The sequence below is a fragment of the Pristiophorus japonicus genome, chromosome 6, assembly GCF_044704955.1.
Source record: "Pristiophorus japonicus isolate sPriJap1 chromosome 6, sPriJap1.hap1, whole genome shotgun sequence".
NCBI lineage: Eukaryota > Metazoa > Chordata > Chondrichthyes > Pristiophoridae > Pristiophorus > Pristiophorus japonicus.
This window is the reverse complement of record NC_091982.1, coordinates 48754379-49000847: the sequence shown is the minus strand read 5'-3', so window position 1 is coordinate 49000847 and position 246469 is coordinate 48754379. Positions and strand designations below refer to the sequence as shown.

Sequence of the window (246469 nt, the reverse complement as noted above, 5' to 3'; positions counted from 1 at the left end):
GAGAATTGAAGAAATGCAGAGTTCTAGAGGGTTGTAGGGCTGGAGGAGGATGCAGAAATAGGGAGAGATGAGGACATGGAGGGATTTGAATACAAGCATGAGAATTTTTATTTACTAAACACTTATCTTGTTACAGCTAGAATTAAATGGGTGGAAAGGAGTCTCTACTGATGGTACAAATGTAATCTAGGTGAACATCCTACCTTCTTTATACAGAGTGGTTGCAATGGTGTGACAAAATTAAGTTATTCACTACTGCACTATGCCATGGTCAGATGGTATACAAGTTCACACCTTCAACAATTAGCCTTTGATCTGTAGATAGGGTAGGATGGGAGGAGGCTCGTGTAGAGCATAAGAACCAGCACAGACCAGTTGGGCTGAATGGCCTGTTTCTGTGCTATAAATTTAATGTAATTCTCTCCATGTTACAAGGGCCTTCATCTCAGTCATACTGCCAGTGAGATACCAAACCGAGGCTGGCAATTTATCTTCAAGGAGGGAAGGAGAGAAAGGAAAAGAGCAGAATGCGTGACTCTGTTACTCTTGGTCACCTCCTAACCATCAACTCATGAGTGGCAGTACTAAAGGCCTGCGAGCAGTTCCTGGACTACTTTCTCTCCCAGGGATTGGCTGGGGTTGAGTCAAGTCCATAGAAGGGATGGAACAAAAATGATTTTTGATATATTTAGGGAAAATAAATGAAACATTCTTTCTATTTGATTTTGCAAACACAGAAAAATTACACAAAATAATCCTTGCACGGTGCAAAAAAAAAATGCATACGGTATTTTGAAAGTAACAGAGGAAGTTCAATGCAGTAAAGAATAAAAATTAGTTTCAATTCTCAACTTCCAGTAAAGCAGCAATTCTGGATCCAGAAACTGTTCTATTATGATTGAGTAGAATCTAATTTATGAGCAGCTTAGTAACAAGACAGCAAATCACACACATTTTAGATTTTTCAGAGGCCAACTTTCAGCCTAACCATCGATATCAGACCAGTCCACTCCACATCCAGTAGTAGTCTCCACCAGTAATGACACAGTGCAGGTTTCAGATGGGCGTAGGTGGATCTCCTTGGGTTCATGGTCCAGCTTTTAGGAAGACCAAATCAAATGTGCTAAAAGATTAAAACTAGAAATGTTGTCCTTGTTCAACAGAATCGTCGCCAGAAGTGAAAAAGTTTGATTGAGGAAGATGTAGAAATTATTTTCAAAGCGGTGACAGGTCACGAGAAGAAAAATATTTCGACATGCAAATAGCATTACTTTAAAAAGTTTGATTTTCAAGCTTTTCGCACCAGCACAACAAACAGTTTGGCTTGTGATTGAAATTTCAAGCTTTAGTTATTCTAAAATGATGTGAAAATTTTAATTTGTTTTATTAAGGTTCCTTTAAATGTTATTTTTTGTTCATTTACAGGTTTATTGATTGTTGACTTAATTACCGGTATTTAAAAGAGTTGTAAAATGGCATGATACAACCTTTTAGGTAAAAATGCTGGCATTTTATTTAAAAGAAGGGATATTTGAATCTGTTCAAATTTGAGATGTATTGAATGAGAATCCTTGGGCATCCTGTGCGGAGGGGAGCCCCCTCACAGGACTGCTCCTGGGCCTGAGCAAGGTGGCCATTAGCAGGTCCAGGCAGCGGGTGGTCGAGAGGGTCGTTCAGTCCGACTGCTTGCCTCTCTTCCGCGGTTACATTCGCACCTAGGTGTCTCTGAAGATGGGGCACGCGGTGTCCACCGGCATGCTCGAGGCCTTCCACGACCAGTGGGCCCCGGAGGGACTGGAGTATATCATCGCCCCCGGCAACCACATTTTAATTTGATTTATTATGATTCCTTGAAACATTTTTTTAACAGATTTATTGGTTGTTGACTTAATTGTTGGTATTAGAAGAGTTGTACTGAATTGGATCACTTTAGATTCATTACTCATCTCTAGTTTGAGCCTTTTATGGGTGCAAATACATTTGTGCATTGTTAATGATCTGCATTAACTCCAAGTGGTTTTTGACATGGTGAGAATTTAGTGGTATTTTAAGTGATTGTGTAAAATACAAAAGAACAGCTGACCCTAATTAGTCCAGGAGTTTCTTCCTCCTCATCACGATTCCCTCGCCCTCACTCCTACGCCCTGATTCTCTTCCTCCATCTCGGGAGAGGAGTCTGCGAGAAGATTCTAGATCCAGGCCCGTCTCTTGTTCGTCATGCCATCCCTGGCTGGGGATTGGTCCTTGACCTCTGTTAATGCCACTCCAAAACCATCAAATAGGAAGTGTGCATGTGTTGGGTAGTGATTCTTCCTCTGAATTTCTCCCCTTCCTTTTCATCATCATAGGCAGTCCCTCAGAAACGAGGAAGACTTGCTTCCACTCTAAAAATGAGTCCTTAGGTGACTGAACAGTCCAATACGAGAACCACAGTCCCGATCACAGGTGGGACAGATTGTCGTTGAGGGAAAGGGTGGGTGGGACTGGTTTTTCGCACGCTCTTTCCGCTGCCTGCGCTTGGTTTCTGCATGCGCTCGGCGACGAGACTCCTTCCTTGTAGGGAAGCTCCTGTCCTGCACTCAGCACCTCCCACATCCCCATGCCGAGAGTTGAACTGATTAGAGAGAGTTGTAGCGCCCCGCTGTACTGCACTACCACCATTGCATAATCAGGATCCTTTAAAAAAAATAAGATCCGTCATTCCTACCACTTTCAATATCACTATCCTCCCCCCTCCCCCCACACATACACACACGTTCCCCCCTCTCTCCTTGCTCCTTGATCTAGGGAGCCCAGATTACAATGATTCAGAAAGGGTATGCATGATTTTCCTTCTCCTCATATCTTTAATATTGAGTATTGCCCAGAAAATAGTTTGAACGTAATGTATGTTGGTGTCAGAATCTTAATTCTGATGCGTAATATTCAGCAATGTACTGTACAAAGTTTAGCAAGTCGAGATATGAAAGAAATTGAATAACATGCAAAATGGCAGTATCCAACCTTTTGAGTTTGAACAGAAGAGGGAAACTTCAAATACTACAGCCTAAGGGGTCGGTGTGAAACACTAGCCAACTGTTCCCTAAATGTTACCTCTGTATTTGATGCTTGAAGCATGGTAATCACCCATAATGCAGTCTTGACACAAGGCAAGTTTATTGTGATATGAAGCAAAAACTTGTCATACTATTTGTGCTCCAAGATGGTATTAAATTAAAAATAAAAGAAACACATTCATGGCAGGAAAAAAAATACATGTAACTAATAAAACATGAGATCACAAAAAGTTTCAGCAACAAACACATTATGAAGTTCATAATATCTTGGTAGAATGCACATATAAAATGTACAGAATGTCAACACGAGTTGACAGATTACAAAGAAAGCAATTTCATATTGACAGCCATTCCATCAGTTGATTGCTCACTGTGGTAACATATTTAAATCAAAATGGGATTGATGGTGAATGAAGATCCATGAAACCAGGAATAAATCACCTGTACAACACAAGACTGCACTGCCTATGTCATATCAATAACACAACCTGTATTTTAACATTGTAATACATAGTATTACTGATCAAACAATGTAGTCTGCATATTTTATACCAAATAAAAATAAACAAATTTGCTAATATAAAAACAATGATTTTGCCTATACTGTATTTTATTGACAAATGATCCAAGTATAATTACTCCTTCCTGACGTACAATATTTATTAGGAAAACATAATTTACAGAATATTTTGAACAAATACATTAATTTATGTATTGCCACTTTAAAACTCAGTGTTGCAGGCAGTACACTAGGTACATCCAGTGACCTATACCTGCTTGTATATGGAAAGTTACAGTGTCCACACCTACACACATGCTCAATAATCTTTAGTCCAATGCCGCAATGTGTAGATGGGCGCTCTCTATGTACAACAGCCTGGAGATCAGATAAATCATACCCAACGGCCAGGCTTTAAGAATGCTGCCCCAGAAAGTCATCGAGAGTTAAGTCATTTATCCAGTCGTCATTACTGCTGCTGCTCTTCATAATGGACTCTATGAAGTCAGACTCATTACGAGCTGCACCCAAGGTATTGCTGTTACTGTGTTGCAGAAAGTCAAAGGAAGTTACCTCGGTGGTTGGGTTCATACGGTTGTAGGATCCAGATGACTGGCCGGTAGAAGCGTAGCTGGTCGGAGCTAGGCCTGGCACGGGATGAGTCTGGCTCAAACTGGTAATGCCTTGCGGAACAGGTTTCATGCCCGTCATAGCTGCTGAGGGTAGCCTTGGTTGATTATGCCTGGGTGACGGACCACTCATGGAGACCATGCTTTGTCCAGTCTGGCCTGGGTTGAGTTGTTGCAGTGGCCTCATCTGTCCTCCTGGTGCTATCTGATTTGGTGGCACTATGGTCTGATGAGGAAATGGCTGCACAGGCAAGTTCGGCCTCATGGTCTGTTTAGAGAACAATGGGTTATTTGAGAACTGCTGCATGCTGCCATCCATTTTGGTCTGATTTTGCATTGCTGGAATCCTTTGTTGTGCCCACATTTGAGGAGCCATGCCTGAAGTGGCTAACGCATTTGAGATTCCTTGGACAGGTATGCTGGCTCCTGCCTGGTTTATGGATTGCCTTATATGCTGGGGCGGTACAGCAGGGTTTGGTACAGAGCCAGTAAACCCTGGGATTGCTGTCCTTTGGCGGATTATAGCCTGGCTCGGCACTGCCTGGCTGGTTGATCTCATTCCCAAAGCACTCTGGCTTGGCCGGAGAGGCATGTTGATGCCAGATGATGGTATGTAGATGCTCTGTTGATTGCCAGGATTATTCGGATACATTCCCATAGTCCGATCACCCTGACTGGCAGTCACTGCAGGAATCCCAGGTCCAAGATTGTTCTGAGACGTCACTTGCAAAAGGCCAGCGTTCAGCCGCATACCACAGTGGGCGGATGATGGCGTTGACAAAGGCTGCCCAGAGTTTGTAGGCAAAGATTGTGCCACAGCTGCAAAAAGAAAAGAGAAAAGGGATTAATGTTATGTTTTCTTACAGTATTCCACAAGCGCTTGTGTGCAGATAAAGTACCTGATAACCCTGGGCAATTACAATATCTTTTTGAAAAAGTCATTTGATAAATGTTCCTTTTCCCTTGCTCAAAAACATGTCAAAAATATAAAAATACTTGCATTTCTATAGCGCCTTTCACGACCTCAGGATATCCCAAAGCTCTTTACAGCCAATAAAGTACTTTTGAAGTGTAGCTACTGTTGTAATTTAAGGAAAGCAGTAGCCAATTTGCACACAGCAAGGTCCCGTCCCACAAACAGCAATGTGATAATGACCAGATAATCTGTTGTTTTTTAGTGATGTTTATTGATGGATAAATATTGGCCAGGATACTGAGCCAAAGCTATCACAGCTGATGTGGAAATGCATCAGCATTTCATTTTCTATAGTTATCAAACAAAATAAGGTTTACCAAACATATTTTCATGAGGACAGTGCCCCTGTTAAACTCTGCCTACATTATTACTATTGATTCTAGTCTTTCAAGCATTACATACTGTCGTACGCGCTTTAATCATATTATAGGTGTTTTGACCAGTATCCAAAAATCTACCTCAATAAGATCAGTGGCATAATGAAGCCCCCACTCCCTCCCTCATCCCAGTGCACTGGGCAGTCCAGTATTGGGCCACAAAATCTGTGGTTTGTGCCGAATCAGTGGATCTCAGCCAGAGTGGCAGTCAGAGTGCTACAATCGGCCTTAGTGGGGAGTGAAGAACATTCGCCCCAGGTTCCTCCTCCCAATAACTATCCAATGACCTCTTTTGGAAAGACTGTGTGTGGGGACATAGATATAGCCCCGCAATTACCCACTGTGAAGAAACATAGAAACACAGAAAATAGGTGTAGGATTAGGCCATTCGGCCCTTCGAGCCTGCACCACCATTCAATATGATCATTGCTAATCATGAAACTTCAGTACCCCATTCCTGCTTTCTCTCCATATCCCTTGATCCCTTTAGCCGTGAGGGTCACATCTAACTTCCTTTTGAATATATCTAACGAACTGGCCTCAACAACTTTCTGCGGTAGAGAATTCCACAGGTTCACAATTCTCTGAGTGAAGAAGTTTCTCTTCATCTCGGTCCTAAATGGCTTACCCCTTATCCTTAGACTGTGACCCCTGGTTCTGGACTTCCCCAACATCGGGAAAATTCATCCTGCATCTAAACTGTCCAATCCCGTCAGAATTGTATATGTTTCTATGAGATCCCCTCTCATTCTTCTAAATTCCAGTGAATATAAGCCTAGTCGATCCAGTCTTTCTTCATATGTCAGTCCTGCCATCCCAGGAATCAGTCTGGTGAACTTTCACTGCACTCCCTCAATAGCAAGAATGTCCTTCCTCAGATTAGGAGACCAAAACTGTACACAATATTCAAGGTGTGGTCTCACCAAGGCCCTGTACAACTGCAGTAAGACCTCCCTGCTCCTATACTCAAATCCTCAAAAAAAAAGGCCAGAAGGCCAGATATGGTGAGATACCAGCGGGTTGGCAACCCCAATGGAACCATACCCCAACATGAGTCCATGCTGTTAGGCAGCAGAGAGGGAGGGAAAAAGATTTAAAATCCTGCCATTACCGTTTCCTCAGCGTCAATCACTCTCAAAGTACTGGACGTAGGAATTTGATGCAAACCATATGTAGTTGGTGCTTAATAAACCACAAAAGTATATCTGCCTGCACAAGAAATATAGCTTGTAATGTACATTTCTAACAATGCAGCATTGAAAACGAATCTTCACACATTTTTAAATAAAATGCCCAATGTTATAAGTAACTGAGGTCTCCTGATTTTCAGGTTATAAATGGTAAATTTAGTGATCCCGCAGTCCCAGCAGGGAGCCATGCTCAAAGGGATTGTGCTTTGGAGACTTGGGGCTGTGGTGTTAGAGCCCTATCTTTGGCTCGAACGCCCTTCGAGCACAGGAACCACTGGGAGCACAGGTCTGCTGAATCTATCCTTATCCGAAAAATTAGGGGAAAGAAAAATTGTGCAAAATCAGTCGCAACTCTGTGTTTCCTTGTTGTGTCAAAAATAAAACAGGATATTTGTAACTGGAAAACTCTAAGTTGATCAGAAAAGCAATTTTGAAGGGAAGAAATAAAATATATTTAGAATTGTTTTCACCCAAGTATAAATGATGAAAGGGAATTGTGCATAATTGGCTGTGTACTCACCAGATCCCCCCTTGTTCAGCTGCCTATATGTGACGCAGGATATTAAAGGCCATAAGAGCACCCAAAGGTACCGAGAGCAGGTGAAGTGCTCCCTGCATTGGAAGGCGAATGTGGCAACCTTGGTGTTTGCTGCTTTTACTGGGTTTAATGCTAACTTTGGTTTCATCATTTGTGGAGGAATTATTAGGTTTAGCTCCAATACTCGTGTACAAGAGCAGGGGTGTTCTCCCCAGAGACCTGGTCAATATTTATCCCTCAAACAATATCACTGAAAAACAGATGATCTGGTCATTATCACATTGCTGCTTGTGGGAGCTTGCTGTGCACAAATTGGCTGCTGCCTTTTCCTACACTACAACACTTCAAAAGTACTTCATTGGGATGTCCTGAGGCCATGAAAGGCGCTATATAAATGCAGGCCGTTCTTGTTTTTTTTAACCAAAGTCCCAGGGTGGATTTCCGGCTCATTTGCGCCTCGTTTAGTGCCCCGGCAGGGCGTTAAATGCTGTTTTTGGGTGTTGTGCTGGGCATCCAGGATTTAATTCCCAGCTGGAAGATTCGGCTATTGGTTTGCACCGGCGCAAAGCTTAGCAACCCGCCCTCCGTTTTTAGCGTTATGATGACGTCAATCATCGTGCAACGCTGCGCTCGCGCCCTGGATGGAACATTCAGCCTCAACGCCTCATTTAACGCCCGCCCCAGGAAACACCTGAAAGGAACAGGTGGTCCCAGGGTGCGTCAAGCGGTATTGGCAGCATGTTTAAATGGAGGGATGAGGATCCTACATCGCAAGTCATATTGACTACAACGGTTGCGCACATGATGCTGTTTGAAGCTCCAACTGCAAACTTCACTTTTATCTGCCATTACAGTGTCCTTACAACTTCAGTGAGAAAATGTTATGGGGGCATTACTAGTTCGCCAGCGTATCATGCTCCATGCTATTGCCAGGTGGTGTCAAGCTAATGGAAGGACTCTTGGTCATGTTGACCCACGGATGAAGAGAGGCTGAAAACATCTGGGAAGTAGGGCTTAACTCCCACGGGCTTACAGGCACCAACGCGCATCCCTCCAGCTCTCTGAGGAGCAGTGTGTGAGAAGGCTGCGAGGATTCTGACAGAGATAGGTCATCTCCTACAGGCAGACCGATGTCTGCGCCGCTCTGGAGGCAGCCTTCAACAGGTATCCGAATTCATTGTGGTGTGCTGCATGTTGCACAGCTTGGCCATCATGAGGGGCATTGCCAGTGAGGATTGCAGACCCACCTCAGGAGGAGGATGATGAAGAGGAGCCTGGTGAGGCCCCCATTGAATAGCCACACCATCCACGGGGGAGGCAGCGAGGAGATGCTACCGGACCAACTCTTGCACATCGCCAGCTTGTAATGGACCGGTTCTCCTAACTAGAGGAAACCGAGGAATGGAGCTAAGACTGGACACGCTATGTGTCCTCATAAAGGCACATCTCTGGTGAACGTTGGAATGATACACAGACACAATGGCAAATGATGAATTATAGATTTTACTGCAACAAAGTCACAAAAACACCTCCCATCAAAATAAAACCATACAATATACAACATTATGTTGCAGGGCACTAAACAATGAAACTTTTTTACTGCCACATGTTTCAGCTCGGGCGTACAAAGTCCGTTGTGTAATGCCAGACTTAATGCCAACGCTCCTTCAACTTACATTTTTGCCGAAACTTGCAGTTGGAGGCGCAAACTATTTTCAGGCGCTAACTGTAACGCCCTGCCCCGATTAATGCCCCGAAATCCAAAAAGCCCAAAATCCAGTCCCCAGGGTTTTATCTATTCTCCATTTTAGAATTTGGTGAAAGCATTAGGTATTTCCCCAACGGGTGTCACGCAAAGCTTCTCGAGACAGTATCCAGCAATCCAAACTTCAGAAAAACACCTAACCACACCCAGCAGCACTTCCACAACTTCTCAAGGTCTCTGAGCCTATGTTTTAAGTGAAGACCAGTTAGTGCCCAATTTGTAACACATTGTGCTTTGGGCTTGTGGTCACTGAGCCTCATTGGGACAATCCAGAATTATTGTAGTTCATTTCAGTGAGGCAATTAGTTTGTTTGGACTGCACTCAGTACCTTATACTGCCTGGTTGCTCTCAGAAATGTAACCTTTATTAATTGAGCAATATCCTAAACCAGAATGTTGCAACACCAGTTCTACTCACCACCACCCCCTCCCCCACCTTTCCAATCTGTGTCCTCAACACAGCTACTTCTTGTAGGCGGACGTTTATGCTTAATTTTTGTGCATGTAGACTTTCTGGAGCCTGATCAGAAAAAACCACAAGTGTTATCGCCAGGGTGTTCCAAGAGGGAGGAGCACCTTGTACAAGAAATAAATCGGGAATATCAGAGAAGCAGCTGGCTATTATGTTAAGGTAGTTAGGTAGGCACCTCCACTCCCTCTTGTTGCTGCCACCTTGAATCTAGATTTTGCAGAAAGACACACAGGTCCATGTTGAGCAGCTTCCCACTGAATTAACAGATTCCCCTAGCACGCAAAAGGTGACCTCTAGATAAAGCACTACTAGTGTCCTCATTAAAAGCATCTTTCAATGATTTTTGCTGTGCATCATTTACAAGGCACAAGTCAGGAGTGTGATGGCATACTCTCCACTTGCCTGGATGAGTGCAGCTCCAACAACACTCAAGAAGCTCGACACCTTCCAGGACAAAGCAGCCTGCTTGATTGGCACCCCATTCACCACTTTAAACAGTCACTCCCTCTACCACTGACGTAACGTAGCTGCAGTGTGTACCATCTACAAGATGCACTGCAACAACACGCCAAAGCTTCTTCGGCAGCACCTCCCAAACCCACGACCTCTACCGCCTAGAAGGACAAGGGCAGCAGGCGCATGGGAACACCACCACCTCCAAGTCACACACCATCCTGACTTGGAAATGTATTGCTGTTCCTTTATTGTCACTGGGTCAAACTCCCTGCCTAACAGCACTGTGGGCGTACCTTCACCACACGGACTGCAGTGGCTCAAGGCGGTGGCTCACCACCCCCTTCTCAAAGGCAATTAGGGATGGGCAATAAATGCTGGCCTTGCCAGTGACACCCATATCCCAGAAACGAATAAAAAATAACCAATAGTGATCTTACCTTGGAACTGACTTAACTGTGGAACACCAAATGCACTCCTCTGCTCCTTATATTCAGGAGACACTCGGATCATGTGACCGTTTATTTGATCATGTTGCCTTTGTTTCTCCTGAAAAACAAATGGTGGACGGGTGTCACTTTAATTAAATCATTTTGCTGCAGTGACTAATAAAGCAAGGCAAAACTCCTGTCAACTAAGAACATATCTTGTCATCTTAACATCTTTACAATTTGGATAATTCAGCCCCTCATAATGTAGGTAGGCTTTTCAAATTTTAATTTACAGGCCCCTTCCTGAATATTTCACTCCAACAGTATATACATGCTCGTACAGGACAAGGACTGCAAAAGAGGCAACACTCAGTACTAAATGCTCTCTGCTGCTATGTAGTATCACAATATTAGATACTACCTCGTGCCTTATAACTTAGTTACAGGAGAGTTTATCAAATTAATCAATTTTGTGTTGGTTTGGCTCAGTTGTCGCACTCTTGTCCTTGCGTCAGATAGTTGTGGATTTGAGTCCCACTCCAGGATTTGAGCGCATAATCTAGGTTACTTTGGTGCAGTAATGAGGGAGTCCTGCATTGTTGGAGGTGCCGTCTTTTATATGATACCTTAAAACAACTTCATCAGGGCCTGATCTGCTACATTAACCCAAGTGGGAGAGCAGTGGTGGCTTCCCTGCCAGACAATACCAGCTGGTAACAGCGGGCAGGGCCAGAAGTATTTGTTAAATGTATTTTTAAGTTTCCCTTTGGGCTAAGTGGAGAAGGAGTGCTCCTCCGGTCCCCACAAGGGAACCTTGGATGTCCCACCCCCCCCAACCACCCTGGTCTTTCTCCCCTCTCACCTCCGACCAGGATCCCTCTCCTGGACCACGTACCTTGTGCCGGGGATTGCACCCGTTGGTCCCTGGCAGCTGCCTCCTGTCAGCCGGATTCAACAGCCAGGCGGCACATCCAACCTACTTTTTGGATCAGGAAATTGGCAAGCGGCTCTCTAATGAGTCCTGGCTGTTAAAATCGCAGCTGTACGTTTTGGAAGCCTTTTGAGCAATTGAAATAAAAGGGCTGTGCTGTTTAAAGCTTTTCACAGATGCTGAGAGTGGTTTGTTTATATTCCAGTCTTGCGAGATGGTAAGGCAGAATTTGCTGAATCCATTCCCAGAAATTACCCTTTAAGAACGTGGTTGCGGCTTCACCTGCATTCCACGTGTCGAAGCCTGGAGCTCTTGGTTCTGAAAAAAGGTGAGTTGACCAATACACCAAGCTCCAGTTCAAAGTGAAACATAAAGTAAAGGGCAAGTACCTCAAACCTGTCGGTTTATACAGGTGGAAGCTTTTCAATCATGCCAAGAACTCAACTTGCCCTGCTGCTTTCCTGAAATCAATGCTCTAAAAACACCTGATCAAATCTTTCATATACTGGGAGACTATCCAGTTCCTTTTTTGTGAAGGAACTTAGTGTCAAAGACCAAATATTACTTCCTCCTTCCCTACAATGATCAATCTATCCAGACCAAAAGTCCAACTAAAGGCCCATATTTTCATTAATATTTAGCAAGACTTTGCCTCAGAAGAATATGGAGGCTTGTCGGGATCTCCAGTTGACCTGCCCTTGCCATAAATCTAGATATGCAAGTGTAGAACTTGGAAAAGGAGTACACATTCATGTTGCACTTGCTTCCTTGATGTAACACTTCAATAGCCCAGTTACAGTTGCAGCAGGCGTGTGCCTTAAATGGAAGACAGCTTGAGCAACATCCAGAGTTGCGTGCGTTAAGCATAACTGCATCTATTGCAGAACTGACAAAAAGTAATCGACCTGAAACATTAACTCTATGTTTCTCTCTCCACAGATGCCACCTGACCTGCTGAGTATTTCCCAGCATTATTCTGTTTTTATTTCAGATTTCCATCAGTATTGTGTTTATAATGCGGATACTCTTTTGTTGGGGCGTGGGATGCACTTTGTACTCCAATAAGGAATAGAATGCATTGCTTACTTCAGTGATGTTCTATCGGGGAATTATAGTCACAGGAGTGCATTCAGAATGTGCTTCATAAGCAGAATGACTTACCTGGTCAGCCATGAGCTGCTGTTGGAGGAGATTATGTTGCTGTTTCTTCAGAAGTTGCTGCTTGAGGAAAGCGTGTGGAGTGGGTTTTATATAATTGTTACCAGGGTTATGATCCTACATTGAAGGAGAGAAAATGGAATTTAAAAAAAGAGAATTTTATATAAACCAGTATTTACCAGTGAGACTTTTAAACAATCCAGTCTACTGCTGTTAAAATGATGTTTCCCACGGTACAAATGAACACAGGTAAGCAGAGGACTCCGATTGTGCACCAAAACAGACATCCAGTCTGATTACCAAAGAGGCTGGTGAGCAAGAATGGTTTAATGATTAAATGTCTATCCAGCTGACAAACCTGCTCAGAACAGTTTCTCAATGATTTGCACGTGCACACACAAACCCAAGATGGAGCGACAACAACATTTTTCAACCATGTGCACAACACACATCAAGTCTTTCCTGAACACAGCACATAATCTGCACTGTATTTTTTTCAATGGCGATTTGGAGAATTTCTTGCAATTGTAATCCTGGCGTTGTGATGAGGGTCGCCAACCCTCCAAGATTGTCCGGGAGTCTCCAGGAATTAACGGTCCAGAACACTGCCGCGAGCAACATCAGGGAAACATCACGGGGTAGATATAAAATGGAATGGTTTTTTTTTCAGTTTCCTTGAACATTTATACACAGTTATAAATATATTGGAGATATAAGTAAAGGGCTGTATGACTGACAGTCATGAAACATCCAATCGGGTAATGAAGAGTCTGTTCGCTGTCCAATTGGCCATGGGAAGGCGGAGCATCGCGTGGATGGACGTGTCGGGCGACCAATGGCGGGTGTGTGGGGGTGGGGTGTTTGAAATCAGGAGGTCATGCGATGAAAGCTTCCAGAATATGTCCAACCAGAACTGGCAAGCCTAGTTGTGATGTTGCACTTCAAACATCATCCTCCCCTAAATAAATGCCTACATTCCCATTCCCAACACCTCACCAACAATTGCCTCAATTGAACGGTGCACTCTGCTGTAAATGTGTACATATTTAAGTACAATTCTGGAGAGTTTGGGATAAATTACAGAAATGGGTGGGTCATTTTTTGGGCGTTGGTTTACTTATGCATATCTTGTCCAAAATATCTCAGGGCTACATAAACACATATTACCCACACGCCCACCAATTAGTCATGAAAAAGTAATGAAGGCACATCTCCCATAGCATTGCTGATTGGATGATATTCGGTTTTATAATGCGAGGAGCACGATACCATGTAACGCAGAGTATCATTATCCTGCTATGGAGCAGTTGTGTTTAACTATGCCTGCCCTTTTAAGACTACAATGTCTAATTGCTGTGAATAGGATAGCTAATTACAGGCTAGTTGGTGAGGGAACTTTGCAATTTGGTAAGTACTGTACATATAAATTCCTGGCTCCATTTTGGAAGAAACGAGCTTGAAATGACTTCTATTCTTTTTATTTTGACGCTCTGAGCTGAGACACAAGAATATAACTACTTGTAGTTCTAGGATCGGATTCCATTTCTTTATCTTTAACCTCAAAGACCCATTTATTTTCAGGAGTTAAACATACTACATGGTGAAATGCTAATGACTGACCCAACACAAGGCTAAGGGTGTATCACAGCGATGAGGTTTGGAGAGCACCATGAATTAGGGGCGTCAACCTGCCAGAATTGTTCTGGAATCTCCAGGAATGAAAGAGGAGACTGAGGGGAGATCTGATTGAGGTGTACAAAATTACGAGGGGCCCAGATAGAGTGGATAGGAAGGATCTATTTTCCTTGGCAGAGGGGTCAACAACCAGGGGGCATAGATTTTAAGTGATGGGTAGGAGGTTTAGAGGGGATTTGAGGGGAAATCTTTTCACCCAGAAGGTAGTGGGGGTTTGGAACTCACTGTCTGAAAGGGAGGTAGAGGCAGAAACCCTCACCATATTTAAAAAGTACTTGGATATGCACTTGAAGTGCCATAATCTACAAGGCTATGGACCAAGAGCTGGAAAGTGGGATTCGGCGGGATAGCTCTTGGTCGGCCACACGGGCACGATGGGCTGAAATGGCCTCCTTCCGTGCTGTAAACTTCTATGATTCTATGATTAATATCCAGGACACTGTTGCAAACAATCCAGGAGAAAAATCATTGGGACAATCAAATAAATTGTGTTTTTTTTTTTCATTTTCTTGGAACAGTTGCCCGGAGATAGGGAAAAGTGTTGTTTGATGGATGGGGTGGCTGGAGGCCACTCATTCACAGGATGTGGGCATCGCCGGCATTGATTGTCCATCCCAAATTGTTTGGAGGTGGAGGTGAACCACCATTTCAGAGCCAACCACATTGCAGTGGGTCTGGGGTCACATGTAGGCCAGGCCTGGTCCCAAAAGGAAATTATTGAACCAGATGTTTTTTACAACAATCTGGTAGTTGCATGATCACCATTACTGACACTAGCTTGTCCAGATTTAGTTAATTAGCTCAATTTAAATTCCCCAGCTGCCGTGGTGGGGTTTGAACTTATACCTGCAGATCATGAGTCCAGGCCTCAGGATTACTAGTCTTGTAACATAACCACTATGCTAATGCACCCTGTGTCAAAACCGTCAGGAATAGATTCAACCCGATTTGACGACCTTACCTTGAATTCCTCCACAATGTATCTGAAACGCCACAGTGTTTGATTGGTCAATTGTGATGTTCTAAAAATGGCTTGTTATTGTATGATGGCTAAATTACAGCAAAGTTAACGCTACAGAGGGTTTAAGCAATGCCCACAAATAGGAAACAAGTGCTGTTTACAGCTCACTTGAGCGTAATGCCTACTGTTCTCGTGCAGTTACGCTTCCTTGCTTATAAATAATGAAATATAAATCATTCATCTCATACCGTTCAGGGACGAAAAAGGCTCATGTTAGTTTTGGTATCTCACAGATGTGGCAGCACCAATCTCAAAATTAGGAATTGAAACCTAGTGGGGATTCAGCCTTTGGAAGGAATCGGCAGGAAATGCTCCAAGCTTGGTACAATGTGTAAAGGAACGGTTTCGATAAGAAACAGGAATACTTCAAATTTACTAAGTGCTGCAGAAATAATCTCGCTGTGCAGGGGATTTCCATCAAGAGTTGAGGAGGAAAGGTCCTAACAACAGGGCACAAATGAGGCCGCTGCCACTGGTTTTATCTTTACATTATCCCATGCTCGTGATTTAAAAGAGTGTTAGCTCTTCATTTCTGAAAATAGCAAGTAATCACTGTTAAATAAAAAAAGACTGGTTTCGCCAAGAACCACTGACATTATTCTTACATCACAGAGGCAAACATGTATAATGGGAAGATTTACACATGTATGCATTAAGTGCCAGATCTGAGTCGTGACAAACATCACCATATGGTAAACACTGTGCCCTGTGAATCCCAGGGACTTGAGCACAAAAGAATCTAGGCCGACACTCGAGTGCAGTGCTGAGGGAGTGCCACACTGTCGGAGGTGCTGTCTTTTCGATGAAATGTTAAACCGAGGCCCGGTCTGCTCTCTCAGGTGGACGTAAAAGTTCCCATGGCACTATTTCAAAGAAGAGCAGAGGAGCTATCCCTGGTGTCCTGGCCAATATTTATCCCTCACTCAACAAGGTTACTGCACAAGATAAAAGTTCACGGGGTTGGGGGGTAATGTATTAGCATGGATAGAGGATTGGCTAACTAACAGAGAACAGAGAGTTGGGATAAATGGTTCATTCTCTGGTTGGCAACCAGTAACTAGTGGGGTTCCCAGGGATCAGTGCTGGGACCCCAACTATTTAAAATCTATATTAACGACTTGGAAGAAAGGACTGAGTGTAACGTAACCAAGTTTGCTGACAATAAAAAGATGGGAGAAACAGCAATGTGTGAGGACACAAAAAATCTGCAAAAGGACATAGACAGGCTAAGTGAGTGGGCAAACATTTGGCAGATGGAGTATAATGTCAGAAAGTGTGAGGTCATGCACTTTGGCAGAAAAAAATCAAAAAGCAAGTTATTATTTAAATGGAGAAAGATTGCAAAGTGCCGCAGTACAGCGGAACCTGGGGGTACTTGTGCATGAAACACAAAAGGTTAGTATGTAGGTACAGCAAGTGGTCAGGACGGCCAATGGAATCTTGGCCTTTATTGCAAAGGGGTTGGAGTATAAAAGCAGGGAAGTCTTACTACAGCTATATAAAGTATTGGTGAGGCCACACCTGGAATACCGCGTGCAGTTTTGGTTTCCATATTTATGAAAAGATATACTTGCTTTGGAGGCAGTTCAGAGAAGGTTCACTAGATTGATTCCAGGGATGAGGGGGTTGACTTATGAGGAAAGGTTGAGTAGGTTGGGCCTCTACTCATTGGAATTCAGAAGAATGAGAGACGATCTTATCGAAATGTATAAGATTATGAGGGGGCTTGACAAGGTGGATGCAAGGAGGATGGTCCCACTGATGGGGGAGACAAGAACTAGAGGGCACGATCTTAGAATAAGAGGCTGCCCATTTAAATCAGAGATGAGGAGAAATGTCTTCTCTCAGAGGGTTGTAATTCTGTGGAATTCGCTGCCTCGGAGAGCTGTGGAAGCTGGGACATTGATTAAATTTAAGACAGAAATAGACAGTTTCTTAAGCGATAAGGGGTTATGGGGCGCGGGCGGGGAAGTGGAGCTCAGTCCATGATCTGATCAGCCATGATCTTATTGAATGGCGGAGCAGGCTCGAGGGGCAGTATGGCCTACTCTTGTTCCTATTTCTTATGTTCTTATGTTCTTATAACAACAAAACAGATTATCTGGTCATTATCACATTGCTGTTTGTGGGAGCTTGTTGTGTGCAAATTGGCTACCGCGTTTCCTACATTACAACAGTGGCTACACTCCAAAAGTACTTCATTGGCTGTAAAGCGCTTTGAGACATCCGGTGGTCGTGAAAGGCGCTGCATAAATGCAAGTCTTTCTTGTATATTATGGTAAACACCATGCCCGGTGAATGTACATTACGTTTTAGGTGTTAGATGTTCATTGCTTTTACTGAAATTTAACAACTGGAGAATGCATTTTTTAAGGTTCTGTCAGCAGCAATCAATTTTCTTCATTAGTTCAAACAAGGAGAAAAAAACTATCCTGAGGCATATTTCTCTACACCATGAATGAAAATTAAAGCAGATGGTTTGTTAAATTCTTGTACTCCAGAATCAATGAACAGAAAAATAAAATCTATATTCATCTGCTAGCAATTACGCTTCTAGGAACTAGGGCAGAATTTTGAATTCCACCCCTCCCCCACACACACACAGTAATGGGCAAGGGGACTTTTTTTGAGTTTCTGGGACAATTTGCTGCAAGTGAAGAAATGTCCCATGATTCTGCACATTTTTCTACTTGAAGTTGTCAGATTTAAACAGGTGGCTATTGAAAGTGCATTTGCTGACCAATTGCTTGTATCTTTCTCCGAATGCTAAAATGTGAACTGCTCTCATCCACACACTCCTAATAATCCAAAGATTAACTGTTCCTCATAGAACCGAGGATCTTTCCATTTTGGCTTCATCTTTCTTTACATAGGGTGTACAGCATAGAAACAGGCCATTCGGCCCGACCAATCCATGCTGGTGTTTATGGTCCACTCGAGCCTCCTCCCGTCTTTCCTCATCTAACTCTATCCACGTAACACAAAAGCAAAATACTGTGGGTGCTGGAAATCTGAAATAAAAACAAAAAATGCTGGAAACACTCAACAGGTCAGGCAGCATCTGTGTCGAGAGAAACAGAGTTAATGTTTCAGGTCGATGATCTTTCGTCAGAACTGGAAAGGTCTGTCAGTTCTGAAGAAGGGTCATCGACCTGAAACAGAACAGGAGGGGAAGAATCAACTGAATCACATCGCCCCATGTTAAAAACACTCTGCCAAAACCGCTGCTGGGGAGTGCCACCGTCTGGTTTGTTTTATCGTCCTGGGCGGAGCGTAGCTGCAGCCAGTAACCAAGATAAAAATGAAACTGTAAATATATCATTAATTGCGAGGAGTCAGGAACCATTTTTGACAGCTATATAGAAAAGTCAGGGCTTTGAAAGATAATGGAAATCCAATATCAAACATAAAAATGAAAATGAGTCCCTGAGGCTCCTTAAAGTGGAATTTGTATAAACACACACACTTCTCATTAACGCTTCTAGTAGCTCAGCTATTGTTTATCCAACAATGAGCAGCGGAGCTGTTTGGACGATTGCTGCATTTGAGGGGAAGCTGGATAAGGACGTGAGGGAGAAAGGAGTAGAAGGATATGCTGATAGGGCGAGATAAAGTTAAGTAGGGCGGAGGCTCATGTGATGCATAAACAACAGCACAGACCTGTTGGGCTGAATGGCCCTTTTCTGTGTTGTAAATACTATGTAATTCTATGACCAGGAAGCTTGCAAATCCCAGGTTAAATCCCTGGTCTGTGTGGAAATAGCTGACCCCAGTCAGTGTGCCAGTAGAGGTGTCATAATTGGTTTTGGTGGGGGTGGAGGGAGGAGCGAGGAGCGGCGGGGGCGAAGAGAGGAGGAAAGAATTGTCAGCCATGGGTCCGAGTCTCGATTGCTATGCGCAGTGACTGTATGCATGTGGATGCTTGGTGAGGACAGAATTGGATTTGTCTGTGATGCCCTTTACAGTCAAATAGCCTGAAGACATACATGGTCACTTGAATAAAAGGTCACTTGGCCAACATCACAAGAGCGACTGATGCCCATGAAACTATCCCAGCAAGGAGACGAAGGTAGGAGAAGAGCAAAAAAAATGGCGAGAGAGAAAAATACGTATATGGCCTAGAAATCAGGTATCGCCCCATTTGGGGGCAGTCACACTCGGGAGACAAGAGACTTTGCGCCAGACGCAGAATTCTCACCCCTCGTGATAAATTGGGGTGACCGCCCCGGAAGGAAGTGGAGCGCTAAATCAAGCACTTCACTTCCTTCCTGGGGCGGGAGCGGGGCGCACGGCTCAGCATCGCTACGCACTGGGCCGCGTAGCGCTGCCGCATAGGAGGGGCTCTTCCCTGAACTGAAGGGACGGGCCCACGCTGCATACTCTGCATACGAGGAACCCACCTACCTGGGCCACCGGGGAGCAGGAGTGCCGTGAGATCAGCAGAGTGCCGGGCTGAGCGATCGCAGCACCGACCCCATGACCAAAGCACCACCGGAAAGGCAAGCAGCAGATTTTTTTCCCTCAGCAGCAGCTGTCCACCTCCCCGTTAATCTTCGCCCCGGTAGCGGCAGGCCACCAGATTCACGTCCCCTGAAGCTGTCGTTGTGTATCGCTGTGCAGCTTCAGGAGATGAAACCCAATTAACGGGCCGGGGCGCTAACATGGCGATGCGCACGGCGATGACATCATGATCGCAGGGCACAGATCGGGGCGCAACGCCGGCACTAAACTCCCGCTGAATTTAGGGAATTGAGTCGTTAGTGGCACTGTACCCGGCCGCAAACTAACTTGTGCCCCGTTAGCGCCTCACGGGGGCGCTAACAGGAGGCGCAAATGCACCCAATTTCTCCCCCATATTTTTATTTAAGTTTATTTGGGTCTAACTATGGACTTTCAAATCATTTATTGTCTCCCACTCTGTACAATTCCTGGACTTGGAAACATGTTAACTCTTGTCGTCACTTCAACATCTATGTAGGGTTTATGTAGGTCTTAGCAAATTCCACCACACTGATGACGGGAGCGAACACCAACAACGAGAGGCCACATGAGAAAATATAGTTTGCATTATTAATCAAACATTTTTTTTTAAATATAGTTTTTGTTTCTGGACCACTGTCAAATACCCTCCGTTTGTTGCTGCTGTCTTGTGAAGTATCGTGGTCACGTTCCTATCACAGAAGCAAACCAAAGCCTTTGGGAGATCCATAGAATCGCAGAGTGGTTACAGCACAGAAGGAGGCCATTCGGCCCATCGAGCCCGTGCTGGCTCTCTGCAAGAGCACTTCAGCTAGTCCCACTCTGCCGCCCTTTCCCCGTAGCCTTGCAAATTTTTTTCCTTCAGATACTTATCCAATTCCCTTTGAAAGCCACGATTGAATCTGCCTTCACCACCCATTCAGGCAGTGCATTCCAGATCCTAACCATTTACCGTGCAAAAAAGTTTTTCTCATGTCGCCTTTGGTTCTTCTGCCAATCACCTTAAATCTGTGTCCTCTGGTTCTCGACCCTTCCACCAATGGGAACAGTTTCTCTCTATCTACTCTGTCCCGACCCCTCATGATTTTGAGCACCTCGATCAAATCTCCTCTCAATCTTCTCTGCTCTAAGGAGAACAACCCCAGCTTCTCCAGTCTATCCATGTAACTGAAGTCCCCCGTCCCTGGAACCACTACGCTTTAGGATATTTATTTACAAAGCAGGAAGAAAACCTGAATCTTTATTCGATTACCATTCTGAAAGCTGTAAATTATGTATATAGAAGGAGGTCATTCGCCCATCGTGCCGATGCTGGCTGGCTCTTTGAAAGACCTTCCAATTAGTCCCACTCCTCCTGCTCTTGTCCCATAGCCCTGTAATTTGTTTCCCTTCAAGTATTTACCTAATTCCCTTTTGAAATTTGCTACTGAATCTTCTTCCACTGCCCTTGCAGGTAGTAGATATAATCTACAGGAATACCATTCATTTGAATACAAATGGAATTAAACTATTAACAATAGGGCTAGAAACAGTAGCATTTCCTTTTAGGCCGTCTTGCTGCATGTAATGGCCTTTGCTTACTGAAGCAAAAGTGTGCATGTGGTTTTTTTCAATATAAAGGCGTATTTGGAATAGTTTCAATGCATATCTCTAGGGCACATTACATTTCTCATGGATTTAGTATCTCAGGCAAGCAAAGTGGAATAATGAACCTTTGATGTCAGATTCCTGGGTTTGATTTACATCCAGCTTTACTGTAACTTAATCAGACTTATTGCCAAAAAAAATCCCTTTTATTTCAGTGTTAAGTTTCTCTGGGGAAACAAAAATGTAGGAAACAACAGGAAAATCAGGACAATTTGTGTTAATCCCCGCCTCCGCTCGTGTGCAGTTACATCGCTTTGCCACTAGTGGGAGCTTGTGTCTCTTTTATCAAAACTGTGTCCTTCAGACGTGCTCCATTAGAAGCAATTTTTGATTTGTGTGTTGCATATTTTAATGGGTGGCTGGAGAGTCAGATACATGGAATAGTTGTTGAATGAAATAATCCCCTTTCCTTGGAAACATGCCAGTTAGCTTCCTCACCAACCAAGACCAAGAGAAAAACTGTGTTTCAAAACTTCCAGCAGACCCTCCCTCCTCCCAGTATTGATCTTCAGAAGAATGTTTTTAGTATCCCACATTTAACAGGTCCCTTAAACACGCAATGAAAAGCTAACAGATCACTTGAACACTGACTGGAGAGTTTCAGTTGGCGTATTATGATAAAGGACTATATTTTGTCTTTACTTATTTTAATACTACTCAAAATGCAACCATTAAGAGTGGAGACTGAGCACAAATATTACCATGGTCAATTTCCATAAATCAAACCATATTACACCTTGCTCATCACTTTGTGATTCCTTCATTGACACAAGGTATTGTCTGCAGTGGGACTACAGATATATAGTGAGAAGGGGAGGGAGAGACTGTGGATTGGTGATAGATATGCTATGAAAAATATTATGCTCAAATCGTCTTTCTCGCTGTACCTAAAGCAGTCCTGGCATGTACTGTATTATTTACCACATTTTCAAGTGCAATACAGCTTTACTGTTGCTTGACAGTGATGTAATGCAGATCGCTGCAGCTCATGCTTTATATTGATCGATTATGGCAGGATACAGGAGCAGCCTGTGGCCACTGCTGGGTAACTGTTGGGAAGCTCTTAGACAAAGAGCAGATTAGAACAAAGGGGAGGAAAATGAAAAGTCGGTGCAGTAAGAAAAAAAAACATTGGAAAAGAGGATAAGCAAACAAGAAATATATGGATGGACCGATGAAATAAATATCACGTCCTTTTCTGTGCGCACATGCAAAGAAAGATTTTTTTTTAAATAGCCAACAATACCCTTTCAGTCAATTGGCCATTAGTCTGAAATTTGCAGGGCGGGGGAGCGGGACTAGCTGAGGTGCTCTTGCAGAGAGCCGGCACAGGCTCGACAGGCCGAATGGCCTCCTTCTGTGCTGTAACCATTCTGTGATTCTATGACATTGCATTTCTCTACCTAGCAGGGTTCACGTCCACAGAGGAAAGAGAGCTGGAAAAATGCAAATGGCCTCTCCAGCATAGATCGCCTTTAACGAAGCAAATTCACAGGTCACGGTGTTTGCTGCATCCCCAAAATTGAGTCTGCGGCAACATTTGATAAACAAAACTTGAGAGAGAAAGTGAAATTTACATTTTGTTTTAAATAAAAGGAGACCCATGGGAAGTTCACCTGTCAGCACCTGCCTGCCCCAGCAAATCGGAAATCGGCGTGGTCCCGGCCTGCAAGACCATCAGCAGGCTGGGGCCATTAGAGGGAGCAGCGTGCGGTGGCATACCACTGCAGGGAGCAGCGTGTGCTGCTGCAGGAGGGCGACGGGTGCGAAGTCAGGTCGCTGATTGCAGTGCGGGCAGGCACAGCAGGAGGGGCGAGGTCAGGGCGAAGGAGCGGCGAGAGTTTGTAGAAGGAAGTGACTGGGGCCCAGGAGTGGCGTGAGTCTGGGGCCGAGAAGAGGCGAGGGCCCAGGGGCAGCACAGGCCAGCCCACACTGCGATATGTGTGCGCACTAGGTCCGTGCAGCAGAGCAGGTCTCCAGTCGTCCTGGTTAATCCTTCCCACTGTACCAAGACCTAGCTCTGTCAAGCCCGTGTGGTGGCTGGTGTGCAATGGCCACCACACATTAAAAAAATCCACGCACAGGCATCTTCCACCCTTCAAAATGTAGTTCGGGACCTGGAATATTAGGTCCTTCATTGAAACATCTGTGACCTCATCCCTTTTTGGCGTGGAAGCAAGTCATCCTCGCTTCGAGGGACTGCCTATGATGATGCCCCAGCAATCAACATAAGGGACGTGAAGGGAGATTCCAGAGCAGGTGATCTGAGGAACCGAGCCCATCAAGAACAATGACAATGCCCATTTAAGGACTAGAGTTAACTGTACCATGTAGAGCACAGGACTGGTCAAACAGTCTGTGATGTCAACTGAACCGGCTCAAAGTTTACACTGCCAATTTCATAGCAGAGGCACTCACATACGCACTCTGTTCTGGTTAATTTGCCAATGTACACCCCTTGTGTATATACATGGTGCAGTTTGCCGCTCGTATCAACACGGTGCAAACAGATGCCTGAACGTCAGTGAGGTAGGTGACTTATCTAAAAGGCAAGGTTTGCAGCCATGTAAACATTATAAACACAATGGACTGGTGTCTGGATTGAAAGATGTGGAGTCACCACAGTACCAGTATAAATGGGATGTTAACTGTTACTGTGATTAAAAGAAAGAAAGACTTGGATTTATATAGCACCTTTCATCACCACCGGACATCTCAAAGCGCCTTACAGCCAATGAAGTACTTTTAAAGTTGTAATGTGGGAAACGTGACAGCAAATTTGCGCGTAACAAGCTCCCACAAACAGCAATGTGATCATGACCAGATAATCTGTTTTTGTTATGTTGAGTGAGGGATAAATATTGGCCAGGACATTGGCCATAGGATCTCTTACGTCCACCTGAGAGAGCAGACAGGACCTCAGTTTAATGTCTCATTTGAAAGACAGCACCTCCGACAGTGCAGCACTGCACTGAAGTGTCAGCCTAGATTTTTGTGCTCAAGTCCCTGAAGTGGAACTTAAACCCACAACCTTCTGACTCAGAGTCGAGTGTGCTACCCACTGAGCCACAGCTGACACTCAATTATTCGAGTTAACCTTGCTTCCCCAAAACAAAATCATCGGTTACAATTTCTGTTATGAGGCGGAAACGATTAGAGTTGCTACATCTTCCTAAACGAAAAGGCTTGACTCAATGCTGTAATTTTATTAATTAATGTGATGGCATGGAATTTTAAAAAAAATCCACTTTCTTAGAATTGAAATGGGTGACTGTGGAATTTTTATTTTACTTTCTAAAAGTAGGTTGTTCCCAAATAGAACAACTGGTGTTTTTTTTGTGGGGGGGGGCGGGTAGGCGCGGTGGGGGGGTGGCTTATAGTTTTGGGGCCTTCGGCAGGGGTCTGTGAAAAAGAACTGAATTGCTATGAGTTAGTCCTTAAGAGGAAAATTAACACTAATATATACTCATTCTATAAATGCTTCACAATGGGAAGTAGATACAAAAAGAAATTTCCCATCAGACCGGGGGTTAATATATAAAAGCTACGCTCTAATGTCTGTTAGCAGGTAGTCGCCGTGTATATTGTCTGGGACTGCAAATTATAAGGCAAGAATATGGCATTAGTCAATCAGTTACAGCACTGATACAGTCAGTTCTGGCATAGCAATACATTTGAATGTAAATCAACAGTAGGCTCAGTGTTTGTTTTCATATACACTCCTTTTGAAGTACCAACAGACAAAGAATTATCAAGTTTCAAATTACTGTACATGTCACGAGAGCTGTCCATCACATAAATGTTTTTTTTGATAGCAGTAACTGATCCACTGGTGCACTGTACTGAACCGGCCCTTTTAAGTGCATTCTGCTCCTCTGCCCCTGTGGCACTGATAAGTACGCACTTGCACAACAAAGCCAAGCTGCTCTTTGAAGGGAATCAACCTCTCTTAAAGCCACACCTGGCTGACAAGTTTATCGATGTAACAAAGCAGAAAAGGAGTATACTCTGCACGCAGTCAGCTTCGTAAATGCATGGCAGAGACTAAGGGAGGCAGGTGTGTAAGCAAATATATTTGCTGATTGGTATCAGACTCTACGCTCGAGTTATTAAGCACATTATGATTTGAGAAGCAGTGTTCACTTGCTGACCTCTCCTGACAAAGTGGAGGCTTCACACTCCATAGGATTACATCGGATATACAGCACAGAAACAGGCCATTCGGCCCAACCAGTCCATGCCGGGGCTGATGTTCCCCAAGAGCCTCCTCCCGTCTTCCCTCATCCAACTCTATCAGTCTAACCCTTTCTCCCTTATGTGCTTGTCGAGCCTCCCCTTGAATGCATCTATGCTATTTGCTTCAACCACTCCCTGTGGCAGTGAGTTCCACACTCTCACCACACTCTGGGTAAAGAGGTTTCTTCTGAATTCCCTACGAGCTGGGATTAAACTGTAAAAAAAAATTGAAGGGAGGTATGAGAACAAATTTAGACTGCAGACAGTCCAATTTCAGCACTGATTCAAGGGCACTGGATCAGCACATTCCTTACCTGCACTTTTGAGCTGCACACAGTAACCCACCACATTTTAATATCACTCCAAGCTCTGAATATGAAAATCATTTTTAATAAATCTTTGTTCCCCCCCCTCCTGCCAGTTTTTTTTTAAAGGAAAGGAATGAGGGAACAGTTCCTTTAAGAATTTATTAAAATGGAGGAGATCATTCTAGAAATAATGGACAATTTTTTAAAAAATCAACAAATTCATGTTACTGAGTTAAAAAGCAACAGGCAGTTTTGCAAGCAAACCTATTTTCCTTTCCTTTCCAAACGCACACTGTGATGGAAATCGTATTGAAGCATATTGCTTGTTCATGATGCCATTCATGATGAGATTCTGCCCCAAGAGAGAGAGAAGAAAAGGTTTCCCCCAGAGGCACTTTAATGAACCCCAGTGTTCAGGACAAAAATGTCCCTTTAAATCTAAAGAGCAAAAACTGATAATTAGCGAGAGACTTCAAAATGGTTTGATTTGATTTGATAGGAAGTCTCTTTAGCAATCGATTTATTTCCAGTCATCGCATTCACAAATAAAAAGGTGGATTTGTAGCAGCAAGAGAAAACACATTCTCACAGGGTGCCTGAGCTCCCAATTGTCTCTCAGATAATTCAGAGCCCATCTGTGCCACAGAAGTTTTGGTCGACTCTTGACAACTGTTTAGCCCTCCCAGTACATAAAGAACAAGCTTAAAACAATATCTGAGCAGCAGAAGCAAGACTCACAGAACGCACAGGAGGCCGTTTAATTAACCTTTCACTTTTCCCCCGGCGCACACGCATTTTATTTTGACTAAAACCCTCTTTGCCCCAGTGTTCGATTTCCTCCAGCCCCTCACTTCATTACTGCTCAGTGTTGTGAGCGGTGGCCATCTGCAGCCTCATTTCATCAAACTCCGGTTTGTCCTTGGGAAGCAAGGTCGTTGCGGAGAAGGAAAAAAACAAAATGCTGCTTTGTCCATGACTGGCAAATCCTAACATGCCTCAGCTCTCAAAATATATTTCTCGTTCCCCCTGCCGTTCCCCCCTCCCTGCACCCTCTCCCCACACCCCCCCCCCCCCACACCAAACCAACCATCCACTCTCCGTTGCAATCTAGTCACCTATTTACATTGAATCCTGTTGTGTCTTATCAATGGTGCTTTTCATTTAAGCAGGCTGGATATTTAAAAAAAAATACTGTACAAGAAAGTGATTGTATTTATTACTAGACAACTGAAATATGGCCAAGCATTTTTTTTTAAACTCAGGAATTTTCTGTAGATTCATGTGACTCACAGAATATTAGCTATGGGTCAGAAAACAAGGCCTGCAATTGTTATTAGCATATACTTCCCAAGCACCTCGATATTCTGTCATGCAGAAACTGCAAGTTGTGCACAATTCCTTTAAACCAGCTGCAGAATGGCTCACCCGTGTACAGTAAGCAATATTTTACTACACAAGTCGATTTATAAGAATACTGGGAACGGGGGGGGGGGGGGACAGAAATGAGAGCTATGAACCAAATAGTTCCTCAAAATTCAGAAAAGTAAGTCTTTACGTTAGCTCGCAAAAAAAAATTATGTTGGCCAATTGAAGCAAAGGCCCGAGAATTAACGCTGTCTTAATTGCTAATAATAATTACCTCATCCTTCTCGTTAAGGTTGCATGATTGGCTTCAGATTATTATTTTTTTCCAGGGATGGATGAAGAGATTTTCTGAGGAATTACTGTTGGAAAGAAAAACGGCTGGAACTTTTTTTGGAACTGGCTGGGTGTGTGCAAAAGGTCAGACGTCTAGATCTTAAGTTTGATGGTTGTGAAAGGGGTGGAGGGGCAGGGGGCGAGTCGAAAGGAGGCCAGAAAAAGGCACCATAAGAAAATTGCAAAATCAATTGAATGATTTGACTGGGCCGTGATTTTATATATGAAGTAAGGAATTATGCGCTTTGTGTGAGTTCTGCAATCTTCCTTATCAAGATTTAACACTGAAATAACTGCATTTACTGAATTTTTGCAGTTTAATATCTATACATTTTGGGAAGCTGTGCAAAGCCCTGCCCTCAGGGTTAAAAATAAAGTTCAGACTTTTAAAAAAACTTTCCAATATCCAAACATTACTTTGACATTTTGCTTTAAATCGCAAACACTTCCTCTTAACCTTGTCTACCCTTCAGTGCAGAACACACCAGCTTGCAATGTAGCTGTGGTGCCCACAGCCAGATTTATTTAGTTATGTTTGTTATAACTTGATGTTAAACAACAAGCTACGCACCGAAAATCATTTAATTGCATACATTTGTGTCATTATATTGAATGCTTTACTCAAGCATTTACTAATCGTGCTGACCCCTCCTTTTAAAAAAAAATTCTTAGTGGGCGAAATTGCCCTTCGCTCCAATTGGACGCAGTAACCTTCTGGGGCGGGGACTTTCAGCGCCCAGTGCAGAAGTCCTACCCCCACAACGGAATTGTCCTTACCGCTCCTCAAAGGAAGCGGAGCGCTATCTCACGCGCTCCACTTCCTTTGGGGACGGTAACCAAGGTGGTGACCGGAACGCTACTGGGGCGGTGAGGGAAGCCCTACACGGATTCTCCGTGTAGCGCTGACCCGCTTCAACGCCCTTCCCCTTTGCTTAAAGAGGAGGGTCGCTGTGCACTCTGCGCAGCCTCTAATGGCCTTCACTAGGCCACAGGGCAGCGTGGGACCGGACTTGCAGCCAAGACCGGACTACACTAGGGCCGCCATGGTCGAGCCGACCCGAGAGTCGGCAGGCAAAAAAAGATGGTGGCCCGGGGTGCTGACGCCCTCCCCTTTGCAAAGTGCCGCAGTACAGCGGGACCTGGGGGTTGTACATGAAACACAGAAGGATAGTATGCAGGTACAGCAAGTGATCAGGAAGGCAAATGGAATCTTGGCCTTTATTGCAAAGGGGATGGAGTATAAAAGCAGGGAAGTCTTACTACAGCTATATAAAGGTATTGGTGAGGCCACACCTGGAATACTGCATGTAGTTTTGGTTTCCATATTTATGAAAGGATATACTTGCTTTGGAGGCAGTTCAGAGAAGGTTCACTAGATTGATTCCGGGGATGAGGGGGTTGACTTATGAGGAAAGGTTGAGTAGATTGGGCCTCTACTCATTGGAGTTCAGAAGAATGAGAGGTGATCTTATCGAAACGTATAAGGTTATGAGGGAGCTTGACAAGGTGGATGCAGAGAGGAAGTTTCCACTGGTGGAAGAGACTAGAACTAGAGGGCATGATCTTAGAATAAGTGGCCGCCAATTTAAAACTGAAATGAGGAGAAATTTCTTCTCTCAGAGGGTTGTAAATCTGTGGAATTCGCTGCCTCGGAGAGCTGTGGAAGCTGGGACATTGAATAAATTTAAGACAGAAATAGACAGTTTCTTAAACAATAAAGGGATAAGGGGTTGTGGGGAGTGGGTGGGGAAGTGGAGCTGAGTCCATGATCAGATCAGCCATGATCTTATTGAATGGCGGAGCAGGCTCGAAGGGCCGTATGGCCTATTCCTGCTCCTATTTCTTATGTTCTTATGTTCTTAAGTAGCGTCCCGAGAGCGGATGTCGGCCAGCTTTGTGACCTGCGAAGCAGGCATTGACATCCGCTCGCACCGGCCTCGCAGTCCGCGGGGCATGACGGGGTCGGTGTGGGGCGGTGGGAGTCATCACGCACGGTTATGACATCATTGCTAGTTGCACGGCGGCCCAGGGTGCTAGCCATGGGGCGCGGCAACGCCTCCACAAACATATATCTATATAAAAAAATAATGACAATCAGCACAACTAAAATGCAATTATTAGTGTGTGGAAAAGCTTTTTAAGATAGGAAATATAGTCGTGGAGCAATAAAGCGTGAACCAGATATAATCTGATCCATCTCCGCTAACAATAGCAATGAGTTCTAGTAGGTTAATCAACCAGTCGCTGCAAAGACAGCCAACATACGTAGATTAAGGAAACGACAGAAACAGAAGAGAGGAGGAAGAAGAGTCGAAATGAGTTGCATGTCTGTTTCATGCATGGCTCAGTGGACAGCACCCTTGCTTCTGAGTCAGAAGGTTGTGGGTTCAAATCCCACTCCAGGAACTTTAGTACAAATTCTAGGCTGCCACTCCAGTGCTGTGCTGAGGGAGTGCTGCCCTGTTGGCAGGTGTCATCTTTCGAATGAGCCATTAAACCAAGTCTGCTCCCTCAGGTTGACATAAAAGATCCCATGGCGCTATTTCGAAGAGGAGCAGGGGCGTTCTCTGTGGTGTCTGAGCCAATATTTATCGCTCAACCAATACCACAATGAACAGATTATCTGGTCATTATCGCATTGCTGTTTGTGGGACCTTGCAAATTGACAGCTGCATTATCTAAAGAAAGTATTTAATTGGCTGTAAAGTGCTTTGGGACATCGTGAAAGGGGCTATATAAATGCAAGTCTTTCGTCCATCATGATTAAACTGGGTGTCAGCAATGTGAAGATTGTACGCTTGAAACAAGGGCATTACATCGTTGGGGGAAAAGCTTTCTACATCAGCCTCCGCTGCGCCCCCACGCAAAAATGATGTCAGGCACTCATCAAAATGGTCAATCAGTATGTGGGAACCTGGACTTTCACCAATAGATTTTTCATTTTGGAGGGGGAAGGGAGTCATCATAGCTAAGCACAGTCCTGCCCCACAACCAAACACCCACACTTTGTGCATGGATCATCAGATAGGAACAAAGAAGCAAGAGGAGGCCATTCAGCCCCTCGAGCCTGCTCCACCATTCAATTAGATCATGGCTGATCTGTACCTCACGCTATTTCCCTGCCATAGCTGCATATCCCTGGATACCCTTACCTAACAAAAATCTAGCGATCTCAGTCTTGAAAGCTCCAATTGTCTCAGCACGCACAGCTTTTGTGGAGAGAGAATTCCAGATTTCCAGTAATTGTTTTGTAAAATAGTGCTTCCTGATTTCACTCAAAAATGTCCTGGCTCTAATTTTAAGATTAGGTCCCCACATTCTTGATTTCCTACCCCACCAGAGAAAATAGTTTCTCTGTATCTACTCGATTGAATGCTTTAAAAATGGTAAACACCTCAGTCAGATCATTGCTTCATCGTCTAAACAGAAGAAAATACAAGGCAAGTTTATGCAATTTCTCTTCATAATTGAGTTCTCTAAGCACCGGTAGAATTCTGGTGAATCTGCGCTGCACGCCCGCCGAAGCCAATCTATCCTTCCTGAGGTTCAGTGAAAAGAAAAACGAGAGAAAGACTTGCATTTATATAGCGCCTTTCACGACCACCAGACGTCTCAAATGCTTTACAACCAATGAAGTACTTCTTCTGGAGTGTAGTCACTGTTGTAATATAGCAAACACGGCAACCAATTTGTGCTCAGCAAGGTGATAATGACCAGATAATCTGGTTTAATGATGTTGATTGAGAAATAAATATTGGCCAGGACACCGGGGATAACTCCCTTGCTCTTCGAAATAGTGCCATGGGATCTTTTACGTCCACCTGAGGGGACAGACAGACGTCTCATCCAAAAGACAGCACCTCTGATGGTGCAGCACTCCATCAGTACTGCAGTGGAGTGTCAGCCTAGATTTTTGTACTAAAGTCCCTGGAGTGGGACTTGAACCCACGACCATTGTGCCCAAAACTGAGCACAGTGCTCACAATGGGGCCTGTCCAAAGCTCGATACAGCTGAAGCAGGACTTCCTTCCCTTTATTAATCCAGCCTCCTTGAGATAAAGGCCAATATATCTACTAACTTTTTTGCTTGTTTTTTGTACCTGTCTACTAGCTTTTAATGATTTGTGTACTTGGGAATCACCAATCTCTTGGCTCCTTTACAGTCCCTAGTTTCTCACCATTTAGAAAATATTAGACTGGATAACCTCTTGTGGCTGGTGCAGATACAATGATAAGTACTGCAGGAAATTGAATATGGCCAGGGTGATCTCCTGGACTAGTTTCGATCGCCTGGATATGTCGGAGAGGAATTTTCCCAGATTTTTTTTTCCCCCAATTGGCCTGGGTTTTTATCTGGTTTTTGCCTCTCCCAGGAGATCACATGGCTCCGGTTGGGGTGGAGTGTAGAATGTTTCAGTATAAGGGGTGTCGCAGTTGTGTGGGGCGGACTGATTGGGTCGGGTGCTCGTTAGCTTTCCGCCACTGTTCATGGTTCATAGGTTTATCTGTAACCTTCAGGGCTGCTGACCAAGGGCCATGTGGCTCTTTGTCAGCCGGTGTGGACACGATGGGCCGAAATGGCCTCCTTCTGCGCAGTAAATTTCTATGTTTCTATTCCTATTCAATGTCCCTCTAATTTTTTTTGTACTGAGCGGGCCATGAACTTCTTCGAGCGTGAAATTTTCGTCTGTGGATAAATTTTACAACAACAACAGCTTTAACAAAAACAACCACTTTAAGCATATATACAGTAATGCCATATTGCCATCCCATCGTCTCAAATCATGAGACAATTGGACAAACGCTTAAAAATCATGAAATCAGTTGCTCTTTTTTTGGTTTATAAACCACATTAGTGGCTTTATTTAATATCCAACCAGTCACAGCTCTTACAATATTGATATTATACGTGTCTTGTGTTGGAATTTGCTCTGTCAGGTATCCCATCAAAGTTAATCATAACATCTCGGAGTCATTGTCCGACTGGGACATGCGAATATTGGAGATTAGTCGGGACAATGCTGGAGTGGGACGAAGCAGGCAGGCTGGCAACATCCCATGTGAGATGTTAATAGCGGATTGGCCAGAACAATGGAGGCACCAAAGCGAACACATTAGCAACTATTAGCAAGGTCCCATTAACTATCTGGAATTGTCCAGGTCAGCTCCTGTTCCTTTGCAAATTCAGACAGGAAACATCAGGTTAAATTGATTAGCAGTTAACCCATCATGATGGCCATTATGTCATGGTCTGGAGGTTTGGTTAGAAGGAACCTTGGTTCAATATACATTCTGTGCAAATCCCAGATCCCATGTTACCTCAATCAGGTTAGTCAGACATGATTTGTCTTTAACAAATCTGTACTGGCTGTCCCTTAATAATCCATCTGAACCACATGAATTAATGTCCCCTGGAAGAAAAACACTTGATGAACCAAATAACTTGTTAGAATCATAGAATAGTACAGCACAGAAGGAGGCCATTCAGCCCAACGAGTCTGTGCCAGCTCTTTCGAAGAGCAATCCAGTTAGTCCCAACACCCCGCTCTTTCCCCATGTCCCTGCAACTTTTTCTCCTTCATGTATTTAACCGATTGTCTTTTGAAGGCTGCTATTAAATCTGTACCCACCACCCTATCAGGCTGTGCCTTCCAAATCTTAAACACTTGTTGTGTAAAAAAAGTTTTTCCTCATGTCGCCTCTGGTTCTTTTGTCAATCACCTTAATTCTGTGCCCTCTGGTTTTCAGCCATTGGAAACAGTTCCTCTTTATTTACTCTATCTAAACCCTTCATGATTTTAAAAATCTCTATCAAATCTCCGCTTAGCCTTCTTTGCTCTAAGGAGAACAACCAAAGCTTCTCCAGTCTATCCACGTAACTGTAATCCCTCATTGCTGGAACCATTCTAATAAATCTCTTCTGTACCCTCTTCAAAACCTTGACTTCCTTCATAAAGTGTGGTGCCCAGAATTGGACACAATACTCCAGCTGGGGCCGAACTAGTGCTTTATATTGGGTTAGCATAACTTCCTGGCTTTTGTACTCTCTGCCTCTATTTATAAAGCCCAGGATCCCACATACTTTATTAACTGCTTTGTTAACCTGTCCTGCCACCTTCAAAGATTTGTGCACAAACACCCCCAGGTCTCTCTGTTCTTGCACCCCCTTTAAAATTGTGCCATTTAGCATGTATTGTCTCTCCTTATTCTTCCTACCAAAATATATCATCTCACACTTTTCCACATTGAATTTCATCTGCCATGTGTCTGCCCATTCCATCAGCCTGTCTATGTCCTCTTGATGTCTATTACTATCTTCCTCACTGTTTACTATACTTTCAAGTTCTTGTGCCATCTGCAAATTTCGAAACTGTGCCCTATACCCCAAGTCAAAGTCATTAATGTAGATCAAAAACAGCAGAGGTCCTAGTACTGAACCTTGGGGAACACCACTGTGTACCTCTCTCTAGTCTGAAAAACAGCCTTTCATCACGACTCTCTGTTTTCTATCATTAGCCTATTTTTTATCCTTGCTGTTACTGCCCCCTTTATCCCATGGGCTTCAATTTTGCTAACAAGCCCAGTATGTGGATTATAAGGATGGTTATACGGCTAATGCACAGAGGAAATTTTCACTCATTGAAGTAAAGTGTCCCACTAAAGAGTAGAAAATGCAAATGAGAACAGGATTTATTTAAAGCACACATATGTAAAAATATTTAGCTGGCACTATTTATTCCTCGTATAACCATCAGTTTTAATGCTGGGATGTTACAAATTGTCCTTAGATTCTGCTTCATTACCAATGCAACTTACAAAACTAAAATCCAATTTACAGTATTTTGCTACATGCAGAAGTTGTTCTATTTATTGGAGTGCTAAATTTTTAAAAAGTCACAAATCAATTTGCCGGTCCCCCTTTTAAAATAAACGGAGAGAAGTCCTACCCAGTAGGAACTCTGGAATTGAAGTTAAGGAGAGGAACAGGTTCACAACTAAAGGGTTGAAGTCTTTTTAAACTTTTAATACTCAAGACATTCCAAGCTTCAGTTCACATTGATCAACAACATGCATTTATATAGCGCCTTTAACGTAGGGAAAGGTCCCTCAGAAGCTTCGGAGGGATTGTAATCCGATAATAAATTGACCCCAAACGAGGGGAGACACAAACACATACAAGAACTAACTCCTCACATTGATTTTAATCTTTTCATTGATGTTGAAAACAGTATTTCAAATGCGATATTTCACACTGACATTACATGTTGCTGAAATTCATCATTGTTATTTTTATTAAACTGCATATTTTTAATCTCTGGGTAAAAATGACTACAACTGATTTCTGAAGATTAGCATCCTGTCTACAGCTCTCCCAAACTCACCCAGGTGTTACTGAGACCTTCCTCTCTCCCTCAGCATTGTGTAATAGTGCTCATTCCACAATATTACCAACAAACCTGCAAAACCAATTAAATGCTTCTGTTGTACAACCCCCCCACAGTCATGTTTGCTGATTTGTTTTTTATCGTTGTGTATAATCGATTTTAGATTTATGAATATGAAAATCACCATTAAGGTGCTATTTAACCATGTCAGCCACCCACAATGTACAGTCGCAATAATTACCGCTCTTCCGCTCTTAGAATAGTGGGGAAAGTCCGCAGATCTGCAGAACAGCAGTTTTTCCGCTGACTCCGTTCTGCTCTTCGGGTTCAGTTGCCACTTACCTAAATGGTGCCGTTAATTCACTTCTCAACATACCCCCGTGCAGCAAATAAGGGCAGGGCTCGAGAAAGAGCAGCAGGAAATACAGTGCAAATTCTGGCAATATGTAGTCAGAGAGGCGCGACAATCTGCTTGCCGACACTTCAGAACAGCTCCATTCCTTATCAGTGCATCCAGATTTGAAGGTAGTCCCATGTACTTCACCTACACTTCACTTTAGGATAGTGTATTGGGCCTCTCCCCCGCTCCACTGTGCCCGGGCTTTAAATTTGTGTGCGTGGGAGCTTACAGATCAGTGCGCGGCGACGCACCCACGTCCCTTACGGGGAACAGCGCTCCCGTTTACCGTTCTTGGATCCAAATGGATGACCTCACACTTGCCCACATTAAACTCTGTCTGCCATTGTTTTTCCCACTCACTTAACCTGTCTCATCATAGGCGGTCCCTCGAGCGAGGATGACTTGCTTTCACATGAGTTCACAGATGTTTCAATGAAGGACCCGATATTTGAGTCCTGAACTCCAATTGAGGGGGTGGAAGATGCCTGTGTGTGGATCTTTTTAACGTGTGGTGACTGTTGCACATCAGCCACCACACGGGCTTGACAAAGCTTGGCCTTTATCCAGTGGCAAGGGTTAACCAGGATGACTGGCGATCTGCTCTGCTGCATGGACCTGGTGATATCGTAGTGTGGGCTGGACTGTGCTGCCCCTGGGCCCTCGGCTCTTCTAGTCCCCGTACCCTCAGTTGCCGCACCTCTGCCACGATCTCTCACCGCTCCTCCACCACAAAAACACTTGCCGCGCCTCCAGCACGATCTCTTGCCGTTCCTCCGCACCAAACAATCGCCGAACCTCCGCCACGAACACCACCGAATCTCAGCCACAATCTCCTCAACGCTCCTCCGCTTCGATCACTCGCCACATCTCCGCCACGACCTTCCCACTCCTTTGCTTTATCAGGGTCCCGCCGATAATCCTGCCCACACTCCAAACAGCAACCTGGGTCCTGATGACGTCACCTTGTCGTCCACCTCGAAGCTGTTGCATACCTGGAGCAGCTCGCGCTGGAAGTTATAGTGGCATGCCGCTCCAGCTCTTTTGTACCGACCTGTGGAGTTGTTCTCACAGGTCAGGGGGCCACGTCTACATCTCTGATGGCAATCGGGAGTGAGAACCCTGACTGATTCTCCACTCTCTCGGCCCGTTGCCCAGAGAAACCGAAGCATTCCCACTGCCACCTGAGTTGAGATCATCTACCCCGGCATCGGCCATAACTTGAACATGGGACCTTCCTGCTCCTGATCCCAGCAGCTTCACAGAGCAACAATTTTCATTTGATTGTTGAACTCTGCCCCCAAACTTCTTTTTAAGACAAAAGGAATGTTTCTGAAGTAGAGCCAAAATAATTAAATAACACAATGTTCCATTTTCAATCTGCTAGAAATTGAAACAACTTCCATGCTGTATCTTTCGTTCCCACTACTATCTGGATTAATCACATATTTATATTAGAAATCATTTTTAGGAATGGGGTGAAAATGGTTTTGGACTGGCTGGAATTTCAATTGAAAAAAAGGGATTGATTCACGTTGTGGTTGTTTTGCTGAAATCAATATTCAAAAAAAATTAAGCTAACTTCAGAGAGGAAAAATATTTTTCAGCAAATGTGATCAGCCACATGTTGTTCATCCTGTCCCAAAGAAAATGTTCTGCGTGGTTGTGCTGTCCACCCATTCCGATCACAGAAGCGATCTGGCATGGATGGACCTGTACTTGCTCTTCAAAGAAAGGACATTTTGGCTTGATTCCCCAACCTGCAGTGAACTGATTACATGATCGACAGTTTGGACTTGCAACAACACAGTACTAAAATGTTACAACATTCAGTTCAAAATATTTCAGTTTAATTTTAAGCAAAACTGATTCAAAGTGTGTTCTTGCCTCGACCCCCTCACAAATTGCTCAGTGGCAGAGCTTTGCTGAAAGAAATGTGAAAGAAATGTAGCAGTGACAAAAATACTGCACTCTTCCTGCCACTGGGGGAGCCAGTGGATCCAATGCAAAGCAAAAGCAAAACACTGTGAATGCTGAAAATCTGAAATAGAAACAGAAAATGCTGGCAATACTCAGTCAGTCAGGCAGTATCTGGGGAGATAGAACCAGAGTTAATGTTTCAGGTCGATGACCCCTTCGTCAGAACTGGTAAAGGTTGGAGATGTAACAGATTCTAAGCAGGTGCAGAGTCCAATGCCCAGTTTGAGTTCCCACAAGACCACTCGACCCCAGAGCTCATTACAGCCTTGGTCCAAACATGGACAAAGGAGCTGAATGCCAGAGGTGAGGTGAGAGTGACTGTCATTGACATCAAGGTAGCATTTGACCGAGTGTGGCATCAAGGAGCCCTAGCAAAACTGGTCAATGGGAATCAGGGGGGGGAAACTCTCCACTGGCTGGAGTCATACCTAGCACAAAGAAAGATGGTTGTGGTGGTTGGAAGTCAATCATCACAGCCCCAGGACATCGCTGTAGGAGTTCCTCAGGGCAGTGTCCTAGGCCCAACCATCTTCAGCTGCTTCATCAATGACCTTCCCTCCATCATAAGATCAGAAGTGGGGATGTTCGCTGATGACTGCACAGTGTTCAGTGCCATTTGCAACTCCTCAGATAATGAAGCAGTCCGTGCCCGTAACAGCAAGACCTGGATGACATTCATGCTTGGGCTGATAAGTGGCAAGTAACATTCGCGCCACATAAGTGCCAGGCAATGACTATCTCCAATAAGCAAGCGTCTAATCATCGCCGCTTGACATTCAACGGCAATAGTATCGCTGAATCTCTCAACACCAACATCAAGTGTGTCACCATTGACTAGAAACATAACCGGACAAGCCACATAAAGACTGTGGCAACAAGAGCAGGTCAGAAGCTGGATATTCTGCGGTGATGTCTCACCTCCTGACTCCCCAAAAGCCTTTCCATCATCTACAAGGCACAAGTCACGAGTGTGATGGAATACTCTCCACTTGCCTGGATGAGTGCAGCTCCAACAGCACTCAAGAAGTTCGACACCATCCAGACTTTTAACATTCACTCCCTCCACCACCGGCATACCATGGCTGCAGTGTATACCATCTACAAGATGCTCTGCAGCAACTTGCTATGGCTTCTTCGGCAGCACCTCTCAAACCCACGACCTAGAAGGACAAGGGGTGCAGGCACATGGGAATAGCATCACCTCCAGGTTCCCCTCCAAGTCCCACACCATCCAGACAATAGAAGTATATCGCTGTTCCTTCATTGTCGGTGGGGCAAAATCCTGGAACTCCCTTCCTAACAGCACTGTGGGAGCACCTTCACCACAAGGACTGCTGCGGTTCAAGAAGACGGCTCACCACCACCTTTTCAAGGGCAATTAGGGATGAGCAATAAATGCCGGCCTTGCCAGTGACGCCCACATCCCAGGAATGAAAATAAAGAGGCAAGGAAAGGGGAAGAGGAGAGGAAAGAACAAAAGGGAAGATCTGTCATAGGGTGGAAGGCAGGAGTGATTAAATGACAAAAGAGATGATGGTGCAAGGCAAAAGGAGATGATAATGGGACAATTAAAGAAACAAAAGATGAGTCCAGAAGAGGTGTAAATGGGAATGGCAGAATCATGAACAACTGCCATCTGAAAAAATAGGGCAGAGGTTATGGTCTGAAATTGTTGAACTCGATGTTGAGTCCGGAAGGCTGTAAAGTGCCAAATCAAAAGGTGAGATGCTGTTCCTTGAGCTTACATTGAGCTCGGATCCAATGCAATCATGTGTTAAGAAGCAAGTTTCCAGTAGATTGGTAGAGCACCAATACCAGGCCTGGAGCAGAGGTACTGAATCAAATCATCATCATCATAGGCAGTCCCTCGTATCGAGGATGACTTGCTTCTACGCCAAAAAGGAATGAGTTCACAGGTGTTTCAATGAAGGACCTAATATTCCAGGTGCCGAACTACATCCTGAAGGATTTTTTTAACGTGTGGTGGCCGTTGCACCACACGGGCTTGACAGAGCTCGGTCTTGATCCAGTGGCAAGGATTACCCAAGACGACTGGAGACCAGCTCTGCTGCACGGACCTAGTGCGCGCACATATCGCAGTATGGGCTGGCCCGTGCTGCCCCTGGGCCCTCGCCTCTTCTGGGCCCCGAACTCATGCCTCTCCTGGGCCCTGATCAAATCCCTCTACAATCTCTCGCCGCTCCTTCGCCTCGACCTCACCGCTCCTACTGTACCTGCCCACCAAATCAACAGATCAGTGAATTGCAGGATAAGGATTAAACTGTACAAATTACACCAGTCAAATGGTATGTCCTTCAGGAGTGACTAGCCTCTGGCGTTGATCCATTTATCTGCATAGTCCCACGGAAACTTTGGTAAGTCGTGCTTCATTCCCTAACGCATGGCTTTCTGCTGTCTCTTTCCAAGTTAAGTTACAAGCAACACAGTGGCGCTGGATTGCCAATTTCAGTGTCCAAGCCTCGAGTATTTTCTCTGGTAAAATTTCCAAAAACTCTTGGCTGATTCCACTGAGAGTTTGGGGCAGAGGAGTTTATTCTTTCCAAGTCAGAGAACAAGGAATTTGTATCTCAGAAATGTTGTCTGTGAGATCAGCCATGTCTGCATGGGATATCTCACATTAAAGAAAATGGGGGGGGGGGGAATCAAAAATGGAATGGCCCATGGGGGGTAAAAAAGGAATTATTCAAACTTGTCATCAGAAATAACACAATGCAATGAATTCAGCTTATCCCCACAAATAGTCATGAGTTCTTACAAGAAAAAAGACCACGGTCCATCTAGTTACCTTCAAATCCCACTCCAGGGACTTGAGCACATAAGTCTAGGCTGACACTCCAGTGCAGTGCTGAGGGAGTGTTGCACTGTCAGAGGTGCCATCTTTCAGATGAGACGTTAAATAAACCGAGACCCCATCTGCTCTTTTCAATTGGACGTAAAAGATCCCATGGCATTATTTTGAAGAATAGCAGGGGAGTTATCCCCGGTGTCCTGGCCGATATTCATCTCTCAATCAACATAATAAAAGCAGATTATCTGGCCATTATCATATTGCTGTTTGTGGGAGCTTGCTGTGCACAAATTTGCTGCCGCGTTTCCCACATTACAACAATGACTGCACTCCAAAAGTACTTCATTGGTTGTAAAGTGCTTTGAGATGTCCGGTGGTCGTGAAAGGTGCTATATAAATGCAAGTCTTTCTTTCCACCATCCTGGTAGTGGATTGATACAATAAGAATGGAGTTGTTGACAAATCACAGCAATCAATCTCTCTCAATTAATCTGTCACCTGTTCCTCCCAAACATTGCTACACTCACCACACACCATGTCTCACATTACTCATCATCATCATCATAGGCAGTCCCTCGAAGCGAGGATGACTTGCTTCCACGCCAAAAAGGAATGAGTCCACAGGTGTTTCAATGAAGGACCTAATATTCCAGGTCCCGAACTACATCGTGAAGGGCGGAAGATGCCTGTGCTTGGATTTTTTTAACGTGTGGTGGCTGTTGCAAATCAGTCACCACACGGGCTTGACAGAGCTAGGTCTTGGTCCAGTGGAAGGATTAACCAAGACTAACTGGAGACCAGCTCTGCTGCACAGACCGAGCGCGCACACATATCGCAGTGTGGGCTGGCCCATGCTCCCGATGGGCCCTCGCCTCTTCTGGACCCCAGATTCACGCCTCTCCTGGGCCCTGGTCACTTCCCTCTACAGTCTCTTGCCATTCCTTCGCCCCTCCTGCTGTGCCTGCCCGCACTGCAATCAGCGACCTGGCTTTGCAGCCGTTGCCCTCCTGCATCAGCACGCACTACTCCCTGCAGTGGTATGCCACCGCACGCTGCTCCCTCCAATGGCCCTGGCCTGCTGATGGTCTTGCAGGCCGGGACCGCGACGATTTCCGGGCCGGGCCGCAGCACGCTGCTCCCACCAATGGCCCCGGCCTACATTACTCATATACTCTATCCCCAACTATTAGTCTTACACAATACACTTAGAACCCTTGTTCAAACTTTCGTATAACAAACAAGCAAATAGTAATTCCTCCACCTTCCTTATCTCCATGCTTTCTGGACTCATTTGACAGTCAGGCACATGGACCACCTTCTCTGCACTCAAAACATTGAGTGACTGCAGTTATAGTTTTGAGCAGCAGAGACTATCAGCGGCTGGGCCTGAACAGGTTTTTTCAATTACATTACTTACTATAAGTAAACAATGTGATTTTCAACCAGAAACTTCATGTTCATCAGCATGTCAAAAATAGTACCATTGAAAAAATTGTTCAGAGTTGTGGTATGCTGCGGTGTGGTAAATGGACAGTCGAGTTTCCATACAGGAATTTCTGGGTTGCAAGCTAGTTTTTATTGATAATGTTCCTTTATAGTTAGCTTACAGGGTGCGCACTTTGCTTTGAGAAAATACACTCAATACTCAGACCTCAGTATAAGACATTCCATTTCAGTCCTTCCCAGACACTCCACTCAATCAGTGGCTGGGTGAGAATATAGAAAACAAATAAAAGGGTACTCAAAACAGGCTACGATAACATCGGATCAAAAAAATCTCCCTGCTTACAGGGACCATCAGCATCCAACTATCCTTGAGAAAATATACAGGTTGAGCATCCGAAATCTGGAGTTCCGAAATTTGGAATGTTCCGGAATCCAGACACCGGGCCGATCCGTGGTGGGGTCGTCCATAATCTGGAAAATATTCGGAGATCCGGATACCCTGCCATACCGATTCTCGCCGCGAGCCGGGCCCAGGGGAAATCAAAAACTCACAGAGCACTCACAAGAATCAACAAACTGCAACCCACCACTTCTAGCAGGCCTTCACACCCACAGGCACCGCTGCTCCTGGGTCCGCAATGCAGGTCCCCGCACTGGGGGCCTTCCCTCGGCCAGAACACGGACGCGCCAAAACTGAAAAGCACGGCGACCACGGCAACCCCAGCCTTGCACGCCAGAAAGACGTTCCGAAATCCGGAAATACCCGAACCTCGGCTCGGGCGTTTCCAGATTCGGGACGTCAGATGGACGTTCTGAAATCCGGAAATACCTGGAATCTGTAACGGCCTCGGTCCCGAGGTTTCCAGATTTCGGACACCCCACCTGTATCTACAAAGTTCATGATAACTTCTTTGTACAAAGTTAACTTCTTTACACTGAGAGTGGTGAGAATGTGCAATGTGCGGTCACAGGGAAAGGTAGAGGCGAATAGAATAAATGCATTTAAGGGCAAGCTGGATAAGTATTCAAAGGAATAATGAGATATGTTAATGGGGTTAGATGAAGGTGGGAGGAGGCTGGTGTGGAGCATGACCACCGGCGTGGACCATTTGGGGTGAATGGCCTTTTTCTGTGCTGGAAAATTCGATGTCAATCTTTGAGCGCTGATACATCTGGGGAACCACCAGATCTCATTTTCCACATACAAAAAAAGTAAGGATCGGCAAGTATGAAAAACCAGTTCAGAGAGCTCCTCAGCCAGCAATGTCCCTCGGTAATAACTCTGTTCAGTGTGTCTGAATCATACTGTGGGACTAGAGTGTCAGGCATGGCACGGATTCATGCTGATCGGAAGCCAGGCTAACCCGTGCTGCGTGAATGACGACGTGGAGTGAGAACACTTCACACTCTGTTGCTAAGGTAATGTCATAATAGCATCCTTTTCCCCAATGTGCTTTAGATGTTACCTCTGATGACATCAATGTGGCTTGCACGCCTCTGTAAATCTATATCTAGTCCAGTACAGGGGGAGTGCTGCATGGTCAGGTTGGCAACCACTAACTAGTGGGTTGCAGCAGGGATCAGTGCTGGGACCCCAACTATTTACGTAAGAACATAAGAACATAAGAATTAGGAACAGGAGTAAGCCATCTAGCCCCTCGAGCCTGCTCCGCCATTCAACAACATCATGGCTGATCTGGTCGTGGACTCAGCTCCACTTACCCGCCCGCTCCCCATAACCCTTAATTCACTTATTGGTTAAAAATCTATCTGTGATTTGAATACATTCAATGAGCTAGCCTCAACTGCTTCCTTGGGCAGAGAATTCCACAGATTCACAACACTCTGGGAGAAGAAATTCCTTCTCAACTCGGTTTTAAATTGGCTCCCCTGTATTTTGAGGCTGTGCCCCCTAGTTCTAGTCTCCCCGACCAGTGGAAACAACCTCTCTGCCTCTATCTTGTCTATCCCTTTCATTATTTTAAATGTTTCTATAAGATCTCCCCTCATCCTTCTGAACTCCAACGAGTAAAGACCCAGTCTACTCAATCTATCATCATAAGGTAACCCTCTCATCTCCGGAATCAGCCTAGTGAATCGTCTCTGTACCCCCTCCAAAGCTAGTATATCCTTCCTTAAGTAAGGTGACCAAAACTGCACGCAGTACTCCAGGTGCGGCCTCACCAATACCCTATGCAGTTGCAGCAGGACCTCCCTGCTTTTGTACTCCATCCCTCTCGCAATGAAGGCCAACATTCCATTCGCCTTCCTGATTACCTGCTGCACCTGCAAACTAACTTTTTGGGATTCATGCAGCGGAAGCGTGCTGGGCCCATAACCCAGAGGTCGATGGATCGAAACCATCCTCTGCTAACTGCAATCTTTAATGTGGGTGTGGCCAACATTTCCACTGCAACTAATCCCAAGGGTTGATTTCTAAAAATCATACTCCCAGGCCGCCTGCAATTTCTGCGGTCTGGAGGAGTCCGTGTTCCATGTTTTTATTGAGTGCACGAGGTTGCAGCCCCTGTTTTATTATTTAAAGGGGCTGCTCCTGAAATTCTGGCTGCACTTCAGTCCCACTCTCCTGATCTTTGGGCACCCTGTGCGGAGGGGAGCGGGTAGGTCCGAGGGCCTCCTCGTAGGACTGCTCCTGGGCACGGCCAAGGGTGCCATCAGCCGGTCCAGGCAGCGGACGGTCGAGGGGGTCGTTCAACCTGACTGCCTGCCTCTCTTCCGCTCTTACATCCGGTCCAGGGTGTCCTTGGAGATGGAGCACGTGGTGTCCACCGGTACGCTCGCGGCCTTCCGGAGGGACTGGAGTGCATCATCACGCCCGGCAACCAAATTTTAATTTGATTTTACGTTTTAAAGTTTAATTTGTTTTTTAATTGCCGGTGCTTTTAGTGTCCCCCTCCCCTTTTATAGGGGGCACTGGAAAAAAAAAATTTGATTTTAGTGCCCCAAAAAAAAACACAAAAAAAAAACACAAAAAAGGAAAAAAAGGGCCTTGTAAATGTCTGGTGTGTCATCCAGGTCGGGTGGCACGGATTAATGTTTTATGTTTTCAGATAAACTCCAAAAAGAGTTTCATACACAAGGACCCCCAGGTCCCTCTGCACCGCAGCATGTTGTAATTTCTCCCCATTCAAATAATATTCCCTTTTACTGTGTTTTTTTCCAAGTTTTTCACATTTTCTGACATTGTATTCCATCTGCCAAACCTTAGCCCATTCGCTTAACCTATCTAAATCTCTTTGCAGCCTCTCTGTGTCCTCTACACACCCATTTTCCTACTAATCTTTGTGTCATCTGCAAATTTTGTTACACTACACTCTGTCCCCTCTTCCAGGTCATCTATGTATATTGTAAACAGTTGTGGTCCCAGCATCGATCCCTGTGGCACACCACTAACCATCGATTTCCAACCCGAAAAGGACCCATTTATCCCGACTCTCTGCTTTCTGTTAGCTAGCCAATTCTCTATCATGCTAATACATTTCCTCTGACTCCGCGTACCTTTATCTTCTGCAGTAACCTTTTGTGTGGCACCTTATCGAATGCCTTTTAGAAATCTAAATACACCACATCCATCGGTACACCTCTATCCACCATGCTCGTTATATCCTCAAAGAATTCCAGTAAATTAGTTGAACATGATTTCCCCTTTATGAATCCATGTTGCATCTGCTTTATTGCACTATTCCTATCGAGATGTCCCGCTATTTCTTCCTTAATGATAGCTTCAAGCATTTTCCCCACTACAAATGTTAAACTAACCGGCCTATAGTTACCTGCCTTTTGTCTGCCCCCTTTTTTACAATCTATATTAACGACTTGGAAGAAGGGACTGAGTGTAATGTAGCCAAGTTTGCTGACGATACAAAGATGGGAGGAAAAGCAATGTGTGAGGAGGACACAAAAAATCTGCAAAAAGATTTGGACAGGCGAAGTGAGTGGGCAAAAATTTGGCAGATGGAGTATAATGTTGGAAAGTGTGAGGTCATGCACTTTGGCAGAAAAAAATCAAAGAGCAAGTTATTATTTAAATAGAGAAAGATTGCAAAGTGCCGCAGTACAGCGGGACCTGGGGGTACTTGTGCATGAGACACAAAAGGATAGTATGCAGGTGCAGCAAGTGATCAGGAAGGCCAATGGTATCTTGGCCTTGATTGCAAAGGGGATGGAGTATAAAAGCAGGGAAGTCTTGCTACAGCTATACAAGGTTTTGATGAAGCCACACCTGGAATACTGCATGCAGTTTTGGTTTCCATATTTACGAAAGGATATACTTGCTTTAGAGTCAGTTCAGAGAAGGTTCACTAGGTTGATTCCGGGGGTGAGAGGGCTGACTTATGAGGAAAGGTTGAGTAGGCTGGGCCTCTACTCATTGGAGTTCAGAAGAATGAGAGGTGATCTTATCGAAACGTATAAGATTATGAGGGGGCTTGACAAGGTGGATGCAGAGAGGATGTTTCCACTGATAGGGGATACTAGAACTAGAGGGCATGATTTTAGAATAAGAGGCCGCCCATTTAAAACAGAGATGAGGAGAAATTTCTTCTCAGAGGGTTGTAAATCTGTGGAATTCGCTGCCTCAGAGAGCTGTGGAAGCTGGGACATTGAATAAATTTAAGACAGAAATAGACAGTTTCTTAAATGATAAGGGATAAGGGGAGAGGGCGGGGAAGCGGAGCTGAGTCCATTACCAGATCAGCCATGATCTGATTGAATGGCGGAGCAGGCTCGAGGGGCCTTATGGCCTACTCCTGTTCCTATTTCTTATGTTCTTATGTCAGAGGTGTCATCTTTCAGATGAGACATTATACCATCCGTCCTGTCAGGTAAAAGATCCCATGGCACTATTTCGAAGAAGAGCAGGGGCGTTCTCCCCGTGTCCTGGCCAATATTTATTCCCTAATCAACATACCTATCATGATTATCTGGTCATTATCACATTGCTGTTTGTGGGGGCTTACTGTTTTGGAAATTGGCTGCTGCGTTTCCTACATTACAACAGCGACTACAATCCAAAAAGTATTTCATTGACTGTAAAGTGCTTTGGTCGTGAAAGGCGCGACAGAAATGCAAGTCTGTCTTTTATAAGTAGATTTCAAACTTTCATATGGACCATTGGAACAATTGGAATTTCTTTTTAAGAGCTGCAGTGCCCTAAATCTAGTAATGTGAAAAGAATGTATTTTGGTCTTGCCTGACAGAGAGGTGCTTGACTGAAAACAGATTGAAAGTTTTATCGTTGCAGCAACAAGTGATTGCGTCGTGCTCCAGGGCACTGGGCAGTGCAGAAGGGAAGATTCCAGGTTTGATCCTCAATCAATGCAAGTTAACCAATCTCCAATTCAGGTGGCATGAGCAGATGGTTATTGTAACATCTCGGCTTGCAGTCGGCTCACCAATGCTCCGATTCATTCAGGTTCAAACACTGCCGGTGAGCGAAGCAGGATGTTTTAATTAGCCTCGGTCTCTCTGGGCTAAACGAACGGTGGGGGTGCGGGGGCGGGGGAGGAGGGGGGAAGTACTGGTCAGTGCTCCTGTATAATAACCAGCGACCCCTCCAGCCAACACGATAAGTGGATGACAATGGAAGACAGCATCAAGAGTCAACTGGGATGGTTTGGCAAACGTTGCAAACAGTTGTCGGGGGCACTTTTCTTTCCTGAAGCTACGGATCAGTCGCGGTTACTTTCTCCCCACTGTTTTAATTTTAGTCACTGGGGTTGAATAGTCCATGTTCCTCTGCTCCCAGGAAAAGAAAGACTTGCATTTATATAGAGGCTTTCACGACCACTGGACGGCTCAAAGCACTTAACAGCCAATGAAGTACTTTTAGAGTGTAGTCACTGTTGTAATGCAGGAGCCAATTTGTGCACAGCAAGCTCCCACAAACAGCAATGTGATAATGACCAGATAATCTGTTTTTATCATGTTGATTGAGATAAATATTGGCCGGGACAACTCATGAAATAGTACCATGGTATCTTTTATACCCACTTGAGAGAGCAGATGTTGGTTCAACATCTTATCTGAAAGAAGGCACCTCTGACAGTGCAGCACTCCCTCAGCACTGCACTGGAGTATCAGCCTGGATTTATGTGCTCAGGTTCCTGGAGTGGGACTTGAACCCACAACCTTCTGACTCAGGAGACAAGGGTGCTACCCACTGAGCCACGGCTGACACTATCACTGAAGGTATTCTGCTTTTGTCTGCTCATCGAGAACTGAGGTGGTTTCCAGCTGCCCAACAGTGAAGCACTGCTTTGGCAAGCGACAGGCCCTCTGCTCCGCTCCGCAGCACCAGTTTAAAGCCAGAGTCTGAGCCCAGCGCTGTAAGGAGACCTGACTGGTGAGGAACTGAATGCCAGAACCAGCGGTGGCTCAAACCAGCTGCTCGTACAGACATCGCGCTCCCTGCTTTGCTCCACTCACTGGCATCTTCATTCCGACTCTAATCTGGAGCAGCGCCAGTAGCAACTGTAGAGGCAGCTGTTACGGTAACCAGATGTAGACTTCTTATTTTGTGTTGGGGAGGGGCTGGGGAGGCAGAGGGAAGCAGAACACTGGCACTTTAAAAAAAAACATGCTGGTGATTAATACATTAAGTTCCAGTGAGGGGAAAACCATGCACCGGGAAAGTCACGCCGGAAAGTGAAATCATGGGCCTCAGTCAACAAGTCACCTGCCCTAAGCGAGAAGCCCCGTGGTTCAATAGCCCACTGTCCACGCTCACAAATTCAAAGACGCCAGTTTGATGCGGTACTGAAATGGCGCTGACCCCTGTCGAACCTTCAAAACGACGAAAGGGCAAAACCATTGACTGTTTTTCAAAGGGGTACTGAGGGAATGATCAGCCATGATCTTATTGAATGGCGGTGCAGGTTCGAAGGGCCGAATGGCCTACTCTTGCACCTATTTTCTATGTTTCTATGTTTCCATGACTAAATGTAAAGGTTTAAAGTTTTAAAATGGGCTTTTCTGAGACATAGCACACATGCTGGCAAACACATAGAGACCTGGCATAGTAAAATGGGTACTTAAAGCATTTACAATAGTTATCAGAACACTGAATTTCTTCCACTATCATTACTGCCCCACAACAATTGCTGCGCGATGCCCTACGTGAGGAAACAGGCAGGTGAGACCTAGCTTCTGCACCCCCATGACAGCCAACTTTACCCGCCCAACACCCCCCATAACCCCAGGACTGTTGCTGCATTGTCCAAAGGCCTAAGTCGCAAGTCCTTGAAGTGGCAGGGCAGGTTGATAAGGCAGTTGAGAAAGCGTGTAGGACACTTGGCTTTGTAATCATCATCATAGGCAGTCCCTCGGAATCAAGGAAGACTTGCTTCCACTCCCAAAGTGAGTTCTTTGATGGCTGAACAGTCCAATACGAGAGCCACTGACCCTGTTACAAGTGGGACAGACATTCATCGAGGGAAGTGTGGGTGGGGCTGGTTTGCCGCGCGCTCCTTCCGTTGCCTGCGCTTGGCCTCTTCACGCTCTTTGCGTTGTAAACAGGGGCATTAAATACCAAAACTAAGATGCCATGCTTAACTTTTACAAATCACTGGTTAGGCGTCAGCTGGAGTATTGTGTACAATTCTGGGCTCCACGCTTTAGGACTGATGTCAAGGCCCTGGAGAGGGCGCAGAGGAGGTTTACCAGGATGATACCAGGGATGAGGGAGTTCAGTTATGTGGAGAGATTGGAGAAGCTGGGATTATTCTCCTTAGAGCAGAGAAGGTTAGTGGGAGACCTACACGAGGTATTAAAAAATATGAGGGGTTTTGATGGAACAAGTAGAGAGAAACTATTTCCTCTGGCAAGTGGGTTGGTAACCAGAGGTCACAGATTTAAAATAACTGGCAAAAGAACTCGAGGGGAAATGAGGAGAGATTTCTTCACACATAGGGTTGTTGAGATCTGGAACACACGACCTGAAAGGATGGTAGAATCAGATTCCACAGGATCTTTCAAAAAGCAATTGGACATGTATATGAGGAAGACTAATTTGCAGGGTTGTGTGCAAAGGGCAGGGGAGTGGGATTAATTGGATTGTTCTTTCAGAGAGCTGGCACAGACACGATGGGTCGAATGGCCTCCTTCAGTGCTGAAGGATTCTATGATTCTATTCTATGAGCCAGAACTTCCTTTAGTCAACATTTGCAAGACTGAGCCCAGATGGTTCAAATCCAAAAGTAATTTCGGGCCCTCCCCTACACCATCCCGCCCGAATTCCAAACGTTCCTGGCTTTTCGCTCAGATTGAACTGTGCATAACCAAGGTGTCCAGTATGTTTCAAAGCTCTCGCCAGCCAATCGCAAAGAACATCCCTGTCCACTTCCATAATATCACCCACCATTGCTGAAACCTTCCATCCATACCTTTGTCACTTCCAGCCTTGACCGCTCCAGCACTCTCCTCATTGGTCTCCTTGGCTCCACCATACACAAACTCCAACTGATAGGATTACCATCCTATCCTACGCTATGTCCCAATAACCTATATCCTAACCGTGACTGGCTCCCTGTCTCCACAGCTACTGATATTAAAATCTTTGTTCTCCTTTACAACCTCTCCATGTCTTGTTCCACTTTACCTCCTTGTCCCACATCCCAGCTTGCACTCGCTGCTAGTATCAGCCATAGCTCAGTTGGTAGTATCGTGTCTCTGAATCAGAAAGTTGTGGGTTCAAGTCCTACTCCAGGGACTTCGCACAAAAATCTAGGCTGACATTCCAGTGTAGTACTGAGGGAATTCTGCACTGTCGGAAGTGCTGTTTTTCGGATGAAGCAGTAAACAGGCCCTCTCAGTTGAACATAAAATATCCCATGGCACTATTTCAAAGAGCAGGAGTTATTCCTGCTGTCCTGGCCAATATTTGTCACTCAATCAACATCAGTAAAACAGATTACCTGGTCATGATCACATTGTTGTTTGTGGGAGCTTGCTGTGCGCTATTGGCTGCTAAGTTTCCCACATTACAACAGCGACTGCACTTCAAAAGTATTTCACTGGTTGTAAAGTGCTTTGGGATGTCATGAAAGTCGTTTTTTTTAACGAATAGCTCTTCTCTCTCACCATCAGTCCTCATGCTCCTGCATTCTGGAATTCTGTTTCTAAACACCATATTACCTGGTTACATCTTCCCCAACCCACACCCCCCCACACCCTCCTCACCTTCCAAAGCCTCTTTATAACCTCCACCTTTCACCACATCTCCTCCAATGCTTCTCTCAACTCTCACTCAGCATCCGATTCCCCTGGCGAGGGACCTTGGGATGTCTCGCTATATTACAGGGGCTATGTAAGTGCAATTTACTGTTACTGTGGTCAACATTCGGCCAACAGTTTGGCGGATGTAAACTGCCCCGATTTTCCTCCTCTCTCCGCAGTTGGAGACGATCATTTCACACTATATGAGAAATGATACTTGAACACCAATGGCCAAGCCCGCTCCCCCTGCTCACACAGCACTGCTGTTTAACCACATTCCCTCCATTTTCATGGTGATTATCAGTCTCCATTTTGAACACACCCTGGTACTGACAGGGTACGACCACAGGCAGTTCTTCATAACCTCAGCCTCAAAACATGGCAATTCCATATCCTTCCACTTATGCTCGCTCAGGGAATGGGGAAAGGTTCTGTTTCGCATTACAGTGTAAAACGTGCCATAACATTCAAGCCGCAAAAAGAAAGCAATGGTGCTAAGAGGTTTAAAGCTGAAAGCAAAACTCCCATTTTTATTGCGACTCATTCAAAACGTGACTGGTATAGGCTGTGTGTGTGTTTTTAAAAATTAAATTAACAGCAGTTGTCAAGTTCAGCATCATCTTTCTCCATCATCCTTGGTGACCAGAAGCTATTAGTCATTCTCCTCTCTCTCCCCATAGCAAGCCCGAGAAGCACTGAGAGGCCTGTGTGAATTTACAACAAATTTCGGCCTAATCTAATGATGCATGTGGGCCCGAGCTCTTGGGAGGCTTTTGATTTTTGATTTATTTACCTGCCACGTCTGAAGGCTGCTGTCATTTCTGACTGTCACTTACAGGCGAGCTGGAGCTGCTCTTTCTGTTGTTGCACTGCCCAAGTTCAAGTGGAGGAGCACTTGGAGCTAGGGTTGCCAACTCTGCTTGGCCATAGTGCTGGACCTCCCACCTCCAACCACCCCTGGTCAAGCGGCCTGTCTTTTCCCATCTCCAATATTTTTACAACAAATCAACACATTTTTATTTAATGCCCCTATGATCTTTCTCCCAGGTTACTTGTAGTTGCTGCAGTACAGACGGATCTGGGGGTCCTTGTACAGGAAACACAAAAAGTTAGCATGCGGGTACAGCAAGTAATTAGGAAGGTAAATGGAATGCTGGCCTTTATTGCGAAGGGGATGGAGTATAAAAGTAGGGAAGTCCTGCTACAACTGTGCAGGGCATTGGTAAGACCACACCTGGAGTACTGCGTACAATTTTGGTCTCCTTATTCAAGGAGGGATATACTTGCACTGGAGGCAGTTCAGAGAAGGTTCACGAGGTTGATTCCTAAGATGAAGCGGTTATCTTATGAGGACAGGTTGAGCAGGTTGGGACTATACTCATTGGAGTTCAGAAGAATGAGAGGTGATCTGATTGAAACATGTAAGATTCTGAGGGGGCTTGACAGGGTAGATGCTGAAAGGATGTTTCCCCTCGTGGGGGAATCTAGAATTAGGGGGCATAGTTTCAGAATAAGGGGTCGCCCATTTAAGACGGAGATGAGGAGTAATTTCTTCTCTCAGAGGGTCGTGAATCTTTAGAATTCTCTACCCCAGAGAGCTGTGGAAGTTGAGTCATTGAATATATTTAAGGCAGAGATAGACAGATTTTTGAACTATAGGGGAGTCAAGGGTTATGGGGAACAGGCAGGAAAGTGGAGTTGAGGCCAAGATCACATCAGCCATGATCTTATTGAATGGCGGAGCAGGCTCGAGGGGCCGTGTGGCTACTCCTGCTCCTATTTCTTATGTTCTTATGTCCAGGAGTTTAATCTCTAATTCCCGGAACCTCCAGGGCAAGTCTGGAGAGTTGGCAACCCAATTTGGAATAGTGGACGGTGAGGTACCTCAGAAATCAGCATTTCCCTTGTACTACCAGGCAGCTGAAGCTGCTCGCGACAAACAGATGGAAAGAATTTCAATATTTTCCCCCTTCACCAAGTTGTTTGTCTCGAGACCCAGCAGCTTTGAAACATGAAGCAGAAAGTGTAAATCATTACTGAATATCCATCTTGGGTGGTGAGGTGCGGGGCTGGTGGTGAAGAGAGTGGCTGAGCCCTGCTGTAGTTCTCAATGTTGAGGTAATATAGTGTGTGGGCAAAGAGAATATAGAGTGGGTGGTTAAAATCATTCACAGCAGGTTGATGTGGTCAAGGTTTCGAGGTCCCACTGTTACGGATAATGTCCCTCTTAACTTATTAAGTTGCTAAGCCTCCGTTTATGTTTCTCGTGTGAATGCAATGATGATTCTTAACATACCCATTTTTTTTAAAAAAGATTCAGCAACAGCTTGCATTTATATAGCGCCTTTAACGTAGTAAAAAATTCCAAGAGGGCTTCACAGGAACGTAATCAGACAAAAATTTGACAACAAGCCACAAGAGGAGATATTAGGACAGGTGATCAAAGAAAGGTTTGAAGGAGGGTCTTAAAAAGTATCAGAGAGAGGTGGAGGGGCGGAGAAGTTTTTGGGAGGGAGTTCCAGAGTTTTGGGCCTGGGTAGCTGAAGGCACGGCCGCCGATGGTAGGGCGAAGGAAATTTAAGAAACGCAGAGTTCGCGGAAGGTTGTAGGACTGGAGGAGGTTAGAGATAGGGAGGGGTGTAGGGGCTGGAGGAGGTTACAGAGATAGGGAGGGGTGTAGGGGCTGGAGGAGGTTACAAAGATAGGGAGGGATGTAGGGGCTGGAGGAGGTTAGAGAGATAGGGAAGAGTGTAGGGGCTGGAGGGGGTTACAGAGATATGGAGGGAGGTAGGGGCTGGAGGAGGTCACAGAGATAGGGAGGGGTGTAGGGGGTCACAGAGATAGGGAGAGATGTAGGGGCTGGAGGGGGTTGCAGAAATAGGGAGAGATGTAGGGGCTGGAGGAGGTTACAGAGATAGGGAGGGGTGTAGGGGGTCACAGAGATAGGGAGAGATGTAGGGGCTGGAGGGGGTTGCAGAAATAGGGAGTGATGTAGGGGCTGGAGGAGGTTACAGAGATAGGGAGGGGTGTAGGGGCTGGAGGAAGTTACAGAGATAGGGAGCGGTGTAGGGACTAGACGAGGTTACAGAGATAGGAAGGGGTGTAGGGGCTGGAGGAGGTTATAGAGATAGGGAGGGGAACACCCCAATGTGTGAGGGGTGAGACTTACCTGAGAAGCTGGCATGAAACCTAGTGAAAGGGTTTGAGCTTACTAAGATGGTGAATGTGTGTTTATGTACACACTGTTCCCAGCAAGAACATTCGTGAAAGGAAACCCAGATGAGAAGGTTGATTTAATCCAAGTGTTTTTTTAAGCTGTTGAATTGGCAGGTAAGTGCTTGTGGAAAATATCACAACAATGTAACCCCACTTCAATAACACACACACATACATCGAATGGAACAGGGAAGGGGATTGAAAATACCAAGTAAAAATGTTTAACACCATATTTCTCACTAAATCCTGTAAGCTCTACAGTGCAGCATTGTGGTTTAGTCAGCGGAGTGCTGGACCTTGGAGCAGTAAATCGTGGATTTCAGTACCAATAGCATTCATTCATCCTTCTCGGGTGGATAGGATGAGCGCTACATGTTGGAATGTGGGAAGGGGCGATGGGGGAGGAGGCGGGGAAAGCAGGAGCGAGCGTGTACACTGTTTGCCAACCGGTCACAACAGATACGGTTTTCGGAAACTCCCAGCCATCTGCAATACAAATGGAAATCAGCAGCACCTCGTGCTAACCATCTGGTGGCGAGGAATCTCTTAATTCTCTTTCTCCCTTTCTCGCTGCAAATATAATCTTTCAGTGACAAAAAAATTAATTCTAAAAACACTAACTGGTAGGTGTAATTCCAATGGAAACCTTACTCTGGGGTCTGGGTGACACACAAAAATATCATCTGACTCACTCAGGATTATTTTTGTAAAATCCTCCACACTTCCTAGATTTTGCACAACTATATAAATTGGATATATTTCAAGTGAGATTACCCATCATCGAGGATCCAACTGATAAAGCACCTTCAATATCTTGAAACATTACGTGAATGACTTGATCACTTTTTTCTGCACCTTGGCCTGCTCCTGGTTAATGTACAACACCACATTTCTAGTTTAAAAATATATATTCCCCCCCCCCTTTAAGTTTCTGGCAGGTAATGACATATAACGCAGAAAAATGTTAATCAGCTACAGATTAGTTAATAGTCTGCCGTTGAACCCTGTGAGCATGGGAATGACACAGTGCTGCATACATTTACGTCGGGTTTTTAGCTCCTATTCCTCAGGGGCTGCTGATACTGTTGAGATAACAAAATAAACACAAGAAATGTATTTTTAATCCACAATTAATTAGTCAACTGACATATGGACGCCTGGAAAAAAATAGTAGCCAAAAACCAGCTAGGCCTGAGGACTAAAATGTGGCACTTTTATGACGGTTATGTGAATATTTAATGGAGTGCAGCCATATTTTTCACGCACTCTTTATCTGCTCTCGTGAATTGTAATATTAAATTACCGACTGATTATACAAAATAATCACTATCGTGTAGTAATTGTACAATAATTATTACTGTGGGTCGGCTGCCTTCCACCATTTTAGCCAAACAGCTTGTGATTCATTTTTCCCAATGAAGAGGAGCTTTAGCCTTTGACCTTTGCCCTTCTGGATCCCACCCTTGAAACCAAACACTGAATGACTGAGAGGCATACACATACGCACATGCACGCACACAGGCGGAAACACAGACACACACACACACACACACACACAATGAATGGCTTCTCAGTACAAGCAGGTGCAGTGTTACTGTACTCAGAAATACAGCACGAATATGGTCAAGAATTCATGCCATTCACCACACTCAACATCATCCTGTCTGTGAGGGGGTGGGGGAATGTCAGCTGTAACCAAGCATTAGTACTTTGGAATCATTTAATGGCTACACACCAATTAGCTCAGCTCACTGACCCGCTGTCCCTATCCATCACATTAATTCGGACTGGTGCCTGTCGTCCTTTCAACAGTCTGGTGCCTGGGATACAGGAAGGACCTGTCTCCCTGCCCACTCCATCTCACACAAACCGCCCAGCCACAACTTCCACAGGAAGATTTTTTTTTTGTTGTTGCTAGGTCAGTCTTTGCTTGAGCAAGAGACTTGTCCGGACTGCACCACCCTTCCTCAGCAAGACAAAATGGAGCATTTACAGAGATATGACAATTGTATTTGTTCAATACAGCCAGTTATCTGTGGGGCCTTAATAGATGCATTTAAAGGGGAAGCTAGACAAATATATGGGAGGTGATCTTATTGAAACATATAAGATTCTGAAGGGGCTTGGCTGGGTAGATGCAGATAGAATGTTTCCCCTCATGGGGGAATCTAAAACTCGGGGGCATAGTTTCAGAATATGGGACCACCCATGTAAAACAGAAATGAGGAGGAATTTCTTCTCTCAGAGGGTGTGAATCTTTGGAATTCTCTACCCCAGAGAGCTGTGGAGGCTGGGTCATTGAATATATTTAAGGTGGAGAGAGACAGATTTTTGAATGATAAGGGAATAAAGGGTTATGGGAGCGGGCGGGGAAACGGAGTTGAGGCCAGGATCAACTCAGCCGGAGCAGGTTCGAGGGGCCAAATGGTCTACTCCTGCTCCTATTTCTTATGCGGGAGAAAGGAATAGAAGGATGTGGTGATAGGGTTAGATGAAGAGGGGTGGAAGGAGGCTCGTCTTGAGGATAAACACCGGCATAGACCAGTTGGGCCGAATGGCCTCTTTCTGTGCTGTAAATTTGATGTACAAAGACAATCCGTGGACTGAGTTTTCAGTAATTTATTGTCTTTCACTGGCTAGATTCCTGTACAATGCACAGGTCCCATTTTTACACGGAAAAGGTTGAAGGGCTGATCGGAATTTAAAAAGGTTCCTATGCTAAAAGGTGGGGGGAACCCCGCTTCATTCCGATTACACTACAGCTGTGTTACTGGCACCGACATCAAGCTGCTCATGTCAAAGGCCTTTAATCAGATTCTCATGTAAATGAGGGATCCCACAAACCTCACTGCCACCACCACCACTTGTAACATTGCATATAGGTAAACACACAACCTTCAGAAGGAATCAGATAAACATGCTCTGCATGCACATAAGGCTCCAATAATAAAGAGGCCTTCAGCGACTGCACATTTGACATAACATTTACAGCACAGAAACAGGCCATTCAGCCCAACTGGTCTATGCCGGTATTTTTCTTTAGTTATTTGTTCACAGGATGTGGGGTTTACTGGCAAGGCCAGCATTTATTGCCCATCCCTAATTGCCCTCGAGAAGGTGGTGGTAAGCCGCCTTCTTGAACCGCTGCAGTCTTTGTGCTGAAGGTACTGAGTGTCTCGCTGGGCCATTTCAGAGGCCAGTTAAGAGCCAACCACATTGCTGTGGGCCTGGAGTCACACATAGGCCAGACCGGGTAAGGACGGCAGATTTCCTTCCCTAAAGGACATTCGTGAACGAGATGGGTTTTTCCGACAATCCGCTAGTTTCATGGTCACCATTACTGATACTAACTTTTTAATTCCAGATTTATTTAAATTCCCCCAGCTGCTTTGGTGGGATTTGAACTCACATCTCCAGATTATTAGCCCAGGCCTATTCCTTTCTCCCTTGCCTGTTTATCTAGCTTACCCTTAGATGCAGGTCGTGCACCTCCTCTGAAAGTAGGAGGTGCTGAGAAGGATTCTGTAACCAGCCCCAAATCCCAGCAATCTAGCCACAGTTGCTGGTGGTGCAGTTTTCACTAATTCCACTCGAAGAATGAGTAAAGTAGGGCCTTCTGAGCGGCAAAGTGCCAGCAAAAGCGTACAGTCCCACTCAGCCACGCAACAGCCTCTCATTGTTCTACACCAGAGCTGCAGTTGTAAAGGTGAGAATGAGCAGATCACGAAATGTGTCTTCTAAAAAAACAAAGTGTGTGAAAAAATACACTGAGCCAACACAATCTAATCCTCAGCTTCCCTTCAGGGCAGGAGCTCCCCAGCTTTCCAAACCCGACATTAAAATGCACACCTTCTTCATTATTGACTTAAAAGGCATGACTGTGGGTTCTGAATGCTTTCATAAGTTCGCAGTGTCTTTTTGACACTCCGGAGTCTGTAAATCTGCCAAATCGAGTGGAAAAAGGTGCGACTTTTAAAATCTGGCATTCCATTGAAATAAATGAGTAGGACTCTGATGGCATTTGATTTATTTTTGTTGCACTAAAATATAAAATACAACTATCACAGACATTGGACTCCCTGTGTAGGGATAGTAGTTTTAATTTTAAAAAGGTGGATTTTTGCACTATTATACCAAACATATTACTATACCCGTTAACCCTTCATGTCGAGATATTATTGCAGGATATAAATTGAAGATGCACAATAGTGGTACTGTACAAGTTACATTTATGTTGCACTTTTAACATAGTAAAACCTCCCAAGGAGTGATTATCAAATTTTAAAAAATGACAGAACCAGGAGACATTAGAACAGGTGACTAAAAGGTTGGTCAAACAGTTAGGTTTTAAGGAACATTTTACAGGAGAGGTGGAGAGACGCAGAGATTTAGGGAGGGAATTCCAGAGCTTAGGGCCCAGGCAGCTGAAGGCACGGCCACCAAAAGTGGAGCAAAGAAAGTCAGTGGTGCACAAGAGGCCAGAATTGGAGGAGCGCAGAGTTCTCAGAGGATTGTAGGGCCAGAGGAGGTTGCATCGATAGGGAGGGGCAAAGCCATGGACGAATTTGAAAACAAGAATGAGAATTTTAAACTTGAGGTGGTGGTGACCTGGGTGTCAATGTATGTCAGCGAGCAGGGAGGGTGATGGGTGAACGGAACTTGGTGCGAGTTAGGGCATGGGCAGCAGAGTTCTGAATGAGCTCAAGTGAATGGAAAGTGGAAGATGGGAGTCCAACCAGGAGTGCGTTGAAATGTGTGTTGAGGCGCTGAGCACCTCGAGTCTCATCGCCGAGAGCATGCAAAAATCAAGCACAGGCAGCGGAAAGAGCGTGTGGCACAGAAAACAGAGAGTAAGAATAAATGGTTCATTCTCGGGTTGACAATTAGTAACCAGTGGGGTGCCGCAGGGATCAGTGCTGAGACCCCAACTATTTACAATCTATATTAACGACTCGGAAAAAGGGACTGAGTGTAACGTAGCCAAATTTGCTGACGATACAAAGATGGGAGGAAAAGCAATGTGTGAGGAGGACACAACAAATCTGCAAAAGGACATAGACAGGCTAAGTGAGAGGGCAAAAGTTTGGCAGATGGAGTATAATGTTGGAAAGTGTGAGGTCATGCACTTTGGCAGAAAAAAAATCAAAGAGCAAGTTATTATTTAAATGGAGAAAGATTGCAAAGTGTTGCAGTAAAGCGGGACCTAGGGTTACTTGTGCATGAAACACAAAAGGTTAGTATGCAGGTACAGCAAGTGATCAGGAAGGCCAATGGAATCTTGGCCTTTATTGCAAAGGGGATGAAGTATAAAAGCAGGGAAGTCTTGCTACAGTTGTACAGGGTATTGGTGAGGCCACACCTGGAATACTGTATGCAGTTTTGGTTTCCATATTTACAAAAGGATATATTTGCTTTGGAGGCAGTTCAGAAAGGGTTCACAAGGTTGATTCCGGAGATGAGGGGGTTGACTTATGAGGAAAGGTTGAGCAGGTTGGGCCTCTACTCATTGGAATTCAGATGAATGAGAGGTGATCTTATCGAAACATATTAAGATTATGAGGGGGCTTGACAAGGTGGATGCAGAGAGGATGTTTCCACTGATAGAGGGGACTAGAACTAGAGGTCATAATCTTAGAATAAGGGGCCACCCATTTAAAACTGAGATGAGGAGAAATTTCTTCTCTCAGAGGGTTGTGGATCTGTGGAATTCGCTGCCTCAGAGAGCTGTGGAAACTGGGTCATTGAATAACCCAGTTTAAGACAGTTTCTTAAATGATAAGGGAATAAGGGGTTATGGAGAGCAGGCAGGGAAGTGGACCTGAGTCCATGATTGGATCAGCCATGATCGTATTAAATGGCGGAGTAGGCCCTATGGCCTACTCCTGCTCCTATTTCTTATGTAAACCTGTCCCACCCACCCTTTCCCTCAACGACTATCTGTCCCACCTGTGACAGGGACTGTGGTTCTCGTATTGGACTGTTCAGCCACCTAAGGACTCATTTTTAGAGCGGAAGCAAGTCTTCCTCCATTCCAAGGGACTGCCTATGATGATGATGGTGTTGAAATAATCAAGTCTAGAGGCAACAAAAACATGGATGAGGGTTTCAGCAGCAAATGGGCTGAGGTCGGGGGTGGAGACGGGTGATGTTACGGAAATGGAAACAGGTGGCCGTGGTGATGGAAGGGGCACAGGTTCGGACACTCAGCTCAGGATCAAATAGAATGCTGAAGCTGCGAACTACCGGGGACAGTAGCCGGGGTGCAGAGAAACAATATGCCATGGAATGGAAGGGTTGTGGGTTCAATATTAAGAGTCCGCTCAGTTCCCGATCTGAGCTGCATTTCCAGGGGGCGGGGGGGGGGGGGGTGTGGGGAGGGTACATGACCACCATATGGGGGAACAGGAAGAATCAAAAGTAAGGGCACAGCCACACTGTCAGCTGAAGAGGAGGGTCAACTGCGGCCTGGGAGCAGGCTTTTCATCAGACTCCTCAGCCACAGTGCTTAACCCTGTAGAGTGTGTGCAGGGAAGGAAAAAGAGGGAAATGGAGACATTTTGTTCCCTCAGAACACCCACACAAAATGGGGAACAGCAACATTTGTATTCTCATCGGTGAAGACAACACAACCCAGAAATCAGGACTGACATATTTATGAGAGGTTAGCAATCACTCCCACAGGAATCAGGAATCTGTCAAACTAGTTCGGTCACATGGACAATGTATTAACAGAGGTTATTAATGGGGTGTAATTGTAGCATAGCATTTTGATTTAAAATTACTGATACAGGAGAGAAACACACACAAACTTGCCGCCCCCCAACAAAAAAACACCCCACACTCAAACTCCCCTCCCCCTCCAACACACACACACACACACGCCCCACATTCTTCCATTACAGGTATCAACTTATAAATCACCCCATGGACAAATTTGAAATTAAAAAGTTTCCAACTGCACAGTAAAGTTAAATCCACTACAATGGAACCTTTGCCTCCACTGTTGTTCAGAGCAGGGCTCCATCCTTTCGGGAAATGAATGCTTTATGTAAAGCTGTGCTGTGAAACTGCCCTTGCCATTACAAAAAAAACCTTTTTCCAGAAGAGACGATGGCGCAAGATTTCTAGTAAAAACTTTACAGGACCAGCCCAACTTGCTCCCTGCGAAACTCGCGATTTTCCGACATGGCCACAAATGTTCCAGTTCGCGTTTAAAAAAAACACTAGGGGCTGAACATCTGGGATGCTGAATACATATTTATTCAGATTCCTGCAGCTTGGGAGGGTGTAATTAGGAACCCGAACCACAATTGTGTCATTTCATTCAGGGGACTCGTCACTATCAATTACAAAGATTTAACCTTGCTTTTATTTGTGTGTGTGTGTGTTTGTGTTTTGTTTTCCCAATTGCATTTACCCCCACTCTGCTCAACAAAAAAATAAACCTTTGGCGAGAGAGCGGGGCGGCTGCATTCCGATTTGGTCTGCATTGCTGCGCTCCGTGCGTCTGCCAATGATGTGCAGCCTCCAACACTGGAACACTCTCTCTCTCTCTCTCTCCCTCCCTCGCTCACAGGAACACAAAGGAGCTTCTATGCGAACGCTGCACAGCTGCGGAGGCCATCATTACTGCGATACACTCCGCGCCGACTCCTAGCCACAAGGGAGCGAGGGCTTCGTTCACCAGCACTGAGCAAGGAGGGGTGGGCGTCATTCCAGCTTGAGATATTCTCTGCAGGGGAGGCAATGGCAGCAGTGAATTGTGCTGCGGTTTACAATTTGGCCTCCATGCTCTCTACCTGTGATCAGGCACGAATGGTTGAAAAGTCTGCTTTCTCCACCGCACACAGTTAGGCAGCCCCCTTTTCTGTGCCTGCACAGCGTTGGATGCCCAAGGTTGGTTCTTTCCCAAATGCAGGGACTTGACTCTGAATGGGCAGGTCGGAGGGGGAGCTGGGTGTGTAGAAAAGTCACAGTTGACAACATCTGGGAAATGTTAAGAGGAGCCAGAGTCATCCTCAGCATCAGGAAGACAAATTGTAAAGCCATTGAAACACGTGCGTGTTTTATCTGGGATGGTGCATAAGAACATAAGAAGTAGGAGCATGAGTAGGCCATTTGGCCCCTCGATCCTGCTCCTGCATTTAATAAGATCATGGCTGATCTGATCTTGGGCTCAGCTCCACTTCCCTGCTCGCTCCCCATAACCTTTCACTCCCTTATTGTTCAAAAGTCTGTCTATCTCCGCCTTAAATTTATTCAAAGATCCAGCCTCCACAGCTCTCTGGGGCAGAGAATTCACAGATTTACAACCCTCAGAGAGGAAATCCCTCCTCATCTCAGTTTTAAATGGGCGACCCTTATTCTGAGACTATGCCCCCTAGTTCCAGATCCCCCCCATGAGTGGAAACATCCTCTCTGCATCTACCGTGTCAAGCCCCCTCAGTATCTTTTATGTTTCAATAAGATCATCTCTGATTCTTCTAAACTCCAATGAGTATAGACCCAACCTGCTCAACCTTTCTTTATAAGGCTAGGTACCATTTAAAAACAGAGTGAGTGACATGCCACTCAAAATTACTGCACACCTTGCTCAGAAATACTGATTTAGGAAACAATTTCTTTTTCAATGGCACAACACTGGATTTGGCACTTCTGGCATTGCCCAATGAGGAACAGAAACAGCACAGGAGGATCCACATAAAACCACTGCCTCTTTCAAATAGGCAATCAAGTTATGGCAACATTGCATATTTAAAAGCATATAGAGTGACCATTGCTAAATGACTCAGCATCAAAATTTTAATATGTTACCAACAACAATAACTTGTATTTATATAGCGCCTTTAACATAGTAAAACATCACAAGGCGCTTCACAGGAGTGTCATGAGACAAAAAATTTGACACCGAGCCGCATAAGGAGAATTTAGGGCGGGTGACCAAAAGCTTGGTTGAAGAGGTAGGTTTTAAGGTGTGTCTTGAAGGAGAAAAGAGAGATAGAGAGGTTTAGGCAGGGAGTTCCAGAGCTTAGGGCCTAGGCAACAGAAGACACGGCCACCAATGGTTGAGTGATTATAATCAGGGTTAAGTTAAGCCCAGTTATTGTCGCTTCACACATCATTCATGAATCAGGTGCAGTGAAAGCTCTGGAGACATACTGGAACACATTACAATAAATGCAAGCAGAGGGCTTTCGAGTTTAAACTCCCTGGTCCAAGATCGTATCTTGCGTTGCTGCTAATGTAGTTTTGTCTTACACCTTTGGCCACCAAAGGTATTAAGGGATATGGGCCAAAGGCAGCTATATGGAGTTAGGTCGCAGATCAGTCATGATCTCATTGAATGGCGGAGCAGGCTCGAGGGGTTGAATGGCCTACTCCTGTTCCTATATTCCTATGTACTATTGTGGTTGTAACGTTTTACAGCATTACTTTCCCTTTATAAAAGCAGGGGGAATTTTTTTTAACCAGAAATCGAAATCTGCAATTTTGCTTAGGTAGTTGGAAAGGACAATTGCAACACACTGCATGTTGGTGGGACACTCTCTATCCCCCGTACATGTTCCACAGTAACAGAATCCACTGCGCTGTGCACCATCCCACCTGTGCCTTCTGAGCCACAATTAGCCATTACTAGTTGCAGCGTAGCTACTGCCTCCAGGCAGCCCCCTCCCCCCGCACCCCCCCCACCCCCAATGCCCCCAGTGTCCCGGGGGATGCCAGCAATTGACAAATGTGCCCCAAGCATGGGACAGAAAGGTTCTGCGAACACAATAGATGTTACTTCCTTCAAGAATTAAAAGTCTGCATTTAAAAATGAACAGCATAGTTCCAACGTGGTTTAGGAGAAAAGGTTTTGCAAACTGATCCAGCTCAAACGTGGGGTGCGCAAAATGAGTTTCCATTCCATGAAAAAAAGGTAAATGCGTATCATTCAATGGAAATATAATTTGACTAAAATATAGTTTACTGGCACTGCACCGACAGTTTCCGTATCAATCAGGAGACTGAAAAGTGTTCAACTACAATTACAGGCCTATTCCAGATTTCTCCCCTAAAAGGAACCTTTTATTAATGAAAGTCCTGTGGGGTTAGTGGTGAAATCCTATACCCCACCAAACAATACTGAGAGCTTTACCCTCACACATATACCCATGTTTCTAGTCAATCTTTAATGGCAGCCCGATTGTGCAGAATCATCTAGAGCTGATTTGAGTTTTTTTTAAAAATTTGAATACCAAATAAATATTTTGAGAAGAGAATATTGTTGAATGTGTTTGGTGATTACGCAACCGATGATGCCATTGTGCCAAAGCAAAATAAATAAGAATGAAAAGCGTACAATGTATTTTGAGGAATTGCGAGTTTTATAAAGCCAGTGTACAGTGTTCATTGACTCCGCAGGAAGAAACAAACTTCACATTGTAAGGGAGACGGTAGAGGAAGTCATTCTGAAACCCTAAGGTTCGGCGAGGGCTTATTATCATAACAATTCTATTGCTTTGCCTGCTAAAAATGGAGACTTCCTTCACTGATTTCTAGCAAACCGACTAAAAAGTACAATTTACTAATGAAAATTAGATCATACCACATGTCTCAGTGAGGTGAAGTCAGGTCATTAAAAGCTGGAGTGATTGATATTTAAACTCTGATTCATCCTCACAGTTCTGGGTACACAAAGGTCTTACACAGCCTTATGAAACTGTGTGTGTCTGTTTTGCATCCTATTCACAAACTGAGGTTTCATGAGCAAGAGCAAGTTCCTGTTTACAATAACTACCATTTCCCCACCCACTTACTCAGAATTTCTCAAAAAAAACCCAGCTCCAGTTCTGAGTCTTTCTCGCCTGGGCTGAAGAATGTCTCTGAGAAATTGAAAGTGAACTTTGTACTTTTTCAAAGAAACTTCTTTTCATTCCAAATATTGCCGACTTTTAGATTGTGTGTTACAAAAAAAAATCTGTTTGCTCCAATTTGCTTGCAGATAACTCCTGTCCTTTTGAGAGACACTTTCCATATACAACATCATTTGCTTCAGTTAAATAAGCAAACCCACAAAATAATTTTCAGTTGCTTGAAAAACAAGCAACCAAAATGGAAAAACTTTTGATCTTCATATTTTTGAGAGTTTGCCAGCTTGTATCTCATTTCACTTTGATGTGGCTTTGACTTGCTTCAGGTTAATCACACACGTCATTGGAGTAAGAATGTTGTCTTGCTGGAATATTTATGGGACTTGTCCTATGAAGATCAAACCTCAGCTGCTAACCTCTGTTATAAGTGTCTAAAATTGCAATTCGTGTTTGGTTGTTTTTTTGAAAGTATACATAAAAACGCATTTTGACTTTTCTTTCAGCAAAAAACTACGACACATTTTCAATCCACTCAAGCATGGGGAACTGATACTACACACAGCCTTCTTCCACTACCCTCCCCCCTAAGCTAAATCAACTTTCCCAGGCAGTGTGTGACACAGGGGCGGATACAATGGGCTCACTGGCATGTGCAGTACTCTGCTCAAATCTGAATGATGGGGAGGCCATCTGAAAGGACCGAATTAAGGGTTTGCAATGTTGTTTTTGATGGTGGAAAATGTGGAGCACTTGGGTATATTTGAAAGGATTTCTCCCACCGCCCCATCACCTATTGGTAATCTCTCTGCTCTGTCAGCTTCTCTTCACTGTTGCTACTTCCCACATCTCTCATAGAGAGAGCGCAAGTGAAGGAGAGAGAGAGAGAGAAATAGAAAAGAGTGAAAAAAGTTAGGAGAGACTAAAGCAGAAAGAGAGGGGGGGTGAAAGAGAGAAAGAGATAAAAAGAAAAAAAAGAGATATGGATGAATGAACTGAAAATTTCTTCACGGTTTTCAGCATCACGACTGTTCTGCGGATTAGCCAGCAGGAGGCAGCGCAACATAAGGTGGTGGAAGGATTGGTAACTCTCTCATCCGCGCTCTCTGCCCCCCCCCACCACTGGATACCCCACAAGATAGCTTGGCCGAGAGCTACTGAATCTTACTGCATATCAAGCCGGCAGGTCACAGTGTCAGCTGCCATCAATACACTAACTGGCGGATCTACTGCTGCAAACCAACTGGCTCCAAACATCAGTCTGCAAAGAGTAGCTTTTTTGATATCCCATGGCACCAGCGGTTGAGAACAAACTAATGTCAGAATGCGTGATGTTTTCCAGTTTAATTAGGATTTGAAGCTGCTGCTTTAAGGGGCGTTTTTTTCTGTTGAGGGGGCAGGATATTATTCTTTAAGCATTTTTTATGAATACTAAAACAAAAGTTATCCCATTCTGCTGAGTGGCAGTCCTTTTAATATAAATACATAGGATGTAAGTGCAGTGCCTTGGGGCACTACTGCTATAGATGAAAACCAACCAAATGACCACTAAGCAAGTCACTGCTAACACCAGTGAGAAAACAAGAAGCCAAACCTCTAGCTCATTGCTCTGAGACAGCACTGATTCATCATCCTTTATTCGCCTATTCAAAGGCACTCAATTAGCTGCAGGGGCTACTGCTGTAGTTCAGAAGCTGCATACACCCTCAAAAGCTCACAGTCTGGCAGTAGCATTGTCACAGCCCTTTGAAATCAAATCCAACATTTTTTTTTGCTCTCTCTCTGTCTCTGTCTGTCTTCCCCTCCATGTCTCTCTCTCTCTCCTCTCCCTCCCTGCCTGCCTGCCTGTCTCTCTCTATCTCTATCTCCCCCTCCTGTTGGTCTCTCTCCCCTCCCTGCCTGTCCCTCTCTCTCTTCCCCCTCCCCCCCACCCCATCTCCCTCTCTCCCTCCCTGCCTCTCTCTCTCTCACTCCTTGCTTCTCTCTCTCCGCCTCCCTCCTGTCTCTCTCTCTTCACCCCCCCCCCTGCCTGTCTCTCCCTCCCCCATCCCTGCATGTCTGTCTCTCCCCCTCCCTGCCTGTCTCTCTCTCCCCCTCCCTGCCTGTCTCTCTCTCCTCCCCCCTCCCTGCCTGTCTCTCTCTCTTCCCCCTCCCTGCCTGTCTGTCTCTCTTCCCCCTCCCTGCCTGTCTGTCTCTCCCCCTTCCTGCCTGTCTCTCTTCCCCCTCCCTGCCTGTCTGTCTCCCCCCCTCCCTGCCTGTCTCCCTCTCCCCCTCCCTGCCTGTCTCTCTCTCCCCCTCCCTGCCTGTCTCTCTCTCTCCCCCTCCCTGCCTGTCTGTCTCCCCCCCCTCCCTGCCTGTCTCTCTCTCCCCCTCCCTGCCTGTCTCTCTCTCCCCCCCTCCCTGCCTGTCTCTCTCTCCCCCCCTCTCTGCCTGTCTGTCTCTCCCCCTCCCTGCCTGTCTGTCTCTCCCCCTCCCTGCCTGTCTCTCTTCCCCCTCCCTGCCTGTCTGTCTCTCCCCCGCCCTGCCTGTCTCTCTCTCCCCCTCCCTGACTGTCTGTCTCTCCCCCCCCCCCCTGCCTGTCTGTCTCCCCCACCCCTCCCTGCCTGTCTGTCTCCCCCCTCCCTGCCTGTCTGTCTCCCCCCCTCCCTGCCTGTCTCTCTCTCCCCCTCCCTGCTTGTCTCTCTCTCCCCCTCCCTGCCTGTCTCTCTCTCCCCCTCCCTGTCTGTCTCTCTCTCTCTCCCCCCCTCTTCCTGCCTGTCTCTCTCTCCCCCTCCCTGACTGTCTCTCCTCCTTCCTGCCTCTCTCGCTCCCTCCCTCCCTCTTTTTCCCTGCCTCTCTCTCCCTGCCTCTTCCCGTCTCTCACTGCCTCCCTCTCCCTCCCTCCCTTCCTTTCTCTCCATGCCTCTCCCTCTCTCTCTCTCTTCCTCCCTGCCTGCCTTTCTCTCACTGCCTCTCTCCAGCAGTTGTGTCGAGGTTTACTCCATAGTTCAAATGTCCCAACAGCCCATTATAAAAATCAAGACGGGAGAGGGAGGAGGAGGGGGTGATAGAATTCCATTTTAATTCAAACATCCTCGACACGGTTAGACATTCCTTAAAAGTCTAAAAGGAAGCAAGAATATTTTGAACATAAGCTCACTAGTTCTATACTGCCAGACAACAGAGGTCTCTGCAGCTTAAAAAAAAGTTCATTAGTTACCTCATCGAAATGATACACTTGCTTTTTAAACGTGTAGGTTGAAACCTAGAGGGCGACCACTGTTGGGACTATTCTGGTCGCACACATGATGAAAAAAAACTTATACAAGCACAATTTTGTTGAAATAAAAATACTCATCTTTTCATTCACAGAACTAACAAGAACACACAAAAAGTTGCAGGGCCCATACAACAGCTGCTGGCTGTGTTTCCACTGCCTGCTACATAGATCGGATTTCAAGCCTTTTTTGTTCCCTCTCCAGCTGGCTACCTTCCACATACCTTCGCCCATAAAACTCTGCCTTGCCGTGAACTTTGACCTCTCTGCTGGTCTGCTTGTGTCATTCCCAGAAAAAGAAACCTTGCCACTCGAGCATCGAGGACAAGAGGGAAAGCGGGGCCATTGCTCAACACCCATTTCCTATACTCCTGTACGACCCACAAGCTTGGGATCTGCATTCCATATGTGACTACTACTTTGCCCTTTCATTCATTGTGGCTCACACTGTGGATTGCACTGAATCTGTGGTACAAAGGTTATTAACTGATTTCGTGATAGTGGAGATGTGTCGACATGAGCTGGAAAGCAGTGGGTGTGGCCATAATTTATTCCTATTTTTTGTCATATTAGACATCTATGAAAGCAGCCTTCTGGCTGAGTTAGGTAGTAGAAAAATAACAAAAGAAAAATGCATTTATATAGTGCCTTTCACTACCTCAGGGCATCCCAAAGTGCTTTACAGCCAATTAAGTACTTCTGAAGTAATGTAGGGCAGTCAATTTGCACACAGTAAGCTCCCACAAACAGAAATGTGGTAATGGCCAGATAGGAACAGGAGGAGGCCATTCAGCCCCTTGAGCCTGTTCCCCCATTTAATTAGATCATGGATGATTTGTCTCTTAATTCAATCTAAGTGCCTTCGTTCCATAACCCTTAAAACTCTAGCCTAACAAATATCTATCAATCTCAGTTTTGAAACTTTCAATTGGCCTACAGTCTCAACAGCTTTTTGAGGGAAGAGAATTCTAGATTTCCACAACCCTTTGTGTAAAGAAGTGCATACTGTCATTACTCCTGAACGGCCTAGCTTTAATTTTAAGCGTATGCCCTCTTGTTCTGGACTCCCCCCACCAGAGGAAATAATTTCTCTCTATCTACCCTGTCAACTCCTTTGATCATCTTAAACACCTACATTCGATCACCCCTTAATCGTCTATACTCGAGGGAATACAATCCCAGTCAATGCAACCTGTCCTCATAATTTAACCCTTTTAGCCCTGGTGATGTTGTTTAAGGAATAAATATTGGCCAGGACACCGGAGAAAATTCCCTTGCTCTCCCTTGAAATAATGCTATGGGATCTTTTATGTCCACCCAAGAGGGAAGATGGGACCTCTTTTAAAGTCTCATCCGAAAGGCGGCACCTCTGACAGTGCAGCACTCCCTCAGCACTGCACTGGAGCGTCAGCCTAGATTATGTGCTCAAGTCTCTGGAGTGGGTCTCAAACCCATGGCCTTCTGTCTCAGAGACGAGAGTGCCAACCACTGAGCCATGGCTGCTTGCGAGGGACACAAGGTCTGGTTCCTAGCTAGACCAAAACTTTGCTATGATCAGTGTCGGCAGTTCTAGGCCAGCCTGCTAAGCAGAAAGGCTCAGGGCATCACAGTGCTCCTCAATAGGCAAGTGTTTGTGAATTTCAGAAAAAAACACGACGGCCTATTTTGTCTGGCACATTCCAAGAACACCGTCTGCTGGGCAATTAAAGGGCTACTGTCCTCAAGACTCTGACATTTGCAAGTCAGAAATTCCCAACTGGGACAAATGGTATGGTTATTACTACAGAATTTTAACAGCATCATCACACTGAAGTACTGTTTAAACATGTCAGAAAGAACATTGTCTCATCATTTTAAGCTGCTCCAAGCCATCTACGGCACAGAAGGAGGCCATTCAGCCCATCGTGTCCATGCCAGCCGATAAAGAGCTATCCAGCCTAACCCCACTATCCAGCTCTTAGTCCGTAGCCTTGTAGGTTATGACACTTCAAGTGCATATCCAAGTATTTTTTTTAATGTGGTGAGGGTTTCTGCCTCTACCATCCTTTCAGGCAGTGAGTTCCAGACCCCCACCACCTCCTGGGTGAAACAATTTGTCCACAACTCCCCCCTAATCCTTCTATCAATTACTTTAAATCTATGCCCCCTGGTTGTTGGCCTCTCTGCTATCTATCCACTCTATTTAGGCCCCTCATAAGTTTATATACCTCAATTATGTCTCCCCTCAGCCTCCTCTGTATCAACTAAAACAACCCCAGCCTATCTAATCTATCCTCATAGCTAAAATTCTCCAGCCCTGGCAACATCCTCGTAAATCTCCTCTGTACCCTCTCTAATGCAATCACATCTTTCCTGTAATGTGGTGACCAGAACTGCTGCAGTACTCTAGCTGTAGTCTAACTAGTGTTTTATACAGTTCAAGCATAACCTCCCTGCTCTTATATTCTAATATGTTGTTGTGTGTAATCATTATCTCGGTGAAATGGCAAGAAAAGTTTTAAAAATACATTTATGCTTTTATTCACTTCATTTCTACCTTCACCTCAATGGAATCAATTCTTTAAATACAGCAAAAGTGATCACAGAGCAAACCAATGCCTGTACTGCCCTGATCTCCAGCTAAACAGAGTCTTAATGTAGATAAGTGTTTTCGTGGGGAAAAGGGAGGCCATGCCACAATAGGCGATGAGGTTGGCAAAGAGAATTCACAAAAAAAAACTGTGTATACTGGCAACAAGAAACCTTTTTATTTAATCCATTAACTAAAAATTGATTTAAAAGCTATTTAAATGGAGCATAGCCATCAGGAACTCCGAGCTCAAAAGTGGTTAAAAATAGTTGCTTTGTTATCTAGAGATGGCTCACAACAAAATTCACACCTTATGGCTGCTGGGTTAGAATGAAAGTTCTCTTCCCACCATATGACTTGCAGGCCAGAAATTCCTGTCAGAAACAGTGGCCACCTTCGGGAATTAAAGTCTCCAGCAAACACAATTGATACAACACATGCATTTTTGAAAGGCATTATTTTCATACAAGGCTTTCCAATGAAGGTTGCCTTTTCACGTTGAAATAAACTATACAAAAGGACCATATTTCTGCAGTCATATATTTTAATATAGCTGCTGTGTATGTGCAGGAATTTCTGTCTCCCAAGCCAAATATTCCAGACGACCGCTCGCCTCTGACAGGTTAGAAGAGGTACAAACCTGGAAATAGTTCACGCGCAGCATTTTATTTTTGAAGTAATCTTACCGGTGAATGCTGAAGGCTGCCCTGCAGTCTCAGTTGGTGCAGTCGTAGCTTGTTTTGAAATTGTATCTGCACAGAGGGCGACTGCTGAGTGGGCCCAGGCTGCGGGGATTGTTGCACTGCCGAGGTCGGTTGCTGCATGTAATGCACCACAGCGGACTGACTCTGGCCACCAGCCACCTGCGGCATCTTCTGAGCCGACAGATCGGGGTCGAAATGCGACAGCGGCTTGGTGTTGCTGAACGAAAGCTGCTCCGAAGGCATGGCGTTCTCATTCACGGAGCCCTGGCTCAGAGCGGCTTGCTGCTGCACCATCATGATGCGGTTGGGCTGGCTCGGCGGCACTTTATTGTACAGGTAGTTTTGCATGGCACCGGCAGGGTTGCTCTGGGGAGGAATGTTGGGCAGCATTGCATTGGGAGGGCTGAACGGCTGCTGATGCAGGGAGGGACTGGGGAGTTTGTCCGGTCGGTAGGGTGGGGATGGCCCAGAGGAAGGAACTGGAGGCCAGTTTGCTGCCTGGCCCTGCTGTGGGTGTGACTGTTGGGAAACGGAGCGCTGATGCTGGCTCGCTGCGATCTTCTTTAGCTGCTGTGCGTGGGACAATTCGTGCCAGTTGGCCCCAACTCGGCTGGCACCGGTGCCCGACAATAATGCTGGCTGGGCCTGGCTCGGAGTTTGATTCTGAGGTGCTGACGACATGGGCAATGGCATTGGATTGGGTGGAGCTGATAATGGATACGATGTGCCTGCAGAGGGGGGCCTCCTCTGAGGAGACCCCCCAGGTGCCGGATTGTAATTGGGAGAAAATTCTCGGTTCGGTATGGGGTTCTCCAAGTGAGAAGCTGCTTGAGGAGATGGCTTACGAGTACTGCTTTGATTCGCTTGTACAAGGCCCAGGTTCAGAGGGTCACTCCTGTTCAAAATGTCAAGATCGTTTAAGGGAGGATTCGGCATATTTGTCAATTCCTCCAATAGATCCTCCAAGTCCTGATCCATCGTTTGCATATTGTTAGCTCCTTTGGAGTCAAATGAGAACATGCCGTGTCCATCCCCCACATTGGGTTTCATCTCTGTATTGGACGTCACAGCGAACTGTGAGCTAATATCATTCCCGTTTGCTTGGCTGCTACCCAGGAGTCCTGCGTTGGGGCCCGGCGTGACACAGCCCAAAGATGGCCCCATGGAGGCAGAAGTCTGCAGGGCCTGGCCACGGTGGCCAATCGGCAGCGAGGAGTTTTGCACATCTGGGCGAAGGACACTGGAGGGGTCGCCCGGACCCATCGGGAGACTGACATCATCGAGACAGATCCTTTTAACCTCGCCCGCGAATGCGCCGTCGGAAAGTTCATTGATTTTCTCGTGGGTGGCGGGCGAGCCATTGCTTTCCAACTTTCTCTTTATTGATCCTTGCAGCTGAAAGAAAAGAGAAAAGGACGACGTTGAGGTTAGGTCAGCTTTTGGAGGACAATAAATGCGCAGTACGGTCAAATAGTTCCCTCACAGCTCATCCCCAATCCAGACGCAAAACTGATCTACAGGAGTAATCTGCTGCAAGGATTCATTATTGCTCCTCATTCTCACAGGCTAAATTCTTTATCAGTGCATGTCTGTCGCCTCAGTCCCGCGACATACTGAACATACTGTACAGTAAGGCACCACAGTTTATAAATTCAGTCAACATATTCAACTAAATTGTGCAAGTCCTTCATCTTACGAAGCAAAGTATACATCTATTGGACAATCTGTACTAGATAAGGTGGATACAAAGGAAAACAATATATTGATGCATGCACAGAACAAGTAATTGCAATTAAAAATGGGTCACACTTAACATAACCTCGAATGCGACGTCAATTATTGGCAAGAAACCAGGTCAATACGCTACTGATAAAATGGATAACAAGGGAAACAGCATCAAGAAGCTGAACTTTACACAGCGAGTTGTTAAGAGCATGGAATGTCTTGCCACACAGTGTTACTGAGGTACAGACTGTCCTATCTTTTAAAAGGAAGAGTAGATAAACATTTGGAGCAGAGGAAGATACAAGGACAGAGCAGGGCAGTGAGATTAGTTTTGGATGGCTCTAACAAGGAGCCCGCATGGGCACAATGGGCCAAACGGCCTCCATTAGTGCTGTAAACCTCCTTGGTTCTATGTTATCATGGAACAATCACTTTTAGGAATGCTAAAGGGTTCATTTACACGGCCACTGTAAAGTCAGTGTGAAGTGGTACCATGACGCAGCCCGAATCCAGAGTTAAGGCTCCACATGACATTGGAGTGAGCCTCACTGGGAGGAGGAAATCACGCTCGTGGCCATGTCAGCCCTTAACATCCAGTTTACGCAAGTTTACTGTTGGTGCGAAGCCGAAACTGTTTCACACCAATGTCAAGTTAGTATTTTAAACCTATGTTTGTGACCGATTACTGTCTGGATAGTCACCCTTTTCTCTCTCACATCCTATATTGCCGCTGGCATTGGTGAATATAAGAATTATAGAATGGTTACAGCACAGAAGGAGACCATTCGGCCCATCGAGCCCGTGCTGGTTCTCTGGAGGAGCACTTTCCCCGTAGACCTGCAAATGTCTTTCCTTCGGGTACTTATCCAATTCCCTTTGAGAACCACAATTGAATTTGCCTCCACCACCCCTTCAGGCAGTGCATTCCAGATTCTAACCAATTGCTGCGTAAAAAAGGTTTTTCTTATGTTGCCTTTGATTCGTCTGCCAATCACCTTAAATCTGTGTTCTTGGTTCTCGACCCTTCCGCCAATGGGAACAGTTTCTCTCTATCTACTCTGTCTAGACACCTCATGATTTTGAACATCTCCATCTAATCTCCTCTCAACCTTCTCTGCTCCAGGGAGAACAACCCCAGCTTCTCCAGTCTAGCCACGTAAACGAAGTCCCTCATCCCTAGAACCATTCTTGTAATTAAAACAAAAGAAAGGAAACATTCTTACACATTGATATAGAGACAAAAGCAATTATTTTTCCCTCTGGTCTCTCAGGTGATGGTCCATGCTCAACTAAAAAGGGGAGAGGCAACCAAGATAATTGACAAAATATCCAGAGGGGGAAATGAGGTGAATTTGTTTTTACCGCAGTGAGTTATGATCTGGAAGGCACTGTCTGAAAGGGCGGTGGAAGCAGATTCAATCGTAACTTTCAAAAGGGAATTGGATATATACTTGAAAACGAAAAATTTGAAGGTCTATGGGGAAAGGACGGGGGAGTGGGACTAATTGGATAGCTCTTTCAAAGAGCCGGCATACGCACGATGGGCCTCGTTTTGTGCTGTATGATTCTACCTTTAAGGTAGAAAAACATGCCAAGGCACTTGAACCAGTTACTCACCCTGTTAAGTACTATTCTAACTGACGGAAGCATGCAAGCAAAACTCTGGTCGACTCTCACATGGATGTCTGCCTCTTTGAGAAGAACCTCCCACGGGCAACCTGGCAAAGATTAGGAACCCGCTGAGTGGGGAACTGACATGACTACAAGTACCAGCAATTTGTAGCGCAGAGCACTCTAGTCTGAAGTCTGAACATCTGACTTGAATATCAGTTTTAATGTTCACATCCAGGTTAAATCCAAACCTGTCACAGCAGTGCACCATACCTTAACTCCAGTTACCAGTATTATCTGAAGGGCCTCCTTGGAACAGAAAACCATCCTGCAGGCTGAACCATTTCCAACCACTGCAAGTCCAAACAATCTTTTTGTTTGTGATCTTAAATACCAAGGCTCAAAAGTGCATTTTAAAATGTTCTAAAAACAGCACGTAGAAAGGCCTTACATTATTTTTCTTTTGACCAGTTAGAAACAGTGCTATGATTACACAATTGGGCACTTGCCTTGTAGTGACTTGTTAAAGAGGATGCTCCTGGAGGTTTCTGCAGTGCATTTGGCTGGCTTTCTCTGCAATCTTACATGCATTACATAAGAATGTACAAGAAACAGGCCATTAGTCTATGCTCCACACAAGCCTCCTCCCACCCTACTTCATCTAGCCCCATCAGCATAACTTTCTATTTCCTTTCTCCCTCATGTACTTATCTAGCCTCCCTTTAAAGGTGTCCATGCTATTCGCTCGACTACTCCATGTGGTAGCAAGTTCCACATTCTAAACACTTCCGAGGTAAAGAAGTTTCTCCTGAGTTCCTAATTGGATTTATTAGTGACGATCTTATATTTACGATCAACGTTCCCTGCACGGCGGTACAGCCCAGTGTCAGCTTTTCCAATGTTAAGTTACGCGCATGTGCAAAACTATAAAGCGGCCACGCACCCCCCAAAAATTAGGGGGATTGCTTATGGACCTCTAGTTTTGAACCCCCCATAAGTGAAAACATCTTCTCTACATCTACCCCATCAAACCGCTTCATAATTTTAAAGACCTCTACTACGTCACCCCTCAGTCTTCTCTTTCTTTAGATAAAAGAGCCCCAGCTTATTCAGTCTTGTCAATAGATATAACTCATCAGTTCTGGTATCATTCTTGTAAATCTTTTTCCATTCTCCAATACCTCTATATCCCGTTGGTAATATGGAGACCAGAACAGTGCACAGTGTATTATGGAAATGTATGTTTATTAAAGACTGTACAAATATTGTGCTTACATATTGAACATGATCAATAGGTAGTGCACATAAGTAATTGTTATATTTAAAATAGTAAACCAACCAATATAGATTATAGACTGTCTTCTGTAACAGCACTCCTGCAGTTAAAAGAGTATAATGCAGTTTTCTTTCATATTTTTCCCCACATTTCCCCCACTGCCTCCCTTTATTCCCAAGGTCACTTTCTGTTCGCAGGCTGAGAGGAGGGCCTATATCCAGGCCTTTTAACAATATTTTGCAACCAGCTGCCAGGAGCTGTACAAGAATAGGCAGGGGCCACGCCCACTAAGTTTCATTTCCTCCCTGTGGAAAAGCACCTAGTACCTCCCTCCTCCCCTCCCAGCCAAGGTTGAAAATGCACCGTGAGGAAAATCTTCATCATGATTTAATAAAATCATAACTGAGGAGGAAGGCCATTCGGGCCCATCTTAATTCATAACATCCAGAGATATCTAACTGTTACCCCCATTGTACTATCCAATTGTTTCTTAAAGGATTCCAGGATTTATGCCTCCATTGCTCTATCTAAAATGTAACCCATACCTTGATCAATGTTTGTATAAAGAAAAATTTCCTGAAATTATCTTTTATTAGTTTGCACCCCTTTTATCCCTGGTTTATATTCCCACAGTTTAATTTAAAGTAATATTCTCGGTTAACTTTTTCTATATCCTTAACAATCTTGTATTCCTCCAAAACATCACCTCCTTGACACAAAAAAGCCTGTTCTCATGACCTTCCTCAATGCTCAGACCCTTGATACTAAGGATCAATCTCCTGGTTCTTCTCTGCACTGCTTCCAACACTTGAAAATCTCTCCCATTTCTTGGCAACCAGAATGGGATACAGTATTCAAGGTGCAGTCTGACCAAGTCACGACAAAGTCTGATCGTTATCTCCTCCCACTTGTATTCTACTGTTTTGGCATTGTAGTTCAACATCCTGGACATGTACTTGAAGAGGACTAATTTACATGGTTATGGGGAAAAAAGCTGAGGTATGGGACTAAATTGAACAGCTTTTTCAAAGAGCCGGCACAGGCACGATGGGCCGAATGGCCTCCTTTTGTGCTGTAAGATTCTATCCTATTTGCCTTGTTAATTGCTGCTCTGCATTGGTTAGACATATTCATTGTCGACTCGACTAAGACTCCTGGGTCCCCATCAGCTTTATCCTACGCTCTTCCAACACCATTCACGGAGTACGCATGTTTTTCCACATAAATACGGAGTATTTTTCCTTCCTATGCACAGTACTTTACAGTCTGCATTCAATGTTATTTCACATTGTTCTGTCCAACTCATTGTCATTTCTGTGCTGACTGTCACTTCTTCCAGTTCCACCATCCCTCCTAGTTTGGGGTCATCTGCAAAGATGATGCAAAACCTATCCTACTGATACATGCCACGCTCTCCTGGGCCACCCCACATAGGAACACGGCTCGGCCTTTCAGCCCCGCGAGCCTGTCCCGTCATTCAATTAGATCATGGCTGATCTGATACCTCAACTCCATTTACCTGCCTTGGTTCCATATCCCTCAATAGCTCCTACATTACAACAGGGACTACACTTCAAAAGTACTTCATTGGCTGTAAAGCGCTTTGAGACATCTGATGGTTGTGAAAGGCGCTATATAAATGCAAGTCTTTCTTTCACTGAAAAAAAATCTAACCGTCGCAGTTTTGACATTTTCAATTAACTACCCCTTTACCCAACCTTAACAGCTCTGTTTTTGGGATGGGGAGGGAGGAGTTCCACTTTTTCACTATCTTTTGTGTGAAGTATTGTTCCACTGCTGCAATTTCTTAAGGTCATTGCTTTCTTAGACCAGATCCACACCTACTCTACAGACAATAGCCACAACCTGGCAAAATGACTAACTGCTCACAATTTTAAAAGCCCCCCACCCCATCCATTTTTATCTCCACCACTCCATCATAGGCAGTCCCTCGGAATCGAGGAAGACTTGCTTTGGAGGACAAAACCAATAAGACCCTATCATGGGCCCATCATATCCCGATGTGATCTCTCATCATTTTTTTTGTAATATTAAGGGCGGGATCGACAGCAAGCATGATACACACAAAACAGCACAGCATTCGTCTGGCTCGACTGACTGGGCTGCTAGACTTACGAGTCAGCTATCTGGTATGCAGTGTGGGATGGTTGGTGTCACTGTACATGGACTCCGAATACCAATGCCTGAAAGCAGCCAAAGATGCTAATTGCACGCCACTTATCCCTGGCCGACGATAGAAAATCGAGCTGGCGTATGTGGAATTAACATAACAAATATTACAGACACCAGGTCAAATTGGAGTCTTGTCAGTGAAGAAAGGCAAGTTTCCGTCCGGTACAACTCTCGCTTCCAACAGGTTTGCATTCGTTTGTTGTACAAGTTACTGTGGCAACTAATTGCTCCCTGCAAAAACTGTAAAAACACTCATCCTTTGGTGATAACACTAAACTAGGCAAATTCTTGGCTGCATCTGTGCTGACACTACTTGGGCCAGAACTGTGCAGCATGCTAAGTTTTGTGGAGTTCCACAGAACTGTTATTTAATCACTTTTTAAAAAGGTAATTGGCTGGTTCCAATGAAGAAAAAAATCATTCTTTATCTTACCTTTCAATGAGATCTGAGTTACTTTGCCACATTTTAAACGCATTGCTTTAATCAAACTATCAAATTAATCACAATATCTCAACGAAATTAATGTCTTTACATTAAATTGGCTTGACTTCGTTTTTATTTTAAAGGGATTATTTGGTGCATATTTTCTTTGGCCATGGCTTAATTTTGGACTTCTAGTCTATTTAGGAGCTCCTGGGAGTGTTTTTTACTTGCACATATACTTCTGATTTTAAGCATTTCCTTCGAAGTACTGCCAATTATTTGTTTTAATTTGAATGGCTAAGTGCTGACTAAATTGGCTGGCAGCACATTTCCAAAGCTTTAAACTTACTTTGTGCAGTGGGAGGGAGACCATGATATTGCTTAATCAATAAAAGAGAACAATAATTTTTTTTTAAAAAGGCCACAGCTACAAAACATGTAACCTTTCAGTGGCCTCGCTTCAAAACAAAAACAAGCTTTTCCCCTCGCAAAGGGTGAATAAAAATATATTCCACATGTGCACGTTTTTCCAATGCTGGAACCTATTTCTCATGTGCCACTGCTGGCCTATTTGGAAGTACCGCCCAGTCAGCCACTTGTGGCTGCCAGTTACTCACTTCTTCCCAGCTTGCCCCTCACCTGTCTTCAGATCGCACGCTCTCCCACCCTCACTCTGCCCGATTGCCTCTTCCCTGGAGCCCCATCCTCCTGACTGCTCGCCATTCCGGTTGCCCGATGTGAACAGTGAGTACTGCAATCGTACACTCAGCCCTTAATGAGCTGGATATCTGATGGGCCGCAGCACTGATGGCAACAGCTCCCTGACTATCCACCTCGGTGGCAATTTCAGACCCCATCAAATTCGCATCACATGTTAGATAGAGGGGGATAGAGTATAAAAGCAGAGAAGTCCTGCTACAACTCTACGGAATATTGGTGAGACCACACCTGGAGTACTGCGTACAGTTTTGGTCTGTGTATTTAAGGAAGGATATACTTGCATTGGAGGCTGTTCAGAGAAGGTTCACTAGGTTGATTCCGGAGATGAGGGGGTTGACTTATGAGGATAAGTTGAGTAGGTTGGGCCTATACTCATTGGAGTTCAAAAGAATGAGAGGTGATCTTATTGAAACTTATAAGATAATGAGGGGGCTCGACAAGGTGAATGCAGAGAGGATGTTTCCACTGATAGGGGAAACTAAAACTAGGGGACATAGTCTTAGAATAAGGGGCCGCCCATTTAAAACTGAGATGAGGAGAAATTTATACTCTGAGCGTTGTAAATATATGGAATTCTCTGCCCAGAGAGCTGTGGAGACTGGGTCATTGAATAAATTTAAGGTGGAGATAGACAGATTTTTGAGCAATAAGGGAGTAAAGGGGGAGCAGGCAGGGAAGTGGAGCTGAGTCCATGATCAGATCAGCCATGATCTTATTCAATGGTGGAGCAGGCTCAATGGGCCAAATGGCCTACTCCTGCTCCTATTTCTTATGTTCTTATGTTTTTATGTTAGCCATGGCTCAGTGGGTAGCACTCTTGCCTCTTGAGATATTAGGTTGGAGGTTCAATGTCCCACTCTAGAGACCTGAGCATAAAATCTAGGCTAACACTCTAGTGCAGTACTGAAGGAATGCCGAAGGTCTTTCGGAAGCGACGTTAAACCGAAGCCCCATCTGCCCTCGCAGGTAGACGTAAAAGACCCCATTGCACTATTTTGAAGAAGAGCAGGAGGGTTCTCAATATCCTGGCCAATATTGATCCCTTAACCAGCATCACTAAAACAGATTATCTCTTCATCATATTGCTATTTGTAGAACCTTCCTGTATGCAAGTTGGCTGCTAAATTCCTTACATTACAACCATGACTACACTTCAAATAGTACTTAATTGGCTGTAACGTGCTTTGGGATGTCCTGAGGTCATGAAAGGCGCTATATAAATGCAAGATATTTCTTTTCTTTCAAAAAGCAACTACTTTAAAGCAAATATACCAGTATTGGTGTCAACAAAATACATGACATAATGCTGGTTAATTTGGAATTAATTATCTTGTATTTATCTGGCACCTTACACGTGCTCAGGAAAAGTAATTCATAGCCAATTAATGACTTTTGAGGTGTATTCACTTTGTTGTGTAAGCAAATGTGACAAATAATTTCCACACAGCAAGTCCCCAAAAACAGCAAGCCCCCACAAACAGCAATGAAATAAAAGTCATGTTAATGCATTTTTGGTGAGATTGGTTGAAGCACAAATATTGGCTAGGATGCCAGTAAAACTCGCCTGCTCTTTTTCCATGTAGTGCCATGGGATCTTATGTCCATTTGAACACCTCACCCGAAAGACTGCCTCCTGCAATGCAACACTCCCCAGTACTGCAGTGAAATGTCAGCCGAGATTACATGCTCAAGAACTGGAGTAGGGTTTGAACCCATGATCTTCTAACCAGGCGGTAACTGTAAGCAAGTAAGCCAAGCTAACACAAAGTAATCCATTGCCTCTGCAGACAATGTAACTCACTTCTTCCTACAGGTGCGAGCTCTAGTCCCAATGACCTCAATAGATTATTTTCCCTGATCTATATTCCGCAGCTGAACATATGACAATGTACATACTAATAGATGTAAAACCACAACACGCAACGTGGTTTAGAATAATGTTTTTTAATGTTACAAAATCAACCACGTGTCAGCATACTTTTATCCACACTCTTTGAGCCTTTGTAAAGCTATTTTATCCATCAGGACCAGAAAAAAAATGCAACATTTTCACTGTTGTGGTTGTAACTATTAATTAAAAAAAAACAGATGTTAATTGAAAGTTAGATGTTCTATGCCTTGCTGTTTTAATCTCTCAGTCATAAAACATACAATAACACGTCCAATACAGATGTTCCCATTAAAAAGTGAATGGCTTCCACAATACTGCACTGCTTCAGGGAATACACACCAACCCTGTACGCAGTAACACTCATAGGCGATCCCTCGAACGAGGATGACTTGCTTCCACAAGTTCACAGGTGTTTCGATGAAGGACCCGATGTTCCAGTCCTGAACTCCAATTGAGGGGGTGGAAGATGCCGGTGCGTGGATTTTTTTAACGTATGGTGACCGTTGCACATCAACCGCCACACGGACTTGACAGAGCTCGGTCTTGGTCCAGTGGCAAGGATTAACCAAGACGACTGGAGACCTGCTCTGCTGCACAGACCTAGCACGCACACATATCGCAGTGTGGGCTGGCCCATGCTGCCCCTGGGCCCAAGGCTCTTCTGGGCCCCGTACCCTCATCTGTCACACCTCCACCACGATCTCGCGCCGCTCCTCCGCCATAAACATTCACCACATCTCGCCTCAAACACTCGCCGCTCATCAGTCCTGACCTTCCCGCTCCTCTGTACCTGGGTCCTCCCGATGTTCCTGCCCACGCTCCAAAATGTCGACCAGGGTTTTGATGATGTCACCCAGTCGCCCATCTCAAAATCGTCGCACACTTGGGGCAGCTCGCGCTGGAGGTTGAAGTGGTACGCCACTCCAGCTCTTTTATGGCCTGACCTGCGGAGCTGTTCTCTCGCAGGTCGGGGGGCCATGATGTCCCAGGCCCGCCTCTCCAGCTCTTTTATGCTAATTGGCGCAACTGCTCCAGGTGGTGGCGAGCTCCACATTCTTAGCAATCAGGAGTGAAAAACTTTCTCCTGAACTCCTTATTGGGTTTATTAATGATTAACTTATACTTATGGAGCCTAGTTTTCGACTCCTCCACAAGTGAAAAAATCTTCAAAGCCTACGTATTGAACTCCTTCACAATTTTAAAGGCCATCAATTAGATCTTCTCCTTTCGAAAGAAAACAGCCCCACAGCCCGTTCAATCTTTTCTGATAGTTTTACCCTCTCATTTCTGGCATCATTCCTGTAAATCTTTTTTGCACTTTCCCCAGTGCTTCCATATCCTTTTTGTAATACAGAGACCAGAACTGTGCACAGTGTGCTAACTGTGGTCGAACCAAGGTTCTATACAAGTTTAACATAACTGCTCTGCTTTTGAATTCTATTCCTCTAGAAATGAACCCCAGTGCTTTATTTGCTTTTTTAACCTAGTTTGAAAGGTGTGAATCTGTACCTGCAGATTCCTTTGTGCTTGTTCCATCATTTAGATACTTATTTTCTAAGTTGTAGGTGGTCTGCTTATTCGTCCTGCCAAAATATTATACCTCACACTTAGCTATATTAAAATCGATTTGCCATTTACACGCCCATTCTGCAAGTTTGTTAAGCCCTTAATTTTGTCGCAGTCTTCCTCAACAATACTCCCAATTTGGTGTCACCTGCAAATGTTGATATTTTATTCCCAATTCGATTCCAACTAATTTTTGTAAATGGTGAACAACAGGTGGTCCCAGCACCAATTCCAGTGGAACACTGCTTGCCACCTGCCAGTCTGAGTAACTACCTTTAACTCCTACTCTCTGTTTTCTGTTTTGTAGCCAATTGGCTAATCACTGTGCTACTTGTCCCCGAGTCCGCGAGCTCTGACCTTAGTAATGGCCAATATTCGCTGTAATTTTTTTTGGTGCATGCCGGCTGCGTGGATCCCCTGGAGCGCATTGGCAATTACTCTGCTATGTGGTGCCTTATCAAAGGCCTTTTCAAAGTCAGTCCATGTATATTGCATTCACTACATTACCCTTCTCTACTCTTTCTGGTACTTCTTCAAAGAATTCAATAAGGTTGGTTAAACATGACCTTCCATTTTGAAATTTGTGCTGACTATTCTTTATTATATTTTTGGTTTCTAGATGTTTTTCTATTACATCTTTGAATAAAGATCACAATATCTTTGCTACCACCAACGTTAAGACAAAGTGTCTTACATTCCTTAACTTTACATTAGCCATAATCATCTTTTCTTTCCGACCCCACCTACTGCTTTTATTTGTTAAACTTATGGCCGTAATTTTCCGGGGTGGATGCGGGCGGCGGGTCGGGTGTTATTTTTGACAGCGGTCGGGAACCCACTGTCATCTCACTCCCACGCACCTTTCCCCCAGGCGCATCTGTCATCGTGGAACCGACTGGCAGCACCGGGGGCCCAACTGAGATGATTATCAGGTACTTCACAGGCACTCAAGAGCCTTTTTTCACTTACTTTTTAAATTTCCCTGCATGACATGGGATTCACGCAGCTCGGGAATCACGTCGGTCAACCTGAGGCAGGAGTTCCGTGGCCATTGTTCCAGCTGATTACTTGACAGCATGAAATAAACACTGCACCACTCATAGTGACATAAGCAGATACATCCAAGTAGGAATATAGACAATATCACATATTCCTTTTCTAAAAAACTGGATTGCCAACTAGAAGTCCTCAGGGAAATTGGATGGGTTATGCCCCAGCCACAGGTCCACTGATATTTCACTCGTTCATTTCCTCACTTCCCTGCCATGCCACAAAATGGAACATTTCATAAAAGTCCTGCTCTAAAGACACAAGCATACCTGCTTTTGGTGAATCGAGGTGGAGAGCAACGATGGTTAAGAATTCCACTGGACCATCTACACCTTCTGATTGAAGGAGCATGCATGGTAAGAGCTATTGAAAGTGAGGTCATCCCTATCTCTTCTGCTTTAGTTGAAAAGAATCTCAATACCAACATGGACAACTTAAATCATTTGTCAGTGATGGAAGATCAGAAACAAGGCCTGGATTTTACAAATAAAAACTTGTTAAGCCGAAAGGAGGAGATCATGTTCTCAAACACCACAATTTTGTTTTCAGTTTCAGCGACACTCCATTGAAAATAATTTTATGTGGGAGAAAGATACATAGGAGTTTGTTCAATAGTTCATGCAAGTTTGCAGTATGAACCCTGAGATGGATCAAAGATTAGATCAATTTACCAGGGGGGAAATCTATGTTAAAGAAAAGATCTGGTTGCAGAGATTTTTGAGCATTGATCTGAGCTGCACTTCTGCAGATGAAAGATGATCAAGATTACGTAGGTCCTAGTTTGAGTGCATCAAGATTTTTTATTTTAAACTCTGAAACTGGTGCCTCGTCTAGATTATAAAATAAACACACAGTTTCAGTGTAGATAGATTGATTGATCGCCTCAATCCTGGCTGAACACAAGGAAGAGTACTGCTTTATGCTGGATGGATGGATAAGGGGACCGATTGAGGTCAGGACCTGTTATGTGTTGACAGGTGACTCTTCAGTGTGTAAACGCTTCCTCCCCTCAATCAGCTAACTAATCACAAGTCTGATTTCTGGCAGTCATACAGGGCATATAAAAATCAATTCATGAAACAAAAACAGTGTGTCATTTATAATGGCCACCAGGAATTGGACTTCCCAGTATCTAACTTGGAAATATTGTATGTTCTGTATATGAGCCACCTTGCTGCTGCAGTCACATAATATTAAACAAGGGGTTTAACTAAAATATTGATTGCTGGGTGGTCGTTGCAGTTTTAAAAGATTACGAAATTCCTTTGTATGCAATTAAGAAATAAAAAGAATCGCTAACCACAGCAATGTTCTCCATAGGCTCTTTACAGTCATACTGGAGCATTAGCCTGGGTTCCACACATCTCAAACCCATCAGAAATGGCTGGCAGGTATAGCACTCGGGCTTTCAAACTGTGCACTATGAAAAGATTATCGTATCTAAAGTTCTTGGAACATCTGGTGTTTCACAGGAGAACTATGAAGTAAATCATAATGCACCCTAAATCCCCAAACACTGAGCAGGTCATTAATCTATTATTAGTGCACACTAAAACGTGCCACAGGAAAAAAAAGTAATTGGAGTCCATTTCAAAGCCAGTGACATACATAACGTTTGCTTTTCCTTCTTTTCAGTTATGCTTTCCCGCAGTTATATTTTTAAATGAAAGCTCCACTGTAATCAGCCTTTGTTTAAATCCACCAATATTGATGATGTATTAAGTATCCTGCAAAGCACTGCATGTGCTGTGTTGTACTGCGAACCCTTGATTCTTGTCCCCAGTTAGCTGTGCTGCTATGTAACAGCAGTGAATAGTGCCATGCTATGCAATCCATTTAAAAATTAATTCCTTTTTTTTTGCTCGCCGCATTCTACATGCAAATAGTCTTATAAACACATTTACATGCCGGAGAGCCTGGCTTGCTGGCTGGCTTTGTTTCACAAATTAAAATGGCTACAATCTACTTGCGCAATGAAGAGAAAAAAAAATACTTGAACTATTTTCCATTTGAAAAAAATATAATCTCTGTTTCCCGATAAAAAAAACAAACTTGCTTCACGCCTCCGATGTGTTGGGCCTGAGAGATGCTTTCTCTTGCCTCTTCCAGCCACAAGTGCAATGCAGTGAGTGGCCCATTGCTAGCTGGGTTGTTACGGTGGGATATTGCTTTCTGGCATTTGCATATCTCACTTCACTGAGGGCTTAACTTAGCCCATCAAGCACAGCTCCAGTCAGTGGACCAAGGAACACCAAGTACTGTTAATATTAAACCATGCAAAACCGGGATTGGCTGGTACAATGTTTTCGACTCGACCTTGTTCTTTTGGGAACTGGACTGGAGCCCATATATCCTGATGGGATGCATGTCTCTTCTCTCAGATGGCTGATAGGGGCCTAACTGAAGTGAGACTAACCAGTTTTGACTCAATTCCGAGTGATCGGATATCTGTAGCCAAAGACTATTTAAGTTGCATGGTAGAACTTCACTCAAAAAACACAATAAAGCCTAATTAGTGGGGGGGGGGGCAAGTTATGGTGAAGTGGGAATGGGAAAAGGTGTAGATTGCTCATCTTAAGACAAGGTTAAGACACATTTTTGAGGCTGTGAAGAGCACGTTTTATTTTGCAGTAAGCTGGTATAGTCATATTTGGGGAGGTTTGGTACTGATCTTTGACACAGGGACAGGAGGAAGCCATTCAGCCCCTCGAGTCTGTTCCACCATTCAATGAGATCATGGCTGATCTGCGACCTAACTCCATATACCTGCTTTTGCCCCATATCCCTTAACACCATTGGTTACCAAAAAGCTATCAATCTCAGATCTAAAACTATCAATTGATCTAGCATCAATTGCTGTTTGTGGAAGAGAGTTCCAAACTTTTACCAGACTTCGTGTGTAGAAGTGTTTCCTAATTTCACTCCTGAAAGGTCTGGCTCTAATCTTTGAACTATGACCCCCAGTCCTAGACTCCCCAACCAGTAGGAAATAGTTTCTCTTTGTCTACCCTATCTCTTCCCTTTAATAACTTAAACATTTCAATCAAATCACTCCTAAACCACCTAAATTCTAGAGAATATAATCCTAATTTGTGTAATTTCTCCTGGTAATTTAACCCTTGAAGTCCGGGTATCACAAAGTATGTGTGTGTGTAGGGGGAGGGGGGAGTGGGGTTGGAAGAGAAACCTACGCACATTAAACCCAACTGATGCATGCTACTATTTCCAAAAATTAGCAATTCAATACAGACCAGGGACCGAACTTAGTGCCGCCTGAGTTTGACTGGTTTAGCAACAGAATAGATGCTACACTTATCCGCTATGCTGGAAAATGGGGGTTCAAATTCTCATTTTAAAAGAAATAGATTGTTTATTTTTTTTTAAACATCAAGAATATTTATTGCCAACTGAATCCAGGTTTATCTTTTGGTACCAGACATCCAAAAAGGAACTTTCTTTCCAATATAAAACTGACAGTCCTTAATAGATTGTTGACAACACATCCAACCCTTCAACTGTTGCAAAACAAACACCTTCTCTCACACCAAGGTGCTCAAGTGCGTGTGCAAAACTTCCAACAGTGCCATTGTGAAAATAGAACTAATACTTGTATGTGTGATGACCTTCCGACCGTAAACCCGATAGATTCACGATGGGCACTTTAAGAGCATTTGACAAACTTAACAGCGCCAAATCATGCTTTGCTGACTTGAAATGGACTTGAATGTGCCTTGAAGAGACACCTCACCTTGGTTGTTCAGTTTGCCGGATTAAAGTGCAATCAATGAAGACGCAACACCGTGCTCCATGGGCTGCACAGAAAGAGGCCAGTGGGGTTTCATCACAATGGATAGATAGATGCATGAGGCAGGATATGTAAAATGCAGCAGTGAGTGTGCAACTCAAAACTAAAAACACTCAAGTGGGTAACTGCTAACTTTGCAGTGTGAAGGAGGACATTTCAGTTCTGGAGGAGGTCATACGATTCTGAGCTTGCATTCTAGTGTGTGGTGTAAAACTGGCTTTCATCGATGTACTTCGAGTGCTTCACCTACAGATAGATAGAATTCTCCCACAAGATATGCCCAAGTGATACCATTTAGAATGCAATCACTCCTTGGCTTCCTTCCATAAATTTCCCTTTTGAGGTAGATCATGAGCCAACACACTAGAGTGGTAAAAGCCAGAAAGGTTCATATAATACTAGACAAACAAATATTAATATTGTCCCTTGGATGGGATTTGGTGGCCTGAACAGGCTGTATTACCTTCGTACTACAGGCTGAATTATCTTCGTACTAAATTTCAAGCATGCTATTCTAATCGCAGCAGAATGTCTAAGTAACGTTAGAATAAAATCTCCATGATCTCGCCCAAAAGTGGCATAACCTGAACAAATGACTATGATCTATGAAATATTCCCCATTAATGTTGATGAGTCCTTGATATAAATTTAATGTTAAAAATGCCACTGGTATACTTGCTTTGGAGGCAGTTCGGAGAAGGTTCACTAGGTTGATTCTGGGGATGAGGGGGTTGACTTATGAGGAAAGGTTGAGTAGGTTGGGCCTCTACTCATTGGAATTCAGAAGTATTGCGTATCTGTAAAGCATGCACTCCCATGTTCCGCCACCAGGGGACGCATCCCCTGAAGTCCCAAGGGATCCCAGCATCCCTTGGGAGCACTGTATATAAGCCGGCCCCTAAGACCTGTTCCTTACTCTGGAGTGCCTTAATAAAGACTGAGGTCACTGTTACTTTAACCTCCCTGTGTGCAGTCTCATCTGTGTTTGGAACACAATAAGAAGAATGAGAGGTGATCGTATCGAAACGTATAAGATTATGAGGGGGCTTGACAAGGTGGATGCAGAGAGGATGTTTCCACTGATGGGGGAGACTGGAACTAGAGGGCATGATCTTAGAATAAGGGGCTGCCCATTTAAAACAGAGATGAGGAGAAATTTCTTCTCTCAGAAGGTTGTAAATCTGTGGAATTCGCTGCCTCAGAGAGCTGTGGAAGCTGGGACATTGAATAAATTTAAGACGGAAATAGACGGTTTCTTGAACGATAAGGGATTATAGGGAGCGGGCGGGGAAGTGGAGCTGAGTCCATGATCAGATCAGCCATGATCTTATTGAATGGCAGAGCAGGCTTGAGGGGCCGTATGGCCTACTCCTGTTCCTATTTCTTATGTAAAGGAAGTAGGATTTAAACATTTAGCACTGTTGTACATAAAACTCTTGTTACCAAGGCAACGTGGGTCATGGGTCATAGATCAATACTAGTTCCACTCAGCCTACTTTTATTCAATTTAACAAGAATCCTTCAAACAAGATCCCCTTCATTTAAAATCCTCAGGCATTTTGGTATCAAAACAATTTTTTTTAAATATGCACCATTGCTGGCTTTATGCCACAGAGGCAATTACCAGTCACTCATGTTTCAGCTTTAGTTTTACCACAATGATATACTCTTCCGATCTCACATCATCTGTTTTGGTTGTGTAACATACAAACAGTTGAATAACCTGACCCAATATATGGTGATGATTTGGCATTTACTGAGATACATGTATTAGTTTTGCTAATCTGGCAGCTTGATTTATCCAGAAAAATGGGCAATTGCAACTGTGGTCAGATTTTTGAGTCATGACTGTATATGCTTCCATTTCCTGCCAGTCTAATTCACCTCCTGCCTTTTATTAATATTCTTGCAAAGGCAGAAACTACACCCAATTCTCTTTCCCAAACACACACAGTAATTGGGTTGTTGCGTTTGGTCTTTCACTTTGCTTTGATGCTCCAGTTATACGTTATTAATATGTAAAATTTAATTCACTTCAATTTTAATTTTAAGGTGTCAGCCATGGCTCAGTGGTAGCACTCTCGCCTCCGAGTACGAAGGTGCATGTCCCACTCCAGAGACTTCAGCACAAAATCTAGGCTGACATTCCAGTGCAGTACTGAGGGAGTGCTGCACTGTCAGAGATACCGTATTTTGGATGAGATGTTAAACCAAAGCCCCGTCTGCCCCCTCAGATGGACGTAAGGGATCCCACGGCACTATTTCAAAGAAGAGTTCTTCCTGGTGTCCAGGCCAATATTTATCCCTGAACCAAAATCACTAAAAAACAGATTATCTGGTCATTATGACATTGCTGTCTGTGGGAGCTTGCTGTGCGCAAATTGGCTACCACATTTGCTAGATTACAACAGTGACTACACTTCAAAAAAACTTAATTGGCTGTAATGCATTTTGAGACATCCTGAAAGGCACTATATAAATGCAGGTCTTTCTTTTAAATCTAATTTATTAATAACATTTAATATAAAATTGAAGTACTGCAGTACCTAAAAGAAACAGAATCTCCCCGACACTAATATGATACCTCACAAAGTCACGTGTACAAGTTAAATCCATCTGCTCTTTCCCAAGTAGTGTCCTGATAGTCGGACACGTGTGACCTGGATCTTGCAGCATTGCCATCCATCATCACACTGCTTGCTTGCTCAAGTTCTGTTCTGCATATTTGTTGGTGTGGGCGTACTGGTCATGCAGGGTGGTGTATTTGGTTCAAGATCTGGAGTTGAGGTGCCTCAGAATTGTGCAGTGCTGAGCAGTTAATAATTGTGCAACTAGCCATGGAGGAGTGAACTTCACATGAAGACCCGACTGAGGCTTAGCTGCTTGAAGGCTTTGGGGGCAAACAATATTTGAAGAGGGTTAACTTCCAAGCACAGCATTTGGGAGGCAGAACTGTAAATATTGTGATCAGAAATGCAGTTGGTTTTAGATCTCTGGTGCAGCGGTGTGATGTAGAGCGTTGGAAGCTATGAGAGAGGATCTTGTACACAAGGTCTCGTGAATAGCTGCTGGTGTTTGAAAATCACAGTCACTCGCTGAGGCACGGTCCCAGTCGATTTACAGAATGCATGCCGAGAAGTGGAATTCACAAGCAAAGCAGACACAAGTGAATCGTGCTGGCCGCATCACGAGTGACTCCCTATAAATTCATTATTACTCTTAACGTATATTTTGTTGCCATCACATCTCCAGTTCCCACTGTAAATGCAAGGTTCTTGACAAAGTGAGACAGTTTGGTTAGCGCAATAAGAATGTCACTGGATTACACCTCCAGTTGCTCAATTTAGGGTGCTCTATTCCCCTACTCTTTCCAATGGGGAATAGAATAGAAGGCAACAGGAGGATGCAGCATTGGACGAGATGAAGAGTGCCAAGGCAGAGGGAAGGACAGAGCGCTACTGGGAACTTAGGAACTAGAAGCAAGTGACTCGGGCTCAACAAAATAACCCTAGCAACAAAACAATCCTTCTAAAGAAGAAAGAACTTGCATTTATATAGCGCCCTTCACAACCCAAAGTGCTTTACTTTTGAATGAAATGCTGATGCTGTTGTAATGTGAGAGTAGCACACAAGCCTGATATACCACTGCTAAAAAAAAACATGTGTGGTAAAAATACCATCTCCCAGCCAAGGGATATAAATCTTACTGTTACATGTTCAAGATAACAGAATGCATCTTAGTTTAAGGCCACACATGTTGTACATTGGGATATTGTCCCAAAGCAGTAAACTTTGCATTGCTGTAACAGGATATCTCTCTTGCAAAGTCCTTGCATCTGGGAATGTAATGGTTTGCTGTTATACTTATGCTGGCTGAAAAGATGCATCAAAGGAACACACAGCTAACTAATGAAGCTCAACACCAAAGTCAAGAGGCTCTTAAATCAGGAATCCTCTCTCGGCTATGCCCACATAGGATTGTTAAGTATGGCTTCAGCGGCATTCAAACATAAAAGAAAGACTTGCATTTATATAGCGCCTTTCAGCAGGACCACGGGCATCACAAAGCACTTTACAGCCAATGAAGTACCCTTGGAGTGTAGTCACTGTTGTAATGTAGGAAACACGGCAGACAATTTGCGCACAGCAAGCTCCCACAAACAGCAATGTGATAACGACCAGATAATCTGTTTTTGTTATGTTGATTGAGCGATAAATATGGGTCAGGACACATAACATATAGACTGAATACCTTATTAAAGCTCCAACATGGTATTCCTCATCTTAAAAATGTATAAATTTCACAAATTCAAAGCCCCCTAGCCAGTGAGCTCGGCATTCCCCCAGGTTGGGTTAGAAGGGCCATCAGATAATGAAATACAGAACTGCAATCTCAGGAGTCAGCTTCTGAACTAAATGTGCAACGATATGGACAGTCAGATGGAATCGACCAGCTCTGTAATCACTATCTCCCCTCCCTCCCTCCCTCCCATTTTGCACTGGAGATGTAACAAAAAGACCCAATTAATTAATTACAGCAATTATGCTCCACCGATTCATTTCACAAACAGTGCGAGTAAGAGAGTCAAAATAGCGACTTATTTCAAAAAAAATAAATGACTTGGAGATTCTGTATGACTTGAAGGCGACGGGAAATCAAAATAAGCAAAAGAATTAAAACTTTTTCAGAAATAGAAACTACATAATGAATTTAATTGACTGTTTATGAGCTTAATCAAATGATTAATCTCTCTGTAGCTGAACACTGATTGTCATCTGTTAGTATCCCAAAGTTATACTGGGTGATAATATCTCTTGACATTTTGATTTATTGAGGAAGTAGCTCTGAACCTAATACATTATTTCAATATGACAGAATGAATTATTATGTAAAGTAAGCTGCTGTTATTCACTCTGCATTGTACTAAATTACAAAGTGGGCACACAGGCAGACATTTCCAAGCCTGTTCTGTCAGGCTGCAAACCAGAGTACACCAGCCCCAATCACCCCAACCTCCCATTTATTTTGTAGTTTCTCTTGACATTTTGTTACTGAAACCAGTTTTTTTTTCAATATATTAAAAAATTGCATCAACAATGAGCTCAATTGTAGCAGAATCCATTGCAATACAACAACTTGCATTTATATAGCTCCTTTAATGTCGTAAAACGCCCCAGAGCGCTTCACAGGAGCGTTATCGGGGCAAAAGTTTACACAAAGCCACATAAAGAGATATTAGGGGAGGTGACCAAAAGTTTGGTCCAGGAGGTAGGTTTCAAGAAGTGTCTTAAAGAAAGAGGGAGAGAGCATTAGAGAGGCAGAAAGGTTTAGGGAAGGAATTCCAGAGCTCAGAGCCTAGGCAACTGAAGGCAGCGATGCCAATGGTGCAGCGATTAAAATTGTGGATGAGCAAGAGGCCAGATTTGGAGGAACGCAGCTACCTTGGAGGGTTTGTGGGGCTGGGGGCGATTACAGAGATAGGAAGGGGCGCAGGTAAGGAGAGATTTGAAAACAAGGAATAGGCTTTTAAACCGAAGTCTTTGCCAGACAGGGAGCCAATGTAAATCAGTGAGGACATGGGTGAAGAATAAAGATGGATATGTCAATGTTCCAAAGGTAAAACCCAACCAAAACTCTGTGTCCAAGACCAAGTGAATCTGCCGTCTACATCTCAGCAGATTAATGAAAAATGAGCAAATCTAATTCACAGGCAAAGTACTTCAAAGGGGAACAGTCCTGCACATCAGGAACTAACACAAGAACGTAAGAAATAGGAGCAGGAGTAGGCCATTTGGCCCCTCGAGCCTGCTCCGCCATTCAATAAGATCATGGTTGATCTGATCATGGACTTAAGCTCCACTTCCCTGACTGCTCCCCATAACCCTTTATTCCCTCATTGCTCAAAAATCTGTCTATCTCTGCCTTAAATATATTCAATGACCCTGCCTCCGCAGCTCTCTGGGGCAGAGAATTCCATAGATTTACAACCCTCTGAGAGAAGAATTTCTCCTCATCTTAGTTTTAAATGGGCAGCCCCTTATTTTAAGACTATATCCCCTAGTTTTAGTTTCCCCTATGAGTGGAAATATCCTCTCAGCATTCACCTTGTCGAGCCCCCTCATTATCTTACAAGTTTCAATAAGACCATCTCTCATTCTTCTGAACTCCAATGTGTATAGGCCCAACCTATCCTCATAAGTCAACCCCCTCATCTCCGGAATCAACCTAGTGAACCTTCTCTGATGCAAACTAATGTCTCAAACCTCAGGTTAAAATCATCGGCAGCCCACCATTGTGCTATTGCAGCATCTACCACCCACGTCGCATCTCAAAAGATGCTCTTCACAGGACTCACTGGCCACACTAGGTTCTCACAGCTTACTCAGATGGTGCTTCCAAGGATTGTATTTTGTTTACACCGTTAACAGTGTTGGGTTACTGGAGAGTAGGTAAGCTGTGTAAAGCTGGGAGATGTTCGGATTGCTGCACTGTGCCCCCTCAATCAACAATGTAGGCACTTCCCCTGCCCTCACAGTCAGCACACGATTCCCAGCTCTAACAGTGGAAATTACAGGGCATCTCATGTCAACAGTCCCTTGTATTAACCAGTTATCTGCCTGTAGGTATCAATTACTTCCCATCCTGGCAGGTTGTCAATGGAAGTAAATGGAGCTGCAGTCTGAATTAGTCTGCCACCTGCAGATGTGGGCAGCAGATATTACCCCCTTAATGGTCACTTCTACATGGCCACATGCAGAGTTTGGAGACGAGCACGAGATTAAATCCAAAGCAATTGCACTGAAATGGCCAGCTCGAAAATCACAAAAGATATTCATTTCCTGGTTCCAGAAGGTTCATACTGAGTCAGGCGAGTATTACATAGGTGGACTGTAATCACTGCCATTACTATCGATGAGCCTGCAGTGAGCAGTTGTTCATCTTCAGCTCAAGCTGCATCACTGAACACAGCAACTTTGCAACTCCCAATAATTCAGTCAAGTGATTTTGTGTCTGACTGCGAAAGTTGGAGAGCTGGCTTGATTTTAAAATGTTCCATTTCTTGAAATAGACTGGAGCTCTTGGAGCAGAACCATCAGGAATCGCAGCCTAATAAATGTTGTTGTACGTCAGCATTAAGTTAAGAATACTATTGGGCAGTGGCTATAGGTTAGGTGTCTGTTCGAGCTACCTGTTTAACTGGATACTTAAGTTCTTATTTACCAAATATCACTTTGTTGTAATCAAGCTTTGTTGCACTTCATCCTCATAAACAAACACATTTGCCACAGTGACCTGCTGAGTAAATTGTCCAAATTCACAGCAAATCATTTTCGCCTGTGGGGGTAATTTCTAATAAGGTGTCCATTTTAGGTTTAACAAAAAGAATCATGTCCTTATCATACTGCTGGCCTCTTTCCCTTCCTCCCCTTAAAGAAAAGCATATTTCTAATTATATTACATTCACCTATCAAGTGAATTGTTTTTCACAGCAACACAGGCATGGGCTGCACTGGGCAATGATTCCAGAGACATATAAATCAGTCTTTCCATCCAAGAACCCACGATATCTGCTGGTGTGCAGACACAAGATTGCATCAAGGAAAGTTCTAAATGGGAAGTTACTTCGAAATTGCTCTCCATATTTGGAAACTGATAGGAAAACCACAATGGTTCAATGCAACGTATTAAAATGATCAGTTGGTAGCACTTTCGCCTCTGAGTCAGAAGGTTGTGGGTTCAAAGGGGTCAAGTTACGGCCGCCCGCGAGAACGGCGCACATCGGAGAGCCCCGCCTAATTTATAGAACAAAAATTGCGCCGAATACTTACCTGGCGGTTCTCCGCTAGCTGTAGGCCCAATTCCACCTCGGCGCTGCGCAGCAGGAGCTGCTGGGGGCGGAGCTTCAACCCTGCGCCGAAAACAGTGCCGGCAGCTGCACGCGTGCGCAGTAGCTGCCGGCGTCCTGTCTCCGGAGCGACGACCCTATCCCAGGCCGAAGGGACGTCGCCCCTATCCCCGGCCGAGTGGACTGCGCGTCTTACCTCGGCGGCGGGGCCGGCCCTGCCCGGCCTCTTGCTGGGGGCGGGCCCTGCCCGAAGAGGCATCGGCAGCCTGGCATTGGCTGCATGCGGGCCCAGGCCGAAGTCCTCGGCAGGTCCCGGCTTCTTTGTCGTCGGCGGGGCCCGCCCACCCACATCTCGCTGGGGCGGGCCCCGCCAGAAAAGTCGCCGGCGTCGGCAGCCCAGCATCGGCTGCGTGCGGGGCTTCTTCTTCATCTTCTTCTCTCTTCCCCCGCCGATCTTCCTCTCTTCTCCCCCCCCCCATCTTTCTCTCTTCTCCCCTCCCCCCCGCCGATCTTCCTCTCTTCTCCCCCCCCCCATCTTTCTCTCTTCTCCCCTCCCCCCCGCCGATCTTCCTCTCTTCTCCCCCCCTGGCCGATCTTCCTCTCTTCTCCCCTCCCCCCCGCCGATCTTCCTCTCTTCTCCCCCCCTGGCCGATCTTCCTCTCTTCTCCCCTCCCCCCCGCCGATCTTCCTCTCTTCTCCCCTCCCCCCCGCCGATCTTCCTCTCTTCTCCCCTCCCCCCCTGGCCGATCTTCCTCTCTTCTCTCCCCCCCCCCGCCGATCTTCCTCTCTTCTCCCCCCCCCCCGCCGATCTTCCTCTCTTCTCTCCCCCCCCCCCGCCAATCTTCCTCTCTTCTCCCCCCCCCCGCCGATCTTCCTCTCTTCTCTCCCCCCCCCCCCGCCGATCTTCCTCTCTTCTCCCCCCCCCCCGCCGATCTTCCTCTCTTCTCCCCCCCCCCCGCCGATCTTCCTCTCTTCTCCCCCCCCCGCCGATCATCCTCTCTTCTCCCCCCCCCCCGCCGATCTTCCTCTCTTCTCCCCCGCCGATCTTCTTCTCTTCCCCCACCCCCCCAACTCTTCTCCCTGGTGCTGCAGTAGGTGAGTAGAAATAATTTTTTATATATGGAGTGATTCTTAATTTTTTTTTAATTTTTAATTTTTTTATTTATTTTGGATTGATTTATTGGTTTATTTATTGATTTATTTATCATTTATTATTGATGATGGCTCTTTATTTGTAAAAGTTTAGTGTTTAATGTTTGTAAACCCCCCTCCCCCCACCCCCCCATCTCTCGTTCCCTACGCCTGATTTCCAAGTGTAGGTTTTTCTGAGCGTACAAAAATCTACACTTGCTCCATTATAAGTTAGTTTGGAGTAAGTTTTTGCTGCCTAAACTTGCAAAACAGGCGTAAGTGGCCGGACACGCCCCCTTTTGAAAAAAAAAATCTGTTCTAAAATGAAACTGTTCTAACTGACTAGAACTAGAGCAAACTAACGGCCGAGAATTGCAATTTCTAAGATACTCCATTCTAAACTAGTTGCTCCAAAAAAATAGGAGCAACTCAGGCCAAAACTTGACCCCAAAGTCTCCAGAGACTGGAGCACAAATCTAGGCTGACACTCCCAATGCAGTGCTGAGGGAGTGCTGCACTGTCGGAGGTGCCTTCTTTCAGATGGGGCATTAAACCGAGGCCTCGTCTGCTCTTTCAGGTGAACGTAAAAGATCCCATGGCACTCTTTCGAAGAAGAGCAGGGCAGTTATCCCCGGTATCCTGGCAAATATTGATCCCTCAATCAACATTACTAAAACAGATGATCTGGTCATTATCGTATTGCTGTTTATGGGAGCTTGCCTTGCACAAAATGGCGGCCGCGTTTCCTACATTATATTACTTCAAAAAGCACTCATTGGCTGTAAAGTACTTTGGGATGTTCGGTGGTCCTGAAAGTCGCTATTTAATATATAAAGTCTTTCTTTCTTTATAGTACCAGTGCAATCTAGAAATGCAAAGGATGATTCACAGTTTCAGAACAGGTAGGATTACATTCCCCGATCCCCATACAATTACTAAACATACGAAAGTGCTATAAGATTTCACACAGAATATTAACAAGTGACTTGAATCAATTTACTAGAGAGAAACAGTGGGCTATGGCCCCATTTACCTGACACAGTTCATTCTGGAGTATGAATGAACCCTGCTGTACAGTAGCATGTTGTGTGTGCTATCTACAGGATACACTGCAGCAACTCGCTAAGGCTTCTTCGGCAGCACCTCCAATACCCGCGATCTCTACCACCGAGCATGGACAAGGGCAGTAGGTGCATGTGAACATCATGACCTGAAAGTTCCCCTCCAAGTTACACACCATCCTGACTTGGAAATATATCGTCGTAGCTTCAGCATTGCTGGGTCAAAATCCTAAAACTCCCTCCCTAACCGCACTGTGGGAGCACCTTCATCACACGGACTGCAGCGGTTCACGAAGGTGGCTCACCACCATTTTCTCAAGGGCAAATTAGGGATGGGCAATAATTGCCAGCCTTGCCAGCAATGGCCACAACCCGAGAATTAATTGTTTTTTTTTAATCCCGTCTATGACCTGCACCCACGCTGGCATGTTAGCAGTACAAAAAAGCTTCTGTATAAGAGGGACTTCACACAGGAGCACCAGTGTCGGTGTGTAGTGTCAGCACTGTGCAAGACTACGGGTCAGGCTCCAAATCAACACGAACCAGGAGCAGCAACGTGACACTACAGGCTATTCCAAGCACTTGTGCAGCTAGATTCTGTCATAGAAGAGACAGTGCAGACCTTGGGCCTGTGTCCACAGTCCCAATGAATACCAAGTGTAAACACAACAGTAGATGCAACAGTAAATACACAGTGCAGGTGGGAGAAACTGGAGCCCAGACTGAGCCAGAAGTAATTCTGAAAGCATTGCCTATCGGCATATAGAATCATAAAAATTCAGGGCACAGAAGGAGGCCATTCGGCCCATCGTGTCCGTGCTGTCCGAAAAAGAGCTATCCAGCCTAAGCCCACTTTCTAGCTCTTGGTCCAGCCTTGTAGTTTGCAGCACTTCAAGTGCTTTTTAAATGCTATGAGGGTTTGTGCCTCTACCACCCTTTCAGGCAGTGAGTTCCAGACCCCCGCCACCCTCTGGGTGAAATCATTTCTCCTAAACTCCCCTCTAATCCTTCTACCAGTTACTTTAAATCTATGCCACATGGTTGTTGACCTCTCTGCTGAAGAAAATAGGTCCTTCCTATCCACTCTATCTAGGCCCCTCATAATTTTATACACCTCAATTAAGTCTCTCCTCAGCCTCCTCTGTTCCAAAGAAAACAACCCAGTCTATCCAATCTTTCCTGATAGCTAAAATTCTCCAGTCCAGGCAACATCCTCGTAAATCTCCTCTGTACCCTCTCTAGTGCAATCACATCTTTCCTGTAATGTGGTGACCAGAAATGCACGCAGTATTCTAGCTGCGGCCTAACTAGTGTTTTATACAGTTCAAGCATAACCTCCCTGCTCTTATATTCTCATATGTTGTTGTGTGTAACCATTATTAAGGAGTAGGCCATTCGGCCTCTCGAGGTTGCTCCGCCATTCAGTAATATCATGACTAATCTTCTACCTCAACTCCACTTTCCTGCACTATCCCCATATCCCTTGATTCCCTTAATAGTCAAAAATCTATTGATCTCGGTCTTGAATATACTCAAGGTCTGAGCCTCCACAGCCCTCTGGGGCAGAGAATTCCAAGGAAGTTTCTCGTCATCTCAGTCCTAACGGGCCTACCCCTTATTATCTCGGTGAAAAGGCAAAAAATGGATTTAAAATTACTTTTATGCTTTGCCTCTCCTCAGAAAGCAATGGAGTGGAAAAACATTTGTAATTATTTTGTTTTAAATGAAGTGTTGAAATAAACTATACTGCTGTTCCAGTACATGATGGAGTGGTCCAGAAAGGTAGTCCAGAAAATGGGTTGAGAACAACAGTTGAGCCATGAATTGGGTGGGTGGGTGGGTGGGGGTAGCAGAAAGGTCACTGGGCCTGATTGTCTCGCTTCATGGAGAAGCCCCATCAGTGACATGGTCTAAGATGGTTAGACAAGGGTCATCATCATCATCATCATCATAGGCAGTCCCTCGGAATCGAGGAAGACTTGCTTCCACTCCTGAAGTGAGTTCTTTGGTGGCTGAACGGTCCAATACGAGAGCCACAGACTCTGTCACAGGTGGGACAGATAGTTGTTGAGGGAAGGGGTGGGTGGGACTAGTTTGCCGCACGCTCTTTCCGTTGCCTGCGCTTGATTTCTGCATGCTCTCGGCGTTGAGACTCGAGGTGCTCAGTGCCCTCTCGGATGCACTTCCTCCACTTAGGGCGGTCTTGAGCCAGGGACTCCCAGGTGTCAGTGGGGATGGAGGCTTTGAGGGTGAACTTGTAGCGTTTCTGCTGCCATGGATATATAGTGCTTCACAGGTCAGATGGAATAAGAAAATTGTCCAAAATTGGACCTCTGGCATACAATAACTTTTATTTATATAGCATCTGTAACATAGTAAAACAGGAGCGTTATCAAACAGAATTTTAACACAGAGCTACGTTGGGGCAGATGACCAAAAGCTTGGTCAAAGAGGTAAGTTTTAAGGAGCGTCTTAAAGGAGGAGAGAAGTAGAGCAGCGGAGAGGTGTAGGGAGGGAGTTCGAGACTTCAACCCACAACCTTCTGACTCAGAGGCAAGAGTGCCTCTCACTGAGTCACAGCTGAAACTCTGTACAGTGATAAAGAGATCAAATATTCCAGCACTGATACAGCACAGGTATCAATCATTCCTGGTAAAGACGCAGTCACTTTATTCAGGAGAAGTGTCTCATTTTGGACGGAGGAAGCTGAAGGCATGGCCACCAATGGTGGAGCAATGAGAATCGGGGATGTGTAAGAGGCCAGAACTGAAGGAAAGCAGAGATCTCGGAGGGCTGTAAGGCTGGAGGAGTTTAGTGAGCAGACAAAGTATAATTTGCGCTGACTGATATGTGCTCGACAAAGAGGCCAACTCCTGTGATTCGTTTAATGGTGATGCCAATTCAGATGAAAACCACATGCATATGCAGTTGAGACCACATCCCACCTATTGCTATTCCACCTACCACATCCCTTACAAAATCATGCTGGCCGCAGGTACCCATTTTACTGGTTGTCACCACCACCTTTTTGTTTTTAAGCTGAGAAAATTATACTGGGTTACACAGGTGCAAATAAAATGAGGGGATTCTGCCATAGAGCTACCCTGCTAACAGAAAACAACAGAGCAACTCAAGAGGGCTATACCCAGTCTGTCTTCACAGATCGCAAACACTGAGCGGGTATTACACCTCTGGTTCTCAGAAGAACTAAAGAAAGACTTGCATTTATATAGCGCCTTTCATGACCACTGGATGTCCCAAAGCGCTTCACAGCCAATGAAGTACATTTGTAACGCAGTCGCTGTTGCAATGTAGGAAACATGGCAGCCAATTTGTGCACAAACAGCAATGTGATAATGAGCAGATTATCTGTTTTTGTTACGTTGATTGAGGGATAAATATTGGCTAGGACACGGGGATAACTCCCCTGCTCTTCTTCGAAATAGTGCCATGAGATCTTTTACGTCCACTTGAGAGAGCATACGGGGCCTCGGTTTAACATCTCATCCGAAAGACGGCACCTCTGACGGTGAAGCGCTCCCTCAGCGCTGCACTAGAGTGTCAGCCTAGATTTTTGTGTTCAAGTCCCTGGAGTGGGACTTGAACCCACAACCTTCTGACTCAGTGGCGAGAGTGCTACCCACTGAGTCACTGCTGAAACTATCTGCAGAGATAAAGAGATCAAACATTCCAACATTGATATAGATCAGATATCAGTTATTCCTGGTGAAGCCGCAGTAACTTTCTTCAGGAGTGTCTGATTTTGGATCACTTGAAAATTAATCTGAAACAGAGCAATACAAGTATAGAAATGACCGATGCCAATATAAGTGGATGTATGCATAACGTGTTCGTACAGCATTTATCTGGCTGCTTTTTTAACGGAGGCATTAACCCATTTATTTTAAATGGATTAACACCTCCTTTAACCCATCAGACATAGCACTGTGTCATCTTTGTTAATGGTCCATTGTCTGATATTCCCAACAGTAATATCTGGTTATGGATGAGACAGGTGGACGGCACTATTCAAAAAGGAGCAGGGGAGTTCTCCCGGTGTCCCGGCCAATATTTATCCCTCAATCAACATCACTAAAACAGATTTACTGGTCATTAATCACATTGCTGTTTGTGGGAGCTTGCTGTGCATAAATTGGCTGTTGCATTTCCCAAATTACAACAGTGACCACACTCCAAAAGTACTTCCCCTGGCTGTAAAGCGCTTTGGGACATCCTGAGGTCGTGAAAGGCGCTATACAAGTGCAAACCTTTCGTTATTTCAAGGACCTACTGCTTCTCCATTCTGCAGTGCGGTGCAGTAACCTTGGCCCCTGCTAGCTGGTGCACTGTGGCTGTGCTGTGAAAACATTGCCGGAGAATGTTAAGCTCATAAAATAAATCTTATTTGCTTTGTTTTATGATTCCAGAATTTTCTGGAAGGTCTGAACAGCTGTAGCTGCAGAGTATTATGGTACGGTCGCATAGCATGAGCTCACCACAATGGCCCTGAATTTGCGGTCGGAGACGTTCCAGAAGACTCCTAAGTGAATAAGAATTCCGAACTTGTTTGGTGTCTTCAAAGCTTCGGAGACTTGGGATCCCAGGGACGCAGGCGGTTCGCAAGTGCCCCTGGGATCGTGTGAGGCCGGTCAAACAATCAAAAATGGGGATTTCTATGATGCTTACGGGGATTCCATTTACGTACGGAATCCCCATAAGCATATTAGAAATCCCCAAATAAATAAGAATTCACATCACTTAAATAAAAATAAATGTTCCCATGTTTAAAATTAATTAAGAAAGCTGTTAATTAAGCATTTAAAATAAAAGTTAACTTTTTTGAAAAATAAATTGAAACATTTTAAAATGGGCCAAAATTTACCAAAGCTAATTTTTAGTGGAAGTGAATGTTTAAATCATTTTTTAAAAATGATTTACAGCATTTATCTTAATCCTTACGCTGGTAAAAGACCTTATACCTACTTTTACCAGGCGCAAGGGTTTCATAAGAACTTAAGAATTAGTAGGAGTGGGCTATTCGGCCCCTTGAGCCTGCTCCACCATTCAATAAGATCATGGCTGATCTTGTACCTCAACTCCACTTTCCCAACCCGATCCCCATATCCCTCGATTCCCTGGGCATTTGCTGGGCAGTAGTTGGGCACAACTCTGCGCCAGCGAAAGTGATTTTGTAGCGGATGCGGTGGATCTGTCCAGGGGAAACTTAACAGATTGCAAGTTCCGAGTTTTCGTGCATGCACAGCACATGCAGAATCCTGGAACTTACGGGGGCTTTCTGAAGGCTTCGAACATAAGAACATAAGAAATAGGAGCAGGAGTAGGCCATACGGCCCCTCGAGCCTGCTCCACTATTCAATAAGATCATGGCTGATCTGATCATGGACTCAGCTCCACTTCCACGCCTGCTCCCCATAACCCCTTATCCCCTTATCGTTTAAGAAACTGTTTATTTCTGTCTTAAATTTATTTAATGTCCCAGCTTCCACAGCTCTCTGAGGCAGCGAATTCCACAGATTTGCAACACTCAGAGAAGAAATTTCTCATCTCTGTTTTAATTGGGCGGCCCTTTATTCTAAGGGCCCTCTAGTTCTAGTATCCCCTATCAGTGGAAACATCCTCTCTGCATCCACCTTGTCAAGCCCCCTCATAATCTTATAAGTTTCGATAAGATCGCCACTCATTATTCTGAATTCCAATGAGTAGAGGCCCAACCTACTCAACCTTTCCTCATAAGTCAACCCCTGATCTCCGGAATCAACCGAGTGAACCTTCTCTGAACTGTCTCCAAAGCAAGTATATCCTTTCGTAAATATGGAAACCAAAACTGCACGCAGTATTCCAGGTGTGGCCTCACCAATACCTTATATAGCTGTAGCAACACTTCCTTGCTTTTATACTCCATCCCCTTTGCAATAAAGGCCAAGATACCATTGGTCTTCCTGATCACTTGCTGTACCTGCATACTATCCTTTTGTGTTTCATGCACAAATACCCGCAGGTCCTGCTGTACTGCAGCACTTTGCAATCTTTCTCCATTTAAATAATATCTTGCTCTTTGATTTTTTTCTGCCAAAGTGCATGACCTCACACTTTCCAACATTATACTCTACCTGCCAAATTTTTGCCCATTCATTTAGCCTGTCTGTATCCTTTTGCAGATTTTTTGTGTCTTCCTCACACATTGCTTTTCCTCCCATCTTTGTATCGTCAGCAAACTTGGCTACATTACACTCAGTCCCTTCTTCCAAGTGGCTTATATAGATTGTAAATAATTTGGGTCCCAGCACTGATCCCTGCTGCACCCCACTAGTTACTGGTTGCCAACCAGAGAATGAACCATTTATTCTGACTCTATGTTTTCTGTTAGTTAGCCAATCCTCTATCAATGCTAATATATTACCCCCAACCCCGTGAACTTTTATCTTGTGCGTTAACCTTTTATGTGGCACCTTGTCAAATGCCTTCTGGAAGTCCAAATACACCACATCCACTGGTTCCCCTTTATCCACCCTGTTCGTTACATCATCCAAGATTTCCAGCCAATTTGACAAACATGACTTCCCCTTCATAAATCCATATTGACTCTGCCTGACTGAATTATGTTTTTCCAAATGTCCTGCTACTGCTTCTTTAATAATGGACTCCAGCATTTTCCCAACCACAGATGTTAGGCTAACCGGTCGATAGTTTCCTGCTTTTTGTCTGCCTCCTTTTTAAAACATTTGCAGTTTTCCAATCTGCTGGGACCTCCCCAGAATCCAGGGAATTTTGGTAAATTACAACCAATGCATCCACAATCCCTGCCGCTACTTCTCTTAAAATCCTAGGATGCAAGCCATCAGGTCCATGGGATTTATCTGCCTTTAGTCCCATTATCTTACTGAGTACCACCTCTTAAGTGATTGTGATTGTGTTAAGTTCCTCCCCCCCTATAGCCCCTAGACTATCCACTGTCGAAATATTGTCAGTGTCCTCTACCGTAAAGACTGATACAAAATATTTGTTCAGAGTTTCTGTCATCTCCATGTTCCCCATTACTAATTCCCCGGTCATTTCCTCTAAAGGACCAACATTTACTTTAGCCACCCTTTTCCTTTTTATATAACTATAGAAACTCTTGCTATCTGTTTTTATATTTTGTGTTAGTTTACTTTCATAGTCTATCTTCCCTTTCTTAAATAATTTTTTTAGTCGTTCTTTGCTGGCTTTTAAAAGCTTCCCAGTCTTCTGTCTTCCCACTAGTTTTGGCCACTTTGTATGCCCTTGTTTTTAATTGGATACTGTCCTTTATTTCTTTAGTTAGCCACGGATGGCTATATTTTACCCTTTCCTTCTCACTGGAATATATTTTTCTTGAGAGTTGTGAAATATCTCCTTAAATGTACACCACTGTTCATCAACCGTCCTACACTTTAATCTATTTTCCCAGTCCACTATACCAAACTCTGCCCTCATACCTTCATAGTCTCCTTTATTTAAGCTTAGTACGCTGGTTAGAGATCCAACTTTTTCACCCTCCATCTGACAGCCACAGTAATTTCAGACCCAACGATTCGATTCTTCCCAGACTATTCACTGGAGGTAGGAGAAGCAAAGGGATCTGCCGATATTACACGCTGAATATCTGCTCAGATACTCCAAATGTTTGGCAGAATATTCCATTTGAAAGTAAACTACAGAACTGAACATGTTACATAGGTTAGAAGTTCCCCGTCAGTTATTTATAATAACTATAACTTCCAATTATGTTACTCCCACACAGTTCCACTAGGAGACTTTATTCCAGATTTATTTCTTACAGTCTTTGATCTCAAATGTTTTCAATATTATTTTGTTTCATGAAGTGAACCATTTTCCATATGATACAAATCACCTGTTTTGTGCTCCCGCCCAAGTGCTACACAAAAATCTTCCAAACCTGGGATCGAAAACTCAAGTCTTGTCATTTGGTCCACTTTCATATTCTCTTTAAGTATTTAAAAGCATCCAATTATTATGCAAACTACTTATTAATCTTAATTTTAGGGTGTACGGTAGCATAGTGGTAATGATCCGAAGACACGAGTTCAAATCTGGCCATGGCAGCTGGGGAATTTAAATTCAGTTAATTAAATAAATCTTGAATAAGAAGCTAGTATCAGTAATGGTAACCATGAAACTACCAGATGGTTGAAAAAACCTGTAATGTATGCACCTGTGAGGATGCTCACAGGTTTGTAGAGCTGTTGAGTGTCCCCCCAGTCAAGGGGCACTTGTATAATTTGCCTCTCGATGCCCTAAAAAAAAAAAGGACACTTGAAAAATGTTTGGAGTGCCCCCCCCCCCCTTTAATAAGGGGGCACTTGGATTAATTGTTTCTTGTTTTTGCAACAAAAGAGTTGTAGAGCTGTTGCACCCAGGTATCCTGGAGATGGAGCACGCAGTATCCACCGGTCTTCCGCGAGAGGTGGGCAGCGAAGAGACTGGAGTGCATCACAACCAAATTTTAATTTGACCGTTTAAGGTTCACAAAGTTTTATTTGTTCATTTGTCAGTTCTAGTGCCCCTTTAATAAGGGGGCACTCAGCTTTATAGTTTAATTTTAAAATAGTTGTAGAGCTGTTGCATTGTGAGTGGCTTAGCCAGTCACATGATGTTCACAAGATTCGTTAAAACCGCAGTTGGGTCTAGGTCATCCATGATGAGGTATGCAGTTATGAGCCTAGTGGATGAATTGGTAATGTGTAGTGTGATTGTTAAACCTTTATTAATAAACCAACTAGTTCTTAATAGTAATGTGTTGCTATGAATTCTTAAGCAAAGAACCCATGAAGCAAATACATTACACATGTTCACTAATGTGCTTTAGGGAAGGAAATTTGCCGTCCTTACCCGGCCTGGCCTATATGTGACTCCGGACCTACAGCAATGTCGTTGAATCTTAACTGCCCTCTGAAATGGCCTAGCAAGCCATTCAGTTGTACCAAACTGCTACAACAAAGTCAGCACTGTGGGAGCATCTTCACCACACGGACTGCAGCGGTTCAAGAAGGCGGCTCACCACCACCTTCTCAAAGGCAATTAGGGATGGGCAATAAATGCTGGCCTTGCCAGCGATGTCCACATCCCTTGAACGAATAAATTTTTTTAAAAACCAATAAAATCTGACAAACATCACTCTGTGTCTCTGAAGTTAGATTTTGCAAGTTGTTTTTGTGGACATTAATATATTTTAGTTAGACCGCACAAGCAACTTAAACCACACTAGTACTGAGAGTTGGAAAGTGTCTGTGTGGCATAGTGAATTATGAGCTTCAGATTGTGTTGTTTAGTTATGATGCCATACACATGCTTTATGAAACTTTGTATAGTTATCGTACCGTACACCTAACAACTTGCATTTATATAGCACCTTTAAGGTAGTAAAATGTCACAAGGTGCTTCACTGGAGTGTAATCAAACAAAAATTGCCACCGAGCCAAAGATGGAGATATTGGGACCGGTAACCAAATGCTTGGTCAAACAGCAAGGATTTAAGTAGCATCTGAAAGGCAGAGAGGTGGAGAAGATTAGGGAAGGAATCCCAGAGCTTAGGGCTTAGATGGCTGAAGGCGCATCCTCCAATAGTAGGGCAAAAGATATAAAGGTTTATAAAAGTTAGATAAAAGTTAACAGTTTTTCTTAAACTTTTAATAAATATGGGCCTTCGATCCGGCGATCCCAGTTATTATTAGGGCAAGTCATTTGACATGCAATCGCATCCTGCAAATCTCTCCACCTGTGTGGAGCGATTTTCTGACCATATTTGGATAATTTTTCCCAGGGGGAGCAAAAATACAAAGGTTCTATGTGGATAACAAATCACTTGCCCTTGTTTAATCTAAGATTCACCTAAAAATAAAGAAAACCATGTTATAAATTTCACTTGCATTACATGGGACACCTGTTGCTGAGTAAACATACTCCAGTGGCTTAACACTGCAGTGGTTTCAGAGCACGTTCTTTCAGGAGTTTGTCAATCTGAAAATTCCCTTTTACTGAACGAATTGCTTATGTTTGGTCACAAAACTAAATACATTTTAAAAAGTTTGTAATTATCCCACAAGTGCTATTTTCAGCCTTAGATCATAGAATGGTTACAGCACAGGAGGAGGCCATTCGGCCCGTCGAGCCCGTGCCAGCTCTCGGCAAGAGCGCTTCAGCCAGTTCCACTCTCCCGCCCTTTCCCCAGTAGCCCTGCAGCTTTTTTTTCTTCAGGTACTTATCCGATTCCCTTTTGAAAGTCACGATTGAATCTGTCTCCATCGCCCTTTTAGGCAGTGCATTTCAGACCCTAACCACTCGCTGCGTAAAAAAAGTTTTCCCTCGTGTCGCCTTTGGGTGCATAATGTGGTCTTGGCAACACCATACTCAAATGGTTCAACCACCATGTGAACTCTTGGCTGCTATCAGTGACAGTATGTTAATAGAAACAAAAGGCATCAAAGGGTATGGGGAAAAAGTGGGAATATGGTGTTGAGCTAGAGGATCAGCAATGATCATATTGAATGGCGATGCAGACGCGAAGGGCCGAATGGCCTACTGCTGCTCCTATTTTCTATGTTTCTATGTTAAATGGCAAATGTGTGAAGGATTCATTTATTGCGTGCAGGTCTCTTTAAATTTCAATCTCGAGACCTCCAGAATCAGCAGTTGTTGGTTTTCTCCTGTATTTGTAACAGAACTGTAAAGAAAACGTTTTGCTTCGAGGGCACAATGGAAAATAAATTGGTGAAATCCCCATCTGAATTTTGCAGGTTTCTTTAAAAGAAAACAGAAATGAAAAGGTCCTTGAGAGTGAAATCACACAGTTGTCGGACAATAAGAGTAGTGGGGAGATTCCAAACACTTCATTTCAGCTTTCAATCAGTTTGGTACTTAATCCCACAGAGGTTAAAAATTGAAATTCAGTCTCTTTAATGAATAAAGTTCTCTCTGGTTATAGCAAACACTTGCTGGAAAGTGATATCCTCCCACCCCGCCTTGCCTGGCAATTGCCTGTAATATTTCACTCCAGGTTCAAAAATTACGAACCATTTTACCGTAAAATTGCAGCCTACAGAAATTCTTATTAATTGTCCTTTACGAGAAAAAAAACTGCAGTTAGCTGAAATGACACAGGCCACACAGGCCGAAATCTCCAGCTACTGGGAACAGGAAGGAAGATGCCACGCATGTCTCGATAGCTGCTTCCTCTCTGCTTTACTGGTTTTTGTGATTACCCTTGCCACTCCCACTCACTGCACAATTACAGATTCTTTTCCAGCTACACCCAATTCTGTTGTTTCTTCTACATCCTAAGAGAACTGAGAAGGCCCAAACAGAAGAATGGCCCGTGATCCTTTGTAAGAAACAAACAAAAAATAAAGTTTCCCCATATCTGATTTTAATATTAATGACATCTCGTTGACAAACTTTGAATTTTTTCATTAAGAACTTGTATTTATATAACGCCTTTCACAACCTCAGGACATCCCAAAGCTCTTTACAGCCAATTAAATATTTTTGAAGTGTAGACGCTGTTGTAATGTGGGAAAAGCGGCAGCCAATTTGTGCACAACAAGCTTCCACAAACAGCAATGAGAAATGACCAGATCATCAATTTTAGAGATGTTGGTTGAGGGATAAATATTGGCCTGGCCACCAGAGGGGAGGATCATCCCTCGTCTTTTTCGAAATATTGTCATGGGATCTTTCTATATCCACCTGAGAGAGCAGGTAGGGCTCAGTTTAACGTCTCACTCGAAAGACAGCGCAGTACTGCACTGGAGTGTCTGCCTAAATGATGCACTCAAGTCTCCGGAACGGGACTCAAACTTCTGACTCAAGAGGGCTGATTGCTACTCACTGAGCCACAGGTGATACCTGCAGATATTATAATTAAAATTTGCAAGCAGATATTATAAATATTTTGTCACCTCATGGTTGAAAATAAAAGTTTTCAGACATGGAGAGAGTGGTAAAAATACATTTTAATTTAATACAATAGGCTTATAGTAAATGAAGGCAGCAATAATTAGTCATAAGTGCATGCTCCTGTCTCAATAATCTTGTTATTAATCAGCAACCTATTTGAAAAACTCCCCCACCACCCATCATTCAAGTGCCTGCTGCTTTACAAAACGCCATAAAAAAACCTCGGATTTAATCGTATTGTAATGACGCACGCGAGTCAATTTACAGTAAGAATTGCAGGTGGCGTAACAGTCAGGCTTTTTAAAAAAAAAACAGCAAGAGACAAAAATTTGGATTTGTCAAACAACAAAATGTGTTGAAACGCACTATTTCCTTGCACAAATGACAACTGAGTTGCTCCCTGTCCATACTATATAGAATCTGAAGAACTGAACGTGAGGAAGAATAGGGCACTTTGAGCCAATCAACATGGCAACCAATCCTAACAGACATTTCTGACCATCTTAATTCATATCTCAAGTGCTTTTTAATGGCTTCTGAATCAACAAAAAAAAACTAGCAGATTCACACCTATTAAATTAGACAGCTTAAAGGCACTGAGTGGGTAATGACAACCTGGAACCCTCTTCCCCCAAAAAGCCAAGTCAATTGAAAACTTCAATACTGAGATTGATAGATTTTTCTGAGGCAAGGGTATTAAGGGTTACAGAACCAAGGCAGATAAATAGAGTTAAGATACAGATCAGCCATGATCTAATTGAATGGCGGAGCAGGCACAAGGGACCGAATGGCCTACTCCTGCTCCTTTGTAAACCTAGAAAGTGTTTTCCCCCCATCTTTAATTTTCAGTCTATAGCCAATAATTGCAACTTTAAACGGTCAGTCTATTATCAGATTAAAAAGGTGTGGCAAACAAAATCAACAGGATTAAAGCAGAGTAGTAGGTGGGCATGTACCAAGACAAGAAAATTAATTCCTCTGCAGGATTTTGTTCAGTTGATTCATCTTTCGGATGAGATGTTAAACTGATGTTAATCTTTTACGTCCACCTGCTCTCTCAGGTGGACGTAAAAGATCCCATGGTACTATTTCGAAGAAGAGCAGGGGAGTTCTCCGCAGTCCTGGCCAATAGCTAACCTTCAATCAATATCACTAAAAAAAACTAATTATCTGGTCATTATCACATTGCTGCTTGCGGGAGCTTGCTGTGCGTAATTTGGCTGCTGCGTTTCCTGCATTACAACAGTGACTACACTTCAAAAGTACATTATTGGCTGTAAAGTGCTTTGGGACGTCCCGAAATCGTGAAAGGCGCTATATAAATGTGAGTTCTCTCTTTGCTTGGGATGTCCTGAGGTTGTGAAAGGCGCTATATAAATGTGAGTTCTCTCTTTGCTTGGGAGGTCCTGAGGTTGTGAAAGGCGCTATATAAATGTGAGTTCTCTCTTGCTTTCAATGGTGGCTAAAACATGACAATACCTCACTGGGTTTTGGAAGTTTTATGTCCTTGTTTGTTTGCCGTCTACCCCCTCAGAAACACTAGTTGCAGCAAAAGCTAAAAGCAATTAGAAGCACATATACATTACTGTTCAACAGGCTGGTGGCATGACATCATCTCCTCCCACCAACAGTCATAGTCACTGGTATTTGAAGAGGCAACAGTGAATCACAGCCAAGTCTCGTCAAAATAAGCTCAGAGTTCTCCCTGAGTAAATCAGGGCCTGCTAGCCCACGGAGACACCCTTTCCATTCCAAGTTCCGATGCCATGCTGGGCAGTCTGTTTTTGAAATTGGGCATAAAATATATTAGGTGATGAAAATTCTTGGCCCTTGAGCAGTTTCTGCAATTCCAGGTTGTAATTGTACCCATTTCGTGCAAAAGCAACAAAATCTAAACCAAACTGAAGGGATGAAAAGGACACTTTTTAAGGTTTCATTGCAAATACCTCGGTTTTTCACAAATTGGATAGGTTCAGCTTTAGGCCGAGTAGATACCGGACATATAGAAACATAGAAACGTAGAAAATAGGTGCAGGAGTAGGCCATTCGGCCCTTCTAGCCTGCACCGCCATTCAATGAGTTCATGGCTGAACATTCAACTTCAGTACCCCATTCCTGCTTTCTCACCATACCCCTTGATCCCCCTAGCAGTAAGGACTTCATCTAACTCCTTTTTGAATATATTTAGTGATCCTGTACTTAAGCACCATTTTCTCTGTCCCAATGCATTAATGGGTAGTGAGTGACCCATCACCCGTGCTTGCGGGCCTGCTTTGGCTCTCGACCTCGAATTTTAAATTCTCACTGTTGTGTCCAAATCCCTCCATGGCTTCACCGCCTCCCTATCTCTGGCAGGTCAGGGCCATAAAAGGAGCGGCGTGTGGCCCCAGGAGCAGCGTGGAGGCGTACCACTGCAAGATACAGCGCGAGCGGGTGCAAAGGGCAACGGCAGCGAACAGTGACATCAGCAAGGTCCAAGTCGATGATTGGAGCGTGGGCAGATACAGCAGGAGCGGCGAGATCGGGGTGAAGAAGCTGTGAGGGACTGTGGAGGGATGTGATCGGGGCCCAGGGGAGGCGTGAGTTCGGGGCCAGAGGCCCAGGGGCAGCACGGGCCAGCCCACACTGTGATATGTGTGCAGCAGAGCAGCAGAGCAGGTCTCCAGTTGTCTTGGGGAATCCTTGCCACTGGACCAAGACCTAGCTCTGTCAAGCCCGTGTGGTGGCTGGTGTGCAACGGCCACCACACGTTTAAAAAAAATCCACACACAGGCATCTTCCACCCTCGAGGATGCAGTTCGGGTTCTTCATTTGAAACACCAGTGAACTCATCCTTTTTTTTTTGGCGTGGAAGCAAGTCATCCTTGTTTCGAAGGACCGCCTATGATGGTGATGATCTCTGTTACCTCCTCCAGCCCCACAACCCTCTGAGAACTCTGCGTTCTTCCAATTCTGGTCTCTTGTCCATCCCCGCTTCCTTTGCCCCACTTTTGGCGGCTGTGCCTTCTGCTGTTTAGGCCCCAAGCTCTGGAATTCCCTCCCTAAATCTCTCTCCTTCTTTAAGATGCTCCTTAAAACCTATCTCTTTGAACAAGCTTTTGATCACCTGTTCTAATGTTTCCTTCCTTGGCTCGGTGTAAATTTTGGTCTTGCTATGCTCCTGTGAAGTGGTGTGGGACATATTTCTACATTAAAAGCAAGTTGTTGTTGAATTACGGCAACAAACGGGTTATTTCTGTAACCGACCTAATGGGTAGAAAACATTTTTGTCTTTTGATTGTTTCCTATTTTCACTGATGATAGTGTTGGAATGTATATTTGGTTTCCCAAGGTTACATCAGATTTTGCTCCAAGTGGCAAGGTTGGGGGTGCGGCCCCAGTCTGAATTCACTAGGGACACTCACATGGAAACCATTGGAATCAGGATTGGATCTGTACACAAATCTTTCAAACATTGACCCCAAGAGTTTTCGTCTCTACTCTTCAGCACTATGCAAGTTTTGAAGAACTACTTTAGAGTGTGGATTAGTTGTACAAAAAGAAAGGATCAGACGTCTGGTCTGAACTTCCACCATGTCAGAAACATCAAAATATGTTTTGATATTAGGGCCTATGGAATGTCTAGGAATAGCCAGAACATGCTTTAATACTTCCAGACATCTTTAACAAAGGAAGGATTTGGCTGTAAGATATCAATTCAGTTGGAGTTCTACGTGTTGGTTACATCATATTTCTGGGAAAAGGTAAACAACGTTGAGCCCACTTCAGTTCCTTTAACTCCCTCAAGTCTCTGGATAAACTCGTGCTCGAAGTAGTTTTGCACGAACTTCGGTCTCTGGCTCAGTGCTGACGTCCAATGAAATCATTTAGCAACAGCAATGTTTAAAACAACCAATTTTATACCTTTACGAGTGGTGCTGTTCAAACAGCTTTTGAACCAGCATTCATTAATGCAGAGGGCAGGTTGGTTAAACAGCTAGTGATTTTTTTTTTGTTTTGAATGAACTCCATTAGCGCCTAATCGCTTTAAACCTCAGGTGTCAGACCATTCATTTGGGCTAATGGGTTAGCAGGAAGGCTTCAATAATAAAACACTGCTAGTTATGCGTCCCTCCTTTAGCATTGTGAGGCCGAGGCCCATAATGCAAGACTAAAACAGAAATGGGACAAAGCAGGAATTGGTGATTGTAGGACACCGAACGAGGCATTTTAAGAACCTGGTTAATGGAGGAGGAAGGAAAGACTGGGAGAGATAATGGGGCAAATTTACATCTTCACCGCCTGGGCACTAATCTGGTAGAGCAAATCACCCCCCACCGCCACCACATTTGTAGAACCTGCCCGATTTTCATCCAATTGATTTAGAAGGCAAGTGTTTTTATAGATAACATGTGGTCCATGTGATCTCCTGGACTGGTTTCAATCACCTGAGGCGGTCGGGAGGGATTTTTCATTTTATTTCTTCCCTTATTGGTCCTAGATTTTTTTTCTGTTTTTTTGCCTCTCCCAGAAGATTACATGGCTGTGAGGTGGGGTGTGGTGCGGCGTGGGGAAGGGAAGAAGTGTCTAGTCATGATGCTTTAGCCATCATGGTGTGCGGCAAGCTTGATGGACCAGGGTGGTCTTTTCCTGTCCATCATTTTCGTATGTTTTTTTATTTCAGTGGGATAACAATCGGACAGGTTCTACCATGGAATCAACATGCACTCCGCCAGATTACCACATGGGCCCTGAAGCTGAAAACTACCCCCCATACCAGTCCCATTGTTTTAAGGTTCTGGGGAAATACAAACTAAAATAGAAAACCATGCAATGAGTCGTAATCATAGAATCATAGAAATTTACAGCACAGAAGGAGGCCATTTCGGCCCATCGTGTAAGCGCCGGCCAACCAAGAGCTATCCAGCCTAATCCCACTTTTCAGCTCTTGGTCCGTAAAAACATTTACTCCCCATCGGGGAATTGAACCTTGGTCTCTCATGTGATAGTATAGTGGTGAGTATCCCTGAGGAACTGATTGCAATTAATCTCAACATCGTGATGATGCAAGGTGAAAGGAGAATATTGTTGTCATTTTTACACTGGCATATCTTTACACTGTGAAATCAGGTTCTTCAATGCCAACAGCAGTATCACGGATCCACTTGTTTTTTGCCCCCCACAAATCCACATTACTGCTGCAGGAATTAAATAAAATCCAGATTTAGCAGTGGAAACACAGAGAGTTACTGTTCGGAAACCAGTCTCCGACAATCCAGGTGAAACAATAGGATGGTATCTTTGCAGCTCAACAGGAGAAGGAAACTTCACAGGGGTACTAAAAGATAAAAGTATTGATAAAAGTGAGAGAAACAGAGAAAGAACAAGACAGAGTCACGGCTACACAGAGAGAGATGCAGACAGACCGAGACAAATCAGATGATAAGCCTTTTCTTGTATCCTATCCAGGATTGTAAAAAGTTGAAGTTATTTAACTATTTACACAGTCCAAGCTTTTTTTCCACCATGAAAATCTCAGTACTTTTCCTGAATCATCCAGGCTATAGTGGTATTACAACAATTACATTTTGTTGGAGTACATTACCATGACCTTCAATCTAGAATGTGATAAGACTTCAGCCATGGTAATGCTAATAAGAATCTGCTGCCCAAGTTTGAAACACCAGCACTTAGAAAGGATTTATTCACTGAGGGACATTCAAACATTGACAACCAGACACACAGAGCACAAACAAAAAAGACTGCTACATGTAATAATTCTCTTGAATATATGATACTAGCACTTTTCATTTTGCTCTGCTTTAAAGAGAGGTCTTTATTGTAGTCTACCCCTGATAGTTCCAAGTTATGTTTGCACTAATTATCCAATAATTTGAATTAAGCAATGCAAATAGCACAGCAAAGCCAAAATTTAGTGCAAAAGAAATGAATCAGTTAATTTGAACTGAGCAATGTTGAATTAAGAATAGACAGGATTTTATACATTCCTCCCTTCACCAACCTCAGAAGAATTCCCGAATTTTCAAATGGAATTGATCTGGGCTTATAATGGGAAAGCAGACCAAGATTTAGCCCATTCCCTCGCCCACAGGACCTGAACTCTTCACCTTATAACATTGAGCTTTAAAAAAGTGTAAAATTATTTTCTAGTAACATTTTGGGGATTTTGTGACATTATATTGTAAATAGATGCTATTCCAATTACAGGAAATAGGCTAATTTGACAAATTAGAATACAAGTAAAAACAACAGGCAAACAGAAGTTGCGGTGCTGTAAAACTCAATTTTTGTTTTTATCTATAAACTGACAAGATTAGGAGCTCTGGGTTACTGTAACCTAGACCCACCGAAGGGGCAGATCTCACAGCCAGTATCCGCTAACTCAGAACCTGAATTACCACTGACCTCAGCTTGCCAGTGGGTAGCACGTTCTCCTCTTGAGTCAGAAGGTCATGGGTTCATGGGTTCCTGGGACTTGAGCACTTAATATAGGCTGACATTTCAGTTCTGTACTGAGAGTGCTGCACTGTCGGAGGTGCCGCCTTTCACAAGTGACGTTAAACTTACATCTGCTCTCTCAGGTGGACATAAAAGATCCTACGGCACTATTTTGAAGAGCAGGGGAGGTCTCCCCGGTGAGTTGGCCAATATTTTTCCCTCAACTAACAGAACAAATTATCTGGTCATTATCATATTGCTGTTTGTGGGACTTGCTATACGCAAATTGGCTGCAGCATTTTCTACAGTTCAACAGTGACTACACTTCAAAAGTACTTAATTTGCTGTAAATCACCTTAGAACATCGTATGGTCATGAAAAGCCCAAATAAATGCAAGTTTAGTCTTTCTTTTTGTATCAACTGTTAACAGAAACACATGCAAAAATGTTGTTCTCTGTTATGTGTAAACATGCAGAGTGTGGAAACACAGATATATGTCATAAATGTATCTGTTGAAGCTGATTAATTGGGCAACTCCATTAATCGGCCTTCCACGGATTTGATCGCTGAGCCTGGAATATGGTTCATAAGTGAGGTCTTTGACTTGCAGCATCTCAGGCAGGCCGCCCAAAGTGTTTAATTGCCATGGAAGTGCAGTGGAGAGGTAGGATGCAGAGACTGCAGTCTCTGAAAGCATAGCTCCTAAGTGGGTTGGATATTACAAAACCTACTTCCTAATTGTAGGGAAATTCCTAGTGGGGCGTCTCAAATCTCAGTGATGCTAGAGAAAGAAAGAGAAAGACAGACAGAAAGAGAGAGAAGGACATCCCAAAGCACTTTACAGACAATGAAGTACATTTTGGAGTGTAGTCACTGTTGTAATGTAGGAAAAATGCCAGCCAATTTGTGCACAGCAAGCTCCTACAAACAGCAATGAGATAAATGGCCAGATAATCTCTTTAGAAATAAGTGCTCTACTCCAAGCTCCGACATGGAAAGCGAGCCTCAGGAGGGCTGAGAAAGCGCTTCAAAGACACCCTCAAATCCTCCTTGAAAAAGTGCAACATTCCCACCGATACCTGGAAATCCCTGGCCCAAGACCGCTCAAAGTGGAGGAGAAGCATCCGGGAAGGCGTCAATCACCTCGGGTCTCTTCGCCGGGAGCACGCGGAAACCAAGTACAAACAGCGGAATCAAGCACCCCACCCACCCATCCCTCCAACCACCACCTGCCCCACCTGTAACAGAGACTGTAGATCCCACATTGGCCTCATCAGTCACCTTAGAACTCATATTAGTGTGGAAGCTAGTCATCCTCGACTCCGGGGGATTGCCTAAGAGAGATTGGACAGAAAACGGGGAGAACTCCCCTGCTCATCTTCAAATAGTGCTATGGTATCTTTTATGTGCACCTGGGAGAGCGAATGTCTCATCCTGACCATTGTAATCACATCCATTGTGAGATGGCAGTGGTCAGGATGCTCAAAGCATCAACATAACCCAGTTTGCTCATCTGGTTAGCAAGCATCCTAGCATATTATATATTGTGTTAAACTGACAACAGGAAAAACACTTGGAGTTGCATTTTCCAATTAAATTCGCAATCCACTCCCCCCGCCCCCTAAAGGGAGACTTCACAGCATTCCAGGGACGAAAAGAAAATGAGCCGAGTGTGAAACAAGGCATTTAAAAATGGGCTGGTTACTGAAAGATGCTGGACCACGAAACAAAGGCACTTTTATTGCAGCCACTACATCACAGAGACGTGAACCAGGGAAAACAATATAGCGTTCAGCTTTGTTTCAGCTTACAAAGAAAGCACAGTTTGTGCAAGGCTGGCTTCAAGACAGAATACCAGTTTTGTCACAGACAAAAGGCACACACACACATACACACACACAATCTGAATCACTGCCAGGCTCGGCTAAGTATATAAAATTAAGAGCTGCTAAATAACAAAACAATATTTTCATTTCCTCCCTTTAAGGAGCACCTGCTACACGGAAATTAACCTTTTGCAAAGTATCTATGAAAGGCACGCGCTAATGGATCACTCTCGCCGACCTATCAAGCTATATTTATTGCAAAAGCAGATTCACTGACATGATTATAGATCCACTTCTGTTGTCCTAGTATGGGCTGGATGTAACTGACAGGCCAGTTGTATCTCTCCACAAAGCACAATACATTTAGTCAAATAAAAATAAGAATACTGTTAGAAATTGGCCACCGAAGACTACAGGCTGATCATACATTACACTCGAATTCAAAAGGAGGCACAGCGTTGAAACAGTTTGGGCGTTTCATAGTTTTAAAAGGCCCATGTGTTTGGATACATTTCCTCAAAATGAAAGAAGCGTGCTCACATTGATAACAATGTTACATTCTGCCCCGTGCAATACAACATCACGGTCAATGTCCATTGTTTCCAGTCATTAACAAAATAGAGCAGCAGTCTTGCTTGCAAAACAAAATCCCCACAGACAAGCTGAGAAGAATTGGAGAAAGGGAAAGATCTCTCATCGTGATAGGTCTGATATAACATGCTGCCACTCGGCTAAACAGCTAGTGTGACTGAAGGAGAGCTGTTTACACTGACTCGTTTTAAAGCAGTTACGGGTACAATACATTAGCCTCTCAGCAGACTAACAAAGTATGAGATACAGAGGTCACGGTAAAGTACGAGATATATGAAAAGGGACAAAATTAGCTTCCACAGTGGCTTCAGACGGCAGAATGGAAGTTAAAAGTTAACCAATTGCTTGAAGTTCCACAAGCTTGCTTGGCTAATTTTTCCTCCAGGTTTGCCAAACCATTCGCCTAATTAGGCCGGGAATCGTGCAAATCTCATTGATGGTGGAGGCCCAAGGCAGCCACACAAATTTGTCTTAATTGTTTTCCATGCAAATTTGCCAAATTGTTACAAGCTCTGGTGTCCAGCTTCTGCCAGCTCGACACCTCCTTCCTAACAAAGCCATTGATCAGATCTGGCTGCTGTTTTCCACACTTCAATCGGCCTTCCCAGCACTGAGAAAAAACAATTTACATTTCAAAATCAACCAAGGCACCTCTTCGACATACTGCACAGATGATCTCAGCGAGGACCGTATATGCAGAACCGGAGCAGTGTGCCAAACATTTCGTAATTTAAGTCACTTGAATGAAAAAGGATATACGTTACAGTGTTAAAATGCTGCAGTGCTTGAAGCTTAATATCATCTAAATGAATTGGTCCCTGTTCTAGATTGATTTCCACGTATGAGGTAGAACCAAGGAAAATTTCATAAACGCAGTTCAACCCGACTCAGGAATGGGTGGATTGTACTTATAGACCGAATATAGTGATGCATTACACACTCCTCAAACTCAGAGGCGTTACTTTAGACGTAATTGGATCCACAGATTTTTCCAGTTTCAAGTTAACAATGTTGAGCCAATATGAGCGATTCGAATAGAAATACTACGACTCCAATTAAATACTGGTTGATATTTTCATTGCATGCAATATTTATCAGCATAACATTTCTGAAGGAGCTGCGCTTTCTAATTAAAGGTAGTGTTTCAACAGCTAGAGTCCAAGCCCCGCTCTGATTGTTTATTTCCACACAATGCACTCGTGCAGCCTGCAACAGCCTACGGGGACAAGACCGAAGTAGGTCAGCACAGCCTGCAATTTGCACGAAAAGATCCCATTTAGACAGCCTTCTGGGGAAAAGCAGATCGGCACTGAACTGACAGTATAAGTGACACATAACAAACAGCCGTAAGTTGTCCCCGGCACCGGCACATCTTTTTATTTATCCTGGTAATCCGCGGCGAGCCCATCCTCCCATCTATCATCCACCTAATGTGTACCAGCATCTTCTATGCGTTCCCTTTCCCAGTGACAATCAGCTTTAAGCTGCCATTAGCCAAAAAAGCTAAATACCATCCATGGCTTTGTCAGGCTACATTTTATATTCACTCCATTTTAACACAGAAGATCATGTTGAATGCGTTTAGTGTAAGCCATCAGTGCTCGGCCGCCTCCCTCCTTATTGTCTGACCGAATTACTCGAATTCTTCGCTGCCCAGTTTAAACCTTGAACGATTTATGGCAGATGTGATACTTGTTAGCCTAACAGAAGGGCACGGATAACACAAACCCTTCAGGACTTGGAGTTCTTTTATCAGGTGGAAAGGCCACACAGCTGTTGGTTGCAACTTGCCTTTTGCTCCAGCACTTGTCTTGCTGACTTTCTCAGCCAACACTTCCAGCATCCCCCAGCCCACTCGCTTTACTGGCGGGCGGGGTAAAGGTCTGCTTTCCCCCAGTTGCACAGTGAGCAGGCTCAGCAGAGTCAATGAAGATGCCCAGATGTACTCTGGCGAATGCCCCCTCAAAGAGGATGGGGTAAAAAGACTTGGATTTATAAAGCGCTTTTCACAACCACCAGATGTCCCAAAGCGCTTTACAGCCAATTAAGTACTTTTGGAGTGTAATCACTGTTTGTAATGTGGGAAACGCGGCAGCCAAATTTCGCACAGCAAGCTCCCACAAACAGCAATGCGATAATGACCACATAATCTGTTTTTTTGTTATGTCGATTGAGGGGATAAATATTGGCCAGGACACTGGGGATAACTTCACTCCTCTTCTTCAAAATAGTACCATGGGATCTTTTACGTCCACATGAGAGAGCAGACTGAGCCTTTGTTTGACGTCTCATCCGAAAGACAGAACCTCCGACAGTAGAGCGCGCCCTCAGCACTGCTCTGGAGTGTCAGCCTAGATTTATTTGCTCAAGTCCCTGGAGTGGGACGTGATCCCACAACCTTCTGACTCAGAGGCGAGAGTGCTGCCCACGGAGCCATAGCGGACACTCTAAGTGTTGAGGCTCATCTAGAACTCGGCCTCTCCGCAAGCCAGACAATTTATTATCCCTGTATCCTCCTGTAAGAAAGAGGAGGTAATGTCTTTGTTAAATTTACATTTATAAAACAGGACTTGGAAATGGAAGCGAATCTGGAATTGCGAAGTCTTGTAGCGAAGGACTAGTAGATTCTTTAAACAGGTTGGGATTTGGAATGCCACGGGTTTATTTTTACAATAGTTTAACTTCCAACTGCAAATCAGTCAGTTCCACCCAACTAAGGTTTACATGAGCATGGCTGTAACCTGCATGCAAATTACTTCAAAGAAATTGACCTTTGAAAGATTTAGCAGATTATCTGCCTCCTTGACATCTGATCTCTTTGTACCCATTTCTAACTTGGAAGGAGGGTTTGCAGAATGTAATTCAAAACTCATGCCTTTGAGGATCCATTCATTTTTTTGGTTAAAGAAAAGATCAAGGTGGGTTTTTTTTGTAAATCAACCAATGCTGAAATAATGGAGTCATGAAAAGGGATTTCATAGTTCTACTGCAGCACTTTAACACTACATTTTAAATGCTTTGACATTTTTCACTTTAGCAATGAGCCTTAGCTTCGATTTGAATGTGGAAAGCCAGTTATTTAACATAGTAGGAAGGGCTTTTGTTTGAAAAACATTGCAATACCTTTATTACAACATTTAAACATGTTTTTCCCCCTCCGCGCCAGACTGGCCCACATGTGACAGTAAAATGTGAGGAAACTACAGGGACATATCAAGCTGCAGTAACGGGCTCGATGCAGCTGAAGCAACAAACAATGTGGAAGGGCAATTTGGGTTTATTAGAACCTTATGCTGCTCTCGCTGCTGTAGTCCTGCTAGTTTGGACATGGAACAAGTGACTATTAGCCTGCTGCATGCACTACCAAATTGCTAGGTTAGATTTCGGTTTCCAAGGACCTTTTTTGCCACAAACATTACAGAAGTCGGTAAATTAAAAACTTCTGCTGGGCTGATTTTCATTAAGACAATTTTTCCTCCCTAACTGGAATCAGACGGCCATGCATAATCCATAAATCAACTGGAACAGGTGAATTTTCAATTTAGACATCTACGCTTTCCCAATACCTTTTTTATGTGATCTTGGAAGGGAGGGGGAGGGATGCAGGAAAAGAGAATAAAAATGTTTGGTCCGTCAGATAAATTACAGCACGCCAGTATTCTCAGCCAATTGTACCGTGGAATCTGGGAAACTGGAGGACTTTTATCAAAAATAATCCCAGCTGTATTTAAAGTTGCTACGCAGTTATTTTTCCCCTTTTAAATGGATATTGTTAACTGATTGAACTCCTAGTCAGTCCCACAAAAAAAATCCTTCTGTGAAAGGACATGATTCAAAATGAGGCTGCCCCAAGTTCTATTGGCAAGTTCAGCAGGGATGTGAATTCCTGACCACTGATTGCTTTTCCTTAAGGAGACTTGCTTCAGATTAAGCACTGATGCAGGTATAGATGAAATTGCACTTGGCACAGCTGGCAGAGTCTTGTACATATCTCATGCCTTAAACTGCGGGCAGAACGCAGGTCAACTAACACCTTTTTAACAACTATTGTAACCAATAAAAAAATCACAAAGTAGAAGGCCCCAAAAAAAGGCAATCTTCCGATGCTGATTAAATCCTGACTCTTGGGACTTCCGTCGTCAACATGATCTGGGTGAAAATTGGACTGAAATGCGATTTTAACGTTGCTTCAACTAGATGAATCTAATGGGGCCAAGGTGAAAAGTTCTACAAAAAAACCTGAACCGACAAAGAGAAAGCCAAAATGCTCCGACCAAGGGTCTATACCTGACGTGTTGATCTGAATTTGTCAGATGCTGCTAGACCTGCTGTGTATACCCAGTATTTTCAATTTTAGAGATGGAAGCAACATTTGAAGACTACAAGGCTCACCCCGTCTTACACACACAGTTTCATCTAGGGCAAAGAAAATTCGTTCTTAACCTTTGGCACACGGTACATCTTCCAATGTGACATCTCCTGTTACTTAATCAGCAGAACTACCGAGGGTCATTCTCAACTAATTATCTTCAAGGAAAACTAGTGCTCTGAACACACAGCGTGCGTATGGCTGTAATTCAATTAGCAGGCTGTTAATAGAGATATGGTACCAGTAATAGGTTCGAGATAAGTATAGTAACAGCGTTTGACCTAGAACTATGTCTGGTAGGGAATGCATGTACAAATGAGAGAAATAAAACAATCAACGCCAGAAATAATCCTTGCTTGCTTCCCCCTTTTTGTTTGGAGGCTAACTTTTTAAATTTCTTGGGAATGCGCTGATCTGCTGTTAGGAATGGTTCCAAAGTTTAAAAAAAATTACATCAACAATCTAGTCACCTCTAATGCTTGAATGCAGACAAATCTTGATCAGCAAACTTTGGGGAAATCACGTGAAAAAGATGGGCAGCAGTGCAGGATGCTGCATTGGAACAATGTTCTCACAACTGGTCACTTGCAGACCAAGATGCGACCGAGCACGCTGCAGTCTGCCAAACGGTAGCCAGAGTTAAATTAGAAGAATTTCAAAGTTCTTCCTACAGCTTCTTGCGATGCAACATCGATGCAAAACTGAGCTTTAATAGCACAAGAAGTGAAAAGTTGGGTCAAAGATTAGCAAAGGGTGTCAGGGCAGAAGGTTTGCAAATTCAATTTTCGGGCTTGAAAGCCAGAAATAACCTTCAGGACCATGTAGATGTGTTCTGTCCTTAAGTGATTGATTCAAAGCTGGTGTTCGAAGCCAGAAGCATAAAACAAGAATTCGGTGCCTGGCAAACTGCATTAGTCTGTGATTCTGCTACCTTCAAAAAAACATCCTGCACTTCGGCGGTGTTACCAAGGTTACCTTTGAGTGACAGGAGAACCGGTTTATTATGGTGATCCATAGTAACCAGTCCTTCTTCATTGATCATTTCTCTTCCTAGCAAGTGACATATGGCTTTGTCTACGCGTGCTCTCTGCATTGTATCTGTTCCTAGAAACACCTATCTATTCTACTCAGATCAAGCTATCTTGTAATTATACCCATTAAACATGATTATTCATTCAAAATTTAAGAATTACCATTGAACTTAAAATAATAATGGTTAAACTAGACAAATGGGTGGCAATATGTTTTTTATTTCTCTGTCTGAGACATTTTAATCTTTACCTCTCTCTGTTACATAAAATCCCCCAAAAGCCTGAATTGCCAATATTCTGGAGATATAATGGTGTAAACTAGAAACATTCAGGAGAAGAACACCAAAACTGGTCTGGCTCTAGATACAAATTTGACAAAATGCAGAGGACTAGAATGATGGTTGGTGTCATACTAATTCATAATAAATCACAAGGATACAGGCCTGCCTTTGGTGGGCAGATTGTTCTCAGTACGTCTTCTGTATTATACACAGAAAAACGAGCCAGCCACAAGTATTCATAGAATTACATAGAATGTACAGCACAGAAACAGGCCATTCAGCCCAACTGATCCATGTCGGGGTTTGTGCTGCACATGAGCCACCTTCCATCCCTCTTTATCTAACACCAGCAACATATCCCTCTATTCCTTTCTCCCTCATGTGCTTATCTAGTTTCCCCTTACATGTATCTATGCTATTTGCCTCAACCACTCCTTGTGGTAGTGAATTCCACATTCTCACCAGTCTCTGGGTAAAGACCTTTCTGCTGAATTCCCTATTGGATTTATTAGTGACTATCTGATATTGATGGCCCCTAGTTTTGGTCTCCACAAAGTTGGTATAGGTTGTGGTGCAGAACAAAATAGATTGCAAATTTGTAAATTGTATTTTAGCTTTCCCTTCATTACAAGGAAGGGCCAATTGAAATGAATGTGGCAACAAATCCCCACCTCAATCAGTGTATACCGAATTAAACTATTTCACTGTAACTCTTTGTAACTAAACAGTGAGCAAAATCTCTACACAAGTCAAGCTTTACTCATGAAAAGGGTTGCATTTCAATCTGTTTTGCTCCACCGCTGCCTTGAAATGGTTTCCTAACTCATTTTTCTTATCACCATTTTCAGAATATTTCTGAGTATCAGTTCTCAAGTTCAGAAGCTCTGCATACTGATGTTCACATCCAACCCCTGGGAAAAAAACCATTTTTGATTCAATTTACAGAAAAACAACTGACTGTCACGGGCCTATAAACAACAACATGACATTAACAGCAGTGCTGTAATCTCTTATCTGTCTAGACGCGTATAAAATATCTTGAACTTGGTGACAAATACCCCCTTTTACATGCCACATCTAATTTAGTTCAGAGTATTGACACCAACTGAATTTAATCTCAGACACTCTTCAAGTAGCAACTTGCTCCCAAAGCAGAACATAAGATGGAGGGCATCATATTACTGTCTGACAATGTACTTTATTGTACAGGGGTACAGGAGGAAAATATTCTGTACCCAGTTATGGCACCCGGAATACAAAAAAAAATACACAACCTTGCCATGCATTAGTTCCATTCCCAGCATCTCTGGACATTCCAATTCAAGTCTTCTTCCAATCAGCCAGACTGTAAGTAAAGCATCAAGTGATAATGAGGTACCTCGCTGATGGGGTGGAATGGACTCCTTGAGCTTCCCGTCGCTACATGGTGACCATGCCAGAGCCCAGAAATATCTGCAGTTGTGCATCTAAGTTCTTTGCCAGAATAAAGGGGCCAGCTTTTGTTTTAAACCTAAAAGCTCTTTGGTTACAACTCAATGTATAAAAGATTTACATTTATATAGTGACTTTCATGACCACCAGACGTCCCAAAGTGCTCTACAACCAATAAAGTACTTTTTGAAGTTTAGTCACTGTTGCAATGTAGGAAACACGGCAGCCAATTGGCGCATAACAAGCTCCCACAAACAGCAATGTAATAATGATCAGATAATCTATTTTAGTGATATTGTTTGAGGACACGAGAGAGAACTTCTGAGCTCTTTTTTGAAATAGTGCCATCGGATCTTTTACATCCACTTGGGAGGATGGACCAGGCATCAGTTTAACATCTCGTCGGAAAGATGGTACCTCTGACAGTGCAGCACTGGAGTGTCAGTCTAGATTACGTGCTCACATCTCTGGAGTGGGATGGCAACCTTCTGACTTAGAGATGAGTTCTACCAACAGATCTACAGCTTACACCTATACGTTACATTCATACAATCTACATCGTACAGTATACAATTTAGAAAGTTAAGGGGTGACTTGATCGAAGTTTTCAAGATATTGAGGGGAACAGATAGGGTAGATAGAGAGAAACTATTTCCGCTGGTTGGGGAGTTGAGGACTAAGGAGCATAGTCTAAAAATTAGAGTCAGATCTTTCAGGAGTGAAATTAGGAAACACTTCTACACACAAAGGGTGGTTGAAGTTTGGAACTCTTCCGCAAATGGCAATTGATGCCAGATCAATTGTTAATTTTATATCGGAGATTAATAGCTTTTTGTTAACCAAAGGTGTTAAGGGATATGGGGCAAAGGCAGGTATATGGAGTTAGATCACAGATGAATGGTGGAATATACTCAAGGGGCTTAATGGCCTCTTCCTGTTCCTGTGCATGGTACATTGTGGTAGCGAGTGAAGTTTAGTGGATTGTAAAAGTGCCCGAGAGACTAATTCCAGGCAGTGCCAGTGATGTGAGTGTATATTGCTGTGTTTTGCCACTCTATATAAGTAACCAGTGGATTTGAGTGTCCGGCCAGAGCTGTTACAATGAGCCTATTTGTTTGCTACATGCCCTGTATATGTGTGTTTGTATGCATGGGGTAGTATTGTCAACATGCTGACCAAACGCCTGGCAGTGGGCCAGGAACTAGAAGAACATCCAGGACAACAACAACAACTTGCATTTATATAGCACCTTTAGCATAGGAAAACATCCCAAGGCGCTTCACAGGAGTGCAATCAGACAAAATGTGAGGCAGAATAAATCTCAATGGAAGTAAAGTAAGAAGCAGCAGCACAGAATCTGGAGTGCCACACTCGAGTGGTGCAAGATTGTTCCCTGGTGCACTTGAATACAGGTGAAAGTTTAGCGCAAATCTGGGCAACACCCAAAGGGAGGAGAATGAAGTCAACACATTGGGACATTGGAGCTAATTGGCAGCTTTTTGGCCCAAACATGAGAGTGTTCCTTTAACTACACAGACAGCACACATTCTGGTTCCTGTTTAACAGTGCTAAGCGGTAGGTGAAACTTCACAAACGACTTTCCTTAGACCGAGTGTCGTGTTACAGTTAGCACTGACCCATGAAAGGAGGCAGGATCAGTTAAAGTCATCGTGGATATTATTTAGTCCAAAAAAAACAGACAGTGCCCGTTCATATCAGAGCCCAGAGAGAGCGATAATCTACTGTAATGGGGGAGCTCAAGACACACAAACAAGGGGAAATATTGACACTGCAAAGCCAGTCTATTTGTTGATTTTCGCTAAGCAACGGTAGAAACATACTTCCGCCTAATGCATTTGGAAGGTCAGTGACGTTTTCAACCCACACAGCTCTGCAATCGCTTTGCACGTCAGCAGGAAAACATTACATATATTTTTTTTTCAAAAAAAGAAAAAGTAATGCTTCCTAAATTGGAGTTGTGTGTTCAGTCCACCGTTGCTTCCCACGCATACTTCCAGAGGCAGGGCCCCACATACCCGAGGTTCAGTAAATATTTGTTCGCACCGAGCCTGCTGCCGCCCTTCTTGGTCTTCAGATGCTCCTTTTACTGGGAGAAAGCAGCTGGTCACAGCCAGGTTCAAGGCCATGGAGTCTCCTCGCCATGTCTGGCCCCACATGCTGCAGTTGGCTGCTTAGTGCCTTAGTTGGCGCGATGCAGGAGTGGGAGCAGGGAGCGGGTGTAGGAAACAGGGAGGGTGTAGGAGCCGGGAGATGGGGCAGCGAGAGGGAGAGGGAGCAGAGAGAGAAGGAGAGGGGGCAGGGAGGGGGAAAGGGGGCAGGGAGAGGGAAACGGGGCAGGGAGAGAGGGAGACGGGGCAGAGAGAGAGGGAGACGGGGCAGAGAGAGAGGGAGGGCGAGGGGCAGAGAGGAAGAAAGAGCAGGGAAGAAGCAGAGAGAGAGGAAGCAGAGAGAGAGAAAGAGGGAGGCGGAGGGAGAGGGAGGAGCAGAGAGTGAAGGAGTAGAAAGAGATGGGAGCAGAGAGAGCGGGAGAAGGGGCAGAGAAAGACGGAGCAGAGAGAGAGGGGACTGAGGGAGAGGGAGCAGAGAAAGAAAGGTAGAGACAGAGGGGGGCAGAGAGAGAGAGGGCAGAGAGGCCGGGGGCAGAGAGAGAGGGGGCAGAGAGAGAGGGGGCAGAGAGAGAGAAGGGAGAGAGGGGGCAGAGAGAGAGAGAGGGGGCAGAGAGAGAGAGGGGGCAGAGAGAGATAGGGGGGAAGAGAGAGAGAGGGGGCAAAGAGGGGGGCAGAGAGAGGGGGCAAAGAGGGGGGCAGAGAGAGGGGGCAAAGAGAGAGAGGGGGCAGAGAGAGAGGGGCAGAGAGAGAGAGGGGGCAGAGAGAGAGGGGGGCAGAGAGAGAGAGGGGGGGATGAGAGAGAGAGAGGGAGCAGAGAGAGAGAAAGAGAGAGGGGGCAAAGAGGGGGGCAGAGAGGGGCAAGAGAGAGAGGGGGGCAGAGAGAGAGGGGGGGACACAGAGAGAGGGGGCAGAGAGAGAGGGCAGAGAGAGGGGGGCAGAAAGAGAGAGAGGGGGCAGAAAGAGAGAGAGAGGGACAGAGAGAGAGAGGAGGCAGAGCGAGAGAGGAGGCAGAGAGAGGGGACAGAGAGAGAGAGGGAAACTACCGAGCCGTTCTCTCTTTTAAAAAATACAAAACTATAAGCATCTTTTTATGTATCCTTTCCCCGTTGTGTTTGATGAGGCTGCCTACAATTCACACCACTCAACAGTCAACCACTAGCATTTGCGTAATGCTCACTTAAAAAAAATACAATAGCGTTTGATGCACAAGGGACGATAAACAGGATTATTAGAAACATCAGCATATTCAAGCTGCAGCACCGGTTATGTGAATGTCCATTTCAACTCAGTTTCACAGCCTCCTCCTTACATCTCAGGCAGGGGTTTAAAAACAATCAGCTTACAAATGATTGAAATCATTTTTTTTTGGTAAGTGGAATTAGTTCCTTACAGAGATCTTAGTCCAAGCCTGCGTATGAAAACACATCGGTTGGCAAGGCTAGACAGGAGAAGGGGTGGCTGGGCATGTTTTTAAACACTGTCTGGCTTTTTCTTCTGTTGTTTTATTTTATGGCCCCCGCTCATGTTTGAGTTCATATTCCAATTCCGCGTGGTTTCCTGGAGGGGGCAAGAGGAGCTCGATTGTAAATGTGACGTACATTCAGGGCATTGTCTCATTGCACGGGCAACAGCAAAAACCGCCGTCACATGGCTGAATGAATAAGTAAAAGTGACCCGCTTTCCAACTTCAAATCTCTGACTCAATATTCCGCGGCACCCCTTTCCATCAGCGCGCAGTCTATTTACAAACTTCATTACCATAAACTCGCCCCGCGTTGACACCATTAGCCTCACCACCAGCCGCTTACAAATGTTGCTTGTTTTTACACTGTAACGAGGGGACGGTTTTCTGTCACTTTCCTTTCTCAACCCACAAGTTTCCGAAGATTTCAGCATGAACCCGTTTGTCCCGCGTTGCCCCCCGGATTTCAGCCCTTCTCCCTTGTTTTGTTCAACAACAACAACAACAAAAAAATCAATGCCACATATTGGAATTAAGAACTGATGTAAACCCAGTGGTTTAGCAGGCACTGGCGGTTGTTAAAACATCTCCAACACAGTTCTGCTCTAGTCTAGAAATTGTTCGCGTTTGAGAAATCAAACTGGAGTTAATCCCGTGTTAACCTTGGGTAATGATCCATCAGAACGATCAACCACCTTGCCGTGATCTAACTTCACAACCAAACATTATCTTAACATTTAAAAAAATGTTTTCTAAAACGCCAATTGCGTGCATTCCAGAAATAAAACAAAATTTGCAAAGCGCCGCTGCAGTTTGACAACAAAAACGCAGCCCTTTCGCGTCTGTGTGTGGAAATTTTAAATTAACTACGAGGCTTCATTCCTTTAAAAATACATTTAAATCCTTGTTCATGGCCGGCTGTCCCAGGTAACCTCCCCGCCTCAGACAAGTGCCTGGATGACACCCCACTGATAATGAGAGACAAAGAGGGGCTTGTTACCAGCAGCACAAATCCCGGGACTGGCTCCCTCAAACTCAGCCACCTTCAAAAGAACCCTGGCAAATACACATCCACAAATAACCACTTGCCAATTACCAACTACACACACACACACAGAGGACAACGCAAAAAAAAACAATGTTTATAGAAGCGAGTTTATTGCTAGTTTAAAAAATAAAAATCCTCCTTAATCCCTGTGCAGTCAATGCTAATCCCGGATAAATCAGACTCCAGTTCCTTCCCCTTCTGCTTCACTCTTGAATCGGAAGCTGCTAACAGATTATTAATTACACAGATAAACTAAAAGGTGCCAGACGCCGAGATGGATCACAATAGACAAAAACAGGAAATATATCCACACACACACACACACATCTTTCGCAACATTTGCTGAATGTGACTGGAGAGAGTGCCCCCGGGGGGATGAAGCTGGCGAAACCTACTGAGATTGCACTGCCTTTAAAAAAAAATCAACCATCGCGATTTACAAACGACAAACTTCCCTATTCTGAATTATTGGCAGAACAAACGCTGTTTGTGAAAGGGTTCAGCTTCTTCCAGCCTTTGGAGGTTTTTCAACTAAAACCAGCTACAGATCATGCTTCTCTCTCAGAATCTCTCTCTCAATCTTCGGGTCGACCTTACCAGCAGAAAAGCCCGTGCCGAAGATTTTTTTTTAAAACCCAAGTTGGGATTCGACATACCGAGATGTGCTGCTCCATGCGAGGAGCTTCGACTCGCTGCGAGACGAGCAGCATCTTGCAATAATCGCCCAGTCTTAAAATCCACTTTGAAGAAGAGGAGTAACGGAATATAGCTGCTGCTACTGCCCTCGTCAAGTCTCAGACAAGTTCATTCCGCCCGCGGCTTGTTATGCTGAGCGGGGCAGCTGCTGATAATTCTCTGTCTCCCTTGAATCTTGCCGAGTACATTAACATCAGCCCACAGTTTCCTGGGCAGCGGGCGGAGCTGGCGGTCCGGCTCAGGCTGGATAGGGTAGATCCCGCACAGCGTCAGGGAGGGGAGGGAGGGAGGCACAAGAGATCTCGGAAAAGGGCGATGTGCGCCAATGACTTGCGCAAGCCGCTCTCCCAGAAAGCATTCTGGGCATCGTAGTTCTCGCTGTGACAGGAGCAATGAGACATACTGTGCAATGAATCTAATAAGGAATTTAGCAGAAACGTCTTTACCCAGAAAGTGTTTAGAGTGTGAAATTCGCTGCTGCGTGGAGTGGTTGAGGGTAATGGCATTAATACATTTAGAAAGAAAGGCTTGCATTTATATAGTGCCTTTCACGACCTCAGGATGTCCCAAAGCGCTTTACAGCCAATGAAGCACTTTTGAAACGTAGTCACTGTTGTTGAGGCATGGGCCCTGGGGCAGCACAGGCTCGCCCACACTGCGATATGTGTGCATGCTAGGTCCATGCAGCAGAGCTGGTCTCCGGTCATCTAACATAGAAACATAGAAAATAGGTGCAGGAGCAGGCCATTTGGGCCTTCGAGCCTGCACCGCCATTCAATATGATCATGCAACCTCAGTATCCCACCCCTGCCTTCTCTCCATACCCCCAATCCCTTTAGCCGTAAAGTCCACATCTAACTCCCTTTTGAATATGTCCAACGAACTGGACTCAACAACTTTCTGTGACAGAGGTTCACCACTCTCTGGGTGAAAAAGTTTCTCCTCATCTCGGTCCTATATGGCTTCTCCCTTATCCTTAGACTGTGACCCCTGGTTCTGGACTTCCTCAGCATCGGGAACATTCTACCTGCATCTAACCTGTCCAGTCCTGTCAGAATTTTATAAGTTTCTATGAGATTCCCTCTCATTCTTCTAAATTCCAGTGAGTATAAGCCTAGCCGATCCAGTCTTTCCTCATATGTCAGTCCTGCCACCCGGGAATCAGTCTGGTGAACCTTCGCTGCACTCCCTCAATAGCAAGCATGTCCTTCCTCAGATTAGGAGACCAAAACTGCACCCAATACTCAAGGTGTGGTCTCACCAAGACCCTGTACAACTGCAGTAAGACCTCCCTACTCCTATACTCAAATCCCCGCGCAATGAAGTCCAGCATGCCATTTGCTTTCTTTACTGCCTGCTGTACCTGCATGCCTACCTTCAATGACTGATGTACCATGATACCCAGGTCTCTTTGCACCTCCCCTTTTACTAATCTGTCACATAGAAACATAGAAAATAGGTGCAGGAGTAGGCCATTCGGCTCTTCAAGTTTGCACCACCATTCAATAAGATCATGGCTGATCATTCACCTCAGTACCCCTGATCTGCTTTCTCTCCATACCCCTTGATCCCTTTAGCCGTAAGGGCCATATCCAACTCCCTCTTGAATATATCCAATGAACTGGCATCAATAACTCTCTGCGGTAGGGAATTCCACAGGTTAACAACTCTCTGAGTGAAGAAGTTTCTCCTCATCTCAGTCCTAAATGGCTTACCCCTTATCCTTAGTCTGAGTCCCCTGGTTCTGGACTTCCCCCACATCAGGAACATTCTTCCTGCATCTAACCTGTCCAATCCCGTCAGAATTTTATATGTTTCTATGAGATCCCCTCTCATCCTTCTAAACTCCAGTGAATACAGGCCCAGTCGATCCAGCCTCTCCTCACATGTCAATCCTGCCATCCCGGGAATCAGTCTGGTGAACCTTCGTTGCACTCCCTCAATAGCAAGAACATCCTTCCTCAGATTAGGAGACCAAAACTGAACACAATATTCCAGGTGAGGCCTCACCAAGGCCCTGTACAACTGCAGTAAGACCTCCCTGCTACTATATTCAAATTGCCTAGCTATGAAGGCCAACATACCATTTGCCTTCTTCACCGCCTGCTGTACCTGCATGCCAACTTTCAATGACTGATATATCATGCACCGCCCGTTTTCCTAATCTGCCGCCAATCAGATAATATTCTGCCTGCGTGTTTTTGCCCCCAAAGTTGATAACCTCACATTTATCCACATTATACTGCATCTGCCATGCATTTGCCCACTCACCTAACCTGTCCAAGTCACCCTGCAGCCTCATAGCATCCTCCTCACAGCTCACACCACCACCCAGCTTAGTGTCATCTGCAAACTTGGAGATATTACACTCAATTCCTTCATCTAAATCATTAATGTATATTGTAAATAGCTGGGATCCCAGCACTGAGCCCGGCGGCACCCCACTAGTCACTGCCTGCCATTCTGAAAAGAACCTGTTTATCCCACCTCTCTGCTTCCTGTCTGCCAACCAGTTCTTTATCCATGTCAGTACATTACCCCCCCCCCAATACCATTTACTTTAATTTAGCACATCAATCTCTTGTGTGGAACCTTGTCAACAGCCTTTTGAAAGTCCAAATACACCACATCCACTGGTTCTCCCTTGTCCACTCTACTAGTTACATCCTCAAAAATTCCAGAAGATTTGTCAAGCATGATTTCCCTTTCATAATTTCCATGCTGACTTGGACTGATCCTGTCATTGCTTTCCAAATGCTGCTATTTCATCTTTAATAATTGATTCCAACATTTTCCCCATTACTGATGTCAGGCTAACCGGTCTATAATTACCCGTTTTCTCTCCCTCCTTTTTTAAAAAGTGGTGTCCCTCCAGTCCATAGGAACTGATCCAGAGTCGATAGACTGTTGGCAAATGATCACCAATGCATCCTCTATTTCTAGGGCCACTTCCTTAATACTCTGGGATGCAGACTGTCAGGTCCCGGGGATTTATCGGCTTTCAATCCCATCTATTTTCCTAACACAATTTCCCACCTAATAAGGATTTCCTTCAGTTCCTCCTTCTCACCAGACCCTCAGTCCCCTAGTATTTCTGGAAGGATTTTTGTGTCTTTCTTCGTGAACTAAAGTATTTGTTCAACTGGTCTGCCATTTCTTTGTTCCCCATTATAAATTCACCTGAATCTGACTGCAAGGGACTTACATTTGTCTTCACTAATCTTTTCCTCTTCACATATCTATAGAAGTTTTTGCAGTCAGTTTTTATGTTCCCGGCAAGCTTCTTCTCATACTCTATTCTCCCCCTCCTAATTAAACCCTTTGTCCTCCGCTGCTGAATTCTAAATCTCTCCTAGTCCTCAGGTCTGCTGCTTTTTCTGGCCAATTTATACGCCTCTTCCTTGGATTTAACACTATTCATAATTTCCCTTGTTAGCCACGGTTCAGCCACCTTCCCCGTCTTATTTTTACTCCAGACAGGGATGTACAATTGTTGATCTTTAAATATTTGCCATTGCCTATCCACCATCAACTCTTTGAGTATCATTTCCCAGTCTATTCTAGCCAATTTACCTCTCATACCATCGAAGTTACCTTTCCTTAAGTTCAGGATCCTAGTCTCTGAATTAACTGTGTCACTCTCCATCTTAGTAAAGAATTCTGCCATATTATGGTCACTCTTCCCCAAGGGGCCTCACACAACAAGATTGCTAATTAGTCTTTTCTCATTACACATCACCCAGTCTAGGATGGCCAGCCCTCTAGTTGGTTCCTCGACATATTGGTCTAGAAAACCATCCCTAATACACTCCAGGGAAATCCTCCTCTACCGTATTGCTACCAGTTTGGTTAGCCCAATCTAGATATAGATTAAAGTCACCCATGATAACTGCTGTACCTTTATTGCACGAATCCCTAATTTCTTGTTTGATTCAGATAATAATCTGCCTTCCTGCTTTTGCCACCAAAGTGGATAACCTCACATTTATTCACATTATACTGCATCAGCCATGCATTGGCCTATTCACCTAACCTGTCCAAGTCCCCCTGCAGCCTCTTAGCATCCTCCTCGCAACTTGCAGTGCCACCCAGCTTAGTGTCATCTGCAAACTTGGAGATATTACATTCAATTCCTTCGTCCAAATCATTAATGTATATTGTAAATAGCTGGGGTCCCAGTACTGAACCCTGCGGCACCCCATTAGTCACTGCCTGCCATTCTGAATAGGACCCATTTATTCCCACTCTTTGCTTCCTGTCTGCCAACCAGTTCTCTATCCACGTCAATACATTACCCCCAATATCATGTGCCTTAATTTTGCACACTAATCTCTTGTGTGGGACCTTATCAAAAGCCTTTTGAAAGTCCAAATACACCGCAACCACTGGTTCTCCCTGATCCACTCTACTAGTTACATCCTCAAAAAACTCTAGAAGATTTGTCAAGCATGATTTCCCTTTCATAAATCCTTGCTGACTTGGACCGATCCTTTCACTGCTTTCCAAATGCGCTGCTATTACATCTTTAATAATTGATTCCAGCATTTTCCCCACCACCGATGTCAGGCTAACCGGTCTATAATTACCTGTTTTCTCTCCTTCCTCATTTTTTAAAAAGTGGGGTCACATTAGCTACCCTTAACTAATCCAGAGTCTATGGAATGTTGGAAAATGACCACCAATGCATCTACTATTTCTAGGGCCACTTCCTTAAGTACCCTGGGATGCAGACTATCAGGCCTTGGGGATTTATCGGCCTTCAGTCCCTTCAATTTCCCTAACACCATTTCGTGACTGATAAGGATTTCCCTCAGTTCCCCCTTCTCGCTAGACCCTCGGTCCCCTAGTATTTTCTGGAGGTTATTCGTGTCTTCCTTAGTGAAGACAGAAACAAAGTATTTGTTCAATTTGACTCTCATTTCCTTGTTCCCCATTATGAATTCACCTGATTCTGACTGCAAGGAACCTACATTAGTCTTGACTAATCATTTTCTCTTCACATATCTATAGAAGCTTTTTCAGTCAGTTTTTAATGTTCCTTGCAAGCTTAGTTTCATACTCTAATCCATACTTGGTTAATCCATGCCACTGGACCTAGGTCTAGCTCTGTCAAGCCCGCGTGGTGACTAGTGTGCAATGTCCATCACACGTCAAAAAAATCCACGCAAGGCATTTTCTACCCATGAACATGTAGTTCTGGACCTGGAATATCAGCTCCTTCATTGAAACACCTGTGAACTCATCCCTTTATGGTCTGGAAGCAAGTCATCCTCGATATGAGGGATCGCCTAAGAAGAGAAGACTGTTGTAAAGTAGGAAATGCAACAGCCAATTTGCGCACAGCAAGCTCCCCCATACAGCAATGTGATAATGAGCAGATAATCTGTGTTTAGTAATGTTGATTAAGGGATAAATATTGGCCAGGAAACCAGGTTTAGCTCCCATGCTCTTATTTGAAATAATGTCATGGGATCTTTAACGTCCACCTGAGAGGGTAGACGGGGTCTCGGTCTGATCCTAAGTGTTAGCCTAGATCTTTGTCAATGGAGTGGGACTTAATCCCACAATCATAACTTAAGGGGAAGCTAGATAAGTACATGAGGAAGAAATGAATGGAAAGATATGTTACATAAGAACATAAGAACATAAGAACATAAGAAATAGGAACAGGAATAGGCCATATGGTCCCTCGAGCCTTCTCCGCCATTCAATAAGATCATGGCTGATCTTACTTTCCTGCCCGCTCCCCATAACTGCTTATCCCCTTATCGTTTAAGAAACTGTCTATTTCTGCCTTAAATTTATTCAATGTCCCAGCTTCCACAACTCTCTGAGGCAGCAAATTCCAGAGATTTACAACCCTCTGAGAGAAGATATTTCTCCTCATCTCAGTTTTAAATGAGCGACCCTTTATTTTAAGATCATGCCCTCTAGTTCTAGTCTCCCCCATCAGTGGAAACATCCTCTCTGCATCCACCTTGTCAAGCCCCCTCATAATCTTATACATTTTGATAAGATCACCTCTCATTCTTCTGAATTCCAATGAGTAGAGGCCCAACCTACTCAACCTTTCCTCATAAGTCAACCCCTTCATCTCCGGAATCAACCTAGTGAACTTTCTCTGAACTGCCTCCAAAGCAAGTATATATTTTCGTAAATATGGAAATCAAAACTGCACGCAGTATTCCAGGTGTGGCCTCACCAATACCTTATATATCTGTAGCAAGACTTCCCTGCTTTTATACTCCATCCACTTTGCAATAAAGGCCAAGATTCCATTGGTCTTCCTGATCACTTGCTGTATCTGCATACTATCCTTTTGTATTTCATGCACAAGTACCCCCCAGGTCCTGCTGTACTGCAGCACTTTGCAATCTTTCTCCATTTAAATAATAACTTGCTCTTTGATTTTTTTTCTGCCAAAGTGCATGACCTCACACTTTTCAACATTATACTCCATCTGCCAAATTTTTGCCCATTCACTTAGCATGTCCTTTTGCAGATTTTTTGTGTCCTCCTCACACATTGCTTTTCCCCCCATCTTTGTATCATTAGCAAACTTGGCTACATTACACTCAGTCCCTTCTTCCAAGTCGTTAATATAGACTGTAAATAGTTGGGGTCCCAGCACTGATCCCTGCGGCACCCCACTAGTTACTGGTTGCCAACCAGAGAATGAACCATTTATCCTGACTCTCTGTTTTCTGTTAGTTAGCCAATCCTCTATCCATGCTAATATATTACTCCCAACCCTGTGAACTTTTATCTTGTGCAGTAACCTTTTATGTGGCACCTTGTCAAATGCTTTCTGGAAGGTGGGACCAGTACAAACCGGACGGTCTGCACCTGGGCAGGACCGGAACCAATGTCCGAGGGGGAGTGTTTGCTAGTGCTGTTGGGGAGGATTTAAACTAATATGGCAGGGGGATGGGAACCAATGCAGGGAGACAGAGGGAAACAAAAAGGAGGCAAAAGCAAAAGACAGAAAGGAGATGAGGAAAAGTGGAGGGCAGAGAAACCCAAGGCAAAGAACAAAAAGGGCCACTGTACAGCAAAATTCTAAAAGGACAAAGGGTGTTAAAAAAAACAAGCCTGAAGGCTTTGTGTCTTAATGCAAGGAGTATCCGCAATAAGGTGGATGAATTAACTGTGCAAATAGATGTTAACAAATATGATGTGATTGGGATTACGGAGACATGGCTCCAGGATGATCAGGGCTGGGAACTCAACATCCAGGGGTATTCAACATTCAGGAAAGATAGAATAAAAGGAAAAGGAGGTGGGGTAGCATTGCTGGTTAAGGAGCAAATTAAGGCAATAGTTCGGAAGGACATTAGCTTGGATGATGTGGAATCTATATGGGTAGAGCTACAGAATACCAAAGGGCAAAAAACGTTAGTGGGAGTTGTGTACAGACCTCCAAACAGTAGTAGTGATGTTGGGGAGGGCATCAAACATGAAATTAGGGGTGCGTGCAATAAAGGTGCAGCAGTTATAATGGGTGACTTTAATATGCACATAGATTGGGTTAACCAAACTGGAAGCAATACGGTGGAGGAGGATTTCCTGGAGTGCATAAGGGATGTTTTTTTTAGACCAATATGTCAAGGAACCAACTAGGGGGGAGGCCATCTTAGACTGGGTGTTGTGTAATGAGAGAGGATTAATTAGCAATCTCGTTGTGCGAGGCCCCTTGGGGAAGAGTGACCATAATATGGTGGAATTCTGCATTAGGATGGAGAATGAAACAGTTAATTCAGAGACCATGGTCCAGAACTTAAAGAAGGGTAACTTTGAAGGTATGAGGCGTGAATTGGCTAGGATAGATTGGCGAATGATACTGAAGGGGTTGACTGAGGATGGGCAATGGCAGACATTTAGAGACCACATGGATGAACTACAACAATTATACATTCCTGTTGGCGTAAAAATAAAAAAGGGAAGGTGGCTCAACCGTGGCTATCAAGGGAAATCAGGGATAGCATTAAAGCCAAGGAAGTGGCATACAAATTGGCCAGAAATAGCAGCGAACCCGGGGACTGGGAGAAATTTAGAACTCAGCAGAGGAGGACAAAGGGTTTGATTAGGGCAGGGAAAATGGAGTACGAGAAGAAACTTGCAGGGAACATTAAGACGGATTGCAAAAGTTTCTATAGATATGTAAAGAGAAAAAGGTTAGTAAAGACAAACATAGGTCCCCTGCAGTCAGAATCAGGGGAAGTCATAACGGGGAACAAAGAAATGGTGGACCAATTGAACAAGTACTTTGGTTCGGTATTCACTGAGGAGGACACAAACAACCTTCCGGATATAAAAGGGGTCGGAGGGTCTAGTAAGGAGGAGGAACTGAGGGAAATCCTTATTAGTCGGGAAATTGTGTTGGGGAAATTGATGGGATTGAAGGCCGATAAATCCCCAGGGCCTGATGGACTGCATCCCAGAGTACTTAAGGAGGTGGCCTTGGAAATAGTGGATGCATTGACAGTCATTTTCCAACATTCCATTGCCTCTGGATCAGTTCCTATGGAATGGAGGGTAGCCAATGTAACCCCACTTTTTAAAAAAGGAGGGAGAGAGAAAACAGGGAATTATAGACCGGTCAGCCTGACATCGGTAGTGGGTAAAATGATGGAATCAATTATTAAGGATGTCATAGCAGTGCATTTGGAAAGAGGTAATATGATAGGTCCAAGTCAGCATGGATTTGTGAAAGGGAAATCATGCTTGACAAATCTTCTGGAATTTTTTGAGGATGTTTCCAGTAGAGTGGACAAGGGAGAACCAGTTGATGTGGTATATTTGGACTTTCAGAAGGCTTTCAACAAGGTCCCACACAAGAGATTAATGTGCAAAGTTAAAGCACATGGGATTGGGGGTAGTGTGCTGACATGGATTGAGAACTGGTTGTCAGACAGGAAGCAAAGAGTAGGAGTAAATGGGTACTTTTCAGAATGGCAGGCAGTGACTAGTGGGGTACCGCAAGGTTCTGTGCTGGGGCCCCAGCTGTTTACACTGTACATTAATGATTTAGACGAGGGGATTAAATGTAGTATCTCCAAATTTGCGGATGACACTAAGTTGGGTGGCAGTGTGAGCTGCGAGGAGGATGCTATGAGGCTGCAGAGCGACTTGGATAGGTTAGGTGAGTGGGCAAATGCATGGCAGATGAAGTATAATGTGGATAAATGTGAGGTTATCTACTTTGGTGGTAAAAACAGAGAGACAGACTATTATCTAAATGGTGACAGATTAGGAAAAGGGGAGGTGCAAAGAGACCTGGGTGTCATGGTACATCAGTCATTGAAGGTTGGCATGCAGGTACAGCAGGCGGTTAAGAAAGCAAATGGCATGTTGGCCTTCATAGCGAGGGGATTAGAGTACAGGGGCAGGGAGGTGTTGCTACAATTGTACAGGGCCTTGGTGAGGCCACACCTGGAGTATTGTGTACAGTTTTGGTCTCCTAACCTGAGGAAGGACATTCTTACTATTGAGGGAGTGCAGCGAAGGTTCATAGACTGATTCCCGGGATGGCGGGACTGACCCATCAAGAATGACTGGATCAACTGGGCTTGTATTCACTGGAGTTCAGAAGAATGAGAGGGGACCTCATAGAAACGTTTAAAATTCTGACGGGGTTAGACAGGTTAGATGCAGGAAGAATGTTCCTAATGTTGGGGAAGTCCAAAACCAGGGGACACAGTCTAAGGATAAGGGGGAAGCCATTTAGGACCGAGATGAGGAGGAATTTCTTCACCCAGAGAGTGGTGAACCTGTGGAATTCTCTACCACAGAAAGTTGTTGAGGCCAATTCACTAAATATATTCAAAAAGGAGTTAGATGAAGTCCTTACTACTAGGGGAATCAAGGGGTATGGTGAGAAAGCAGGAATGGGGTACTGAAGTTGCATGTTCAGCCATGAACTCATTGAATGGCGGTGCAGGCTAGAAGGGCCGAATGGCCTACTCCTGCACCTATTTTCTATGTTTCTATGTTTCTATATCCACTGGTTCCCCTTTATCCACCCTGTTCCTTACATTCTCAAAGAATTCCAGCAAATTTGTCAAACATGACTTCCTCTTCATAAATCCATGCTGACTCTGCCTGACCAAATTTTTCTTTTCCCAATGTCCTGTTACTGCTTCTTTAATAATGGACTCCAACATTTTCCCAACCACAGATGTTAAGCTAACTGGTCTATAGTTTCCTGCTTTTTGTCTGCCTCTTTTTTAAAAATAGGGGCATTACATTTGCAATTTTCCAATCTGCTGGGACCTCCCCAGAATCCAGGGAATTTTGGTAAATTACAACCAATGCATCCACAATCCTTGTCGCTACTTCTCTTAAGACCCTAGGATGCAAGCCATCAGGTCCAGGGGATTTATTTGCCTTTAGTCCCATTATCTTACTGAGTACCACCTCCATTGTGATTGTGATTCTGTTAAGTTCCTCCCCCCAAGAGCCCTTTGACTATCCACTGTTGAGATATTGTTAGTGTCCTCTACCTTAAAGACTGATACAAAATATTTGTTCAGAGTTTCTGCCATCTCCATGTTTTCCATTACTAATTCCCTGGTCTTGTCCTCCAAGGGACCAACATTTACTTTAGCTACTCTTTTCCATTTTATATGACTATCTGTTTTTATATTTTGTGCTAGTTTACTTTCTTAATCAGTTTTTTAGTCATTCTTTGCTGTTTATAGATGCAGTAGAGTTATAGATGCAGTAGGGCGGGAGGCAGTTTGTATGGAGCATTATCACCAGCATATACCAGTTGGGCCGAATGGCTGCAAATATTATGTCATTCCATCTTCCAGCCCAAACCTTACTGATGTGCTTCAGGCCTTTCATGTTTGGTGGGCACCACAGGGTCTTATAAACACTGAAAATAACAGTATGATTCAGTTGGGTAGGTACCATTGTTTTTGTTTGGAATTTTTTTGCTTATGTTGAGTGTCTTTTAGATTGATTGGACCGTATGTTTCTTATATTTGTGGTGCTCTAAAAGGGGAAATTGTTCTGTTGGTTCTTGTTTGGTGACACTGGGGCAACCCTTATTGGCCCAAGAAAATTGGCCCAAGCCTCCAGTTTGGAACGGGGAACAGATAGCTCGTTAATGCAGTAGCCAAGAGCCAGATCTTTAAAGATCTGTGTGTCCCCGATTCCAGATGATTTGGAATCCAGCCACCAGTCTGACTGGCTGGTCAACAGAAAATATTTTTCCAGAAGAGGCTCAAATTCTCAAATGTTTAACTGTTGGTGCTTTTACATTTCAGATTTTTTGACTTGGAATCTGCTTCAGATTCAAGTTGCCATGGGTATGTGCAAACAGCTACATGATAATGACCTGAAAATCTGTTTTACTGATGCTGATTGAGGGATAAATATTGGCCAGGACACCAGGGAGAACTCCCTTGCTCTTTTTTGAGATAGTGCCATGGGATCTTTTACGTCAACCTGAGAGAGCAGACGGGCTTCGGTTTAACTTCTCATCTCACAGACGGCACCTCCAACAGTGCAGCACTCCCTTGGCACTGGAATGTCATCCGAGATTAATGTGCTCAAGTCCCTGGAGTGGGACTTGAACCCACAGCCTTCTAACTCAGAAGCAAGAATGCTACTAAGTGAGCCATGGTTGACAACACATAAAGCATCCTTCACAACCTCAAAACATCTCAAAGAGTTATACAGCTAATCTTAGAATGGTACAGCACCATTCAGCCCATCATGCCTGTGGTAAAGCTATCCAATTAAGTCCACTCCCCTGCTCTTTCTCCATAGCCCTGCAATACTTTTCTTTCAAGTATTTGTCGAATTCTCTTTTGAAGAGTAGGAGTCAGATTTGAACCCAAAACTTCTGGCTCAGAGGCAAGAGTGCTACTCACTGAGCCATGGTTGATACAGCTAATGTTGGTTTTTGGTAGGTTGTCTCACTCATGTATGGATTCTATCAGATAAATAACTTTGGTGAAATCTATATGTATGGGGGTCAGTATGAGTTTGGAGATTTGAACCATGTTTCAGTTGCATAACTTTGCCATTTTGAACTGCCAAACATCTTTTCCGATTGGCTGAAAAATTGCTAAACCGAGTTTGAGTGTTCATAACTCTAATGTCTGTAAGCTTGTAATGTTTGTAGCTCCACACTGTGGATGTGGACGTATTGTGTACTGCAATTGCAGGGTTAATGATTAAACAGAACCAGGCAATTCCGGAGACTTCCAAGAGAGCTGCCTGCCATGTTAGGAAGCTGTGTGTGTTGTGCTCTGTGAATATATCACATTTGGCGACTGAGATGGGATTTTTCGGATGATTTAAAGCTTAAATTTTGTTGGTGAAGGATTCAGCCAGCCGACAGAGAGACTTTGGAAGTTTCTGTCTTGGAAAAAGCTACAAAATCCGAGGTAAAATGCAGCACACGGTGTGAACTGCTAGAGATTAAAATGGCAGGTGTATTGGGACATTTGGGAGAATATATACACGATCGGAAACGTTTAAAAGTGTATGTGAATCGGCTAGAAATGTATTTCATTGCAAATAACATAATCGAAGTTCCAGACAATGCAGTCCAGAACCGGACTGTGTTGGAATGTAAGAGAGCGATCTTCTTATTGGAGGCAGGTCCGGCATTATTCGAAACCCTTGTAAATCTGCTTGTGCCTGATGAGCCAAAGGACACAACGCTTAGAGATTTTAACAAAGCTGGAGCAGCACTATAACCCCAAACCATTAGAAATTGCTGAAAGCTATCGTTTCGGGATTCAAAATCAAAAGGCTGATGAAGGTATCAGTGATTACATCGTAGCATTAAAAAAGCTATCGATGCACTGTAATTTTGGGAACTTTCAAAACCGAGCATTACGGGATCGTTTTGTTTGTGGGGTTAAAAATGATGCGATCAGAAGGAATTTATTAACGACGGATGACTTGACTTTTGAGATTGCTTGTCAGACAGCGAGGTCGATGGGCATGGCCGAACAATATTCCCGAGAATTAAATAATAATTACGGTGGTCAATCAACCGAGGTAAATCACCTGCAGGTTCAAAGTAAAAGACGGGCATGGCCGAAAGTCTCAGAAACTGGAAATTCTACCAGAGCGTCGAAGTCGTGCTATAGGTGCCTGGGACAACACATTGCTCAAAGTTGTCCATACGTGTAGGCAGAGTGTTTCTTCTGCAGGAAGACTGGACATCTTGCGAAGGCATGCTGACTGAAGGGTAAACCAGTTTTTAAAGCTATGAGTCCAGCCTTCAAAGCTATGAGTAGAAATCCAAAGAGACTACATAGCATGAAAGAACAACAACAGGACGAGGAGATGTTAGAGTTACACGGCATCAGGAGCACGAGGTTAATGGACAGCGTTTTGGAAAGCATCAAAATCCACATAGATGTTGCGGGATTCAAGATACCAACGGAAATTGACACGGGTGCATCCGTGCGTGTAGTACCGGAGTCACTATACCGCGACAAATTGCGTGATTTCCAACTGGAGAAATCCAAGATAGAGCTGTGGGGCTACTCGGGAGAGAAAATTCCTGTGGTAGGTCATATCACTGTACCGGTGAAATATAAAGATCAATTTCAGAACTTACCTCTAATAGTAGTGAAAGGAGACAAGTCTGCCTTACTAGGAAGAAATTGGTTGAGCTCACTGAAGCTGGATTGAAGTAAGATTTTCTGTGTGGAAGCGAGATTTTCATCAACAGATGAGGTTTAAAGCAGTATCCGAAGGTGTTCTGCGAAGCGGGCAGTCCGATCCAAGGCTTCAAGGCGAGTGTCAGGGTACAGAAAGACGCTAGATCGGTTTACTATAAGCCACGTTCCGTACCATATGCACTCAAGGAGAAAGTTGAACAAGAACACAAAAGACTAGAGACTGAGAACATTATTTGTAAGATAGATCGACGTAATTGGGCTACACCCATTGTTGTTGTACCTAAGTCCGATGGTAAGGTAAGATTGTGTGGTGATTATAAAATAACCGTAAACCAGGTTCTGGAGAGTAATGTCCCCAATACATTGCCGAATATAGAAGATTTGTTCACAACACTGACAGGTGGTCAGATCTTCTCAAAACTGGATCTTACGAATGCCTACTTACTAGATGAGGAGTCCAAGTCATGTTTGACTATAAATACTCATCTGGCCTATATCAATTTAATAGGCTACCGTTTGGAGTGTCTTCCGCCCCTGCCATATTCCAAGGGGTGATGAACCAGATTTTGCAAGGTATTGAAGGGATAGTATGTTATTTGGATGACATACTAATTTCAGCACCAAATAGGCAATTTCATAATAACATATTAAATGAAATCCTCAAACAGCGAGAGAAGCACAGAGTATGAGTGTCTGCTCATAAGTGTGAGTTATTTAAAAACTCAGTGGAGTACTTAGGGTATAGAGTAGACAAAGATGGTTTACATCCAACCATGGAAAAATTGGATGCAATTAGAAATGCACCCACTCCCAGGAATGTAACTGAACTTCGTTCATTCTTGGGTCTTTTGAACTATTATGGGAAGTTCCTACCAAATTTGGCTACAGTATTACATCCACTGAATGAACTTTTGAAAAACAGGTCAATTGGAAGTGGTCAAAAGAATGCGATACAGCATTCAAGGAGTGTAAAAGCAAATTGGTAGAGAGCACCATGTTAGTTCACTATGACATATCTAAGGAGATTAAGCAAGCATGTGATCCTTCTCCATATGGAGTTGGGGCAGTAAGTAGTGTTAAGTAGTGGGGAGGAGAGACCAATTGCTTTCGCTTCACGCACTCTCAGTGCCAGTGAGAGTAATTATGCGCAAATTGAAAGGGAAGCTTTGCCATTAATTTTTGGGGTCAAGAAATTTCACAAATACTTGTATGGTCGTAAGTTTACCATCGTTACGGACCATAAGCCCCTAACAGCAATCCTCCATCCAAAGTCCCCAGTTCCAACCTTAGCTGCAGCCCGAATGCAGAGATGAGCTTTGATTTTGTCAGCATATACATATGATATTGAATACAGACGATCAGCTGATCCACAGTAATACTGATGCAATGTCTAGATTGCCTTCCCCATCACAAGTTACACCTGATAGGGAAGAAGTGTTTTATTTTTCATACATTGATGAACTGCCAGTCACAGCTGAAGAGATTGGTAGAGCAATCAAACGTGACCCAGTGATGTCAAAGGTGTATGATTATATTACAAATGGATGGCCAAACCAGGTAACAGACAAAGATACACATCCATTCTTCATTCGTAGGAATGAATTATCAGTCGATAAAGATTGTATCATGTGGGGTGCAAGAGTGGTTATACCAAATAAATTCAGGTCCAAATTATTAGGAGACCTCCATGACCAGCACCTGGGTATGTGCTTGACCAAGAATTTTGCACGCAATTATTTATGGTGGCCAGGTCTTGATAAAGATATAGAGTACATTGTGAGTCAGTGTACAACATGTCAATCGGTAAGCAAGCAACCACCACCAGTACCATTACAGCCATGGAAATAGCCTCCCAGGGTGTGGCAAAGGCTACATATTGATTTTGCTGAGTTAGAAGGGCAACAATTGTTCATTGTGATTGATAGCCATTCGAAGTGGGTTGAGGTGTTTCCAATGTGGAAAATAACAAGTAAAACATTAGACATTTTACGAAAATTATTTTCTTCATTTGGCCTCCCTGAAGAAATTGTTCTGGATAATGGACCACAATTTCATTCAGAAGAATTTGCAAAATTCATGAGCAAAAATGGTGTGAAACACACCAAGGTTCCACCATACCATCCTGCTTCGAATGGTGCAGCAGAGCGCACTGTACAAATTGTAAAACGTGCCCTCATAAAACAAATGTTCGATCCAAATCCAAGGAAATGACAGCTGTCATTGGATCACAAATTGGCTAATTTTTTGAATACATATCGAAATACTCCTCATACAACTACTGGTAGAACACCAGCAGAGTTGCTTCTCAAACGACAGCCACGAACCAGATTCTCGTTGTTAAAGCCAAATTTGACACAGTCCATAGAAGAGACACAATTAAGACAGAAAGAGAATCATGATAGAGGTAGAGTAAAAGAGAGAAGTGTGAAATTAAACCAGAAGGTGAGAGTGAAGATCTGTCACCATAAATGGTTAAAGTGGTTACCAGGAAGAGTGGTGAAGATATGTGGTCCTCGCACATATTTGGTAAAAATGTTTGATAATGGACAGGTTAGGTTTGTTCACATTGATCATATTTTACCCGCAGCCATGGAAGGAGTTGAAGATGGGAATGATCCAGTTATTTCTGACTCATCAGATAGTTTTGATATACCAGTAGCAAATCCTAAATCCAATGTACTGGAAACAAATTCAGGAGAGAATCAGAATGAAAGTCTGAGTCCGAGTCAGGGAAACAAAGAGCCTGAAGTTAGAGTGAGTTCAAATGAAAATCAGGGAAATTCCATGGAGGAAAACGTTCCTCAGGATGAGCCTCGAATGAGTTTAGATTCGAGACCATGTTTGGAAGGTTCTGTTCGAGAGCGAAGGTATCCTCTTAGAAACAGAAAACAAGTGGTATAGTTAAATTTGTAAATATGGAAAAAAAAAAGTTTATATCCTGTTTTATGTATAAACATGAACGTTATGTATAATGTTTGTTCTGATGGCTTCTTCATTAAGGAGGGAGAAGTATAATGTCTGTAAGCTTGTAATGTTTGTAGTTCCACACTGTGGATGTGGACGTATTGTGTACTGCAATTGCAGGGTTAATGATTAAACATAACCAGGCAATTCCGGAGCCTTCCAAGAGAGCTGCCTGCCATGTTAGGAAGCTGTGTGTGCTGTGCTCTGTGAATATATCACAATAACGGTTCAATTCAAAAGAGAAATTAAAATCGGGGATGTTCAAGGGGCCAGAATTGGAGGAGTGCAGAGATCTTGGAAAGTTTTAGGGCTGGAGGAGGTTACAGAGATAGGGAGGGGTCATGGTATACATCCAAGCAAAGGCAAATAACTTCCTTCCATTCTGTATAATGCAATATTTCTGTTTCCACACCTCAGAGTGAGATTGCTATTGATTCCGTTCTCCTCTCTAGCCTCTTGCTCAGGCTGAATCTGACCATTTGCAACTTGGTATTTGGTTTAACCCTGAACTGTACTTTAAACCTCACATCCTATCCATTGCCAAGACCACTATTTCTACCTCTATAACAGTACCCACTTCCTCTCCTACTTTAGCCCCTCTCCTGCTCAATAGTATGAAAGGTTGATCCAGTCCCTGCTTCAAATGCAGACTTTTCTACAATCTCAGTGCACCTAAATAAACCTTCTGATTTGAAGACTAAACCCAATAATTATGCTCCAAAAGATAAATTCCAAAATTGAGGTTGAACTAAATAGCCTTACTCCAGAGACTGGACCGCATAATCTAAACCGTGAATGCAGTACTGAGGGAATACTGTACTGTCGGAGGTATCGTCTTTTGGATGAGGCATTAAATCGAGGCCCCATCTGCTCCCTCAAGTGGATGTGAAACATCCCATCACACTATTCTAAGAAGATCGGGGTTGGGGGCGGGGGGTGGGGGGGGAGGGGGGGGGGCGTGGGGGGAGGCGGTTCTCTCAGCATCCTAGCCAACATTTATCCCTCAATCATTAAAACAGATTATCTGGTCATCTATCTCATTGCTGTTTGTGGGAACCTGCACAAATTGCCTGCTGCATTTGTTTAAATTACAACAGTGAGTGCACTTCAAAAGTGCTTCATTGGTTTGTGAAATGCTTTGGGATATAAAAGACGCTATAGAAATGCAATATATTCCTAAAACCTGGAAATGTCATAAATGATAAACTGCCTTCTGCAATGATACTTCCCCTGTTTAGTCAGAGAGCATTTCACCTGCCCCAATGGTAAGATCCACTTGGAGCCCAACTTTATCCAGTAGAGATAGCTGAACCAAGTTCCATGAGGGAGGAGGTGCTGAGGATGCGTCTAATGATGCATGTCAATTCCTCTTAGCAATATACTTAGTAAGACAGGCGTTGCTGTACATCACTTAAATATAATTTCTTCCAAAATTATTTTGTTGAGTAAACACAGATAGATGCAACGTTTTTTTATTCCAAGCCTTTGTTTTCATATGACTCCAAAAGACACTTAGTTATTGCTGGTATCGCCTGATTTTCTGACTTGAATTCAGGAATTAGAAACTAAAAATCAGGAGGACCGCACATGAGGATTATGGTTTATAATTATTGTTATTTTTGGCTGTTCTCCCACTTGTAACCAAGTGTGAATCCTGTTTATAGCTATTTTTAAAAATTTATCAAAGAAAAATCCATGGAAAAAGGCATCTATTTTTATTCTTAATTTTTCCTATGAAGTGTGTCCTATGATTTGACCAAGAGTGGGTGATATCTGATCAGCTGATCACCTGCCCACCTTCTTGCCCAGGTAATGGTGTTTGTCCTAGTAAGAGTCTAAAATACATTTTAAAACTGGGGGTGAGGGGGGAGGAGGGAAAGAGGTTGTGTCTGTTTATCTGCCTAAGTTCTGTTAAGTTCTGCACTTGCCACAGTCGCTGACATTGCCTGAGCACAGAGGCCTAGAAATTGGATCACGCTGCACCCGTTGTATAGGCATAAAATGGCTACCTAATGGTTCGATGTGGCAGGCATTGTGCATGTGCTCAATTAGCGCTGGAGGAGGGCTGCACGCCATATTGGTTAAGATTCCTCAATGATGGCGGGGCCCAGCACATGGGTACAAAATACAAGGCTGAAACATTTGCAATCATCTTCAGCCAGAAGTGCCAAGAGGATTATCAAACTCAGCCTCCTCCTGAGGTTCCCACCATCACAGAAGCCAATCTTCAGCCAATTCGATTCACTCTGCATGATATCAAGAAACGGCTGAGCGCACTAGATACAGCAAAGGCTATGGGCCCCGACAACATCCCAGCGATCGTGCTGAAGACTTGTGCTCCAGACCTAGCTGCACCTCTAGCTTAGCTGTTCCAATACAACTACAACACTGGCATCTACCCAACAATGTGGTAAATTGCCCGGGTATGTCCTATCCACAAAAAACAGGACAAATCCAATTCAGCCAATTACCGCTCCATCAGTGTAATCTCAATCATATGCAAAGTGATGGAAGATGTCGTCAACTGTGCTATCAAGTGGCACTTACTCACCACTAACCTACTCACCACTGCTCAGTTTGGGTTCGCCAGGACCACTTGGCTCCAGACCTCATTACAGTCTTGGTCCAAATGTGGACAAAAGAGCTGAATTCCAGAGGTGAGGCGAGAGTGACTGTCCTTGACATCAAGGCAGCATTTGACCGAGTGTGGCATCAAGGAACCTTAGTAAAACTGAAGACAATGGAATCAGGGAGAAAAGTTACCTAGCAAAAAGGAAGATGGTTGTGGTTGTTGGAGGTCAATCATCTCATCCCAAGGACATTTCTGCAGGAGATTCTTAGGGCAGTGTCCTAGGCCCAACCACCTTCAACTGCTTCATCAATGACCTTCCCTCCATCAAAAGGTCAGAAGTGGGGATGTTTGCTGATGATTGCACAGTGTTCAGTTCCATTCACAGCTCCTCAGATAATGAAGCAGAACGTGCCCGTATACAGTAAGACCTGGACAACATTCAGGTTTGGGCTGACAAGTGGCAAGTAACATTTCATATAATCATAGAACAATTACAACTTGGGAGAAGGCCATTCGGCCTGTCGAGCCCGTGCTGGCTCTCTGCAAGAGCACCTCAGCTAGACCCACTCTCCCACCCTTTCCCCGTAGCACTGCAATTTATTTTTCTTTCAGGTACATATCCAACTCTCTTTTGAAAGCAATGATTGAGTCTGCATCAAATATCCTTTCAGGCAGTACATTCCAGATTCTAACCACTCGCTGTGTAAAACAGTTTTTTCTTTTGCAAAAGCTTTTGGTTCTTTTGCCAATCACCTTAAATCTGTGTTCTCTGGTTCTCGACCCTTCTGCCAATGGGAACAGTTTCTCTCTATCTACTCTGTCATGTTTGTAACCTTCACATAACTGTAACCAATATGTAACAACACTGTACACTGTATACAACTGTGAAATACACACCTTGAGCACAAGGGGTGAACTTGTGGGAGACACTCCTCACCTGGTCAGCCAGGTACTTAACGGGAGGTTCCACGCAGGCTCAGCACTCCTTGGTCCTGGGAATAAAGGTGCAGGTCATGAGTGACCTTGTTTGCAGTATATGCCTCATGTGACTTTATAATACAGTGCAGAGACACTACATTCGGCGACGGGAAACAGGAATCAACGACTCACGAGAATGGCCACCGGTAGCACAGATGAAAGGTACTGTGTTGGTGAGGACTGGGACAATTTAGTTGAGAGGCCCCAACAGAGCTTTGTCACGAAGAACTGGCTGGGAGAGGCAGCAGTCGACAAGCGAAGGGCGCACCTACTGACCAGCTGTGGGCCTAAGAGGTACGCGCCGATGAAAGACCTGCTCGCACCTGAGAAGCCGGTGCACAAAACCTTTGAGGAGCTCAGTAAACTGATCGGTGAGCAGCTCAAACCGGCGAGCAGCGTACACATAGCCCAACACCGATTCTATTCACACAGACGTCGGGAGGGACAAAGCATACCGGACTTCGTTGCGGACCTTCGGCGTTTGGCCAGCCTCTGTAAGTTCACAGATGCCTGCAGGGGAGAGATGTTAAAGGATTTCTTCATTGAGGGCATTAGTCATGCCGGGATTTTCAGGAAGCATATTGAGACCAAGGACTTGACTTTGGAAAGGGCAGCTTTAATAGCTCAGACCTTCTTGGCAGGGGAAGAGGAGACCAAGATCATTTACGCACGCAGCCCTGGTTTCAACGTGGCGATGAACCAGGGAGTTAATGTTGTAAAAGCGATACAGAACCCCGCAGGCAGGCGAGGGCAATTCGACACCGCCCAGGCAGGCAGGCAAGGGCAATTCGACACCGCCCAGGCAGCAACCGATTCCAGGGTGGGACAGCAACAGAGACTCTGGCAGGAGGATCGGCAATTCACACCATCACAAGGGACAATGCGTCCTGGGATGGGACCATTGACACACAGCAACAAAGTCAGCAGGAGTAATCAAAGAGACAATCAGAGAGGAATGCCTGGTAACAGTCCCTTTGTCCACAACAATCTCAGCTCATGTTGGAGATGCAGGGGCAGACACAATGCGAAAACCTGCAGGGTTCAACAATTTATCTGCAGAAACTGCCATTTCAAGGGACATTTGGCCAGAATGTGCAGAAAACCCATAGTGAAGTTAGTTTACGATGCAGAGGAACCAGACGAAGAGTCTGCAAGGCAGTTGGATGCTTGGGGCATAGCCATGGACGCTGAAGTCCAGCGGGTTCACGTGGCAGACATCCACAGCTCATACACTAAAACGACGCCTATGATGATGAAAGTTCTATTAAATGGCATCCGGATACGCATGGAGCTGGACACAGGAGCTAGCCAGTCACTTATGAGTGTCCAACAATTCGAAAGACTATGGCCACTCAAAGCTAGCAGACCCAAACTAGAATGCATTGAGACGCAACTACGAACGTACACCAAAGAGATCATCCCAATGCTAGGCAGTGCAAATTTGGTCGTCACACATAATGGATCAGAGAACCGGCTGCCACTCTGGATTGTCCCGGGGAATGGTCCCGCGCTTTTGTGGAGGAGCTGGCTAACTGAGATGAACTAGAAATGGGGGGATGTGCACACCATTTCATCTGTGGAGTGAAGTTCATGCTCACAGGTCCTACAGAAATTCGAATCACTATTTCAACCTGGGGTCGGGACTTTCAAGGGCACCAAAGTAGTGATACGCATCACCCCGGACGCCAGACCAGTGCACCACAAAGCCAGAGCCGTGCCGTATGTGATGCATGAGAAAATTGAGAGTGAGTTGGACAGGCTGCTAAGAGAGGGCATAATTTCGCCTGTTGAATTCAGTGACTGGGCAAGCCCCATCATCCCTGTCCTTAAAGCGGATGGCTCGGTCAGGATTTGTGGCGACTACAAGGTCACCATCAACCGAGTGTCACTACAGGACCAATACCCGCTTCCAAGAGCGGAGGATCTTTTTGCCACGCTGGCAGGTGGCAAGCTGTTCACCAAGTTGGACCTCACTTCAGCCTACATGACCCAGGAACTGGCCGAAGAATCCAAGCTACTAACCACCATCACTACGCACAAGGGGCTATTTATTTACAACAGGTGTCCATTTGGCATTCGTTCAGCGGCCACTATCTTCCAGAGGAACATGGAAAACTTGCTTAAATCCATTCCTGGCACAATCGTATTCCAAGATGACATCCTAATCACGGGTCGAGACACCGAGGAACACCTCTACAACCTAGAGGAGGTGCTACGCCGACTGGACCGAGTAGGCTTGCGACTAAAGAAGCCCAAGTGTGTGTTTTAGGCCCCAGAGATCACGTTCTTGGGCAGGAGGGTTGCCGCAGACGGGGTCTGGCCTACCGAATCCAAAACGGAGACGATCCGTTGTGCGCCCAGGCCCTGCAACACATCGGAGTTGCGGTCATTCCTGGGACTCTTAAACTACTTCTGGATCTTTCTGCCGAACTTAATTACATTGTTGGAGCCACTACATGTGCTCTTGCGTAAGGGTTACGAATGGTTTTGGGGGGACTGTCAAGAACGGGCTTTCAATCGGGCGCGGAACCTGCTTTGTTCTAATAAACTGTTGACCTTGTACGACCCCTGTAAGAAACTGGTTTTAACGTGTGATGCATCATCCTATGGGGTTGGGTGTGTGTTGCAGCAGAATACCTGTGAGAGCCAACTTCAACCTGTGGCCTATGCCTCCAGGTCGCTCTCCCAGACAGAACGGGGATATGGGATGGTTGGAAAGGAAGCATTCGCATGTGTCTAGGGGTACAAAAGATGCACCAGTACCTTTTTGGCAGAAGGTTCGAGTTAGAAACGGACCACAAGCCGTTAACATCCCTGTTGTCCAACAGCAAGGCTGTCAATGCCAATGCGTCAGCTCGCATACAGCGATGGGCTTTCACGCTGGCTGTGCATGACTACACCATATGGCACCGGCCAGGCATCGAAAATTGCACTGATGAGCTCAGCAGGCTTCCACTGGCGACCACTGAGGGGGTGTTGGAGCAAAGTGTGGAGATGGTCATGGCCGTTGAGGCTTTCGACACTGCAGGCTCCCCCATCACAGCCCGTCAGATTAAAATCTGGACCAACAGAGATCCCCTCCTGTCACTGATAAAGAAATGTGTCCTAACTGGGGATTGGGCGCCCGCACACGGAGCGTGCCCCGAGGAGGTCAGACCGTTTCACAGACGGATGGACGAGCTCTCCATCCAAACCGACTGCCTACTATGGGGCAGCCAGATAGTCATGCCCCAGAAAGGAAGGGAAGCTTTCATCAGGGAACTCCACAGCGAGCACCCAGGCATCGTGCTAATGAAGGCCATTGCCCGGTCATATGTATGGTGGCCGGGAATTGACTCAGACCTGGAACACTGTGTTCGCAGGTGCACGACGTGTGCTCAGCTGGGAAATGCCCCTAGGGTGGCCACCCTCAGCCCGTGGCCCTAGCCCACCAAGCCATGGTCACGCATTCATGTAGACTACGCGGGCCCGTTTATGGGAAAAATGTTCCTGATTGTTGTCGATGCATACTCGAAATGGATCGAGTGCATCATATTGAATTTGTGCACGACATCCACCACTGTGGAGAGTCTGCACACGGTATTTGCGACCCACAGCTTGCCAGATATCCCAGTTAGCGACAATGGCCCATGATTTACTAGCTATGAATTCCAGGAGTTTATGTCGGGTAATGGTATCAAACACGTCAGGACAGCGCCGTTCAAGCCGGCTTCCAATGGCCAGGCGGAACGTACGGTTCAAATCATAAAACAGGGCATGGTCCAGATTCAAGGACCCTCTCTTCAGTACCGCCTATCGCGCCTCCTGCTGGCCTATAGGTCTCGCCCGCATTCGCTCACGGGAGTCCCGCCCATGGAACTACTCATGAAACGCACGCTTAAAACGCGGCTGTCCCTCATTCATCCTGCTCTGTCGGACATTGTTGAGAGCAAACGCCAGTCCCAAATCGAGTGCCATGATTGCAACTCAGCGGGGAGATGCATAGAAATCAATGACCCTGTATTCGTTCTCAATCACGCATTGGGACCCAAGTGGCTTGAGGGCACTGCAATAGGCAAAGAGGGGAATGGGGTCATAGTGGTCAGACGAAACAATGGGCAGATATGCCGCAAACATCTGGACCAGGTAAAGAAAAGGTTCAGCATGGACACTGAGGAACCTGAAATAGACCATGGGATGTCAACCACACCACTGCCAGTGAACGAGCAACAAGGACAGTCAACAGCATGCACAGTCCCTGCGGCCAGCCCGGACAGGCTGGAACCAACTCAGGCGACAGAGACGCATACCACGGCTCAACCACCAGAGCCACAACTGCGGCGCTCCACGAGAGAGCGTCAACCACCTGAAAGACTCAATTTTTGACCCAAAGGCATTAGGGGGGGGGGTGATGTCATGTTTGTAACCTTCACATAACTGTAACCAATATGTAACAACACTGTACACTGTCTTCAACTGTGAAATACACACCTTGACCACAGGGGGTGAACTTGTTGGAGACACTCCTCACCTGGTCAGCCAGGTACTTAAAGAGAGGTTCCACGCAGGCTCAGCACTCCTTGGTCCTGGGAATAAACGTGCAGGTCATGAGTGACCTTGTCTGCAGTATCTGCCTCGTGTGACTTTATAATACAGTGAAGAGACACTACATACTCTGTCCCAACCCCTCATGATTTTGAACACCTCTATCAAATCTCTTCTCAACTTTCTCTGCTCTAAGGAGAACAACCCCAGCTTCTCCAGTCTATCCATGTAACTGAAGTCTCTCAGCCCTGGAATCATTCTTGTAAATCTTTTCTGCACCCTCTCTAAGGCCTGAACTTCCTTCCGAATGTACGGTGCCCAGAATTGGACACAATACTCCAGTTGAGACCGAACCAGTATTTTATACAGGTTCATCATAATTTCCACACTTTTGTACCCTATGAGCCTGAAATTGATGGCCTTACTGCCCACTGCCGCCCACTGCCACCCACATTCCTCTTGAAATTGCACCCACTGCCACTTCCCATTTGGTGTGGAGGGAGCGGGAGGGGAGAGGCGCCGGGAACCGCCCGCTGATGTCAGCGGACGGCCGAGTGGCGCAACTGACCTACCGCCTGCCAAGATGCCGTATTGATACGGGGAAGGACCGCTGGCTGGAGGCTGTTCTGTCCCCGATGGTGAGTATGAAGATCTAAAAAAAAGGTTAGTCAACATTTTTTAAATTATTTCTTTACAGCGTTCCAATGGTTTTTGTTTTTAATGATTTTCCATTTCAGGTCATCGACCCCCTGTGGGCCCAACTCCATCTTCGGCGGCACTTGGGCGTCAAGCACTTTTGCTGCTGAGGTTAGAAGCTCCCGCCGGCTGCCACCCAGATTGGTGGCGTAAGTCCCTCTTTTGCCACCGTCGCCCTTTCAAGGACCTTTTTGACGAAAACACCGCCCAAAGTACCGTTAGATACCTCGGCGTCCATCGGCGGTCCTTTGGGCGGCACTTGGCAGGCGGGGGCCTAAACCAATTTCGGCCCCTATACCTCTATTCATGAAGCCCAGGATCCCGTAAGCTTTTTTAACCACTTTCTCTGCCCTGCCGCCTTCAATGATTTGTGCACATATACCCCTAGGTCTCTCTGTTCATGCACCCCCTTTATGATTGCACCTTTCAGTTGATATTTCCTCCACACAAGTGACAGGCAATGACAATCTCCAACAAGCGAGAGTCTAACCACCTCCCCTTGATATTCAACAGCATTACCATCGGCGAATCCCCCACCATCAACATCCTGGGTGTTACCATTGACTAGAAACTTAACTGGACCTGCCACATAAATACTGTGGCAACAAGTCAGGTCAGAGGCTGGGTATTTTGTGGCAAGTAACTCACCTTCTGATTCCCCAAAGCCTTTCCACCATCTACAAGGCACAAGTCAGGAGTGTGATGGAATACTCTCCACTCGCCTGGATGAGTGCAGCTTCAACAACACTCAAGAAGCTCGACATCATCCATGGCAAAGCAACCCACTTGATTGGCACCCCATCCACCACCTGAAACATTCACTCCCTCCACCACCGGTGCACCGTGGCTGCAGTGTGTACCATCTACAAGGTGCACTGCAGCCTCTTGCCAAGGCTTCTTCGGCTGCACCTCCCAAACCCATGACCTCTACCACCTAGAAGGACAAGGGCAGCAGGCGCATGGGAACATCCACGTTCCCCTCCAAGTCATCCTGACTTGGAAATATATCGCTGTTCCTTCATTGTCGCTGGGTTAAAATCCTGGAACTCTCTCCCTAACGGCACTGTGGGAGTACCTTCACCGCATGGATTGCAGCAGTTCAAGAAAGCGGCTCACCACCAGCTCCTCAAGGTCATATGGGAATGTGTAATAAATGCTGGCAAATCAGGAGCCCAACGCCCATTTCAAGCCCCTTTGCGAAACTGGACTGCGAATGACCGCTGCCTGTGTTGTGTGTGCAATGGTCAGTTTCTTCCAGCGCTCAGCAGCTAAACAAGCGCTCCTTAAAGGGACCGTTGGAGGCTGCCACCCGAAAGGTAAGTTAAAAGTTGTTTTTTAACTTACGTTATTATGGAGCCGGGAGCAACAGGACTATTCCTCCTGGCTGCGCATTAAAAATGTGGGCTGCTGTTGGCCCCCATGATTGCCCCCACCTAGCGCCCCCACCCCCGGATTCTCCTTAGGTCTTCGATTCCGGCCTACCTTGTTGCTCCCATGTGACCAACGAGCTGCTACTGGGGCCACGAATGGCGCCCGCTGCTCTCCAGTTCTATATTAATGTGGTAGGCAAACCAAGCCTCAATAGCCGCCCTCAGCGTGCATTGATTCGGGCGCAATCCAATTTTTAGGCCGTGCGTTCAATTCTGGATAGATTTGACAGTCTCTTCTTCTGACCTGTTTGTTCTTAGTGTCCATTTGTGTCTGATAACGGTCCTGTGAAGTGGCTGGGGATGTTTCCCTGTGCTAAAGGCACTTTATAAATGCAAGTTCTTGTTGGTAGTTACTCAGTGTAGCAAAAGTCTTATAGAATCATAGAAACCTGTAGCACAGAAGGATGCCATTCAGCCCGTCATTCCAGTTGTGCCTCTTTGAAAGAGCAGTTGTGCTTAGTCCCACCCCCCCACCCCTCTTTTTATCTGTAACCCTGTAAGCTCCACATCCTCAAGTACCTGTCCAACTCTCTTTTAAAATTATTTATGCAGTATGCATCTATAATACTTAGTGTGATATGGAACTAGTTATATCTAGCTGCTAAAATAAAATGTCTGCCTGGGACAGGAGGAGAAATACTTCAAATTTTAAGGTGCATCCCCCTCCCAGAGAAAAAGCAAAATTAGTCCGCTCCGCTCCCTTGGATGCTGAGCATCTGTCTTACGTTCACACAGTCGGGTAAATATTCAGGACTAGGCAGGCTAACTGGTCTATAGATTCCTGTTTTCTGTCTGCTTCCTTTTTTAAATAGGGGCGTTACATTTGTTGTTTTCCAATCCACTGGAACTTCTCCAGAATCCAGGGAATTTTGGTAGATTACAACCAATGCATCCATTATCTCTGCAGCCACTTCTTTTAAGACTGAGGATGCAGGCCATTAGGTTCAGGGACTTGTCTGCCTTCTGTCCCATTATTTTACCACTACCATTATTATACTACTTCTTTAGTGATAGTGATTGCTTTTAGTTCCTCCCTCCCTATAGCCCCTGATGATCCACTATTGGAATGTTTTTACTGTCTTCTACCTTGAAGACCGATACAAAATATTTGTTCAAAGTCTCTGCCATTTCCCTATTCCCCATTATTAATTCCCCAGTCTCATCCTCTATGGGACCAACATTTACTTTAGCCACTCTTTTCCTTTTTATGTACCTGTAGAAACTCTTACTATCTGTTTTTATATTCCATGCTAGTTTGCTTTCATAATCTATCTTCCCTCTCTATCATTCTTTTGGTCATTTTTTGCTGGCTTTTAAAAATTTCTCAATCCTCTGGCCTCCCATTAGTCTTGACCACTTTGTATACCCTTATTTTCAATTTGATTCCATCCCTTATTTAAGCCACATACTTAAATGGCACATTGCCGGAGATGAACCCGTTGGATAAGTTGTGCTTTTCTCATTGGGCAATTCAACAGAGCATCAAGGCAGGGAGAGGGGGGGAGGGGGTTGGGGGGCTTCACATAAATAGGAACATGTCCCCTTGAGAGGCAGATATATTTAACAATCATTGTTTGCACTCTCACCATGGAGAGTAATGATATATTCTGCTCTCCACGTGTCACTCTCCTTTCAAAATTATACGTATTATTATTTTGCTGTGCTGATAGCTTGCCCAGTGTGTAACAGAAGGAAAGACTGTAAGAGAAGGGATAACCATCCGTGGCTAACTAACAAAATAAGGGATGGAATTAAATTGAAAATAAGGGTATACCAAGTGGCCAAGATTAATGGGAGGCCAGAGGATTGAGAAATTTTTAAAAGCCAGCAACAAATTACCAAAAAAATGATAAAGAGAGGGAAGATAGATTATGAAAGCAAACTAGCATGGAATATAAAAACAGATAGTAAGAGTTTCTACAGGTACATAAAAAGGAAAAGAGTGGCTAAAGTAAATGTTGGTCCCTTAGAGGATGAGACTGTGGAATTAATAATGGGGAACAGGGAAATGGCAGGGACATTGAACAAATATTTTGTATCGGTCTTCATGGTAGAAGACAGTAAAACTATTCCAATAGTGGATAATCAAGGGGCTATAGGGAAGGAGGAACCTAATGCAATCACTATCACTAAAGAAGTAGTACTTGGTAAAATAATGGGACAGAAGGCAGACACATCCCCTGGCTTGCATCCTCGGGTCTTAAAAGAAGTGGCTGCAGAGATAATGGATGCATTGGTTGTAATCTACCAAAATTCCCTGGATTCTGGGGAGATCCCAGTGAATTGGAAAATCGCAAATGTAACACCCCTATTTAAAAAACGAAGCAGACAGAAAGCAGGAAACTTTCGATCAGTTAGCCTAACATCTGTCATTGGGAAAAGGCTGGAGCCCATCATTAAGGAAGCAGTAGCAGGACATTTGGGAAAGCTGATTCAATCAAGCAGAGTCAACATGGTTTTATGAAAGGGAAATCATGTTTGACAAACTTGCTGGAGTTCTTTGAGGATATAACGAGCAGATTGGATAAGGGGGATGTGGTGTATTTGGATTTCCAGAAGGCATTCAATAAGGTGCCACATAAAAGGTTACTGCACAAGATAAAAGATCATGGGGTTGGGCGTAATATATTAGCATGGATAGAGGATTGGCTAACTAACAGAAAACAGAGAGTCGGGATAAATGGATAATTTTCCGGTTGGCAAACGGTAACTAGTGGGGTGCCGCAGGGATCGGTGATGGGGTCTCAACTATTTACAATCTATATCAATGACTTGGATGAAGAGACCGAATGTAATGTAGCCAAATTTGCTGACGACACAAAGATGGTTGGGAGAGCAAATTGTGAGGAGGACACAATAAATCTGCAAAGAGCTATAGACAGGCTAAGTGAGTGGGCAAAAATTTGGCAGATGGAGTATAATGTGGGGAAATGTGAGGTTATCCACTTTGGCAGAAAAAATAGAAAAGCAAATTATAATTTAAATGGAGAAAAATTGCAAAGTGCTGCAGTACAGAGGGACCTTGGGGCATGAAACACAAAAAGTTAGTATACAGGTACAGCAAGTAATCAGGAAGACAAATGGAATGTTGGCCTTTATTGCAAGGGGGATAGAGTATAAAAGCAGAGAAGTCCTGCTACAACTGTACAGGGTATTGGTGAGGCCACAACTGGAGTACTGGGTACAGTTTTGGTCTCCTTATTTAAGGAAGGATATGCTTGCATTGGAGGCAGTTCAGAGAAGGTTCACTCGGTTGATTCCGGAGACAAGGGGATTGACTTATGAAGATAGGTTGAGTAGATTGGGCCTATACTCATTGGAGTTCAGAAGAATGAGAGGTGATCTTATCGAAACATATAAGATCATGAGGGGGCTCGATAAGGTGGATGCAGAGAGGATATTTCCACTCGTAGGGGAAACTAAAACTAAGGGATATCAGTCTCAGAATAAGGGGCTGCCCATTTAAAACTTAGATGAGGAGGAATTTCATCTCTGAGGGTTGTAAACCTGTGGAATCCTCTGCTCCAGAGAACTGTGGAGGTTGGGTCATTGAATATATTTAAGGCGGAGATAGACAGATTTTTGAGCGCGCGTGAACGAAGGGTTATGGGGAGGGGGCAGGGAAGTGGAGCTGAGTTCATGATCAGATCAGCCATGATCTTATTAAATGTCAGAGCAGGCTCAAGGGGCCAAATGGCTTGCTCCTGCTCCGATTTCTTATGTTCTTATGTATTATGTGCCATTTTTATACTCTGTCAATTGACTGGAATTCAAAGAAAGACTTCCAACATCACTGTTTTGGCATCTGTATCATGTGCCTGGGCAGTGTCGTAGTCGAGAGCAACCCCACATTTGTTCTGCTGCCTAATGAGTTAAAAATAGGAGTTAACTGAACACAATCTTAAAAAAAAGCAGCAGGTACATCAAAAAGCAAGCCAAATACTATCAGAATGAAACCTTCACCTTAGATGAGAATTCACATTTGCACACTGATCCAAAATCTTGTACATGGCAAAAAATTGACTTTAGCAATTTGATTTCAGAAGCAGGAACCTGCAGAGGGGATTTGTAGGCAGAGAGTGCTATTCCAATGTGGAGTGCCACAGATTGAGAATCAACAACAGCAACAACAACTTGCATTTATATAGCACCTTTAACATAGTAACCTTTAACCTTTCACCAAGCCAAAGAAGTAGACATTAGGACAGGTGTCAATGCACTGATTCTCTGTTCAATGAATTCCAGAACCATGATAACATTTGCATTTTTAAAAATTCTTCTTGCCAATGATGTGGGCATCATTGGCAAGACCAGCATTTATTGCCCATCCCTAATTGCCCTTGAAGAACTGGGTGAATTGCTAGGCCACCTCAGAGGACAGTTAAGATTCAACCACATTGCTGTGGGTCTGGAGTCACCAGATTTATTTCATTAAAGAAAAGAAAGACTTGCATTTACATTGCACCTTTCACGACCAACGGACGTCTCAAAGCGCTTACAGCCAATGAAGTACTTTTGGAGTGTAGTCACTGGTGTAATATGGGAAATGCGGCAACCAATTTGCACACAGCAAACTCCCACCAATAGCAATGTGATAATGACCAAATAATCTGTTTTTGTTTTATTGATTGAGCAATAAAAATTGGTCAGGACACCGGGGATAACTCCCATGCTCTTCTTCAAAATAGTGCCATAGAATCGTTTACGTCCACCTGAGAGAACAGACGGGGCGTCGGTTTAACGTCTCATCCAAAGAGCAGCACCTCCGACAGTGCAGCACTCCCTCAATACTGCACTGGAGTGTTAGCCTAGATTTATGTGCTCAAGCCTCTGGAGTGGAACTTGAACCCACAACCTTCAGACTCAAAGACAAGGGTGCTACCCACTGAATTAACTGAATTTAAATTCCACCAGCTTCTATGATGCGATTTGAACTCAAGTCTGCAGATCATTAGTCCTGGTCTCTGGATTGCTAGTTCAGTAACATAACCACTATGCTGCCATTCCCATCTAGTACCTGGCAGACCATTAGGGCAGCCCAAAGTGCTTCATGACTAATTAGTTGTTTTTGTGAAGAGTAGTCACTGCTGTTATGTAGGCAAATAAGGCACGTAATTTTGCATGCAGCAAGGTCCCGCAAATAGCAATAAATCAAATGACCAGTTAACCTGCTTTGGTCATGTTGATTGAGGGACCTTTGGCATCCCAGACACCTCCCCATCTCTGCTTTGAACAATTCCATGGAATCTTTTACATCTACCTGAACAGGCAGACAGGGCCTCAGTATGACCCCCGGCGATCTCCGGAGGCGGTGTCCTCGACTTGGCTATCGGGCCTCCACCAGCCGCCCCCCCTCCCCCGCAGTGGTGATCTGATCTGAACACCTCCAGTGATGGCAGATGGGCCTCTCCTCCACGACAGAGTCTGGGCCTCCTCGGTGAAGGCTGGACCTCCTGTGGCAACAGGCGTCCTCCTCCTCAACGACGACCGGGTCCTCCTCTTCCACATCGGCGACTGGCATCCCCTCCTCCTTCAGCAATGACTGGAGCTCTCCTTCCTCACTGGCGACCTGGCCTCTTCTCCACCTCCACTCGTGCTGAGTTCCATGGCTGTGACCCTCCCTGCCCTCCCACCCTGAACCCCGGTGGGCCACTGACCCCCCCAATGCCTGCTCCCAACCAGGCTTTGGACCACCTACCACCAAGGGCGCTTCCCAGCGGCGAACCTGCGGCCAAAATTTCGCTGTAGGCAACTAGGCCCAGTCATCTTGGATCCCCTTGTCACCGGATCAAGACCTTGCTCAGCTAAGCCTGTGTGGTAGCCGGTGTGCAATGACCATCCCATGTTAAAAGAACTCACGCACAGGCATCTTCCATTCCGTTATCTGTCCCACCTGTGACAGAGTCTGTGGCTCTCGTATTGGACTGTTCAGCCACCAAAGAACTCACTTCAAGAGTGGAAGAAAGTTTTCCTTGATTCTGAGGGACTGCCTATGATGATGATGATGATGATGATGATGATGTCTCATCCGAAAGGCTGAACCTCCAACAAGGCAGCACTCCCTCGGTATGATATTGAGGTATCAGCTTAGATTATGTAATCAAGCCCCACAGTGGGGCTTGAACATTTGTCTTCCCGAGTCAGGTGGTCAATTAGAGGAAAGCTGGAAGGCGTCTTAAACCAGGGCATTCGATGTACATTGGCTTAGACATAGGTCACGTGTCCACTTAAAAAGCTGAGAAATTGTAATATGATTTAGGAGACTGAAAGAAGGGGAGAGAATGAATGAGAATGGGGAAGGGAGATGGGTAACCTGTCATCATTATCATAGGTAGTCCCTCGGAATCGAGCAAGACTTGCTTTCACTCTTAATATGAGTTCTTAGATGGCTGTACAATCCAGTACGAGAACCAAAGTCTCTGTCACAAGTGGGACAGATAGTTGTAGAGGGAAAGGGTGTGTGGGGCTGGTTTGCCGCACGTTCTTTCTGCTGCCTGCGCTTGATTTCTGCATGCTCTCGGCGATGAGACTTGAGGTGCTCAGCGCCCTCCCAGATGCACTTCCTTCACTTAGAGCAGTCTTTGGCCAGGGACTCCAAGGTGTCAGTGGGGATGTTGCACTTTATCAGGCAGGTTTTGAGAGTGTCCTTGTAACGTTTCCGCTGCCCACCTTTGGCTCGTTTGCCGTGGAGGAGTTCCGAGTAGAGCGCTTACTTTGGGAGTCTCATGTCTGGCATGCGAACTATGTGGTCTGTCCAGAGGAGCTGATCAAGTGTGGTCAGTGCTTCAATGCTGGGGATGATGGCCTGGTCGAGGACACTAATGTTGGTGCGTCTGTCCTCCCAGGGGATTTGTAGGATCTTGCAGAGACATAATTGGTGGTATTTCTCCAGCGACTTGAGGTGTCTACTGTTTATGGTCCATGTTTCTGAGCCATACAGGAGGGCGGGTATTAATATGGCCCTGTAGACCATGAGCTTGGTGGTAGATTTGATGGCCTGGTCTTCAAACTCTCTTTTCCTCAGGTGGCCGAAGGCTGCACTGGCGCACTGGAGATGGTGTTGGATCTTGTCGTTGGTGCCTGCTCTTGTTGATAGGAGGCTCCCGAGATAAGGGAAGTGGTCCACGTTGTCCAGGGCTGCGCCGTGGATCTTAATGACTGGGGGGCAGTGCTATGCAGTGAGGACAGGCTGGTGGAGGACCTTTGTCTTACGGATGTTTAACGTAAGGCCCATGCTTTCGTACACCTCAGTAAATACGTTGACTATGTCCTGGAGTTCAGCCTCTGTATGTGTGCAGACGCAGGCATCGTCCGCGTACTGTAGCTCGACGACAGAGGTTGGAGTGGTCTTGGACCTGGCCTGGAGGTGGCGAAGGTTGAACAGGTTGAACTGGTTCTGTAGTTTAGTTCCACTCCAGCGGGGAGCTTATCGACTGTGAGGTGGAGCATGGCAGCGAGGAAGATTGAGAAGAGGGTTGGGGCAATGACGCAACTGTCTTCTCCCTGTGGCCGAGGAGCTCCTCCTGGAGTCGCAGTGCGGATTTAGTCCCCTACGGGGCACAATGGACATGATTTTTGCAGCGTAACAGCTGCATGAAAAATGCAGGGAACAGTGCCAGCCCTTATACATGGCCTTCTTCGACTTTACAAAGGCCTTTGACACTGTCAACCGCAAAGATCTATGGAGCGTCCTCCTCCATTTCGGATGCCCCCAAAAGTACGTCATCATCCTCCGCCTGCTCCACGACAACATGCAGGCCGTGATCCTTACCAACGGATCCATCACAGATCCAATCCACGTCAAAGCAGGGTTGCGTCATCACCCCAACTCTCTTCTCAATCTTCCTCGGGTAACCTGTACAAGACCGCTCAATGAAGTGAACTTAATCAAAGCAGCATTTGCTGGAAGTTGACCATGTTAGCTATCCTGGCAAAAGGATATGAGGTAACCTCAGGTTGCAATGCAGCTGGGGACCAAAATATTTTAATAAAAAGGAGCAGCTAGCACTTAGCAGCTATTAATCAATGTAAATTAATAGGGACAATCCATGCATGGCACAAACATATATTTAAAAGGAGCCTGCACTTACCAGACTTTCTGTTAAAGTTGCAATGCTGGACAGCGCAGATGGCTCAACTAGTATTTGTACTGGTCACTGTGAAATTGAGTCTCCAGACTTGATACCGGTCTGTGCTTTGTCAGTCCAGAGATGTTGACACCTTGTGTAATACCCGAACCACTGCCCACAGTATTGGCATTAAATGAAAGACAGCATTTATGTAGCACGTTTCAGAACTCAGAATGCCCCAACGCACTTTGCAGCCAATTAAGTACTTTTGAAATGTAGTCACTGTTGTAACATAGGTATCACAGCAGCCAATGTTGCACATAAACTTGAGCATAGAAATCTAAACTGACACTCCAATGCAGTACTGAGGGAGTGCTGCACTGTCGGAGATGCTGTCTTTCGGATGAGATGTTAAGTTGAGGCCTCGTCTGTTGTCTCAGGTGGACAAAAAGATCCCATGGCTCTATTTCGAAGAAGAGCAAGCAAGTTATCTCTGGTGTCCTGGCCAATATTTATCCCTCAATCAGCATGATTAAAACAGTTTTTCTGGTCATTGTCACATAGCTGTTTGTACCTGCTCGCACACACCCATTGCAATTTAAATCTGAAGCAAGCACTTTTTAAGTATAAAACCTTAAACATCTGAGAATTTAAGCCTCAGTCAACATCATTAAAACAGATTATCTGGTCATTATCACACTGCTATTTGTGGGAGCTTGCTGTGAACAAATTGGCAGCCGCGTTTCCTACTGTACAACAGTGACTAAGTTTCAAAAAGTATTTCACTGGCTGTAAAGTGCTTTGGGATGTCCTGAGTATAATGTGTGCACCTGTGAGTATGCTCAAAGGTTTGGAGAGCTGTTGAGGCTGTCGTGAGAGATGGGCACTGGAGGGACTGGAGTGCATCATCACCCCCGGCAGCCAAATTTTAATTTGATTTTATATGTTTTAAAGTTTAATTTGTTTTCGTTGCCAGGTTTTTATATATTTGTGGTTTTAGTGCAAAAAAAAGCAAAAAACACAACAAAAAAAACACAAAAAAAACCAAAAACAAAAACAAAAAGGCACTTGTAAACTGTTTGTAGTGTCCCCCTTTAATAAGGGGGCGCTTGATTTAATGTTTATTTATTGTTTTCTACAAAAGAGTTGTAGAGTTGTTGAGGCTGTCATGAGAGGTGGGCACCAGAGGGACTGGAGTGCAACGGCAACTAAATTTTAACTTGATTTTATATGTTTTAAAGTTTAATTTGTTTTATTGCCGGTTTTAGCATCCCCCGCCTTTCAGCCAGGGGGCACTTGTAAAATTTGTGGTTTTTTTAGTGCAAAAAACCCCCCCAAAAACCCCCCAAAAAATCACCACAAAACCCCCCAAAAAACACAAAAAAAGGGCACTTGAAAAGTGTTTGGGATGTCCCCCAGAAGGGGGCACTTGATTTAATTGTTTTTTGTTTTGCAACAAATGAGTTGTAGAGCTGTTGAGGCTGTCGTGAGAAGTGGACACCAGAGGGACTAGAGTGCATCATCAGCCCCGGCAACCAAATTTTAATTTGATTTTAGTTTCTGTAAAAGGTTAATTTGAAATTTGTGGGTTCTAGTGCCTTTACCAAAACGGGGCGCAAGGTTGTACGTTTTACATTGAGTTGGGAGTGGCTTAGCCAGACCCATGATATTCACAAGACTCAATAAAACCCAGCCAGTTGTATTCAGTGGATCCACAATGAGGCATAGAAACATAGAAACATAGAAAATAGGTGCAGGAGTAAGCCATTCGGCCCTTCTAGCCTGCACCGCCATTCAATGAGTTCATGGCTGAACATGCAACTTCAGTACCCCCTTCCTGCTTTCTCGCCATACCCCTTGATCCCCCTAGTAGTAAGGACTTCATCTAACTCCCTTTTGAATATATTTAGTGAATTGGCCTCAACTACTTTCTGTGGTAGAGAATTCCACAGGTTCACCAGTCTCTGGGTGAAGAAGTTTCTCCTCATCTCGGTCCTAAATGGCTTACTCCTTATCCTTAGACTGTGACCCCTGGTTCTGGACTTCCCCAACATTGGGAACATTCTTCCTGCATCTAACCTGTCTAAACCCGTCAGAATTTTAAACGTTTCTATGAGGTCCCCTCTCATTCTTCTGAACTCCAGTGAATACAAGCCCAGTTGATCCAGTCTTTCTTGATATGTCAGTCCCGCCATCCCGGGAATCAGTCTGGTGAATCTTCGTTGCACTCCCTCAATAGCAAGAATGTCCTTCCTCAAGTTAGGAGACCAAAACTGTACACAATACTCCAGGTGTGGCCTCACCAAGGCCCTGTACAACTGTAGCAACACCTCCCTGCCCCTATACTCAAATCCCCTCGCTATGAAGGCCAACATGCCATTTGCTTTCTTAACCACCTGCTGTACCTGCATGCCAACCTTCAATGACTGATGTACCATGACACCCAGGTCACGTTGCACCACCCTTTTTCCTAATCTGTCACCATTCAGATAATAGTCTGTCTCTCTGTTTTTACCACCAAAGTGGATAACCTCACATTTATTCACATTATACTTCATCTGCCATGCATTTGCCCACTCACCTAACCTATCCAAGTCACTCTGCAGCCTCATAGCATCCTCCTCGCAGCTCACACTGCCACCCAACTTAGTGTCATCCGCAAATTTGGAGATACTACATTTAATCCCCTCGTCTAAATCATTAATGTACAATGTAAACAGCTGGGGCCCCAGCACAGAACCTTGCGGTACCCCACTAGTCACTGCCTGCCATTCTGAAAAGTACCCATTTACTCCTACTCTTTGCTTCCTGTCTGACAACCAGTTCTCAATCCACGTCAGCACACTACCCCCAATCCCATGTGCTTTAACTTTGCACATTAATCTCTTGTGTGGGACCTTGTCGAAAGCCTTCTGAAAGTCCAAATATACCACATCCACTGGTTCTCCCTTGTCCACTTTACTGGAAACATCCTCAAAAAATTCCAGAAGATTTGTCAAGCATGATTTCCCTTTCACAAATCCATGCTGACTTGGACCTATCACGTCACCTCTTTCCAAATGTGCTGCTATGACATCCTTATTAATTGATTCCATCATTTTACCCACTACTGAGGTCAGGCTGACCGGTCTATAATTCCCTGTTTTCTCTCTCCCTCCTTTTTTAAAAAGTGGGGTTACATTATCTACCCTCCACTCGATAGGAACTGATCCAGAGTCAATGGAATGTTGGAAAATGACTGTCAATGCATCCGCTATTTCCAAGGCCACCTCCTTAAATACTCTGGGGTGCAGTCCATCAGGCCCTGGGGATTTATCGGCCTTCAATCCCATCAATTTCCCCAATTTTCCGACTAATAAAGATTTCCCTCAGCTCCTCCTCCTTACTAGACCCTCTGACCCCTTTTATATCCGTGGTGGTTGTGAGCCTGGTGGATGAACTGGTAATGTGTGGTGTGACTGTTAAACCTTTGCTAATAAACCAACTAGTTCTTAGTGGCAATGTGTTGCTATGAATTCTTAAGCAAAGAACCCAAGAAGCAAATACATTACAAAATGACGACGAGGATGGGATTTCTTCATGAAGAAATTTTTGGTGGAATTTCCCTTTATGAGAAGGCAAACGCAAGCGGAGCACAGCAAGGAGATATACTGGCAGTGCGGTTCCTGAATGAGAGTCTGCTAGTACAGGTTGAGTGTCCGAAATCTGGAGTTCCAAAATTCGGAATGTTACGGAATCCGGACACTGGGTCGATCTGTGGCGGGGTCATCCGGAAACTTGAAAGTGTTCCGAAATCTGGACTCCCCATCTCGGTGGCCCGACTTCGCCCCGGCCCTCGGCGGCCCGACCTCGCCCCGGCCTGACCTCGCCCCTGCCCGACCTCGCTCCAGCCCTCGGCAGCTCGACCTCGCCCTGACCCGACCTCGCCACGGCCCGACCTCACCCCGGCCTGACTTCACCCCGGCCCTCGGCGGCCCGACCTCGCCCCGTCCCGACCTCGCCCTGGCCCGACCTCGCTCTGGCCCTCGGCGGCCTGACCTCGCCCTGGCCCTCGATGGTTTGACCTCTGACCTTATTTCTCTTGCCCCGACTTCGCCCGGCCCTCGGCGGTCTGACCTCGCCCTGGCCCTCGGCAGCCTGACCTCGCTCCAGCCCGACCTCACCCCGGCCCTTGGCGGCCTGACCTCCGGCCTGACTTCGCCTGCCCCGACTTCGCTGCAACTTCGCCCGCTCCGACTTTGCCCCGGCCCTCGGCGGCCTGACCTCACCTCCCCCCTCACCCTTTGACAGGCCGACCTTGCCCCCTTACCTCAGCTGCGTGACCCCACCTACCTTGGCCCAGGCAAAGACGTTCCAAAATTCGTAATGGCCTCGGTCCCAAGGTTTCTGGATTTCGGACGTTCAACCTGTACCATTTTTTTTTGTGAGTAGTGAACAATGTTGAACTGACAAATAGAGCTTGTGGAAAACCATTTAGAGTCATTGAAAAGCAATTCAAGATTATTGAGAGTGATTAATGGCTATTAAGCTGAGAAGGCAATATGGATGTGACAAGAAGTTATGTCAGTAATTTGGGAGCCTTTGACAGGAATAAGGAATCGTTTAGATCCTATGGTGAAAGATTGAAAAAGTTTTTTTGCGTTGATGATGCCAATGAAGTCTCCGCAGGTGTGGCAAATAACTCAATTAAGCAATCAAGCAGTGCATGAGAAGATGAAAGCTTTTCTGTCAGTCATGATTGGTGCAGAGAAGTATGGTATCTTAGAGAATCTGTTAACTTCAAGAAAGGTTAAGGGTGCTTCATTCTCAGACATACTACAGATATTGGAAAATCATTTTGATCCATAGCTTTTAGAAATAGCGGGGAGCTATAAGTTTGCAATGAGAAACCAAAGACCTGATGAAACCATCAGTGAATGCATTGTTGCCATAAAAAAATTGTCTCTACACTGCAATTTTGGAAGATTCCTGGATAGGGTTCTTTGAGATAAATTTGCATGTGGACTAATGGGTGAACACATCCAATCAAAATTGTTAGTTATGGATGATCTCTCTTTTGAGAAAGCTTGGAAAATAGCCACCTCCATGGAGATGGCAGAGAAGAATATTAAGGAATTTCATCCATTACCGGTAGCAGCAACAGTTCACAATCACCAGGCTGTAGAAACGCAGAAAGAGGGTGAGCCCTAGTCAGTGGGAGAGTTATGAAACCAAGAAGAACAGATGTCATAGGTATATTGGCAACCCTACCGCACAACAGTGTCGGTTCAAGTGGGCAAGATGCTACTGGTGCCAAGTAAGGGGACATATTGTAGTTGCATGTAAATCCAAGGACAGGCCCAACAATAATCAAAGGCTTCACTGGGTGGAAACTGATCAGTACAGTGTAGGTTTGGTGTATAAGCAGTGAAGGGCAAGGCAGTACATTCCTTATGTCAGGATTTCAGAACGTTAGTACTGATTAATAATCAATGGATTAATCTGACAATAGATACAGTGGCTGATTGCTCAATAATGAGTCAGGTCGTGTATTACAAGAATTTCAGGGGCATACTACTAAAGGCAAGCTCAGCAGAGCTGAAAACATATTCAGGGGAAAAATTGCAGACGCTCAGACAAATGGAGTGCATAGTACAATACCAGGGGCAACCAGCAGGATTACCTATTACTATAGCAAAATACATCAATCGGCCGACAGTTATGGGCAAAGATTGGCTAAGAGTGCTTCACTTAGCTTGGTACAGCATCTGTAGTACAGAAATCATTAAGTCTCGGCTAGATACTCTGCTGGAGAAATATGCTGACATATTTGAGAACTCATACGAGGACATCAAGGGATACAATGCACATATTCAGATTAGGTAGGATGTCAATCTATTTTTTGTAGACCAAGACCGGCACCATATGCATTAAAATTGCAGGTTGAGCAAGAGCTTGATAAATTGGAAAAAATGGAAACTGATAGGAGTGACTGGGATTTTAAAATTACCCTGAATCGAGCAGTTGATGACGAACAGTACCCTTTACCAACATCCTTGTTACAGAACTGCCAGAAGCCAAAGACTTCACAAAACTGGGTCTCTCCCACACCTACGCTCAACTCAACATTGACAAGGATAGTCATGTATCTGACAGTCAACACACACAAAGGTTTATATTCATACACTAAGTTGCCCTATGGTATCAAGGCCTCGCCAAAGGCTACCATGGATCAGATCTTACAGGAATTAATCATTGTTTGTGCAATCAAGATGATATGTTGATAGCCACCGGCACAGAGAGGGAAAACCTGGAAATCTTAGCAGAAGTATTCAGACCGTTTAATAACCATAATCTGAAGCTGAAGAGGAGTACATATGCATTCATACAATGGTTTATCTAGGATTGCGGGTTGATGAAAATAGTCTCCAACCAGTTAAGGAGAAACTGGAAGCCATCATGATGGCTCCGGAACCGAAAAACGTTACTGAATTACGATCCTTTTTAGGCACGGTCCAATATTATGCTCATTTTCTTCCTGGACTAGCAACGGTGCTCGCACCACTCCATTAATTATTGAAGAAAAGGGTGCGTAGGATATGGAACAATGGGCAACAGAATGCATATGACACATGCACGTGATGCTTGAGCAGTAATGCTCCTCTCGTCCATTATAATCTGACTCATGAACTAAGACTAGCATGTGATGCCTCTGGGTATTGTGGGGGAGCAGTGATCAGCCATGTTATGAATGATGGGCAGGAAAAAACAGTTGCCTTTGCATCATGTACGCTCAACAAAAGCGATCAAAATTATGCCCAGATTGAGAAAGAGGCATTGGCAATTATATTTGGTATTAAAAGATTTCACCAGTTTCTTCTGGGATGCCAATTCATGCTAGTAACCGATCATAAACCTTTACAAGCTACCCTAGGCCCAAAGGCGGTAATTCTATCTATGGCAGCTTCCAGGATGCAAAGATGGGCTATTTTATTGTCTCAGTACGATTACAGAATCGAGTATCATACTTTGAAGCAGACGCAGTGGATGCCCTTTCAAGGTTGCCTCATGAAGATTCTGAAATTGGCTGTAAACAGTCAATCTTCACTCTAGATGGTGTTGATGAGGACTTCCCGGTCACCGCCTCTGTTATTGCAGGGCACAGACACAGAGATGCCACGTTACAGCAGGCCTATGAGCACACCTTGGGGCGAGGGTGGTCTGGAGATCAGACCCATTTAGACGAGGGGATAAAACCCAATTATCATCATCGGCACGAATTATTATCTGAGCAGGGATGGCTAAAATAGGGCCTGAGAGTAGTCATTGTCATGTATTCAACTGTCATTGTAATCCATGTATAAACTGACCTAAGTTGTACACCGTGAGAACACTGACCACTAGGTGGTGAACTTGTGGGAGACACTCCTAACCTGGACTTTCAGGTATTAAAAGGGGAAGCTCCACCCACCTTCATCACTTCAGTGCTGGCTAATAAAGGTTACTGGTCACAGAGTGACCTTCTCTCAAGTATGGGCCACGTGTGCATTTGTACTGTATAGTAAGGACATATTATTGGCGACGAGAAACTGGGATTTAAACCACGCGCGCATGGCCACTAGCAGCACAGACGAGAGGTACTGTGTTGGTGATGATTGGGACGATTTTATTAAGAGACTACAGCAAAGTTCCATTACTAAGGAATGGCTGGGACAGGATTCGGCCGACAAATGCAGGGCTTATCTCCTGACGGTTTGTGGATCTAGGACGTACTCCCTGATGAAGGACCTTCTAGCGCCAGAGAAGCCGGCGGACAAGACTTTTGAAGAGCTCAGTAAGGTGATCGGGGAACACTTTAAACCGGCGAGCAGCATGTACATAGTGAGACACCGGTTTTATACACACCGGCGGTGAGAAGGGCAAACCATTCCAGACTTCGTGGCAGACCTCTGGCGACTGGCGAGCCTATGTAAGTTCCCAGATGCATGCAGAGCGGAGATGCTGCAAGACTTTTTTATTGAGGGCATCGGGCACGTTGGGGTTTTCAGGAAACTGATGGTGACCAAAGACTTGACCCTGGAAATGGCGGCTTTGATGGCCCAGACATTTATCTCAGGGGCGGGGGGAAGAGACCAGAATGATGTTTGACAAAAATCTTGGTTTAAATGCAGCAAGTGGACAGGGAGTCAACATTGTTAACGTGGCACACAGTTCTCCAGGCAGACAGGGGCAATCAGACATGCCCGAGCATGTAGTTGAACCCAAAGGGGGAACTCAACAGAGACAATGGCTAGCTGAACAACGATTCATGCCATCGCAAGGGACAATGCGGCCAGTAATGGGGCCATCAGCACCTGTCAATGGTGCGCTTAAGGACAGTTACAGAGACAGTCAGAGACGATCGACTGGTAATGGACCTTTTGTTTCCAACAATGGCTCATGTTGGAGGTGTGGAGGCAAACACACAGCCAGAGCTTGCAGGTATCAGCAATATACCTGCAGAAATTGCAACATCAGTGGTCACTTGGCGCGTGTGTGCAGGAAGCTTGCAGCCAGGTTGATGTACGAGGAGGACGGGCCTGATGTAAGGCCTACGAGGCCAAATGGACACTGGGGGAAATTGCTGGAAGCTGAAGTTCAGCAAGTTCATGTGGAGCACATATACAGTTCATACACCAGGAAGCCACCGATAATGATGAAAGTGCTCCTTAATGGCATCCCATATCAATGGAGCTAGACACAGGGGCCAGCCAGTCCCTGATGAGTATCAAACAGTTCGACAAGTTGTGGGCGTCCAAGGCCAGGAGGCCAAAATTATTGCCGATTGACGCACAGCTACGGACCTATACAAAGGAGATCATTCCGGTGCTAGGCCGCGCTACGGTAGTCGTGACCCACAAAGATTCGGAGAACAGGTTGCCACTCTGGATTATCCCGGGGGACAGTCCTGCACTGCTGGGGAGGAGTTGGCTTGCTGTCATGAACTGGAAATGGGGCGATGTCAATGCAATTTCTTCTGTGGAGCGAATATCATGCTCACATGTCCTGGACAAATTTGACTCACTATTTCAACTCGGCATTGGCACTTCCATGGGGACCAAGGTAGGGTTTCACATAAACCCGGACGCCAGGCCAGTACACCACAAGGCCAGAGCGGTGCCGTACGTGATGCGGGAAAAGATAGAAGGCGAATTGGACCGCCTGCTGAGGGAAGGCATCATCTCGCCAGTCGAATTCAGTGACTGGGCGAGCCTGATTGTGCCGGTGCTCAAGGCGGATGGGTTGTTGTGATTATAAGGCCACCATCAATCGGGTGTCACTCCAAGACCAGTACCCGCTACCGAGAGCGGAGGACCTCTTTGCGATGCTATCCGGTGGCAAATTTTTTTCAAAATTGGACCTGACCTCAGCTTATATGACCCAGTAGCTGGCGAGTGAGTCGAAGAAGCTGACCACCATCACGACACACAAGGGGTTGTTTGAGTACAACAGATGTCCGTTCAGGATTCGCTCGGCCGCAGCGATCTTTCAACGAAACATGGAAAGTGTCCTCAAGTCGATTCCAAGGACGACATCCTCATCACGGGTTGTGATACTGAAGAACACCTCCACAACCTGGAGGAGGTGCTACGCAGACTGGACCGGGTAGGTCTGCGACTGAAAAAGGCGAAGTGCGTCTTCCTAGCTCCAGAGGTAGAATTCGTGGGGATGAGGGTAGCAGCAGACGGGATCAGATCTACTGCATCCAAAATGGAAGCGATCCAGAGAGCACCCAGACCCCGTAACACGACGGAGCTGCGTTCGTTCCTGGGGCTCCTGAAGTATTTTCGTAACTTTCTTCACAAATTGAGCACGCTGTTAGAGCCGCTACACGTGCTCCTACGCAAAGGTCATGAATGGGTCTGGGGGGACAGCCAGGAAAGGGCTTTTGATAGAGCACGCAATTTGTTATGCTCCAACAATCTGTTAACGCTATATTACCTATGTAAGAAACTTATTTTCATGTGCGATGCGTCGTCCTATGGGGTCGGGTGTGTGTTGCAGCATGTTAATGCCAAGGGTCAGGTACAGCCAGTAGCTTATGCCTCCAGAAGTCTGTCCCAGGCAGAAAGAGGCTACGGGATGGTAGAAAAGGAAGCGCTTGCATGTGTATATGCAGTAAAAAAAATGCACCAGTACCTGTTTGGCAGAAAATTTGAGCTGGAGACAGATCACAAACCCCTAACGTCCCTTTTGGCCGACAACAAGGCCATAAATGTAAATGCGTCGGCCCGCATACAGAGGTGCGCACTCACGTTAGCCGCCCATGACTATACAATTCGGCACAGACCGGGCACTGAAAACTGCGCCGATGCACTCAGCAGGCTCCCACTAACCATCACCAAGGGGGCAACCAAGCATTCTGCTGAGATGGTCATGGTTGTCTGTACAGCAAAATTCTAGAAGGACAAAGGGTGTTAAAAAAGCAAGCCTGAAGGCTTTGTGTCTTAATGCAAGGAGTATCCGCAATAAGGTGGATGAATTAACTGTGCAAATAGATGTTAACAAATATGATGTGATTGGGATTACGGAGACGTGGCTCCAGGATGATCAGGGCTGGGAACTCAACATCCAGGGGTATTCAACATTCAAGAAGGATAGAATAAAAGGAAAAAGAGGTGGGGTAGCATTGCTGGTTAATGAGGAGATTAATGCAATAGTTAGGAAAGACATTAGCTTGGATGATGTGGAATCTATATGGGTAGAGCTGCAGAACACTAAAGGGCAAAAATCGTTAGTGGGAGTTGTGTACAGACCTCCAAACAGTAGTAGTGATGTTGGGGAGGGCATCAAACAGGAAATTAGGAGTGCATGCAATAAAGGTGCAGCAGTTATAATGGGTGACTTTAATATGCACATAGATTGGGCTAGCCAAACTGGAAGCAATACGGTGGAGGAGGATTTCCTGGAATGCATAAGGGATGGTTTTCTAGACCAATATGTCGAGGAACCAACGAGGGGGGAGGCCATCTTAGACTGGGTGTTGTGTAATGAGAGAGGATTAATTAATAATCTCATTGTGCGAGGCCCCTTGGGGAAGAGTGACCATAATATTGTGGAATTCTGCATTAGGATGGAGAATGAAACAGTTAATTCAGAGACTATGGTCCAGAACTTAAAGAAGGGTAACTTTGAAGGTATGAGACATGAATTGGCTAAGATAGATTGGCTAATGATACTTAAGGGGTTGACTGTGGATGGGCAATGGCAGACATTTAGAGACCGCATGGATGAATTACAACAATTGTACATTCCTGTCTGGCGTAAAAATAAAAAAGGGAAGGTGGCTCAACCGTGGCTATCTAGGGAAATCAGCGATAGTATTAAAGCCAAGGAAATGGCATACAAATTGGCCAGAAATAGCAGCGAACCTGGGGACTGGGAGAAATTTAGAACTCAGCAGAGGAGTACAAAGGGTTTGATTAGGGCAGGGAAAATGGAGTACGAGAAGAAGCTTGCAGGGAACATTAAGGCGGATTGCAAAAGTTTCTATAGGTATGTAAAGAGAAAAAGGTTAGTAAAGACGAACGTAGGTCCCCTGCAGTCAGAATCAGGGGAAGTCATAACGGGGAACAAAGAAATGGCAGACCAATTGAACAAGTACTTTGGTTCAGTATTCACTAAGGAGGACACAAACAACCTTCCGGATATAAAAGTGGTCAGAGGGTCTATTAAGGAGGAGGAACTGAGGGAAATCTTTATTAGTCGGGAAATTGTGTTGGGGAAATTGATGGGATTGAAGGCCGATAAATCCCCAGGGCCTGATGGACTGCATCCCAGAGTACTTAAGGAGGTGGCCTTGGAAATAGCGGATGCATTGACAGTCATTTTCCAACATTCCATTGACTCTGGATCAGTTCCTATCGAGTGGAGGGTAGCCAATGTAACCCCACTTTTTAAAAAAGGAGGGAGAGAGAAAGCAGGGAATTATAGACCGGTCAGCCTGACCTCAGTAGTGGGTAAAATGATGGAATCAATTATTAAGAATGTCATAGCAGCGCATTTGGAAAATGGTGACATGATAGGTCCAAGTCAGCATGGATTTGTGAAAGGGAGATCATGCTTGATAAATCTTCTGGAATTTTTTGAGGATGTTTCCAATAAAGTGGACAAAGGAGTACCAGTTGATGTGGTATATTTGGACTTTCAGAAGGCTTTCGACAAGGTCCCACACAGGAGATTAATGTGCAAAGTTAAAGCACATGGGATTGGGGGTAGTGTGCTGACGTGGATTGAGAACTGGTTGTCAGACAGGAAGCAAAGAGTAGGAGTAAATGGGTACTTTTCGGAATGGCAGGCAGTGACTAGTGGGGTACCGCAGGGTTCTGTGCTGGGGCCCCAGCTGTTTACATTGTACATTAATGATTTAGACGAGGGGATTAAATGTAGTATCTCCAAATTTGCGGATGACACTAAGTTGGGTGGCAGTGTGAGCTGCGAGGAGGATGCTATGAGGCTACAGAGTGACTTGGATAGGTTAGGTGAGTGGGCAAATGCGTGGCCGATGAAGTATAATGTGGATAAATGTGAGGTTATCCACTTTGGTGGTAAAAACAGAGAGACAGACTATTATCTGAATGGTGACAGATTAGGAAAAGGGAAGGTGCAACTAGACCTGGGTGTCATGGTACATCAGTCATTGAAGGTTGGCATGCAGGTACAGCAGGCGGTTAAGAAAGCAAATGGCATGTTGGCCTTCATAGCGAGGGGATTTGAGTACAGGGGCAGGGAGGTGTTGCTACAGTTGTACAGGGCCTTGGTGAGGCCACACCTGGAGTATTGTGTACAGTTTTGGTCTCCTAACTTGAGGAAGGACATTCTTGCTATTGAGGGAGTGCAGCGAAGATTCACCAGACTGATTCCCGGGATGGTGGGACTGACCTATCAAGAAAGACTGGATCAACTGGGCTTGTATTCACTGGAGTTCAGAAGAGTGAGAGGGGACCTCATAGAAACGTTTAAAATTCTGACGGGTTTGGACAGGTTGGACGCAGGAAGAATGTTCCCAATGTTGGGGAAGTCCAGAACCAGGGGTCACAGTCTAAGGATAAGGGGTAAGCCATTTAGGACCGAGATAAGGAGAAACTTCTTCACCCAGAGAGTGGTGAACCTGTGGAATTCTCTACCACAGAAAGTAGTTGAGGCCAATTCACTAAATATATTCAAAAGGGAGTTAGATGAAGTCCTTACTACTCGGGGGATCAAGGGGTATGGCGTGAAAGCAGGAAGTGGGTACTGAAGTTTCATGTTCAGCCATGAACTCATTGAATGGCGGTGCAGGCTAGAAGGGCTGAATGGCCTGCTCCTGCACCTATTTTCTATGTTTCTATGAAAGCGAAGGCTCACCCGTGACAGCCCGTCAGATCAAAGTCTGGACACTGTCTTTAGTCAAGAAATGTGTCCTGAATGGGGACTGGGCAGCCACGGACGGGGCATGCCCTGAGGAATTTAAACCATTTCACAGGCGCAAGGATGAACTCTCGATTCAGGCCGATTGCCTACTATGGGGAAACCGAGTAGTCATGCCCCAGATGGGCAAGCGAGGCGTTCATCCGAGAACTCCAAAATGAGCACCTGGGCATTGTCATGATGAAGGCAATTGCCAGGTCACATGTTTGGTGGCCAGGGATAGATGCAGACCTGGAACTTTGTGTTCGCAGGTGCAACACGTGTGCCCAACTGGGCAATGCGCCCAGGGAAGCCCCCCTTAGCCCCTGGTCCTGGCCCGCCAAGCCATGGTCACGCATCCATGTGGAAAAATGTTTTTGGTTGTTGTAGACGTCTACTCCAAATGGATCGAGTGTGACATTCTCAATTCAAGCACATTCTCTGCCACGGTAGAAAGTCTATGGGCAGTGTTCGCCGCCCATGGTCTACTGGACGTCTTGGTCAGCGACAATGGCCCGTGCTTTACAAGCATTGAGTTCCAGGACTTCATGGCAGGAAATGGTATCAACCATGTCAGAACGATACTGTTCAAGCCAGCCTCAAATGGCCAGGCGGAACGAGCAGTGCAGATAATCAAACAGGGGATGCTCAGAATCCAAGGGGGTTCCCTACAAAGCCGCTTATCACGCCTCCTCTTGGCCAATAGATCCCGACCACACTTTTTCACAGGGGTTCCACCCACAGAGCTGCTAATGAAAAGGATGCTCAAAACCAGGTTATCCCTTATACACCCTACCATGAAAGAAATTGTTGAGAGCAGGCGCCGGTCACAATGTGACTACCGTGACGGGAATGCGAGGGAGGTGATGTATTGATGTCAATGACCCTGTCTTTGTCCTCAACTATACTGCAGGGCCCAAATGATTGCCAAAGAGGGGAATAGGATTCTGGTAGTTAAACTTACCAATGGACAAATCTGCCGCAAACAGGTGGATCAAACAAAAAGGAGGTTCAGCAACCCCATAGAAGAAGCAGAGGAAGAACACGATGTAGAGTTCACTCCACCACAGGTGACCGAACACCGGAACCAAGTGGAGGAGAGCACAGTCACTGTGGGCAGTCTGGATAGGCCTGAGGCACCACAAACAGCAGACACTCAGGCCAGCGCCCCAACTCAGGCGCTCTACAAGGGAGCGTAAACCACCAGAGAGACTTAACCTGTGATCCCAATAAGACTTTGGGGGGGAGGTGATGTCATGTCTTCAACTGTCATTGTAATCCATGTATAAACTGACCTAAGTTGTACACCGTGAGAACACTGACCACTAGGTGGTGAACTTGTGGGAGACACTCCTAACCTGGACTTTCAGGTATAAAAGGGGAAGCTCCACCCACCTTCATCACTTCAGTGCTGGCTAATAAAGCTTACTGGTCACAGAGTGACCTTCTCTCTAGTCTGGGCCACGTGTGCATTTGTACTTATAGTAAGGACATATTACTCATTCGCAGTGCACTACGGGCCAAAGTCTTGACAGAACTTCATGGTGAGCATATTGGCATCGTAGGCATGAAAGTGGTGGCCCGAAGTTTTGTTTATTGGCCTGGGTTGGATAAAGACTTAGAAGTATTAATCATCATCATCATCATCATAGGCAGTCCCTCAGAATCGAGGAAGATTTGCTTCCAGTCCTGAAGTGAGTTCTTTGGTGGCTAAACAGTCCAATACGAGAGCCACAGACTCTGTCACAGGTGGGACAGATAGTAATTGAGGGAAGGGGTGGGTGGGACTGGTTTGCCGCATGCTCTTTCTGCTGCCTGCGCTTGATTTCTGCATGCTCTCGGCGTTGAGACTCGAGGTGCTCAGTGCTCTCTCGGATGCACTTCCTCCACTTAAGGCAGTCTTGGGCCAGGGACTCCCAGGTGTCAGTGGGGATGTCGCACTTTATCAGGGAGGCTTTGAGGGCATCCTTGCAGCGTTTCCGCTGCCCACCTTTGGCTCGTTTGCCTTGAAGGAGCTCCGAGTAGAGCACTTGCTTTTCGAGTCTTGTGTCTGGCATGCGAACTATGTGGCCTGCCCAGCGGAGCTGATTGCGAGTGGTCAGTGCTTCAATGTTGGGGATGATAGCCTGAACAAGGACACTGATGTTGGCGCGTCTGTCCTCCCAGGGGATTTGTAGGATCTTGTGGAGACATCGTTGGTGATATTTCTATAGCAACTTGAGGTGTCTACAGTTCATGGTCCATGTCTCTGAGCCATACAGGCGGGCAGTTATTACTACAGCCCTGTAGACCATCAGCTTGGTGGCAGTTTTGAGGGCCTGGTCTTCAAACACTCTTTTCCTCAAGTGGCCGAAGCCTGCACTGGCGCACTGGAGGCGGTGTTGGACCTCATCGTCGATGCCTGCTGTTGTTGATAGGAGGCTCCCGAGATATGGGAAGTGGTCCACGGTGTCCAGGGCCGCACCGTGGCTCTTGATGACTGGGGGGCAGTGCTGTGCAGTGAGGACAGGCTGGTGGAGGACCTTTGTCTTATGGATGTTTAGCGTAAGGCCCATGCTTTCGTACGCCTCAGTCTAAGTGTACCATCTGTCAAGACTGCAGGACCATGCCAGCTAAAACGCCGCTGCAAACTTGGCCAATGAGACCATTCCAAAGAATACATATTGATTTTTGTGTGAGGGGCAATGATCATTTTCTGGTTCTAATCGATAGGCATTCAAAATGGCTGGAGGTATGGCATATGGGGTCATCTATGACTATAGAGCATACATTGGATGAATTGCGGGGCATTTTTGAATGCCATGGCCTGCCCAAAGAAATGTTGTCAGATAATGAGCCGCAATTTCGGCCCATGCAATTTGCTAATTTTGCCAGACACAACGGTATCAAACACACGTTGGTAGCACCATATTATCCGGCTTCGAATGGTGCCACTGAAAGGTCAGTCAGGATTGCCAAGGTGACTTTGCGGAAACAAGTTCTACAGACTGGATCATCGGTGAGCATAAAGCACAAGTTAACGAATTTTCTTTACAAATACAGGACTACGCCTCATTCTACAACAGTGTACACACCTGCTGAATTATTGATGAGGCTGTGGACACGTCTCAGTTTATTGCAACTGAACTTGTCTGATAAGGTAGAGGACACATCATTATCATTCCGATACTAAAGAATGGTGCTTTCAGAAAGGTGATCAGGTCAGAGTTCTCATTCTGTAGAAAAGTCCATGCAACTGGAACATTGGTACAATTATTTGAGTATGTGGCACCAGGCAGTATTTGGTCAAAATTGGTGAATATATCAGGAAGGTTCATGTAGATCAAATGTTGCTAGCGAGTGATGCACCTTCAGTACCAGGAGTAGATAATAATGAGCCTGACTTGGACGATGATCAGAGTCAGTTGGCAGGTCCTAGTACATCAACGGGCACAATGGTCACAACTTCGATACCCCCACCAACCCGGATGCAGCCGACTGAAGGCAGGTCTGCGGGTATGGGGCAATCTCGCAGAGACTCTGTATCTTCCGGGGTGGTGGGTGGGGTGTGGGGGAGGTGGAGTTGGAGTTCAGTTGAGATCAATGAGGAAACGCAGACCAACTCGACAGGATATTGATAACTGGGAATATCAAGATCGTAGGAAGAAAGCTAACACGAGGACGGATGTAAGGGTTCCAAGGAAACTCAAGAGGAAACAGGAGGATGGAGGTCAGGAATCCTGGGCTACATGCCCTGAAAACAGAAATTCCCCAAGACGGTAATCTTTTGAAATATCGTATAAATACCACGCTTCTAAAAAAAAGTGGAAGCAGTGTAATGTATGCACCTATGAGTATGCTCACAGGTTTATAGAGCTGTTGAGTTGGGAGTGGCTTAGTCAGTCCCGTGATATTCACAAAACTCAATAAAACCCCAGCCAGTTGGGTTCGGGGGATCCACGACAAGGCAGGTGGTTGTGAGCCTGGTGGATAAACTGGTAATGTGTAGTGTGATTGTTAAACCTTTGTTAATAAACCAACTAGTTCTTAATAACAATGTGTTGCTATGAATTCTTAAGCAAAGAACCCATGAGGTTCATGAAAGGCGCTATATAAATACAAATCTTTTTCAATGACCACTTGGGTGAAGTAGTGGTAACCTGCTGGCACCTGTGAACATGCCAGCAACAGAGAGTGGCTTTTGGAGAACAAAGGAACAGAGGAGGTAACACGTTGAATCATAAAAATGACAGTGCTCATAATTACACATCGCCAACCAAAGAATATAACCTGTGAAATTTGTTTGGGTCTCTAAAGTTATTCTTTATGAAGGTATTTCATTTTTTTGCAGCGGGGATTGATATCCATAACACGCAGTTGGCATATTTACTCTGGGTGACCTCTGCTCTTCACCTCCAACTCCCGGCTAGGTGATTGGCAGGGACCCAGGGGCAAAGAGCAGAGGTCAACATGTTACTGATATCACTCTCTGCTCCAGAAAGGTAAATATCTTCAAAAAGAATAGCACTGACAGTCAAAACAAATTTCACATGCTGGCCTTTTTAGCTGCTCCCGTAACTTTATTTTCCCCATATTACTCCCCTCCTCCGCTGAAGGTGGTGACTCATGCTGGGGTATGCCTCTCTGGGCACCAGCAGCCCTCCTCTCAGTGGCCTCTCTGCACGATGAATTGGTTTACCACAGGGTGCATCATAGCCGAGCCCAATCCAAACCCAACATCCGCACACCGCACGCCCCCTGCAGGGATCATTGGAGGCAGGGATGTTACAATTGGTGTCTTTAGCCCACAGGCCAATTGTAACTTCCCTGCCTCCACCCGCGAAGTTTGGGATGTCCAACGTGTAGCTTAATTCCATTCTCATTCATTGTTTTTATTTTTTAGTTCTAGTAAGTGTGCCTTTTTTTTATCTCAACAGATTTCTGTCCATCCATTCAATTTCTATTTTTTCTGTACTTGGTGACTAATTAACATCTTAAAAATGTTTTCTGGCAGGATAGAAGAGCTTTTCTTTCGGTAGCTGATAGTCTAACTTTCAGAAGTTGACACAGGGGGGTGTTGCAATATTTCCAGCAGGTCTCCGAGGGGGTGACAAAATTTCCAGCAGATCCCTGGCAGTGTGGCAAAATTTCAGTGGGATGCCCCACACAGAAAAGTTTGAAAACCATTGGTTTACAAACACACAGAACACTCCAGTTGCACCAATACACATAATTGTATCATTTTTATTTGATGTATTGCGATTAAAATAATTCCCCTCCCAAATTTCCCACTTCATTTAAGACATCGGGGGGAGATTTCCTTTGTTTATAATGAAGTTATAACCATGTGTATAAAGAAGGTTGTTACAATCTCTCTTCAAATAGCAAATCTGCAAAAGGATATAGACAGGCTAAGTGAGTGGCCAAAAATTTGGCAGATGGAGTATAATGGTGGAAAGTGTGAGGTCATGCACTTTGGCAGAAAAAAAATCAAAGAGCAAGTTATTATTTAAATGGAGAAAGATTGCAAAGTGCTGCAGTACAGCGGGACCTGGGGGTACTTGTGCATGAAACACAAAAGGATAGTATGCAGGTACAGCAAGTGATCAGGAAGGCCAAAGGAATCTTGGCCTTTATTGCAAAGGAGATGGAGTATAAAAGCAGGGAAGTCTTGCTGCAGCTATACAAGGTATTGGTGAGGCCACACCTGGAATACTGTGTGCAGTTTTGGTTTCCATATTTAAGAAAGGATATACTTGCTTTGGAGGCAGTGCAGAGAAGGTTCACTAGGTTGATTCCGAAGATGAGGGAGTTGACTTAAACGATAAGGGGATAAGGGGATAAGGGGATAAGGGGATAAGGGGTTATGGAGAGCGGGCAGGGAAGTGGAGCTGAGTCCATGATCAGATCAGCTATGATCTTATTGAATGGCGGAGCAGGCTCGAGGGGCCATATGGCCTACTCCTGTTCCTATTTCTTATGTTCTTATGTTAAAAACTCTGCCCATTGTGTCAATCTAAGCTCTTCTTTAAATGTAAGCAACTCACTTTCCAAAACCTAAGGTACCTGTGATCCTGCACTCATGAAATGTGGCTTCAAAGGGTGATGTAAAGCGGGATCAGCAAGCGAAATGTGAGATAAGAGAGAAAACCCAACAACGCTGTATGTCTGAAATAAAAATGAAATATTAAAGGGAGTTCTGATGAAGAATCCCATCCTAAACACTAGCCGATCCTTCTTTTATTCAGATAGTGACTCTCCTGCTGTATTTTAAGCATGTATTCTGTTTTAATTTAAGAAGTTAAATGTTTGGAGAACAATTAGGAATGACATTTTTTAACCAAAGAGAGAGAAAAACAGAGTGCAGTATTACATTACAAAATCAACAGGAAATGCTCATGGTATTGGAGGCGCATGTTTCCCACTCTTGACACACATGTTTTCCTCCCCTAATGTCTGTCTGATTTATTCTTTCCCCCCTTATCCCAATGCATTTTTGTGCATTTTCCATTTTCAACTTGTGCGCCTCTTAACGATCACACGTTGGGACTGGGCCTGTGCTGACTTAACAGATCTTATCTTTAGGATGCAGCCTTTGTGCTCCAGCTCTAACTCACTGTGTCGGGCAGTTATTGATCACACCCTTCTCGGGGACGGGAGAGTATAAGTGCCATTTTCAGCAGCTGCCTTCTTTAAATGCAAAGGCTGCCTTTACCAATGGCTCTGGGAAGGCTCCTCACTGCCCCGCACCCCCCCCCCTCCCCAACCTCCCCTCCCCCCTCCACCCCACTATCGCTTATTGGTCATTTTTATGTTCGAATTGACCAACCGGTCGCTGAGGTGAACAGAGTCACAGCCTGGGCTGAGGACAGAAGAATGTTGAAGGAGCGATGCTGGTGACAGTGAGCTTGGCTGGTGTGAAGATATCAAGAACATTTACTCGTGTCATCTTCTGTAACATGATCTCTTTCGCATGCATGTGGTGTGACGGAATCACGTTAGTCAAGTCAGGTGTTGATTTTCGTTCTCCTGCAAATTCAATTTAAACAAAAGTGGTTGCTAGGCGGGGAGGTGTTGGTGCTGCCCGATGACTGGTGCGGCACCGAGACAAACAGATCTCGAATGTCCCGCGCGTGACTCCTGCTACATGCTGAGTTCGCTGATCGCAGTCAGGAATGCGACAATTGTCCTCAGTGTACCTGGGCTGGTGGGAGAGGGTTGCGGGGAATCAGTTTGGATGACTGCTCCTGATTGCCACATGCTGAAAAGTGCATGTGTGTGAGGGTGTGCGCGGATTTGAGACGAGGGCAGATTCAGGCGTAGCCGCGATGTATCCCGTGGTGGAAGAGCCGACTCTCTGGGATCGATTTAAAGCCACCGGCGGGAACGTGTCCGAGGGAGCGGCAGGCAGGAGACCCAGACAATTTTGGCGGCCGGGCCTCATTAGCATTCCACTGACCGACATCCTGTTAAAATCGGGTGGCAGGAGGGCACGGTCCCTGGCACTAAGTTGAGGCTTCGGCGCGGGGGTTGGGATCCTACAGGGATTACGGTTGGGGCAAGGAACCCGGGGTGGCGGGTGGGCAGAGGAGACCTAAGGTTTACTTGTGGAACTTCTGCTTCTCCTGGCCCACCTGGAAATGCTTTTGAACAAACTTACATTTCTGGGCTATTATAAACTGACCTATTCTGGCCCTGGATCCATTGGCTGATTGGGTCGGGAAGCTAGTGGGTAAATACCAACCCCACCCACCCACCCCCCCAGCCCACTTTCCATCTGACGGGAGGGGTTAAAATTGCTCCAGAGGGCTGCCATTGATGAATAGCCACCCTGAGACAAGGTACCAGATGCCCATAAACCATGCCCCAGTATATCACTGTCATCAGGAAAGCCAAGGAGAAAAAGAAAAATAGCGGGAAGGGGTAAAATAAATAGCAACCAGGCCACTTAGTCCCAATAGAACGGGGCAAATCAAAAAACTGTTAAGTGCACCATGTTAACTGTTTTAAATTGTTCTCATTTTCAAGCATTCTAATTTACTAATTGTTCCTGTCTATATAATAGTGGCACTGTGCCAGATCTCAACTAGCCAATGTGGGGGTAATGAGTCAAGCAACCTGATTTGTTTATTGCAGTCAGGGTGCGGCTGAGACTGCTGGAGGCTGCCAGGGTCTCGGGGAAATGCCCCTCCATTCACCCACCCCCCTGATGTGTGGAGCTGGAGGTGCAAGATAAATGGGAACGGTGAAACCTTACCACAGAAAGTTAAGATTTGATCTGTAGAGACAAGGGAGAGAAAAAAAAATCAAGCAGTGGTATAATTACTATAGGAAAAATATTTTAGAGATGCTGTTTCCTGTTCATACTTGTTATCAATTCACATATTTCAATACATTGTGAATTCTGGTGGGCAGAAGGCAGACTCATTAGCTAAATTAAGAGTGGGTCTATCACGCAACAGAAACATGACACTACACTTAATGCCCTGTTAGAGGGACATGAATTCCTATCTGATTGTATCAAGCTTTTAGTAGCAATGACTAAAAAAAGGTTTCCAAGAATCAATTCTCCGACCAGCTTCCACAGTGGAGATGACTTTTGGGTTTACCAAGTGCATAGAATTTACCGGACAGAAACAGGCCATTCGGCCCAACAGGTCCTTGTTGGTGCTTATGCTCCCCACGAGCCTCCTCCCACCCTACATCATAAGAACATAAGAACATAAGAAATAGGAACAGGAGTAGGCCATATGGCCCATCGAGCCTGCTCCGCCATTCAATAAGATCATGGCTGATCTGATCATGGACTCAGCTCCACTTTTCCGCCCACTCCCCATCTGCGACCCCAACTATTTACAATCTATATTAACGAATTGGAAGAAGGGACTGAGTGTAACGTAGCCAAGTTTGCTGACGATACAAAGATGGGAGGAAAAGCAATGTGTGAGGAGGACACAAAAAATTTGCAAAAGGACATAGACAGGCTAAGTGAGTGGGCAAAAATTTGGCAGATGGAGCATAATGTCGGAAAGTGTGAGGTCATGCACTTTGGCAGAAAAAATCAAGAGCAAGTTATTATTTAAATGGAGAAAGATTGCAAAGTGCCGCAGTACAGCGGGACCTGGGGGTACTAGTGCATGAAACGCAAAAGGATAGTATGCAGGTACAGCAAGCGATCAGGAAGACCAATGGTATCTTGGCCTTTATTGCAAAGGGGATGGAATATAAAAGCAGGGAAGTCTTGCTACGGCTATACAGAGTATTGGTGAGGCCACACCTGGAATACTGCGTGCAGTTTTGGTTTCCATATTTACGAAAGGATATACTTGCTTTGGAGGCAGTTCAGAGAAGGTTCACTAAGTTGATTCCGGGGATGAGGGGGTTGACTTATGAGGAAAGGTTGAGTGGGTTGGGCCTCTACTCATTGGAATTCAGAAGAATGAGAGGTGATCTTATCGAAACATATAAGATTATGAGGGGGTTTGACACGGTGGATGCAGAGAGGATGTTTCCACTGATGGGGGAGTCTAGAACTAGAGGGCATGATCTTAAAATAAGGGGCCGCCCATTTAAAACTGAGATGAGAAATTTCTTCTCTCAGAGGGTTGTAAATCTGTGGAATTTGCTGCCTCAGAGAGCTGTGGAAGCTGGGATATTGAATAAATTTAAGACAAAAATAGACAGTTTCTTAAACGATAAGGGGATAAAGGGTCATGGGGAGCGGGCGGGGAAGTGGAGCTGAGTCCATGATCAGATCAGCCATGATCTTATTGAATGGCGGACCAGGCTTGAGATGCCGTATGGCCTACTGCTGTTCCAGAGTCACGGTGTCAGCAGGCTATTTCACCATGAGGTCCACTGGACCCACAGCAAAGCGACATCAAATTTCTTGTCCTCACATTCGAATCCCACTACAGCCTTGTCTCACCTTTACCTTAGTGATCTCCATGCAAAATCTTCATTCCTCTACTTGTTATCCCATGCTAGCTACACTCCACCAGTGTTGACCCCTTCTGCAGCCAATCTGCTTGTCCTCTGGGAATCCCTCCCAAGTTCTCGTTACTTTGCCACCTCCATCCATCTTCCACTTTCAAAAACCTCCATAAAACCCTACCCTTCCACTATATCTTTGCCCCTCTCCATTTTCTCTCCCTGCCTCCCCCCCTCCCACCACACATTGCAATATTTATTTCTCCTGACGTTAAATGCTCTGAAGCATCTTCCTGTGGGAGGAGTATTACAGAAATGCAAGCTCTTGTCCCTGCTGATGGCGAGCACCACAGTCAACCTCAATTTTGTTGTTCCCGATATTCACACTTTCTAGTAGGGGTCACTATATAGTGGAGGAGTGGGGGTCCTGGCTGATTTTCTCTTCTCTTAACACAAGGATGCTGAGGCCATCTACAGAATGGCATTGGGAGCTGGGTGGGAGAAAGTCATGCGCGCATTTGCTTGGTCATGGAATGGCACGTGCACAGGGGCACCTGAAACAATGGACTCTGGGGTAAATAAGAATGGTTCCTGTAAATTACTGCTGTCAATCTCAAGCACGGCACTTTGGCAAAGTGCCAGTTGCAACAATGGGAAATGATACACTGTAATACAGAACTCGGAGGACAAGGCAGATAAAAGATATGGAAAAATTCAGAAACAGTGGAACAGTGTATCATAGAATTTTACAGCACGTGGGCCATTTGGCCCCTCGGCTTGCGTTGGCTCACTGATAGAGGTAGATTGTTTTTCCTTACGTCTCTCTAACGTGCTTTGGTATGTTTATTCCAGGTTACCGATGCTGTTGTTGTTGTAGATTATACGGAGATGTTTGTATCATGGGGTAGATTTTGATTCGCGGATGACTGATCTGTGGAGTGAGCTACTCGGTTGCCCATTCCGGCGGAAAAGAGGTCCCACGGTTTTGAGGCTCCGGTCTCATTTAAATTTGGCAGCCAAACAGGGTAAAGATACCAAGAGATATGCATCAAAGGCGGGTAAATAGAGTTGAGGTACAGATCAGCCATGATCTAATTGAATGGCGGAGCAGGTTTGAGGGGCTGAATGGCCTCCTCCAGTGACTATGCTCAGGAGGGAAGACAAATAGCCAGAGTGGCTCAGAAGGAGAGTTTCAAATATATATAAGCATCACCAAGAGCTCATATTTGAACAGAAATTTTAAATGCTACAAATTAAAAAATTATAATGACCTCAGCTAGCCTCAGTTTGGATGTTGTTAAATTGACTCGAAGCTCCACAAGTTTTAAGTTTTGTAACACAGCACAGGGATTCAAAGCGGGGTTGGCTCTGGCACTTATCAGCTGTGGAAGAGTTAAGACTCATAAGTGTCTCACAATGTCCTTGGGCTCGCACCTCTGTAGAGAGCTGAATCCTTCAGCTGTATGTGGGATGAGCTTTGGCAGCTCACTGGCAGAGATGAGGTGGGATATTACATGGAGACAAAACCGTAACCTTGAAAGAAAGGAGCTTTCGACCCGTGTGTGTGTGTGTATATGTGTGCGCGTGTGTGTGTGTATCTGCTCCCAGCTGCAGATGAAGGAGTTACGATTAGAAGTTGTGCTTCAGTCTGTTATCAATATTGACAGTCCATCGTCTGACTCAGTGGGGCTATAAATGGGTCACGGCAGTTCAACATCAACCAAATACGAGGAATGGCATTCTCGACACAAATTACAAACCGCTGCAAATGTACGAAACAGCACGTACTTTTTTTTAGGAGTGTCATGCGTTTGAATAGGTGACATTTGTGAGTGATTGACACTTTTAATGAGTGACACTTGGCGGGTCTGATGGATGATCAGCGATCTTTGGAGGAAAAGAAAGATCCGCCAAGTGTCACTCATTAAAAGTGCCGATCGCTCAAAAATGTCACCTATTTGAACGCGCGATGCTCCTGAAAAACATACTATGTGGAAGAGCATGCAGAAGATACCTAGAAGCTGTGGCAACTGGGAGCTGATATCATAACTGCAAGCGCTGCGAAGATTCGCCACCAGGAGTTCATGCAGTCAAAGGTCAGGGAGAAATAATGCATCCCCTGTTCCACCTCCAAAAGATGCAAGTAAATTGCCTCCAAAAAAGCCGCTGGAGCTATCCTTTACCGAAACCTCCCTCAACATCCTAAGGTCAAGAATTCAGCACTAAAAACATTTTCCTCTCCCAGTTTGTTTGCACTCTTAACAGCCAATAATTAGATGTCTAATTAGTAGAACCTAGTGGTTAAGACCAGGAAAAAAAGATAGCCTCCTAGATGCAGCATATTACAATGATAATCAGCAGATTATCAATAACAAGGAGGTGCACTGGGCAGTAAGTTCCAATCGATTTATACCGTGCATAACCGATATCCTGCACTTACAAAAAAGATGAAGTAGCAAACTTGTTTGCTGATTGATTATGGACTATAACATGAACTCTGGGCAATATTTACTCTGGGGTGGCTATAGATTAGGTTGTCTCCAATTTACTTCACAGTAAAAGATAATTTATTTTCTTTGTCTTATTTGCTTCAAAGTAAAAGTCCATCACAGCTGACATTAATTCTACTCCTGAGTGAATCAGGAGCTGGTCCCTGATTGGATAATTACCCAGAGTCATATCAGGGTCTGCACCATTCATTGCAGCATGAATATCATAAAAAGTGACACAAACAAAGTGAGATATTGCATTTTCAATCATCAGCACAGTGATGGAAGGTGATGTCGAAAGTGCTATCAAGCGGCACTTACTCACCAATAACCTGTTCATCGATGCCTAGTTTGGGTTCCACCAGGACCACTCAGCTCCAGACCTCATTTGGTCCAAACATGGATAAAAGGGCTGATTTCCAGCGGTGAGGTGAGAGTGACTGCCCTTGACATCAAAGCTACATTTGACCGAGTATGGCATCAAGGAGCCCTTGTAAAATTGAAGTCACTGGGTATCAGGGGGAAAACTTGCACTGGCTGGAGTCATACCTCGTACAAAGGAAGATGGTTGTGGTGGTTGGAGATCAATCATCACAGATCCAGGACATCACTGCAGGAGTTCCTCAGGGCAGTGTCCTAGGCCCAGCCATCTGCTTCATCAATGAACTTCCCTCCATCATAAGGTCAGAAGTGGAAATGTTCGCTGATGATTGCACAATGTTCAGTTCCATTCGCAACTCTTCCGATAATAAAGCAGTCCATGCCCGCATGCAGCAAGACCTGGACGACATTCAGGCTTGGGTTGATAAGTGACAAGTTACATTCATGCCACATAAGTGCCAGGCAATGACCATCTCCAACAAGTGAGAGTCTAACCACCAGCGCTTGACATTCAACGGCATTACCATTGCCAAATCCTCCACCATCAACATCCTTGGGGTCACCATTGACCAGAAGCTTTACTAGATCAGCCACATAAATACTGTGGCTACAAGAGCAGGTCAGAGGCTGGGTATTCTGCAGTGAGTGTCTCACATCCTGACTCCCCAAAGTCTTTTCACCATTTACAAGGCACAAGTCAGAAGTGTGATGCAGTACTCACCACTTGCTTGGATGAGTGCAGCTCCAACAACACTCAAGAAGCTCGATACCATTCAGGGCAAAGTAGCCCATTTGATTGGCATCCCATCCATCACCTTAAACATTCACTCCCTCCATCACCAACGTACCGTGGCTGCAGTGTATACGAACTACAAGATGCACTGCAGCAACTCGCCAAGGCTTCTTTGACGGCACCTCCCAAACCTGCAACCTCTACTACCTAGAAGGACAAGGGCAGTAGGTGCATGGGAGCACCACCACCTCCACGTTCCTCTCCAAGTCACACACCATCCTGACTTGGAAATATATTGGCATTCCTTCATCATAGCTGGGTCAAAATCCTGGAACTCCCTCCCTAACAGCACTGTGGGAGAACCTTCACCACACGGACTGCAGTGGTTCAAGAAGACGCCTCAACATTACCTTTTCAAGGGCGATTAGAGGAGGGCGATAAATGCTGGCCTCGTCAGTAACGCCCACATCCTATGAACGAAAAAAAAAATATCACGCCTTTCAGAACCTCAGGACATCCATAAGTGCTTTACAGCCAATGAAGTACTTTTGAAGTGTTGTCACTGTTGTGATGTGATGTGGGAAACGCATCTGACAATTTGCGCACAGGAAGCTATCATAAACAGCAATGAAATAAATGATCAGATAATCTATTTTAGTGATGTTGTTTAAGGGATAAATATTGGCCAGGACACTGGGAATAACTCCGTTGCTCTTTCTTCGAATAGTGCCGTGGGATCTTTTACATTCACCTGAGAGAGCAGACGGGGCCTCGGTTTAACATCTCATTTGAAAGACAGCAGGCCTCTGACAATGCTGCACTCCCTCAGTGCTGCACTGAAGTGTCAGGCTGGATTATGTGCTCCAGTCTCTGAACCCACAACTATTTTTTTTTTGGCGGGGGGATTCCGCGTAGCCCCTTTAACGGGCTGCGGGCTCATTCAAATTTCTGTGCCCGTGCTGCTGTTTGCTTTGGGAAGCTGCGTGCCGGCTGTGTGGGACCTCGAGCCAGCTGTGTGGTCATGTGGCTGCGCAGCCTGAAGCGAACATTGGCCCACAACCTTCTGACTCAGAGGCACGAGTGCAACCACCTGAGGAACAGCTTACACTCATCGCTCTCTGTCAACCATTCCCGGTCCCGTAGATTCACCCCTGAGCCCTGTCTACAATTAGAACTATCCTATACTGAAGGTTTGAGGTGATGCTGTGGAAACACAGCAGATCCAGAACCAGCCCTGGAGTGCAGGGAAGTGGATAAAGCGTTTCATCGTGGTTTCACCGTGTTATCTTGCCAGTCTCAGAATGTTTTTTTCAGCTGACATCCGCACCCCACTTACATTGTCAGGGGGATGCAGGAGCAAATCAGTAATCTGTTAGAAGCCTCCTTGTACAAAGAAAGTGCACATTAAATGTAAGCTTGACTCTGTGATAGCGCTCTCGTCTCCGTGTCAGGAGGTTGCGAGTTTAAGCCCCACTGCAGGACTTGAGCCCATAATCTAGACTGACACTTCAGTGCAGTACTGATGAAACATTAAACTGAGGTATAAAAGATCCCATGACACTATTTGATGAAAAGCAGGGGAGTTCTCCAGCTGTCCTGGCCAATATTTATCGCTCAATCAACAACACCAAAACTAATTAACTGGTCATTTGAGGACTCTTGCTGTGCAAACATTGGCTGCCGTGTTTGCCCACATAACAACAGTAACTACACTTCAAAAATAATTAATTGGCTGTGAAGCAGTTTGGAATGTCCTGAAGATGTGTCAGGTACTATATAATTTCAAGTATGTTCATTCCAGAAATAAAAACTGATCGCTTCACTAAATGTTCCTGAGCCTGAATTATGCCACCAGGTCTCAATAAAAGCGAAGTGTTAAAGGGGCATTGTAGACACTGAATAATGCCATGGAAAAGAGGAGGCTGAGGGGAGACTTAATTGAGGTGTATAAAATTACAGCTGCAAGAAAAATGCAGGGAATAGCAACCAACCCTTGTATATGGCCTTCTTTGAGCGTACAAAGGCCTTTGACACTGTCAACCGTGAGGGGCTATGGAGCATCCTCCTCTGTTTCGGCTGCCCCCAAAAGTTTGTCACCATCCTCCGCCTGCTCCACAACGACATGACAGCCATGATCCTGACCAATGGATCCATCACAGACCCAATCCATGTCCGGAGCGGGGTCAAGCAGGGCTGCGTCATCACGCCAACCCTCTTCTCGATCTTCCTCGCTGCAATGCTCCATCTCACATTCAACAAGCTCCCCTCTGGAGTGGAACTAAACGACAGAACCAGTGGGAACCTGTTCAACTTTCGTCGTCCACAGCCCGGATCCAAGACCGTCCCAACTTTTGTCGTCAGACAACAGTAAGCAGACGATGCTTGCGTCTGCTTACTTTCAGAGACTGAACTCCAAGTCATAGTCAACATCGTCACTGAGGCATACGAAAGCATGGGCCTTACACTAAACATCCTTAAGACAAAGGTCCTTCACCAACCTGACCCCGCCACACAGCAGTGCCCCCCAGTCATCAAGATCCATGGCACGGCCCTGGACAACATGAACCACTTTTCATACCTTGCGAGCCTACTCAGCAAGGGCAGATATCGATGACGAGGTTCAACACCGCCTCCAGTGCACCAGCACAGCCTTCGGCCACCTGAGGAAAAGAGTGTTCGAAGATCAGGCCCTCAATTCTGCCACCAAGCTCATGGTCTACAGGGCTGTTGTGATACCTGCTCAGAGACGTGGACCATATACAGTAGACACCTCAAATCGCTGGAGAAATACCACCAACGATGTCTCCGCAAGATCCTGCAAATCCCCGAGAGGACAGACGCATCAATGTTAGCGTCCTCGATCAGGCCAACATCCCCAGCATCGAAGCACTGACCACACTCAACTAGCTCCGTTGTTCGCATGCCTGACACAAGACTCCCAAAACAAGCGCTCTACTCGGAACTCCTACACGGCAAGCGAGCCCAAGGTGGGCAGAGGAAACATTTCAAGGACACTCTCAAAGCCTCCTTGATAAAATGCAACATCCCCACCAACACCTGCGAGTCCCTGGCCAAAGACCGCCCTAAATGGAGGAAGAGCGCTGAGCACCTCGAGTCTTGTCGCCGAGAGCATGCAGAAAACAAGCACAGGCAGCGGAAGGAGCATGTGGCAAACCAGTCCCACCCACCCTTTCCTTCAACGACTGTCTGCCCCACCTGTGACAGAGACTGTAATTCCCATATTGGACTGTTCAGTCATCTAAGAACTCACTTTTAGAGTGGAAGCAAGTCTTCCTTGATTTCGAGGGACTGCCTATGATGATAATGATAACATTATTAGAGGTCTAGATAGAGTGGATAGGAAGGGCCTATTTCCCTCTACAGAGACACCAAAAGCCAGGGGACATAGATTTAACGTAATTGGTAGAAGGATTAGAGGGAATTTGAGGAGAAATCTTTTCACGCAGAGGGTGGTGGGGGTCTGGAACTCACTGCCTGAAAGGGTGGTAGAGGCAGAAACCCTCATTGCATTTAAAAGGTACTTGGATGTGTACTTGAAGTGCTGTAACCTACAGGGCTATGGACCAAGAGCTGGAACGTGGGGATTAGGCTGGATAGCTCTTTGTCGGCCGGCACAGTCAGGATGGGCCGAATGGCCTCCTTCTGTGCCGTAAATTTCTATGATTCTACGATTCTTTGTCATTTGACCAGTCCTTTGCTCAAAATAATTTTTTAAGAAGTGTATCAAAAACATAACACAATTCTGTAAAGAAATGCATTGTAATAGGAGCGCCACGCCAGATATCTCATCTTCTGTAACATAATTATTCTTGGTAGCCAGTATGGCAGCAGCAAAACTCAATATTTGGATCATCCTGTTCCAACTGTGACCAACTTGGGAGTCTCACTATGCCTATTAAGGGGTTATGGGGAATGAGTCCGGGCAGGGAAATGAGTCCATGATGGGATCAGCTATGAAGGAGTAGGCCATACAGCCCCTTGAGCCTGCGGACCTACTCCTTCTCCTATTTCTTATGTTCTTATGCTGTTCCAGACTCCGCCAATGCCACGATGAATTAGCCCTTAGGAGCTAAGTGATGCTGAGCTGGGAAATTACTGCCCATCTGGGTTTCTTTCCTCTATGCGGAGATATACATCTCAATGCTTCCAGTCATCAGTGCTTCTGAGATCCTGAACTCACTGAGCTGGAGAATCTGCAGTGCAGTCCTCCCACCGGTGACTTTATGAATTGATGATTCAATCCATTGGATCATCTCCGACTAGTAACTCCATCGTGTGCCACTGACCACTGGATCGTATAGGTCAGGAAGGACCCAGGTTTCAGTTTGATTCTTATAGTCTCTCAACGTGTCAGCTGTGGCTCAGTGGGTAGCACATTCACCTCTGAGTCAGAAGGTTGCAGGTTCAAGTCCCACTCCAGGGACTTGGGCACATAAATCCAGGCTGACACTCCAGTGCAGTGCTGAGGGAGCGCTGCACTGTCGGAGGTGCCGTCTTTCGGATGAAACGTTAAACCAAGGTCCCGTCTGCTCTCTCAGGTGGATGTAAAAGATCCCATGGTATTTTTCTAAGAAGAGCAGGGCAGTTTATCCCTGGTGTCCTGGCCAATATTTATCCCTCAATCAACATCACAAAATCAGATTACCTGGTTACTTGCAAATTGGCTGCTGCGTTTCTCACGTTACGACAGTGACTACACTCCAAAAGTACTTCATTGGCTGTAAAGCGCTTTGAGACTTCTGGTGGTCAAGAAAGGCGATATAGTTATTTCTCTCAGTTGGCACATTGTAATTGGCTCCAGTGCCCTCAAGCTAGGGACCGGGGGGAAAAAAATCACTGTGGAGTGAAATTTCCTAGAAGTGCAGAAGTATGTACATCAGGTAAGGATAAGGTCAGGCTCAGTCTATGGTGAATAGCCTACCAACATTCACTGTCCAGATTCATATGTAAGGTAAGGCACTGGGAAACTGCCAGTTCCCATGGAACCATACACGAACAACAGTTAGTACCTTAGGAACATAGGAAATCCTAAAGGTAAAATGACCAAAGGCCTTCTACTGTCTTGATAGTTACATGATACAATGATAATGGAGTTGATGACTAATCATTGTGTTGTGTGGCACTACTTCCGTGCCAAATGGGATAGATTCAGAATAGATCTAGCAGCTCAAAACTCGGCATCTATGAGGTGCTGTGGGTCATCAGCAGCAGCAGCAGAATTGTATTCCACCACAATCTGTAATCTCATGGCCTGGCATATCCCTCTACCATTAATATCAAGCCAGGGGATCAATCCTCGTTGAATGAGGAGTACAGAAGAGCATGCCAGAAGCAGCACCAGGCGTACCTAAAAATGAGGTGCCAACCTGGGGAAGCTACAACACACGACTGACTACATGCACGCTAAAGAGCGGAAGCAGCAAGCTATAGACAGAGCTAAGCGATCCCACAACCAACAGATGAGATCATAGCTCTGCAGTCCTGCCACACCCAGTCTTGAATGGTAGTGGACCATTAAACAACTGATGGGAGGAGGAGGTTCCATGAATATCACAATCTTCAGTGATGGCGGAGCCAGTACGTGAGTGCAAAAGACAATGTTGAAGTGTTTACAACCATCTTCAGCCATAAATGCCGAGTGGATGATCAATCTTGGCCTCCCCCTGAGGTCGCCACCATCACAGATGCCAGTCTTCAGCCAAGTCGATTCACTCCGCGTGATTTCAAGATATGGCTGAGCGCACTGGATACAGCAAAGGCTATGGGCCCTGACAACATCCCGGCTGTCATGCTGAAGACTTGTGCTCCAGAACGAGCCGCGCCTCTAGTCAAGCTGTTCCTGTACAGCTACAACGCTGGCATCTACCCGACAATGTGGAAAACTGTCCAGGTATGTCCTGTCCACAAAACACAGGACAAATCCAATCTGGCCAATTATAGCCCCATCAGTCTACTCTCAATCATCAGCAAAGTGATGGAAGGCGTTGTCGACAGTGTTATCAAGCGGCACTTACTCACCAATAACCTCCTCATCGATGCTCAGTTTGGGTTCGGCCAGGACCATTTTGCTCCAGACTTCATTACAGCCTTGATCCAAACATAACAAAAGTGCTGAATTCCAGAGGTGAGGTGAGGGTGACTGCCTTTGATATCAAGGCAGCATTTGACCGATTGTGGCATCAAAGAGCCCGAATAAAACTGAACTCAATGGGAATCAGGGGGAAAACTCTCCACTGCCTGGAGTCATACCGAGCACAAGGGAAGATGGTTGTGCTGGTTGAACGTCAATAATGTCAGTCCCAGGACATCCTGCAGGAGGTCCTCGGGGCAGTGTCCTAGGCCCAATCATCTTCAGCAGCTTCATCAATGACCTTCCCTCCATCATAAGTTCAGAAGTGGAGATGTTCGCTGATGATTGCACAGTGTTCAGTTCCATTTGCAACTCCTCAGATAATGAAGCAGTCCATGCCTGCATGCAGCAAGACCTGGATGACATTCAGGCTTGGGCTGATAAGTAGCAAGTTACATTCATGCCACACAAGTGCCAGGCAATGACTATCTCCAAAAAGAGAGCGTCTAACTCCGCCCCTTGACATTCAATGTTATTACCATCGCCGAATCCCCCACCATCAACATCCTGGGGATCACTATTGACCAGAAACTTAACTGGACCTGCCACATAAATACTGTGGCAACAAGAACAGGTCAGAGGCTGGGTATTCTGTGGCAAGTGACTCACCTTCTGACTCCCCAAAGCCTTTCCACCATCTACAAGGCACAAGTCAGGAGTGTGGTAGAATACTCTCCACTTGGCTGGATGAGTGCAGCTCCAACAACACTAAAGACGCTCGACACCATCCAGGACAAACCAGCCGTATGATTGGCACCCCATCCATCACCTTAAACATTCACTCCCTCCACCACCGGTGCACTGTGGCTGCAGTGCGTACCATCTACAAAATGTACTTCAGCAACCCGCCAAGGCATTTTCGACAGCACCTCCAAAACAATAGCAACTTGTATTTATATAGCACCTTTTAATGTAGTGATCTTCCCATGACGCTTCACAGGAGTATTATGAGATAAAAATTTGACACTGAGCCGCATAAGTAGAAATTAGTGCATGTGACCAAACACTTGGTCAAAGAGTTATGTTTTAAGGACCGTCTTAAAGGAGGAAAGAGAGGTAGGGAGGTGGAGAGGTTTAGGTAGGGAGTTCCAGAGCTTGGCAACAGAAGGCACATCCACTGTAATATATTTGCTTCATGGGTTCTTTGCTTATGCATTCAAAGCAACACATTGCAATTAAGACCTAGTTGGCTTGTTAACAAAGTTTAACAATCACACTACACATTACCAGTTGATCCACTAGGCTCCCAACTGCTTGCTTCATCGTGGATCCCCTAAACCCGACTGGCTGGGGTTTTATTGAGTCTTGTGCACATCCCATGACTAGGTAAACCACTCATAATTCAACAGCTCTACAAACCTGTGAGCAAACTCATAGGTGCATACATTACAGCCACCAATGGTTGAACAATTATAATCAGGATGCTCAAGAGGGCAGAATTAGAGGAGCGCAGCGATCTTGGCGAGGCCATGGAGGGATTTGAAAATCCGTGTGAGAATTTTGAAATCAAGGCATGTATCCCAGACACGTATATAAAAATTGCATAAAATCAGTAACACTGTTATACCTATACAATAACAACAACTTGCATTTTATATAGCTCCTTTAACATCGTAAAATGTCCCAAGTGCCTCACAGGAGCAAAATTTGACACTGAGGTACATTAGAGGATATTAGGACAGGTGGAGGTAGATTTAAAGGAGGAGAATGTGGTAAAGAGGTTTAGGGAGGGAGTTGCAGAGCCTTGGGCCTAGGCAGCTGAAGGCACAGCCAGCAATGGTGGGACGATTAAAATCAGAGATGTGCACAATGCCAAAATTGGAGGAGTGCAGAGATCTTGGAGGGTTGTGGGGCTTCAGGAGGTTACAGAGCTAGGGAGGGGCGAGGCCACGGAGGGATTTGTAAACAAGGATGAGAATTTTAAAATCGAGGTGTTGCCGGACCGGGAGCCAATGTAGGTCAGCGAGCACAGGGGTGATGGGTGAGCGGGACTTGGTGCGAGTTAGGACACGGGCAGCAAAGTTCTGAACAAGTTCAGAAGGGCGTGCAAGATTTCCTATTCACAGAGCTGCTTTGTATTGTAAGAGGCTTAGTCAACTGTTCGAAATAATCATTCAGAAGAAGGGGAAAAACTTCAGAAAGACTTCCTGGATAAGGAGGATCACGACATTGCAGAGGTTTCCTTGTTGCTGTTGAGGTGATGTGTAATGCGGTTAGTCAGATTTGTCTGGAACACGAGTGTGGGAGGTGCTTTATCGCTCTCTCTGTACTTTTCAAATTGCAAATGTGTTTCTGAGCTGCAGGGGAAACACAGTTGAGAACTTGAGAGAAAAGCTGAGAGCAAAGAGCTGCGAACAATCTTGACAGCAGGACAGCCATCCCAAACTTGCAGAATGTTTTATATTTTAACTTTTTATAAGCTAGATTTCCTGCACGGCTTTCAATCGCTGTCCTTTGCACAGCGTCTGTAAAAATAATTTTCTACAAATTTCTAATATCAAACTTTCAATGGGGAATTGGATATATACTTGAAAAGGTAAAACATGCAGGGCTTTGGGAAATGAGCGGGGGAGTGGGTTTGATTGGATAGCTCTTTCAAAGAGCTGGCACAGGCACGATGGGCCGAATGGCCTCCTTTTGTGCTGTATCATTCAATGAAATATTAACTGGAAAGATGTATGAAAGATGTGTATTCATATATATTATTTATGTATATTCAAGACAGAGATCGCTAGATTTTTGGATTTGAGGGAATCATGGGTTTGAGGATAGTGCGGGTAAGTGGAGTTGAGGTAGAAGATCAGCCATGATCTCATTGAATGGCAGAGCAGGCTCCTCCTGCTCCTAAGACTTATGTCTTCATTCCCGCTATTGTTGCAAATGCAACAATCCGATGACTGTAGAAACATAGAAACATAGAAAATAGGTGCAGGAGCAGGCCATTCGGCCCTTCGAGCCTGCACCACCATTCAATATGATCATGGCTGATCATGCAACTTCGATACCTCATTCCTGCTTTCTCTCCATACCCCTTGATCCCTTTAGCTGTAAGGGCCACATCTAACTCCCTTTTGAATATATTTAATGAACTGGCCTCAACAGCTTTCTGTGGAAAGAATTCCACAGGTTCACAATTCTCTGAGTGATGAAGTTTCTCCTCATCTCGGTCCTAAATGGCTTACCCCTTATCCTTAGACTGTGTCCCCTGGTTCTGGACTTCCCCAACATCGGGAACATTCTTCCTGCATCTAACCTGTCCAATCGCGTCAGAATTTTATATGTTTCTATGAGATCCCCTCTCATTCTAAATTCCATTGAATATAAGCCTAGTCGATCCAGATGGTATGATAGCACTGTGTTTTATTGGCGTCAATGCACTACAGCAGAAAGAAAGGATGCTGGGTTTACCCCACATCCATAGCTCCTAATCTGGCTCGTACAATAGGGCAAACGTCAAGCAGAGGTCCTGCACATCACTCAAGGAGAGAACTAGGATTATCACTGGAGAGCTGCCCCAGGCTCGTCACACACACCTCTCGGGAGGCAGCCACAGAGCATATGGCAGAAGTGCGGTATCAAGTATTATGCCAGTGTTCCCAGCCAGGGAATAATGTTTGGCTTGGAGGAGGTCAGAGAAAGGGATAAATTCTAAATATGTGCAATTGCGGGTTTTTTTCCGCCACGTTTTTATGATAATCTTCATGCCGTAATTATCTGGTCTGAATGTCAATTAGGAAGCTTTTGGTTTCGTTATTCCAGGCAGGATTTGTTTATGTAACCTTCCCTGTGAGGTAGCTCAATTAGCAGTCGGCAGAGCCGTCACGCTGTGCTACATAGCCTGCATGCTAAATCTATGTTGTGACATAAAGGTGTATTATCATGAAAGTATGCAGTGGAGTTCTCCCAATGGTTTAGTCGACAAATGCTTAGTGATACGAAACTAAACCATACAGACCAGAAGATCCCGGGTTCAATTCCTGAACTATGTGCAGCTAGCTCATCTCAGCTGCCGTGTCCTTGTCCTGCGGAAGCAAAAGTCAGCTAGGGTTCCCCCTTCTTAATTGCTGATTCAGTCAGCCCTGCTGAAAAGCACACAGACGGACATCAGCTGCAGACAGGATCAGGCTCAGCTGTGACGCCTTCCACGGTCAAACAGCTTAGCAACAGTCACTGTCCGGGTTCACACATGAAGTGCGGCCGCTTTGGACAAGGGACGAGCAGGCCTTCAGCATTGTGAGACAACCGGCTACTAACAGTCAGTGAGGCGGATGTTTTGGTCTTCACCACTGGGCGGGAATAGGGCAGCAACGCAATGAAAATCATGGTGCAGCAGTTACTGTACCCGCTATCCCTGCCACCATTTTGGTGCAGGACCTTGAAGTGGGCGAGCCCAGGCACCCGCTGGAAACTGGCAGGAGCCTCCGTGGCCCATGCAAGTCGGGGTCCTATGGCATCAACAGGACGTGAATTTCGAAGCGCTGATGGGCAGAGTGTATCCCGCGCGCCCTCGCCCTTTGGTACCTGCTGTCGAGTGGCCTAACCGAGCGCCCGACAGTTCCTGTTGGCCCCGCATAAATACCCGCCCCCTCCCCTCCCCCCCCCCATCCCCATGTCCAACCTTCCACGAGCGTCACCTGGGATCACCTCACTCCACCTCCACCCCGTCCCTTTATTACTGCAGCCGGTTCAACTCCGTGGAGGAGCCGCCACTCCCGCCAGATATCCTGCTCCCCCCTGCCCCCCCCCACAGCCTCGCCCACGATCGACGTGTCGTCTGTCGGTGCTCATTTAGCGCAAGCTGCTGGCTGGTTATATTTAAGGGCAGCTGGACCATGAAAATTATTCAGGCCTTCAATCAGTTCCGTCAAATCGTTTCACGACAAGAGTTGACAATAATCGGAACAGCATTGGTCTCAGACCCAGGGGTCAGCTGGCATGACAGATTTGTTCCAGTGGGAGGCGAGGGGAACGGGAAGGAGCGGGGTGGGGGCGGGAAGCAGGGGGGCGGGGGGAGGGTGGGGGCGAGCAGCCTAAATTTCACTCGTGGTCCTGTCACCCAGTAGCAGTTCACCCTCTACACTATGTACCAAAACCTCTCCATCACCTTAAAAGTTCCTTTTCTAATCTTTACTTTTGTTGAAGAAAATGAGTTTTGTTTTCCAAACAGGCCCTCTCTGCACAGTGACAGTCATTGCCCCTGCCCTAAATTTCTTTCCATGAATTGCTGGCAAATTTCCAAGTCCGCATGGAAGGGCTTCAACACTGCTTTCATACGAGATTGGCAGCATAACCAAGGGTTCAAATATTCTCATAGCGTTAAAACTTACCATTGAATTTGGACGTTTAAATACATTGTGAGTGAGGGGGGTGGGGGTAGGCAAGGGGTGGAGGGCAGTGTAAATAATAACAAAATAACTGTAAAAAATCTCAGCGACGAGTTTCAGGAGATTTTCTCAGACCCCTCCCTCCCTCCCATCCCCCTCCTTCCTGATCTAATGTTTAAATTTTTACCTCCATTTTGCTCTTTATTTTCACACCGAGCTTACCTTGGTTTTCGATGGCCCTGTAACTGTAACTCCGTAAAGCCAGCGCTCTACTCGGAACTCGTCCATGGCAAACGAGCCAATGGTGGGCAGCGAAAACATTACAAGGACACCCTTAAAGCCTCCCTGATAACACGCGACATCCCCACTGACACCTGGGAGTCCCTGGCCAAAGACCGCCCTAAGAGGAGGAAGTGCATCCGGGAGGGCGCTGAGCTCCTTGAGCGTTGCCGAGAGCACGTAGAAATCAAGCGCAGGCAGCGGAAGGAGCGCGCGGCAAACCAGACTCCCTGCCCACCTTTCCTTCAACCACTGTCTGTCCCACCTGTGACAGGTTCTGTGGTTCTCCTATTGGACTGTTCAGCCACCTAAGAACTCATGCTAAGAGTGGAAGCAAGTCTTCCTCGATTCCGAGGGACTGCCTATGATGATGAACTGCTGAAATGTGCAAGGCACCCCTTGAAGGGACAGAGCTAGTCTCTCTGTTCCCCTTACCCCAGGATGACATGCTCTCCCATGGTGCGTCGTTAAATCTGGGGTCCTGGACAAGGCCTTGGTAAAGTGCATTTGTGAGGATATTTGGGTCTGGACATCAAAGGACAGCCGGAAATTGAACTTAGGAATCCACAGCTTGAGATTCTGACATTTACCGCCAGTACTGCGTGTCCTGCTGTAGCGTCTGTTTTAGTAGAGAAATTCTATCCTGCTCCTACCGCTCCTACTACAGAAACAACAACAACATGCATTTATATAGCACCTTTAATGTCGAAAAAAAGTATCCCAAGGCACTTTACAGAGATGTACATAAGAACATAAGAAATAGGAACAGGAGTAGGCCATTTGGCCCCTCGAGCCTGCTCCTCCATTCAATAAGATCATGGCTGATCTGATCTTGGCCTCAACTCCACTTCCCCGCCCACTCCCCTTAACCCTTCACTCCCTTGTCATTCAAAAATCTGTCTATCTCCATCTTAAATATATTTAAAGACCCAGTCTCCACAGCTCTCTGGGGTACAGAATTCCAAAGATTCACGACCCTCTGAGGGAAGAAATTCCTCTTCATTTCTGTTTTAAATGGGTGACCCCTTATTCTGAAACTATGCCCCCCAAATCTAGATTCCCCCACGAAGGGAAACATCCTCTCAGCATCTATCCTGTCGAGCCCCCTCAGTATCTTATATGTTTCAATTAAGATCACCTCTCATTCTTCTAAATTCCAAGGAGTAGAGGCCAAACCTGCTCAACCTTTCTTCATATGACAGTAGTTAAAAAATTGACGAGATCTCAGCAGATGTAACCGAAAAGCTTGATCAAACAGGTGGGATTTTAAGGAGGGTCTTAAACAACAAAGACTTGCCTTTAATATAGTAAAAGCTCCCAAGGATCTACACAGGAGCATTATCAGACATAATTTAGCATTGAGCCACACCAAAAGCCTGGTCAAAGAGATAGGTTTTAAGGAGCGTCTTAAAGGAGAAGAGAGGTAGAGAGGCAGAGGTTTAGGGAGGGAATCACAGAGCTTAGGGCCGAGGTGGCTGAAGGCAGGGCAGCCAATGGCGGAGCGATTAAAATCAGGGATGTTCAAGAGGCAAAATTGGAGGAGCGCAAAGATCTTGAAGTGTTGTAGGGCTGGAGGATGTTACAGAGATAGGGAGGGCGAGGCCATGGAGGGATTTGAAGACCAGGATAAGAATTTTAAAATCGAGGCATTGTCGGAACGGGAGCCAATGTAAGTCAGCAAGCACAGGGTGATGGGTGAACGGGACTTGGTGCGAGTTAGGATACAGGCAGCAGAGTTTTGGATGAGCTTGAGTTTATGGAGGGTGTAAGATGGGTGGCTGGCCAGGAGAGCATTGGAACAGTCAAGTCTAGAGGTAACAAAGGCATGAATGATGGTTTCAGTGGTAGATGAGCTGAGGTAGGAGTGGAGTTGAGCGGTGTTACAGAGGTGGACATAGGTGGGCTTGGTGATGGAGCGGATATGTAGTTGGAAGGTTACCTTGGGATCAAATATGACACCAAGGTTGCGAATGGTCTGATTCAGCCTCAGACAGTTGCAGGGAGAGTGATGGAGTCGGTGGCTAGCGAATGGCGTTTGTGGCGGGGACCAAAGACAATGCCTTCAGTCTTCCCAATATTTAGTTAGAACAAAATTCTGCTCATCCAGAACTGGATATCGGATAAGCAGCCTGATAATTTAGAGATCGTGGAGAGTCCGAGCGAGGTTGTGGTTAGTTAGAGCTGGGTATCGTCAGAGTAACTGGGGAACCTGTTTTTGAATGATGTCGCCGAGGGGAAGAATGCAAATGTGAAATAGGAGATTGGGTTGGAGAAGCAGAAGGGCATAAGAAGGGAATTCTCCAGAGCATGGGACCTAGGTGCGTAAAGACACCACCGCCACTGGAGGGGCGAAGGGACGGGGGTGGGAGAGCGAACGCACAAGGTTAAAGTCAGAAGTCAGAGTTGTGGTCGGTGGTTGCAGGTGATAGTGAGGGGTGCGGTTGTGAAGGGATTTTACACAAGGATGAGGATTTTAAATTTGAGGAATTAGGGGATCGGAATTGAATTTGAGGACAGGGGTGTAGGCGAATGAATTTGTATTGGATAGCACATGGGCAGCAGAGTACTCACAACTCTCTGTTATCTCTATAAGAAAGGTTGAGTAGATTGGGCCTATACTCATTGGAGTTGAGAAGAATGAGAGGTGATCATATTGAAACATATAAGATTCTGAGGTGGCTTGACAGGGTAGATGCAGAGAGGATGTTTCCCCTCCTGGGGGAAATCTAGAACTAGGGGGCATTGTTTCAGAATAAGGGGTCACCCATTTAAAATGGAGATATGGAGGAATTTCTTCTCTCAGAGGGTCATGAATCTTTGAAATTTGCTACCCCAGGGAACTGTGGGTCATTGAATATATTTAAGGTGGAGATAGACAGATTTTTGAATGATAAGGGAGTGAAGGGTTATGGGGAGTGGACAGGGAAGTGGAGTTAAAGCCAAGATTGGATCAGCCATGATCTTATTGAATGGCGGAGCAGGCTCGAGGGGCCAAACGGTCTACTCCTGCTCCTATTTCTTATGTTCTTACGTTCTTATACTATTCATTGACAGTGATGAAATCCCCAACTACATGTGGAACCTGTTGAAACAGAAAGATGCTTTCTGAGTAAGATTGCAGCCAAACTGATGACTGGGAAGAGCACTAATGATAACCAGGACAGGGAGCACGAGATTATTACAGAGGCATTTCAGAATTTAGGGTGAGCGGGATTTGGTGTCGGATAGGATACGGGGAGGGGAGGTTTAAATGACCTGAAGTTTATGGAGGGTAGAGGATGGGAGGCCAGCCATTAGAGCATTGGAACAGTTAAGCAGGCGGTGGATGGTGACAAACTTTTGAGGGCAGCCGAATCTGAGGAGGACGCTACATAATCCCTCACGGTTGACAGTGTCGAAGGCCTTTGTGAGTTCAAATAAGGCCATGTACAAGGGTTGGTGCTGTTCCCTGCATTTCTCTTATATCTGCCGCGCGGTGAAGATTATGTCCATTGTGCCCCTTAGTGGGCAGAATCCGCATTGCAACTCTGAGAGGAGCTCTTCTGCCACAGGGAGAAGGCGTTTGAGGAGGATTCTTGTGATGACTTTCCCTGTGGCCGACAGCAGGGAAACTCTTCTGTAGTTCCCGCAGTCGGATTTGTCACCTTTCTTGAGACATTCAAGTCGTGATCCTGACCAATGGATCCACCACAGACCCAATCCATGTTTGGACCGGGATCAAGCAAGGTTGTGTCATCGCATCAAAGCTCTTCTCAATCTTCCTTGCTGCAATGCTCCATCTCACCCTCAGCAAGCTCCCCGCTGGAGTGGAGCTAAATTACAGAACAAACGGGAATCTGTTCAACCTCCGTCCCGTCCAGGCCAGATCCAAGGTCGTCCCATCCACCGTCATCAAATTACAGTACGCAGACGACGCTTGAGTCTGCACATATTCCAAGCCATCGTCAACACCTTCATCGAAGTGTACGCAAGCATGGGCCTTACACTAAACATCCGTAAGACAAAGGTCCTCTACCACCCTGCCCCCGTCACACAGCACTGCCCCCCGGTTATCAAAATCCACGATGAGGCCTTGGTCAACGTGAACCATTTTCCATACCTCGGGAGCCGACAGCCAACAAGGGCAGATATCAACGAGGTCCAACACCACCTTTAGTGTGCCAGTGCAGCCTTCGGTCGCCTGAGGAAGAGAGTGTTTGAAGACCAGGACCTCAAACCCAGCACCAAGCTCATGGTCTACAGAGCAGTAGTGATACTCTCCCTCCTATATGGCTCAGAGACATGGACTATGTTCAGCAGGCACATCAAAACACTGGAGAAGTACCACAAGTGCTGCCTCTGCAAGATCCTGTGAATCCATTGGCAGGACAGACGCAACAACGTCAGTGTTCTCGCTCAGGCCAACATCCCCAGCATCGAAGCATTGACCATGCTTGATCAGCTCAGTTGGATGTGCCACATTGTCCGCATGCCCGACACGAGACTCTCAAAGCAAGTGCTCTACTTGGAGCTTCGACACGGCAAGCGAGCTCTAGGTGGGCAGAGGAAACGCTTCAAGGACACCTTCAAAACCTCGTTGAAAAAGTGCAACATCCCCACCGACACCGGACAATCCCTGGCCCAAGACCGCTCAAAGTGGAGGAAAAGCATCCGGGAAGGCGCTGAGCACCTCGAGTCTTCGCCGAGAGCAAGCTGAAGCCAAGTATAGACAGCAGAAGGAGCGCACGGCAACCCAGGCACCCCACCCACCCGTTCCTTCAACCACCGTCTGCCCCACCTGTGACAGAGACTATAGATCCCGCACTGGGCTCATCAGCCACCTGAGAACTGATGTTTGGTGTGGAAGCAAGCCATCCTCGACTCCAAAGGACTGCCTAAGAAGAGAAGAAGAAGGAATAGTCAAGTCTGGAGGTGCCTCTGGTGGCCCTAGAAATAGTAGATGCATTGATGATCATTTTCCAACAGTCTATCGACTCTGGATCAGTTCCTATGGACTGGAGGGTAGCTGATGTAACACCACTTTTTGAAAAAGGAGGGAGAGAGAAAACGGGTAATTATAGATTGGTTAGCCTGACATCAGTAGTGGGGAAAATGTTGGAATCAATTTTTAAAGATGAAATAGCAGCATATTGGAAAACAGTGACAGGATCGGTCCAAGTCAGCATGGATTTATGAAAGGGAAATCATGCTTGATAAATCTTCTAGAATTTTTTAAGGATGTAACGAGTAGCGAGGACAAGGGAGAACCAGTGGATGTGGTGTATTTGGACTTTCAAAAGGCTTTTGACAAGGTCCTACACAAGAGATTGATGTGCAAAATTAAAGCACGTGGTATTGGGGGTAATGTACTGATGTGGATAGAGAACTGGTTGGCAGACAGGAAGCAGAGAGTTGGGATAAATGGGTCCTTTTCAGAATGGCAGGCAGTGACTAGTGGAGTGCCGCAGAGCTCAATGCTGGGATCCCAGCTATTTACAATATACATTAATGATTTAGATGAAGGAATTGAGTGTAATATCTCCAAGTTTGCACATGACACTTAAGCTGGGTTGTGGTGTGAGCTGTGAGGAGGACGCTAAAAGGCTGCAGGGTGACTTGGACAGGTTAGGTGTGTGGGCAAATGCATGGCAGATGCAGCACAATGTGGATAAATGTGAGGTTATCCACTATGGGGGCAAAAACACGAAGGCAGAATATTATCTGAATGGCGGCAGATTAGGAAAAGGGGAGGTGCAACGAGACCTGGGTGTCATGGTACATCAGTCATTGAAAGTTGGCATGCAGATACAGCAGGCGGTGAAGAAGGCAAATGGTATGTTGGCCTTCGTAGCTAGGGGATTTGAGTATAGGAGCAGGGAGATCTTACTGCAGTTGTACAGGGCCTTGGTGAGGCCTCACCTGGAATATTGTGTTCAGTTTTTGTCTCCTAATCTGAGGAAGGACGTTCTTGCTATTGAGAGAGTGCAGCGAAGGTTCACCAGACTGATTCCCGGGATGGCAGGACTGACATATGTGGAGAGACTGGATCGACTGGGTCTGTATTCACTGGAGTTTAGAAGGATGAGAGGGGATCTCATAGAAACATATAAAATTCTGACGGGATTAGACAGGTTAGATGCAGGAAGAATGTTCCCGATGTTGGGGAAGTCCAGAACCAGAGGACACAGTCTAAGGATAAGGAGTAAGCCATTTAGGATTGAGATGAGGAGAAACTTTTTCACTCAGAGAGTTGTTAACCTGTGGAATTCCCTACCGCAGAGAGTTGTTGATGCCAGTTCATTGGATATATTCAAGAGGGAGTTAGATATGGTCCTTACGGCTAAAGGGATCAAGGGGTATGGAGAGAAAGCAGGAAAGGGATACTGAGGTGAATGATCAGCCATGATCTTATTGAATGGTGGTGCAGGCTCAAAGGGCCGAATGGTCTACTCCTGCACCTATTTTCTATGTTTCTATGTTTCTATGTTTCTAACAAAGGCACGGATGAGGGTTTCAGTGGTAGATGGGCTGAGGTAGGGTTGGTGAAGGGCGATGTTATGGAGGTGGAAGTAGGCGGTCTTTATGATGGTGCGGAAAGGGGGTGGGAAACTTGGCTCAGGTTCGAATTGGATGCCGAGATTGTGAAGAGTCTGATTCAGCCGGAGAGGGTGGCCAGGGAGAGGGATGGAATTGGTCGATACGGTACACAAAATCCTCACAGAAAGAGGTAATCGGAATTGAATTCAAGCGGACAGCAGGAGTTCACAGGGAGCTTTCATTTTTCTGTGCCAATCCCAACAGCAGAAACACTGCAAAAACCACTTACAAACCCTTTACCTTGGAAGGAGACCCTGTTATATCAGATCTGTTCCTGTTCACAGGGTGTGCTGCCAGCAGTGCACAGGATACTGTGGCACCAATGCAGCCAACATAAACACCTCTATTTACACTGAGGATTAGGGAACATTCTTAAAGTTGTAACAAGGTGAAAACAAATCACTTTACTTATGACAACAAGTAAGACAGCTTTTAACTAGAGAGGTGATGGCGGGGGGAACGGCGAGCATGATAATCTTCAAATCGCGTAAATTAGAATAACAATTTTTGCTACAGCTTCTGCAGCATTGTATCGTAAATTGGTATTTTCTTTCAATCCAGCCCGCCATGAGGGGATAAAGGTCTTTGCCAGGCATAAGGGTTCAAAGTGGAATGAAGTTCAGTGGCCTCGACACAGGTTCAAGTGGGCACGACTCCACAGCACCACAACTACCAACAGTTTGGCATCATTGGCAGTAAAATGGGCAACCACAAGAATGTTCGGTGAGGGATGGAAAAATGCAGACTGTTGCAGTGGGAGATGAAGTTAGAGTGAAGGCATATCGTTGTCTGCTTGTGCTGTGCCCTGGGAGTGTTTGATGCCGACACTGAGCGACGAAACTGGAAATCTGTCCCACTCCACATCACCGTCGCTCCTTACCGTGACGAGGCACCACAAATAAAATTGTGGTTTTTGCAAACGCTTGTATTTCTATAATGCTATTAATATGCCTGTTGGGGTAAAAGGAAGACTTCTCTTCCTCAAGGTGGACTCCCTGATATAAGGAATCGACATCCGCCCGTCTGTATAGCGACCACGGAATCACTCAAACAAAATCTCGATTAACCGGTTTTGATTCAAGCATGCAGGGGAAAGGTTCCAATGAACACTTCTCCGATCAGAGGTTTTACAATTACAATTATACAGTTTTTCGAGGTGTGTGACCCTCCTACAATAGCATCGATTGGCCTACTGCTATCAGCGAAGTTACATTGATTTGTCGACTTTTATCAGACTAGCTCTGGGTGGTTCTTCCCCACCTGTCCAACTCCCATCACATGTCACCCTCCCGGAATGTGTGGTTCAGTGGTGTCAATTTTGCCTCAGTTTCTCATGACGTGTTGATTAACTTTGTTTTCCAGGGTGGTGCCTCCTTGTCCATCTCCCAAGAATTCTCGTCAAAACTACCAATCAATACCATCCTGTTCCCATGCTGTTATAATCTATCTTCCTAAACATTTTACTGTCACTGTTCTGTACTGAATACAGTTTCCATGAGCCTGTACTAAGGTTAATACAATGGATGGTTCATTAACCATCAAGCTTTGCTTCCCCTTCTTAAAACCCATTCAAGCAAGTGTATAAGCATTCTTTACATACATAAGCGAGGTTTACATACAATCTGGACCATGTGTCAGATCAATTCACTACCTTCAGTATCCACCTTAGTGACCATCTGTCTGTCTGTTTCCCACTTTAGTGACCGTATTTTATCCCCTTACAATGCCTGTCCCACTTCTTCTTTTACAGTTCTGGAGAAGGGATTTGTACCCGAGAGGTTAATTTGCCCGTTCTCCGCACAGAACTATGGCAAAAGAGCCAAGGCGGGAGATGAGGAGAATCTTCTTACACAGCGACTTATTAGATTGGAATGCAATGTCTGATAGGGCAGTAGAAGCAGACCCATTTGTAATTTTCAAAAGGGAACCGGATAAATGCAGGAGAAGGAAACCATTGCAGGGCTACGGGGAAAGCGCGAATGGGAAGTGGGGCTAATTGGACAGCTCTTTCAATGAACCGGCACAGGCACCATATGCCGAAATCTGGGCAGTGTGATACTATCTGACTTGCTGAGTGTTTCCAGTATTTTTTGTTTCAGATTACTAGCACCTGCAATATTTTGCTTCTTACAGCAATTTTTCCGACGCTTGTGGAAAAAAAACCCGAAGCATTGTGCATCTGAATTATTCTGCGTTATTGGCACATCAGCGGCGTGACATGCCAACCCAGCGAGGCTGTAGCTCCCTGAGGTCAGAAGAGAATGACGTTCCGTGAGTCAGGACCTGCCTTTGTGTTGCGTGAGCCCCCGCCCCCCCTGCGAGTGGTGCTGCCTCCCAAAGCACAGAACTTGCTCCTGGGATCTCCTGAACAATGGGAGCTGGCTCCATTAGCATAGCTCCTGGCGATATATAAAATCAGCTCGAGTGGCTCGGGTGAAGTCGTTGGCACCTGATCAGAAACAACCCTTGTGCCAACAACCCAAGATCTCAACACCCTGAGGGCTCCTCCCAGATGATTGTGGGGGGTGGTGGGGGGGGGGGGGAGGGCAGAAAATGAGCTACTTGGAGAAGCAAGTGAGAGTGGAACGTGCTTGCTTCAAGCAGTCCTGGTGGTAGTAACTATGACGTACCTCAGGTCAGGATTGTCAGTCACAGTTGGTCCCCTCCACCGCATTTGATGATGTAGTGCATTAAGCTATTGGGGTTTTCTACAGACCACGCCCCCCCTCCCACCCCCCACCCCCACTTTTGTGATATACTTCAGTTTTCCCCAATTTGTAATCATGTTGACATTTAGAAACATAGAAACATAGAAAATAGGTGCAGGAGTAGGCCATTCAGCCATTTGAGCCTACACCACCATTCAATAAGGTCATGGCTGATCATTCCCTCAGTACCCCTTTCCTGCTTTCTCTCCATACCCCTTGATCCCTTTAGCCGTAAGGGCCATATCTAACTTCCTCTTGAATATATCCAATGAACTGGCATCAACAACTCTCTGCGGTAGGGAATTCCACAGGTTAACAACTCTCTGAGTGAAGAAGTTTCTCCTCATCTCAGTCCTAAATGGCCTACCCCTTATCCTTACACTGTGTTCTCTGGTTCTGGACTTCCCCAACATCGGGAACATTCTTCCTGTATCTAACTTTCCAGTCCCATCAGAATTTTATATGTTTCTATGAGATCCCCTCTCATCCTTCTAAACTCCAGTGAATAAAGGCCCAGTCGATCCAGTCTCTCCTCATATATAAGTCCTGCCATACCGTGAATCAGTCTGGTGAACCTTCGCTGCACTCCCTCAATAGCAAGAATGTCCTTCCTCAGATTAGGGGACCAAAACTGAACACATTTAAAAGAAAATCCGCTCCGATTTTCTGCTCTCGTCTCCCAAAGGCATTCACTCACTCACTGGAGTACAGTTGCATTGATGGTGGTCACTCACCAATAACTCACCCAAGTGACTAAGGTTCATGGACGAGCCCTGGCAGTGAGCACCAGCAGACCTCTCATAATTGAGGACATCACAGTCAAACTTGACCCTGTTCTAACCTGGTGGCCACCTCTGTGCATCTTCAGTTGGGATTGCTGCATAGCAATCAGGAGCAGGAAATATGCCTGCTTATTCCTCCCTGGCCCAGCAGTATTGCAATCTATTGTAATGCCCGTATCACTGTTCCAGCTGAGGGTGTATAACTGAGAACAGAGCAGGGGTCAACACTGCCACCTTCCTTCTCTGTATGGCTCAGAGTTTGAGGTTTTACACTCAAACCATTAGGATTCCTGAACTTCACTTTTTCTCCCCCTTCCATTCTGCTTTTGGTTTGTCAGCTCTTGGTCTATTTTTCTCCCTTGCTCTTCTTCTCTCTCTCATTCAATGCTTAAGTAGTTTGGAAGGGCTTGTCCTTTTGAAGGGGATCATGGTCATACATAGTTCTGTGATGTGGCCAACTGATCATTGAGGGTTTGGACCCATTGATATTACTTTGAGATAATGCCTGACAGCAGGTGAAAATTCTGGTGTAGCTGTATTGTTACTTCATCATTGGGTGGGCGCCCTTAACATGCAGCTTCGTGTGGGGAGGAGCAACATGAAGACCACATGGATCGCATGGCATGCCGCATGAAAGCGGAGGGCTCCTTTTTATGTTACATTAGTGCCATACCCTTATTCTTGATCTTTCTTATTTCCATCAACATCATGAACAAGATGAAATGACAACTTCATAGGTTGCTATGGCCCCTAAGACATCCAGATCTGGACCTGTCACGTCAACTATCCGTTCTTCTCGGTTTAACCTGCATGTCTCCAACATCCACGGCATTTCCTCATTCTTGATTCCCTCCATTTCCATTTCCAGTCAGCCTGCCTCATCTTCTGTTTCGCAATGAAACCCAGATTTCACTCTCTTGTTATTTTACCCTTACACTTTCTAATCCACCTTCTGATCCAGAGCGGATGTATGTGCTTTTGATTTGTCCTGACATCCCAGCTGCTTGCCTCATTCTCTGGAACATCTCAACTTTTTGTCAAAGAAAAATCAAATCCGCTACTGTTCTTGGCTACTGTAGTGTTTCCCATCTTCTGTTGATCAGGCCAGCACCACTACTGAATTCATTGCTACCCTGAAAGACTGCAAGCAATTCTTCTACCACCTTATCTGCATCCCTGATCATCCTGGTAATTCTGCTCGACTCCTAGACCTCTTCCTAACGTGCAGTCCTAACTCTTATGCTGGTATCTGTTTCCTTTGCAATGAGCCTTTCTGACCATAGTTGCACACTTACCTCTTGCCGAATAACTTGCAACGGATCACACTCTGTAAGCCAGTTCCATCTTGTTTGCTGCTATAAGTCAGCCAATTGGGACGTTCTTCCCGAATTCCTTGCTGCTTTCTTCCCGGTTGAACTGTAGCTTTCACTATTCTGACTTTTCTATCTGTGCCAGTGAAGTAACTGATGTTATTCCAGCTGGCAGGGCTGGTTTTATACCTCACTCTTCCCCTTCTGTCAGATCTGCTATGAGCTCGTGGTTCAATCCGTCGCTCTGCTACTTCCTGGAAAAATTCTGCCCATTGCACCTTCGATCTTAATCAGTCTGAAGCACCCTGAATCAATTATTGGTAACCTCTGTAAATCCACCAGCAGAGTTGTTCGACCCAATTTTATTGAAAGCTGCTGTATTTCTGCCCCGCCTTCTCGTCCCTTGCCAAAAGTGTCTCTTGTACCTTCTGCAAATCCTTCTTTTTTACTCAGGTTCCGACCAGCTTCTATCAAAATGCCTATTAACGTCACAGGTCCCCGATTGCCATATTAAAAGGAGCCTATCACCTGAATCGGACGCGTGGTTTGGACACCCGACAGTAGGCCCCTTTTGAAGTGGAGCCTGCTGCACTGGCACTAGCAGGGCGGTAAGGTTACCGACCCCATTTTGAGGCCGTTATCGCCCTGTAAATGCCAGGTAAAATGTACTCAAAATCAACCTCGTTATCTCTTTTACCCTTCCAATTCTCACCTTGTTGAGTATTTACTAAAGTTCGGGAAGGTGCTGTTATTCTGGAGTTATTCACCACTGTGAAACTTTTGTCCGAATTTGTGATCAGCACTATATTGTTCACTGGTCATCTTTTTACCTCAGGAACTCTGGTCTTGAACACAAAAGCAAAATACTGTGGATGCTGGAATCTGGAATAAAAACAGAAAATGCTGGAAATCTCAATGGGTCAGGCAGCATCTGTGGAGAGGAAACAGAGTTAATGTTTCGGGGCGATGACCCTTCGTCAGAACTGGAGAGTGTTCGAAAAGAACAGATTCTTAACAAGCACCGAAAGGGGGAGGGGACGAAAGAACAAAATGGTCTGTGATAGGTTGGAAGACAAGAGGGATTAGAGAGACAAATCTGTTCTTTCCGAACACTCTCCAGTTCTGACCAAGGGTCACGAGCCGAAACGTTAACTCTGCTTCTGTTCCACAGATGCTGTCTGACCTGACCTGCTGAGATTTCCAGCATCTTCTGGTCTTGAACATTTAGGTGGGTTGTGTGGTATTGCCTTGGACACATCCAAAGCCTCTTGACAGGCTCTGGCACCATGCACTTCTAAACAGGTTACTTTAACATGGCTTTCCACTGAAGCTATGGCGATCCATTTTGTTTCTGTCTATCCGTGCTGTAATTGACAGCTCATCCTCTGACTCTTTCTGTTAACTCAGAGCATCCCCAGGGCTCCATCATTGCTTCCACTGCGTTCCTTCTTCATATCAATCACCTCCTCCACTTATCACCCAACTGTATTCAATTCTTTGCCGATGATTCCACTCTACATTTATTAGCTTCCTTCAGATCACACATCCTTAGTTTTCACAACTTCCAGTTATCCTGCACTGCAATGGCTAAATCATTACATCTTGATCTCCCCCATGCCATTTAATGAGGCAATAAAAACCTTGCTTTTTTTATTAATCCATTAAAATCACCATGTTTGCATGCGTCATGCAAGTCTGAAAACAGCTATCACCTTTCTCTTCTCATAGGCAGTCCCTCGAAGCGAGGATGATTTGCTTCCATGCCAAAAAGGGATGAGTTCACAGGTGTTTCAATGAGGGACCTGATATTCCAGGTCCCAAAATACATGCTGAAGGGTGGAAGATGCCTGTGGTGGATTTTTTTAACGTGTGGTGGCCGTTGCACACCAGCCACCACACGGGTTTGACAGAGCTAGGTCTTGGTCCAGTGGCAAGGATTACCCAAGACGTCTGGCGACTTTACCATTCGACCTTCTTCATCTATTGGCAATCACAGTGTCACCAACTCCTCTGACCTCTCAAGGAACTCCCACATCGACTTCATTGCTGAAGCTGCCTCCAAAATGCCCGTATTGCTTTTTCATGCTGAACATTTCTTTTCCCTCAGCAGTTCAACTCACTATAAAGCCAAAGTTTTTCCAAGACTTGAATACTGTTTCTATATCTGTGGATGGTCGTCCAGCACTTCTATAACTGGGCAGGATACAAGAGTAAACCTTAGCATCTGCTAGATGATCCCTCTCTCACTTCCAGCCATCATCCTCTCTCTCTACATCACAACCTTTATAGTCTCTGTGTATTTTCTCAATACTTCTATGGCCTGGGCTTCTTAGAACACAGAGCCAACCAACATATCCAGAGGGTCAGTCGAGCCTAACCCTGAATCAGAGAAGAAGAATAGAGACTGAGGAAACAGCGATCGAGAACTGCAGCGAGACCAGGATCGTGTCCTCATAGCTCATATTTTTGTCTTATTACACTCCTGTGAAGCACCTTGGGACATTTTCCTACATTAAAGGCGCTATATAAATGCAATTGTTGTTGTAGAGATAAGCAATTCTTCCTCCATTATCCCCACTGCATTGAAATTAAGAAACATTGCAGAGTCTTGTCAGCTGTGGCTCAGTGGGTAGCACTCTGGTCTCTGAGTCAGAACATTGTGGGTTCAAGTCTCAGTCCAGAGATTTGAGCACAAAAATCTAGGCTGACACTTCAGTGCAATACTGAGGGAGTGTTGCACTGTTGGAGGTGTTGTCTTTCAGATGAGACATTTAAACCGAGGTCCTGTCTGCTCTCTCAGGTGGACGGAAAATATCCCTCGGCACTATTTTGAAGAAGAGCAGGGAAGTTATCCCCAGTGCCCAGGCCAATATTTATCAAAATCACTAAAAAGAAAGATTATCTGGTCATTTTCACATTGCTGTTTGTGGGAGCTTGCTGTGTGCAAATTGGCTGCCCCGTTTCCTACATTACAACAGTGACTACACTTCAAAAAGTACTTCATTGGCTGTAAAGTGCTTTGAGACATCAGGTGGTTGTGAAAGGCGCTATATAAATGCAAGTCTTTCCTTTTCTCCTATTCGAACACACTCATTCCCAAGATCTCAAAAACAGGAATTCCTTACCAGCCTCAGATTTCTTTCTACCTCATCATCATCATCATCGGCAATCCCTCGGAATTGAGGAAGACTTGCATCCACTCTTAAAATGAGTCCTTAGGTAGCTGAACAGTCCAATACAAGAACCACAGTCCCTGTCACAGGTGGATCAGATAGTCGTTGAGGGAAGTGGTGGGTGGGACTGATTTGCCGCACGCTCTTTCCACTGCCTGCGCTTGATTTCTGCATGCTCTTGGCGACGAGACTCGAGGTGCTCTTCTGGCTCTTAAAAACTCAGCTTGGTATCATTTAATCATAACTTCATAATGTATCTGGTTTAAACTTTTCTTCAGCCTTGGTGATATCCTGTAATATAGGAACTGTGCCCAATGACTTGACTTCTCAATGAGAAAGAATTCAGATCATTACTAGTGGCAGTTTATATTATATAGAATAATTTTATATAGATGAACTGGTTGGTGATTGGTGAAATTGCAGTGGAAAATTGGACAACTTTGGCCAAGCTTGACTTCCTTACCCAGCCTGCACCAACACCGGCATTGGCTGCCTTCTTCCACTCCCCACCATTGCATTCTAATGCTGGAGGCAGGGCCTGGGTTCCCAGCCCATTTCCCTCCCCTCCGACCCTCTCGCCACTACTGACTGTGACCACCAGGTGAAGTCTCCTGGATAGTGGCGACAAGGCCTTGAAGTCTCATGATGGAGGGGGAGCAACCTGTAGCAGCCTCTTTTCCCTCCATTTCAGCCCAAACCCTTGGAGTGCTGCACTGTCGGAGGTGCCGCCTTTTTCGATTAGATGTTAAACCGAGACCCCGTCTGCCCTCCCAGGTGGATGTAAAAGATCCAATGGCACTATTTCGAAGGCGAGCAGGGGAATTCTCTCTGGTATCCTGGCCAATGCTTATCCCTCAATCAACATCACTAAAATGGATTATCTGGTCCTTATCACATTGCTGTATGTGGAAGCTTGCTGTGTGCAAATTGACTGCCGTGATTCCTACATTACAATAGTGAGTGCACTTCAAAAGTACTTCATTGGCTGTAAAGCACTTTGGGACGTCCTGAGGTCATGAAAGGTGCTCTGTAAAATGCAAGTTCTTATCTGCTGAAGCCTTCAGCTCTTCTACCCCTTTAAGTAATGGTAGCAATGCGGTGGAGAAGGATTTCCTGGAGTGTATTAGGGATGGTTTTCTACACCAATATGTCGAGGAACCAACCAGGGAGCTGGCCATCCTAGACTGGGTATTGTGTAATGAGAAGGGACTAATTAGCAATCTTGTTGTGCGAGGCTCCTTGGGGAAAAGTGACCATAATATGGTAGAATTCCATATTAAGATGGAGAGTGACAAAGTTAATTCGGAAACTAGGGTCCTGAACTTAAGGAAAGGTATGAGGCGTGAATTGGCTAGAATAGACTAGCAAACGATACTAAAAGGGTTGACGGTGGATAAGCAATGGCAAACATTTAAAGATCACATGGATGAACTTCAGAAAATGTACATCCCTGTCTGGAGTAAAAATAAAACTGGGAAGGTGGCTCAACCGTGGCTAACAAAGGAAATTAAGGATAGTGTTAAAGCCAAGGAAGAGGCATATAAATTGGCTAGAAAAAGCAACAAACCTGAGGACTGGGAGAAATTTAGAATTCAACAGAGGAGGACTAAGGGTTTAATTAAGAGGGGGAAAATAGAATATGAGAGGAAGCTTGCAGGGAATATAAAAACTGACTGCAAAAGCTTCTATAAATATGTGAAGAGAAAAAGATTAGTAAAGACAAACATAGCTCCCTTGCAGTCGGATTCAGGTGAAATTATAATGGGAACAAAGAAATGGCAGACCAATTGAACCAATACTTCGGTTCTGTCTTCACGAAGGAAGATACAAATGACCTTCCAAAGGTACAAGGGGACAGTGGTTCTAGTGAGAAGGAGGGAAGAGAGAAAATGGGTAATTATAGACCGGTTAGCTTGACGTCAGTAGTGGGGAAAATGTTGGAATTGATCATGAAGGACGAAATAGCAGCGCATTTGGAAAGCGGTGACAGGATCGGACCAAGTCAGCATGGATTTATGAAAGGGAAATCGTGCTTGACGAATCTTCTGGAATTTTTTGAGGATGTAACTAGCAGAGTGGACAAGGAAGAACATAAGAACATAAGAATTAGGAACAGGAGTAGGCCATCTAGCCCCTCGAGACTGCTCCGCCATTCAACAAGATCATGGCTGATCTGGCCGTGGACTCAGCTCCACTTACCCGCCCGCTCCCCGTAACCCTTAATTCCCTTATTGATTAAAAATCTATCTATCTGTGACTTGAATACATTCAATGAGCTAGCCTCAACTGCTTCCTTGGGCAGAGAATTCCACAGATTCACAACCCTCTGGGAGAAGAAATTCCTTCTCAACTCGGTTTTAAATTGACTCCCCCGTATTTTGAGGCTGTGCCCCCCAGTTCTAGTCTCCCCGACCAGTGGAAACAACCTCTCTGCCTCTATCTTGTCTATCCCTTTCATGATTTTAAATATTTCTATAAGATCACCCCTCATCCTTCTGAACTCCAACGAGTAAAGACCCAGTCTACTCAATCTATCATCATAAGGTAACCCCCTCATCTCCGGAATCAGCCTAGTGAATCGTCTCTGTACCCCCCCCAAAGCTAGTATATCCTTCCTTAAGTAAGGTGACCAAAACTGCATGCAGTACTCCAGGTGCGGCCTCACCAATACCATATACAGTTGCAGCAGGACCTCTCTGCTTTTGTACTCCATCCCTCTCGCAATGAAGGCCAACATTCCATTCGCCTTCCTGATTACCTGCTGCACCTGCAACTAACTTTTTGGGATTCATGCACAAGGACCCACAGGTCCCTCTGCACCGCAGCATGTTGTAATTTCTCCCCATTCAAATAATATTCCCTTTTACTGGTTTTTTCCCCAAGGTGAATGAATTCACACTTTCCGACACTGTATTCCATCTGCCAAACCTTAGCCCATTTGCTTAACCTATCTAAATCTCTTTGCAGCCTCTCTGAGTCCTCTACACAACCCGCTTTCCCACTAATCTTAGTGTCATCTGCAAATTTTGTTGCACTACACTCTGTCCCCTCCTCTAGGTCATCTATGTATATTGTAAACAGTTGTGGTCCCAGCACTGATCCCTGTGGCACACCACTAACCACTGATTTCCAACCGGAAAAGGACCCATTTATCCCGACTCTCTGCTTTCTGTTCGCCAGCCAATCCTCTATCCATGCTAATACATTTCCTCTGACTCCGCGTACCTTTATCTTCTGCAGTAACCTTTTGTGTGGCACCTTATCGAATGCCTTTTGGAAATCTAAATACACCACATCCATCGGTACACCTCTATCCACCATGCTCGTTATATCCTCAAAGAATTCCAGTAAGTTAGTTAAACATGATTTCTCTTTCATGAATCCATGCTGCGTCTGCTTGATTGCACTATTCCTATCTAGATGTCCCGCTATTTCTTCCTTAATGATAGTTTCAAGCATTTTCCCCACTACAGATGTTAAACTAACTGGTCTATAGTTGCCTGCCCCCTTTTTTAAACAGAGGCATTACATTAGCTGCTCTCCAATCCGCTGGTACCTCCCCAGAGTCCAGAGAATTTTGGTAGATTATAACAAATGCATCTGCTATAACTTCCGCCATCTCTTTTAATACCCTGGAATGCATTTCATCAGGACCAGGGGACTTGTCTACCTTCAATCCCATTAGTCTGTCCAGCACTACCTCCCTAGCGATAGAAGGAGGAAGGACGTTCTTGCTATTGAGGGAGTGCAGCGAAGGTTCACCAGACTGATTCCAGGGATGGCTGGGCTGTCATATGAGGAGAGACTGGATCAACTGGGCCTTTATTCACTGGAGTTTAGAAGGATGAGAGGAGATCTCATAGAAACATATAAGATTGTGACGGGACTGGACAGGTTAGTTGCGGGAAGAATGTTCCCGATGTTGGGGAAGTCCAGAACCAGGGGACATAGTCTTCGGATAAGGAGTAGGCCATTTAGGACTGAGATGAGGAGAAACTTCTTCAGTCAGAGAATTGTTAACCTGTGGAATTCCCTGCCGCAGAGAGTTGTTGATGCCAGTTCACTGGATATATTCAAGAGGGAGTTAGATATGGCTCTGACGGTTAAGGGGATCAAGGGGTATGGAGAGAAAGCAGGAAAGGGGTACTGAGGTGAATGATCAGCCATGAGCTTATTGAATGGCAGTGCAGGCTCAAAGGGCCGAATGGCCTACTCCTGCACCTATTTTTCAATTTTTCTATGTTTCTATGTTTCTAAGTAGCCTTTGGTCTCTTCTCGTGCGAAAACAGCCAGGATTTTCCTTCTCGCCATCAACAGACTCCCTCTTGGTGGCAAAAATCACACCCGGAACCTGCCAAACAGTTCTCAACCCAGGAAAATGGGTCTGGGCTAAGGCAGGGTTGCTATGGCAGGTGGAAGTCTCGCTCTGTCCTCATGCCACCGAGAAGAGGAGAATCCAACCCCTTACCTCACAGTGTGAAGTCAAATGGTGTGGACTAGCACTCGATAATTCCCCACATCAACAGCTCCTTATCTCATCTGTCCTAAGTGTTGGTCACCTTCCCCCGTGCCAATCTCTTCCTTCCTGACACATGATCCCTTTTCCCTTTGTCTGTTTGTGAAGTACTCTGAGAGGCTTCTGTGATTGAAGGCACAATATAAGATGCAGGTTCAGGAGTCAGAGTGGAGAGACACTGCCCTACTGAAAAGAATGGTAAATAAATGTGTCAGCTACATGGGTCACATAAACCTCCAAGTGTCATTTATAGCTATACCCAGAGGCTTGGAAGCAGGTTACCTACTTATTGTTGGCATGTAGCATTGGGAAAGCGAGGGCTTGAGGACGGAATGGGACTAAATAACATCACAGGACAGGCTGTCAGATAACCAGAAACCAAACTGTTAAGTGTGCGGATCATTCTATTGAACCCAGTCTCAAGTTAAACATCGGAATGTGTCAGCCGTAACTCAGTGGTACCACTTTCACTGTTCAGCCACCTAAGAACTCATTTTAAGAGTGGAAGCAAGTCTTCCTCGATTCCAAGGGACTGCCTATGATGATAATTTCACCTCTGAGTCAGAAGATTGTGATTTCAAGCCCACCCCAGAGAGTTTAGCACATAATGTAGACTGACACTTCAGTGCAGTGCTGAGGGAGTGCTGCACTGTCGGAGGTGCTGTATTTTGGATGAGACATTAAACCACATGAGTCTGCTCTCTCAGGTGGATGTAAACGATCCCATGGCACTATTTGAAGAAGAGCGACAGTGACTACTTTTCAAAAGTACTTCATTGGCTGCAAAACACTTCGGGATGCCCTGAAGCTATAGAAATGCAAGTTCTTTCTTCCTTTTTGCTCTGAAATATTTTTCAGTTGCGATAAGCGGTGGGACTATAGGCTGAATTTGTCCACAATATCACCAAAGAGAAAGGGTCACAAGACTCTTGCGATAATTCAGACCTGTATTTGCAAACGCATAAAGACCACGACATTTGATTTGAGATAAAATTGTGATAAAATGATTTGTCAGAGCGATGAGTGTTTGCTAAATTAGCAATTCATTTTAACTGTATTAGGTGAATTGGTTTTAAAATCAAAGCACCTAAAACACACTGGAGAAGAACTGGGTGTATTAAATATATTGTTTAGATGTCACAGTTTCCCTTTCAGCTGAATCATGATCTTTAATAAAACCCCAGAACGGAATTATGGTGGTGTGGAATTGTGCAACATCTCCAGGTTTACGCAAGAACATTATTAATTAGGAGCAGGAGTAGACCATTCGGCCCCTTGAGCCTACTCCGCCATTCAATAAGATCATGGCTGATCTTCTACCTCAACTCCACTTGCCTGCACTATCCCCATATCCCTCGATTCCCATAATATCCAAAAATGTATCGATCTCTGTCCTGAATATACTCAAAGACTGAGCCTCCACAGCCCTCTGGGGTAGAGAAGTCCAAAGATTCACTACTCTCTGAGTGAAGAAGTTTCTCCTCATCTCAGTACTAAATGGCCGACCCCTTCTTTTGAGACTGTGACCCCTGGTTCTGGACTCCCCAGCCAGTGGAAACATGCTCCTTGCATCTATCCTGTCAAGCCCTGTAAGAATGTTGTATGTTTCAATGAGATCACCTCTCATTCTTCTAAACTCTAGAGAATATAGACATAGTCTACTCAACCTCTCCTCATAGGACAACTCCCCCATCCCAGGAATCAGTCAGGTTTTCAATAATTCTGATGAGTGAATATTATCCCTTCAAACATGCAGCCCTGACATCGCAAACTCTCCATGGACAATGAAAGGAACTTTGATAAGGTAGCAGGATAAGGTGATGTCTAATAGAGTTCTTTACGCATGTCTGCCCCATTTGCTACATTGTGTAAGTTGCTACTTAGAACCAATTAAACGCAGCATGTTTGTATGAATTTGCAAAATCAGTTCACCAGAAGGAAATATGTGCATATATTTAAGTCTTATTCATCTTTGTAAACTGAACCATCTCACTCAAACCTCCCTCCTGCCCCTAGCTGTGGCCCCGCCCCTCCTCACTCACCAGTCTTTCATGTTTGCTGGAAAGCCCCTTTCTACTGTGGTGATGTTATGTTTGAAGTCCAGTCCTGTTTGTTATTTAAAGAGACATACCGTCCTACTGGATAGGTTGGGAAGGGGGGTGAATGAAGCTTAAGTTGTTATGAGTAGCAACCAGACATGCAACACATAAGGAATTTAGAAAAAAACTTCTTTACCCAGAGAGTGGTGAGAATGTGGAACTCGCTACCATAGGGAGTGGTTAAAGCGAATAGTATCGATGCATTTGAGGGGCGGCTAGATAAGCATATGAGGGAGAAGAGAATAAAGGGTTATGTTGATTGAGTTAGATGAGGAAACACGGGAGGAGGCTCGAGTGAGCATAAATGCCAGCATGGATTGGTTGGGCTGAATGGCCTGTTTCTGTGCCGTATATCCTATGTAATCCTATGTACACTGTTTGGACAATACATCATTCACATTTGGAATGGTGTTAAGTCTGCAACATTTAAATTGCAGAACCATCCAATAGAAATTTCTCTCTGAAAACTCATGATCATGTCTGACCTTTGACCTGGAAAGAGGCGGAGCCAGCTGGTGTACGGATGTGCGCGCATTAACTTTTTAAAAAATGTATTAATTTTTTTAATTAAATACCTCGTAAGAAAATTACCATGCAATTATACCCTTGTGCTTTATAAATACATAGAAAACATACGGTTCCCTTAAACAAAGGTTACTGGGGAAGTGCAGAATCAGACCAATAACGTCTTGTTCAAAGTAACAGCAAGACAGCTGTGTGTAAGTGGCAAGGATTTCACATCTGCAGTGTTCACCGTTGTTTGTTCCCTTGGTGAAAGCAATACATGGAGTCTCTATAACAGATGCTGAGGTTTGGTACAGATCAGACCCCCTGTTCCCTTAAACAGAAACTTTGATAATGATGCAACTGTGAAAAGCCATATTTCTTGAAGTGTCATTGCAGATGTTCTATTGACAGAGTGTCAGACTGACAACTGTAGAGGCATCGGGGCAGGGGGAGGATTGATTTTAACTCACGGGTGGGAGCACAGCCTAGCATGGTTGGCCCTTCTGGCTGTGGTAGCAGGGAGGATCTGCTGATTTTAACGGCCGGGCCTCATTAGCATGCCGCTTGTCGATTTCCCGACCAAAACAGGCAGGAGCTCGGCAGGGCGAGGCTGCCCGGGTCTTAAAATCAGGTGGCTAGGGACCCCGGGGAATGGTCCTCAATGTAATGTATTTGCTTCATGGGTTCTTTGCTTAAGAATTCATAACAACACATTGCTATTGAGAACTAGTTGGTTTATGAGCAAAGGTTTAACAATCACACTACACATTACCAGTTCATCCACCAGGCTCACAACCACCTGCCTCATCATGGATCCCCCGAACCCAACTGGCTGGGGTTTTATTGAGTCTTGTGAACATCACGTGACTGGCTAAGCCACTCCCAACTCGACAGCTCTACAATTATTTTAAATTGATCTGTAAATCATGTGCCCCCTGATTAAAGGAGGGCACTAAAACTGACACGTAAAATAAATTAAACTTTGGACAGTAAACTTAAATCAAATAAAAATTTGGTTATTGGTGGTGATGATGCACTCCAGTCCCTCCGGTGCCCACCTCTCGCGGAAGCCCGTGAGCATACCGGTGGACATCGCGTGCTCCATCTCCAGGGACACCCTGGCTCGGATGTAACCACAGAAGAGAGGCAGGCAGTCGGGCTGAACGACCCCCTCGACCGCCCGCTGCCTGGACCGGCTGATGGCCCCCTTGACCATGCCCAGGTGCAGTCCTACGAGGAGACCTTCCGACTTGCCCGCTCCCCTCTGCACAGGGTGCCCAAAGATCAGGAGTGTGGGACTGAAGTGTAACCAGAATTTGAGGAGCTCGACAGCTCTGCAACTCTTTTGGTGGGGGGAACAAAATAAACATTAGATCAAGTGCCCCCCGAACTGGGGGACACTCCAGACACTTTTAACTGCCCTCTTTATTTATATATTTTTTTGTGTTTTTTAAAAAAAAAATCTTTTGGGGCATTAAAATCATATAATTTACAAGTGCCCCCTATAAAAGGGGAGGGGGACACTAAAAACCTGGCAATTAAAACAAATTAAACTTTAAAACATGTAAAATCAAATAAAAATTTGTTTGCCAGGGGTGATAATGCACTCCAGTCCCTCCAGTGCTCACCTCTCGCGGAAGGCCGCGAGCGTACCGGTGGACACCGCGTGCTCCATCTCTAAGGACACCCTGGCCCGGATGTCGGCGCGGAAGAGAGGCAGGCAGTCAGGCTGAATTACCCCCTCGACCGCCCACTGCCTGGACCGGCTGATGGCACCCTTGGCCGTGCCCAGGAGCAGTCCTACGAGGAGGCCCTCGGACCTACCCGCTCCCCTCCGCACAGAGTGCCCAAAGATCAGGAGTGTGGGACTGAAGTGCAGCCAGAATTTGAGGAGCTCGACAGCTCTACAAACCTGTGAGCATTCTCACAGGTGCATACATTACACCAGGCACAAGGTGAATGGATCAGAGGGGACTCGTGGGAGGGAATTATGGTTGAGGAATGGGGGGAGGGGGAAATTCGGGGGAGCAAGGAGATCCTGGGCAGGGGAGACTTCAGGTTTCTTTGTGGGAGGAGCGTTACTGTTCTTCCTTACCCACAAGGAAATTTTAAATACATTTTTAAAAACTTACCTCACTGGGCCTCTTCTGGCAGCTCACAAAACACTTTGGCACAGTCAGGAAACCACCATTGCTCCCCCACTTGGGCCACAGGTGAAAATAACAGTCAGGCCCCATAACATCACCGGGGCCTGATCTGCAAATTTAAGGAAGGATTCCGCCAGCTTCCAACAGGTGTCCTTGCTGGCTGCAATTTAGGTCAGCGCGGTTAGCAAGTGGGTAAGTCCCCTTGCTCCATTTTAACTGGTTTCTACCATTGGGTAGAGGGGATTAACCCACCCCCCACCCCCCCACTCCTGCCTGCTCCACAGTTTCAAATTCCAAATCTCAAATGATCACCAAACTTTCTCACCCCAATTGGGCGGCCCAACCTAGTTCTCCGTCAGTCGGATGAATGGGCAGGGAGGTCTTCATCTCAAAGAGAGCAAGAACTAACAATTAGGAAGGCCAATGGAATGCTGGCCTTTATTGCAAAGGGGCATGAAGTATAAAAGTAGGGAAGTCTTGCTACAACTGTGCAGGGTGTTGGTAAGACCACATCTGGAGTACTGCGTCCAGTTTTGGTCTCCTTATTTAAGGAAGGATATACTTGCATTCAAGGCTGTTCAGAGAAGGTTAATGAGCTTGATTCCTGAGCTGAAGGGGTTGTCTTATAGTTGAGCAAGTTGGGCCTATACTCATTGGAGTTTAGAAGAATGAGAGTTGATCTTATTGAAATGCATAAGGTTCTGAGGGGGCTCGACAAGGTAAATGCAGAGAGGATGTTTCCCCACGTGGGGGAATCTAGAACTAGGGGGCATAGTTTCAGAATAAGGGGTCGCCCATTTAAAACGGAATTGAGGAGGAATTTCTTCTTTCAGAGGGTCGTGAATCTTTGGAATTCTGTACCCCAGAGCGCTGTGGAGGCTGTGTTATTGAATATATTTAAGGTGATGATAGACAGATTTTTGAATGATAAAGGAGTAAAGAGTTATGGGGTGCAGGTGGGAAAATGGAGCTGAGTCCATGATCGGATCAGCCATGATCTTATTGAATGGTGGAGCAGGCTCGAGGGGCCAAATTACCTACTCCTGCTCCTATTTCTTATGTCCTTATGTAACTAGCACAACAAGCCCTTCCTCATCCCACCTTCCATTTCCCAATCACAAAGCAATGTAGAAGAAGGGTCCGTTTAAAGGTCTGTGACAAAAGGGGAAGCTACTATAACAGAAGCACAGGAAGGAAACCCGGGATAACAAAAAAAGCAAAATGAAAGATTGCTTGGAAGTGTAATATCATAACGAATTTTTATAGATGTTCCTTTGCCTCAATAACTCTCTCATTTTGTTCAGCCAATGGGAAAGCATTGGCCCCATCAGAACACTGTCAAGCACCCTCTAGAAAGATGGCGTATCCAAACTGAAAATGCTAGTAAAAAATGTTTTTTTCGCCCTATAATGTTGTAATTCAGGTCAATAAATCAATCAATATCTTGCAATGTCCAATGGCTGCACACACTTCAGAAAATCTCAATGTTTCATAACGTGTGTGTAGTCTGTCCGACCTGCGTGAGAACACCAGCGGCAGGTCGGGGCCATAAAAGGAGGGATGAGCAGCGGCCTGGGAGCTGCGTGGAGACATACTACTACAGGGAGCTGCACGAGCTTCGATGGCAGCGAAGAGTGACATCATCAAGGTCCAGGTCTGTGATTGGAGCGTGGGCAGATACTGCAGGGAGCGGCGAGGTCGGGGCGAAGGAGCGGCGAGAGATTGTAGAGGGACGTGATCGGGGCCCAGGAGAGGCGTGAGTTCGGGGCCAGGGGCAGCACGGACCAGCCCACACTGCGATATGTGCGCGCACTAGGTCCGTGCAGCAGAGCAGGTCTCCAGTCGTCTTGGGTAAACCTTGCCACTGAACCAAGACCTAGCTCTGTCAAGCCCGTGTGGTGGCTGGTGTGCAAAGGCCACCACACGTTAAAAAAATCCACGCATAGGCATCTTCCACCCTTCAGGACGTAGTTCAGGACCTGGAATTTTAGGTCCTTCATTGGAACACGTGTGAACTTATCCTTTTTTGGCATGGAAGCAAGTCATCCTCACTTCGAGGGACTGCCTAAAGGAGGGGAGGTGGGGGTAGTCCGTATGCCCAACACTAGACTCCCGAAACAGGCACTCTACTTCAGCTCCATCATGGCAAGCGAGCCCCAGGAGGGAAGAGAAAATGCTTCAAGGACACCCTCAAAACCTCCTTGAAAAAATGTAATATCCCCATCAACTCTTGGGAATCCCTGGCCCAAGACCGCTCAAAGTGGAGGAGAAGCATCCGGGAAGGCGCCGAACACTTTGAGTCTCATCGTCGGGAGCACGCAGAAGTCAAGCGCAAACAGCGGAAGGAGGGTATTACAAACCAAGCACCCCACCTAACCGTACTGCCAACCACCACCTGCCCCACCTGTGACAGAGTCTGTAGGTCCCACATTGGACTCATCAGCCACCTTAGAACTCATGTTAGTGAGGAAGCAAGTCATCCTCGACTCCGAGGGACTGCCGAAGAAGAACAAATAATTTACAGCCATTCCTTCAACAATCTGACAATTAGGCAACCAGTTTGAGGTCCAACCAGAGCACTGGAGATGGAATTCTTTCACCAGAATGGTGAACTGCTACTCTTACTTATAGTTTTACTTTTTCATTCAATCTCAGAGTAAAGGAACGAAAAAACTGTTAAAAATTAAAAGAGAGAAAATAAATAAGGATCTGTCACCTTTAACTTGCCTTCAGGTGACTGGCAGTCTATCTACCCGCCATGTTTTTAGGAAGCACTAGATATTTATAATATGTTCAACTTTGAGGAAAATGAGAATCAGATCTGGATACAACAATGAGTGACCTAGAAACCAGTCTGGGGCACGAAAACCCAGGTCAACAGTAACGCTGCTACTGGGATCATCTGTCTCTGTTCCACACTGTGCAATGGCTTTACTAACTGAGCTGTCGAGCAAATAGGGTTGCTACCTGTCCAGTTGTGGACCAGTCGGTTCCATTTCTGAGTGTAAAGCAAGGGGGTGAAATTCGTCCTGAGCAGTCGCGAAAATTGGGCGGAGTGTAATTTGCCATCGCCTAATAAGAATTTCACTTGTTAGGGGGCAAAATTGGGCTCCTTTGTGCCTCCTGTTAGTGCCCCCGGGAGCACTAACAAGTGCAAATGAGTTTACGACCATGCGCGGCGCTGTTAATGACATACACTATATTAGACAGGAGTTTAGCGGCGGTGCTACAGCATTTCCGTGGGGGATGGGGATGGAAAACAAATCTTTTTGTTGCCGCGGCTGATGCTGTTTCCTCGCGGGCTGGAGGTCGCGATCGCTCAGCCCGGCACTCTGCTCGACGGGCTGATCGCGGCGGCACCCGCTCTCCACCGTGGTCTAGGTAGGTCGAGAGGGGCGAGATTTCTGCGCCTGCTGCTAAGTCTCGACCGAATTTCTCCCCCTTAAAGTCAAAATGCTTCATTTTTGCTTCTGTTTTTTCTGCCGTGGCTCAATTAGTTTCTAAAGTGTCGCTAAATTTATCATCATGAGCAGACATCAGAACTCAAGCTTTGATCCCAACCCTTTCTCTGCCCCAAATGTACTTGCATCCAGTTTCGAAATTGTCAAAATGCAGCAACTCAACAAGGGAGCTAAATCTATAGTTATACTTAGGCCCTGAAATTGTATTTTGTTACTTTTCTTTCTGCTACATTGCTGGTACTGGGAGATGATTATTGCCTCTTCCTTGGAATCGGATCTTTTATTATCTCTATCCAGCTTCTTTCCTGGGGCAGGATCTCTGAGTCCTTTTATCCAGCTGCATCCTTAGTACCTGATCTCCAATTATTTCTATCCAGCCTCTCTCTGGGGTGAGATCTCCGACTCTCTTTATCCAGCTCCCCCCCCCATGCCACTAGTTCAGTCCTGATTGGGGGGGGTGGGGGGGCGCGGTAGCAGGGGGGAGCTACATCTGTTTAAAAAAACCTAAAACCCCTCCCCAGTATCAATGTGTCGCACGACTGTGGTCGAATTCTTTACCGGATTTGCTCCTTCTGGGTGTTCCTGTGCCTCAGGTCTCTTCCACTCTTATGCAAGTTCCTGTCATTTTATGTGATGCCACAGTAGCTCATTTCTGCTACACAAGAGAATTCAGCAAAGACTAGCCCGTGTGATGGCTGGTGTGCAACGGCCACCACACATTAAAAAAATCCACGCACAGGCATCTTCCACCCTTCAAAATGTCGTTCAGGATCTGGAATATTAGGTCCTTCATTGAAACACCTGTGAACTCATCCCATTTTGGCATGGAAGCAAGTCATCCTTGATACGAGGCACCGCCTATAATGATGTTGATGTCTCCTATCATGTCAGATCAACTCCACTTGTCATGGCAAGATGGGAACGAGAGGGGCCAAGTGAGACGAGTTGAGAAGCACCTAGCACCTGGGTCTGGTATGCAGTTCAACCACAGCTATATGCTATGGCAATCTAGAGGTGTGGGGAGTCCTTGCTGAGGGTCCACGGAATGAGCAGCGCACCTGTGCTGGAACAAAAGTTTCACTGGGACACTGGAAATTCCATCGATGAGGCAAATCTAAAGAATTCCTTGCCTGTCGCTGAATCATTGTCAGAAATCCCACAACGCATAGAATCCCCGATTACACAGAGATGGCGGAGTGTTATGTTGATGGTATGACTCTTGCGTGTTATTTTGCCAGTTAGCTTGTCAGTTCTCTTGTATTGTGCTGTTCACCCTCCATCGTGGACATACAGATGCACATTGCACTGTGGCAGCACAGGTATCTGAATATTTGCCTGAAACAATATGGCCATGTAGATTCCATTTTTGTCTTAATGGGCTGTATTAATATTTTAATATTGTGTTAAATCATATATCAATTTAAAGATTAGTTATCTCTAGCTACCAAAGTCAATAAATGTTGCATTGCTTTAGCTCACATACAATCCTGAAGGAATGATAATTGTCTCGACCTGGCATGCAGTACTGTATTCAAATTGCTTCACTTAAACAGGACGCTACTCGAGCCAGACTGAAGGAGATTATTCTGTCTGGCCTTGCTGCGTGCAGCATCTGTGCTAATAGAATTTATTTCTGCAGTCATTCTCAACTCCCTGTTGTGTATTCAAGCAATGTGTGGGCTTCCTCTAGCTAGTCAGCTAGCAGCAGAACATAATCAAATATATCAGGGAGAAAAAAACCTTCTCTATCCAGCCATATATCTCGCAATGGGGTTAAGAAGTTTTTTTTTATATACCCTCAGTAAATGATAGCTTCAAGGCTTCATAATTATTGATGAGAAGGACCTGGCACGTTTTGAAAACATTCATATGGGATCTATTAAAATAACTTCTATCAGATTTAATTATGAGTGAAAACAATACAGTACAAATATCTCTTTCACCATTCACTTCGTGTTGAGGTAGTGGTACTTGTGAAATTATAACACACTGAAGCTGCCATTTTCAAAGCCGCTCCTATTGTTGTTTTGGCAAAAGCCTTTTTACTAATAGTGAGTTAATCATTCATAGCAAGTCGCAGGAATTCCACAGTTGCTATGAGTTCTACGTCCAAGAATGAACTACTTTGCTAAATCAGCAAAGACAGTTGTCAAGGTTACCTATATGTAATCTATTTAACAGGTTCCCAAAACACCAATCAAGGTCAGATAGCTCAGTGAAGGAGCATGGTATGAGTGGATTCATACAGTACACTGCTTTGTATCAAGACAGCAGGGAAGAAAAAAACTCATTAGGAAATCAAAAGCTAAGATGAGCGAAGTGTTAATTGTTAGTCTCGTGCTTTTTTCTCTGTCCCAAGAAATACACTGGCATTAAACAAAAATGTTTACAAAAAAAAATATATATATAGGAAATTGTCACCTCCACATTGCTCAATGTTAAATAGAAACTGATGTTGGGCCGTATTTGCATATGAAAAAATGAAACTAATTGTATCTGTGGGGAACTGGTGTGAAACAATCAATTGCGCGAGCATCAGCAGACAGAGTGCTGCTTGTTAAATTCTGCGCTGTATAATCAATCTGGATTGCAATATGCAGATATCGCACCAGTGACAGGGCAGTCCACTGTGAGCCTGAAAATCACATTCTGGAAAACTGGCACATCTGATCCAATGCACACCAGGTTCTCGACTGCCGATTACTTACCCCAATTCTGACTGTCAATTGCCACGTCGGTCGAGCTTAGAAAAGACCTGCTAAAAACAAACATTCAGCACTGAACCCCTGTTGTTGATTGAGGGGAAGGGAGCTTTAGAACATGGCACTAGAAGGTGCAAAATCGCTGTCGTCTAGCTAGCCACTGAAAATACAAATAAATAACCTTTGAGTCCTGGTTGTTGAGTTGATCAGAGTAGGTGCTTATCCCTCCTGGGTAAGGTGAAAGCTCCAATTGTCTAAGATAACCTCCTTTTCCCAGCGACATTCAATGCTGCAAATGGCATGGCTCATTTCACAATAGCAAAAGCAGGCTGTTGTTTGACAATCTAAAGGGGGCTTGATGGAAGAATATGTTAAATACTTTTGAAAAGAAGTGTCTGAATGAACTGTGACAGAGATAAATGAGGAACCCCTGCCTGAGGTTTCTGTAATAGCTGCGTAGTCTAGGATTATTGCCATAATCACTCTGAGAATATTACAATTACTGATTCTCGTAGTATGGTGGTCATGTTTTTGAAGATGACGTGCTAGGAAAGAATAACTGGGTATTCTTAGCAAAGAGTCCTTTGGTGGCTGGTAAATGGAGTGTTGCGGCGTTTACAGCAGAGTAAGCATTCAAAGTGTCAGTGAGTTATGGAATGGGAATTCCAAACAGTTCTCAGTGAGGCATATTGCAAAATTGTTCTGTCCACTAACAAATCTATTGCAGACTATTAAGAAACTTGTATCATCAGTGACGGAGCTTAATGAGTAATATCAGAAGTAATCGTGGCTTGATTTTAATATCAGTGATAATCATTATGAGCTCTGTTAACATCAGGGAGAGGATTAATTTCATGGCACTTGAAATTAAAATGCTGCTTAATTTATGAAACGCGGTTTATTACCATTACGCTGTTTTTACGTTTCTCATTAACCTGGGCATTGAAAGGCTTGTTGCTACAGATAGATGCCTTTCTGTTAGATTCAAGAGAACTCACTCGGGCAAAAGTCACACTGGATTGGCTCCGTCTCGCAATCTCGCAATTCTGGGAGGGGGAGGGGGGAGGGGGGCGGGGTGCGGTGAAGAGAAGTAAGTCTGCGACTCTAGGTAAAAGAGGAACTCTCTTAGTTCTAAATCTAGTTTGACCTCTTTGGCTTATAGGCCTGGATTTTCTTCAGGGTTTCAGCCAGTTTCCAAGCAAAGTCCTGAGGTGTTAATTGGGAGCGATGTGGGACAGGGAAGCCTCCCACCGAATTCCCGCCCCAAAAGAATGACTCAGAGGCACCCCCACTGCACAGGTGGACTGCCTATAGAGGGTGCTATTAACATTGGGATTCCACCATGGCTATGTAATAAAGGTGGGCTAAGGAAAATTGGCTGGTGCCGAGTTACAGTGCCTGGCAGTAGTCTAGTTTTGGAGCCACTTTGGCACTAAGTTCACCACTCAGGACCTTCTAGCCTACAATCAGCGCATTATTTCCTCTAAATTAACAGCAATAAATAATAGCCATGGCTTAATTGGTAGCACTCTCACCTCTGAGTCAAAAGGTCCTGGGTTCAATTCCTACTCCAGGGAGTGCGGCACTGTCGGAGATGCCGTCTTTCGGATGAGACGTTAAAATAAGGGCCTGACTGCCCTCTCAGGTGCTTGTAATAGATTCCATGAGAAATAGGAGCAGGGGCAGGAGTAGGCCATTTGGCCCCTCAAGCCTGCTCTGCCATTCAATAGATCATGGCTGATCTGATCTTGACTTCAACTCCACTTCCCTGCCTGCTCCCCATAACCCTTGACTCCCCGATAGTTCAAAAATCTTTCTATCTCCAACTTAAATATATTCAATGACCCAGCCTCCACAGCTCTCTGGAATAGAGAATTCCAAAGATTCACGACCCTCTGAGAGAAAAAATTCTTCCTCATCTCCGTTTTAAATGGGTGACCCCTTATTCTGAAACTATACCCTCTAGTTCTAGATTCCCCCATGTGGGGAAACATTCTCTCAGCATCTACCCTGTCAAGCCCCCTCATAACCTTATACATTTCAATAATATCACCTCTCATTCTTCTAAACTCCAATGAATGTAGGCCCAACTTGCTCAGTCTTTCTTCATAAGACAACCCCTTCATCTCAGGAATCTACTCTGAACTGCCTCCAATGCAAGTAAATCCCATCTTAAATCAGGAGACCAAAACTGTACGCAGTACTCCGGGTATGGTCTCACCAACGCGCTGTACAGTTGTAGCAGGACTTCTCTACTTTTATACTCTATCCCCCTTGCAATAAAGGCCAACATTCCATTTGCCTTCCTAATTACTTGCTGTACCTGCATACTAACTTTTTGTGCTCCATGCACAAGGACCCCTAGGTCTGTACCGCAACATTTTGTAGTATCTCTCTATTTAAATAATAATTTGCTTTTTTATTCTTCCTACCAAAGTGGATAACATCACATTTTCCCACATTATACTCCATCTGCCAAATATTTGCCCACTCACTGAGCCTATCTATATCCCGTTTCAAATTCCTTGGAGCTGGATTTTCAGCTTTTAGGATTTCAGGGTGTTAATGATAGCGGGGCAGTCCTGATACCGCCTTGAAAAGGTTTGCACCTCAGTCAGCAAAATTGGACAGCTGGGCCCTGAGTGTGGGGCGGAGCGATAAGAGAGGCATTACACACCTCTTTTAGGGCGCTAGGCCGGCTGAGCATGCAAAAATCCCAAGCTAAAGAGCTGCCCTTGGTGCGCTCTAAGAGAAGCCTAGGGAGAAAAAAAACCTGAAAAAACCCACCAAAAACATTCCCAATAGACTGCCCACGCCACCACAACATAAATCGCAAAAAAAAATAAAAGAAAAAACAATCATACTTACCTGAGGTCGATATTACTGACCTCACTGCAGCCGCTACAGCTTTGGAATGCCTTCTTTCACAGGTGTTCCCACCAGGGCGCTGTGCAGCGCTATTGGTCGGGTGGAATCAAAAATCAAGCCAGTGTCGCAAGAGGCGTTGCACACCGGCTCACCGCTTCTGGGCGGTAATGCTCCGCACCCCGCCGAAAGCGGCCCCGAAAACCCTGGCGGGCGCTGGAAGCTGACCGCCTGCCCAGAAGAGCTCACCGCCACCATTGCTGCCCCTCCGGGGTGAAAACAGAGGCAAACAGGAGCGGAAAATTCAGCCCTTTGTGCCCTCCTCAAAATTTGCTCTCCCACCCATCTTTCTATCATCAGCAAACTTGGCTACATTACACTCGGTTCCTTCATCCAATTCATTAATATAGATTGTAAATAGTTGAGGCCCCAGCACTGATCCCTGTGGCACCCCACTAGTTACAGTTTGCAAACCTGAAAATGACTCATTTAGCACGACTCTCTGTTTACTGTTAGCTAGCCAATCCTCTATCCATGCTAATATATTACCCCCAACCCCGTGAGCTCTAATCTTGTGCAGTAACCTTTTATGTGGCACCTTATCGAAAAGTACGCCCAAAATGGTCAGCACGTTTAATAAGTTAGAACGGCACTTTTGGAATTGACTCCTAAGGTAATGGCAGATGGTCAGCGGCATTTACCTGATATAGACAGCGACTCATGATAAGTGTGGACAATGTAAGTGGTGTGTAAAAATTATATCGCCTTAAAAAAGAATCCTGAGAAAAGTGGTCTCTGCAACAAACACTTTAGGATCCTGCAGAGAAATGAGATTCCGAGAACATCGGTGCACATTAATTGGGATGTGGATCAGAGCACTGCAGCACTTGTTCCATGATTTGAGTGCAGAGAGAAAAGATGTCAAGAATGAGATAGGTAATGGCAATAAAGCAAAAGGTGGAGGAGCAGTCTAGTGACATTGTCAAACTTCACTCAGCACACACCACTGCTGCTGGCTTTCAATAATACTTCCTGATGTCACCCAGTGGTGTTGTGACAGCACATTGATCATGAAAATGTACTAACAATCCCAATATTACAAAATACCATCCGTGCTTTCTTTCCTTCTTCCCAGAAAACAAAAGTTTTTTTTTTCCCCTAATGCTTGTCACAACCCGTGCGCTATTGATCTGCAATCATTATCCCAGTTTTAATTATGATCAGGATACGCCATGCTGCCTGCTGTTAGAGTGACAGCTTTCGTTAGCTATCAGTCAGCTCAGTGGCCTGAGGGGAAAGAGGGAAGGAGTGACTCTGTTTATAGGCCCATGCTCAGATATTCAACCCTGGGGCGTCAAAGACATGTCTCTTCCTGGGAAATCAATGGAGCTATATTTATTTCTTTTGTGTTGCGAATGTGGAGAGAGTAACTGTTCCACTCAGATATCAACGTTAACGCCTGCCCGCAGATTTATAACTGCAGTGGCCATTATGTGAATGACGCAAATGACGTGGAGCATTGGAGGCACGTTGCAGGAAGGTGCTGGCTTGTTTCCTGTGGCTGCGATGGATTGTTGCTCAAAAACCTGCCAAGGACCAGACTTCAACTCGTGCACGATCACCTCTTACGAGATGGCCATAGTCCTGTATATTATTTATACTGCTGCATCTTTCTTGCTGCGAGCTCAAGTTAAACATTTTAGGGCTGGATTTTCGGCTTTGATGATTTCGGGGTGGTAATGGTGGCAAAGTTTGTGCCTGGGAACAGTAAGTAAAATTGGGCAGCTGGGCCCTGAGCCAGGGGAGTGCAGCACTAAGGGAGGCGTTGTACACCTCTCTTGGGCGCTAGCATGGGAAAATCCCGAGCTAAAGAGCCGGGCCAGGAGCGCTCCGAGAAACATCCGGGGGAGAAAAAAACCTACAATAAGTCCCACCAAAACATTCCCAAAACATTGCCCAACGCAAATCGCAAAAAAAATTAAAAGAAAAAACAATCGCACTTACCTTAGGAGTCCATTACTTACCTCTCTGCTGTCGGTATCGTTGGACTGCCTGATTTCCTACTGCGGGGTGTACGTGTCGGGCTGGACTCAAAACTTGCAACCAGGGGCATTGCACACATTGCTCCCCCGCGCCCCCGCAAAAGCGGACTCGAGGATCCCTGCGGGGCGTTGGAGGCTGACTGCCCGCCCAGAAGACTCCACTGCCATCACTCCAGGGGCGTAAAACGGAGCGGAGAAGACCCGAAAATCCACCCCTTTATTTAAATATACACCCTCCGAGCTGTGAAATAAGCAAGTTGATAAATAGCCACCGAGAACTGGATAAATGACAAGGCCTTGGACAGCGTCATTTATCAGGGTAGATTAGCCAGCTCCAATGTATATTGTTATTATGCTGCAGTTTTTGAAACACAAATTAATATTTAGAACTAGGTGAAGGTTAGTCTCACCTCATTCTAACTGTGCTGAGCTGGTGATGTTTGATCTCGCTTTGAGTGTCATCTTCGCTCAATGGCAGAGCTCTCTTGAGTTAGAAGATTCTGATCCAAACCCTAACATCAGCTCTTGGGGACATAATCTAGGCCAACAATTCATCGCTGTACTGAAGGAGCGCTGCGATGTCAGAGCTGCTGTTTTTCAGATGGACCATTAACTTGAGGTCCTGTCTGCCTGTTCAGAAGGACAGAAAAGATGCCATGGTGCTAATTGAAGAAAAAAAACAGAGTTTGATCTCCTGGGGTCCTGGCCAGCATTTATCCCTCAACCAACACCGCCAAATCAGATTAACTGGTCATTTATCATAGTTGTGTGAAAATTGGCCAATCTGTTTGCCTACAACAGAACAAGAGTGACAGTGAGATCCATTTTATTTGCTAGGCGGGAAGGGGGCCTAGTGAGCGGTTGGCATGTCTGGGAGCAGCAGCAGGGGGGCTCGGTCGACTTGAACGGACCGGCCTCATTAACCTCAAAAGGGAAGCGGCTGCTTGGCCATTTTAATCGCCCGGTTTGGAGGCCACTCCCGGGGTCCCGAGGAACCAGGCTCTGGCACAAGGTAAGTGGATACTGAAGGGCAAGGGGAAACATAGAAACATAAAAAATAGGTGCAGGAGCAGGCCATTCGGCCCTTCGAGCCTGCACCACCATTCAATATGATCATGGCTGATCATGCAACTTCAGTACCCCATTCCTGCTTTCTCTCTATACCCCTTGATCCATTTAGCTGTAAGGGTCACATCGAACTCCCTTTTGAATATATCTAACAGGGGAAATTGCAGCACCGGGGGAGGGGGGGGGCGGCAGGGAAGACCCCAGGTTTCCTTATGGTGCCCGGAGGAGCTCCTCGTGGCTCACAAGAAACCTACTTTGTTGGGCATCTTCTCGCCCTGGCTCGTGGGGGACTGGAGGAGGCTAGAAAGGGAGGGTGGGGCGAGGCCATGGAGGGAGTTGAACACAAGGATGAGAATTTTAAATTTTAAAGCGAGTGACAACTCTTACTGAAAGAAGAATATATCATTTTCAAAGAGAAACATAGAAAATAGGTGCAGGAGTAGGCCATTCGGCCCTTCAAGCCCGCACCACCATTCGATAAGATCATGGCTGATCTTTCCCTCAGTAACCCTTTCCTGCTTTCTCTCAATACCCCTTGATCCCTTTAGCCGTAAGGGTCATATCTAACTCCCTCTTGAATATATCTAACGAACTGGCATCAACAACTCTCTGTGACAGGGAATTCCACAGGTTAACAACTCTCTGAGTGAAGAAGTTTCTCCTCATCTCAGTCCTAAATGGCTTACCCCTTATCCTTACACTGTGTGCCCTGGTTCTGGACTTCCCCAACATCGGGAACATTCTTCCTGCATCTAACCTGTCCAGTCCCATCAGAATTTTATATGTTTCTATGAGATCCCCTCTCATCCTTCTAAACTCCAATGTATAAAGGCCCAGTTGATCCAGTCTCTCCTCACATGTCAGTCCGGCCATCCCGGGAATCAGTCTGGTGAACCTTTGCTGCACTTCCTCAATAGCAAGAACGTCCTTCCTCAGATTAGGAGACCAAAATTGAACACGATATTCCAGGTGAGGCCTCACTAAGGTCCTGTACAACTGCAGTAAGACCTCCCTGCTCCTATACTCAAATCCCCTAGTTATGAAGGCCAACATACCATTTGCCTTCTTTACCGCCTGCTGTACCTGTATGCCAACTTTCAATGAGTGATGAACCATGACACCCAGGTCTCGTTGCACCTCCCCTTTTCCTAATCTGCCACCATTCAGATAATATTCTGTCTTTGCGTTTTTGCCCCCAAAGTGGATAACCTCACATTTATCCACATTATACTGCATCTGCCATGCATTTGCCCACTCACCTAACCTGTCCAAGTCACCCTGCAGCCTCTTAGTGTCCCCCTCACAGTTCACACCGCCACCCAGTTTAGTGTCATCTGCAAACTTGGAGATATTACACTCAATTCCTTCATCCAAATCATTAATGTATATTGTAAAGAGCTGGAGTCCCAGCACTGACCCGTTTATCCCGACTCTCTGCTTCCTGTCTGCCAACCAGTTCTCTATCCACGTCAGTATATTACCCCCAATACCATGTGCTTTGATTTTGCACACCAATCTCTTGTGTGGGACCTTGTCTAAAGCCTTTTGAAAGTCCAAATACACCACATCCACTGGTTCTCCCTTGTCCACTCTACTAGTTACATCCTCAAAAAATTCCAGAAGATTTGTCAAGCTTGAGTTCCTCTTCATAAATTCATGCTGACTTGGACCGATCCTGTCACTGCTTTCCAAATGCGCTGCTATTTCATCCTTAATAATTGATTCCAACATTTTCCCCACCACTGATGTCAGGCTAACCAGCCTATAATTACCCACTTTCTCTCACCCTCCCTTTTTAAAAAGTGGTGTTACATCAGCTATCCTCCAATCCATAGGAACCGAGTCGATAGAGTGTTGGAAAATGATCACCAATGCATCCACTATTTCTAGGGCCACTTCCTTAAGTACTCTGGGATACAGACTATCAGGCCCCGGGGATTTATCGGCCCTCAATCCCATCAATTTCCCTAACACAATTTTCCGCCTAATAAGGTTATCCTTCAGTTCCTCCTTCTCACTAGACCCTCGTTCCCCTAGTACTTGGGGACTATGCTAGTATACATACTTGCAACGGAAATATTTGCAAGGCTATGAGGAAAGAGCAGGGGAATGGGACTAATTGGACAGCCCTTTCAAAGAGCTGGCACAGGCACGATGGGCCGAATGGACTCCTTTTCTGTGCTGTAATATTTGATGATTCTATGAAATTTTGATCTTCTACCTGACGAGATTAATTCATGCTCTATAAGGGCACAAAGATGTATTTATACCAAGCCTCGGAAACTTGCTGACCAAGGTACAGTCAGGTCTGGAAGCAGCTTGCTGGGGAAAATGTGGTGAACCTGCTCTGAATGTGTTTCAGTGCGAGGCACTAAGGCGTTGAGTGCACCTCAGCAGAAATGCTTTGCAGCAGCAATTCTCTTTCAATAATGGAACTGGAGTGACTAATATTACAAGTGAGCAGCATCGACACCAGGCACCATTCACGCCCAAGGAAAGCATGACATCCACAGCTGCAGAAATGAACTTAGCAAAAGGTTCAAAAATATTTCCTGAGTAAATAAGAGTAGGGGCTTTTCCAATGTGCGAGACTAGACATTGCAGTTAACAATATCAGCAGATGAAAGCTTAATACATCACGTTAACGAAAATAAAACAAAGACTTTCATTTCTATAGTGCCTTTCACGATCACCGGATATCCCAAAGCGCATTACAGCCAGTGAAATATTATTTGATGTGTAGTGACAGTTATAACGTAGGAAATGCGGCAGCCAATTTTGTGCACAGCAAGCTCCCATAAGCAGCAATATGATAATGACCAGATAATCTGTTTTTGTTATGTTGATTCAACAGTAATTGCACTCCAAAAGTACTTCATTGGCTGTAAAGGGCTTTGAAATGTCCGGCGGTCGTGAAAGGCGCTATATCAATCTTTTTTTTCTTTCTTTAATTAAGGGCTAAATATTGACCAGGACATATGTGCGCACACACCCGGCGGGGCCTCACAAAAGCCGATTCTTGGTGCGCGATGCGCAAACCCCGGGAACCAGCTTTTCCGATCAGTCAGGATTTCTCTGTGCAGATTCTACGAATCCCCGGGAGAAGGACATCCGCGGGGCAGACAACTCTTGCCCAGTGAATATCCTTCAAACTTTTCCCCTGGTAAAAGCAGGTGTATAGTCTACTTTTAGCAGCATAACACTTTTAAAACATATAAAAATTAAATTAAATTTAAACACTCATTTTTATATTACAAATCCTGTCCATTAAGGTAAGCTTATTTTTAACCCTATCAAAACACATTAATAAAATTCCCCCAAATATTTATTTTCTAAAACATTTAGTTACATTTAATTTTAAATATGTGAGGTGTTTTATTTATTTATTACGCTGTGTTTCGGTGTTTTAGGGGTTTTCTTATTGATAGTAATGGAAGCTCGTACAAACAGAGCTCCCATTATTACCATAGTGATTGGTGGTCCCGGCCCACGTGACTCCAGCTGTACGTGCGTACTTGAAAGACATCTTCCCGTGTGCTGCGCCATGAATCTAGGCCTCCGACCGGAATCCTACATTCCTCCGTGACCACCAGGTACGTTTATAGATTTTTTTCAGGTCGGAGGCATTCGTACGAAGGAAGCCTCGACCGCAATTTGTGAGCCATGATATTTCTCCTCTCTCAGGCCATTTTACCATTTTATTTGAAAGAGCAGCTACGATTGGCATTTGCTAATATTGTCAACAGTAATTTCTAGCTTGTAATATTTAAATGAGGGAGTCAATATTTTGGGGGAAGGTAATTAAAGCAATGTATAATGTACACATTACACATTACATATGCAGACTATAGGTATACTCTCTGTGTAGTCACTGTATAGTTGCATAAGATGGAGACTTGTTTACCTGATGTACTAACAATAAGGTTTACACTGTGTATATACTATGCTGGCACCACTAGAGGGTACAACTGGTGGAGACCGGGTTTCCTGCCCTGGTGGCAGGGGCTGTATAAAAGGGTAGCCACCATGTGGCTGCCACACTCTGGAGTTACGAATAAAGGACCAAGGTCACTACAGTTTGAGTACATAGAAACATAGAAACATAGAAAATAGGTGCAAAAGTAGGCCATTCGGCCCCTTGAGCCTGCATGGCTGATCATGCACTTCAGTACCCCATTCCTGCTTTCTCTCCATACCCCTTGATCCCTTTAGCTGTAAAGGCCACATCTAACTCCCTTTTGAATATATCTAACGAACTGGCCTCAACAAGTGGTAGGGAATTCCACATGCTCACAACTCTCTGAGTGAAGAAGTTTCTCCTCATCTCGGTCCTAAATGGCTTACCCTTTATCCTTAGACTGTGACCACTGGTTCTGGACTTCCCCAACATCGGGAACATTCTTCCTGCATCTAACCTGTCCAATCCCGTCAGAATGTTATATGTTTCTATGAGATCCCCTCATTCTTCTAAATTCCAGTGAATATAAGCCTAGTCGATCCAGTACAACACATTGCCTCGTGGAGTCATTCATAAATACATTACAGACTTAACAGTCAGTTACAGTATGAAGTGCAGTCACTCTTGAGGCTAGATCTTGACTTTGGGTGAGAGTGTAAAGTGGGTGGTATGGAGTTGCAGCCTGTTTGACTGGCGCTCCCCAATTTCTATTTCCATTGGTCGGGCTGCTGCCTCTTTACTGTTTCAGAATAAGGGGTCGTCCATTTAAAATGGAAAAGAGGGAAAAAATGTTCTCTCAGAGGGTCGTGAATCTTTAGAACTCTCTACCCCAGACAACTGTGGAGGCTGGGTCATTGAATATATTTAAGGTGGCAATAGACAGATTTTTGAAAGATATGGGAGTGAAGGGTTATGGGGAGCGGGCAGGGAAGTGGAGTTGAGGCCAGAATCAAGTCAGCCATGACCTTATTGAATGGCGGAGCAGGGTCGAGGGGCCAAATGGCCTACTCCTGCTCCTATTTCTTATGTTCTTATGTACTATGCGTTTTACACTATCGGACAAAAGTCCAACATCTACTCCTCTGTCTTAGTTCCTGAGCGGTATGAAGTTAACAGCAACGGGAAATCGAAACTACAAATGCTGGAGAATCTGAAATGATGCAGATGATGAGCAGCCCGACCTGAAAGGGAAAGCTCGGTTAACTATCACCCCATCATCCCTGTGCTCGCTGACCTGCAATGTGGTTCCCAAAGCCCCGATTGTGAAATTCTCATCCTTGTTTATCAAATCCCTCCATGGCCTCACCCCTCCTGATCTCTGTCACCTCCATCAGCCCTACAAAGCCTCCACGATCTCGGCGCTCCTCCAATTCTGGCCTCCAAACTTTACTGATAATCACTCCTGTGAATCGCCTTGGGACGTTTTACTATCTTTAAAGGCGCACTGTAAATGCAAGTTGTTGTTGATGTATTCTGCAAATGTGCCGCAAAACCTGCTGTTAGAAGAATACTCACTGAAGTGTGAAGCTCTTTAACCATCCGACATTAACCGAATATTCCAGTAACTGAATGTCCTGTGATGTGCTGTCCCACCGATTGTGTCTCCGTAACCCATCTGTCTCTATAATCCAAGCAATTTCCTTCATGAACTGCTGAGGTTGTGAACCATGAGGCTCCGGGCACACCTATAAACTTTAAATCCATGTTCCTATCAATTTACTGAGGAACACAGGACAGTACAGGACTGGAAAGGACTAGACAGTCCATCTGACCAGTTCCAGTTTGCAGCTTTAATTTGTGATTCTCCACTTAACAAGTCACCAAGCTTGGGCAGAATATCAGGCCAAGCCAATTTCCTGAAAGGAAGATACAACAGGGGGACTGTCAAACTGCTCCACTATGCCTCTTAGCGAACATTAATAAAAAGGTGCAGGAACAGCTTGCTTGCTGTCTATGTTAGCTAAAGACCTAAAGCTGGGGAGGGTGTGGAATAAATGCTGGATGTGGAAAATTGGAAAGTAGAGGTGACAT

The 246469-nt window shown here is 45.1% G+C and overlaps 1 protein-coding gene across 1 annotated transcript; it reads right to left on the bottom strand.

Moving 5' to 3' along the window:
- Nucleotides 1-3156: 3156 nt before the first annotated feature.
- On the bottom strand, nucleotides 3157-131150 carry LOC139265142 (mastermind-like protein 2). Its single transcript, XM_070882056.1, has 5 exons — nucleotides 130924-131150; nucleotides 71388-72800; nucleotides 12479-12592; nucleotides 10396-10504; nucleotides 3157-5003 (listed from the first exon to the last, which is right to left on the bottom strand). Exons 1-5 carry the CDS (start codon nucleotides 130975-130977, stop codon nucleotides 3970-3972), a joined length of 2724 nt encoding a protein of 907 aa, XP_070738157.1. The 5' UTR covers nucleotides 130978-131150; the 3' UTR covers nucleotides 3157-3969.
- Nucleotides 131151-246469: the final 115319 nt, after the last annotated feature.

Coding starts and splice junctions, on each gene's coding strand:
- LOC139265142 (XM_070882056.1), bottom strand. CDS start 130,977: ATGCTGCTCGTCTCGCAGCGAGTCGAAGCTCCTCGCATGGAGCAGCAC. Junction 72,801..130,923: donor GCATGGAGCAGCACATCTCG/GTATGTCGAATC, acceptor CTTTTCTTTCAG/CTGCAAGGATCAATAAAGAG. Junction 10,505..12,478: donor AGCAGCTCATGGCTGACCAG/GTAAGTCATTCT, acceptor TTTGTTTTTCAG/GAGAAACAAAGGCAACATGA.